This window comes from Lethenteron reissneri, unplaced genomic scaffold (genome assembly GCF_015708825.2).
Source record: "Lethenteron reissneri isolate LAM-NWPU_2019-01 unplaced genomic scaffold, ASM1570882v1 scaffold_1931, whole genome shotgun sequence".
Lineage (NCBI taxonomy): Eukaryota > Metazoa > Chordata > Hyperoartia > Petromyzontiformes > Petromyzontidae > Lethenteron > Lethenteron reissneri.
The window spans coordinates 14,503-272,648 of NW_026891698.1; the positions used below are offsets into that span (position 1 = coordinate 14,503).

General features: G+C 53.2%; 5 protein-coding genes across 5 annotated transcripts; 4 read left to right on the plus strand and 1 right to left on the minus strand.

Moving 5' to 3' along the window:
• Positions 1-209: 209 nt before the first annotated feature.
• On the plus strand, positions 210-27,166 carry LOC133339602 (protein Jade-3-like). Its single transcript, XM_061547726.1, has 11 exons — positions 210-721; positions 5,857-5,903; positions 6,664-7,132; positions 7,579-7,769; positions 11,808-12,019; positions 13,081-13,248; positions 15,364-15,480; positions 15,912-16,166; positions 18,120-18,404; positions 19,282-19,399; positions 23,447-27,166. Exons 2-11 carry the CDS (start codon positions 5,861-5,863, stop codon positions 24,334-24,336), a joined length of 2,748 nt encoding a protein of 915 aa, XP_061403710.1. The 5' UTR covers positions 210-721; positions 5,857-5,860; the 3' UTR covers positions 24,337-27,166.
• A 7,639-nt stretch (positions 27,167-34,805) lies between these two features.
• On the plus strand, positions 34,806-57,814 carry LOC133339607 (ubiquitin-like protein 3). Its single transcript, XM_061547730.1, has 5 exons — positions 34,806-35,485; positions 42,246-42,354; positions 48,062-48,148; positions 49,892-49,969; positions 52,085-57,814. The coding sequence occupies exons 1-5, from the start codon at positions 35,456-35,458 to the stop codon at positions 52,135-52,137; spliced, it is 357 nt and encodes a 118-aa protein (XP_061403714.1). The 5' UTR covers positions 34,806-35,455; the 3' UTR covers positions 52,138-57,814.
• Positions 57,815-80,659: 22,845 nt separating this feature from the next.
• RAB9A (RAB9A, member RAS oncogene family) lies at positions 80,660-95,518 on the minus strand. The gene is made up of 4 exons (XM_061547724.1): positions 95,231-95,518; positions 91,697-91,879; positions 85,610-85,844; positions 80,660-84,013 (listed from the first exon to the last, which is right to left on the minus strand). The coding sequence occupies exons 2-4, from the start codon at positions 91,873-91,875 to the stop codon at positions 83,786-83,788; spliced, it is 642 nt and encodes a 213-aa protein (XP_061403708.1). The 5' UTR covers positions 91,876-91,879; positions 95,231-95,518; the 3' UTR covers positions 80,660-83,785.
• A 20,209-nt stretch (positions 95,519-115,727) lies between these two features.
• LOC133339606 (golgin subfamily A member 6-like protein 10) lies at positions 115,728-152,952 on the plus strand. Its single transcript, XM_061547729.1, has 8 exons — positions 115,728-115,810; positions 118,377-118,530; positions 131,670-132,028; positions 141,367-141,439; positions 147,430-147,514; positions 148,408-148,542; positions 150,642-150,752; positions 151,939-152,952. Exons 2-8 carry the CDS (start codon positions 118,400-118,402, stop codon positions 152,011-152,013), a joined length of 969 nt encoding a protein of 322 aa, XP_061403713.1. The 5' UTR covers positions 115,728-115,810; positions 118,377-118,399; the 3' UTR covers positions 152,014-152,952.
• A 3,504-nt stretch (positions 152,953-156,456) lies between these two features.
• Positions 156,457-201,664, plus strand: LOC133339598 (PHD finger protein rhinoceros-like). The gene is made up of 12 exons (XM_061547723.1): positions 156,457-156,481; positions 158,760-158,851; positions 168,736-168,910; positions 177,937-178,007; positions 179,868-180,174; positions 181,068-181,182; positions 183,601-183,747; positions 184,000-184,126; positions 184,590-184,703; positions 188,113-188,553; positions 191,347-192,966; positions 194,073-201,664. The coding sequence occupies exons 4-12, from the start codon at positions 177,968-177,970 to the stop codon at positions 194,741-194,743; spliced, it is 3,582 nt and encodes a 1,193-aa protein (XP_061403707.1). The 5' UTR covers positions 156,457-156,481; positions 158,760-158,851; positions 168,736-168,910; positions 177,937-177,967; the 3' UTR covers positions 194,744-201,664.
• Positions 201,665-258,146: the final 56,482 nt, after the last annotated feature.

The following is a 258,146-nucleotide window of genomic DNA, read 5'->3' on the forward strand; positions in this document are numbered from 1 at the left end:
AATACAGTATAAGCTGATTAAATGTATATAAATTAAGAAATACAAAATATAAGATAAAAAAATCTAATAAATATAAAAACGTAAATTGTAAACTAATACTGTACATGGAAATATAAAAATATAAACTAAAAAATATGAAATCTAAACAAATAAATATAAAACGGTCAAACTGCCGATGCCCTTATATGGCGCGTGACGTCACCGCCATGGCGCCGCGCCACCGCTGAGGCGACCACTTTTTGTTGTTGGCGCGCTTTTCCCGCCACCTCCACCATCACCACCGCCTCGTCACCCCCCTCCGTGTCACCTCCTCCACCTCCACCTCGTCGTCAACCCGCCACCAAGCCGAGCCCCGCGCCCTCTTCGCAGGGACCAGGCGAAGACTTCTCTGGCTTCTCCCCCCACCCCGTCAGCCGAGAGCGGACGGCGCGAAGAAGCCTGCGCGGTGTAGGCCGCGCTCGACTTGCCCGCTGCGCTAGGCCACCGCCTCAGCCTCACACAATTCTCGACACTCTAGTCGATGTTGTGTGTTTTTAAAGCACCCTCTGTGTAGCGACAACGACGACGACAGCGGCGAGGAGGTTAGCGAGGAGGAGAGTGCGCGAGGTGGTGACGGCGATAGAAAGCCGCGGGCGTCAGCTGCGATGCTGTCAACGCCGCCGCCGCCGCTGCCGCAGCAGCGAATTCCGTGCAGCAGCCCGTGAGGAGAGGCCTCGAGCAGGTAAACGTCTACAACTCGTGGCTTTAACAGCGGGAGGAGGCTTTCGCGACCAATATCATACATTATATAGGTTGCTTCTTGGTGGGGGGAGATCGCGTAAATATAACTTCGCCTTCACCCGACACAGACAATTCGTACGGTTTGTGTCACGTCAACAGAACGTGCAAATTCGTTACTTGTACAGCACAATGATGTATTGCAGAGTAAACCCACAACATTGACAATCTGTGTGTGTGTTGGAGAGTAAACCCACAACATTTACAACATGTGTATGTGTTGGAGAGTAAACCCACAACATTGACAATCTGTGTGTGTGTTGGAGAGTAAACCCACAACATTTACAATCTGTGTGTGTGTTGGAGAGTAAACCCACAACATTTACAACATGTGTGTGTGTTGGAGAGTAAACCCACAACATTTACAATCTGTGTGTGTGTTGGAGAGTAAACCCACAACATTTACAATCTGTGTGTGTGTTGGAGAGTAAACCCACAACAATAACAATCTGTGTGTGTGTTGGAGAGTAAACCCACAACATTTACAATCTGTGTGTGTGTTGCAGAGTAAACCCACAACATTTACAATCTGTGTGTTGGAGAGTAAACCCACAACATTGACAATCTGTGTGTGTTGCAGAGTAAACCCACAACAATTACAATCTGTGTGTGTTGGAGAGTAAACCCACAACATTGACAATCTGTGTGTGTTGCAGAGTAAACCCACAACAATTACAATCTGTGTGTGTTGCAGAGTAAACCCACAACATTGACAATCTGTGTGTGTTGGAGAGTAAACCCACAACAATTACAATCTGTGTGTGTTGGAGAGTAAACCCACAACATTTACAATCTGTGTGTGTTGGAGATTAAACCCACAACATTTACAATCTGTGTGTGTGTTTGAGAGTAAACCCACAACATTTACAATCTGTGTGTGTGTTGCAGAGTAAACCCACAACATTTACAATCTGTGTGTGTGTTTGAGAGTAAACCCACAACATTTACAATCTGTGTGTGTGTTTGAGAGTAAACCCACAACATTTACAATCTGTGTGTGTGTTTGAGAGTAAACCCACAACATTTACAATCTGTGTGTGTGTTTGAGAGTAAACCCACAACATTTACAATCTGTGTGTGTGTTTGAGAGTAAACCCACAACATTTACAATCTGTGTGTGTGTTTGAGAGTAAACCCACAACATTTACAATCTGTGTGTGTGTTGGAGAGTAAACCCACAACATTTACAATCTGTGTGTGTGTTTGAGAGTAAACCCACAACATTTATACTCTGTGTGTGTGTTGGAGAGTAAACCCACAACATTTACAACATGTGTGTGTTGGAGAGTAAACCCACACCATTTACAATCTGTGTGTGTTGGAGAGTAAACCCACAACATTTACACTCTGTGTGTGTGTTGGAGTGTAAACCCACAACAATTACAATCTGTGTGTGTTGGAGAGTAAACCCACAACATTTACAATCTGTGTGTGTGTTGGAGAGTAAACCCACAACATTTACAACATGTGTGTGTGTTGGAGAGTAAACCCACAACAATTACAATCTGTGTGTGTTGGAGAGTAAACCCACAACATTTACAATCTGTGTGTGTGTTGGAGAGTAAACCCACAACATTTACAATCTGTGTGTGTGTTGGAGAGTAAACCCACAACATTTACAATCTGTGTGTGTGTTGGAGTGTAAACCCACAACATTTACAACATGTGTGTGTGTTGGAGAGTAAACCCACAACATTTACAATCTGTGTGTGTGTTGGAGAGTAAACCCACAACATTTACAATCTGTGTGTGTTGGAGAGTAAACCCACAACAGTCTGTTCGGGCAACATGGGGGGGGGGGGGGATCTTTGGTGGAGGAGGATTAGGAGGAGATGGAGCGAACAAACCTCGGATTGAGATTTCCTTGAGGGAGAGGAGCGAGCTGAGCACATAGAGTTGTCTTCCCGACAGGTAGGGGAGGGAAGCCTTCATCCAGCATTGGAGAGACTTTCCCATTGGGTAATTTGAATGCTTTCCAGAGAGAAAGCAGAGCCGTGAGTGTTGTGACCAGCTCGGGGTTACGATCGTCAAAGGGAAAGCATTGTTTGGTGTTGCGTGTGCTAATGTTCGTACTTTATAATGCGAGCATGTGCTCGTGTTAACTAGTGTTTACAATGTCGTGTCTGTGGGTTGCAAACACTCTATTATTAATGCTACCCCTATCCCCTCCCTTTGATGCTGCTAATCCTGCATAATGCACAGGCATAATATGACTTTGAAACCCTCCGCCCACCTCCTACGCTTTTCACAAGTAGTACTAATCCCATATCTGCATTTCCCATAAATATGCTAAATTCCTCTTGATATGCAAATTATTTTGTCAAGGCGCTCTTCCCCCTCCAACCCAGCTTAAATATACGCTCCAAGCCTGGGGTGTTTCATTCAGACGCTGTCTTCCCGACAGACCTGTTCTTCACATGAGGACGGCTGCTTGCGTTGTGGCCGAAACGTCGTGAGAATTATTTTATTATGTTTTATTTTAATTATTTTATTATTTCCCTTCTACGTGACTTTACCGAAAGAACCAAGAAGACTGTAGAGGTTTGTACAGAAGAAGCTTACTTGGTGCAGTCGATCAGTTGGACCGACAGCGATCGTTTGTATGGTGTGGATGATGCGATTGGACCTTCATACATGCCTGAGCTTATATACACTTAATGCGAAGTGAAATCTTGACTTAAAGCTTTCGTGACTGCAGAAATTAATATTCTTTGGGTCTTTCGGTAAAGTTACTTAGGTAGATTCAAATAAAATAACGAAAACTACGACGTTTCGATTGCAACACGTTTCGATTTAAAGCTTTCGTGACTGCAGGGATTCATCTTCTTGGTTCTTTCGGTAAAGTCACGTAGAAGAAGATGCAACACGTTTGTCATCGGGGAAAAAACCCGCTTGTGTTGCGATGAAAACGTCATAGTTTTTTGTTATTTTTTGTTATTTTCTTTGAACCTATCTACGTGACTTTACCGAAAAACCCAAAGAATATTAATGCGAAGTTATTTGTATTGGATGCATCGGAGAGCGTGTGTGTGTGTGTTTTAAATGCAGTTTGAATCTATGGTACTGATAAAACTAATCCAGTACTATGCCAACAGAGACACCCTGAGCTGGTGTAGCTGACGTCCCGGATTCAAGCCACGTTGTGTCTGGGTGTCTTTCTCCGTAGGTTCATAATGGCCGTGTCAGAGACACACTGAGTTGGTGTAGCTGACGTCCCGGGTTCAAGCCACGTTGTGTCTGGGTGTTTCTCTCCGTAACTTCATAATGGTCGTGTCAGAGACACCCTGAGTTGGTGTAACTCGTGTCCCTGGTTCAAACCACGTTGTGTCTGGGTGTCTCTCTCCGTAGGTTCATAATGGTCGTGTCAGAGACACACTGAGTTGGTATAGCTAACGTCCCGGGTTCAAACCACGTTGTGTCTGGGTGACATTATCCCAGTGGGTAAAAAAATAAAATAAATGAAAACAACTAAATTCAATCATAAGCGTCCTTCTTCAGGTGGGGACAACGTAGTGAAAGCACAACCGCTTCAGTGTGTCTAAGAGATGGTTGTGACGAGGAATTATACAGTCGCGGGAGATGGAGGGAGGGGAGGGGCCATGGATAGTGTGGGGCGGGCAGTGGACTGGGAGGCAACGATGTGAGGCACAGGGGGGGGCGCTGGGAGGCAACGCATGGAGTTCAAACTGAAGCTTTGTGATGCAGGGGCCCCTCCCTCCATCCTCAACGACTATATAATTTCTCGTCACAGCCATCTCTTAGACAAGGACGCTTGTGTTGCGCCCGAAACGTCGTGATTAAATTTAGTTGTTTTCATTTATTTTTTTTCTTACCTACGTGACTTTACCGAAGAAACCAAAGAGTATGAATCCTTGCAGTTACGAAAGCTTCAAATCTAGAATGAACCCAGTGGGCTTGACTGGGTGTCGAGTCTCAGGGCAGTGTAAGTTTAGGCGCCATATAGCGACCACTGTCGTCTCTGCGCTCCTTCAACGCAGGAATAACAAACACTCGGCAAGCTGTCCTCTGTTGAAGCCCTCTCGTCGTGAGCAGTAGCAGCAGCGCTCCGCACTGGGCATCGAGCAGCCCCAGGGGCATATTGCTGCTGCCGCTGTCGTTGGTGAGAACGGACTGGGACGCGGCAAATATTGAATGATCGATGCTCAGTTTAACACGTAGTAGTAGGAGGAGGCTTTCGCGACCAATCTTATCCATAGTCGAGGTTTTTGGGTTAGATCGTGCAAATGTAAACGTGTCGTTAAACCCGCCGCCACCCGACACGGCCACTTGGTAAGGTTCGTCAAGTCAACAAAGCGTGTACAATGAATTACGAGGTCACCACTAACCGGTGTGTGTTTGAGAGTGAGTGCGGAGCGGTAGTTGAGTGCGGAGCGGTTGTTGAGCGGTTAGCGCCCTGCACTACGAACCTGGCGACCCGGGTTCGATTCCCGCTCACGGCCAACACCGGTGACGATTACTTGAACTGGTCCTGGGTCTCCTCTTGGTCGACTCGGCCTCAAATGAGTACCTGGTACGGTACAGAAAAACATCGCCATTGGGGGAGGCAAAGGCGACCGGGCGTGACGCTGGCCACCCACCCCCTTGTGTTCCACAGTACCAGCCTTCCATAGGTTGCTACTCGCTAATAGCACTTGCCCCAACAGTTTATTAAAGGCTACACGGGGGATCTTTGTCTTTTGTCGGAGAGTGAACCCACGGCAACATTTACATTTCGAGTAGCTGGCGACATTTCGCCGGTGTGATGACGACGACGACGACTCTTTGGTTCTTTCGGTAAAGTCACGTAGGTAGACGATTGCTTGTGTGGCGATCGAAACGTCGTGATGTATTATTTTGTCTACCTACGTGACTTTACCGAATAAACCAAAGAGTATGGATTCCTGCAGTCACGAAAGCTTCAAATCAAGATTGACAACGGCGTGCGTGTGTCTTGTGTGTGTGTGTGTCTCTCTCTGTGTGTGTGTGTCTTGTGTGTGTGTGTCTCTCTGTGTGTGTGTGTGTCTCTCTCTCTGTGTGCGTGTGTCTTGTGTGTGTCTCTCTCTGTGCGTGCGTTTGCAGCACCATGAAGAAGGGCAGGAATTCCTGTTCGAGTGACGAGTCGGACGGTGAGTGAGCGCTTCTCCCCTCCGCTCGTGGGAGTCCTGCTTTTAGTCGAGGCGGCTTCGTGACGCGGAGGAGGCTGCGTTTGTCCGGATCGCGTGGCCCGCACGCCAACCCGCCGCACGCTGCCCCGCGCAGCTTGGGTCTTTTTTTGCCGGATGGAGGGGGCTGAACGGGCGCGGTGCCGGCTGAAGGAGAGGGGGGGGGGCCCCCGATGCGGTGCAAGATGACGTGGGGCCGAGTGAACGTGCCGAGCGGCTAAAACGCAGCGAGTCAGCTTTTCTTAGAGCCTCGGGTGTGGACCAATCAACTTCAAGGACAGTGCATATCATTATCATCATCATCAGAGTTGTTTCTTTTTGTTTGCATTTTGACTGCTTGTGTTGTGTTTATTGCAAACATGATGCCTTGTATAAAGGTGTCAGTTTTTGTACCAGTTGAAAGGGTAAAAACCTACTACTATATTTTGCCACTGGTAAAGGAGATGTCTCATAGAATATCTGAACCCTTGACGAGCCACCCCCTATGTCAACTTAGCCTGAAATTACTTCCTGGGTATGTGGGTCTGTGAATGAAACATCAGCACTGGGGAGACAAAGGCGGCCAGGAAGGGTGTGGTGCTAGCCAGGAGTGGCGTGGTGCCGATCACGCCACTCATCGTGCTGCTGCTGCTAACAGCGCTCGCCCAAACGGTCTGTTGAGGCTACGCGGGGGGATCTGTGTCGACTGCATCTGTCTGTCCGCGTTTGTATCCCCTGTACGCAGGTGCTGCCACTGTTCCCTCTTGGCCACCACCGCCCTCATCGTCCTCTTCCAAGCAGCAACAGCATCACCCTCACCAACATCACCCTCCTCACCCTCCTCACCCTCCTCAGCAGCAGCAGCAGCCTCAACTAAAATCACGATCGCACCGATTCTCATCGGCATCGTCGGCCGCCATCGCCGCAGCAGCAGCGACGATGACGCCATCGGCGACGTCGTCATCGTCGTCGGTGGCCGTGGCGACGGTGACATCGCCGTTGCCACCGCCGCCACCAACGCCGTCGTCATCTTCGTCTCACCGCCCGGCGGAGGTTTACCGCAAGGACCTCATCAGCGCCATGAAGGTGCCGGACTCGGCACAGCTGGGCCCCGGCGAGTATTACGTCATGGCGGACGCCTGGAAGCCCGAGTGGGAGAAGGGAGTGCAGGTGCCTGTGTGCAGCGAGCACGACTACCCAGAGCCCAGCGTCAGGTGACAGCCCCCCCCTCCCCGCCCCCTCCTCGCCCCCTCCCCCTCCCCGCCCCCTCCCCGCCCCCTCCTCTCCCCCTCCCCGCCCCACCCCCTCCCCGCCCCCGCCCCACCCCCTCCCCACCCCCTCCCCACCCCCGCCCCACCCCCTCCCCACCCCCTCCCCACCCCCGCCCCACCCCCTCCCCGTCCCCTCCTGGCCCGTGTCTCTTTTCCGTGTCTCCGCTCACCGTCCCCGCGTCTCCCCCGTGTCTCCCATCGCCTTCCCCGCATCTCCCCCCACCCTTCCCGTGTCTCCCCCCTGTGTCTCCGCTCACCTCCCCCGCGTCTCCCCCCCCGTTTTCGCTCTCCTTTCACGCGTCTCCCCCGTGCGTCTCCTCTCCCGTGCGTCTCCTCCCCCGTGCGTCTCTTCTCATGCTCCCCCCCCCCCTCCCCGTTTCTCGCCCCAGGATACTGGCGGAGCGCGAGAAGGCCGTGACGTTTGCACGGACCAGGAAGTACATCCAGATGTCGGACCTGGAGTCTCCAACACCCGGCTACGCCGACCTGCGTTCGCTCATCCAGGCGACCTGCCACTACGACCTGGACGACACCGACCTCTCCTGGCTACAGATGGCCAACCGCGAACTCCAGCGCATGGGTGTGTGGGGTCTACACACACAACAACAACAACAACCGCCATTCGCCACTAAGTGGTGGTGACATCACCACGGCGCTTGCGCCAGGCTTATGGCCACGTTAAGGCCACATAAATAGAGACACACACTCCTACAGAGACACACACACGTACAGAGACACACACACTCGTACATATACACAAAAACAATCGCCACTAAGCGGTGGTGACATCACGGCGCTTGCGCCAGGCTATGGGCACGTTAAGGCCACGTAAACAGAGACACGTACAGAGACAAAGACAAAGATCCCCCGTATAGCCTTAACAGACTGTAGGGGCAAGTGCTGTTAGCGAGCACCTATGAAGGCCGGAACGGTACACGAGGGGGTGGGTGGCCAGCACCACGCCCGACCGCCTTTGTCTCCCTAACGGCGATGTTTACACACCGCACCAGGTACTCATTTGAGGCTGAGTCGACCTAGGGGAGGCCCAGGACTGGTTCAGATAATCGTCACTGGTGTTTGCCGTGAGCGGGAATCGAACCCGGGGTCGCCAGGTTCGTAGTGCAGCGCGCTAACATCTACACTACGTACAGAGACACACACTCGTACATATACACACACACTCGTACATACACACAACAACAACAACCGCCATTCGCCACAAAGTGGCGGTGACGTCACCACGACGCTTGTGCCAGGCTATGTGCACCTTGAGTCCACGTGAAGTGTCGAACGCCCGCTGGCAGGAGGTCACGGGGCAGACCCAGGTGCCACGGGTCTACTGACTGAGATGACCGAGATGAGTGGCTGATGCACCACCCGTGCCCCCTACTGTGCCAACTTGCTGTGCTTTAGCCACCCGGCGCTCCGCTCGTTGTTGTGAGCGTCGCTCCTCCGCCCTCCGTTGTTGTTGGAGGGCGACTGCCTCCAACTGGCCAGTAGCAGCGTATTTCACGAGCCTCCTCCACAGAGGCCGATCTTGACACCGCTGGTACCAGTCATCGGCAAGTCCACTCAGCTCCACGTCCTCCTGTACCACATCACCACATCACTCCATCTCTTCTCTAGCCCGTGCCGCGCCCGTTTAGTTCCCTCTATCCGGCCGAACAAAAGCTGTTTAGGCATGTGGTGACTGGGCATGCAGGCTACATGACCCAGCCAACGCAGCCTTGCCTGCCAGAGGAGCTCACCGATGGGACTATGCCCAGATCTTTCAAGGATTTGTGAGCTCTCACAATCCAGCCTGGTTAAACCCAGGATGGATTGTAGGCAGGCCAGCCTGAATGTTTCCAACCGGCGAAGATGCTCCATTAGGGGGGTCCATGTTTTGCAAGTGTAGAGAAGGGAGGGAATGACCGTGGCCGAGAAGACTTGACGCTTCGTGAGGAGCGACAGACCAGGTAGCTTCCACACAGCGTTACGCAACCGATAAAAAGATAATGCCGCTCGACTGATTTTGAGACCTCTGCTGTCAAACCGGAGCCGGTCATGAGCACACTGCCCAGGTATGGGAAACTCTCCACTCTCTCTACAACTGCCCCATCACCGATTGGGAGTTGTGGTGGTGGGTTGCCCGATGGTACAAAATACCCAGGCAGGTGCTTAGTTTTGGAGGGGCTGATGGTAAGGCCCCACCTCTTAGAGGCACGCTCCATTTTCAGCAGCAGCGCCTCCAACTCCTCCTCTGATTGAGCGGCAATTACCAGATCATCGGCATACATGACGTGGTTGACCAATAAGGAGCCATCCCTTGATCGCACCCGGGCATCAATCAGCCTCTCTTTGTATCTGTACCAGATGGAAATTCCTCTGGTACAGCCATCAAAGGCTTCATGAACTACGTGGTCGAAAAAGATGTTGAATGTGGGAGCCAGAGGACATCCCTGTCGCACCCCAAGGTGAACAGGAAATGGCTCCGACTCCCGGCCACGTAGTTTTACCCGGGCCCGCTCACCATCATGAAGGTCCTTAATGATCGTGAGCAGAGGGTCAGGGACTCCGAAAGCATGGAGAACAACCCAGAGCCCAGGCCTACTGATGGTATCATAGGCCTTGACCAGGTGAATAAAGCAGAGATGTAGGTCTTGTTGGAATTCCCTACACCTCTGCTGTAGCAAGTGGCGAGAAAATATGGCATCTGTGCAGGGCCGCCCTTTCCTGAAACCACATTGAGGCTCAGCAAGCCTCTCCTCAGCGTGCTTGGCAAGGCGATGTTGAATAATCCTCGCCAGGACCTTTCCCGGCACACTGACGAGTGAAATGCCCCTGTAATTGTTCCAATCCAGTGGTCCAGACTGTTATGATGTCATGTAGGGCAGTCTGTGCACAAACGCCACCCTCCCTCAGCATTTCGCTTGGGAGACCATCTCTGCTCAGTGCCTTTCCTGGTCTCAGACTCTGGATCGCCTTAAGTTCTTCCTCAACAGATGGCACCTCAGCTAGCCACTCACAGGGGGTGACTTCTTCCTCCAATATTTGAGGCACCGCAGCCCCAGCAGGGTCATCCCCACTTTGTCCCACGATGTTTTCCATGTCGAGGGATTTACCCTCCCCTAGGACTTCACAGAAATGCTCAGCAAATCTGCAAACCTGTTTCTGGGGGTCGGAGATTGGATCACTGTTTTTTCCCCTAATGATGGTAATAGGTGTGGCGCTGCAGGTAACTGTTTTGATGGAGTTAAATAAGGATTTGTGATCGCCTCACAGCTCTCCGAACCTCCGAGCGAAGGCTGCGGTAAGCCTCCTCGTTCTCTGACGTGGGATGCTGTAGACAATTCGAGTGGGCCTGTCGCTTTTTCTCAGCCATCCTGAACACCTCCTGTCAGCCAGGGTATCTGGGGAGGTCTGGAACGTGTACCCAAAGCAGCCATTGCAGCTGCCTGAGTCACACTCCTAAACCTCGCCCATTTACCCTCGACATCTGGAGGAGTAGGGGACGATGCCAACCCCAGCCGTAAGCGATGATGAAATTCTCGCCTGCAATTTTCATCAGCTAGCTGAGACCAGGCCACCGGAGTGGAAGAATGGCAGGCGCATCTTACAGATGACAAGTCGATGGTCAGAGGGCAGATCAGCTCCACGGTAGGTCCTGGTGTCAAGGACATGGGCCCGCATCCGCTGTTCCGTCACTACGTAGTCCAGCAGATGTTCTTGCTTGGACCCGGCATGCATCCATGATGTTATGTGGATGCGCCGATGCCGGAAGAGCATGTTGGTAATTACAAGCCCATGGGCTGCAAAAAAATCTAGCAGCCTCCTACCGTTGTTATTGAGCTGATCTGGCCCATACCTTCCAATCACTCCAGACCAGGTGCCAGCATCATGACCAACTCGTGCATTGAAGTCACCCAACAAGATGACTCTATCCCGAGGGGCCACTTTAGCCAGCATCTGTGACAGGAGGTCATAGAAGGCATCTGACTCATCGGCCTTGCCTGCGTTCCTCCACGGATGTTCGTCTTCGGTGGGGGCATAAGTAACCACGACCACCACTCCTCGCCTCTGGTTGAATGGAAGGCGAGCCCAAAGTAGCCTGGGGCTTACAGCTTCCCACACCTCACCACCACGTTCCCATGCCCTCTTAATTCTTTTGTTCAGAAGAAGAGCCACTCCCTGTTGTTTGGCAGTCTCCTGCCCTGGGTAGAGGACTGTCCACCCCTTATGGTGGCAGGAGCCAGAGCCGGTCCACCGGACCTCCTGAATGCCACAAAGATCCAGGCGGTACCGGTCCAGCTCCCGATAGATGAGTGGCATCCTCTCCTCCGCAGTGAGCGTTCGAACATTCCACGTGGCCACCCGCAGTGGCTTTTTGTTGTTTCTGGAGGAGCCCCGAGGGTAAAGATTAAATCTCCTGGCTCCGCCAAATGGGGTTTGGCCAGGGGACGAAGTTTCACCGTACCTGTGCCGGCCGACCGGTGCGTTAGCGTACTCAACATCTCCTCCGCGAAGATCAGGGCGGCCGGGGCGCGGTGGTGGCGGTGCCGCCCCCCCCCCCCCCCCCCCCACAACCGGCGGTTGCATGATGGCTACGCGGGCGGGGGGGTGACCTTTGACCCGGCAGGGGAGCCGCGCGTGGACGAGGCCGCGGCGGAGCGCGTGATGGAGCGTCTGGAGCGGCGCTGCGAGGACCGCATGGCAGTGGCCATGGACACGGTGGAGGGCCTGGGCATCGAGTACGACGAGGACGTGGTGTGCGACGTGTGCCGCTCGCCCGACTGCGAGGAGGCCAACGAGATGGTGTTCTGCGACCGCTGCAACGTGTGTGTCCACCAGGTGAGCGTGGGTGGGTGGGTGAGTGGGTGAGTGGGTGGGTGGGCGGGCGAGCGGGCGGGCGGGCGAGCGGGCGGGCGGGCGAGCGGGCGGGCGGGCGGGCGGGCGGGCGGGCGGGTGGGCGGGTGGGTGGGTGGGTGAGTGGGTGGGTGAGGGAAATGGTGTTTTGCGACCGCTGCAACGTGTGTGTCCACCAGATGAGGGTGGGTGAGGCGATCAGAGGGTGGGTGGATGAGTGAGTGGGTTAGATGGTGGGTGGGTGAGTGAGTGAGTGGCTGGTTGAGTGAGTGGTTGGGTGGGTTAGAGGGTGGGTGCGTGGGAGGATGAGTGGGTGGGTGAGTGGATTATAGGGTGGGTGGATGAGGGAGTGGGTTAGATGGTTGGTGGTTGAGTGAGTGAATGAGTGGCTGGTTGAGTGAGTGGGTGGTTGAGTGGGTGGGTGGGTTAGAGGGTGGGTGAGTGAGTGAGTTGGTGGTTGAGTGGGTGGGTGGATGAGTGGGTGGGTGAGTGGGTCAGAGGGTGGGTGGATAAGTGAGTGGGTTAGATGGTGGGTGGGTGAGTGAGTGAATGAGTGGCTGGTTGAGTGAGTGGGTGGGTGAGTAGGTGAGTGAGATGGTGTTCTGTGACCGCTGCAGTGTGTGCGTCTACCAGGTGAGGGTGGGTGGATTTAGAGGATAAGTCGATGAGCTCGTGGGTGAATGCTTGAGTGAGTGACTTTGGAGCAGGCTCACGAAGCACGCTCACAACAACGAGCAGAGCGCCGGGTGGCTAAAATGCAGCAAGCTGGCATAGTAGGGGGGGTACAGGTGGTGCATCGGCCAGTAATCATCTCAGTGGGTCAACCCGTGGTACCTGCTGGGTCTCCCGTGGCCTCCTGCCAGCAGCGAGCCTTTGACACTTGGCCAGGCACGGGCGCCGCGGTGACGTCACCGAATGGCGCCTGTTGTTGTTGTTGTCGAGTGGCTCAGGGAGGAGTGAGCGAGTGCAACAGCCCTCTCATTCCGGTCTCACGCCCCCCGTGCCCTTCCGTGTACCCCCCGTGCCCCTCCGGCTGGTGAGTGCAGGCTTGCTACGGCATCCTCAAGGTGCCGGAGGGCAGCTGGCTGTGCCGCTCGTGCGCGCTGGGCGTGCGCCCCGCCTGCCTGCTGTGCCCCAAGACGGGCGGCGCCATGAAGCCCACGCGCAGCGGCAGCAAGTGGGCACACGTGAGCTGCGCCCTCTGGATACCCGAGGTGGGAGTCTGCGCACAACCGCACTAGCACACACCACCACTCAACTAATCACACTACCACCCTACCACACAACCACACAACCAACCAAACTACCACTCTACTACACTACCACTCTACTACCACACTACCACTCTACTACACTACCACTCTACTACCACACACCACCACTGAACTAATCACACTACCACACTACCACACTACCTACCACACTACCACACAACCACACTACCACACTACCTACCACACTACCAACCACACTACCAACCACACTACCACACTACCAACCACACTACCAACCACACTACCACACTACCAACCACACTACCACACTACCTACCACACTACCTACCACACTACCACACTACCAACCACACTACCTACCACACTACCACACTACCTACCACACTACCAACCACACTACCAACCACACTACCACACTACCAACCACACTACCACACTACCTACCACACTACCACACTACCAACCACACTACTACCACACTACCACACTACCTACCACACTACCAACCACACTACCACACAACCACACTACCAACCACACTACCTACCACACTACCACACTACCTACCACACTACCAACCACACAACCACACTACCACCACTTAACTAATCACACTACCACACTACCACACTACCAACCACACTACCAACCACACTACCAACCACACTACCAACCACACTACCAACCACACTACCTACCACTCTACCACACTACCTACCACACTACCAACCACACTACCACACAACCACACTACCACCACTTAACTAATCACACTAACACACTACCACCACTCAACCAACCACACTACCACCACACTACCACCACACTACCACACTACCACCACTTAACTAATCACACTACCACACTACCTACCACACTACCAACCACACTACCTACCACACTACTACCACACTACCACACTACCACCACTTAACTAATCACACTAACACACTACTACCACACTACCACACTACCAACCACACTACCTACCACTCTACCACACTACCACCACTTAACTAATCACACTAACACACTACCACCACTCAACCAACCACACTACCACCACACTACCACACTACCACCACTTAACTAATCACACTACCACACTACCTACCACACTACCAACCACACTACCTACCACACTACTACCACACTACCACACTACCACCACTTAACTAATCACACTAACACACTACTACCACACTACCACACTACCACACTACCAACCACACTACCTACCACTCTACCACACTACCACCACTTAACTAATCACACTAACACACTACTACCACACTACCTACCACACTACCTACCACACTACCACACTAACACTACCACACTACCACCACTCAACCAACCACACTACCACCACTTAACTAATCACACTACCACACTACCACCACACTACCAACCACACTACCACCACACTACCACACTAACACTACCACACTACCACCACTCAACCAACCACACTACCACCACTTAACTAATCACACTACCACACTACCAACCACACTACCACCACACTACCACACTAACACTACCACACTACCACCACACTACCAACCACACTACCACCACACTACCAACCACACTACCACACTTCCACCACACTACCAACCACACTACCACACTTACCACCACACTACCACACTACCACCACACTACCACACTACCACCACACTACCACCACGCTACCACACTAACACTACCACCACACTACCACACTACCACCACACTACCACCACAACTACCACACTACCACCACACTACCACACTACCACACTACCACACTACCACCACACTACCACCACACTACCACACTCCCACCACACTACCACACTCCCACCACACTACCACACTACCACCACACTACCACACTAACACTACCACACCACCACCAAACACACTACCACTCAAGCAACCACACAACTCAACCAAACACACAACCAACCACACTACCACTGGAACAGATGGAGATTAGTCCACCCACGGGGTGGAAGGGAGTGAAATGGAACAGATGGAGATTAGTCCACCCGCACGTCGAAGGTAGTTCCACCTCCCATCCGCGCATGATCCGCCAACCCCCCGCAGGTGAGCATCGGTTGCCCCGAGCGGATGGAGCCGGTGACGAAGATCTCCCAAGTGCCGCCCAGCCGCTGGGCTCTCGTCTGCTCTCTGTGCCGCGTCAAGACCGGAGCCTGCATCCAGGTGGGGGCGGGGGGGGGTGCGGGGGGGGTGCGGGGGGGGTGCGGGGGGGGGCGGGCATCTCTGTGAACGCAACGACCCTCTGCGTGGATGCATCGGCCGTGCGTTTTACGTTGCTGTTCATGCGGCACCAGTGAGTGAGTGCCTGCCTGCGCGTTAACGTGCGTGTCTGTGTGAGTGTTAACGCTGCTAAGTGTTAACGTGGGTGAGCGTTCACCCCGTTGCGTGTTAACGTGAGTGAGCGTTCACCTCGTTGAGTGTTCACGTGAGGCTGAGAGTCTCTCCGTTGGGTGTTCACGTGAGTGAGCGTGAACCCCGTTGGGTGTTCACGTGAGTGAGCGTGAACCCCGTTGGGTGTTCACGTGAGTGAGCGTGAACCCCGTTGGGTGTTCACGTGAGGCTGAGTCTCTCCGCGCGTCTCCGTTGGGTCCCAGTGCTCGGTGAAGAGCTGCATCACGGCGTTCCACGTCACCTGCGCCTTTGAGCACGCCCTGGAGATGCGCACCACCCTGGAGGAGGGCGAGGAAGTTCGATTCCGCTCCATCTGCTCCAAGCACAGCAAGCGCCGGCCACAGCAGCAGCAGCAGCAGCATCGGAGCAGCCACGCGGGAGGAGGAGGAGGTGGTGGTGGTGGTCCCACTGAGGATGAGAAGACCAGCCTTCGCAAGCAGAAGCTGCAGGAGCTGCAGGTAGGAGGTCATTGCCACCTGTCATTGTGTTTCTGTGTGTGTATCTGTGTGTGTATATCTGTGTGTGTGTGTGTGTATCTGTGTGTGTGTGTGTGTATGTGTGTGTCTATCTCTGTGTGTGTATATGTGTGTGTGTGTGTATCTGTGTGTGTGTATACAGTGAGGGAAAAAAGTATTTGATCCCCTGCTGATTTTGTATGTTTGCCCATTGACAAAGAAATGATCAGACTTTAATTTTAATGGTAGGTTTATTTGAACAGTGAGACAGAATAACAACAAAAAGTCCAGAAAAGCGCATGTCAAAATGTTATGAATTGATTTGCATTTTAATGAGGGAAATAAGTATTTGACCCCTCTGCAAAACATGACTTAGTACTTGGTGGCAAAACCCTCGTTGGCAATCACAGAGGTCAGACGTTTCTTGTAGTTGGCCACCAGGTTTGCACACATCTCAGGAGGGATTTTGTCCCACTCCTCTTTGCAGATCTTCTCCAAGTCATTAAGGTTTCGAGGCTGACGTTTGGCAACTCGAACCTTCAGCTCCCTCCACAGATTTTCTATGGGATTAAGGTCTGGAGACTGGCTAGGCCACTCCAGGACCTTAATGTGCTTCTTCTTGAGCCACTCCTTTGTTGCCTTGGCCGTGTGTTTTGGGGCATTGTCATGCTGGAATACCCATCCACGACCCATTTTCAATGCCCTGGCTGAGGCAAGGAGGTTCTCATCCAAGATTTGACGGTACATGGCCCCGTCCATCGTCCCTTTGATGCGGTGAAGTTGTCCGGTCCCCTTAGCAGAAAAACACCCCCAAAGCATAATGTTTCCACCTCCATGTTTGACGGTTGGGATGGTGTGCTTGAGTTCATAGGCAGCATTCCTCCTCCTCCAAACACGGCGAGTTGAGTTGATGCCAAAGAGCTCCATTTTGGTCTCATCTGACCACAACACTTTCATCCAGTTGTCCTCTGAATCATTCAGATGTTCATTGGCAAACTTCAGACGGGCATGTATATGTGCTTTCTTGAGCAGGGGGACCTTGCGGGCGCTGCAGGATTTCAGTCCTTCACGGCGTAGTGTGTTACCAACTGTTTTCTTGGTGACTGGTCCCAGCTTTCTTGAGATCATTGACAAGATCCTCCTGTGTAGTTCTGGGCTGATTCCTCACCGTTATCATGATCATTGCAACTCCACGAGGTGAGATCTTGCATGGAGCCCCAGGCCGAGGGAGATTGACAGTTCTTTTGTGTTACTTCCATTTGCGAATAATCGCACCAACTGTTGTCACCTTCTCACCAAGCTGCTTTGCGTTCGTCATTTAGTGACGAATGGCGGTTGTTGTGTGTGTTTGTGTCACTGTGTGTGTTTGTGTCTGTGTATATATGTACATGTGTCTGTGTGTGTGTGTCTCTGTGTACATGTGTCTGTGTGTGTGTGTCTCTGTGTACATGTGTGTGTGTGTCTCTGTGTACATGTGTCTGTCCGTGTGCGTCTGTGTACATGTGTCTGTCTGTGTGTGTGTCTCTGTGTACATGTGTCTGTCTGTGTGTCTCTGTGTACATGTGTCTGTCCGTGTGTGTCTCTGTGTACATGTGTCTGTCTGTGTGTGTGTCTCTGTGTACATGTGTCTGTCTGTGTGTGTGTCTCTGTGTACATGTGTGTGTCTCTGTGTGTGTGTCTCTGTGTACATGTGTGTGTCTCTGTGTACATGTGTCTGTCCGTGTGTGTCTCTGTGTACATGTGTCTGTCCGTGTGTGTCTCTGTGTACATGTGTCTGTCCGTGTGTGTCTCTGTGTACATGTGTCTGTGTGTGTGTGTCTCTGTGTACATGTGTCTGTGTGTGTGTGTCTCTGTGTACATGTGTCTGTGTGTGTGTGTCTCTGTGTACATGTGTCTGTGTGTGTCTCTGTGTACATGTGTCTGTGCGTGTGTGCCTCTGTATCTCCGTATCATCAGGAGGAGTTCTTCTCGCTGGCGGGTCCCGGTGAGGAGCTGGCCCAGTCTCTGTGTCTCCCCGACGCTCCGGTCGACCTCCTCTTCCAGTACTGGAAGCTCAAGCGACGCTCCTCCTTCTCTCGCCCGCTCATGGACCCCCCCCCGGACTCCCTCGCCACGGCGGGGCCCGGGGGGGCCGCTGGCGGCTCGGGGGCCGGCGGCGGCGCGGGGGGCACCGAGGCGTCGGAGGACAGCCTCTACCGCCGCATGCGCATGTTCATGTACCTGCGACAAGACCTGGAGCGGGTGAGTGGGTGTCGGTGTGTGTGTGTGTGTGTCGGTGTGTGTGGGTGTCGGTGTGTGTGTGTGTCAGTGTGTGCGTGTGTGTGTCAGTGTGTGCGTGTGTGTGTCAGTGTGTGTCTGTGTCAGTGTGTGTGTGTGTGTCAGTGTGTGTCTGTGTCAGTGTCAGTGTGTGTGTGTCAGTGTGTGTCAGTGTCAGTGTGTGCGTCTGTGTGGGTCGGTGTGTGTGTGTGGGTCGGTGTGTGTCGGGGTGTGTGTGTGTCAGTGTGTGTGTGTGTGTCAGTGTGTGTGTGTGGGTCGGTGTATGTGTCGGTGTGTGTGTCTGTGTCAGTGTGTGTGTCTGTGTTAGTGTGTGTGTCTGTGTCAGTGTGTGTGTCTGTGTCAGTGTGTGTGTATGTATGTGGGTTGGTGTGTGTGTCGGTGTGTCTGTGTCAGTGTGTGTGTGTCTACGTATGTGGGTTGGTGTGTGTGTGTATGTGGGTCACCCGGCGCTCCGGGTGGCTAAAGCATAGCAAGTTGGTACAGTAGGGGGCACAGGTGGTGCATCAGCCAGTCATCTCTGTCATCTCAGTCAGTCGACCCATGGCACCTGCTGGGTCTGCCCCGTGACCTCCTGCCAGCGGGCGTTCGATACTTCACGTGGCCTCAAAGTGCACATGGCCTGGCACAAGCGTCGTGGTGACGTCACCGCCACTTAGTGGCGAATGGCAGATGTTGTTGTTGTATGTGGATTGGTGTGTGTCGGTGTATCGTTCCGGCCTTCATAGATTTCTCGCTACACGGGGGATCTTTGTCTTTGTAGGTCCTACTCGCTAACAGCACTTTCCCCAACAGTCTGTTGAGGCTACAGGGGGGATCTTTGTCTTTGTGTGCGTGCGTGTAGGTGCGTAACCTGTGCTACATGGTCTCCCGGAGAGAGAAACTCAAGAACTCGTTGACGCGCCTCCTGGAGCAGGTCTTCCACACTCAGCTGCGCCTGCTGGAGACCGGCACCGCCACAGGTTTGGCGACTTCCACCCCCCCCCCCTGCCTCCACCGGGGGATACAAAGACGGCCGGGCGTGGTGCTGGCAACCCACCCCCTCGTGCGTCACGGTGCTGGCAGCCTTCGTCGGCGCTGTTGCTACTCGCTGCTTTTACTCCGCTGTTTTATCTTGCCAGGAAAGGCCCCCATAGTAGAGGTTTGTGGGTCAGATCTGCGTGAATATATAAATGTTGTGTCGTTAAAACCCTCCAGCACCCGACACGGCCAACCAGTCAGGGTTGTCACGTTAACAGAACGTGGACAATTCGTCACTAGTACAGCACTTCGATTTAAAGCTTTCGTGACTGCAGGGATTCATCTTCTTGGTTCTTTCGGTAAAGTCACGTAGAATGGAAATAATAAAATAATAAAAATATCAATATAACATAATAACATATTTTATTATGTTTTATATATTTTTATTATTTTATTATGTTTTATTTATATTTTATTATTTCCATTCTACGCGTTGATGTGTTGTCCACCCTTCTGCGCTCTTGGGGGGGTGACTGAGGCAACGTACATTATGCATGTGCATTTTGCGAGCCCTTTGAACTTGTCCTTCCTGTCTATTGTGTTTATTAAAATAGCCCTACATATGGTAAGACAAAGATCCCCCATATAGACTCACAAAGAGACCCATAGACTCACAAAGAGGACCTATAGACTCGGAGATCCATAGACTCGCAGAGAGACCCATAGACTCACACAGAAACCAATAGAGTCACACAGAGACTCATAGACTCACACAGACCCATAGACTCACACAGAGACCCATAGACTCGCAAAGAGACCCATAGACTCACATAGAGACCCATAGACTTACACAGAGACCCATAGACTCACACAGAGACCCATAGACTCACACATAAACCAATAGAGTCACACCGAGACTCATAGACTCGCACAGAGACCCATTGACTCACACAGAGACCCATAGATTCGCACAGAGACCCGTAGACTCGCACGGAGACCCGTAGACTCGCACGGAGACCCATAGACTCGCACAGAGACCCGTAGACTCACACAGAAACCAATAGAGTCACACAGAGACCCATAGACTCGCACAGAGACCGATAGACTCACACAGAGACCCATAGACTCGCAAAGAGGACCCATAGACTCGCACAGAGACCCGTAGACTCGCACGGAGACCCGTAGACTCGCACGGAGACCCGTAGACTCGCACAGAGACCCGTAGACTCGCACAGAGACCCGTAGACTCGCACGGAGACCCGTAGACTCGCACGGAGACCCATAGACTCGCACAGAGACCCGTAGACTCACACAGAAACCAATAGAGTCACACAGAGACCCATAGACTCGCACAGAGACCGATAGACTCACACAGAGACCCATAGACTCGCAAAGAGGACCCATAGACTCGCACAGAGACCCGTAGACTCGCACGGAGACCCGTAGACTCGCACGGAGACCCGTAGACTCGCACAGAGACCCGTAGACTCACACAGAGACCCGTAGACTCGCACGGAGACCCGTAGACTCGCAAAGAGGACCCATAGACTCGCACAGAGACCCGTAGACTCGCACGGAGACCCGTAGACTCGCACGGAGACCCGTAGACTCGCACAGAGACCCGTAGACTCACACAGAGACCCGTAGACTCGCACGGAGACCCGTAGACTCGCACGGAGACCCGTAGACTCGCACGGAGACCCATAGACTCACACAGAAACCAATAGTCACACAGAGACCCATAGACTCACACAGAGACCCATAGACTCGCAAAGGGGACCCATAGACTCGCACAGAGACCCGTAGACTCGCACGGAGACCCGTAGACTCGCACGGAGACCCGTAGACTCGCACGGAGACCCGTAGACTCGCACAGAGACCCGTAGACTCACACGGAGACCCGTAGACTCGCACGGAGACCCGTAGACTCGCACGGAGACCCGTAGACTCGCACGGAGACCCGTAGACTCGCACGGAGACCCGTAGACTCGCACGGAGACCCGTAGACTCGCACGGAGACCCGTAGACTCGCACAGAGACCCGTAGACTCGCACAGAGACCCGTAGACTCGCACGGAGACCCGTAGACTCGCACGGAGACCCGTAGACTCACAAAGAGGACCCATAGACTCAGAGACCCATAGACTCGCACAGAGACCCGTAGACTTATCTGGAGACCCGTAAACTTATCTGGAGACCCGTAGACTTATCTGGAGACCCGTAGACTCACACAGAGACCCGTAGACTCACACAGAGACCCGTAGACTCACACAGAGACCCGTAGACTCACACAGACCGTAGACTCACACAGAGACCCGTAGACTCACACAGAGACCAGACCCGTAGACTCCCCATACCGAGACTTATCTGGAGACCCCATAGGCCCACGCAAACCCAAACTCCAAATCTACAACAGGTGTCAGGGCCGGGGCTGACCCCACGACCTCCTGCATACCAGGTGACGTAGTTCAGATCTCCCAGCCAATCGCGGCGCACAGCACGGCGACCCGGGTTCGATTCCCGCTCACGGCCAACACGCCAGCGGGCGTTCGACACTTCACGTGGCCTCAAGGTGCACATGGCCTGGCACAAGCGTCGTGGTGACGTCACCGCCTCTTAGTGGCGAATGGCGGTTGTTGTTGTTGTATGTGGATCGGTGTGTGTGTCAGTGTGCGTGTCGGTGTGTGTTTTTGTGTCTGTGTGTCGGTGTGTGTTTGTGTGTGTGTGTGTCGGTGTGTGTTTGTGTGTGTCTGTGTGTCGGTGTGTGTGTCTGTGTGTCGGTGTGTGTGTCTGTGTGTGTCTGTGTGTGTGTTTGTGTGTGTCTGTGTGTGTGTGTCGGTGTGTGTCTGTGTGTTTGTGTGTGTCTGTGTGTGTCTGTGTGTCTGTGTGTGTGTCTGTGTGTGTGTCGGTGTGTGTTTGTGTCTGTGTGTGTGTCGGTGTGTTTGTGTGTCTGTGTCGGTGTGTGTGTGTGTCGGTGTGTGTTTGTGTGTCTGTGTGTGTGTCGATGTGTGTGTGTCTGTGCTGCACCAGTTAGCGCTGCGCTACGAACCCAGCAGAGACCCGAGTTCGATTCCCCCTCACGGCCAACAACAGTGACGATTATCTGAACTGGTCCTGGGCCTCCCGTAGGTCGATTCAGCCTCAAATAAGTACCTGGTGCGGCGTGTAAACATCGCCACTGGGGAGACAAAGGCGGCCGAGCGTGGTTGCTGGCCACCCACCCCCCCCCCCTCGTGTGCCGTGCCGGCCTTCATCGGTGGCTACTCGCTATCGGCACTTTCCCCAACGGTCTGTTGAGGCTACACGGGGGACCTTTGTCTTGTATGGGGACAAGGAGCCGCCCTGCTCCCACCCCTGGGGGGCAGGGCTCCAGCATTGGGGTCACAGGTCAGAGCCGCCACCACCGCCACCACCGCCACCACCGTCCTCCTGCCAAGGAGCCTGGGTTCAATGCCCTGGGGGGGGTCTGGGTGTCTCTGGGGCACAGGCGCTGCTGAGATGATTCAGCCTCATGGTTACCCTCCCCCACACCTCCCTCTCTCACCACTCTCTCACCACTCTCTCACCACTCCCCCACCACTCTCCCACCACTCCCTCACCACACTCTCACCACTCCCTCACCACTCTCTCACCACTCCCTCACCACTCTCACCACCCCGAACCACTCCCTCTTCCACACCTCTTCACCTCCCCCGCCACTCGCCCGCCACTCCCTCACCACACTCTCACCACTCTCTCACCACTCTCTCACCACTCTCGCCACTCTCACCACTCCCTCACCACTCTCTCACCACTCCGTCACCACTCTCACCACTCCCTCACCACTCTCACCACTCTCACCACTCTCACCACTCTCTCACCACTCTCACCACTCCCTCACCACTCTCTCACCACTCCCTCACCACTCTCACTACTCCCTCACCACTCTCACCACTCTCTCACCACTCTCTCACCACTCTCTCACCACTCCGTCACCACTCTCATTACTCCCTCACCACTCTCACCACTCTCTCACCACTCTCCCATCTCTCCCACCACCCCGAACCACAGGCGCCAGCCCGAGCAGCGCCGCCGCAAGCAGCGCAAGCAGCGCAAGCAGCGCAAGCAGCGCGTGCGTCCAGCGATCATCGACCGCGCCGGCCGCCCCCGCCTCTTCGTCTTCCTCGTCCTTGTTGGCGTCGGCGTCTGAACACGCCGGCGCCCACCCCGACACTCCCCGTCGCCCCGACACCGTCAACGGGCGGCGCCCCCCCACACCGCATCAGCAGCAGCATCAGCAGCATCAGCAGCAGCATCAGCAGCAGCAGCAGCAGCAGCTGGGAGGCGGTGGAGGCGGTGGTGACGGCGGCATTGCCCGTCGCTGCAACGGCTCGATGGTGAAGCTGGCGCTGCCGGGGGGCGCCACCGCCGTGCCGTGCGTGCGCGTGAGCCGCGTGGACGAGCGGAGGGTGCGCGGCGGTGCCGGTGCCGCCCCCCCTCCCCGCTCTCCGTGCCGCCCGGTGGCTTCTGCCGGTGCCGCCAGCGAGCTTCCCGGAGACGAGGACGACGACGGCGAAGAGGAGCAGGAGGAGGAGCAGGAGGAGCAGGAGGAGGAGGAGTTGGAGGAGCGAGCGGAGAACGGCGACGGGGAGAGGAGGAGGACGAGGAGGCCGGCACCGCTCGCCGACGGGCGCGTGCTGAGGAAGAGGCCGGCGCCAGCCACCGCCGCCGCCGCCGGCGACGCCGACGCTGACGCCGCCGCCGGCGTTGTTGTTGTTGACGTTGGCGAGGGAGGGGGGGGAGTCAAATCCCGGCGGCGGGCGGAGGCCGGACAGCCGCCGGGGACGGCACCGTCGCAAACGGTGCCCCCGGCGGCGGCGGCTGCGTCGACGTCGGCCATGAAGTTCACTCTCAAGACGAACCTGACCATGTCGCGCTTCCTCAACTCGCTCGTGAGCTGAGGTGCCACGGGGACGGTCGCCCCACCCCCACCCCTCTCTGTCTCTGTGCGCGTGCCACTCTCTCCGTTTCGTTCTGTTCAACCCTCCCGTAGTAACCGCCGAGCCGGCGGCAAGGGGGTGGTGGGGGGGATGGGGCCAATCCGGCATCGGTGTCGCGAGACGTCGTTGGTCGCCACGCGGTGAGGGCACGGAGTCACCGCGGAGTCGCCTCGGCTGGGATCGGCTTGTGCAGTGGAAAAACCCTACAATGCTCTCTGACTGGCTCGGGTCGGGCTCCCTGGCTGGCTTGTCTAGGGGTCCCTGGTTGGTTGTCTAGGGGTCCCTGGCTGCTTGTCTAGGGGTCCCTGGCTGGTTGTCTAGGGGTCCCTGGCTGCTTGTCTAGGGGTCCCTGGCTGGTTGTCTAGGGGTCCCTGGCTGGTTGTCTAGGGGTCCCTGGCTGGTTGTCTAGGGGTCCCTGGCTGCTTGTCTAGGGGTCCCTGGCTGGTTGTCTAGGGGTCCCTGGCTGCTTGTCTAGGGGTCCCTGGCTGCTTGTCTAGGGGTCCCTGGCTGGTTGTCTAGGAGTCCCTGGCTGCTTGTCTAGGAGTCCCTGGCTGGTTGTCTAGGGGTCCCTGGCTGGTTGTTTAGGGGTCCCTGGCTGCTTGTCTAGGAGTCCCTGGCTGGTTGTCTAGGGGTCCCTGGCTGCTTGTCTAGGAGTCCCTGGCTGGTTGTCTAGGGGTCCCTGGCAGCTTGTCTAGGGGTCCCTGGCTGGTTGTGTAGACGTCTCCCTCCCGTCTCCGTGCGTCTTCTGCCCGCCCGTGCTCCAGCGCGTCGCATCGTTCTTCGTTGCTCTCCCACGATCACGCACAAGATTGCACACGAGATCACACAAGATCACGCACGATCACACACGAGATCACGCACAAGATTGCACACGAGATCACACAAGGTCACACAAGATCACGCAAGATCAGGCACGATCACACACGAGATCACACAAGATCACGCACGAGATTGCACACGAGATCACTCACGATCACACATGAGATCACTCACGATCACACACAAGATCACACGAGATCACTCACGAGATCGCACGCGAGATCGCACGCACGCCCAGTATATATTTATAAGCGTCGCGAGCTCTGTACATTTTCACGCGTGACCCATGCCTTGCTCCTCCCCCACCGCACCCGTCTCTCTCCCCTCTGTCTCTCATCTCTCCTCCCACTCTCTCATCTCTCTCCCTCTGTCTCTCATCTCTCTCCCCCTCTCTCATCTCATCTCTCTCCTCCCACTCTCTCATCTCTCTCCTCCCACTCTCTCATCTCTCTCTCATCTCTCTCCTCCCTCCCTCCTCCCTCTCATCTCTCTCTCTCATCTCTCTCTCCTCCCTCCCTCCTCCCTCTCATCTCTCTCCCCTCTCTCTCCTCCCTCTCTAATCTCTCTCCTCCCTCTTTCTCCTCTATACTTTCTCTTTACTCTCTCTCCCTCTGCCCTTGCCGTCCATTGATTGGTTACATTTCAGAATCTTTATTTATCCCGAAGAAATCAGATGAGTTCCGAAGCTATTCTGAAGCCCCCCTCTCCTCCGGAGCGACTTCCTTCTGACTTGTGCGCCCTCCTTTCGTGTTTCACCCCCCCCCCTCCCCTCCGTTTGTTCATTCTTATTAATCCTAAACGAGGAAACGTTTTGAAGGTTGTCCGTCGTTCCCCTCGCGGCGAATAACAAGCACTGGCATTTGTACCGCGCCGCCGGCGATCGGGCGCCGTGGCGGTGAGCGGTGGCGGTGAGCGGTGGCGGTGTTGGTGAGCGGTGCGTAGCGGCGTCCGTTCTGTTGTGCATCTTTTTACTTTCCTTTTTTGTTCAGCGCTTTGGTTTGTTTTGACGTCTACATTGCGACTCGGTGGTGCGCGGATGACCGAGGAGGAGGTGGTGGTGGTAGGAGGAGGAGGTGGTGGTGGTAGGAGGAGGAGGTGGTGGAGGTGGTGGTAGGAGGAGGTGGAGGTGGTGGTAGGAGGAGGAGGAGGTGGTGGTGGTAGGAGGAGGAGGAGGTGGTGGTGGTGGTAGGAGGTGGTGGTGTTGGTGGTAGGAGGAGGTGGTGGTGGTAGGAGGAGGCAGGGTCGAGGTTGTTTTTACTTTTTGTTATCGGGGAAAGGCGAAGTCAAGCCAAGTGGTGCCCTGCCGCGCTCCCTCTCCCCACTCTCTCTCCCCACTCTCTCTCCCCACTCTCTCTCCCCTCGCTGCACTCTCTCTCCCCACTCTCTCTCCCCACTCTCTCTCCCCACTCTCTCTCCCCACTCTCTCTCCCCACTCTCTCTCCCCACTCTCTCTCCCCTCGCTGCACTCTCTCTCCCCACTCTCTCTCCCCACTCTCTCTCCCCACTCTCTCTCCCCTCGCTGCACTCTCTCTCCCCACTCTCTCTCCCCACTCTCTCTCCCCACTCTCTCTCCCCACTCTCTCTCCCCACTCTCTCTCCCCACTCTCTCTCCCCACTCTCTCTCCCCACTCTCTCTCCCCACTCTCTCTCCCCACTCTCTCTCCCCACTCTCTCCTCACTCTCCCTCCCCACTCTCTCTACTCTCCCCACTCTCTCTCCCCACTCTCTCTACTCTCCCCACTCTCTCCACTCTCGCTCTCTCTCAGCCTTGCATTGAACGTCACGGCCTCAACTCTCTCTACTCTCTCTACTCCCTCCCCGCACTCTCCGTGTGTGTCTCTCTCTCCTTGGCCGGCACCGCCCAGCACAGCTCCGCACAGCTCGGCACCGCGTACGGCGCTGGCACCTTGCGAACTTTCTCCAGCGTTGGAACTTTCGCAGCCTTTGAGTCTGGCTGGGGGTTGAGTCATGCCCAGGGGATAGGGGGTGGGTGGGCAGGCGGGCGGCTGAGTGGGCGGGTGGGTGGGCGGCTGAGTGGGCGGCTGAGTGGGCGGGTGGGCGGGCGGCTGAGTGGGCGGGTGGGCGGGAGGCTGAGTGGGTGGGTGAGTGGGAGGCTGAGTGGGTGGGTGAGTGGGCGGGAGGCTGAGTGGGTGAGTGAGTGGGCGGGCGGCTGAGTGAGTGGGCGGGCGGGTGGCTGAGTGGGCGGGTGGGTGGGCAAGCGGTGGTTGCTGGAGGGGAAACGGAGCGTGCGACGTGCAGCGGAGAGTGAGTGCGGCGTAATCCGATGTTGTGCTGTACTCCTAAGCTCCCCCCCCCCGCCCAAGGGTGCCCTGGCTCCCATCCGCTGCTCCGCCGCCACTTTAAGCGCACAGTGATGACACCCCGTGACGGGTGAAGGACAGTCGAGGCTACGCACCAGCACCCACCACCAACCACGACCTGCGGAGCGCATGGGGAGGCCCTCAAATGCACGCCTGCAGTCTTGTCACACGGCACTGTTATGCAGACACACCAAGATATGAAGGCGCACACATGCAGAGAGACACACGCAGAGATACAAAGACAGAGACACACGCATAGTCAAAGACACGCAGACACATACACACAAAGACACACGCAGACACATATACACACACAGACACACAGACAGAAACAGAGACACACAGACAGAAACACACAGCCGAACGCAGAGAGAGAGAGACGCACACAGACACGCATGCTCCTATACGGTATGTAACGGGTGACGTGGTCCACGCAACACACGCGGCGTTGTTGCTGACGGACGTGGTGCGTCTGGTGCAGAGCAGTAGTAGCAGGAGGACTCGTAGACTTGCACAGAGACCCATAGACTCAGAGACACAGACTCACACAGAGACCCATAGACTTACACGGAGACCCATAGACTCACACAGACCCATAGACTCACACAGAGACCCACAGACTCACACAGAGACCCATAGACTCACACAGAGACCCATAGACTCGCACAGAGACCCATACACTTGCACAGAGACCCATAGACTTGCACAGAGACCCATAGACTCACACAGAGACCCATAGACTCACACAGAGACCCATAGACTCACACAGAGACCCATAGACTCACACAGAGACCCATAGACTCGCACAGAGACCCATAGACTCGCACAGAGACCCATAGATTCGCACAAAGACCCACAGACTCACACGGAGTCCCACAGACTCACGCGGAGACCCATAGACTCACACGGAGACCCATAGACTCGCACAAAGACCCACAGACTCATAGACTCACACTGAGACCTATAGACTCGCACAGAGACCCACAGACTCGCACAGAGACCCACAGACTCGCACAGAGACCCACAGACTCGCACAGAGACCCACAGACTCGCACAGAGACCCACAGACTCGCACAGAGACCCACAGACTCGCACAGAGACCCACAGACTCGCACAGAGACCCACAGAGACCCACAGACTCGCACAGAGACCCACAGACTCGCACAGAGACCCACAGACTCGCACAGAGACCCACAGACTCGCACAGAGACCCACAGACTCGCACAGAGACCCACAGACTCGCACAGAGACCCACAGACTCGCACAGAGACCCACAGACTCGCACAAAGACCCACAGACTCGCACAGAGACCCACAGACTCGCACAGAGACCCACAGACTCGCACAGAGACCCACAGACTCGCACAGAGACCCACAGACTCGCACAGAGACCCATAGACTCGCACTTGTTTCTTTTACTTTCGTTTGTGCACTCAACTTCGCCTTGATCCCAACTCCCGACGATCTTTAATCATGAAAAAAGTCTGCCTTGTGGAGCGTCACGCGAATCGGCGCCGCTCTCGGCGTGGGCGGCAGAGAGCCGGCGGGTGGAGAAGTTGCCGCCCGACGCTCTCTGGCGGAGCGGGCGGTGGGGGGGAGTAGGAACGGGCAGAACGACGGGGAGGGAATCCTCTCAGATGTAGCTCCCCGCTGTCTATTTCCGCGGGAGTGGGGCCCCACCGTTCACCTCGGATCTTGTCGCCGTGATAGTTTTGTTTTCCTTCCCTCCGAGGCCACCGCAGTGGTGGGGGGGGGGTGGCGTTAACTCGCTACAAGTAACGAATAATAAAAAGTCCGAGGTAATGTTATTTATCTGACTTCTGGGCGTGCCTTACCCCTCTCCCCTTGCCTCAGATTTACACTGACTTTGATACGACGACGGCCACCACCACCACGCACCCCGGACCGCCCGCTAGCGCCACCGCTAGCGCCACCGCTAGCGCCACCGCCGAGGTCGGCCTCCTCCTGTACCGCCGCCACCACCCCTACCAGACCTGTCGGCTCGACCACCGTAGCCCCATTCCCGGGACCTCTTGGACGGACGGAGGCGGCGGTGGGGGTGGGACGTCGGGATCTTGCGCCTGACGTTTTATTTTTCAAAGCAACTGCCGCGCCGGGAGATTGAATGGAATCGGCAGGGAGGCGTCTGGATTCGTCAGCTCGCGGTGCACTGCTGCTACCTACCTGCAGCAGCAGCAGCAGCGGGTAGCAACAACAGCAGCGGCGGCGGTAACATCCGAGTGAGACGAATTGGCCCCACGAGAATTGTCGGAGCGAGCGGCGGCTTTTTGGCGCGAGCGGCGGCCACTGCCGAGGGGTTCTGGTTGAACGTCGTCTTGGAGGTAGCTCTGCGGTGTCCTCTTCCGCGCGTGCGTTCCCTCTCTCGGGTGCGTTCCCTCTCTCGGGTGCGTTCCCTCTCTCGGGCGCACAAAGCTGTCATTGCGCGCCACGTCACGGGAAAGCTAGCGGCCGGTGTGACTTAACCAGTTCCCGATGACGCGCGTACAGAAACGGAAGAAAATGTCAAATGATTTAACTCCGGCAGAACCGAGGCTCCCCCCCCGGCGGTGGCTATGGTTGTCTGAGGGTGAGCGGCGACGTCTTTCAAAGCAACGGCGCTGCTGCTGCTGCTGTAGCTGCTGCTGCTGTAGCTGCTGCTGTAGCTGCTGCTGTAGCTGCTGCCGCTGTAGCTGCTGCTGCTGCTGTAGCTGCTGCTGCTGTAGCTGCTGCTGCTGTAGCTGCTGCTGCTGTAGCTGCTGCAGCTGCTGTAGCTGCTGCAGCTGCTGCAGCTGCTGCAGCTGCTGCAGCTGCTGCTGTAGCTGCTGCTGCTGTAGCTGCTGCTGCAGCTGCTGCTACTGCAGCTGCTGTAGCTGCTGCTGCTGCGTCTCTTCCTCTCCAAATCGAACGCCGAGGCTATTTCTCGCTCTCTCGCTCTCTCTCGCGCGTTTCCGAGATTCGGTGGTGACTTGCCGACGTCACGGGAAAGGGTTTGAGATATTTTGGGGTTTCCCTCGTCCCCGTCTCTCCCTCGTCCCCGTCTCCCTCTCCCTGCGCCGCGCTGACGCTGCCCGCCGGCTCTCCGCTCATCGCCCAGACGGCGAGGGAGGCCTCGACCCCATTCCTCGACGGCAACACGAATGTGTGAGGATTTCAGGTGGGCGGAGGGGGTGGTGGGTTCAACAAACGATGCACACGACGAGGAGCGACGCGTCGAGGAGCGACGCGGGGAGATGCCCCGTGTTGGTCGTCGTCGTCACGACCGCGGTGAATGTGGGTGCCACGGGCGATTCACGGCCACGCACGCGGCCGGGTGGAGCCGGTTTCTATTCTTTCGTCGCAATTCAACAGCTCAAGAGGCGGTGGTGGCGGCGGTCGCGGTGGTCGTGGTGGTCGTGCCGTTTGTGCGCAAGTGCCCACGAGAAGGCAGGGAGAGAGCGGGAGGGGGAGAGACATCGGGAGAGAGATCGGGGGGAGAGCTGCCGTTGTCAGTTGTCGTCTTCTTCTTGTTGCTGCGTTGTCGGCGTCTTTGCCGCCCCCACAGGGACCGGAGGCCGAAATGTTCCGACTCCATTCCCAGTTTCTTTTATTGGGGGGGAGGGGGGTGTTAGATCGTGTGTCAGTAGTGATGATGCCGTGATAATAATAATAAGAGTAATCATAATCTGACATTACGCCTACACGGTGATCTGACCTCAACGAAACGTCCACCCAACCACCCATCCGCCTGCCAACTCACCCACTCGCACGCCCATCCACCTGCCCACCCGCCCGCCAACCCACCCGGTGAATTAAATTACCTTGCACCCGCCACCACCCCTCGCTTGCCCCCCCCCCCCAGCCCCTTGACGTGTTCGCGTGGGAAAGGGGAGGAAAAAAAATATCCCCAGAATGTTTCATTAAAAAAAGGGCAACGCGTTTGTTTTGAGTCTTACTACTGCTGCTGCCGGGGCCGCCACGGCTGGCAAGGAGCCCCCCCACCGCCACCGCCAGGGCATTGGTGGAAGGCGCTCGTGCGTTGCGATACGGCCGGTGAAAGTTTTTTTTTGTTTAAAAAAAAAATGGAAAATGACGGAAAAAAAAGTTACAAACATTTTAGAAACGAAAATTTGAAAGAACAAAAAAAATATTAAAGTTTTAAAACATTCAACCGAGTCTCCCCCCAAGTCCCGTTTCTTCACATGGGTGGCGGTGGTTGCGATGATGATGGCGGCGGCAATGGTGGTTGGGATGGTGACGGTGGTGGTGATGAAGGTGGCGGTGGCGACGGTGGTGGTGGTGATGATGAAGGTGGTGGTGACAGCGGTGGTGACCAAGGTGGTGACCACAGTGGTGGCTAAGGTGGCGGTGATGGTGATGAAGGTGGTGGCGGTGGCGATGGCGGTGGTGGTGGCGGTGGCGTCTGCGCTGCTACTGTCCAGGGCTGCTTTGGAGGCAGCAGCGAGGGTTGGTGGATCAAACACAGTAGCAGTGTGTGGACTAATCTCCATCTGTTCCATCTCGCTCCCTTCTACCCCGTGTGTGGACTAATCTCCATCTGTTCCATCTCGCTCCCTTCTACCCCGTGTGTGGACTAATCTCCATCTGTTCCATCTCGCTCCCTTCTACCCGTGTGTGGACTAATCTCCATCTGTTCCATCTCACTCCCTTCTACACCGTGTGTGGACTAATCTCCATCTGTTCCATCTCACTCCCTTCTACCCGTGTGTGGACTAATCTCCATCTGTTCCATCTCACTCCCTTCTACACCGTGTGTGGACTAATCTCCATCTGTTTCATCTCACTCCCTTCTACCCGTGTGTGGACGAATCTCCATCTGTTCCATCTCACTCCCTTCTACACCGTGTGTGGACTAATCTCCATCTGTTCCATCTCACTCCCTTCTACACCGTGTGTGGACTAATCTCTATCTGTTCCATCTCACTCCCTTCTACCCGTGGGTGGACTAATCTCCATCTGTTCCATCTCACTCCCTTCTACCCGTCGGTGGACTAATCCCCATCTGTTCCATCTCCCTCCCTTCTACATCGTGTGTGGACTAATCCCCATCTGTTCCATCTCACTCCCTTCTACATCGTGTGTGGACTAATCTCCATCTGTTCCATCTCACTCCCTTCTACCCGTGGGTGGACTAATCTCCATCTGTTCCATCTCACTCCCTTCTACCCGTGGGTGGACTAATCTCCATCTGTTCCATCTAACTCCCCATGGGGCATCAAATCGTTATACCCTGGCAGGGAGAACAACTTTTTATTTTACGTGGCCATCACAAACGATAGCTCAACGAAGTGGCTCATTTCATCACGTGGGCATTTAAAGCAGCAGCCAAACACTCGATAAATGCGTGTTTCTAAACTGTAGAGAGACACGGACTCCAAATATAGAGCAGCAGCAGCAGGCATCGTCAGGGTCGGGATGGAACCCACGACCTCCTGTGTACCAGGCAAGGTAGTCAACATCTGTCCAGGTTGCTTCTGAGACAGAGCTGTGGAAACTGGCCTGGTAACAATAGAATTAAGTTTGCTGAACTATTAAAGAGAAAGGTTGTGGACCGAAAGGTCACCTGGACATCTGCGAAAGAGCTTTATAGCTCATCGGATTCCTCCAGTGTACATAATGACATGAGGCTCGCGATTATCTGAGCGTGCGGTTTATCCGATTCGCTGATTAACCTGAGATTTTGACGTAAATTAACGACTGATTTTCCCTTAAGAACACATTAATGATCTTAAAAGCAGTTAAAAACATTACTATTCCTGTAAATGTTTATTACAAGTTGCACCGTGCTTCAACTGAACAAATCTGTTGCTCCGGTTAATCCGACATCCACGTGATCGCCCCTACACCACAGTAGTTGCCATATATATCCACTCAGTGGGCTGAGTGTGATTGATGCTGATTGGCTGCGGCTCTGTCATCATCCACTCAGTAGGACTGAGTGTGATTGATGCTGATTGGCTGCGGCTCTGTCATCATCCACTCAGTAGGACTGAGTTTGATTGATGCTGATTGGCTGTGGCCCTGTTATCATCCACTCAGTGGGCCGACTTTTCTGCTGGGCAGGAGACAGGAAAGTGTCATCACTGAGCACACGCATCGATCGATCAGTTCGTCGTCAATTATTCGTTTTAAATCGAAAGAGTAATCGAAATTGTCAGTTGTGCTTCATTGCAAAATGGATATTTGTGGGTTATCCGTAATGTTGTATTGTCCATTGCCGTGGCGACACAACCACCACCACCGCGAGCACCGCCATTCGCCACTTCAGTTGCTGTGACGTTACCACGGCGCTTGTGCCAGGCTATGCACGTGAAGGCCACGTGAAGTGTTGAACACCCGCTGGCAGGAGGTCACAGAACAGACCCAGGTGCCATGGGTTGACTGGGATGACTGGCTGATGTAATACCTTTGCCTCCTACTGGAGTGAGACCTCTACTGTCAAACCGGAGCCGGTCATGAGCACACTGCTCAGGTATGCGAAACTCTCCACTCTCTCCACAACTGCCCTATCACCAATTTGGAGTTGTGGGGGTGGAGTGTCCGATGGTACAGAATACCCAGGCAGGTGCTTCGTTTTGGTGGGGCTGATGGTAAGGCCCCACCTCTTGGTGGCAAGCTCCAGGTTCAGCAGCAGCGCCTCCAACTCCTCCTCTGAGTGAGCAGCAATTACCAGCACCACCACCACTAGCACTACCGGCACCACCACCAGCACCACTACCAGCACCGGCACCACCACCAGCACCACTACCAGCACCACTACCAGCACCACCAGCAGCACCACCAGCAGCACCAGCACCACCAATAGCAGCACTACGAGCGCCAACTAGCACCTCCACCGCTGCCAGCATCGCCCACGCCGCCAGCACCGCGGCCATTGCTAGCGCCACCACCAGCGCCACCGCCAGCTCTGCCGCCAGCTCCACCGCCACCATCGCCACCATCGCCACCATCGCTATCAGCGCCACCATCGCTATCAGCGCCACCATCGCTACCACCACCGCCACCATCGCCGCCACCATCGCCATCGCTACCACCACCACCGCCACCATCGCCGCCACCATCGCCACCATCGCCATCGCCACCACCACTGCCACCATCGCCATCGCCACCACCACCGCCACCATCGCCATCGCCACCACCACCGCCACCATCGCCATCGCTACCACCACCGTCACCGCGCCACGCGACCCTTTGAATCTCCCCGCGCGGGCGAGCGATCGAGCGCGAGAGGCGGGGCCCCCGTGACGTCGCGCGTGACGTCGCGAGCCCGCCCCGCCCCCCACGCCCTCCCCCCTCATCCCGCAGCTTCCGCCGCTGCTGTTGAGGCGAAGATGGCGGCGCAGTTGCCGCTCGGGGCCCTGAGGGATGAGAAGCCGCGGCTGCTGCCGCTGCCGTCGCTGTGGTCGCTGTGACTGCCGCCCGTGACTGCCGCTGTGATCGCCGTGACTGCTGCCCGTGACTGCTGCCCTGGTGGCCGTGACTGCCGCCCGTGACTGCCGCCGTGACAGCGGCAGCAGCGACCACGACGACTCCTATCGCCGTGTCGCCCTCTCCGTCAGTTCAGGAGCCGCTTACCCGTGGAGTTGTTCAACCATCAACAACAACAACAACCAACAACAACCACCACCATAGCCGTTAGCGAGCGGCTGAGCGCGCCCGCTCGGGGGCCTAAGCCCGAGCGGGGGTGGGGGGTGACCCGGCCGGACCCGGTTAGGGCCGGGTAGCGAAACTAGGCAAGGCCGTAGGCTTCGCGCTAGGCCGCGGCAGTTATAATTGTTTTTGATCGCCCGGCGGATTGGGTGTCGTTGTGTAGGCGGGGTGCGCTGTGTGCTAGTTAGGTGGTTGGTTGTTTGTGTTACTCAACTATCCGTGGGAGCGGTGGACTCGACGGTGCGACTGGATACGAGTGAGAGGGGAGAAGCCTGCGGCTCGAGGCGGCTTAAGATGTCTTCGTCAGCTGTCCCTGCCGATAAGGTGAGGGAGAGGCCGTGGTGAGGGTGAGACCGTGGTGAGGGAGAGAGTTCTCATTGACGGCTACCGTCGGTTGGGTTTGGGTGATTGGCTGCCGTGGCGATTTGCCGGGTGAGTGGCCGGGTGAGTGGCCTGGGCCCAGCAGGCGCCGTGACGATTGATGAAAACAAACCCCGGATTACCACCATGACCACCTTCTTTATGAGAGCGGACACAGCCCGCAGACTCGCGTAGAGACCCACAGACTCGCACGTAGACCCACAGACTCGCAGGTAGACCCACAGACTCGCACAGAGACCCACAGACTCGCGTAGAGACCCACAGACTCGCACAGAGACCCATAGACTCGCGCAGAGACCCACAGACTCGCGCAGAGACCCACAGACTCGCGTAGAGACCCACAGACTCGCACAGAGACCCATAGACTCGCGCAGAGACCCACAGACTCGCACAGAGACCCATAGACTCGCGCAGAGACCCACAGACTCGCACAGAGACCCACAGACTCGCGTAGAGACCCACAGACTCGCACAGAGACCCATAGACTCGCGCAGAGACCCACAGACTCGCGCAGAGACCCACAGACTCGCGCAGAGACCCACAGACTCGCGCAGAGACCCACAGACTCGCGCAGAGACCCACAGACTCGCACAGAGACCCACAGACTCGCACAGAGACCCACACTCGCACAGAGACGCACAGACTCGCACGGAGACCCACAGACCCACACAGAGACCCATAGACTCGCACAGAGACCCATAGACTTAGTGAGACCCATAGACTCGAACCGAGAGCCATAGACTCACACGGAGACCCATAGACTCGCATAGAGATCTATATACTCACACAGAGACCCATAGACTCACACAGAGACCCATAGACTCGCATAGAGACCCATAGACTCGCATAGAGACCCATAGACTTGCATTGAGACCTATAGACTCGCATAGAGACCCATAGACTCGCATAGAGGGTGGCTGAGTGGGTGAGTGGCACGGGCTGTAGAAGAGATGGAGCTGATGCTGTACAGGAGGATGTGGAGCTGAGTGGACTTGCCGATGACTGGTACCAGCGGTGTCAAGATCGGCCTCTGTGGAGGAGGCTCCTGAAGGATGCTGCTACTGGGCAGTTGGAGACAGTCGCCCTCCAGCAACAACGAGTGGTGCCGGGCGGCTAAAACGCAGCGAGTTGGCACAGTAGGGGGCACAGCTGGTGAATCTGGGCCACTCATTTTAGTCGGTCAACCCACAGCACCTGCTGGGTCTGTCCCGTGACCTCCTCCTGCACCTAGCCTGGCGCAGCAGTCAAGCCACGGCACCTTCTGGGTCTCCCGTGACCTTCTGCACCTAGCCTGGCACAGCAGTCAACCCACACACCTGCTGGGTCTGTCCCGTGACCTCCTCCTGCACCTACCCTGGCACAGCAGTCAACTCATGGCACCTGCTGGGTCTGTCCCGTGACCTCCTTCTGCACCTAGCCTGGTACAGCAGTCAACCCATGGCACCTGCTGGGTCTGTCCTGTGACCTCCTGCACCTAGCCTGGCAAAGCAGTCAACCCACAGCACCTGCAGGGTCTGTCCCGTGATCTCCTCCTGCACCTAGCCTGGCACAGCAGTCAACCCACACACCTGCAGGGTCTGTCCCGTGATCTCCTCCTGCACCTAGCCTGGCACAGCAGTCAACCCACACACCTGCAGGGTCTGTCCCGTGACCTCCTCCTGCACCTAGCCTGACACAGCAGTCAACCCATGGCACCTGCTGGGTCTGTCCCGTGACCTCCTCCTGCACCTAGCCTGGCACAGCAGTCAACCCACAGCACCTGCAGGGTCTGTCCCGTGATCTCCTCCTGCACCTAGCCTGGCACAGCAGTCAACCCACACACCTGCAGGGTCTGTCCCGTGACCTGCACCTAGCCTGGCACAGCAGTCAACCCATGGCACCTGCTGGGTCTGTCCCGTGACCTCCTCCTGCACCTAGCCTGACACAGCAGTCAACCCATGGCACCTGCTGGGTCTGTCCCGTGACCTCCTCCTGCACCTAGCCTGGCACAGCAGTCAACCCATGGCACCTGCTGGGTCTGTCCCGTGACCTCCTCCTGCACCTAGCCTGGCACAGCAGTCAACCCATGGCACCTGCTGGGTCTGTCCCGTGACCTCCTCCTGCACCTAGCCTGGCACAGCAGTCAACCCATGGCACCTGCTGGGTCTGTCCCGTGACCTCCTGCACCTAGCCTGGCACAACAGTCAACCCACACACCTGCAGGGTCTGTCCCGTGATCTCCTGCACCTAGCCTGGCACCGCAGTCAACCCATGGCACCGGCTGGGTCTGTCCTGAGACCTGCACCTAGCCTGGCACGGGCGCCGCCGTTGAGGGGTAGGGAGCTACTGGGGTGGGGGTGGTTCGCGAGGGGGGGGGGGTATCCTTGTCTCTTAAGACTGTGGGGGGAGCGGTGTAGCAATGGTTAGCACACGCTGCGGGTTCGACTCCCACCGACGCCGGTGGCGATTATCTGAACTGGTTCTGCCCCCCCCCCACCCTCCCCCTAAGTTGACTCAGTCTTAAATTAGTACCTGGGGATACAAAGACGGGCGGGCGCGGTGCTGGCCACCCACCCTCGTGTGCCACAGTGCCGGCCTTCATAGGTGCTGCTACTCGCTAACAGCACTTGCCCCTACAGTCTGTTAAGGCTACACGGGAGATCGTGTGTGTACTGTGTGTGTGTGTACTGTGTGTGTGTACTGTGTGTGTGCTCTGTGTGTACTGTGTGTGTGTACTGTGTGTGTGCTCTGTGTGTACTGTGTGTGTGTACTGTGTGTGTACTGTGTGTGTGTACTGTGTGTGTGTACTGTGTGTGTACTGTGTGTGTGTACTGTGTGTACTCTGTGTGTGTGTACTCTGTGTGTGTGTACTCTGTGTGTGCTCTGTGCGTGTGACTATTTACGGTTGCCGCACAGACAGGAATATACGCCGGAGTGCACTCCGCCGTTTGTTGCGCCTTGCGAGCGCTGCGTCAAAGGGTTTTCCTGGGCTATAAATACACTCCTCCACGGCCACACAAAGATCTCCCGTATAGCCTTAAAGGAACGTGGGGGCAAGTGCTGTTAGCGAGCACCTATGAAGGCTGGAACGGTACACGGGGTGAGTGGCCAGCACCACGCCCGACCGCCTTTGTCTCTCCAGTTATGATGCTTACACACCGCACAAGATTCTCATTTGAGGCTGAGGCGACCTTAGGGAAGCCCAGGACCGGTTCAGATAATCGTCACCGGTGTTGGCCATGTGCGGGAATTGAATCCGAGTCGCCGGGTTCATAGCGCAGCGCGACACAACCGCTCCTCACTCACACACATTGATACACACACTGATACACACACACACTGACGCACACACACACTGATGCACACACACTGATACACACTGATACAGACTCACACTGATACACACTCACTGATACAGCACTGATACTCACACTGATAACAACAACCGCCATTCGCCACTAAGTGGCGATGACGCAAACCACGGCACTTGTGCCAGGCTGGAACCGCATTGGGGCTCCGCAAGCCTCTCCTCAGCGTGCCTGGCAAGGCAATGTTGAATAATCCTTGCCAGGACCTTTCCTGGCTCACTGAGGAGTGAGATGCCCCTGTAGTTGTTACAGTCTGCGCGATCCCCCGTCTTAAAGAGGGGGACCATCAGGGCATCTTTACAATCCTGCGGAACCCGTCCAGTTTTCCAGTTTTTTTATGATGTCATGTAGGGCAGTCTGTGCACAAACGCCACCCTCCCTCAGCATTTCACTTAATCTCTGCCCGGTGCTTTTCCTGGTCTCAGACTCTGGATCGCCTTCTATACTTCCTCAACAGATGGCACCTCAGGCAGCCACTCACAGGGGGTGAATACTTCTCCACTATTTCAGGCACCGCAGCCTCAGCAGGGTCATCCCCACTTTGTCCCACGATGTCTTCCAGGCTGATGGATTTCCCCTTCCCCAAGACCTCACAGAAATGCTCATCAAATCTGCAACCTGATCCTGGAGGTCGGAGATGGGATCAATTTTGTTTCCCCTAATGATAGTGAAAGGTGTGGCGTTGCAAGTTAGTTATTTGATGGAGTTAAAGAGTGGTTTGTGATCGCAGGCTACTGAGGCAGACTCCATCTCCTCAGAAACCCGTAACCACCAACTATCCTTGCAGCGCCTCATGGCTCTCCAACCTCCGAGCGAAGGCTGCGGTAAGCCTCCTCATTCTCTGTTGTGGGATGACGGTGGGAGTTGGCTGTCACTTTTTATCAGCTAACCGGAACACCTCCTCTGTCAGCCAGGGTCTCTGGGGAGGTTTGGACCGCGTACCCAAATCCGCCATGTCAGCTGCATGAGTCACAGTCCTAAACTTTGCCCATTGCCCCTCGACATCAGGAGGGGGGGACGATGCCAACCCCAGCCGCAAGCGATGATGGCATTCTCACTTGCAACTTTTATCAGCTAGCTGATGCCAGGCCATCTGTGGGTTTGAATGGGGTCATGGATGTCCACCCACCACCGGAGTGGAAGAATGGCAGGTGCATCTTACAGATGGCAAGTCGATGGTCAGTGGGCAGATTAGCTTCTCGGTAGGTCCTGGTCTCAAGGACTTGGGCCCGCATCCGCTGTTCCGTCACTATGTAGTCCAGCAGATGTTCTTGCTTGGACCCGGCGTGCATCCATGATGTTGTGTGGATGTGCTGATGCCGGAACAGCCTGTTGGTAATTACACGCCCATGGGCTGCACAGAAGTCTAGCAGCCTCCTACCGTTATTGAACTAATCTGGCTCATGACTTCGAATCACTCCAGCCCAGGTACCAGCATCATGACCCATTCGGGCATTAAAGTCACCCAACATGATGACTATCCCGATGGGCCACTTTAGCTAGCGCCTGTGACAGGAGGTCATAGAAGGCATTTGACTCATCGACCTTGCCTGGAACTCATCCACTGATGTTTGTCTTCGGTGGGGGCATAAGTAACCACGACCACCTCTCCTCGACTCTGGTTGATGGGAAGGCGAGCCCAAAGTAGCCTGGGGCTTACAGCTTCCCACACCTCACCGCCACGCTCCCTCTCCCCCTTCATTATTTTGTCCAGAAGAAGAGCCACTCCCTGTTGTTTGGCCGTCTCCTGACCCGAGTAGAGGACTGTCCACCCTTCATGATGACAGGAGCCAGAGCCGGTCCACCAGACCTGAATACCACAGATCCAGGCGGTACCGGTCCAGCTCCCGACAGAGGAGTGGCAGCCTCTCCAAAGTGAGCGTTCAAATATTCCACGTGGCCACCCGCAGTGGCTTTTTGGTGCTTCTGAAGGAACCCCTAGGGTAAAGATTCAGTCTCCTGGCTCCGCCAAATTGGGTTTGGCCAGGAGACGACATAGACGCATGTCCCCCCGTGGCTTCCGGCACAAGCTTCTTTTGATATTTTCTTGGAAGTATAGTGGTAATTTATTTGATGTTGGAGGGGTTACCAGGCCCACGTACCCGTCCAGAGTCCCCATTTGGCTGCTGTGGTGGCTACAAACGCCATGAGGGGAATGGCCAATCGAAATTGACCCTCCTCCCAGGGCACTGCTCACCACAGCGTTATCGTCCGGCGCCAATGAGGAGGTAGGGAGTTGTTTTTGCCGGACACACAATGAACACACACTGAACACACACATACATATACACACACATACTCGTACAGCAATACCAATACCCACCATTGCCTGTGCCAGGCCAGGTCCACTTTGAAGAAGTGTCGAAGGCTCGCTGACAGGAGGTCACAGGACAGACCCTGCAGATGGCACGGGTTGGCTGACAGAGGACTGGTAGATGCACACCAGCTGGTACCCCCTGCTGTGCCAACTTGCTGTGTTTTAGCCGCCCAGCGCTCCGCTCATTGTGAGCGTTGCTCCTCCGCCCTCCGTTGTTGCCGGAGGGCGACTGCCTCCAACTGTCCAGTTGCAGCGACCTTCACGAGCTTCCACACACACACGTAGACTTATTCTTGGTTATTTCGGTAAAGTCACATAGAAGGGAAATAATAAAATAATATAAATATAAAACAATAATATGTGACTTTACCGAAAGAACCAAGAATATGAATCCCTGCAGTCACGAAAGCTTTAAATCAAAACACAAACTTGCATATTATGAAACATCGGTTGAACTATTTTGCCGTTGTGACGATTGCGGTGTTGTTCAGTTGAGGTTGATTTCACGGCAGATGATGCTCATGATTATGGTTTAGTTATTAATGAAGGCGGTGGTGATGATGGATTATGATGGGTCCAAAGTTGGTGGTCATTTTTCTTTTGTTGATATTGCTGCTGATGGTGATGTTGCTGCTGATGTTGCTGATGGTGCACTGTTGCCGATTTTGCTGTTGCTGCTCATACCACTGATAATGCTGATGATGACGCTGATGATGATGACGACGATGACGATGTTTCCGATGACGCTGACGATGATGATGACACAGATGATGATGATGATGACGTTGATGATGACGCTGATGATGACAAGACTGATGTTGACGTTGTTGCCGATGACAACGATGATGACGTTGACAATGACGACGCTGCTGATGATGACGCTGATTACGACGATGCTGAAGACGACGACGCTGATGATGCCGACTTTGCCGATGACGTTGCCGATGCCGACTTTGCCGATGCCGACTTTGCCGATGACGACGTTGCCGATGGCGACGTTGCCGATGGCGATGCTGACGACGTTGGCATCCCCTTCCAGATCAATCTCCGCCTCATCCTCGTGAGTGGCAAGACGAAGGAGTTCCACTGCAGCCCCACGGACTCCGCCTCCGACATCGCTTCCCATGTCTACCAGCACTGGCCCATGGGTGAGCCGCTCACCACGCCGCTCACCACGCCGCTCACCACGCTGCTCACCACGCCGCTCACCACGCCGCTCACCACGCCGCTCACCACGCCGCTCACCACGCCGCTCACCACGCCGCTCACCACGCCGCTCACCTCGCCGCTCACCACGCCGCTCACCACGCCGCTCACCACGCCGCTCACCACGCCGCTCACCACGCCGCTCACCACGCCGCTCACCACGCCGCTCACCACGCCGCTCACCACGCCGCTCACCACGCCGCTCACCACGCCGCTCACCACGCCGCTCACCACGCCGCTCACCACGCCGCTCACCACGCCGCTCACCACGCCGCTCACCACGCCGCTCACCACGCCGCTCACCACGCCGCTCACCACGCCGCTCACCACGCCGCTCACCACGCCGCTCACCACGCCGCTCACCACGCCGCTCACCACGCCGCTCACCACGCCGCTCACCACGCCGCTCACCACGCCGCTCACCTCGCCGCTCACCACGCCGCTCACCACGCCGCTCACCACGCCGCTCACCACGCCGCTCACCACGCCGCTCACCACGCGACTGCGTCGTGAATCTGCTGCAAGTAGTTAAGGGGTAAGGGGTGGTGGTGATGGCCCGGCCATTTGCGAATACCGGCACACGGGGATCTTTATAACGCTCATCGTGAGCGTAGTAGCAGCAGCAGTAGCTGCAGCATCAGCAGTAACAGTAGCAACAGTAGCAGCAACAGCAGACACAGCGCCAGCGTGTGTGTGTGTCTGTGTGCCAGTCGTTTTATAAACTCAACTACAGTCGGTCGTCGGCTATCCGTCGGCTTCAAGGGCACTAAATAATTTTTTAAAACACCTCACTTTTGCACATTTTTGCATGACGTTATGTTTTTAGGTGCTCTGTGTGCATTTACTTTTTTAGTGTTTGACTTTTGTTTACTCACTCATTCAATTTACTTTTTGAGTAAAAAAATCTCGCCCCCCGCTAAAGGAGAAAGGGCATTGCAATTACTTCACAGAGCGATTCGAGTGAAGGTATCGCTACGTATAAAATGAAGACGCAGCGCGCCTAAGACTACCAAAATGTGGGGGACATACTCGAGGAAATGCTCAAAGGCAAAAAAGATTCGGTCTCGCAGAGTTTCCTGAACTGTTCGGTGCCCGGAGCCAATCTGAGGGGCCGACGTAAGAGAGTTACACATCTTAGGCACCAGGCTCGTGAAGGCCCCTGGCTGCTACTACCGCCCAGTGGACAATGAAACATTCTGGGCGTGTGCTGGCAGGGCCTGGCCTTAGGAACGCAACGTACATATTTACCAGACGTAGTCTGTGGGGGGCAGACGGGGCTTGCGGGTGCTGAGGACCAAGGCCGTTTTGAGCACTTCACGAGTCATTACGGTAGCCAACTCAAGTTGTACGCGAGAGCTGACTGGTAGCCAGTGCAGGCCGCGGAGACTTGGTTTCACGCGCTCGCCCAACGCCTCTTCAGCATGCTGGGCAAGCCGCATTCGGCACCGGCTGCAGCTTACGAACCCGGAGCGCTCTTAGGTGATAGAACTCCACCATGTGGCCACAGCTGCAACCTGAGGGCGCACGGTGAAGCCACGATCGAGCAGCACGCCCAGGCTGGGCGCCACGGTCGCGGGGAGAGAGCGTTACTCCGTTAATTGACGGCGGCTCAAGCTCCCCCTGAGCCATCTTCGGCCGACTCTCTGAGCCCGTACAATCGTGATAATGATTCGTACAAATGTATAATGCGGCATTTCCGTCCTAGGATCTCAATGCGCAGTGCGTGGAAAGCAGGGGACAAAAATCAGAACCAGGGTGAGCATCTACATTATTAGACCTCCTTTGCTAGTACCAACATATAATAATAGGGTTTTTCCCCTTTTTTCTGGCAACAAAACTGAAACCTTCTTACAAGGATCCATGTCTGCATTAACCACAATATTTACGGTCAAATGCAAACAAAAAAAACACACTGATAATCTATGCATTGTCCTTGAGACTGATTGGTCCACACCAACGGACGGCTTTCTTTTGAGCCTCGACCCAATTGGTGCTTGACCAGAGGACGCCTTTTGGCGTCCTTGTAAAAGGTTTAAGTTTTGTTGCCAGAACAAAGGGTAAAAACCCTATTATCAGAACCAGGGGGCAACCGACCCAAACTAAAAGAGGCAAGGCCACTTTAGAGAGATGTGGTTTCTAAGCAGACTTAAAGCTATCTCATGGGACCTCCCTTACCAGTATATCACAATACAAGAATAGGTTTTACCCTTTCTGGTAACGAAACAGGAGTTGTGTTAAGATGTTGAAACACCAAACAGAAACCTTTTGCAAGGGATCATGGACTGCATTAAGCACTTACACTTACTTGTGGTGAACATGCAAGCAAACACATGCTCTGGTAGTCTATGATAATGCGTTGTCTTTGGGACTGATTGGTCCACACCAGAGACAGCTTTCTTCGTGCTGTTTGCCTTTTGGCGTTGTCCTGTGGCCTCACACTGTTTGAGACGAGGCTCTAAAGAAAGCTGTCTCTGGTGTGGTTAATGGAGACACGATTCCTTGCTGAAGGTTTCTGTTTGTTGTTTTAACATCTTCACAAAACTGTTTTATTGCCAGAAAGGGTAAACCCAATTCTTGTATAAACGACTCTCTTTACTACCTGGCTTCGCCCGAGACTTGGATTCTTGTCTTGGATTAATACACGGCCTACACGGAGGGTGGGGGGGGGGGTGCGTGACGTCAGCAGGCACACTGCGTGACGCTTCCGCATGCGGGTGACATCACAGATGTGACGTCACAGAAGTGACATCACCGCTCACTTGGCGTGCAATTTATACCTATTATTATGCCCCCCCCTCAAAATACAAGTCTATTTTTAGACTTGTTCCATTGTGTACAGTGTGGAAGCCACCCACATGCCAAATTTCAAGTTTGTTGCATGTTGGGAAGCACGCTAAACATTTCGAACAGACAAACACATTCACAAATTTCCCTTTTTTATATATAGATATCTACCGACTCTGCCTTATTTCAATTGGCAAAGCGTTCCATGGCTTGTGGGTGCCATGCTAACAAAGCCCGATCACCAAAAGAGCGCATCCTAGACCTGGGAGTTGCTGAGCAGTTGGAGATCAACACAAGGAGATCGCCTGCCATGCAAACCAAGGCGGACTTAGTCCCACGATCGGCCCTGAAGCCTGATTGAGTGATGTCAAAGAAGCACTCGGCCTCAACGTACCACTCCAACTGGGAGGAGGACACCCTTTTCATAATCTTTCCCGGGAAAGGGGAGATTGGAGATCGGGCGATCAGTTGGCCAGGATCTCGACATTCCAGTCCCGTCTCCTTTGGAAGTGGTCGCACTAAAGCCCCTTTTCAGGGATCCCCCGGGAGCGCTTGCGCTGAAAGGGAAGAGTTGACCAGTTGGGTCACCGCCGGGATCACCGGCTCAAGGGGCAAGAAGGGCCGGGCATCTAAATCACAGGTGGCCCATTGCATCTCCGCAGGAGTCTGAACGAGGTCTGTGGGCAGGACCGGTAAAAAAAAAAAAAGCCTCGAAGATTAGAGAGGAGCCCTTGGGTCCAAGCCAGCATCAGGACTAATTGCTGGGCAGATACCCCCCTCCAAAGTGATCACTTCTATTAACAAAGGACCGATGGAAACCATTGCAGCGCTTTTTGGGAGCAATCTTATGTGGGTGACTCGAACTGTTGGCCATCCTGAACAGCTCAGCAGGGCGTGTTCCTTGCCGAGTCTATCCTCATGGCGACGCCACTTTGTCTTCGCCACAAAGATAGCCCCCCTCCCCTCCATGGCAAGCGTGTGCGTGAGCCCGTCGACAGGCCCGTAGAGTTGTTCGGTCATCATCGAGCTGAGATCTGCGCCAGCATCGTTCCATTTTCCTAAGTTGTACTTTCAGGGCGCCTCCAGGTCTCTGGAATACCAGATAGAGGGGGGAGGGGGGGTCGTGGTCACTTGAGCACGAAGACGGCGGCGAGAAGCGAGGTGATCGATAGCAGATCAAAGCACTGAATTGTGATTTAAAGCTTTCATGACTGCAGGGATTCAATTTCATATAAAACCATAAAATCATCACGATGTGTGATTGCTTGTGTTGCAATCGAAACGTCGTGAGAATTTTATTGTTTTATTTTTATTGCTTTATTATTTCCCTTCTACGTGACTTTACCGAAAGAACCAAGAACACTGAATTGTGTTCGTCAACCCTTTCCGTGATGGGTACAACGGTCACAGACGAAATGTGGGCCCGACAAGGCGTCATTCGCCTCTCGGGCCGAACCCAGCCAGCCTCCGTGAAGTCCCCCCAGACCATCGGAGACAGGGGTGGGGGAGACCCTTGATGTCAGCATGAGTCACCCTGTGATCAGTGCACAGTGCGGACGAACATTTAATGACTCCCAACTGAGACCGCCTGGGCGAATACTGGGGGGTTGATTGTGTGGCCTTGATCATGGGTTGGGCCCTGGATAAACCGAGTAAATAACCATGGCAGCCGTGGTGTCCGAGAGGTTCTGTGTAGCCAAGCTGTCTGATGGGTCATCCGTCCATGTGTTGAAATCTCTCGGCACAATTGTACGAGAGAATTCCAGGAACAAGGTGGGGGGGGGAGATTACCTCGGACTGAATGAGATAAAAAAATTCAGTCCTTTGCTTCCAGGCAGTCTGAACAAGCGGTGATGTACATGCCTTGATTCACATTCAGGGCTTGATGCACCATCGTGCCTTCAAATGGCCAAACCTTGGGAGCAGGAGCCACACGGCGCAGATGAGACCAGTCTGAAAAAAGAAATAAAATATTTTTAAAAAATTCTACGTGACTTTACCGAAAGAACCAAGGAGTAATTCCTGCAGTCACGAAAGCTCCAAATCAAGTTTGAGACCAGTCTGAAAGATCACCGCCACCCCTGTTTTTACCTGGTCTGGGAATGTGTAACATTGAATACCCAACCGGGGACCAAATCGGCCAAATGGTTGTGGTCGAGCAAGGTTTCAGTAATCAAAGCTGGGCGGGGACAGCTCGTGGCGATCGTGTCACCACTAACGTGGCTGCCGAGCTCGTCAAGGAGCGTAAACCATCGTCACGCCAACTCCCCTCGTCATCCTCGCAGCCGCAGCTGGTGGCTCATGGTGGCGAACCGTCGACTAAAGGCGGTGGTCACCGCGTTGCGTGCGTTTGGATGTTTTATATTTAAATGTGATATTGTTGTTTTCTATCTACGTGACTTTACCGAAAGAACCAAGATGACTCTACACTACAATACTCTACATTATACTACACTGCTATATACTACACTATACACTACACTACTCTACACCACTACTATACACTATACTTCTATGCACTGCTATAAACCACTGCTATACACACTGCTATTTATTTTGCTATATACACTACTATACACTACACTATACACTACACTACTATACACTAACCTATACACTACACTATACACTACACTACAATACACTACACTACTATACACCATACTGTTAAACACTACTATACACTACTACACACTGTGGACATTAACCAGGGTGGACTGCTAGATCTTAACTGCGAGCCCTCCCCCCGCTGTGCATCCCCCCCTCCCCCCGTGCCCCCCCCCCCCCCCCCGCTGTGCCCCCCCCCCCCCCGCTGTGCCCCCCCCCCCCCCCCGCTGTGCCCCCCCCCCTCCCCCCGCCGTGTAGACTGGGAGGAGGAGCACGTCAGCAGCCCGGGGATCTTGCGCCTCATCTACCAGGGACGCTTCCTGCACGGCAACGTGACGCTGGGAGGTAGCGAGCAGCCGTGGCCACGGCGACGACGACGATGGTGGCAATCACAGTAGCAGTGACGATGATGGTGGCAATCACAGTAGCAGTGATGATGATGATGGCAATCACAGTAGCTGTGATGATGATGGCAATCACAGTAGCTGTGATGATGATGATGGCAATCACAGTAGCAGTGACGATGATGGTGGTGGCAATCACAGTAGCAGTGATGATGACGATGGCAATCACAGTAGCTGTGATGATGATGATGGCAATCACAGTAGCTGTGATGATGATGATGGCAATCACAGTAGCAGTGACGACGATGGTGGTGGCAATCACAGTAGCAGTGATGATGACGATGGCAATCACAGTAGCAGTGACGATGGTGGTGGTGGCAATCACAGTAGCAGTGATAATGATGATGGCAATCACAGTAGCTGTGATGATGATGATGGCAATCACAGTAGCAGTGATGATGATGATGGCAATCACAGTAGCAGTGATGATGGTCGTGGCAATCACAGTAGCAGTGATGATGATGATGGCAATCACAGTAGCAGTGACGATGATGATGGCAATCACAGTAGCAGTGACGATGATGATGGCAATCACAGTAGCAGTGATGATGGTGGTGGCAATCACAGTAGCAGTGACGATGATGGCAATCACAGTAGCAGTGACGATGATGATGGCAATCACAGTAGCAGTGACGATGATGATGGCAATCACAGTAGCAGTGATGATGATGATGGCAATCACAGTAGCGGTGATGATGATGATGATGGCAATCACAGTAGCAGTGATGATGACAATGATGGCAATCACAGTAGCGGTGACGATGATGATGACGATGGCAATCACAGTAGCAGTGATGATGATGGCAATCACAGTAGCGGTGATGATGACAATGATGGCAATCACAGTAGCGGTGACGATGATGATGATGGTGGCAATCACAGTAGCAGTGATGATGATGGCAATCACAGTAGCGGTGATGATGACAATGATGGCAATCACAGTAGCGGTGACGATGATGATGACGATGGCAATCACAGTAGCAGTGATGATGATGGCAATCCCAGTAGCGGTGATGATAACGATGATGGTGGCAATCACAGTAGCAGTGATGACGATGACGATGCACACCACCACCACTGTGTGTATCTGGGGGAGCGGTGGGTGTAGTGGTTAGCGCTACGCTGCGCTATGAACCCGGCAACCCGAGTTCGATTCCCGCTCACGGCCAACACCAGTGGCCATTATTTGAACCGGTCCTGGGTCTCCCCTAGGTCGACTCAGCCTTAAATGATTACCTGGTACGGTGTGTAGTAAACATCGCCACTCGGAAGACAAAGGTCTTGGCCACCCACCACCTCGTGTGCCGTGCCGGCCTTCATAGGTGCTCGCTAACAGCACTTGCCCCTACAGTCTGTTAAGGCTAAATGGGGGATCTTTGTCTTGGTGTGTGTATGTATCTGCGTGTGTGTCTGTGTGTGTCTCTGTGTGTCTGTGTGCGTGCATGTGTGTCTGTGTGTCTGTGTGCGTGCGTGTGTGTGTGTGTGAATGTGTGTCTGTGTGCGTGCGTGTGTGTCTGTGTGTGCTTGTGTCTGGGTGTGTGTCTGTGTGTGTCTGTGTGTGCGTGTGTCTGTGTGTGAATGTGTGTCTGTGTGTACCCGTCAGGTGCTGCTCGCTAACAGCTCTTGCCCCAACACTCTGTGAAGGCTCCGTGCGAGGGTTTGTCTTTGTCTTTGTACCCCTCAGCTCTGAAGCTGCCGCTGGGCAAGACGACCGTCATGCACCTGGTGGCGCGCGAGAACCTTCCAGAGCCAAACTCACAGGGTGAGCAGACACACACACAGACACACACATAGACACACGCACAGACACACACACGCAGACACACACGCAGACACACACACAGACACACACACAGACACACACGCAGACACACACGCAGACACACACGCAGACACACACGCAGACACACGCAGACACACACACTCACACACTCACACAGACACACACACACAGACACACAAACACAGACACTCACACAGACACACACACTCACACACTCACACACTCACACAGACACACACACTCACACACTCACACAGACACACACACAGACACACAGACACACACACACACAGACACACACACTCACACACTCACACAGACGATGGTAAATAAAAGTGCCATGACTTGCGCAGAGAACTTGGATTTAAGTGAGGGTGATTTGCGCAGCGTCAACCTCACTCTCTCGACCAGCCGCATCTGTACCTAGTGGCAAGACGTAGTCAAGACGACTGGAGATGGTCCTGGTTGCAGTGGAAGGTCCAAAGACCCGTTTTTGGTGGAATTTCCTCCACCAGGGGTTCCACACGCCCAGGCTCAGACAAGCTGAGTTTGCCAGGTTAGTTAACTGCCGCCCGGGGTTCGGCGTTGGCAGCTGCTGACTGTACCGACTCACTAGGGATGTTGAGCCTGGTGTGCGCCTACGGTAGCAGCTAGAGGGCCGGGCCAGATGGAACAAGCCTGAGGCACAACTAGCTGGTCACACAGACACACAGACACACACACACAGACACACAAACACAGACACTCACACAGACACACAGACACAGACACACAGGCAGACAGACACACAGACACACACACAGACATACACACTCACACAGACACACACACTCACACAGACACACACACTCACACAGACACACACACAGACACACACACTCACACAGATACACACACACACAGACACACACACACACAGACACACACACAGACACACAGACACTCACACACACACAGATACACACAGACACACACAGACACACACACAGACACACACACTCACACAGACACACACACTCACACAGACACACACAGACACACACACTCACACACACTCACACACACACTCACACAGACACACACAGATACACACACACAGACAGACACACACACAGACACACACTCGTGTGTGTCTGTGTGTGTGTCTGTATGTCTATGTCAGTGTGTGTCTATATTCGTGTCTGTGTGTATTCATGTCTGTGTCTATCTGTACTCGTGTCTGTGTGTCTCTGTATTCATGTCTATGTGGCTCTGTGTATTTGTGTCTGTGTGTATTCATGTCTGTGTGTTTGTGTCTGTATGTTTGTGTGTCTGTGTGTATCGTGTCTGTGTGTATTTGTATCTCTGTATATTCATGTATGTGTGTATTTGTGTATATTCGTGTCTGTGTGTATTTGTGTTTCTGTGTATGTTTGTGTGTGTGTGTACTCAGGTCTGTGTGTATTCGTGTCTCTGTGTGTTCATATCTTTGTGTGTGCGTGTCTGTGTGTGTGTGTGTCTGTGGTGTCTTGGCGTGCGTGTGTGTGCGTGCGTGCGCGTGCGTGCGCGTGCGTGCGCGTGCGCGTGCGTGCGCGTGCGTGCGCGTGCGTGCGCGTGCGTGTGTTTGTGACCTTCCCTGCAGTCAAATGCTCTACCACTGGCACAAGCGTCGTGGTGACATCACCGCCACTTAGTGGCAAATGGTGGTTGTTGTTGTTGACCTTCCCTGTTGCTTGCTAACAGAACTTGCCCCAAAAGTCCATTGCTGCCTATATTGGGGATCTTTGTCTTTGGGTGGATATAAGTGGGGAGCGGTGGCGCAGCGGTTAGCGCTACCGACCCAGCGACCCGAGTCCGATTCCCGCGACGGCAGTGACGGCGATGATCTGAACCTGTCCTCGCTCTCACCTGGGTCGATTCAGCCTCAAATAAGCAGCTGGCGCGGTGTGCTGCGGGGAGACAAAGGTGGCCGGGCGGGCATGGTGCTGGCCACCCACCTCTGTGTGTGCCACAGTGCCGGTAGCCTTCGCAGGTACCGCTGCTACTAGCAGCACTTGCCCCTACGGTCGGCGTGGGCTTCAGGGTGGGTGGCGCCTTTGTCTGTGTGCTGCGCAGGTCAGAGGAACCGCGGGAAGACCGAGGAGAGCAACTGCTGCGTGATCCTGTGAGCCAGCCGGGCCCCGCAGCAGCCTGGCTCACTCCATCGCCTGGCTCACTCCGTTTGTGATGCCTCCATCTTGATCCCCCAGTTTAGATGCCTCTGTCTGTCTCTCCGTCTGTCTCCCTCACACGCCCCCGATCCGTCTAGCAGAGACCATAGACTTACACGGAGACCCGTAGACTCACACAGAGACCCGTAGACTCACACAGAGACCCGTAGACTCACACAGAGACCCGTTAACTCACCACACAGAGACCCATAGAATCACACAGAGACCCATTAACTCACCACACAGTGATCCGTAGACTCACACAGAGACCCAATAGACTCACACAGAGACCCATAGACTCACACCGAGTCCCATAGTCTCACACGGAGACCCATAGATTCACCAGACAGAGACCCATAGACTCGCACAGAGACCCATCGACTCACACAGAGACCCATCAACTCACCAGAGACCCATAGACCCACACAGAGACCCATAGACTCACACAGAGACCCATAGACCCACACAGAGACCCATAGACTCACACCGAGTCCCATAGTCTCACACGGAGACCCATAGATTCACCAGACAGAGACCCATAGACTCGCACAGAGACCCATAGACTCACACAGAGACCCATCAACTCACCAGAGACCCATAGACCCACACAGAGACCCATAGACTCACACAGAGACCCATAGACCCACACAGAGACCCATAGACTCACACAGAGACCCGTAGAATCACCAGATAGAGACCCATCAACTTTAGGTCTAGTTGGCTTGGCGATGTGGAAAATTATTTGTCCAGCCGCTGCACACCACTACCTGTGTGTCACCCTGTGTGTCACTCCGTGTGTCACTCTGTGTGTGTCACTCTGTGTGTCACCCTGTGTGTCACCCTGTGTGTCACTCTGTGTGTCACCCTGTGTGTCACTGTGTGTGTCACTGTGTGTCATTCTGTGTGTGTCACTCTGTGTGTGTCACCCTGTGTGTCACTCCGTGTGTGTCACTCCGTGTGTGTCACTCTGTGTGTGTCACTCTGTGTGTCACCCTGTGTGTCACTCCGTGTGTCACTCTGTGTGTCACCCTGTGTGTCACCCTGTGTGTCACGCTGTGTGTCACGCTGTGTGTCACTCTGTGTGTCACCACGTTCCCTGTGTGTCACGCTGTGTGTCACGCTGTGTGTCACGTTGTATGTCACGCTGTGTGTCACCCTGTGTGTCACCCTGTGTGTCACCACTACCCCTGTGTGTCACCCTGTGTGTCACCCTCACCACATACTGGAAGCGTCGCTCGAGTGGGCGTGATCAGAAGCGAGAATTTGGAGAGACAGAGGAGAGAGAGGAGAGGGGAGGGAGAGGGGAGGGAGGAGAGACACAGAGAGGAGAGATAGGGAAGGGAGGAGAGAGACAGAGGAGAGAGACAGAGAGACAGAGAGGGGGAGGAAAGAGAGGCAGAGAGAGAGACAGAGAGAGACAGAGAGAGAGAGACAGAGAGAGGGAGAGGAAAGAGAGACAGAGAGAGGGGAGGAGAGACGGAGAGAGACACAGTGAGTAAGCGATGTACGGTGAACGCACACCGGATCACGACGCGTCTCCGCCGGAGATCATTTGATCACTCGAGTACTCGATTACTCCATCATTTGATCACTTCATCACTCGGTCACTTTTTAATTTGATCACATGGTCACATGGTCACATGGTCACTTAATCACTTGATAATTTGACCATTTGATCCGCACCGCCAGCGGTCTCCGTAGCGCAGTTACCCCCAGCCAGCAACGTGTAGCAGGTTACCCCAGCCACTGTACCAGGTTACCCCAGGCGCAGTACCAGGTTACCCCAGCCACTGTACCAGGTTACCCCAGGCACTGTACCAGGTTACCCCACCCACGTGTACCAGGTTACCCCAGCCACGTGTATCAGGTTATCCCAGCCACACGTACCAGGTTACCCCAGCCACTGTACCAGGTTACCCCAGCCACACATACCAGGTTACCCCAGCCACACGTACCAGGTTACCCCAGCCACATGTACCAGGTTACTTCAGGCATTGTACCAGGTTACCCCAGCCACGTGTACCAGGTTACCCCAGCCACTGTACCAGGTTACCCCAGGCACTGTACCAGGTTACCCCAGCCACACGTACCAGGTTACCCCAGGCACCGTACCAGGTTACCCCAGCCACACGTACCGGGTTACCCCAGCCATGCCTCTGTTGCTGCGTGTGCCCAGGGTGAGTCTTGGCACTCACGGAGAGGCTGAAGGGAGATCGCCGCTTCACCACCGCCGCTGCCCTGGGCCGTTGCCGCGACGGCTGCAGCGGTGGTTGGTGGAGGGAGGGGGGGAGGGGAGAGGGGAGGGGAGGGAGGGGAGGGAGGATTTAAGAAACTCGGCGTCCCTGCGGTTGAGGGAAGGGGACGTGGAATCGCAGCCGGCGGTGGCGGTGGTGGCGTGGGTAGTGGCGGCGTGGGTAGTGGCGGTGGTGGCGTGGGTAGTGGCGGCGTGGGTAGTGGCGGCGGTGGCGGTAGCGGCGTGGGTAGCGGTAGCGGCGTGGGTGGTGGCGGTGGTGGCGTGGGTAGTGGCGGCGGTGGTAGCGGTGGTGGCGTGGGTAGTGGCGGCGGTGGTAGCGGTGGTGGCGTGGGTGGTGGCGGTGGTGGCGTGGGTAGTGGCGGCGGTGGCGGTAGCGGCGTGGGTAGCGGTAGCGGCGTGGGTAGTGGCGGTGGCGGCGGTGGTAGCGGTGGTGGCGTGGGTAGCGGCGTGGCTAGGCGAGCAGCGGCACGGTGACACATCCACCGTGGGGGGAGTCGTCGTGGTAGGAATCTACTGGTGGGTGACTGTAGTCTGTGTGTGTCGCGTTGATCTCCGCACGAATCTCGATTGTTGGAATGTCACGGCGGGCTGAGGTGCCAGTCGCAGTGCCTCGGTCATCGGCGTCGCGCGCCCACCGACTCTCACCGGCGATTTGTGTTTCTCTCCTTCCCTCTCGCTCGCTCTCTCTCCTTCTCTCTCTCTCTCTCTCGGTCGTTGTAAAGTACAGTATATACCGTATACATAAATATATATACACACGATACACACCACACACAGAGACACGCACACACACCACACACACACACACGAGCACACTGCACGCACACACCACCCACACGACACGCACACACACCACACGCACGCACACACCGCACACGACACGCACACACACCACACACGAGCACACTGCACACACACACACCACACACACCATACACCAGACACGCACACACCACACACGACACGCACACACCACACACACACCACACACTCACGACACGCACACACACCACACACACGACATGCACACACGGCACATGAGACGCACACACTATACACATGACACACGCATGCTACGACACACACACACGACACCACACGTGTAAACCCTGATATTTAGAATTTTGGGGAGTGGGGTTGGGGTGGGGGGGGGGTGATGTGGAAGCATTGTAGAATATTGTACCTAATATTAACAAACAAAAACGTGAACCCGTTTCAACGCGAAAAAAGGCAAGAGAGCGGAAAGACTTTGACGACGACGACGACGTTTGCCCGGCCGGTGGAGCGACGCTTCCTTGACGCTTCCTTGACGCTTCCTTGACGCTTCCTGTCTCTGTTCCGTGCCGGAGCTGTGGTTTGGTTTGGCCGGTTTTGGTTTAACCGATCTGATTTGAGCGCTTTGATTTGACTGGTTCGGTTTAAACGGTTTGGTTTAAATTATTTGGTTTGACCGATTTGATTTTACCGGTTTGGTTTAACCGATTTGATTTGACCGGTTTGATTTAACCGATTTGATTTGACCGGTTTAATTTCACCGATTTGGCTTAACCGGTTTGTCCTCACCGCTTTAGGTTTAAACGATTTGGCTTCACCGCTTTGGCCAAGCTGCTCTGGTCTAACCGCTGCGGTATGAAACTGGAGGCGCATGACGGAATGTTGTTTTTGAGGTCGCCGCGAAAAGGAAAAAAAACTCGGCGCCAAATCTTGCCGTGCCTTTTCGGCGTCTCTCTTCCTCCACTGGTTCTTTTTTTTTGTCGGTAAAAACCGAAACGGGCTCGTGGTGCCATGTCCCCTCGCCGACATTGGCCGAGTGGCGGCGAGCGGTGCGGTGAAACACCGCGAACGGCCCGCGTCTTGCTCCGTGGGGGGGGGGGGGGGGGGGGGGGGGGGGGGGGGGGGGGACGTCTTTGGTGCCGGGGGCTCGCTGGCAAAGTCGGTTGTGGTGTCGGCTTCACATAGAGACCCTTTAACTCACCACACACAGACCCATAGACTCACACAGAGACCCATAGACTCACACAGAGACCCACAGACTCACCACACAGAGACCCATATACTCACAACACACAGACCCATAGACTCACACAGAGACCCATAGACTCACCACACAGAGACCCACAGACTCACACAGAGACCCATAGACTCACAATACACAGACCCATAGACTCACAGAGACCCATCGACTCACAACACACAGACCCATAGACTCACCACACAGAGACCCATAGACTCACCACACACAGACCCATAGACTCACACAGAGACCCATAGACTCATAACACACAGACCCATAGACTTACACAGAGACCCATAGACTCACCACACACAGACCCATAGACTCACCACACAGAGACCCATCGACTCACAACACACAGACCCATAGACTCACCACACACAGACCCAGAGACTCACAACACAGACCCATAGACTCACAACACACAGACCCGTAGACTCACCACACACAGACCCAGAGACTCACAACACAGACCCATAGACTCACACAGAGACCCATCGACTCACAACACACAGACCCATAGACTCTCACAGAGACCCGTAGACTCTCACAGAGACCCATAGACTCACAACACACAGACCCATAGACTCACACAGAGACCCATAGACTCATAACACACAGACCCATAGACTCACACAGAGACCCATAGACTCACCACACACAGACCCATAGACTCACCACACACAGACCCAGAGACTCACAACACAGACCCATAGACTCACAACACACAGACCCATAGACTCACCACACACAGACCCGTAGACTCTCACAGAGACCCGTAGACCCTCACAGAGACCCACAGACTCACCACACAGACACCCACAGACTCACTCGTAGACTCTCACAGAGACCCACCACAGACTCACCACACACAGGTCAGCCAGCCAGCCGGTCAAACTTTTCCAGCAACGCTCCCCTCCGGCAAACGACGACGACGAGGGTGGACGTGACGAGGGTGGACGTGACTGACGAGGGTGGACGTGACGAGGTGCACGTGACGAGGTGGACGTGACGAGGGTGGACGTGACGAGGGTGGACGTGACGAGGGTGGACGTGACGAGGGTGGACGTGACGAGGGTGGACGTGGCGAGGTGGACGTGGCGAGGTGGACGTGACGAGGTGGACGTTCGCGGCGTTGATTTGACGAGGCCCTTGACAGTGACGCGGATCGCCCCCCCCCCCCCTTTGAAATATATAATTAATTAATTGATGATAATCAACAGCGACGGGGACGCCGCTGCGACCTGTGCGGCTTGCTAAGTCGACCTTTCGTTGTTGTTGATGTTGTTGATGGTCTTGTTGTTGTTGTTGTTCCTTTGGCGGGTGACGGAAATTTCATTTTTTTGGATTAAACCAATTTTCGTCGAGCTCAAGTTGCGGATCGTCGTTGCTTCCGGAGGAAATCCCAGCGAAACCCACACCAATGGAGCTCGCCTGTACCAGGCGCGGTGCAGGAGGAGGAGGTCACGGGACAGACCCTGCAGGCGCCATGGGTTGGCTGCTGTGCCAGGCTAGGTGCAGGAGGAGGAGGTCACGGGACAGACCCTGCAGGCGCCACGGGTTGGCTGCTGTGCCAGGCTAGGTGCAGGAGGAGGAGGTCATGGGACAGACCCAGCAGGTGCCGTGGATTGACTGCTGTGCCATCCAACCTCACCCCCTCGACCCTCATCCAAAGCCATTTGTAACTCCATTCACAGGCCAATCTACAAACATTCGATCCCGCGTCGATTCCCCTGCCGCGCAGTTGGGGTCCTCCAGGAGATCCCGGCGCTCTCCGTTGTCAGCTGTCAACTCCCACTGCCAGCACTGCAGCTCGCGAGGAGTGGCAGCGACCCGTGCCGGGATTTCCAACCGATTTGGAGAGGAGGGGGAGGGGGTGGATTGTGGCACCGGCGGAGCTCTTGAAATCTTGGGCACGGCGGGCCCAGGCAGAGGAGAGCTGGCGACAGGAGGAGAGGGGAAGGACAGTCGGCAGGGGTCGTACTCCCCAATAGGCTGCAGTAGTAGGCACTGTGCCGAGAGCTTACTCAGTCACCCACTCATTCACCCACTCACCCAGACACTCATTCACTCACTCATTCAGCCACCCACTCAGCCATGCACCCAGTCACCCAGCCACCCACTCACCCAGACACTCATTCACTCACTCATTCACCCACTCACTCATTCAGCCACCCACTCAGCCATGCACCCACTCACCCAGCCACCCACTCATTCACGCACTCATTCACCCACTCACCCAGCCACCCATTCATTCACCAACTCACCCAGCCACCCACTCATTCACCCACTAACCCGGCCACCCACTCATTCACCCACTCACCCAGCCACCCACTCATTCACACACTCATTCACCCACTCACTCATTCACCAACTCACTCACTCACCCACTCACCCAGCCACCCACTCATTCACGCACTCACCCAGCCACCCACTCATTCACCCACTCATTCAGCCACCCACCCACTCAATCAGCCACCCACTCATTCAACAACAACCGCCATTCGCCACTAAGTGGTGGTGACGTCACCACGACGCTTGTGCCAGGCCATGTGCACCTTGAGGCCACGGCAGGAGGTCACGGGGCAGACCCAGGTGCCACGGGTCGACTGACTCAGATGACCGAGATGACTGGCTGATGCACCACCTGTGCCCCCTACTGTGCCAACTTGCTGTGCTTTAGCCACCCGGCGCTCCGCTCGTTGTTGTGAGTGTCGCTCATCCGCCCTCCGTTGTTGGAGGGCGACTGCCTCCAACTGCCCAGAAGCGTCCTTCACGAGCCTCCTCCACAGAAGCCGATCTTGACACCGCTGGTACCAGTCATCGGCAAGTCCACTCAGCTCCACGTCCTCCTATACCACATCACTCCATCTCTTCTTTAGCCCGTGCCGCGCCCGTTTATCCCCCTCGATCCGGCCGAACAAAAGCTGTTTAGGCATGCGGTGGCTGGGCATGCGGGCTACATGACCCAAGCCAACGCAGCCTTGCCTGCCGGAGGAGCTCACCGATGGGACTTTGCCCAGATTTTTCAAGGATTTGGTCAAACCCAGGATGGATCGTAGGCAGGCCAGCCTAAATGTTTCTAACCGACGTAGATGCTCCATTAGGGGGGTCCACGTTTCGCAATCGTAGAGAAGGGAGGGAATAACTGGCCGAGAAGACCCGAAGCTTCGTGCGGAGCGACAGAGCAGGTAGCTTCCACACAGCGTTACGCAACCGAAGAAAATATATTGCCGCTCGACTGATTTGGAGTGAGACCTCTGCTGTTAAACTAAATCTATCACCGGCCACCATCACTCCAGCTTCAACCCAGACTCCCGTCTCTACGTTACGCTATCCTTTTATATCCACACCAATCAGTCCCAATCAATTATCTCCCCCCCCCCCCCGCTTTACCACTCGCCCCCAGGCCCCCCAGCCTCACGTGACTTTGTTATTCCCGCCTGAGCGGCGCCAGTCATTAAGCACTCACCCTCTTAACCAATCACCGGCCTGTGTCCCCCGGTTACCCCTAACACCTGTCGCACCTCTTAACGGCGTCTCCCTCACGCCCAACAACAACAACACCGTCCTCAAATACCCCCCACTGTACACTGCTCGCTTGCATAGCAACAGCACAAGAGAATGCGGGGCGCGCCATATTTCAAGTCCTACATCACCCCCCTACCCCCCCCCCCTGTTGAAAAAGTTAGCCGTCCCGGCTAAACACAGCGCGCCACATGGAAACCATGACATACAAGAAAAGCACAACAGACACTAAAATGTACACAATCCCCAAGTCCCCAAAGTTTTAAGAAAAAGTCAATCTTCTTGAGCGGGTTCCTGCGGCCGGTCCGTCACCCCGACTCGACTGAACAGGGGCCAGGGTATCTCTGTCCGTGGGCACGGGGCAGCATTCTGCCTGAAACGTGCGTCCATCTCCGTTACCCTGTCCATTCTTCGATGAGACCCCAACGTGGCCTCGTGCGTCCCGGGGTGTCCCCTGCCTCAAAAATGGTGATCCTGCAGACACACGAGGGGTAGACTGCTGAGGTGTGTCCTTCCGTTGCCCCCCAGCACGCTCGTCGGACACATCCAATACAGGCCGTTCCGGGATGGGAGATGACGCATCATAAGGCACCACATATCTCTTCAAGCGCGACGGGTGAATGTGCCACAAACGCAGACCGTATCGAATCCTTACACTCTGATCCTGACGAACTTCCACAATCTCAACGGGCCCCTGCCAGGGCCGATGGAATTTCGGTGATGTGCCCACCGGCACCATCAAACAATGTAACCAGGCCTTGTCCCCCACTAGCCATGGTTCCCGTGGAGCCTGTGTACGGTGCAGGCGCTCATTAGCAGCCTGCCTTCATTCTGTATTCCCCAGCGAGGCCTCCCTGGCCTTTTTCAACCGATCCAATGCCTCACGCATGGGGACAGGCACCGCTTGCGACTTACTCTTAGATTTCACACCTAGCCTGACCAGGGCCGGGGCTTCTGGTTCACGACCATACATCAAATATAAGGGCGAATACCATGTAGAAGCGTGTGGGGCTAATCTATAAGCGGCCAAAGCCGCCGGGACATGTAGATCCCAATCTGTCTGAGCCGAATTAACCTATTGGCACAACATAGATGTCAATGTTCGATGAAGACGTTCGACCATCCCGTCGGTTTGCGGGTGGTATGGGGATGTCCGAATTTTCCTTGTACCCAATGCGTCACACACTTCCTTCAATAGGCGGGACGAACATTTTTTTACCCTGGTCCGTAAGCAGGTGCTCTGGGGCACCTTTGTCAAAAAACGTAACCCTGCAGGAAGGCCTCCACGATTGATCCTGCCGATTGGTCCGCTAGCGGCCATGCCATAGGCCACCAAGTGAGGTACTCGACCCCCACAAGCAGGTATTTGTGACCCCGCGGGGTAACGGGGAACGGTCCCAGAATATCAAGGGCCACAATCTCGTTGACCCGCGAAACACGTATCGACTGCAATGGTACCCGATATGGCTGTGCCGGCGCCTTTCGCCATGCGCACTCGTGACAAGCTTTAACATACAAATGAACATCATTCTGTAATCCTGGCCAATAGAAATCGTTACTCAAAGTCAAAGCCGTTTTCTTCTCCCCCAAGTGCATCAATCGCTCGTGCGTGTCGCGAATAAGATCCCCTCTCAAACACAGTGGTACCACAATACAAAACTTCTGCAAGACGACATCCCATCTGACCAGGAGGTCGTCAACGAGTCGAAGAAAGGCCCGATCATCCGACTGTTTGAAAGGAGAGGCCTCATTTTGGTAAGCGAAGGATCGTCCACTTGCAAGCGCACCCAATGATCCCGTGACAATCCCAGCAACCCAGGCTCTTTAGCCGGTGCTTCGTCAAGCTGGTTCGAATTAGCTGCAGCGGCCATGCCCGGAATGCTCTGCAGCGGCGGTCCACAGTGCAGCGATCCCTCGGAGCATCTACACAAGCCCAATGCCTGAGGCAATCGGGACAGAGCATCCGCGTTAACGTGCCGCGTACCTTTCCTGTGCTGGACCGTGAATGAGTATCCCTGCAGGACCTCAAGCCAGCGGGCCATTTGGCCCGAGGGTTGGTCGATCCGCAAGGAGTACTGCAGTGCCGCGTGGTCAGTGCGGACCAAAAATTGTCGCCCGTATAAGTATGGTCGATACAGCTGCACAAAGTGTACAATCGCCAACAATTCCCTGCATGTTACACAATATCTTTGCTCCGCCGGGGACAGTACCCGGCTGCCATACGCGACGACCCTTTCAACTCCGTCAATCGTTTGCGACAATACAGCGCCGATGCCCGTATCACTGGCATCGGTATCCAAAATAAACATTTCCGCAAAATTTGGATACCCGAGCGGCGGTGCGTCCGCCAAAGCGTCCCGGAGCGTTTCAAACGAACGCTGTTCCTCGTCACCCCACAGAAACTTCTTACCCTTAGCAGTCAGCGTGTGCAGCGGCCTCGCAATTGTGGCAAAGTTTTTATCAAATCGACGGTAGTATGACGCAAATCCCACGAAGCTACGTACTTCCGACACAGTTTTAGGCACTGGCCACGCACGAACACAACTAGTTTTCTCCGGGTCTGTGGCGACCCCCGCTTCGTTGACCACATGCCCCAGATATTTAACTGACGTTCTCAACAGATGGCATTTTTGGGGTTTAAATTTTAAATTGGCGTCCCGTACCCTGCCAAACACAGCCCGTAGCCGCTGCAAATGTCCCTCAAAATCGTTACTGAACACAATGACGTCGTCAAGGTATATTAAACATGACTCCCACTGCAATCCAGACAACACAAGTTCCATCAATCTTTGAAAAGTGGCTGGTGCGGAGTGCAGCCCCATCGGTAGTACATTAAATTTAAACAACCCTTGCGGCGTGCGAAAGGCCGTCTTTGGTTTAGATTCCTCGTCCAAAGGCAATTGCCAAAAGCCAGACAAGAGGTCCAACGTTGGTAAAAAATTTTGCACCGGACAATGCGTCCAATGAGTCGTCAATGTGCGGGAGCGGGTATGCATCCGCCACTGAAACCTTATTCAATTTGCGGTAATCCACACAAAATCGCAGAGAACCATCTCGTTTTTTAACCAACACGATCGGGGCTCCCCATGGGCTGGAAGAAGGGGAGACGATATCCTGTTGCAACATCTCGTCAACCGTTTTCCGAATGCAATCCTTCTCCAGCGGGCTCACACCGTGAGGATTAAATCGAATTGGGGGCGCATCCCTAGTATCAATGTGATGTCGCAATAAGGTCGTGCGACCGACATCAAACTTCCCTGAGCTAAAAACGTCCTTGAATTCCCAAAGCAACTCCCTTAACCGCGTCCGCTGCTCGGGTGTCAAATCGTCGTTGCATTCATACAACTCGCGAAACCAGCTCGGTTCCTCCTCCGCCCGTGGCAGCGTGTCACCACCCCCAGCTGCCAAACATGCATCACCTTCCGAACCTCGCGCGACTGACGCGTGCGCCAACATAGTCCCTTCTTGAATAACAACCGGCTCGTGCCCCGTGTTCACAATCTGAATGAACGGTTCGGCCGTCGCTGGCACCATCGTAAAAGCACCCACCAAAGAGGGCATTCGTGTCACGGTATTTGAGGGCGACAACAGAATGCCTTCCCCCAAGTTACCTACTGACAGCCCTTTTTTCAATCTTAACGGGACAAGCATCTGCGTCGCAGGCGGAACGCGCACCGTGCGGCTAACCACCGCCTGGACCACAGCGTTGACACGAGCAAATTTAGATGGAGTTCCCAAAAATTTTAGGCACTTCCCTGATGGCAATTCCAATCGTCCCTTCTCAATCGAAATCTTAATTGGCATCTTTTGTAAAAAATCCGTGCCTAACAAACAAGGTACAGCCAGAACAGACTAAACCAAAATGTATCCAGTTACGCACACCTCCCCGACCTGTATCGTTGCAAGTATTCGACCCATAATTCCCAAACTACCCCCATTTGTCGCTATACACGGGCCATCCACTGGTTCCAAAACATGGCGAGGTAGGTAACAATCGGAAGGTTTGCAAGGAAATAAGCGTCGCTGATGCCCCCGTATCGACAATAACTCGAACTTGAACCCCTTGAACAAGCGCCATCACATCCGACGAACCCGGCGCGGCTCCCAAAACATGATGAGCCAACGCACCCCATACAGCATTTCCGTGTGCATCATACGAAGGGGGATCAACAGTGTGTCGTCGCGGATGGGTGAGGTGTAGGATACGGCCGTGTATTGCATGTGTCGCGACTCGCCTGGTAATCCTGCGCTGGGTAGAATCCGCAAATATAGGCTCCTGATGAACGCGGGAAGACGCCTCTCCGTCTCCAGCAGTCCCGTGCGAAGTGTCCTCGACACCCGCACTCGTAGCACCGCAGCGGACCGCCACGTCCGCCCGTATCCGAGCGGCGGTGTGGGCCCCACGGCGGTCGTGCGGCCGCTGCCGTCAGCGACGTCGGCTCGCACTCCGGTAGACCTCCATCCGCCCCGACGCCCACCACCAGGGGCTGTGGTGGCACCGCCGATGGCTCGTCGCGAAGATCCAGGTTGACCTGGATGTTCCTGGCAAGCTGCAAAGATGACCCGTCGTCGTCGTAGTCGCTGGGAAGTGAGAGGACGACTCGTAGCTCCTTCGCCATCTGCAACAGTTTCTCCTGGGCCAAGGAATCAAGGGCAGCCTCGTCCATTGCCGGGTAAGCCGCTTGGCCGAGGGTCAATAGCGCACTGCGATACGCGAGGGGAGATTCCCCCTCTGCCCATCGCCTCAACTGACACTTGCGCTTGGCGACTGAGCGAGGTTCGTAAATGTTCTGCATCGCCGGGAATATCCCTGACAATGACATGCGAACCCCCCGAGGGAGGCCGTAGAACGTCGCCAGCGCGTCGTCGTCCAAGGCCGTTGGCAGGGCCCGTAGCGCTTAAGCTTCCGTCCACCCGAGCGACTCATACGCTGCCCGAAATCGTCGTGTAAACGCCGTCCAGTCGCCGACTGTGACCTCGAAGCGTTCCACGTGCAGTCGACGTGGCGTGCTCGAGGGCAGCGACTCCGGGTCGCCCTCGTCGTGCGGCGACGCTTGCTCAGTCGCATCCCCCGGAGATGCGGGAGCCTCCACTCCCGATGGAGGTATCACGTCCGCATCGCTGCTGTCGGCCAACGAGGCTGCTGGCAAGTTCTTCTTCATAACTTTCTTTGACATCTCGGCGCAGTTCTTTAATCACTTCTGACGCCAGTTGTAGGACTCGTACTCGGGTTGTCTTTCCATTTGCTTTATTCACACTTAGAGTTCACCTCCTCATCGTCACCGCTCTGTGTCTCCCCGTTCGCTCCGTTCCACCGTCCGTCATTAACGACACTCCCTGTCTCCCCGTTCGCTCGCTCCGCTCCGCGATTCCGCTCCGCTCTCTCTCCGTCTCTCCCAAGGTCCATACACTCCTCTTCTACCCTTCTCTCTTCTCTCTCTATCACTGTTACCGTACTCTCTGCTCTCTCTATCACTGTTACCATTACTCTCTGCTCTCTCTATCACTGTTACCGTACTCTCTGCTCTCTCTATCACTGTTACCGTACTCTCTGCTCTCTCTATCACCATTACCGTACTCTCTGCTCTCTCTATCACTGTTACCGTACTCTCTGCTCTCTCTATCACCGTTACCGTACTCTCTGCTCTCTCTATCACTGTCACCGTACTCTCTGCTCTCTATCACCGTTACCGTACTCTCTGCTCTATCGATCACCGGCCACCATCACTCCAGCTTCAACCCAGACTCCCGTCTCTACGTTACGCTATCCTTTTATAGCCACACCAATCAGTCCCAATCAATTATCTCCCCCCCCCCCCCACTTTACCACTCGCCCCCAGGCCCCCAGCCTCACGTGACTTTGTTATTCCCGCCTGAGCGGCGCCAGTCATTAAGCACTCATCCTCTTAACCAATCACCGGCCTGTGTCCCCCGGTTACCCTTAACACCTGTCACGCCTCTTAACAGCGTCTCCCTCACGCCCAACAACAACATCGTCCTCAAATACCCCCCACTGTACACTGCTCTCTTGCATAGCAACAGCACAAGAGAACGCGTGGCGCGCCATATTTCAAGTCCTACATCTGTACCAAATGGAAATTCCCCCGGTACAGCCATCGAAGGCTTCACGAACTACGTGGTCAAAATAGAAGTTAAATGTGGGAGCCAGAGGATATCCCTGTCGCACCCAAAGGTGTACAGGGAATGGCTCTGACTCCCGACCACGTAGTTTTACCCGGGCCGGCTCACCATCATGAAGGTCCTTAATGATCGTGAGCAGAGGGTCAGGGACTCCGAAAGCACGAAGAACAACCCAGAGCCCAGGCCTACTGATGGTATCATAGGCCTTGACCAGGTTAATAAAGCAGAGATGTAGATCTTGTTGGAATTCCCTACACCTCTGCTGTAGCAGACGGACAGAAAATATGGCATCTGTGCAGGACCGCCCTTTCCTGAAACCGCATTGGGGCCTCTGCAAGCCTCTCCTCAGCGTGCCTAGCAAGGCGATGTTGAATAATCCTTGCCAGGATCTTTCCCGGCACACTGAGGAGTGAGATGCCCCCATAGTTGTTACAGTCTGTGCGGTCCCCCTTCTTAAAGAGGGGGGCCACCAGGGCATCCTTCCAATCCTGCGGAACCTGTCCAGTGGTCCAGACTATTGTTATGATGTCATGTAGAGCAGTCTGTGCACAAACGCCACCCTCCCTCAGCATTCCGCTTGGGAGATCATCTCTGCCCGGTGCCTTTCCTGGTCTCAGTCTCCGGATCGCCTTCAGTACTTCCTCAACAGATGGCACCTCAGCCAGCCACTCACAGGGGGTGACTTCTTCCAATATTTGAGGTGCTTCAGCAGGGTCATCCCCACTTTGTGCCATGATGTTTTCCTGGCTGAGGGATTTCCTCTCCCCCAGGACCTCACAGAAATGCTCAGCAACTCTGCAAACCTGTTCCTGGGGGTCGGAGATTGGATCACCGTTTTTCCCCCTAATCATGGTAATTCATTCACGCACTCATTCACCCACTCACTCACCCAGCCACCCACTCACTAATTCACGCACTCACCCACTTACCCACTCACCCAGCCACCCACTCATTCACCCACTCACCCAGCCATCCACTCATTCACCCACTCACCCAGCCATCCATTCATTCACCCTCTCACTCATTCACCCACTTACTCACCCAGCCACCCACTCACTCATTCACCCACTCACCCAGCCACCCACTCACCCACTCACTCTTCCTTGCACTCACCCAGCCACCCACTCACTCATTCATCCACCCACTCACTCACCTCGCCACTCACTCACCTCACCACCCACTCACCTGGCCACCCACTCACCTCGCCACCCACTCACCCAGCCACCCACTCACTCGTTACCCCCACTGTGCGAGTGGGGGGGATGAGTGAGTGTGTTTGTGTACACCCACACACAGTGGGGGGATGAGTGAGTGTGCCCTCTAATCTCTCACATTAACATAGCCACTTCCGTGCTCTCGTCTAGGAGGCCGCTCTCCTATCTTACAGTTACATGCTCATTTCTCACATTAACATCACTCGCCCCGGCCACTTCTTTATGACCCTTGGGCTACACCCATTTCAACCCTGCCTCAGCAGCAGACCACGGCTTTCCCACCTGATGACGGACGCTTGTGTTGCGCCCGAAACGTCGTGATCTATTTTATTTTATACCTACGTGACTTTACCGACAGAACCAAAGAGTATGGATTCACAAAGTCGGGGACAACGAGCCCCCAATATTCAACGCGCTCCACCGAACACGATTTCACACCATTTCCAGTGCAAGTCTCCACCACCACCGCCTTGCCACGTACGGACCGGATTCAGCACTGAAGCCGGAGGAGGCGACGTGATCACCCTCCACTCAACTCCTTTGTTCTGCCTCGTGCCGTGCTCGTGAACATGTGTAATAAAGGACGCTGCTGACAGACAGCGTGAGAGGGATAGAAAGAGAGAGACGCGTGCAGCCACGTGGCAGCCTGGACCCCCGCTCTCGCATGGCCTCTCCCTCCGTTCGTTCCAGTTCTGACCACGTGTTGTTCGTCTCCACCCCTATTTAATACCCGGGTCACGTGGTACGTTTCCACCAATCCAGGTTAGCCTCCATGGAATCTTCCAGACTCCACTGTAGGCTCCCGGGACCACGCCCCTGACTCGTCTCCCCATTGGCTGTGGCTAAAGCCAGCAGAACCAATCCTCTACTTACAGATGTCACCTTTCTATTACGTCAGGGCCACGCCCCTAGGCTTCCCCCCATTGGCTATGGACCAGGACCGGCAGAGCCAATCATCGTGACGAGTTGTGATCCGTCAACGACCCGGATATATCCTGACATTACACATGCACACGCGGCTTTGTCTCACACCGCCACGCCACCTTTGCTCGAACGGGCAAAATCGTGTCGAGTATTCATACCGTGCGGTCAGGGTGAGGAGCCTTGGTGCTGGTTGGTGGTGGTGGTGGTGCTTCTAGTGGTGGTGCAAGGCTTAGGCATCTCTGTGGTGGTGGTGCTGCTAGTGGTGGTGCAAGGCCCAGGCATCTCTGTGGTGGTGGTGCTGCTGCTAGTGGTGGTGCAAGGCCCAGGCATCTCTGTGGTAGTGGTGGTGCTGCTAGTGGTGGTGCAAGGCCAGGCATCATTGTGGTGGTGGTGGTGCTTCTAGTGGTGGTGTAAGGCCAGACATCTCGGTGGTGGTGGTGGTGCTTCTAGTGGTGGTGCAATGCCAGACATCTCGGTAGTGGTGGTGATGATGCTTCTAGTGGTGATGTTTCTGGTGGTGGTGGTGCTTCTAGTGGTGGTGCAAGGCCCAGGTATCTCTGTGGTGGTAGTGATGCTTCTAGTGGTGATGTTTCTGGTGGTGGTGGTGCTTCTAGTGGTGGTACAAGGTCAGGCATCTCTGTGGTGGTGGTAGTGCTGCTAGTGGTGGTGCAAGGCCCAGGCATCTCTGTGGTGGTAGTGGTGCTTCTAGTGGTGATGTTTCTGGTGGTGGTGCTTCTAGTGGTGGTGCAAGGCCCAGGCGTCTCGGTGACTCCACCTCCTCCCACCTCCATCACCCGCAACTGCTCGTCCATTGCTATTTTGGCGAGCGTTTCTGATATTTTCCCCTTTTTTAATGACTACGAGGTGGGACACATCGGGGGCTGACTGTTCGCGTAGCGACATCGGGGCTGACTCTTTGCTGAGCTGCACCGACGTAATTGCTTCAGAAAGTTAAAGACTCCACGTGCGTATGATGGACGTCTCCACGGTGCTTCTTTACAGACGTGTAAACATTGGAATCGGCGAAATCCACCGCCTTCTGTACGACGGATCCATGTCCGCTTGCTCGCCACTGCACCCACCACAGCTCACGTGCGCAGACTACGACGTCCTCATCTTTACGTTGCCTCCCTATCGTTGCGCATTTTTAATGTTGTTCACGCAGTTAAAATGCTACGTGAAAAGGCCACAATAAGAAAAACATGAACCTAAATACAGAAGACTCGATGATCCGTGCGTGCGGTTTATACGATTTGCGGATTAACCGTGCGCACCTGAGATTTTAACATAAATTAATAACTTGTGGATTTTCCCTTAAGCCCAAATTGATAAAAAAAAAAGTTTAAAAAGTTAAACAACTTCGTTATTCTTGGACAATTTTATTACAAGTCACGTGGTGCTTAAACCGGACAAACGTGTTGCTCCGGTTAATCCGAAATCCACGTGATCGCCTCTACACTACAGTAGTTGCCATATCTTTCCACACAGTGGGGCGGAGTTTGATTGATGTCTGATTGGCTGCGGCTCTGCTATCACCCACTCAGTGGGCCGACTCTTCTGCTGGGCGGGAGCCAGGAAAGTGTCATCACTGAGCACGCGCAGCAAAGATCGGTCAGTCCGTTAGTATTCGTTTTGTTCACTAACTCAATTTGCTTAACTTTAACACAATTTACATTCGTGGTTTTTTGCAGAGATCCGCAGAAAATGGATATCTTTGGATTATCCGCGATTTTGAATGAAACGCGGCCGCTTCCCCGTCATTAGCGCGGATAATCGAGTCGACTGTAGAGTCGTATAAACGAGTCGTGATACATTTGTCGATAGAGTTGGGGGCTTGAAACGCAACCACCCCTCCTTGCAGGCCTTCTTATGGGAGACAAGTGTTCGGTTAACACGATTTCCCAGAACGCATCTCTCATGTTCGCCGGTGGCTCTGCCCGTATCGTGGGCAAGCGCTTCGTGTAATGAGCGTGACCACCTGATAACGACGTCGCTGTGTATTCGCTCAGCAAACTGGAAGCCCAAATCATCTTGACGAGCACCGCACGGACACGCTGTAGCTTGATAATGGATTTGTTTCGTCCAGACGTCCCGTAGAGTTAGCGCGCCCCACGAGTCGAGCCTTTGCCGTAGTGACCACCACACTGATAATCGAACAGCGGCTCTCCGTTGATCCGTCGATGTCCCGACGGTTTTATGAATCCGGCTGCCGGCTTCCCCGGGTGGTGCTGCTGAAGGGAGTCTCGTTCGGTTGGGCAGAACGAGACGGAGGAAAGCTTAAAACTAAACTCATTAAACTATATTCAAGAACATTATCTTGTTGTGGATTTCACACCTGATTATGATTGCTTGTGTTGCAGTTGAAACGTCGTGAAAATTTTATTTTATATTTTTATTATTTTATTATTTCCCTCCTACGTGACTTTACAGAAAGAACCAAGAATATGAATCCCTGCAGTCACGAACGCTTCAAATCGAAATCTCCTAGCCACTGAAGCACTCAACACGGCTTCACGTGCAGCAGGGAGAGACACTCACTCAACACGGCTTCACGTGCAGCAGGGAGAGACACTCACTCAACACGGCTTCACTTGCAGCAGAGAGACACTCACTCAACACGGCTTCACGTGCAGCAGGGAGAGACACTCACTCAACACGGCTTCACTTGCAGCAGAGAGACACTCACTCAACACGGCTTCACGTGCAGCAGGGAGAGACACTCACTCAACACGGCTTCAATTGCAGCAGGGAGAGACCACTCACTCAACACGGCTTCACGTGCAGCAGGGAGAGACACTCACTCAACACGGCTTCACGTGCAGCAGGGAGAGACACTCACTCAACACGACTTCACGTGCAGCAGGGAGAGACACTCACTCAACACGGCTTCACATGCAGCAGGGAGAGACACTTACTCAACACGGCTTCACGTGCAGCAGGGAGAGACACTCACTCAACACGGCTTCACGTGCAGCAGGGAGAGACACTCACGCAACACGGCTTCACGTGCAGCAGGGAGAGACCACTCACTCAACACGGCTTCACGTGCAGCAGGGAGAGATCACTCACTCAACACGGCGTCACGTGCAGCAGGGAGAGACACTCACTCAACACGGCTTCACGTGCAGCAGGGAGAGACCACTCACTCAACACGGCTTCACGTGCAGCAGGGAGAGACACTCACTCAACACGGCTTCACATGCAGCAGGGAGAGACCACTCACTCAACACGGCTTCACGTGCAGCAGGGAGAGACACTCACTCAACACGGCTTCACGTGCAGCAGGGAGAGACCACTCACTCAACACGGCTTCACTTGCAGCAGAGAGACACTCACTCAACACGGCTTCACGTGCAGCAGGGAGAGACCACTCACTCAACACGGCTTCACGTGCAGCAGGGAGAGACACTCACTCAACACGGCTTCACGTGCAGCAGGGAGAGACACTCACTCAACACGGCTTCACGTGCAGCAGGGAGAGACCACTCACTCAACATGGCTTCACGTGCAGCAGGGAGAGACACTCACTCAACACGGCTTCACTTGCAGCAGGGAGAGACACTCACTCAACACGGCTTCACGTGCAGCAGGGAGAGACACTCACTCAACACGGCTTCACTTGCAGCAGGGAGAGACACCCACTCAACACGGCTTCATGTGCAGCAGGGAGAGACACTCACTCAACACGGCTTCACGTGCAGCAGGGAGAGACACTCACTCAACACGGCTTCACGTGCAGCAGGGAGAGACACTCACTCAACACGGCTTCACTTGCAGCAGGGAGAGACACTCACTCAACACAACTTCACGTGCAGCAGGGAGAGACACTCACTCAACACGGCTTCACGTGCAGCAGGGAGAGACACTCACTCAACACGGCTTCACGTGCAGCAGGGAGAGACACTCACTCAACACGGCTTCACGTGCAGCAGGGAGAGACCACTCACTCAACACGGCTTCACTTGCAGCAGGGAGAGACCACTCACTCAACACGGCTTCACGTGCAGCAGGGAGAGACACTCACTCAACACGACTTCACGTGCAGCAGGGAGAGACACTCACTCAACACGGCTTCACATGCAGCAGGGAGAGACACTCACTCAACACGGCTTCACATGCAGCAGGGAGAGACACTAACTCAACACGGCTTTACGTGCAGCAGGGAGAGACACTCACTCAACACGGCTTCACGTGCAGCAGGGAGAGACCACTCACTCAACACGGCTTCACATGCAGCAGGGAGAGACACTCACTCAACACAGCTTCACATACAGCAGGGAGAGACACTCACTCAACACGGCTTCACATGCAGCAGGGAGAGACACTAAATCAACACGGCTTCACGTGCAGCAGGGAGAGACACTCACTCAACACGGCTTCACATGCAGCAGGGAGAGACACTCACTCAACACGGCTTCACGTGCAGCAGGGAGAGACCACTCACTCAACACGGCTTCACGTGCAGCAGGGAGAGACACTCACTCAACACGGCTTCACGTGCAGCAGGGAGAGACACTCACTCAACACGGCTTCACTTGCAGCAGGGAGAGACACTCACTCAACACGGCTTCACGTGCAGCAGGGAGAGACCACTCACTCAACACGGCTTCACTTGCAGCAGGGAGAGACACCCACTCAACACGGCTTCATGTGCAGCAGGGAGAGACCACTCAATCAACACGGCTTCACTTGCAGCAGGGAGAGACCACTCACTCAACACGGCTTCACTTGCAGCAGGGAGAGACACTCACTCAACACGGCTTCACTTGCAGCAGGGAGAGACACCCACTCAACACGGCTTCACGTGCAGCAGGGAGAGACCACTCAATCAACACGACTTCACTTGCAGCAGGGAGAGACACTCACTCAACACGGCTTCAATTGCAGCAGGGAGAGACACTCACTCAACACGGCTTCACGTGCAGCAGGGAGAGACACTCACTCAACACGGCTTCACTTGCAGCAGGGAGAGACACCCACTCAACACGGCTTCATGTGCAGCAGGGAGAGACACTCACTCAACACGGCTTCACGTGCAGCAGGGAGAGACACTCACTCAACACGGCTTCACGTGCAGCAGGGAGAGACACTCACTCAACACGGCTTCACTTGCAGCAGGGAGAGACACTCACTCAACACGACTTCACGTGCATCAGGGAGAGACACTCACTCAACACGGCTTCACGTGCAGCAGGGAGAGACACTCACTCAACATGGCTTCACGTGCAGCAGGGAGAGACACTCACTCAACACGGCTTCACGTGCAGCAGGGAGAGACACTCACTCAACACGGCTTCACGTGCAGCAGGGAGAGACCACTCACTCAACACGGCTTCACTTGCAGCAGGGAGAGACCACTCACTCAACACGGCTTCACGTGCAGCAGGGAGAGACACTCACTCAACACGACTTCACGCGCAGCAGGGAGAGACACTCACTCAACATGGCTTCACATGCAGCAGGGAGAGACACTCACTCAACACGGCTTCACGTGCAGCAGGGAGAGACACTAACTCAACACGGCTTCACGTGCAGCAGGGAGAGACACTCACTCAACACGGCTTCACGTGCAGCAGGGAGAGACCACTCACTCAACACGGCTTCACATGCAGCAGGGAGAGACCACTCACTCAACACGGCTTCATGTGCAGCAGGGAGAGACACTCACTCAACACGGCTTCACGTGCAGCAGGGAGAGACCACTCACTCAACACGGCTTCACTTGCAGCAGAGAGACACTCACTCAACACGGCTTCACGTGCAGCAGGGAGAGACCACTCACTCAACACGGCTTCACGTGCAGCAGGGAGAGACACTCACTCAACACGGCTTCACGTGCAGCAGGGAGAGACACTCACTCAACACGGCTTCACGTGCAGCAGGGAGAGACCACTCACTCAACATGGCTTCACGTGCAGCAGGGAGAGACACTCACTCAACACGGCTTCACTTGCAGCAGGGAGAGACACTCACTCAACACGGCTTCACGTGCAGCAGGGAGAGACACTCACTAAACACGGCTTCACTTGCAGCAGGGAGAGACACCCACTCAACACGGCTTCATGTGCAGCAGGGAGAGACACTCACTCAACACGGCTTCACGTGCAGCAGGGAGAGACACTCACTCAACACGGCTTCACGTGCAGCAGGGAGAGACACTCACTCAACACGGCTTCACTTGCAGCAGGGAGAGACACTCACTCAACACAACTTCATGTGCAGCAGGGAGAGACACTCACTCAACACGGCTTCACGTGCAGCAGGGAGAGACACTCACTCAACACGGCTTCACGTGCAGCAGGGAGAGACACTCACTCAACACGGCTTCACGTGCAGCAGGGAGAGACCACTCACTCAACACGGCTTCACTTGCAGCAGGGAGAGACCACTCACTCAACACGGCTTCACGTGCAGCAGGGAGAGACACTCACTCAACACGACTTCACGTGCAGCAGGGAGAGACACTCACTCAACACGGCTTCACATGCAGCAGGGAGAGACACTCACTCAACACGGCTTCACATGCAGCAGGGAGAGACACTAACTCAACACGGCTTTACGTGCAGCAGGGAGAGACACTCACTCAACACGGCTTCACGTGCAGCAGGGAGAGACCACTCACTCAACACGGCTTCACATGCAGCAGGGAGAGACACTCACTCAACACGGCTTCACATACAGCAGGGAGAGACACTCACTCAACACGGCTTCACATGCAGCAGGGAGAGACACTAAATCAACACGGCTTCACGTGCAGCAGGGAGAGACACTCAATCAACACGGCTTCACATGCAGCAGGGAGAGACACTCACTCAACACGGCTTCACGTGCAGCAGGGAGAGACCACTCACTCAACACGGCTTCACGTGCAGCAGGGAGAGACACTCACTCAACACGGCTTCACGTGCAGCAGGGAGAGACACTCACTCAACACGGCTTCACTTGCAGCAGGGAGAGACACTCACTCAACACGGCTTCACGTGCAGCAGGGAGAGACCACTCACTCAACACGGCTTCACTTGCAGCAGGGAGAGACACCCACTCAACACGGCTTCATGTGCAGCAGGGAGAGACCACTCAATCAACACGGCTTCACTTGCAGCAGGGAGAGACCACTCACTCAACACGGCTTCACTTGCAGCAGGGAGAGACACTCACTCAACACGGCTTCACTTGCAGCAGGGAGAGACACCCACTCAACACGGCTTCACGTGCAGCAGGGAGAGACCACTCAATCAACACGACTTCACTTGCAGCAGGGAGAGACACTCACTCAACACGGCTTCACTTGCAGCAGGGAGAGACACTCACTCAACACGGCTTCACGTGCAGCAGGGAGAGACACTCACTCAACACGGCTTCACTTGCAGCAGGGAGAGACACCCACTCAACACGGCTTCATGTGCAGCAGGGAGAGACACTCACTCAACACGGCTTCACGTGCAGCAGGGAGAGACACTCACTCAACACGGCTTCACGTGCAGCAGGGAGAGACACTCACTCAACATGGCTTCACTTGCAGCAGGGAGAGACACTCACTCAACACGACTTCACGTGCAGCAGGGAGAGACACTCACTCAACACGGCTTCACGTGCAGCAGGGAGAGACACTCACTCAACACGGCTTCACGTGCAGCAGGGAGAGACACTCACTCAACACGGCTTCACGTGCAGCAGGGAGAGACACTCACTCAACACGGCTTCACGTGCAGCAGGGAGAGACCACTCACTCAACACGGCTTCACTTGCAGCAGGGAGAGACCACTCACTCAACACGGCTTCACGTGCAGCAGGGAGAGACACTCACTCAACACGACTTCACGTGCAGCAGGGAGAGACACTCACTCAACACGGCTTCACATGCAGCAGGGAGAGACACTCACTCAACACGGCTTCACGTGCAGCAGGGAGAGACACTAACTCAACACGGCTTCATGTGCAGCAGGGAGAGACACTCACTCAACACGGCTTCACGTGCAGCAGGGAGAGACCACTCACTCAACACGGCTTCACATGCAGCAGGGAGAGACACTCACTCAACACGGCTTCACATACAGCAGGGAGAGACCACTCACTCAACACGGCTTCACGTGCAGCAGGGAGAGACACTCACTCAACACGGCTTCACGTGCAGCAGGGAGAGACCACTCACTCAACACGGCTTCACTTGCAGCAGAGAGACACTCACTCAACACGGCTTCACGTGCAGCAGGGAGAGACCACTCACTCAACACGGCTTCACGTGCAGCAGGGAGAGACACTCACTCAACACGGCTTCACGTGCAGCAGGGAGAGACACTCACTCAACACGGCTTCACGTGCAGCAGGGAGAGACCACTCACTCAACATGGCTTCACGTGCAGCAGGGAGAGACACTCACTCAACACGGCTTCACTTGCAGCAGGGAGAGACACTCACTCAACACGGCTTCACGTGCAGCAGGGAGAGACACTCACTCAACACGGCTTCACTTGCAGCAGGGAGAGACACCCACTCAACACGGCTTCATGTGCAGCAGGGAGAGACACTCACTCAACACGGCTTCACGTGCAGCAGGGAGAGACACTCACTCAACACGGCTTCACGTGCAGCAGGGAGAGACACTCACTCAACACGGCTTCACTTGCAGCAGGGAGAGACACTCACTCAACACAACTTCACGTGCAGCAGGGAGAGACACTCACTCAACACGGCTTCACGTGCAGCAGGGAGAGACACTCACTCAACACGGCTTCACGTGCAGCAGGGAGAGACACTCACTCAACACGGCTTCACGTGCAGCAGGGAGAGACCACTCACTCAACACGGCTTCACTTGCAGCAGGGAGAGACCACTCACTCAACACGGCTTCACGTGCAGCAGGGAGAGACACTCACTCAACACGACTTCACGTGCAGCAGGGAGAGACACTCACTCAACACGGCTTCACATGCAGCAGGGAGAGACACTCACTCAACACGGCTTCACATGCAGCAGGGAGAGACACTAACTCAACACGGCTTTACGTGCAGCAGGGAGAGACACTCACTCAACACGGCTTCACGTGCAGCAGGGAGAGACCACTCACTCAACACGGCTTCACATGCAGCAGGGAGAGACACTCACTCAACACGGCTTCACATACAGCAGGGAGAGACACTCACTCAACACGGCTTCACATGCAGCAGGGAGAGACACTAAATCAACACGGCTTCACGTGCAGCAGGGAGAGACACTCACTCAACGCGGCTTCACATGCAGCAGGGAGAGACACTCACTCAACATGGCTTCACGTGCAGCAGGGAGAGACCACTCACTCAACACGGCTTCATGTGCAGCAGGGAGAGACACTCACTCAACACGGCTTCACGTGCAGCAGGGAGAGACACTCACTCAACACGGCTTCACTTGCAGCAGGGAGAGACACTCACTCAACACGGCTTCACGTGCAGCAGGGAGAGACTACTCACTCAACACGGCTTCACTTGCAGCAGGGAGAGACACCCACTCAACACGGCTTCATGTGCAGCAGGGAGAGACCACTCAATCAACACGGCTTCACTTGCAGCAGGGAGAGACCACTCACTCAACACGGCTTCACTTGCAGCAGGGAGAGACACTCACTCAACACGGCTTCACTTGCAGCAGGGAGAGACACCCACTCAACACGGCTTCACGTGCAGCAGGGAGCGACCACTCAATCAACACGACTTCACTTGCAGCAGGGAGAGACACTCACTCAACACGGCTTCACTTGCAGCAGGGAGAGACACTCACTCAACACGGCTTCACGTGCAGCAGGGAGAGACACTCACTCAACACGGCTTCACTTGCAGCAGGGAGAGACACCCACTCAACACGGCTTCATGTGCAGCAGGGAGAGACACTCACTCAACACGGCTTCACGTGCAGCAGGGAGAGACACTCACTCAACACGGCTTTACGTGCAGCAGGGAGAGACACTCACTCAACACGGCTTCACTTGCAGCAGGGAGAGACACTCACTCAACACGACTTCACGTGCAGCAGGGAGAGACACTCACTCAACACGGCTTCACGTGCAGCAGGGAGAGACACTCACTCAACACGGCTTCACGTGCAGCAGGGAGAGACACTCACTCAACACGGCTTCACGTGCAGCAGGGAGAGACACTCACTCAACACGGCTTCACGTGCAGCAGGGAGAGACCACTCACTCAACACGGCTTCACTTGCAGCAGGGAGAGACCACTCACTCAACACGGCTTCACGTGCAGCAGGGAGAGACACTCACTCAACACGACTTCACGTGCAGCAGGGAGAGACACTCACTCAACACGGCTTCACATGCAGCAGGGAGAGACACTCACTCAACACGGCTTCACGTGCAGCAGGGAGAGACACTAACTCAACACGGCTTCACGTGCAGCAGGGAGAGACACTCACTCAACACGGCTTCACGTGCAGCAGGGAGAGACCACTCACTCAACATGGCTTCACATGCAGCAGGGAGAGACACTCACTCAACACGGCTTCACATACAGCAGGGAGAGACACTCACTCAACACGGCTTCACATGCAGCAGGGAGAGACACTAACTCAACACGGCTTCACATGCAGCAGGGAGAGACACTCACTCAACACGGCTTCACATGCAGCAGGGAGAGACACTCACTCAACACGGCTTCACGTGCAGCAGGGAGAGACCACTCACTCAACACGGCTTCACGTGCAGCAGGGAGAGACACTCACTCAACACGGCTTCACGTGCAGCAGGGAGAGACACTCACTCAACACGGCTTCACTTGCAGCAGGGAGAGACACTCACTCAACACGGCTTCACGTGCAGCAGGGAGAGACCACTCACTCAACACGGCTTCACTTGCAGCAGGGAGAGACACCCACTCAACACGGCTTCACGTGCAGCAGGGAGAGACCACTCAATCAACACGGCTTCACTTGCAGCAGGGAGAGACCACTCACTCAACACGGCTTCACTTGCAGCAGGGAGAGACCACTCACTCAACACGGCTTCACTTGCAGCAGGGAGAGACACCCACTCAACACGGCTTCACGTGCAGCAGGGAGAGACCACTCAATCAACACGGCTTCACTTGCAGCAGGGAGAGACACTCACTCAACACGGCTTCACTTGCAGCAGGGAGAGACACTCACTCAACACGGCTTCACGTGCAGCAGGGAGAGACACTCACTCAACACGGCTTCACTTGCAGCAGGGAGAGACACCCACTCAAACACGGCTTCATGTGCAGCAGGGAGAGACACTCACTCAACACGGCTTCACTTGCAGCAGGGAGAGACCACTCACTCAACACGGCTTCACGTGCAGCAGGGAGAGATCACTCACTCAACACGGCTTCACGTGCAGCAGGGAGAGACCACTCACTCAACACGGCTTCACGTGCAGCAGGGAGAGACACTCACTCAACACGGCTTCACGTGCAGCAGGGAGAGACACTCACTCAACACTGCTTCACGTGCAGCAGGGAGAGATCACTCACTCAACACGGCTTCACGTGCAGCAGGGAGAGACACTCACTCAACACGGCTTCACGTGCAGCAGGGAGAGACACTCACTCAACACGGCTTCACGTGCAGCAGGGAGAGACACTCACTCAACACTGCTTCACGTGCAGCAGGGAGAGACCACTCACTCAACACGGCTTCACGTGCAGCAGGGAGAGACACTCACTCAACACGGCTTCACGTGCAGCAGGGAGAGACACTCACTCAACACGGCTTCACGACCTCCTGTTCACCGGGCGAGGTAGTTAACATCTCCCAGCCACCGTGGTGCCAACCAGCCCACCCACCCACTCACCACCCACCCACCACAGCACCCAACCACCCCCACTCACCACCACCCACCCACTCACCACCCACCTCACTCACCACCCACCTCACTCACCACCCACCCACTCACCACCCACTCACCACCCACCACCCACTCACCATCCACCACCCACCCACTCGCCAGCCACCCACCACAGCACCCACCCACCCACTCACCACCCACCCCCACTCACCACCCACCACAGCGCCCGCGCTGCTCCATGTCCAGCTCCGATCGGCGATTTGCAGAGAGGGAGAGATCGCGTGGGGTCGTCACTCTCAGAGTCGCCTTTATTAGAACTCCTGTCAAGCTTGACAAACTCTGTCGTCAGCACGTACGGGCGAGTGAGCGAGTAAACCACCCTCCCCCATCCTCCCATTTACACAACGATTCACTCACTCGCTCACACACACACTCACTCACGCTCTTACTCACTCACACACTCACTCACCCACCCACCCACTCGCCAGCCACCCACCCACCTCCACCCACCCCCACTCACCACCACCCCACTCACCACCCACCACAGCGCCCGCGCTGCTCCATGTCCAGCTCCGATCGGCAATTTGCAGAGAGGGAGAGATCGCGTTGGGTCGTCACTGTCAGTCGCCTTTATTAGAACTCCTGTCAAGTTTGACAAACTCTGTCGTCAGCACGTACGGGCGAGTGAGCGAGTAAACCACCCTCCCCCATCCTCCTCCCATTTACACGATTCACTCACTCGCTCACACACACACTCACTCACACACACTCACTCACGCTCTTACTCACTCACACACCCACTCACTCACGCTCTCACTCACACACACTCTCACACACTCACTCACACACCCTCTCACTCACTCACATGCTCACTCACCGCTCACTCACACACGCTCACTCCTAGAATTTAATTCTCTCGCTCACTCGCCCACAATTCAATCCACTCACTCGCTCGCCCACCGCCTCGTTTGTTCACTCACCCAAATACGCTCCCCCACCCTACACACCCTACACACCCACTCACCCTACACACCCACTCACCCCAACACCAGCACCACACACTTATCCCCAGGTGTGGTAATATTTGCTTAACGCGTGAACATTCATTTAAAACCAAATTTATAATAACAGCAACTAATCGTAATTACGGCAACATACATTTACCCTCTTGTTTTGTATCATCCCAAAGTAATCGGCAATGGAACGAGACGTCGAGTGAGCAGCAGATGCGGCGATATCGGATTGAGGTGGTGAGTGGGTGGGTGGGTGGAGGGGTGGGTGGGTGGGTGGAGGGGTGGGTGGGTGGGTGGAGGAGACCGGGTGGGTGGGTGGACTGAGGAGACCGGGTGGGTGGGTGGTGGGTGGAGGGGTGGGTGGAGGGGTGGGTGGGTGGGTGGAGGAGACTGGGTGGGTGGAGGGGTGGAGGAGACCAGGTGGGTGGGTGGGTGGAGGAGACCGGGTGGGTGGTGCCGATCTGACAGCACCGCTGAGAATTTCGGCTTCCAATCCGGGTTTCAGCTACCCAAACCACAGTGATTACACCGGATTTTTATCGACTCACGGACTCGCAGAGACCCACAGACTCGCACGGAGACCCACAGACTCGCACGGAGACCCACAGACTCGCACGGAGACCCACAGACTCGCACAGAGACCCACAGACTCGCACGGAGACCCACAGACTCGCACAGAGTGAGTTGTCATTAAACCGGGTTCTCAAGTGTAGCGAGTGGTTGGTATTAGACCAGCGACTGCACACAAAAAAAACTAACACATTAAATTTGGTTCTGCATTTAACTTGGCTAAATTCCAGCTCTGGTAATGAGCAACATTGGATTGACCGTCACGTGATGAACGCGACACTGGACGTAGCGGGGCAACTTGGAGAGTTGCTGCCCCCTACTGTGCGTGGACGAGAGGTCACCTGAGGCCACCTGAGGTCACCTGAGGTCACGTGAGGCAGAGGTAACTCCGTCATGTCCGCTTCCGTGGACCGTTCTCCACAACGAAGCGTTGCACTGCCCTCATCCTGGAGCCCGGCCAGACCCAAGACTCTGATCCTGGAACCCGGCCTGACCCAAGACCCTCATCCTGGAACCCGGCCTGACCCAAGACTCTGATCCTGGAACCCGGCCTGAGCCAAGACTCTGATCTTGGAACCCGGCCTGACCCAAGACCCTCATCCTGGAGCCCGGCCTGAGCCAAGACTCTGATCTTGGAACCCGGCCTGAGCCAAGTCTCTGATCTTGGAACCCGGCCTGACCCAAGACCCTCATCCTGGAGCCCGGCCTGAGCCAAGACTCTGATCTTGGAACCCGGCCTGAGCCAAGACTCTGATCTTGGAACCCGGCCTGACCCAAGACCCTCATCCTGGAGCCCGGCCTGAGCCAAGACTCTGATCTTGGAACCCGGCCTGAGCCAAGACTCTGATCTTGGAACCCGGCCTGAGCCAAGTCTCTGATCCTGGAGCCCGGCCTGAGCCAAGTCTCTGATCCTGGAACCCGGCCAGACCCAAGACTCTGATCCTGGAACCCGGCCTGACCCAAGACTCTGATCTTGGAACCCGGCCTGAGCCAAGTCTCTGATCCTGGAACCCGGCCAGACCCAAGACTCTGATCCTGGAACCCGGCCTGAGCCAAGTCTCTGATCCTGGAAGAGTCAGGCTATATACTTGAGTTGGAGGGGAGGGATTCACGGAGTTCTGAGATGAATATGAAGGAGAGCCAAAGAAGTCAAAGTCAGAAAGATTACCGCCAAGCTTGAAGCCTTCGTTGGGCTCGGCAAGCCTCAGCTTACCCCATATGCTGGGCACCCCACAATCAAATCAACCCATTGGGGCCTAAGTCTCGCCCCCCCCCTTACCCCACACACAATTCAGTGCCGAGGTGTAAGTTTGTTAAATACAAACGTCAAACAAACAAAAACATTGCGGGAGTTTAAATTCGGCTTGGACCCGGTCCGGTGCTTTCCTGCTCGGCCATACCAAGCCCGGGCCTTGTCCAGGCGAGAGCCGCAGGCTGCTGAGGCCCTGGCGGTGTGGAGCAGGAAAGGCCTGCCTACGCAAGCGACGCTTCACAACCGGATTTCCACACGTCAACATCCGCGGAGGCCGATATCGCTGGGGCCCTTCCAAGTTCAGGCGCAAAGCGTCCCGGACAAATCTGCCGCAGGCCGACACGGTCGTCCGACATTACAGCTGGAGACTTCGCAGGTATCCAAAGCACCTCGCGGACATCTGCCGTGGGGCCGAGAGGCGACCACCGCCGCCGCCACCACCGCCGCCGCAACCATCACCACCACCGCAACCACCACCGCCGCCACTATCGCCACCACAACCACCACCACCGCCGCCACTATCGCCACCACAAATGCGAACGCGACTGCCGCCACCAACGGCTCGGCACCTCCCGACACGGCCACGCTACCCCCAACACCCCCCGCCCCAACCTCCCCTCCTACTGGCAGCTGTCCCTGTGTTGGCCTCCAGGTGAATCGGTACCTGGCGGTAAGGAGGGGGCGGAGGAGTGAGGGGGGGGGGGAGGACGTTGCCGTGGTAATTTTCAACCAATTAACTTTTTTTTTTCTAAATCGAAAACAAAATCTGGACGGGGGGGGGGAAATTCCACCCACCCCCCTCGCTGCTAGTGGCAGCCGTCCCTACGAGCCCCGCGGTCTTAGCTGGGGGTGGTGTTGGTAGGGGAGGGTGGTGGGGGAGGGTGGTGGGGGAGGGGAGGGTGCTAGCAGCAGGACCGCGAGGAGTTGCCGTCGCCACGGCGACCCAGCGACACCGTGTCCGTCGCCGTGAAGGAGCCGCCGCCGCCGGCCTGCCGCAGGTCGGAGGTGATGGCGCGCCGGGCGGCCTCCTCGAAGGCCAGGGCTACGTTGGTGGAGTCGCGGGCGCTCGTCTCGAAGTAGGGCACGTCGCCACGCGCACGGCACCACGCCGACACCTCCTCCGCCGACACCTGGACCACCGCGCGCACAGGCACACGCACCCCGGGGAGTCTGTGTCGGGCTGCAGGGGCAAGTGCTGTTCGTGAGCAGAGACACACAACAACAAAAAGGGCCGCAATTCGCCACTCAGTGGCGGCAATGTCACCATGGCCAGGTGCGCTTTGAGGCCACGTGAAGCGATGACGGACCCCGCAGGTGCCATGGTTTGGCTGCTGTCGCAGGGTAGGTGCAGCAGGAGGTCTCGGGAGTAGACTCCAGGTGCCATGCATTGCAGGCTGGGTGCAGGAGGAGGTCACAGGACAGACCCAGCAGGTGCCATGGGTCGACTGACTGAGATGACTGCTTGATGCACCACCTGTGCCCCCAAGTGTACCAACTTGGTGCATTTTAGCCACCCAGAGCTCCGCTCATTGTTGTGAGCGTTACTCCTCTGCCTCCGTTGTTACTGGAGCAGCAGCGTCCTTCACGAGCCTCCTCCACAGAGGCCGACCTTGACACCGCTGGTACCGGTCATCAGCAAGTCCACTCAACTCCACATCCTCTTTTACCGAATCACTCCCATCTCTTCTCCAGCCCGTGTCGTGCCCGTTTAGCCTCCTCTATCCGGCCAAATGGAAGTTGCTTGCACATGCGGTGGCTGGGCATGCGGTGGCTGGGTATGTGGGCTACATGACCCAGCCAACGCAGCCTTGCCTGGCGGAGGAGCTCACTGATGGGAATGTGTCCAGATCTTTCCAGGATTTGTGAGCTCCTCACACAATCTGGTTAAACCCAGGATGGATGGTAGGCAGGCCAGCCTGAATGTTTATAACCGGCACAGATGTTGCAATTAGGGGGGTCCACCTATCACAAGCATAGAGAAGGGAGGGCATGACCGTGGCCGAGAAGATCCGGAGCTTCATGCGGAGCGACAGACCAGGCAGCTTCCACACAGCGTTAAGCAGCCCATGGAAAGATAATGCCGCTCGACTGATTCAGAGTGAGACCTCTGCTGTCAAACCGGAGCCGGTCATGAGCACACTGCCCAGGTATGGAAAACTTTCCACTCTCTCCACAACTGCTTCATCACTCTCACTCACACTCTCACTCACACTCTCACTCACACTCTCGCACACACACACACACACACTTACTCACACTCACTCACATTCTCTCACTCTCACACTCTCTCTCTCACTCACTCACACACTCTCTCACTCACACTCACTCACACACTCTCTCACTCACACTCACTCACACACTCTCTCTCTCACACTCACTCACACACTCTCTCATACAAACTCACTCACACACACTCACACACACTCACACACTCTCTCTCACTCACACACTCACTCATACTCTCACACACTCTCTCTCACTCACACTCTCTCTCACTCACACTCTCTCACTCACACTCACACACTCACTCAAACACACTCACACACACTCACTCACTCTCTCGCACACTCCCAGACACTCTCACTCACACTCTCTCACTCACTCACACACCCTCTCAATCACGGACTCTCACACACTCTCACTCACTCACATACGCTCACTCACACTCACTCACTTACACACTCACTCACGCTCTCACACTCACTCTCTCACTCACTCCCTCTCACCTCTCTGTGCGGCAGGTCCAGCTTGTTCCCCAGCAGCACGAAGGGGAAGGCGTCAAGGGCTGCGACGTCCGCGTAGTACGCGAACTCGGAGCGCCACGCGTCCAGGCTGCGGAACGAGTGCGCGTCGTCCAGGCTGAAGGTGAGCAGGCAGGCGTCCGAGCCGCGGTAGAAGGGCGTGCGCAGGCTGCGGAACCGTTCCTGCCCCGCCGTGTCCCAGATCTGCATCGTCACCGCACTGGGGGGGGGGCGGGGGAGGAGAGGGGAGACACGGGGGGTGGGGAGGGGGAGACACGGGGGGTGGGGAGGGGGAGACACGGGGGGTGGGGAGGGAGAGACACGGGGGGTGGGGAGGGGGAGACACGGGGGGTGGGGAGGGGGAGACACGGGGGGTGGGGAGGGAGAGACACGGGGGGTGGGGAGGGGGAGACACGGGGGGTGGGGAGGGGGACGGGGAGGGAGAGACACGGGGGGTGGGGAGGGGGAGACACGGGGGGTGGGGAGGGGGAGACACGGGGGGTGGGGAGGGGGAGACACGGGGGGGGGGGGGTGGGGAGACACGGGGGGTGGGGAGGGGGAGACACGGGGGGTGGGGAGGGGGAGGAACGGGGGGGTGGGGAGGGGGAGACACGGGGGGGGGAGGGGGAGACACGGGGGGGGGGGGGAGACACGGGGGGGGGGGGGGAAGGGGAGACACGGGGGGGGAGGGGGAGACACGGGGGGGGAGGAGAGACGCGGGAAGAGGAGATGTTTGACTCCCGGTGACGCTATTCTTATCACGCTATAGGTGCTCGCTAAAAGAACTTGCCCCAACAGTCTGCTTAGGCTGTACGGGGGATCTTTGTCTTTGCAAAAGATCACAGGTACACACAAACCCGAGTTCGATTTCCACTCATGGCCACCGACACAAGCGATGAAGATCTGGGCCTCCGTAAGGTCGACTCAGCCTTAAGTACCTGGTGTGGAGTGCAGTAATCATCGCCACCGGGGAGACTAAGGTGTCCCGGCGTGGTGCTGGCTGGCCACCCACCCCCTCGGTGCAACTCGCTAACAGCACTTGCCCCTACAGTCGAGTGAGCCTACAAGGGAGCTCTGTATCTGCAAGTGTGAGCGTCTGTCTGTATGTGTGGTCTGTGTGTGTGTGTGTCTAGGAGGCTGCTAGACGTCTGTACAGCCCATGGCCTTGTAATTACCAACACACTGTTCCAGCATCGGCGCATCCACACATCATGGATGCACGCCGGGTCCAAGCAAGAACATCTGCGGGACTGTATAGTGACGGAACAGCAGATGCGGGTCCATGTCCTTGACACCAGGACCAACCATGGAGATGATCTGCCCACTGACCATCGGCTTGCCATCTGTAAGATGCGCCTGCCATTCTTCCACTCCGGTGGTGGGTGTACATTGAGGACCCCATTTAAACCCACAGTGGCCTGGTTTCAGCTAGCTGATGAAAGTTGCAAGCGAGAATGTCATCATCGCTTGCGGCTGTGGTTGGCATCGTCCCCCCCTCCTGCTGCCGAGGGGAAATGGGCGAAGTTTAGGACTGTGGCTCATGCAGCTGCAATGGATGCTTTGGGTATGGGTCCCCAGAGACCCTGGCTGACAGAGGAGGTGTTGAGGCTGGCTGAGAAAAAGCGACAGGCCCACTCCCAATGTCTACAGCATCCCACGTCAGAGAATGAGGAGGCTTACCGCAGCCTTCGCTCGGAGGTTCGGAGAGCCGTGTGGCGCTGCAAGGATGGTGGTCGCGGGTTGCTGAGGAGATGGAGTCTGCCTCAGTAGCCCACGATCACAGACCACTCTTTAACTACATAAAAAAGTGACTTGCAGCGCCACACCAATCACCATCATTAGGGGAAAGAAAGGTTTGCTGAGCATTTCTGTGAGGTCTTGGGGGAGGGAAATCCCTCAGTCTGGAAAACATCATGGGGAAAAGTGGGGATGACCCTGCTGAGGCTGCAGTGCCTCAAATATTGGAAGAAATAGTCACCCCCTGTGAGTGGCTGGCTGAGGTGCCAGCTGTTGAGGAAGTACTGAGGGCGATCCGGAGTCTGAGACCAAGAAAAGCACCAGGCAGAGATGATCTCCCAAGCAAAATGCTGAGGGAGGGTGGCATTTGTGCACAGACTGCCCTATATGACATCATAACAACAGTCTGTACCACTGGACGGGTACCGCAGGATTGGAAGGATGTCCTGGTGGTCTCCCTCCTTAAGAAAGGGGAACGCACAGACTGTAACAACGACAGGGGCATCTCACTCCTCAGTGTGCCGGGAAAGGCCCTGACAAGGATTATTCAATATCGCCTTGCTAGGCACGCTGAGGAGAGGCTTGCGGAGCCCTAATGTGGTTTAAGGAAAGGGCGGTCCTGCACAGATGCCATATTTTCTGTCCGTCTGCTACAGCAGAGGTGTAGGGAATTCCAAAAAGACCTACATCTCTGCTTTATTGACCTGGTCAAGGCCTATGATACCATCAGTAGGACTGGGCTCTGGGTTGTTCTTCGTGCTTTCGGAGTCCCTGACCCTCTGCTCACGATCATTAAGGACCTTCATGATGGTGAGCGGGCCCGGGTAAAACTACGTGGCCGGGAGTCGGAGCCTTTCCCTGTACACCTTGGGGTGCGACAGGGATGTCCTCTGGCTCCCACATTATTTAACATCTATTTTGACCGCGTAGTTCGTGAAGCCTTCAATAGCTGTACCGGGGGAATTTCCATTTGGTACAGATATAATGGGAGGCTGATCGATGCCCGGGTGCGATCAAGGGATGGCTCCCTATTGGTCAACCACGTTATGTATGCCGATGATTTGGTAATAGCTGCTCATTCAGAAGAGGAGTTGGAGACGCTGCTGCTGAGACTGGAGCGTGCCACTAAGAGGTGGGGCCTTACCATCAGCCCCACCAAAACTAAGCACCTGCCTGGGTATTTTGTACCATCGGACACTCCACCCCCACAACTCCCAATTGGTGATGGGGCAGTTGTGGAGAGAGTGGAGAGTTTCCCATACCTGGGCAGTGTGCTTATGACCGGCTCCAGTTTATCAGCAGAGGTCTCACTCCGAATCAGTCGAGCGGCAATATCTTTTCATTGGTTGCGTAACGCTGTGTGGAAGCTACCTGGTCTGTCGCTCCGCACGAAGCTTCAGGTCTTCTCGGCCACGGTCATTCCCTCCCTTCTCTACGCTTGCGAAACGTGGACCCCCCTAGTGGAGCATCTTCGCCGGTTGGAAACATTTAGGCTGGCCTGCCTACGATCCATCCTGGGTTTAACCAGGCTGGATTGTGTGAGGAGCTCACAAATCCTTGAAAGATCTGGGCAAAGTCCCATCAGTGAGCTCCTCCGGCAGGCAAGGCTGCGTTGGCTCGGTCATGTAGCCCGCATGCCCAGCCACCGCATGCCTAAACAGCTTTTGTTCGGCCGGATCGAGGGGGCTAGACGGGCGCGGCACGGGCTAGAGAAGAGATGGAGTGATGTGGTACAGGAGGACGTGGAGCTGAGTGGACTTGCCGATGACTGGTACCAGCGGTGTCAAGATCGGCCTCAGTGGACGAGGCTCGTGAAGGACGCTACTGGGCAGTTGGAGGCAGTCGCCCTCCAACAACAACGGAGGGCGGAGGAGCGACGCTCACAACAACGAGCGGAGCGCCGGGTGGCTAAAGCACAGCAAGTTGGTACAGTAGGGGGCACAGGTGGTGCATCAGCCAGTCATCTCGGTCATCTCGGTCAGTCGACCCGTGGCACCTGGGTCTGTCCCGTGACCTCCTGCCAGCGGGCGTTCGACACTTCACGTGGCCTCAAGGTGCACTTGGCCTGGCACAAGCATTGTGGTGACGTCACCGCCACTTAGTGGCGAATGGCGGTTGTTGTTGTTGTTGTCTGTGTGTGTGTCTCTGTGTATGCGCCTCTGTGTGTGTGTCTGTGTGTGTCTCTATGTATGCGCCTCTGTGCGTGTGTCTGTGTGTGTGTGTGTCTGTGCGTGTGTCTGTGCGTGTGTCTGTGCGTGTGTCTGTGCGTGTGTCTGTGCGTGTGTCTGTGCGTGTGTCTGTGTGTGTGTCTGTGTATGTGTCTGTGTGTGTGTGACTCTATGTATGCGCCTCTGTGCGTGTGTCTGTGTGTGTGTCTGTGCGTGTGTCTGTGCGTGTGTCTGTGTGTGTGTCTCTGTGTATGCGCCTCTGTGTGTGTGTCTGTGTGTGTCTCTATGTATGCGCCTCTGTGCGTGTGTCTGTGTGTGTGTCTGTGTGTGTGTCTGTGCGTGTGTCTGTGCGTGTGTCTGTGCGTGTGTCTGTGTGTGTGTCTGTGTATGTGTCTGTGTGTGTGTGTCTCTATGTATGCGCCTCTGTGCGTGTGTCTGTGTGTGTGTCTGTGCGTGTGTCTGTGTGTGTGTCTGTGTGTGTGTCTCTATGTATGCGCCTCTGTGCGTGTGTCTGTGCGTGTGTCTGTGCGTGTGTGTCTGTGTGTGTGTGTGTCTGTGTGTGTCTGTGTGTGTGTGTGTCTGTGTGTGTGTGTCTCTGTGTATGCGCCTCTGTGCGTGTGATGATTGGCGAGCGCCTCCTCCCCTGTGAGTGTGGCAAGGGATCACTTTACAGAAATAAACTGAATCATTGCAATTTCTTTTCCCCCAACCATTTCGCTCACAATTATTTTTGCCACGGGGGGCAGAGGGGGCGGGGGGGGGGGTGCCATTGCCAAGAGAGGCGTGGAGGGAAATCCATTCGTCGCACAAAAGTTTTTTCAGCGTTCTCAAGAGGCGGAAATTCAGCCGAAGGGAGATCGTGCGGGGCGAGCCGTGGTGCCCTGGTTAATCCCGCAGTGATGATGATAATAGTCATACAATCAGAGCTCTCGATGCCAGCTAATGACAGGGAGGGCGGACGCGGGTAATTCAACATGGCGGATAATCCGAAGATACAACCATTTTCCGCGGATCTCTGTGCCAGAAACTAACGATGGACGGCTCGATGGACGATGTGGGTGATGATGACACTTTCCTGGCTCCCGCCCAGCAGAAGGCTCGGCCCACTGAGTGGATGATATCAGTGCCGCAGCCAATCGGACATCAATCAAACTCAGCCCCACTGTGTGACAAGATATGGCAACTACTGTGGTGTAGAGGCAATCACGTGGACGTCGGATTAACCGGAGCAACAGATTTGTTCGGTTGAAGCACCGCGTGACTTGTAATAAACATTTATAAGCAGCAACACTACCCCCCTACTAGCAGCAGGGTCAGCTACCACTGGGGTTGTCCCTACACCTGACTACACAGTGCCAACTGCCCAGTAGCAGCAGCGTTATTCACGAGCCTCCTCCACAGAGGCCGATCTTGACACCACTGCTACCATTTGTCAGCAAGTCCACTCAGCTCCACAGCCTCCTGTATCACTCCATCTCTACTCCAGCCCGTGCCGAGCCCGTTTAGCCCCCTCTATCTGGCCCAAAAAGCGGTTTAGCTCACTCACTCAACCACTTACTCACCCACCCACTCATCCATCACTCGTTCACCGACTAACCACCTCACCCGCTAACTCAACCATTCATCCACTCGCTCCTCTACTCACTCACTCACCCACCCACCCCCCACACACACTCACCCACCCACATACAGCTGAACACACCCACTAACTCAACCATTCACCCACTCGCTCCTCTACTCATCCACCCACCCCCCACGCTCACTCACTCACTCACTCACCCACATACAGCTGAACACACCCACTAACTCAACCATTCACCCACTCGCTCCTCTACTCACTCACCCACCCCCCACGCTCACTCACCCACCCACATACAGCTGAACACACCCACTAACTCAACCATCACACACTCGCTCCTCTACTCACTCACCCACCCCCACACTCACTCACTCACCCACCCACATACAGCTGAACACACCCACTAACTCAACCATTCACCCACTCGCTCCTCTACTCACTCACCCACCACCCGCACGCTCAATCACTCACCCACCCAGATACAGCTGAACACACCCACTAACTCAACCATTCACCCACTCGCTCCTCTACTCACCCACCCACCCCCACGCTCACTCACTCACCCACCCCCCTTCCCCCGCTGCTCACCGTGCGTCCACGGAGAGGTCCTTGTTGAGGAACTCGACGCCGATGGTGTGGAAGCTCTGGGCGTCGAAGGTGTTGCTCACGTAGCGGTTCATGAGCGAGCTCTTGCCCACGCCGCCGTCTCCCAGCAGGATCACCTTGAGCAGCGTCGCCTTGGGGGGTGCGCCCCCTGCCCCGGACATATCACTGCCACACGGGGGAGGGGGTGAACGGGGAGGGTGACGGGGAGGGTGACGGGGAGGGTGACGGGGAGGGCACGGGAGGAGAGATGGACAGGGACATTATGGGACTCGAAGGTGAAGGGTGGTGAAGGGAGACACGGCGAGGAGTGGGGAGACACAGGGGAGGTGGAGAGAGCTGAACTTTGCCTCCACATCCCTCACGCTGTGCACACTCAGGTCGCCCTTGCACGGGAGGCAATTGCTGTCCCGTGCGTTTCAACTCGGGGTGAGTTTAATCTCCTCGCTAAACACCGACACCCATGCCGAGAACACTCACCAGGGCCCCAACCCTCGCACCGACCCTACCAGAGACCCCAACCCTTGCAGTGACCCCACCTGTGACCCCAACCCTCGCAGTGACCCCACCCGTGACCCCAACCCTCGCAGTGACCCCACCCGTGACCCCAACCCTTGCACTGACCCTACCCGTGACCCCAACCCTCGCAGTGACCCCACCCGTGACCCCAACCCTTGCAGTGACCCCACCTGTGACCCCAACCCTCGCAGTGACCCCACCCGTGACCCCAACCCTCGCAGTGACCCCACCCGTGACCCCAACCCTTGCAGTGACCCTACCTGTGACCCCAACCCTTGCAGTGACCCTACCCGTGACCCCAACCCTTGCAGTGACCCTACCCGTGACCCCAACCCTTGCAGTGACCCTACCCATGACCCCAACCCTTGCAGTGACCCCACCTGTGACCCCAACCCTTGCAGTGACCCTACCCGTGACCCCAACCCTCGCACCAACCCTACCTGTGACCCCAACCCTCGCAGTGACCCCACCTGTGACCCCAACCCTTGCAGTGACCCTACCCGTGACCCCAACCCTCGCACCGACCCTACCTGTGACCCCAACCCTTGCAGTGACCCCACCTGTGACCCCAACCCTTGCAGTGACCCTACCCGTGACCCCAACCCTCGCACCGACCCTACCCGTGACCCCAACCCTCGCAGTGACCCCACCCGTGACCCCAACCCTCGCACCGACCCTACTCATGACCCCAACCCTCGCAGTGATCCTACCCGTGACCCCAACCCTCGCACCGACCCTACCCGTGACCCCAACCCTCGCAGTGACCCCACCCATGACCCCAACCCTCGCACCGACCCTACCCGTGACCCCAACCCTCGCACCGACCCTACCCGTGACCCCAACCCTCGCACCGACCCCACCCGTGACCCCAACCCTCGCAGTGACCCCACCCGTGACCCCAACCCTCGCACCGACCCTACCCGTGACCCTAACGATGCCTGCTGCTGCTGCTGTATATTTGGAGTTTGCGTCTCTCTCTCATCATCACCATCACGGTGGCTAGGAGATGTTAACTACCTCACCTGGTAAACAGGAGGTCGTGGGTTAAATCCCGACCCTGACGATGCCTGCTGCTGCTGCTGTATATTTGGAGTCTGCGTCTCTCTCTCCCCATGGTAACTGCATGGATTTTTCTCCGGGTCCTCAGGTTTTTCTTTCCACATTTAGAATCAACGTCACGCCTTTCAGAGTGTTTTGGCTGCCGCTATAAATTTCCACGTGACGATGATGATGACATCAGCGACTTCGTTGACCTATCATCTGTGGTGGCCAGGTCGCTTCTGAAAAAGAGTTACATACCTCAGTAGGCCTTCTTAACAGGGAAGATTGAAAATAAATACTTTAAATTGTTTAAATAGTAACGGCACTCACAGCGTGGTGACACACACACACACACCTCTACAAAGTTTCCCCCGTATAGCCTGTACTAGACTGTAGGGGCAAGTGCTGTTGGCGAGCACCTATGAAGGCCGGAACGGTACACGAGGGGGTGGGTGGCCAGCACCACGCCCGACCGCCTTCGTCTCCCGAGTGGAGATGTTTACACACTGCACCAGGTACTCCTTTGAGGCTGAGTCGACCTAGGGGAGGCCCAGGACCGTTTCAGATAATCGTCACTGGTGTTGGCCGTGAGCGGGAATCGAACCCGTGTCTCCGGGTTCATAGCGCAGCGCGCTAACCGCTACACCACCTCTACTACCACACACACACAGTGTGACACACACACACACCTCTACTACCACACACACACACCTCTACTACCACACACACACCTCTACCACCACACACACACACAGTGTGACACACACACACACAGTGTGACACACACACACACTACCACACACACACCTCTACCACCACACACACACACAGTGTGACACACACACACACAGTGTGACACACACACACACCTCTACTACCACACACACCTCTACTACCACATACACCTCTACTACCACACACACCTCTACTACCACACACACCGCTACTACCACACACACCTCTACTACCACACACACACCTCTACCACCACACACACACCTCTACTACCACACACACCTCTACTACCACACATACACCTCTACTACCACACACACACCTCTACCACCACACACACACCTCTACTACCACATACACACACTGGGAGCTGCTGCTGCTGCTGCTACAGCGGTGTGACGGTCAGCACGCTGGACACGATCTCCGGGCGCGGCAGTCTGCACTGTTGTGGGGGTGCGGGGTGACGTGGGGTGATGATGATGATATCCCAGCCAAGTCTGCCACGAGTGGAAGAGTAGGCCAAGAGGGGTGGGGCGTCTCGAGTCGGAAGAGGAAGCCGAGGGCCTGCAGGCCTCAGATTTTGCTGCTGCTGCCTGCTGCCACAACCTGCTGCCTGCTACTTGCTGATGCTACTGCTGCTGCCACTGCCTGCTGCTGCTGCCTACTGCTGTCTGCTGCTGTCTGCTGCTGCCTGCCCCTACCTGCCTGCTACTACCTGCCGCTGCTGCCTGCTGCTTGCTGATGCCACTGCTGCTGTTATTGCTGCTGCCTGCTGCTTGCTGATGCCACTGCCTGCTACCTGTCTGCTGCTGTCTACTGGCTACTGCTGCCTGCTGCTCCTGCCTGCTGGTGTCTGCTGCTGCTACTGCTGCTGCCTGCTGTTGCCATTGCCGCTGCCTGCTGCTGGCTGCTGCTTGCTGATGCCGCTGCCTGCTGCTGCTGCCATTGCTGCTGTTGCTGTCTGCTGCTGCTGCTGCTACTGCTGCTCCTACTGCTGCTGCCTGCTGCTGTCTGCTGCTGCTGCTACTGCTGCCATTGCTGCTGCTGCTACTGCTGCTACTGCTGCTGTCTGCTGCTGCTGCTGTCTGCTGCTGCTACTGCCGCTGCCTGCTGCTGCTACTGCTGCTGCTACTGCCGCTGCCTGCTGCTGCTACTGCTGCTGCTGCCACTGCTGCTGGCTTAGCTCGCGAGGCTGAACTCTGGCGCCTGCCCCGCGTGTCCCACCTGGGGAGGAGGCCCCGTCCCAGTCCCGACTCAGCGCCGACTCGGCCCCATCGCCCCGCGGGTCGCCGCGAAACTTCCAAACGTCAGAGGAGGAAGCGGAGTCGGGGCAGGAGCGGCGGAGGAGGAGCGGCGGTGGTGGAGCGGCGGTGGTGGAGACACAGACAGAGAGACACAGAGAGACACAGCAGAGAGAGACACACAGAGAGACACAGCAGAGAGATACGTCTTTACACCGCCATCACCACCACCGCCATCGTCACCCGCTCCGTCATGTGACTGAGCTGCCACCGCAAGGGCACGTGACCACGGGGGGCGGGGTGAGGGGGGGACTCGGGGTGTAGGGGGGCGGGGCTGAGAGGGATAAGGGTGGGTGGGGGCTATGGGGTGAGCGGGTCGGGCTAAGGGTGGGCGGGGCTTAGGGTGGAAGGGCGAAACTCGGGTTGTTGGGGGCGGGGCTAGGGGGGATTAGGGTGGGGCTACAGGGGTGAGGGGGCGGGGCTAGGGGGGATTAGGGGTGGGGCTAGAGGGGTGAGGGGCGGGGCTAGGGGGCGATTAAGGGTGGGGCTAGAGGGTGAGGGGCGGGGCTAGGGGGGATTAGGGTGGGGCTAGAGGGGTGAGGGGGCGGGGCTAGGGGGGATTAGGAGTGGAACGAGAGGGTGAGGGGGCGGGGCTAGGGGGGATTAGGGGTGGGGCTAGAGGGGTGAGGGGCGGGGCTAGGGGGGATTAGGGGCGGGGCTAGAGGGGTGAGTGGGCGGGGCTAGAGGGGTGAGTGGGGTGGGGTGGGGATAAAGGGGCGGGGCTAAATGTGAGGGCGGGGCTAGGGTTGTGGGGGGGGCTATAGGGGTGAGGGGGCGGGGTGAGGGGGAATACGCGGTGACGTCATCGCGTATCGGCGTTTCCTCAGAATCAGAAATCGAGTACAGTCGATCATCATCGATCATTATCATCATCGATCAGCATCGATCATTAGTATCGTCATCATCGACAATTATCATTATCATCATCGATCATTATCATCATCGATCATCATCGATTATCATTATCGATCATCACCGATTATTATCATAGATCATTATTATCACCATCGATCATCATCGACCATTATTAACATCAACGAATCATCGATCAGCATTATCATCGATCATCACCGATTATGATCATCGATATGTATTATCGTCATCCATCATAATGATCATTATGATCACTCAGCCCAGTTTCCTATCGTGAGCAGGCAAACAGAATGACACAGCGCGTGACGCCTCAGGGGCCGTCCTAAATGACGTCACGCGATTTTGGACGATTTTTGACCCCCCCCCTCGTCACACGGCGTCACAAAAAGTCAGCCCCCCCCCCTCAAATATGACGTCACAAAGCTCTGCCCCCCCCCCAAAAAAAACTAAAACATGCTTCAAATCGCTTTAAACTATTGTCATTGTAGCGCGTATTTAACGTGGCGCTGCACTCTGATGTTGTAGGAGAAAACCTTTATTAAGAAGTCTATTTAATTAAGTAGAACGTGTTGTCTGTATTTATTTAAAGTTGCGCATTTTTATGTGACGTCACATTTCTCAACCCCCCCCCCCTCGTCACACATCGTCACAAATGTCTGACCCCACCCCCCCTAGGTGCGTGACGTCATTTATGGACCCCCCCTAAAAACACCCTCGGTGTGGTGATGCAGGGACATGCCCTAGTGAGCTCTTGGTGATTTCGCAAAGTTTTCAGCTTTGGCCATGTTTGTGTTGTTGTAGTACGGAGTTAGACTCATGGCCTTAATCGAAGTTGTCTTGTGGTTGTTGTTGTTGTTTGACTTGCATCCCACTGGGGGTTCTGCACACAGCGTTGGGGTGTGCGGTGCTTTTTCTGCAAGATTTTGCCGTCTTTTCCTGGATGTTCTGTTTGCACTTCGTTATATAGTCACATAGTCACTTGAAGATGTTTCTTGTTCATGTTTTTTGTTTGTTGCGGTTGCACCCGATTCAAGAGCCCAATGGCTCACAGGGCTACACCTAATAACTGAGACTCTTATCATCACGATTTAGTGGTCATCCGACGCCACTTTCCTCCAGACTAATGGGTGATCTCTACTCGACTACACTATACTCCACTGCCGTGATTTAGATTGGACAGGGAAATCCGATCAGCTACAAAGCGCTTTGTTTATTAATCACAGATGTCCTGTAAGCGGCACGGGGTCTGGACGTTACAACGACAACCACCACTGATAATAACACAACACACAATCGCACGGACACATACATACTACAGTACAACTAGGGCGTCCCTCAGCCCACCTTAGGAGCGACCTCGCCCGCACAAATGGATTGCTCGACAGAAAGTGGCTGATATCGTCGTCATCATCGTCGTCATCATCATCGTCGTCATCATCGTCGTCGTCATAATCGTCATCATCACCAACCTCATCATCCTCATCATCATAATCGTCATCATCGTCACCCTCATCATCGTTATTGTCATCATCGTCATCATCGTCGTCATCATCATCGTCGTCATCATCATAATCGTTATCATCGTCATTCTCATCATCGTTATTTTCATCGTCGGCATCATCGTCATCATGGTCGCCATCATCGTCGTCATCTTCATCGTCATCAATGTCATCATCGTCATCCTCACCATCATCATCGTCGTCATCATTATCGTCATCATCATATTCTTCATCCTCATCACCTATAGACACCTCAACCCTATAGCCCTGACCCTATAGCCCTAACCCTGCGGTGCCCCTATAGACACCTCCACCCTCTAGCCCAAAACCCTGTAGTGCAGCTAAAGCTAACGCGACTCTATAGCTCAACCCTATCGTTCTCTCCCTGCAGTGCAGCTGTAGTGGCGGGTCAGGAACCAGAGGAGAATGTAGGTGAGGCAACACGACATGTATTTCCAGTGGCGGCTCCTGCAAAATCTCTTAGGGGGGGCAAATGTCTGGATGATTGATAAGGATAAGGTCCACCCATGCAATGGATAAATTAACAACTTAAGCATGTAAAGGCAACTTCACTTCTTTAATATTATTGAAAAATAAAGTGACTCTTACACTACATCTTGTTTGTTTCTATACTAATACAATCCACTCAAGTTTCTTTTATTAAAGATTCCACTAGGTGGCGACAAATTATATTGTTGGATGAAACGTGCTTACGTATGATGACGTAAGCACGTTAGGGCGAGCCCTCCCGGAAGCCATAGAGAATGCATTGCAGCGCCCCCCGGTCGAAAAAAAACATCTTTGAATGTAAGTCTATGGGGCCACTCGGGGCGATTCTCAGCCGGAGTGAAATCGCCCAAAAAGAGGCGGTACTCCACAGAACGTGACATGACGCTGATTGGACTATATCCAGAGGCACAGTGATGGCTAGCGTGACTCTGTGGTTGAATGACATTGGTGGTGCGTCGCCCAATCGCCCTAATGAAGAAACCGCCCCTGTGTATTTCACTGCTGCACTGAGTACAAGGTCCCTAACACGAAGGGGTAACGGCCCCTTCTACCCGATGCCCAAGGAGGCCTCCGGCCTCCACTGCCGCCTCACACTGGGACCGCGCTCGCTCTGAGCCCCCCGGCTTGGGGCCCGAGGGGAGGCCACGCTCACCCGGCCGTGCCAAGGGCTCCGGGTCATGACCGCTGGCCTCACTCGGCTCCGGCCCTTAGAAGGACAGCGGAGTTTGGGGTCCAGCAGGGTCCTATCTTCAGCTCCGTCTTCGGTCTTCGGCTTGGAGATGAGCGAGCCGGACCCTGCAGAGGTCCGGCTCATGTGCAGGTCCGTGGCTCGCTCCGCCCTGGCCACGCCTCCCTTCCAGAACATTCAGGAAAGTGACATCATCCCCCAGTCCCCCCTCCCGGGGCTTGGGGATTTGTGTCCCAGGATCCGTTTTCCCCGGGATGGGCGTTGGCCCTTTGGGCCATGATCCTTCACGCTGCGTGACCCGCCTCTGCCCCCTGTTGACGAGAAGGGGGAGCTACCCGCTAACAGCAGTGCTGATTAATACCTCGACACACCTGTAGCCCACCTCGACCCTGTCGCCCTAACCCTGTAGTGCACTTAGAGCCACCAGAGGGCATCACGCAGCCGTGTGCTGCGTGACTTGTCGTACTGTGTGCATACTGAATGTAATTTTTGTTGAAAACTAATTTGTCCACAAAAATTATTGCAAATTTGCTATATAATTAATAAAATATTGGAAATATTGCTGTCCGAGTCTCAATGTGAGTCGACGGGTATCAGTGTGAGTCCATGGATTCATGTGTGTTCTAGTGTGAGTCTATGGGTCTCTGTGTGAGTCTATGGGACTCTTTGTGAGTCTATGGTTTATGTGTGAGTCTATGGGTTTCTGTATGAGTCGATGGGTCCCTGTGTGAGTCTATGGTTTCTGTGAGTATATGGGTCTCTGTGTGAGTCTATGGGTCTCTGTGAGTTTATGGGTCTATGGGTTTCTATGTGAGTCTATGGGTTTCTGTGTGAGTCTATTGGTCTCTGTCAGTATATTGGGTCTCTGCGTGAGTCTATGGTTTCTGTGTGAGTCTATGGGTTTCTGTGTGAGTCTATGGGTCTCTGTGAGTTTATGTGTTTCTGTGAGTCTATGGGTTTCTGTGTGAGTCTATGGGTCTATGTGAGTATATGGGTCTCTGCGTGAGTCTATGGGTCTCTGTGTGAGTCTATGGGTTTATGTGCGAGTCTATAGGTTTCTGTATAAGTCGATGGGTCTCTGTGTGAGTCTATGGGTTTCTGCATGAGTCTATCAGTTTCTGTGTGAGTCTATGGGTATCTGTGGAAGTCTGTGGGTCTCTGTGTGAGTCCATGGGTCTTTGTGTGAGGTTGTGGGTCTCTGTCTGAGTCTATGGGTCTCTGTGTGAGTCTATGGGCTTCTGTGTGAGTCTATAGATTTATGTGAGTCTGGGTCTCTATGTGATTACATGGGTATCTGTGTAAGTCTGTGGGTCTCTGTGTAAGTCCATAGGTCTCTGTGTGAGGCTGTGGGTCTCTGTCTGAGTCTGTGGGTCTCTGTCTGAGTCTATGGGTCTCTGTGTGAGTCTGTGAGTCTCTGTGTGAGTCTATAGGTCTCTGTGTAAGTCTGTGGGTCTCTGTCTGAGTCTGTGGGTCTCTGTGTGAGTCTATGGGCTCTGTGTGAGTCAAGAGGTTTCTAGTCTTCACTTAACATTGATGGCAGACTCTGGCTTCATCTTGGAGTTACTATTATGAAGAAATGCCTTTTATTTTGGACAACAAAACGATAGGAGCATGCGCGGTACGGGTGTGTGCCTCCCCTATCAAACATTCACAACGTATAGCTACGAGCCCATTTTTGCCAATATAAAAAATGATATAACTCTTCGACCCGAGCTAAAAGTGCCCTGATACTTGTGTAATAAATAACTTCGTCAGGCACTGCTGGTCTCCGTTAGTCTTTTATTTAGTTTCAGCGTCTCCTCGCGCGCGCCCCGCACGTGCTCCCTCGTCAACTCCTCCGCTCTTCCTCGCACCCCGCTGGTCCTGACAGCGGACCAGCGTCTCCTCGCGCGCGCTCACGCGCACTCCTCCAATAGCTCTTCCACTCCATCACTCCGCACACCGCTGGCCGACGGCGTGCTGAAGGTCCTTCGGCCCCGTGGCCGATGGCGCGGATCCCCTCTCGCACCCAACGTGGCACAGCCTCTTTACTCCCGCAACTGACCCCGATCCCTTCCGGGCTCCCCCTTATATCCTGTTTCCCACGTGATCCTGACTCCTCCCCTTCCGGATCGTCAGATCCGGCCTTCCCATACTGGCTCCGCCCCCCAATACCCCGGGCCGTGTGATTGGGCCAGAGCCCAGCAGCAAACCCCATTTACGCTCGCATTACATGACCCCCCCCCCCCCCCCGATGTAAAAGCCAGCCGTCTCGGCTGAAACAGGACAAAATAATGTGAGCGACGGCAACACATTCAGGAATCACACCAGACACAACGGAGAGCACAAAACAACGAACACAATCAACGAAAGGGAAGGGATTTGGAACGAGTGCGGGTCGCCGGCCCGTCCTTCTCAAGAGGCAGCGCCCTCGAAGGTCGCAGTCCCGACAGGGTTTGAGGAGCGGCGGAAACGGAACCATCCGCTGCTGGTGGAGGCCTGTCCTTCCCAGCACCCCGTTCCCCAGAGAGGTCCGTAAACGAGGCCCCCTGCAATTGCAACCATGGCGGGGTTGGAGGGGCAGCGGCGCCAGGTGTCCCCGCCGCCGTGGTAGGCCCGCCCGGTGCAGGAATCCATCTGTCCGGCAGGATCACCGCCGGGCCGTCTACAGGAGGCACAACAGGCGCGCTTGCAGGTTGAACAGGCAAGGGCAGTGGCGCGTCGAACGGCAAGGCAACGTTAGGAGATCACGCATCGACACGCGGGGCCACGTAGGGTTTCAATCGGGACGTGTGAACGTACCAACGTCGCGACCCGACCCGAATGCGTGCGGACTGTGGACTAGAGACCTCAATGAGCACAACCGGCCCTTGCCAGAGTTTGTGCAACTTAGGGGAGGTCCCCACCGGCACCTGTGGGCAGTGGAGCCAGGCCATGTCCCCCACTCGCCAAGGGGACCCACGATGAAAGCGCCGGGCGCACCGTTCGTTCCGGGCCTGGGTCTTGGCCGTAGCCAATCGGGCCGCCTCCCGCGCCTCCGCCACGCGCCAAGCGGCACCTCTACAGGTGGCACATACAAAATGTCGTGTCGTAGTTGGTAGTGGTATGGTCGTAGGTAAGAAATTGTAACCCAAACTCACATCAGGTTCATTGCTATAGTTATTGACAACTTTAGCCTGGCGAAGACAGCCCTTGATGAACGAATATGAATGTTGATACTCCTACTGATGATCCTGCCGTTATGGAGTGATTCATGCTGCCAGCTATGGCTGCAAAGTTTGGTCGTACATGTTATGAATATCATTTATTGTTAAATTTGAATCACAGTTCCTATGATCACTTTTACGTTGTTTTTATTGGTTTATTTAGGTGATTTCGAAAACATTTTGGATTAGCCATATTTGGTTGTTGTTGTACAGAGTTACACTGATAACTTTAATCTAAATTGTGTTATGGTTGTTATTGTTTGACTTGCATCCCACTGGGATTTTTGCACACAGCATTGATGTACGGTGCTTTTTCTGGAAGACTTTGCTGTTTTTTCCTGGATTTTTCTGTTGCGTGTTGTCACTTTAAGATGCTTTCTTGTTCATCTTTTGTTTGTTGCGGTTGCACCCGATTCAAGAGCCGAATGGCTCATAGGGCTTTCGTAATAAATTAACTGAACTGAATAAGTTAACAGCCCAGTAGGTTTTTCCTGGTAGGATGCACATGGATGTCAACCCATACGGTTTAGCCCGTATTCCTGTACAGGGAAATTGAGTTATCAGGTCCATACGGTGTACAGCCGTTTCAGGTAGAGCACTGATTAGGGGTTGACAGGTTTATTGTAGTGTAGGACTCGTACTCTCGTTGTTTTTCTCGTCTCATTTATTCACGCGTAGAGTTCACACCTCCTCCTCATCATCGCTCCCTGTCTCTCCGTTCGCTCCGATGCACAACCCGCCATTAACAACACTCCATGTCTCCCCATTTCTACCGTACACTGTATTCTCTCTATCCACTACTACCGTACACTGTGTTCTCTCTATCCACTGCTACTGTACACTGTGTTCTCTCTATCCACTGCTAACCGTACACTGTGTTCTCTCTATCCTTATCGTATCTATCCCTGCTCACTGCTGCTCCGTCTCTGTCCCGGGCACCAACCACTCCAGCTCCAATCCCAACCAAGACTCCCGTCTCTCCGTTACGCTGTGCCCTTTATCCCCGCACCAATCAGTCCCAATCAATTATCTCATCCCCCGCTTTGCTACTCGCCCCCAGGCTCCCAGCCTCACGTGACCATGTTATTGCCGCCAGGCCGGCGCCGGTCATTAGCCACTCACCCTCCTGACCAATCACCGGCCTGCGTCCTCCGTCACCCCTAACACCTGTCGCGTCTCTTAACGACCCCCCCCCTTAATGCCACGACAACAACAACCGTGTCCTCAGATGCTCCCATTGTACGCTGCTTGCTTGCCTAGCAACAGAATGTGTGGCGCGTGATATTTCAAGTCCTACAGTAGTGTAGAGTATAGTATAGTGTACAGTCGTGTAATGTGTAGTGTAGTGTACAGTAGTATAGTGTGTAGTGTAGTGTGTAATATAGTGTGTAGTGTAGTGTGTAATATTGTGTGTAGTGTAGTGTGTAGTAGTGTAGTGTGTAGTGTAGTGTATAGTGTAGTGTATAGTGTAGTGTATGGGGTGATAAGTTGGTTGACAGGTTTGTGATGGGCATGCTTCAGTGGTTGTCTACTTGTGTCTGTGTCTATCTGTGTCTGTGTCTACTTGTGTCTGTGTGTGTCTGTGTCTGTGTGTGTCTGTGTTTGTGTCTGGGTGTGTGTGTGTCCGGCAAAACAACCTCCTTCTTCCTCGTGGTGCCGGACGGGCAACACTGTCGTGGGCAGTGCTGTGGGGGGAGGGCCAATGCCCATTCGCCTCTCCCCTCATGGCGTCTGTGACCACCACAGTGGCTAAACGGGGTCTCTGGACGGGTGCGAGGGGCTGGTAACCCCTCCACCTTTAATTAATTACCACGAAACCATGAATTAAACATAAACCTGTAACTAATAAGCTTGTGCCGGAGGCCCCGGGGGGTCAGGCTTTTATGACGTCTCCTGGCCAAACCCCATTTGGCGGAGCCAGGAGATTGAATCTTCAACCTCGGGGCTCCTCCAGAAACAACGAAAAACCATTGCGGATGGCCACGTGGAATGTTCGAACGCTCACTGCGGAGGAGAGGCTGCCACTCCTTTGTCGGGAGCTGGACCGGTACTGCCTGCTGTGGCATTCAGGAGGTCCGGTGGACCGGTTCTGGCTCCTGCCACCATGAGGGGTGGACAGTCCTCTACTCGGGGCAGGAGACTGCCAAACAACAGGGTGTAGCTCTTCTTCTGAACAAAAGAATGAAGGGGGCATGAGAGCGTGGCAGGTGAGGTGTGGGAAGCTGTAAGCCCCAAGATACTTTGGGCTCGCCTTCTCATCAACCGGAGGCGAGGAGTGGTGGTCGTGGTTACTTATGCCCCCACCGAAGACGAACATCCGTGGAGGGATGCAGGCAAAGCCGATGAGTCAGACACTTTCTATGACCTCCTGTCACAGGTGCTGGCTAAAGTGGCCACTCGGGACAGAGTCATCTTGTTGGGTGACTTCAATGCCCGAGTTGGTCATGATGCTGGCACCTGGTCTGGAGTGATTGGAAGGCATGGGCCAGATCAGCTCAATAACAACGGTAGGAGGCTGCTAGATTTTTGTGCAGCCCATGGGTTTGTAACTACCAACATGCTCTTCCGGCATCGGCGCATCCACACAACATCATGGATGCATGCCGGGTCCAAGCAAGAACATCTGCTGGACTACATAGTGACGGACCAGCGGATGCGAGCCCATGTCCTTGACACCAGAACCTACCATGGAGCTTATCTGCCCTCTGACCATCGACTAGTCATCTGTAAGATGTGCCTGCCATTCTTCCACTCCGGTGGTGGGTGTACACCCAGGATCCCATTCCAACCAAAAGTGGCCTGGTCTCAGTTAGCTGATGAAAGTTGCAAGCGAGAATTTCATCATCGCTTGCAGCTGGGGTTGGCATCGTCCCCCACTCCACCTGATGTCGAGGGTAAATGGGCGAGGTTTAAGACTGTGACTCATGCAGCTGCAATGGCTGCTTTGGGTACGCGGTCCAGACCTCCCAAGAAACCCTGGCTGACAGAGGATTGTTCAGGTTAATTGAGAAATAGCGACAGGCCCACTCTCATCGGCTACAGCATCCCACGTCAGAGAATGAGGAGGTTTACCGCAGCCTTCGCTCGGAGGTTCGGAGAGCCGTAAGGCGCTGCAAGGATGGGTGGTGGTCGCGGGTTGCTGAGGAGATGGAATCTGCCTCAGTGGCCCGCGATCACAAATCACTATTTAACTCCATCAAAAAAGTAACCTGCAGCGCTACACCTATTACCATCATTAGGGGAAAAAACGGTGATCCAATCTCCGACCCCCAGGAACAGGTTTGCAGATTTGCTGAGCATTTCTGTGAGGTCCTGGGGGAGGGAAAATCTCTCAGCCAGGAAAACATCATGGCACAAAGTGGGGATAACCCTGTTGAGGCTGCAGTGCCTCAAATGTTGGAGGTCACCCCCTGTGAGTGGCTGGCTGAGGTGTCATCTGTTGAGGAAGTACTGAAGGCAATCCGGAGTCTGAGACCAGGAAAGGCACCGGGCAGAGATGATCTCCCAAGCGAAATGCTGAGGGAGGGTGGCGCTTGTGCACAGACTGCCCTATATGACATCATAACAACAGTGTGGACCGCTGGACGGGTACCGCAGGATTGGAAGGATGCCTTGGTGGTCCCCCTCTTTAAGAAGGGGGACCGCAAAGACTGTAACAACTACAGGGGCATCTCACTCCTCAGTGTGCCGGGAAAGGTCCTGGCAAGGATTATTCAACATCGCCTTGCTAGGCACGCTGAGGAGAGGCTTGCGGAACCCCAATGCCGTTTCAGGAAAGGGCGGTCCTTTACAGATGCCATATTTTCTGTCCGTCTGCTACAGCAGAGGTATAGGGAATTCCAACAAGACCTACATCTCTGCTTTATTGACCTGGTCAAGGCCTATGATACCATCAGTAGGCCTGGGCTCTGCGTTGTTCGTCGTGCTTTCGGAGTCCCTGACCCTCTGCTCACGATCATTAAGGACCTTCATGATGGTGAGCGGGCCCGGGTAAAACTACGTGGCCGGGAGTCGGAGCCTTTTCCTGTACACCTTGGGGTGCGACAGGGATGTCCTCTGGCTCCCGCATTATTTAACATCTATTTCGACTGCGTAGTTCGTGAAGCCTTCAATAGCTGTACCGGGGGAATTTCCATTTGGTACAGATATAATGGGAAGCTGATCGACGCCCGGGTGCGATCAAGGGATGGCTCCCTATTGGTCAACCACGTTATGTATGCCGATGATTTGGTAATAGCTGCTCATTCAGAAGAGGAATTGGAGACGCTGCTTCTGAGACTGGAGCGTGCCACTAAGAGGTGGGGCCTTACCATCAGCCCCACCAAAACTAAGCACCTGCCTGGGTATCTTGTACCATCGGACACTCCACCCCCACAACTCCCAATCGGTGATGGGGCAGTTGTGGAGAGAGTGGAGAGTTTCCCATACCTGGGCAGTGTGCTTATGACCGGCTCCAGTTTATCAGCAGAGGTCTCACTCCGAATCAGTCGAGCGGCATTATCTTTTCATCGGTTGCGTAACGCTGTGTGGAAGCTACCTGGTCTGTCGCTCCGCACGAAGCTTCAGGTCTTCTCGGCCACGGTCATTCCCTCCCTTCTCTACGCTTGTGAAACGTGGACCCCCTTAATGGAGCATCTTCGCCGGTTGGAAACATTTAGGCTGGCCTGCCTACGATCCATCCTGGGTTTAACCAGGCTGGATTGCGTGAGGAGCTCACAAATCCTTGAAAGATCTGGGCAAAGTCCCATCGGTGAGCTCCTCCGGCAGACAAGGCTGCGTTGGCTGGGTCATGTAGCCCGCATGCCCAGCTACCGCATGCCTAAACAGCTTTTGTTCGGCCGGATCGAGGGGGCTAAACGGGCGCGGCACGGGCTAGAGAAGAGATGGAGTGATGTGGTACAGGAGGATGTGGAGCTGAGTGGACTTGCCGATGACTGGTACCAGCGGTGTCAAGATCGGCCTCTGTGGAGGAGGCTCGTGAAGGACGCTACTGGGCAGTTGGAGGCAGTCGCCCTCCAACAACAACGGAGGGCGGAGGAGCGACGCTCACAACAACGAGCGGAGCGCCGGGTGGCTAAAGCACAGCAAGTTGGTACAGTAGGGGGCACAGGTGGTGCATCAGCCAGTCATCTCGGTCATCTCGGTCAGTCGACCCGTGGCACCTGCTGGGTCTGCCCCGTGACCTCCTGCCAGCGGGCGTTCGACACTTCACGTGGCCTCAAGGTGCACTTGGCCTGGCACAAGCATCGTGGTGACGTCACCGCCACTTAGTGGCGAATGGCGGTTGTTGTTGTCTGTCTGTGTGTCTGTGTGTGTGTCTGTGTGTGTGTCTGGGTCTGTGTGTCTGCAGTGCAAGGGCTGCAGATTCTCAGAATATGTTCCTGTGGTGCCACAACGACGGGGCCGCTCTGCCGAACCAGGGAGCCGCCCGGCTTCCCCCACCGCACTGCCCCCCATCACCCGCCCCACATAAGCACACACCCGCACGCATTCCCCCCCCCCCCATAGAGCTGGAAGGGAAGGTCACCTGATCGACCGGTTTTTATCCGAGAGACCCTTATCGGGATTAATTCTCACGGTTTCCGGCGATCAGGGAATTGGATGACCCCCCCCCCGTGCTACGTGGCACCGCGGCGCCGCGGCCGGCCTTAATATGGTGTGGTCGCGGCGTGGGGCATTCGGCCACCGCGGTTGAGGCGCATTTTCCCCCCACACACACTCCCACGGGTCGACGGGGCAAGCAGGGGAGGCACGGGACAGCATGAATAGCGGGGTCACAGGGGCTGTTGCGCATAGTCATGGGGGGTTGGGATAATTGCGCTGGAGCGCGCAGGCCCCATTGTTAGGAAGGGTAAGGGAGTAATTAGGATGTACGCCGCCAACGTCGCTCACTGATTAGCATATCAACAGCGCCCGGGGAACCGCCGTGCACGGGCTTGGGGTGCACGAGCCCATTGTTCAGCGCAGCATCCCCTTTGAGGTAGGGAGGATAAATAGAGGAGCGGAGAGGGGAAATCGCCCCTTCTCTCCAGGCCAGCGGACCAGCAGGAGTTCCAGCCAGCGACCCGGACGTCCGTGCGACGCATCGAGGTACGCTGTTAGCGCAGAGAGCAGCGAACCTCCGCGGGCACCAAACAGTGAGTGGGGAGGTAAAGTAGGGTATCGTAAGCCGATAAATAGGGAATAGGTACAGGTTTAGTGGAATAGGCCAGCCTCGTCGACTCACTGATTCAACATCAATTCGCAGGTGGCCTATAATAAATCATTAATAGCGAAGCGTGGTCTCGCGTGATCTTGTCGTGCAGTGTGAGCGTGTGGGTGCGCTGTGTGCACAGTGGTTCGCCACGTGAGTGAGCGCTGCGCGGAGCTGAGCGCGCGGGTTGCGCGTGGGTACGCAGTGATTCTGTAGTGCTGCGGCTCGCCTCGGGGGAGCGCTGCGCAGAGCGGTGCGAGAGTGGGTGTCGCGTGTGTTCACTCCGTGTGTGATACAGGTGCGCGAATATAACGTGAGTTGAGTTGGAGTGCGCGGAGCGGCGTGTGTGTGGGCGTGCGTGCGTTCGCTCCGTGTGGGTTGCAGGCGCGCGATTAGGAAAGGGAAGTATCGTAGTAGAGAGGGGAAGAATACTAATCGGTAATTAACCATGCCCATTACGCGGACCCGCGGTGGAGGGGAATCCTCGGGCGACGGCTCCCACACCAGGGGTGAGGAACTTAGCAGCGGTTCGCTTAGCAGCGGGGGGGCGATTGATGATGCTAGCCCGGCCGTTAACATTATCGAGGGAGGGATCTCGGGGGCTAGCGACCTCGACAAAGTGGTGTCAGAAACGGGACGATCCCCCGCACCCCCAAGGGAAAGAGGCCCCCCAACCCAGATTAAAATCAAATGCACATTTACGGGCAAAGGAATTCCATCATGGAAATCGTTTGCCCGCAGTATCAGGGGGGCTAAAAAGGTTAATGGGTGGACAGATGAGGAGGCGTTGCAGCAGTTAGAACTACATTTAGATGGACGGGCAGCTGACTTTGTGGAAGCTTTGCCCGCAAGCGCTCAAACTCATTGGGAGGAACTAATGTGCCAACTCGAAGAGCGCTTCGGCAAGTATGATGAGGAGGAGGCGCAGGCGGCATTAGAGGCACGCCGCCGCCAACCCGGCGAAGATTTACGAGATTACGCCGAGGACGTACGCATGTTGACCCAGCTCGCGTACCCAGAGTACGAGGCAAAAATAATTGAGGGCCTCGCCGCCGGGAAGGTCCAGCGATATTTGGCACACACCCCGTGGTGGCAGCCAAATGTCGATGGTGCACGCCTCTCCTTTGACACCCTCGTCAAGCGCGCGCGCAAATGCGAGAAACTCTCGGGTGAGCGCGCTCAGCCTCGAGGGAGGGGACGAGAGTGCGCCGTAGCGAGCCTACTCTCCGACGAGGAGGAAGAGCTCGCCACCGCAGTAAGGGGACGGGCAAGGGAGCCCCAGAGACCCAGCGAGACCACCCCGGGGTGGGTAGCCGGGTTACAGGCCGGCATGGGGGATATGATAACCCAAGCACGCGAGGAAGCAAATAAAAATATGAAGGCCCTCCAGTCTGAGATGGGGGAACTACGCTCGACAGTAGGGGGGCTAGCCGGGAGGGTGTCCCAATTAGAGTCCGATTTGGGACAACTGCGTACTGGGAGAGGGAGCGGACAGGGGACCCGCTACGGAACCGCCCCCCCTCCCCGGGCATGTTATATGTGCGATCGCCGAGGGCATCTAGTGAGGGACTGTCCTGAAATCACCCGAGCGAGACAGACGCGGGGGTTAAACTCCAACGCCCCCTAGAGAGTGGACCAACTAGGGGTGCAATCGACGCGGTCCCGATACAAATGGACGATAATGAGAATAATGGCGAGCGAGTGATCTCCACACAGGTTCCAGCAACAACGCCCACGGAAACGGTGACTCCTGGCGACTGGCTACGGGAGCTGGTGGCGGGGATCACGGGGGCCACGTCGCTGGTGGAAGGGGAGGTTAACGGAGTGCGTACCCGAATCCTGCTGGACACGGGGGCGGTGGCCTCGCTCGTGAGCGCAGCGCACTGCAGCGCGATCGGGGTCGACGTGCGTCACCTGCAGGCCCCGGACCGCGCGCTGCACACTGCGAGCGGAGCCGGAATGGGGCTGCTGGGGAAAGCCACCCTAGAGGTCCGCATAGGCAGCCAGGTGTGCACGCAGGAGTTCTACGTGTCGAGTGCGTTGTGTCACGAGTGTATCGCAGGCACCGACCTCCTAGAACGGTTGGGACTCAACGTGCAACCCCGCCAGCGATGCGCCACCATGGAGAGCAACGGCGAGCGGATACCGTTCCTGGGACGAGAACCAACGCGCCGCCGCTTTGCACCTGTGGCCGCTATCCTGGCGACGGCAGTCACCATCGGCCCGCTCACCGAGATGCTGGTGCCGGTGGCAACATCCCCCACCGACCCCGCGCTCCGACCATCAGGGGAGGTAATGCTAACTCCTCACCCGGAGTTGGCAAAACGGTATGGGGTTGTGGGATCCGCCACGTTGGTAAACGCAGATGGGGACCGATTGTTTATGCGGATGTTTAACCCCCACAATACCCCCGCGATACTGCGACGGCGCACCCCGATAGCCACAGTACACCCCCTGCACGCACGCCACTCTCACGACTCGGTGTTCGCACTCTGGGCTGAGGACCCCGGTCGTCCTGAGGGTGAGCAGGACCTGGCCTGGCGAGTCGGCCCGACTCCCCGAGCCGAGGTCGTTCCCCTGCTCGACGCGTTACATGTACCATGGGCGGACTTACCTAAGGGAGAGGCCGATCGGCTGCGCGAGTTACTGCGGGAGTATGCCGACGTGTTCAGCGAACACGACTCGGACGTGGGTCGGACCGACCTTGTTAAGCATCAAATTGACACCGGTGCAGCCCGACCCATCAAACTCCCTGCGTACCGAGTGGGCGCACCCGAACGCGCCCAAATCAAAGAGGCAGTTGGGGACATGCTTCGCGATAACATAATTCAGCCCTCGGCGAGCCCCTGGTCAGCCCCGGTGGTACTAGTAACGAAAAAGGATGGGTCAACCCGGTTCTGCGTCGATTACCGTAAACTAAACGCAGTCACGCTCGGCGATGCCTTCCCCATACCTCGCATCGACGACACCTTCGACAGTCTCGCAGGAGCGCGGTATTTTTCCACCCTCGATCTGGCGTCCGGTTACTGGCAGGTGGAGATGACGGAGGAGGATCGGCCAAAAACAGCATTCACCACCCCGATGGGCCTGTTTGAGTTTCGCGTGTTGCCGTTCGGACTCACTAACGCGCCCGCGACGTTCCAGCGGTTGATGGAGTTGGTGATGCGGGGCTTGCAGTGGGAACAGTGCCTGATTTACTTGGACGATGTGATAGTGTTCAGTAGATCTTTGTCTGAGCATTGGTCCAGGCTTCGAGAGGTGTTCCAGCGACTGCGAGCGGCTCATCTCAAGCTCAAGCCACGTAAGTGTTACATCGCACAACGCGAGGTGGGGTACCTCGGGCATCGCGTCAGCGAGGCAGGCGTGCGCACCGATCCGGAGAAGGTACGCGCCGTAGTGGAGTGGCCACGGCCAAGGAATCTGACGGAGATCAGATCATTTTTGGGGCTCGCCACCTATTATCGTCGATTTGTAAAGGGATTCAGCGAGATTGCACGCCCCCTCACCCAACTCACCTCCCCTAAGCACCCCTACCAGTGGACGGGGGCCTGCCAGACGGCCTTCACCACTCTCAAAGACCACCTCACCCACGCCCCCACCCTCGCTTTCCCCGATTTTACCACCGATTTTATTTTGGACACCGACGCCTGCAGCAGCGGGCTGGGCGCGGTGTTGTCACAGGTACAGGATGGGACGGAACGAGTCATCGCGTACGCCAGCCGGACCTTGAGTGGGGCCGAGCTGAACTATTGCGTGACCCGCCAAGAGTTGTACGCCGTGATTTTCGCATGCAAACAGTTCCGGCCGTATTTGTACGGCAGGAAATGTCGCGTACGCACTGACCATTATGCTCTGCAGTTTCTTCTTACATTCAAGGAGCCGCGGGGGCAGATGGCCCGGTGGTTGGCGCAGTTGCAGGAGTACAACCTGCAAATCGAGTATCGGGCTGGCCGGACGCATGCAAACGCGGACGCCTTGTCGAGGCGACCCACGGTGTACGCCGAGACGAGGGCGGAGGAGGCCTGCCCGTGTTTCACGGGGGGACGCTGCCGGCGGGCAACGGACCCCCGAGAGGCCGCGGCCACTGACCCCCCCCCAGCGAGAGAGAGTGCAGTGTGCGCCACAGAAACCCTCACAGGTGGCACTGAGGATCCCGTCGACCGCCCGGCAAGCGCGGGACCCGCGGCTCGGGACCCGATCGGACGGATCCAGGAGGACGTCGGCTGCGCCTTCCCGGGCTTAAACGACGAGCAGCTGAGACAGACCCAGCAGCGAGATCCGGATCTGGCGGCAGTGGAGGCGGCACTGCGGGAGGAAAAGAGCGCCCTACCAGGACCCTGGAGCGGTGTGTATGCCCGGTTGTGTGTGCGGAACGGAGTGGTACGGGAGTTAACCGAGGCCGGCCAGCCGGGGTGCATCTGTGTTCCTGCCCAGGTGCGACCCCAGCTGCTACGGCTGGTGCATGACCACCCACTCGGGGGCCACGATGGGGAACGACGCACTCGAGAGACCCTGCGTCGCCAGTATCTCTGGCCCAAATTGGCACAAGATGTGGCCGCCTGGGTGCAGGGCTGCCGGGCCTGTCAGCAGTGTGGGCAAAAGCCGGCGAGGTACCAGGTACCCCTGAGGCCGTTCCGAGTCAGTCGGACGAATCAGTTGGTCGGAATCGACCTGCAGGGGCCCTTTCCACGATCCCACCGGGGCAACCGATATATTCTCGTAGCGGTGGAATACTTCACCCGCTACCCCGTGGCGGTGGCTATCCCGGATAAAACAGCCCTCGTAGTGGCCCGGGCCTTCGTGGAAAACTACGTACTTAAGTGCGGGATCCCCGAACGAGTCATTACCGACCAGGGTAGTGAATTCGAGGCCGAACTATTTCAGGCGCTGTGCCGAGAGTTCGGGATCCAGAAGGACCGAACCACGGCGTATCACCCCCAGGCGAACGGGATGGTAGAGAGGATGAACCAGACTCTGGCCGGGAAGCTTAAACGCATGGCGGCCGCGAATCAACAGGACTGGGACGAACACCTTCCCTATGCCCTGTTCGCCTACACCACCGCCGTTCACACCTCTACAGGACAGACCCCGTTCCTAATGATGTTTGGTCGCGAGTCTCGCCTGCCCGCAGATCTGCTGTTCGGTGTTCCTCCGCCGCAATGGGAGGAAGGGAGCCACCCCGTGGAGCACTTGCTGGAGACCCTGCGAGGGGCCAGGGGCCGAGCCTACCCGCACGGAGAGGCCGCGCACCAGCGGCAAGAGCAGGGCGCCCGACCCCGTATGGAGCCCCCCTTCTACACTGCGGGCTCCGAGGTGTGGCTGTACACTCCCCGCGTCGGTGCCGGACAGGTGGGGAAGCTGACCACCTACTGGCGAGGACCCTGGATTGTGAGACGGCAGATCTCACCATGGACGGTGCTGATTCAGGGAGGAGAGAGGGGCCGGGAGATGGTGGTCAACATCCGCCGACTGAAGCCGTGGCGAGCAGCCCCCGAGGGGGGGAGCCCCGCCGTCCAAGTACCCCGAAACCCCGGGGTCCCCCCACCCCCCGTGCCCGGGGGCCTCGCGCAGTACATGGGCCCCACGGAGCCCCGGGCTCCGAGGGGCCCCGGGCGGGGCCGGGGGCGACGAGGACGGCGACCCTTAAACCCCACCGCCTCTGAGTTTGTTCCCCAGCCCGCAGGTGCCAGAGGCCGAGGGGAGCCGTTGGAATGGAGGAGGAGACCACCGCCGGAGCCCCAGGAGACGGAGCCGCCACCCCCGAGGCCAGCCACAAGGGCCGGGCGAATCCCGCGGACCCCGCGGCGATACCTCGTGGGGGCAACCCAGGCGAGGTGCTCCAGTCAACCCGGGACGGGGACTGGCACCCCGGGGGGCTATGTGGTGCCACAACGACGGGGCCGCTCTGCCGAACCAGGGAGCCGCCCGGCTTCCCCCACCGCACTGCCCCCCATCACCCGCCCCACATAAGCACACACCCGCACGCATTCCCCCCCCCCCATAGAGCTGGAAGGGAAGGTCACCTGATCGACCGGTTTTTATCCGAGAGACCCTTATCGGGATTAATTCTCACGGTTTCCGGCGATCAGGGAATTGGATGACCCCCCCCCCGTGCTACGTGGCACCGCGGCGCCGCGGCCGGCCTTAATATGGTGTGGTCGCGGCGTGGGGCATTCGGCCACCGCGGTTGAGGCGCATTTTCCCCCCACACACACTCCCACGGGTCGACGGGGCAAGCAGGGGAGGCACGGGACAGCATGAATAGCGGGGTCACAGGGGCTGTTGCGCATAGTCATGGGGGGTTGGGATAATTGCGCTGGAGCGCGCAGGCCCCATTGTTAGGAAGGGTAAGGGAGTAATTAGGATGTACGCCGCCAACGTCGCTCACTGATTAGCATATCAACAGCGCCCGGGGAACCGCCGTGCACGGGCTTGGGGTGCACGAGCCCATTGTTCAGCGCAGCATCCCCTTTGAGGTAGGGAGGATAAATAGAGGAGCGGAGAGGGGAAATCGCCCCTTCTCTCCAGGCCAGCGGACCAGCAGGAGTTCCAGCCAGCGACCCGGACGTCCGTGCGACGCATCGAGGTACGCTGTTAGCGCAGAGAGCAGCGAACCTCCGCGGGCACCAAACAGTGAGTGGGGAGGTAAAGTAGGGTATCGTAAGCCGATAAATAGGGAATAGGTACAGGTTTAGTGGAATAGGCCAGCCTCGTCGACTCACTGATTCAACATCAATTCGCAGGTGGCCTATAATAAATCATTAATAGCGAAGCGTGGTCTCGCGTGATCTTGTCGTGCAGTGTGAGCGTGTGGGTGCGCTGTGTGCACAGTGGTTCGCCACGTGAGTGAGCGCTGCGCGGAGCTGAGCGCGCGGGTTGCGCGTGGGTACGCAGTGATTCTGTAGTGCTGCGGCTCGCCTCGGGGGAGCGCTGCGCAGAGCGGTGCGAGAGTGGGTGTCGCGTGTGTTCACTCCGTGTGTGATACAGGTGCGCGAATATAACGTGAGTTGAGTTGGAGTGCGCGGAGCGGCGTGTGTGTGGGCGTGCGTGCGTTCGCTCCGTGTGGGTTGCAGGCGCGCGATTAGGAAAGGGAAGTATCGTAGTAGAGAGGGGAAGAATACTAATCGGTAATTAACCATGCCCATTACGCGGACCCGCGGTGGAGGGGAATCCTCGGGCGACGGCTCCCACACCAGGGGTGAGGAACTTAGCAGCGGTTCGCTTAGCAGCGGGGGGGCGATTGATGATGCTAGCCCGGCCGTTAACATTATCGAGGGAGGGATCTCGGGGGCTAGCGACCTCGACATTCCTCGTTGGACGAATCGATCCGTTAAAACATGAATCGGCACAGCTGGAATCAATCCGTGAAACAAAATCGAATCGGCACCGCCGAAACGTGACCGAGAATCGATTATTTTAAAGGAAACGATACAGCCATTGTCTGACTCGAGAGTCGATACAGTTCCCGGTGGGAATCGAGAATCTATACAGCGCCAGTGTGAATCGATAATCGACTAAGCGGGCGAGGTGCCGCCGAATTTGAAGGTGTTTGGCGGTAAGCGGAGAGCGCGGAGTGAGGTAGTGAGTGAGGTAGTGAGTGAGTGAGGTAGTGAGTGAGGTAGTGAGTGAGGTAGTGAGTGAGTGAGTGAGGTAGTGAGTGAGGTAGTGAGTGAGTGAGGTAGTGAGTGAGGTAGTGAGTGAGGTAGTGAGTGAGTGAGGTAGTGAGGTAGTGAGTGAGGTAGTGAGTGAGGTAGTGAGGTAGTGAGTGAGGTAGTGAGTGAGGTAGTGAGGTAGTGAAGTAGTGAGTGAGGTAGTGAGTGAGTGAGGTAGTGAGTGAGGTAGTGAGTGAGTGAGGTAGTGAGTGAGGTAGTGAGTGAGGTAGTGAGTGAGGTAGTGAGTGAGGTAGTGAGTGAGGTAGTGAGTGAGTGAGGTAGTGAGGTAGTGAGTGAGGTAGTGAGTGAGGTAGTGAGTGAGGTAGTGAGTGAGTGAGGTAGTGAGGTAGTGAGGTAGTGAGTGAGGTAGTGAGTGAGTGAGGTAGTGAGTGAGGTAGTGAGTGAGGTAGTGAGTGAGTGAGTGAGGTAGTGAGTGAGTGAGGTAGTGAGTGAGGTAGTGAGTGAGTGAGGTAGTGAGTGAGGTAGTGAGTGAGGTAGTGAGTGAGTGAGTGAGGTAGTGAGTGAGGTAGTGAGTGAGTGAGGTAGTGAGTGAGGTAGTGAGTGAGGTAGTGAGTGAGGTAGTGAGTGAGTGAGTGAGGTAGTGAGTGAGGTAGTGAGTGAGGTAGTGAGTGAGGTAGTGAGTGAGTGAGTGAGGTAGTGAGGTAGTGAGTGAGGTAGTGAGTGAGGTAGTGAGATAGTGAGTGAGGTAGTGAGTGAGGTAGTGAGTGAGTGAGTGAGGTAGTGTAGTGAGTGAGTGAGGTAGTGAGTGAGGTAGTGAGTGAGGTAGTGAAGTAGTGAGTGAGGTAGTGAGTGAGTGAGGTAGTGAGTGAGGTAGTGAGTGAGTGAGGTAGTGAGTGAGGTAGTGAGTGAGGTAGGGAGTGAGGTAGGGAGTGAGGTAGTGAGTGAGTGAGGTAGTGAGGTAGTGAGTGAGGTAGTGAGGTAGTGAGTGAGGTAGTGAGGTAGTGAGTGAGGTAGTGAGTGAGTGAGTGAGGTAGTGAGGTAGTGAGTGAGGTAGTGAGTGAGGTAGTGAGGTAGTGAGTGAGGTAGTGAGTGAGATAGTGAGTGAGGTAGTGAGTGAGGTAGTCAGGGAGTGAGTGAGTGAGGTAGTGAATGAGGTAGTGAGTGAGGTAGTGAGTGAGGTAGTGAGGTAGGGAGTGATGTAGTGAGTGAGGTAGTGAGTGAGGTAGTGAGTGAGGTAGTGAGTGAGTGAGGTAGTGAGTGAGGTAGTGAGTGAGGTAGTGAGTGAGGTAGTGAGTGAGATAGTGAGTGATTGAGGTAGTGAGTGAGTGAGGTAGTGAGTGAGGTAGTGAGTGAGGTAGTGAGTGAGGTAGTGAGGTAGTGAGTGAGGTAGTGAGTGAGTGAAGTAGTGAGTGAGGTAGTGAGTGAGTGAGGTAGTGAGTGAGGTAGTGAGTGAGGTAGTTAGGTAGTGAGTGAGGTAGTGAGTGAGGTAGTGAGTGAGGTAGTGAGTGAGGTAGAGAGGTAGTGAGTGAGGTAGTGAATGAGGTAGTGAGTGAGGTAGTGAGGTAGTGAGTGAGGTAGTGAGTGAGGTAGTGAGTGAGGTAGTGAGTGAGGTAGTGAGGTAGTGAGTGAGATAGTGAGTGAGGTAGTGAGGTAGTGAGTGAGGTAGTGACTGAGGTAGTGAGTGAGGTAGTGAGGTAGTGAGTGAGGTAGTGAGTGAGGTAGTGAGGTAGTGAGTGAGGTAGTCAGTCAGGTAGTGAGGTAGTGAGTGAGGTAGTGAGTGAGGTAGTGAGGTAGTGAGTCAGGTAGTGAGTGAGGTAGTGAGTGAGGTAGTGAGTGAGGTAGTGAGGTAGTGAGTGAGGTAGTGAGTCAGGTAGTGAATGAGGTAGTGAGTCAGGTAGTGAGTGAGGTAGTGAGTCAGGGAGTGAGGTAGTGAGTGAGGTAGTGAGTGAGGTAGTGAGTGAGGTAGTGAGTGAGGTAGTGAGTCAGGTAGTGAGTCAGGTAGTGAGGTAGTGAGTGAGGTAGTGAGTGAGTGAGGTAGTGAGTGAGGTAGTGAGTGAGTGAGGTAGTGAGTGAGGTAGTGAGTGAGGTAGTGAGGTAGTCTGTCTGTGTCTCTCTGTGTCTCAGTCTCTCTCTGCCTCTCGTGGCTGTCAGGTTCATAATGACTGTCAGGCATTGTCAGAGGTCGGGATTGAACCCACGACCTCCAGCATGCCAGGCGAGGTAGTCAACATCTTCTAGCCACCGTGATGATGACGAGAGAGAGACATAGACTCCAAATATACAGCAGCAGCTATCGTCAGGGCTGGGATCGAACCCAGGGCCTCCTGTGTACCATGCGAGGTAGTCAACATCTCCTAGCCACCGTGATGGTGATAAGAGAGAAGCAGGCTCCAAATATTCAGCCGCAGCAGTTATCGTCAGGGTCGGGATCGAACCCACGACCTCCTGTGTACCAGGCCAGGTCGTCAACACCTCCTAGCGGTCACCCAGCTCTCTTTGACCTCCCAGGTGACGGCCGAGAGGTGCAAACGATGACGACGCCGCCGACAACGCCGACGAGTTGGGACGCTCGCTACTCCCGGCTGCGCAAACGCCTGGACCAGCTGGGCTACGACCAGCACCTGGGCAGGGAGAGCCTGTCGCTGGCGGAGACCCTCTTCAGGTACCTCCTCGCCCGCTCTCCCGCTCACTCACTTGCTCGCTCGCTCGCTCACTCACTCGCTCTCCCACTCACTCGCTTGATCGCTCTCCCGCCCACTCACTCGCTCTCCCACTCACTCGCTTGATCGCTCGATCGCCCGCTCACTCACTCGCCCGCTCGCCTGCTCACTCGCTCTCCTGCTCACTCGCTCTCCTGCTCACTCGCTTGATCGCTCGATCGCCCGCTCACTCACTCACTCGCCCGCTCGCGTGCTCACTCGCTCTCCCACTCACTCGCTCTCCTGCTCACTCGCTTGATCGCTCGATCACCCGCTCACTCACTCACTCGCCCGCTCGCCTGCTCACTCGCTCTCCCACTCACTCGCTCTCCTGCTCACTCGCTTGATCGCTCGATCACCCGCTCACTCACTCACTCGCCCGCTCGCCTGCTCACTCGCTCTCCCACTCACTCGCTCTCCTGCTCACTCGCTTGATCGCTCGATCACCCGCTCACTCACTCACTCGCCCGCTCGCCTGCTCACTCGCTCTCCCGCTCACTCGCTCTCCTGCTCACTCGCTTGATCGCTCGATCACCCGCTCACTCACTCACTCGCCCGCTCGCCTGCTCACTCGCTCTCCCACTCACTCGCTCTCCCGCTCTCCCGCTCACTCGCTCTCCCGCTCTCTCGCTCTCTTACTCACTTGCTCTCCCGCTCTCCTGCTCACTCGCCCACTCACTCGCTCTCCCACTCACTCGCTCTCCCGCTCGCTCTCCCGCCCGCCCGCTCCGTCACGCCACGACGATCTTCTTGGAGCGCCCCGTCGGGTTGGTGGCGTTGCCTTCCGATGTCTCTTCGCCCGCTGCAGGTGTCGGGAACAGCGGCTGCTGGAACAGAAGGGGGTTGCTTGCGGATACTCGGGTTCGCCCACTCGTTGGGGACTTCCACTCCAATCCGCGCGTCGCTTGCGTCTCAGAGGCACAGAACAAAAAAAACTGGTTTCTATCCGGACTTGCGCAGAGGCGCATCGACTCCTAAAGAAATCAATAGACTGTGTTGTATCCTAACCCTTCTTCCATAATTGAGATTAATAATATTTGATGATTTTTATATATTATCTTTTTACTTGTTTTTTTAATGAGTGAAACACACCAAAGCGCACCAAACTGCAAAACACCAGGTGTTGTTAAGTAATGAACGAGAGGAGGGCTAGGATGACAGAATTTGCAACCTTGCTTCAAGGCAAAGGCAGTGAAAGGAAGCAGAGGCGCCTTTGTCTAAGTCACAACCACAGAAAGCCAGGAATCATCACTGATTGTGTGTTTAGGGATTCCGAGCTAATTAGAACACGTGCACACAGAAAGGGAGGTAGAAGCACGCCTTGTTCTCCTGCAGCTGAGGAAACAAAGATAAACCCAAAGAGGCCTTGGACCTGAAATTAAGAATAACATTCCCAGAGCAGAAGGTTGGAGGGACAGGGGAGAGCTGATTTAAAAAAAGTGTTGTATATCTCTCAAGGCGGGCAGACCCAGCTAAATAACACGGCTGCGGGGGTCACCAGAAGTTCGCGTTCGCCTAGTTAAGACAAAAAGCTCAATTATTCTGTATTGCTATTAAAGTAACGTTAAAGTCGGAATTTAACAACAGGGTAGGCTAAAGTTTGATATTCACACCCACTCCAATTAAACCAGGTCACAAGTACGCCTACTGAACCATCACCATCATTAAGTCAATATGAAATGTTATTTCCATACTTTAATGCTTTCTATACAACTCGACCCGAAGCATATGCATGAAAAGACAAAAGTAAAACTTATGAAAAGCCAGGATAACGGGATGAATCACCACCAGGTCGAATATAAATACATAATAAAAAACGATGTTAAACCCAGGGTCGGAGAGAAAGGGAGATCCCGGCCGTCTTTGTATCCCCGCAGCGCGGGATGGGAGTGTGTGTACGCTCGGGGAGACGCCTCCACTTGGGTCGGGCACCACGATGGGAAACGACAGACCTTGGGTTACATGCGGAATCATGGCTGTGAAATAGTAAGGGACAAATGTTAACTTAAAACTTTTGGCCATTTCTTTGTGCGCCGGGTCGGAGAGAGCGTTGCCCCTCCCTCCAGGTGGTGCGAACAAAGACGCCTATGAGACATTTGTGACGTCTGTGTTTTGGGTTCATGGGGAAGGCCAGACAGGAGATAATGTTGCGCCCAGACAGAGAGACGACCTCGAGGCAATTTGTAACATCTGATTGTTTGCTCGTGGGTTTTATGGAGGGAGTGTGACAACGGAATATACCGTCAGTGATGCACACAAGGACACACGGACGTACGGACACACACATGGACACACCTGCCTACGGACAGATCCTGACACAAAAAAAAATCGAAAGAAGTCCCGCCTTGTGGGCGGGATCCAGGGGGAATTTTCGGCATAAAGTAAAGGATCCTGAGCATTGGAAATCAGTGCGACGGGAGGGTCGACTCAGGAACGAGTGCGACGGGAGGGTCCACTCAGAAGCTCGACCGGGAGGGTCGACTCAGGAACGAGTGCGACGAGAGGGTCCACTCAGGAGTGCGACGGGAGGGTCGACTCAGGAACGAGTGCGACCAGAGTGGGTCCACTCAGGAGTGCGACCAGCGGGTCCACTCAGGAGTGCGACCAGAGGGTCGACTCAGGAGCGAGGGCGACCAGCGGGTCGACCCAGGAGCGAGCTCAACCGGGAGGGTCGACTCAGGAGCGAGCTGCGACCAGCGGTTCGGCTCGACTCATCTTCAGCTCGTCAACCTCTGCCGAATCGGGGGTCTCTGCTGCCACCGGAGTGGTGAGCATCGCGGATCGGCGACAACCCAGAGCTGCACGCTACGAGCGAGTTGTGGGCGCCACCTACCGACCGGGTTCCGAACTGCGACAGCGTATCAACGGGCATCCGAACCAGTTCGCCACGGTGACAGGGGATCAACTGATACGTATGACGCGCACCGCCCCCTCACCACACGACCACCAGGCGTCTGTTTGACCTAAAGAATCGACTCCGAACACTGACTATTCAAGACAACTCTTACCACTCAAAAACACTCGAACCCATAAGCCATCCGTGGCTGGAAAGCATCACAACGAGACCGAGGGATGGCCCTCCGTCGTTTATAAGAGTATTTTCAATTTTTATCTTTAATATTTAGTGGGCTGTACTCTTAATCGCATAAATTCCCAACAGATCCATCAATACGAACTGATTCTTGGCACCTCCTTCCGCCGAGCCACGCTCACGTGGGGAGTGGTGGCCCACCGGATCCTTATCAGGTGATCTGGTCCCCAATTAGTAAACTTGGTATAAGATAACGAGCTTCGGAAAAGGAGCACCGTCGCAGGCCCTTACTCCGGGCCGTTCTGTTGTCAGATAACCTGCCGATGTATCTGTTGAGATTGGTGCCTTTAAGAATAATAACTGTTTTTGATTGTGTTTTATCGCCGTATAATCTTTCAAGTATCTTTCAGTCATAATCGCCGCACGTACTCGCATCCTCTACAGAATATTCAACTGTCCCGTGACCCAAGGTGTTAACAACGTGATAAGGGTTGCGTATGGTCAACAAGGAGTGTGGTACTGCATGAACAATATTGAGTATAATCATTCATTAGCGTTAAGGTTTTCTTAGCATAGTATTTGCATATTTCAACGACTCTTTCCCTCACTAACAACCATCGCGTTATGAACAATATTGAGTATAATCATTCATTAACATTAAGGTTTTCTTAGCATAGTATTTGCGTGTTTTAACGACTCTCTCTCTCACTAACAACCATCGCGTTATGCGGGATCCATGTGCAGTTGTCAAAGTGAAATCAGACAATCGTTGATGATACTGTATTGATGCCGTGTTGACGTTCCGGGATTGAGAGTTCGCATATTATATCATAGTTAAGGTTGAATTAGTAATAAATTGATCAATACAGAAGTGGTTGTGTGATTCTTTCCTGAAATCTATGCATAAGACCTGCTTCTGCGTTGAGATTTGAACTTGGTGACCTTAATAAACACACTAATACATACTCAGTAAATGTTAAAGCGATAACGGGGTGAACCGGGGTCTGGTTATCATAACGACTTGCGTTATCATAATTACACCCACTCGCATAATTAATACGATTACCTCTCGAATTGGCATAATTAAAATGTGCGTAATTACATAAATTAACATATTTCCGGATAATTACACATTTGGCCAAATTTCATTTAATTATTATTTCCACTGAATATTCATAACCCACATATACAACATAATAATTTCACCCACGCACGCATACAACATAACAAATTTTCTTAACCCACATATACAACATAATGGGGGCTCGTCTTCCGGGATCTCTCGCAGACAGTTTATGCATGAATTCAGGAACGAATCACTGATGTGTTAATCAAAGTGTTGTGAACTAACGTTGCCTTGTGATTGTAAACGGGGGTATACAAACAAAACGCGCTCTGAAGGGAAATACCAGAGTAGCAGAGTATAACAAAGACAGCTGGGCTGAGATTATTTGCTCGAGTTGAACTGACGCATCCTGTGATACAATTGTTTATATGCACTCTGAAAAGAAATATTAAGGTAACTCTTGCCATACTTAAGATGCTAGGATTAAGAACAATATTTGAATGGGTTACGGGATACGGGGAGCTCGTATTTAAACGTACCGACCAATCTGTTACAAAGCAGTACAGTCAGAGAGACATATGGGAAGGGAGCTGTATCGATAACACGAACACACCTTGGGGGAAACTAATTGACTGGATAAAAAGTAACGAAGGCAAACACGATGCAAAAACTGCAGAGAAGGCAGGACAGGACTCATACCTTCTCACACAGGCATACAGACAGGGATTGTGGAATGAAGGAAAATTTGGAAAGGAAACGGGAGAGAAATCGTCTCTAATAAACGACGAGAAATGTCCTCACACCCTCGAGAGGGAGGAGAAATCAAAGCTCGCGACACCAGCGAAACTCACAGACGTTGAGCCACAGAATAAATATGGAAGTAACATCAAATCACTCTCTTGGGTACGTGGACAGAGTCCAGGGATTGATCGCACAAAAGTTAAAGTAAAATCGCCAGGACATGGTACACTAAGGGCAGAGGCAAAAACTGAAGGGAAATGGCAACACGAGCGACACGGCCCTGGGCGCGCACACAGAAAATGCACACCACTGAAACACAAGAGACACAGCACAGACCAAAGTGACAGATTGCCTGATGATAACTTGTTTGATGATGACGCTGTCAGCAATCAACTTTCGGAATACCTGTTCACCAGTAAAACCCTTAAGTTGATGGACAAGGCTCTAGTCAGAATTCCCGATTTTGACCCCCACAATAAGACTATGGATATCCACACACATATCGCGACAGTGGAAGAGGAGGCAATGATTAGAGGGCTGAGGAGACGGGATGAAAAAGCAAGTTTGTTGAAACGGACCTTACATAAAGAATCTATTCCATGGGTAAAGTCACTACCACACAAGGTTAGAAATGATTTTAAACAATTGAGCCTGGCAGTGATTCGGAAGTTTGGAGAATATTCGACACTCACTGAGGGGTTTTATGCTGTAAAATCGATGACCCAGGGCATGGACCAAGATCCACGTGACTACCTCGTCCAATTTAAAAGAGCGTATTACGCAGGCGATGTGAATCAATACCACGAAGGGGATAAAATGTTCAAAATTATGTTTTTTGAATCCTTAAGCCCAGAGATTACAGAAAGGGTGAGAATGGTTTTGAATCCAGAAACCGCATCCTTACGCCGCATAGAGAGCAAGGCGTACATGGCATGGTTATACAGAGCTAAGAATCATAATTCGGATCCAGAACACAGGGAGAGGGATGAGGAACCCAGCCTCTCAGAGAGGAATAAAAATCACCGAGCAGTCCCACCATGCAGAGAGCAGCAGAAACGCACGCACACATGGCAAAATAACCCAGAGAGAGGTTGGCACGAGAATGAGAGCGGCACAAAGCCGAACATTCAGGAGAATCGCAGGAGGGGGAGGTTCAGAATAGAACCATACCAACACCCCATGCCCCGACATGCGCAAGGTCAAGATTACCCACAGGGATGGCGAAGTAACAATCCAGGAAAAATTTGGCACCCAAATGGGAAAAACACTGGGCCAAGGGTGCAGGAGAATCGTAGGAGGGAGAGGTTCAGAGCAGAACCATATCAACACCCCATCCCACGACACACGCAAGGTTCAAATTACGCACAGAGATGGGAAGATAACCACCTAGCGGGAAGGTGTTACACATACCGCGGAGGTATGGATGCGAACATTCACGAGAATCGCAGGATGGGAGGTCAAACACAATCGATACAATTCCGACCAATTCCTCCACCGGCTATACCAGGAGGGAATAGAGGAATAACACAGAATACGGTCCAAATACGTGATGAACCATCCACAGTGATTGAGAGCGGGCAGCCCATACGCGCCACACCCGCCGAGGTGTTAAACCCGGCGCTCAATGTGAAATACAGGCAGGCTGCAAGTGACAGGGCGGGCAAAAACGTGGACAGTGCTCCCGTAAATGACGCGCGGATCGAATACAAGGACAGGGTTGCATTGAAGCGTGATCGGACAGTACAAAAACAGACAGCAGGGACACGCCCTGAGGAGCGCAGGCATGAGCCTTTGAATGGAAAATATCCAAGGGAAACCAAAAATTATGTGGATCGGAGTGCTAAAATGGAGACGAATGTCCATGACGTATCGGGAATGGTGTTGAAATCCAACACACTAGTAAAAACAAAGAGGGCAACATTACGAGGGACATAATTAAATCGACACACTGACTCGGCAAATGTGCATGTAATCGCAGAGAGAGCGAATGCCTCGAACCAAGTGTCAAAGTGGGTCGTGTGCGCGAATTCTGGTTATGTGCAGCACAATTTTTCACCACACACTCCCACGACACAGAGAGTGAGAGAGGAAACTACAAAAACGAACCCGAAAACCGTGATCGAATTATCGAAGTGATAAGTGGTGAACGAGGCAACATGAGGAAGGTAACGCATAAATGCGTTCGAAACCGCTACCTAGCGTTTCCCAGGATTTAACAAAAACAAAAATGAATATTCGTCGGAGTCATGATGTATCAGAACCGATGTAACGCAATATCGATGTTTAACGCTTGTTTAATTTTCTTTGCTCAATTCAAATATAACCATGTTAAGTTGTGACACGTACGCGCGCGTTGTAAGGAATAGCAGCAAAACTTGAGGACAATCGATGGTTCATGATGGAAGAAGGGTATACATTTTTTTAAAAATAACCCGTGGCCATTTGACCACTGGTCATTTTTAAAAGGGCGGAATGTTGTATCCTAACCCTTCTTCCATAATTGAGATTAATAATATTTGATGATTTTTATATATTATCTTTTTACTTGTTTTTTTAATGAGTGAAACACACCAAAGCGCACCAAACTGCAAAACACCAGGTGTTGTTAAGTAATGAACGAGAGGAGGGCTAGGATGACAGAATTTGCAACCTTGCTTCAAGGCAAAGGCAGTGAAAGGAAGCAGAGGCGCCTTTGTCTAAGTCACAACCACAGAAAGCCAGGAATCATCACTGATTGTGTGTTTAGGGATTCCGAGCTAATTAGAACACGTGCACACAGAAAGGGAGGTAGAAGCACGCCTTGTTCTCCTGCAGCTGAGGAAACAAAGATAAACCCAAAGAGGCCTTGGACCTGAAATTAAGAATAACATTCCCAGAGCAGAAGGTTGGAGGGACAGGGGAGAGCTGATTTAAAAAAAGTGTTGTATATCTCTCAAGGCGGGCAGACCCAGCTAAATAACACGGCTGCGGGGGTCACCAGAAGTTCGCGTTCGCCTAGTTAAGACAAAAAGCTCAATTATTCTGTATTGCTATTAAAGTAACGTTAAAGTCGGAATTTAACAACAGGGTAGGCTAAAGTTTGATATTCACACCCACTCCAATTAAACCAGGTCACAAGTACGCCTACTGAACCATCACCATCATTAAGTCAATATGAAATGTTATTTCCATACTTTAATGCTTTCTATACAACTCGACCCGAAGCATATGCATGAAAAGACAAAAGTAAAACTTATGAAAAGCCAGGATAACGGGATGAATCACCACCAGGTCGAATATAAATACATAATAAAAAACGATGTTAAACCCAGGGTCGGAGAGAAAGGGAGATCCCGGCCGTCTTTGTATCCCCGCAGCGCGGGATGGGAGTGTGTGTACGCTCGGGGAGACGCCTCCACTTGGGTCGGGCACCACGATGGGAAACGACAGACCTTGGGTTACATGCGGAATCATGGCTGTGAAATAGTAAGGGACAAATGTTAACTTAAAACTTTTGGCCATTTCTTTGTGCGCCGGGTCGGAGAGAGCGTTGCCCCTCCCTCCAGGTGGTGCGAACAAAGACGCCTATGAGACATTTGTGACGTCTGTGTTTTGGGTTCATGGGGAAGGCCAGACAGGAGATAATGTTGCGCCCAGACAGAGAGACGACCTCGAGGCAATTTGTAACATCTGATTGTTTGCTCGTGGGTTTTATGGAGGGAGTGTGACAACGGAATATACCGTCAGTGATGCACACAAGGACACACGGACGTACGGACACACACATGGACACACCTGCCTACGGACAGATCCTGACACAAAAAAAAATCGAAAGAAGTCCCGCCTTGTGGGCGGGATCCAGGGGGAATTTTCGGCATAAAGTAAAGGATCCTGAGCATTGGAAATCAGTGCGACGGGAGGGTCGACTCAGGAACGAGTGCGACGGGAGGGTCCACTCAGAAGCTCGACCGGGAGGGTCGACTCAGGAACGAGTGCGACGAGAGGGTCCACTCAGGAGTGCGACGGGAGGGTCGACTCAGGAACGAGTGCGACCAGAGTGGGTCCACTCAGGAGTGCGACCAGCGGGTCCACTCAGGAGTGCGACCAGAGGGTCGACTCAGGAGCGAGGGCGACCAGCGGGTCGACCCAGGAGCGAGCTCAACCGGGAGGGTCGACTCAGGAGCGAGCTGCGACCAGCGGTTCGGCTCGACTCATCTTCAGCTCGTCAACCTCTGCCGAATCGGGGGTCTCTGCTGCCACCGGAGTGGTGAGCATCGCGGATCGGCGACAACCCAGAGCTGCACGCTACGAGCGAGTTGTGGGCGCCACCTACCGACCGGGTTCCGAACTGCGACAGCGTATCAACGGGCATCCGAACCAGTTCGCCACGGTGACAGGGGATCAACTGATACGTATGACGCGCACCGCCCCCTCACCACACGACCACCAGGCGTCTGTTTGACCTAAAGAATCGACTCCGAACACTGACTATTCAAGACAACTCTTACCACTCAAAAACACTCGAACCCATAAGCCATCCGTGGCTGGAAAGCATCACAACGAGACCGAGGGATGGCCCTCCGTCGTTTATAAGAGTATTTTCAATTTTTATCTTTAATATTTAGTGGGCTGTACTCTTAATCGCATAAATTCCCAACAGATCCATCAATACGAACTGATTCTTGGCACCTCCTTCCGCCGAGCCACGCTCACGTGGGGAGTGGTGGCCCACCGGATCCTTATCAGGTGATCTGGTCCCCAATTAGTAAACTTGGTATAAGATAACGAGCTTCGGAAAAGGAGCACCGTCGCAGGCCCTTACTCCGGGCCGTTCTGTTGTCAGATAACCTGCCGATGTATCTGTTGAGATTGGTGCCTTTAAGAATAATAACTGTTTTTGATTGTGTTTTATCGCCGTATAATCTTTCAAGTATCTTTCAGTCATAATCGCCGCACGTACTCGCATCCTCTACAGAATATTCAACTGTCCCGTGACCCAAGGTGTTAACAACGTGATAAGGGTTGCGTATGGTCAACAAGGAGTGTGGTACTGCATGAACAATATTGAGTATAATCATTCATTAGCGTTAAGGTTTTCTTAGCATAGTATTTGCATATTTCAACGACTCTTTCCCTCACTAACAACCATCGCGTTATGAACAATATTGAGTATAATCATTCATTAACATTAAGGTTTTCTTAGCATAGTATTTGCGTGTTTTAACGACTCTCTCTCTCACTAACAACCATCGCGTTATGCGGGATCCATGTGCAGTTGTCAAAGTGAAATCAGACAATCGTTGATGATACTGTATTGATGCCGTGTTGACGTTCCGGGATTGAGAGTTCGCATATTATATCATAGTTAAGGTTGAATTAGTAATAAATTGATCAATACAGAAGTGGTTGTGTGATTCTTTCCTGAAATCTATGCATAAGACCTGCTTCTGCGTTGAGATTTGAACTTGGTGACCTTAATAAACACACTAATACATACTCAGTAAATGTTAAAGCGATAACGGGGTGAACCGGGGTCTGGTTATCATAACGACTTGCGTTATCATAATTACACCCACTCGCATAATTAATACGATTACCTCTCGAATTGGCATAATTAAAATGTGCGTAATTACATAAATTAACATATTTCCGGATAATTACACATTTGGCCAAATTTCATTTAATTATTATTATTTCCACTGAATATTCATAACCCACATATACAACATAATAATTTCACCCACGCACGCATACAACATAACAAATTTTCATACCCAACATATACAACAACTGGTAGACGCACACAGGCACGGCGTACAGACCCTAAGTCTCATCATCCTGTCTCCACGTCTCCACGCCTTTGTGTCTCTGTCTCCATATGCGTGCCCCCGTGTCTCGGTGCGTCTGACTCTGACTCTATGTATGTGTCTTGGCCGGGTGGCTAAAGCACAGCAAGTTGGTACAGTAGGGGGCACAGGTGGTGCATCAGCCACTTGTCTCGGTCATCTCGGTCAGTCGACCCGTGGCACCTGCTGGGTCTGCCCCGTGACCTCCTGCCAGCGGGCGTTTGACACTTCACATGGCCTCAAGGTGCACATAGCCTGGCACAAGCGTCGTGGTGACGTCACCGCCACTTAGTGGCGAATGGCGGTTGTTGTTGGTGTGTGTCTCTGTTCTTCGTGCTTTTGGAGTGATGATTGATATCCCTGTCCCTGACTCTCTGCTCACGATCATTAGGGGCCTTCATGATGGTGAGCAGGCCCAGGTAAAAATATGAGGCCGGGAGTCGGAGCCATTCCCTGTTCACCTTGGGGTTGTGACAGAGTTATACTCTGGCTCCCACATTATTTAACATCTATTTTGACCACGTAATTCGTGAAGCCTTTGATGGCTGTACCAGAGGGATTTCCATCTGATACAGATACAATGGGAGGCTGATTGATGTCTGGGTGCGGTCAAGGAATGGCATCCTATTGGTCAACCATATTATGTATGCTGATCATCTGGTGATTGCTGCTCACTCAGAGGAGTTGGAGGCGGTGCTGCTGAACCTGGAGCTTGCCACTAAGAGGTGGGGCCTTGCCATCAGCTGCACCAAAACCAAGCACCTGCCTGGGTATTTTGTACCATCAGACACTCCACCCCCTCAGCTCCCAATTAGTGATGGGGCAGTTGTGGAGAGAGTGGAGAGTTTCCCATACCTGGGCAGTGTGCTCATGACCTGCTCCGGTTTAACAACAGAGGTCTCGCTCCGAATCAGTCGAGTGGCATTATCTTTTCATCGGTTGCGTAATGCTGTGTGGAAGCTACCTGGTCTGTCGCTCCGCTATACGGTTTGGGTCTTCTGGGCCATGGTCATGCCCTCCCTTTATGCTTACGAAACGTGGACCCCCCTAATGGTACATCTTTGCAGGTTAGAAACATTCAGGCTGGCCTGCCTACAATCCATCCTGGGTTTAGCCAGGCTGGATTGTGTGAGGAGCTCACAAATCCTTGAAAGATCTGGGCAAAGTCCCATCGGTGAGCTTCTCCAGCAGGCAAGGCTGCGTTGGCTGGGTCATGTAGCCCACATGCCCAGCCACCGCATGCCTAAACAGCTTTTGTTCTGCTGGATCGAGGGGGTTAAACGGGCGCGGCACGGGCTAGAGAAGCGATGGAGTGATGTGGTACAGGAGGATGTGGAGCTGAGCGGACTTGCTGATGACTGGTACCATCGGTGTCAAGATCGGCCTCTTTGGAGGGCAGAGGAGCAACACTCACAACCACGAGCGGAGCGCCGGGTAGCTAAAACACAGCAAGTTGGCACAGTAGGGGGCACAGGTTGTGCATCGGCCAGTCATCTCAGTCAGTCGACCCACGGCATCTGGGTCTGTCCCGAGACCTCCTGCCAGCGGGCGTTCGACACTTCACGTGACCTTAACATGCACATAGCCTGGCACAAGTGCCGTGGTGATGTCACTCCCACTTAGTGGCGAATGGCGGTTGTTGTTGTGGTGTGTCTGTGTGTCTGTCCATGCCTCCGTGTCTCTGTGTGTCTGTCTCTTTATCTCTCACTGTCTCTCGGTCTCTCTGTGCCTCCTCATCCCTGCGTCTCTACATCGCCCGTCTGTCTCTCTGAGTTTATCTCTGGGTCTCCGTGTCTCCGTATGCCCCCTCTCGGTATGTCTCGTGTCTCTCCGCATGTCTCTCCATGTGTTTTTAAGTTCGTGTCTCTGTGTGTCTGCCTGTCCATGCCTCCGTGTCTGTCTGTCCATGCCTCCGTGTCTCGTGTGTCTGTCTCTTTATCTCTCACTGTCTCTCCGTTCCGCGTGTCCCTCCACGTGTCTCCGCGTGTCTCTCCGTGTCTCTCCGTGTCTCTCCGCGTGTCTCCGCGTGTCTCCGCGTGTCCCTCCACGTGTCTCCGCGTGTCCCTCCACGTGTCTCCGCGTATCTCTCCGTGTGTCTCTGCGTGTCTCCGCGTGTCCCTCCACGTGTCTCCGCGTGTCTCTCCGTGTCTCTCCGTGTCTCTCCGCGTGTCTCCGCGTGTACCTCCACGTGTCTCCGCGTGTCTCTGTGTCTCTCCGTGTCTCTCCGTGTCTCTCCGCGTGTCTCCGCGTGTCCCTCCACGTGTCTCCGCGTGTCTCTCTGTGTCTCTCCGCGTGTCCCTCCACGTGTCTCCGCGTGTCTCTCCATGTCTCTCCGTGTGTCTCCGTGTCTCTCCGTGTGTCTCCGTGTGTCTCCGCGTGTCTCTCCACGTGCCTCCGCGTGTCTCTCCGCGTGTCCCCCCCGCTCCGCGCGTGCCGCAGGGATCTCGTGCGCACCACGGAGGCGCTGGGAGCGGAGCGCTTGGCGGCGCGCCGTGCCGAGGAGCAGCTGCAGCGCGAGAGGGAGGAGACGGTGAGACTCAAGGAGGAGTTGGAGAGATGCCGGGAGGAGACGGAGAGACTCGTGGAGGAGCGGGAGAGACTCGTGGAGGAGCGGGAGAGAGAGGCAGAGGACACGGAGAGATGTAGGGTGGAGCGGGAGAGATGCAGGGAGGAGCGGGAGAGACTCTCGGAGGAGCGGGAGAGAGAGTCGGAGAGAAAGAGGCAGGACGACGAGGTGGTGGAGGAGATGGAGCGGGAGATGAACGTGCGGAGAGCCACCTCCGATCGGCGTCACAAAGGTTTGTGGAGCCCATTCCCAACCTTGGCAGCCCGGTGGTCACGAGGTTGATCTGCTCAAAGCCGACTCCTGCTGCAGGGAATTTAACCACGAAAAGATCGAGGGATGGGTTTGTTGTTTAGCTTGCTAGCAATCAAACAGCAGGAGTTGTGCGAAGACGTTCAAACACCAAATGGATTCAACCTTTCGCAAGGAATCGTGGTTACTGCATGAACCACCCACAGTGCTTGTGTTGAACATGTGAAGTACCGGTGAAGACACTTGACGCCGAGGTGGAGGCACACGGATATTTATTCAACAAAGCTCGTATGTGACATACAGCACTGGAGGGGGTATCGGCCCCCTCACCCGACTAGCTAAGGATACTCTTCCTAGCTAAGTCCTAGCCTGCCTCACAGTCCTCCACTACTGGGCTAGGGGAGGCTACTTGGCCCGACACTGGTAAGTCGGGCCGGCACCCGGAGTCCCAGACCAGCTCTTAGAAGAGCACCGGCTCTGGCTTTCGGGACCACGCCGCTGGCTCGGTCCTGTTCGGCCCTGACAAGGACATCGAACGAGGGAGTCCAGGGCTCTATCTAAGACGTCTTCAGTCTTCTTAGTTAACTATAACATAACTGCCCCCGAGCCCATATAACGTCCCCTTTTATACCCAACCCTCCTTGAGGGGTGGGGCCCCGGGGGATCATAACACCAAACCAGCCCCCCCCAGGGTGTCTGGCTCGGACGTCGCAGAGGGCATCTCCCTGTGCACCCACGTAGCCCCGCCCACTGTGTTTCTTTCCCATAGACTGCCATACATAACGGCCCTCTCTCTAACATCCCTACATCACTCCCCCCTACATAGCTCGCAGCCGTCCCGGCTGCCAACATACAGAATGACAATAAAAATGAATTTTTACCGTAACCGCGCGTGTGCCTCACTAACTTTCAACAATAACAAGAACGGCAACAAGAACACAACCAAAAAAAAAAATGCAACAGCAAGAAGAGAAAACAACCCGACGCACCCCCCCTTGAATAAATACGAATTCCGTAAGAACAAGCTATATACAATTTGCAGCGAAGCCACCATACACACAACAGCAGGTGAGCACAACGTATGTAAATTCAATGGGCAGGGAACACACCCCCCCACACAACACACAATGAACACAACATATATACACATCTTGCGGTTTCACAACAGTCTGCGCATTTTTGCGCGTGTCCTCGCGGCGGGCCCCTCACACGGGGAAACCCCGGGTGGCGGACCGTCAGGTGGTAATCGTCCGTCCCGGAGTGAGGCCTCCTCTGATGCCGCGTGACTGTTGGTATCCCCAGAAGGGGTGGTCGGGCGTGAGCCCGTCAGTCTCGATGCACCTGGAGGTGGCACGGCCGGCAAGGCATTAGGTGAGCGCGGTGGAGACGGACCTAGTGAGTCGGTCGACCCCCCACACGTCTGGCCACGCATGTGTGAAGTGGGTTTGTGTACCGCGACGAAGGGTTTCAACCGAGAGGGGTGCACGAACCATCGCCGCTTCCCCCATCGAATGCGCACGCACTGTGGTCGCAAGACCTCGACCACTTCCACAGGGCCCCGCCACGGCCGCGCCAGCTTAGGGGAGGTAGCCAGGGGTACTTGGGGACAGTGCAACCATGCCCTGTCCCCCGGTTTCCACTGTATTACATGCGCCCGACCCAGCCTGAGGCGCTCGTTCGCCTTTTGACGGAGGTCCGAGTTCAACCTCGCAGCATCCCGCGCCTCTGTTAATTTAGCCAGATTAAATTTGACGTGGTCAGCCAATTTAGTTTTTCCTTGCGGGTCGGGGATCTGCAGCTGGGCGCGAACAGGCGGGTCGGGTTCGCGACCGTACATAAGGTAAAAGGGGGAAAATCCCGTAGCTGCATGGGGTGCCATCCGGTATGCCGCCAAGACCCCCTGAATATGCAGGTCCCAATCAGTCTGTGAATCTGAGACCTGCTGTGCCATCATTGACGAAATGGTGCGATGCAGGCGCTCGACCATTCCGTCAGTCTGTGGGTGATACGGGGAGGTCCGAATTTTCTTTGTGCCTAAGAGGTCACAGACTTGTTTAAGTAATTTGCTGGAAAAATTTTTACCCTGGTCGGTCAGCAGCCGTTCCGGAGCACCTTTGTCCAGGACGTATCCCTGAACAAAGGCGTCCACGATGGCTGCTGCCGACTGGTTGGCAAGGGGCCAGGCCATGGGCCAGCGCGTAAAATACTCGACTCCTGTCAGCAAATACCTATTGCCCCTGGGGGTGGCGGGAAATGGGCCCAAGATGTCCAGCGCGACAAGCTCATTTATTCTGGACACCTTGATTGATTGCAAAGGCGGGTTAGACTCCCGTGCCGGCGGTTTCCGTTGCGCACACCGCGGGCATGAACTCAAAAGATCCCCAACATCCTTTGTCATACCAGGCCAAAAAAAATCTAGTTGTATCAGTGCAAGGGTCTTTAGAGTCCCCAGATGTAACAGGCGCTCATGCGCGGCCCACACCACTTTGCCTCGCAACTCAGAAGGGACGACCAGCCGATGTCGCTGTGATTTGCCGTCCCAATGCATGAGCAGACCCTGTACCATTTCCCATGCACCCGAATCACCTTTCACCCGCCCAGCACTCCCGACGCGACGACGCCACCCGAGGAGGGAGGTATCCTCCATTTGGAGGCGCCCCCACTCAGTGACGGGCAACCCCAACAGGGAATCCCTTCCCTGTTGTTCGATCGAATTATCAGGCAGTGGTTCGTCGTCGTCGGTGGCTGCCAGGATCGGAACCGATGCGTCCCCTGAAGGTCTGCAACGTCCCGACCCCAGGAGGCATGCACATTCCGAGGTGGTTGGCATGCGTGACAGAGCGTCCGCGTTGGTATGGCGAACGCCCTTACGGTAAGTGGTCTCAAAATCAAAATCCTGGAGAACCTCCAATCATCGAGACAACTGTCCCGATGGTTGTTGAACTCGCAGGGCATACTGTAGTGCCGCATGATCTGTGCGGACGGTGAAATGCCGACCGTACAGATATGGGCGATACTGTTGGATGAAAAAAACAATTGCCAACAGTTCTCTACGGGTGACACAATATCTCTGCTCCGCAGGAGACAACACCCGACTACCGTACGCGACCACCCGTTCAACGCCATCAACCACCTGGGAAAGCACACCCCCAATACCCGTGTTGCTCGCATCGGTGTCGAGCAAAAAGGGCTTCGAAAAATCAGGGTAAATCAAGGGAGGGGCTTTCACCAGAGCGTCCCGAAGGGAGCGGAACGCAGCCTCCTCCTCTTGACCCCAGTGGAACCGAACCCCTTTAGATGTTAAAGCGTGCAGGGGTTTAGCAATTGTTGCAAAATCAGCAACAAACCGTCGATAATACGACGCGAACCCAATGAAACTCCTGACCTCTCCCACCGAGGTGGGAGTCGGCCAGGAGCTGACACACTGCGTTTTGGCGGGATCGGTAGCAATACCTGAGCGTCCCACGATGTGCCCCAAATAACGCACCGAATCACGCAACAAATGGCATTTTTGGGGCTTGAATTTCAAATTAGCAGCCCGCATCTTTAGGAAGACCGCCCGCAACCTCTGGAGATGTTCATCAAAAGTTTTACCAAAGACGATAACGTCATCCAAATAAATGAGGCACGACTCCCATTGCAGTCCAGCCAAAACCAATTCCATTAAACGCTGGAAAGTTGCCGGCGCTGAGTGTAAGCCCATCGGCAACCGGTTGAATTGAAACAAGCCGTGCGGTGTACGAAAAGCAGTTTTAGGCTTTGACTCATCATCCAGAGGAAGCTGCCAGAATCCTGAAAGTAAATCGAGTGTGGAAAAGAATCGCGCTCCCGCCAAGGCGTCAAGCGATTCATCCATCCGAGGGAGCGGGTATGCGTCGGCAACCGAAATTTTATTAAGACGCCGGAAGTCAACGCAAAACCGCAACGAACCGTCCTGCTTTTTAACCAGGACGATCGGCGCTCCCCAAGGGCTGGTGGAAGGAGAAATGATGTCTGCGGCCAACATGTCATCAACAGCCGATTTGACATGGTCCTTTTCGGCGGGACTCAACCGAAACGGATTTTGGCGAATTGGCGCGCTGTCACCCGTGTCAATATGGTGACGCAGCAAGTGAGTGCAACCCAAATCATATTTATTTCGACTAAAAACGTCGGAAAATTCTCGCAGTAGTGTTTTAAGTTGTTGACGCTCTGAATCGGACAGGTCCGTCGATCCCGCACAAAGCGCCTCGAGCCACCCTTCATCGCTGTCCGAATGCGGTCGCGACGCAGGGACAGTGTTGACGCGATTTACGGCGGGTTCCTCACACGGCACCGGCGTTGCGTGAGCAAGCACGGTCCCCTGTGGGACCACCACCGTCCGCGAGCCCACATTTAGGACCGCGATGAAGGGTTCACCATCCCCTCTCACTATGGTCTGGGCCGGAAGTAAGTCAGGTCCACTAACCCCGGCCCTAGACGGTCCCAACAGTACCCCTTGTGCCCCAGCACCCTTAACGAGGGGCCGCCGAAGTTTCAAGGGTACCAACATTTGCGTCCCCGGAGGGACGCGTACCGTTCTCTCCACGAACGCCGGCACCGTCGCGAACGCCGTCCGAGTCGCAACCGGTGATGGCAGAAACGCCATGCGTCTGCCCGACGGAAGCTCTATGCAACCCTGGTCGATCAAAATTACAATCGGCATTTTGGCCAGGAAGTCCGTCCCCAGCAGGCACGGAACCACCAGCGAGGAAGAAACAAAAATCGGCCCAGACAATTTTATTTCCCCGATACAAATTTGGGCACGAATTTGTCCGATGATGCCAAGTGAGCCCCCGTTAGCCGCATAGAATGGTATGTTAACCGGCATCAAGGGACGACTCCGGACAGGGAGAATATTATAAATTAATTCCGAAATAATAGTCGCCGATGCTCCCGTATCGACCAGGATGCGCACTTCAACCCCGTCGATATACCCCACAACGGCCGACGACCCCGACGATGCGGCAACCACACGATCGGCCAGCACGGACCACTGGCCGGGTTCGATATGGGTACCCGGAGTGGTGCGTGATGGTGCGATGGTGCGTGATACCGGCCCCCCTCTCGTCGCGGTGTTTGAGTGCGTGACGGGTGTGTGTGTGGGCCAAACGTGTGGGGTGCCACGACTCGCCGGTTTTTGATGGTGGAGCTTGGGATGAGGCCCGTCGTCCCGGTGAGGTGTCGTCCCGCGCTGACGAGGAGAGCGGCACCCCGAGGCGAAGTGGCCCCGGACGCCGCAGTTAAAACACCGTGGGAGCGGCGTCGGAGGTGACGAATGGTCGGAACGGCCCGACCCGTCCTGGCCCGGCCGTGCACTCGTCGCCTGTTGCCGTCGGTGGTCGACGGCGTAGAGTTCCTCCGTCGGAAGGGTGGCTGCAGCCACCGCATGCCCCACCGATGCCCTGCTGGCTTTCCGCCGGAGCGACAGGAGGTTTGCGTGGAGGAGCCGCGCCGCCTGGAGCGATGTCATTTCCGCGTCCTCCTGTGCGACGACAGCGATGTCAAGGTCGTCAGCCAGGAGGAGTATTTTCTCCGTCACCATAGCGTCGATGCCGTCGTCATCCATACGGGGGAAGGCCGACTTGGCCATCGCCAGGAGGCTCGTTCGGTACGCCAGGGGCGACTCCTTTTCACCCCGCTTGCGGTCGTAGAACTCCTGTCTGCATTCCGCCGATGGTCCGTAGACCCCTCCCAGCAGCTGCAGCGCCATCGGTAACGTCGCCCGCCTCTCTTTAGGTGCCGATGTGAGGGCTGCGAGCGCGTCGCTGTCGAGGAGCGCCGGCAGCGCGCAGAGAGCCTCCTCGTCTGTCCACCTCGCCATCTCTTGATGGGCGAGGAATCGCCTGCGGAACCCGGCCCAGTCCCCCTCCGCGCCGACGAACTCTTTCAGCGGGGGCAGCCTCTGATGGAGTGCAGCGGTCGTTGTTGATTCCCGCGGGCGGATGTCACCTCCACTTGGCTGTGCGTCGGTACGAGCGGCCGATGGAATCGCCTGTCGCGGTGGTGATGACGTCGTGGCTTCAGCGACGGCGATGCCGGAGTGGATGTTTAGGCTGGCCACGCCCCGAACAGCTGCAGCGTCGATGGCGGGAGATTCAAACTCGGGCTGCTCCGAAATGGCGGGAAGGCGCCCTGGTCGTTGGGCCGTCTCGCCCCGTGCTGAATCACCGGCCCCCAGCCGCGTGATGGACTCCAGCGTGGCGGCAGCGGCGTATAACAGCTCCGCCAGCCTCCCGTGAGCCAGCCGCAATGCGTCTGACTGTGATCCTCCTTCACTCGGATGCCCCGGTAAGGAGACATCAGGCTCCGGCTGCACTGTGGCTTGTGTAGCCGTCCCGGGCGTTTCGATCTCGGCAGTATCTTCTTCTTGCGGTACTTTGGCCCGCGTTGTCTTCCGCGTGTCCATGTTCGAGTTTTACTTCTGACACCAGTTGAAGTACCGGTGAAGACACTTGACGCCGAGGTGGAGGCACACGGATATTTATTCAACAAAGCTCGTATGTGACATACAGCACTGGAGGGGGTATCGGCCCCCTCACCCGACTAGCTAAGGATACTCTTCCTAGCTAAGTCCTAGCCTGCCTCACAGTCCTCCACTACTGGGCTAGGGGAGGCTACTTGGCCCGACACTGGTAAGTCGGGCCAGCACCCGGAGTCCCAGACCAGCTCTTAGAAGAGCACCGGCTCTGGCTTTCGGGACCACGCCGCTGGCTCGGTCCTGTTCGGCCCTGACAAGGACATCGAACGAGGGAGTCCAGGGCTCTATCTAAGACGTCTTCAGTCTTCTTAGTTAACTATAACATAACTGCCCCCGAGCCCATATAACGTCCCCTTTTATACCCAACCCTCCTTGAGGGGTGGGGCCCCGGGGGATCATAACGCCAAACCAGCCCCCCCCAGGGTGTCTGGCTCGGACGTCGCAGAGGGCATCTCCCTGTGCACCCACGTAGCCCCGCCCACTGTGTTTCTTTCCCATAGACTGCCATACATAACGGCCCTTTCTCTAACATCCCTACACATGCAACAAACGTGGCTCTGATAACTATAGAATATTTAATGGCATCGTCTTTGAAACTGGTTGGCCTCCACCAGAGCCAGCAGCAGCCTTCTGAATGGCCTCGTCTCAGCACCAGCGTCAGACCAGAGAACAACGCCAAAAGTTAGCGCAGGAACTTGATCCCTTGCAAAATCTAGAATCTATTTGGTGTTTGGACATCTGACCGCAACTCCTGCTGTTATTTTATTGCCATATAGAGAAACAAACCTACTGTTTGGGTCTTTCTGCCTCGTCAGCTCTCTCACTGAATTTTTTCACCTGAGGACGATTGCCCGTGTCGAGATCGAAACGTCGTGAGAATTTAATTATTTGTTCTATCTCCGTGGCTTTACCGAAAGACCCGAAGAATACGAATTCCTGCAGTCACGGAAGCTTTAAGTCAAGAGGTAACAAACCTTTTCTTATTTTTCATACTTTGATAACTGACACTAAAGGTCCCAGGGAATTTAATGTTTTTTTTTACTTTTTTTGACCGTGGACTTTTGTTGGCGGAGTATTTTCCATTCCTCGTGTAAAGCGATTGTCTCTGTTTTTGTCCTCATTTATCTTTGCTGCTGCTGCGTTTTGCTGCTGCTGTACTTTGCTGCTGCTGCGTTTTGCTGCTGCTGTACTTTGCTGCTGCTGCGCTTTGCTGCTGCTGTACTTTGCTGCTGCTGTACTTTGCTGCTGCTGTACTTTGCTGCTGCTGTACTTTGCTGCTGCTGTACTTTGCTGCTGCTGTACTTTGCTGCTGCTGCGTTTTGCTGCTGCTGTACTTTGCTGCTGCTGTACTTTGCTGCTGCGCTTTGCTGCTGCGCTTTGCTGCTGCGCTTTGCTGCTGTACTTTGCTGCTGCTGTACTTTGCTGCTGCTGTACTTTGCTGCTGCGCTTTATGTAATTGTATGTTGCCACTATTGGAGATGCCAGGTCAGTCACTCTTGCAAAGGGCTCTCCTCCGTCCTGCAGGCCGCACGCAGATACCTCACCTGGTGAAGCACAATGAGCCTGAACCGCTACGGACGATGATGATGCAGCTGCTGCTGATGATGATGCAGATACTGCTGATGATGCTGCTGATGCAGATACTGCTGCTGATGATGCAGCTGCTGCTGATGATGATGCAGATACTGCTGATGATGCTGCTGATGATGCAGATACTGCTGATGATGATGCAGCTGCTGCTGATGATGATGCAGATACTGCTGATGCTGCTGATGATGCAGATACTGCTGATGATGCTGCTGATGATGCAGATACTGCTGATGATGATGCAGCTGCTGCTGATGATGATGCAGATACTGCTGATGATGCTGCTGATGATGCAGATACTGCTGATGATGATGCAGCTGATGATGATGCAGATACTGCTGATGATGCAGATACTGCTGATGATGATGCAGCTACTGCTGATGATGATGCAGCTACTGCTGATGATGCAGATACTGCTGATGATGATACAGCTGCTGCTGATGATGATGCAACTACTGCTGATGATGCAGATACTGCTGATGATGATGCAGCTACTGCTGATGATGATGCTGCTGATGATGCAGCTACTGCTGATGATGCTGCTGCTGGTGATGCAGCTACTGCTGATGATGCTGCTGCTGATGATGCAGCTACTGCTGATGATGCAGATGCTGATGCTGATGATACTGCTGATGCTGATGCTACTGCTGATGATGCTGCTGCTGATGATGCAGATACTGCTGATGCTGCTGTTGATGCTGATGCTGCTGCTACTGCTGATGATGCAGCTACTGCTGATGCTGCCGCTACTGCTGCTGATGATGCTACTACTGCTGATGCTGCTGCTACTAGCTGATGATGCTACTGCTGATGCTGCTGCTACTGCTGATGATGATGATGCTGCTGCTGAAGATGCTACTGCTGATGCTGCTGCTACTGTTGATGATGCTGCTGCTGATGCTGCTGATGATGATGCTACTGCTGATGATGATGATGCTGCTGTTGATGATGTAGCTACTGCTGATGATGCTGCAGCTACTGCTGATGATGCTGCAGCTACTGCTGATGCTGCTGCTACTGCTGATGATGCTGCCACTGCTGATGCTGCTGCTGCTTCCGCGTGCCGTGTTGATGCTACTGCTGATGATGCTGCCACTGCTGATGCTGCTGCTGCTTCCGCGTGCCGTGTTGATGCTTCTGCTGATGATGCTGCCACTGCTGATGCTGCTGCTGATGCTGCTGCTAATGCTGATGTTGCTGCTGCTTCCGCGTGCCGTGTTGTTGGTGCCGCACAGTGGGGAGCCTCGGGGACTCTGGAGGCTCCGATGCGGCCCGCGTCGCCACCCTCCTGGAGAGCACTTGCACACGGTAACGTCCCAGCCGAGTAGGGCGGCTGCCACGGTAACGTCCCAGCCGAGTAGGGGCGGCTGACACGGTAACGTCCCAGCCGAGTAGGGCGGCTGCCACGGTAACGTCCCAGCCGAGTAGGGCAGCTGCCACGGTAACGTCCCAGCCGAGTAGGGCGGCTGCCACGGTAACGTCCCAGCCGAGTAGGGCGGCTGCCACGGTAACGTCCCAGCCGAGTAGGGCGGCTGACACGGTAACGTCCCAGCCGAGTAGGGCGGCTGACACGGTAACGTCCCAGCCGAGTAGGGGCAGCTGACACGGTAACGTCCCAGCCGAGTAGGGCGGCTGACACGGTAACGTCCCAGCCGAGTAGGGCGGCTGACACGGTAACGTCCCAGCCGAGTAGGGGCGGCTGACACGGTAACGTCCCAGCCGAGTAGGGGAAGCTGACACGGTAACGTCCCAGCCGAGTAGGGCGGCTGACACGGTAACGTCCCAGCCGAGTAGGGCGGCTGACACGGTAACGTCCCAGCCGAGTAGGGCGGCTGCCACGGTAACGTCCCAGCCGAGTAGGGGCAGCTGACACGGTAACGTCCCAGCCGAGTAGGGCGGCTGACACGGTAACGTCCCAGCCGAGTAAGGCAGCTGACACGGTAACGTCCCAGCCGAGTAGGGCGGCTGACACGGTAACATCCCAGCCGAGTAGGGCGGCTGACACGGTAACGTCCCAGCCGAGTAGGGCGGCTGACACGGTAACGTCCCAGCCGAGTAGGGCGGCTGACACGGTAACGTCCCAGCCGAGTAGGGGCGGCTGACACGGTAACGTCCCAGCCGAGTAGGGCGGCTGACACGGTAACATCCCAGCCGAGTAGGGGCGGCTGACACGGTAACGTCCCAGCCGAGTAGGGCGGCTGACACGGTAACGTCCCAGCCGAGTAGGGCGGCTGACACGGTAACGTCCCAGCCGAGTAGGGCGGCTGACACGGTAACGTCCCAGCCGAGTAGGGCGGCTGACACGGTAACGTCCCAGCCGAGTAGGGCGGCTGACACGGTAACGTCCCAGCCGAGTAGGGCGGCTGACACGGTAACGTCCCAGCCGAGTAGGGCGGCTGACACGGTAACGTCCCAGCCGAGTAGGGCGGCTGCCGCTGACACGGGCGGTGAGCCTGGGCCATGGAGGAGGCTGCTGCTGCTGTCTGTGGTGTAGGCCAATCAGTTCCCAAGACATTGGCGTCATAGATTAATTATCATGCAAAGCAACCATGATACAGTGTATTGATACAATATTGATACAGTGTATTGATACAGTGTATTGATTCAGTAAATCTGGCTGTGACGGTCCCACCTGATGACGGAGACTTGTGTTGCCTCCGAAACGTCGTGATTTATAGTTTTATTTCTATTAATATTTCTATTATTTTTATTTTTACCCACGTGACTTTACCGAAAAGACCTAAGAGTATGAATCCTTGCAGTCACGAAAGCTTCAAATCTAGAATCTGCTTTATGAGCTTAGTTTGTTGTCCTTCCCTCGCACCTCCGGCGAGCTACGGCCGGCTCCGTGAGGCGGTGCCGGTCCCAGCGTCCGTGCAGATGGAGAGTGGAGCACGTTTGTGAGCGCTACCCCCGCCCGGCACCCACGTGGTCCACGCCAGCAGCATGGCGCGTAGGGGCACGTGCGGTGGCGCGTAGGGGCACGTGCGGTGGCGCGTAGGGGCACGTGTGGTGGAGGCGGTGGCATCTTCCAAGGCGTTCCGGTCGGCGTTGGGAGTGGGAGCGATTTTTATGCCACTCGCTGCAGAGCCAGTGGTGGGCATTCCACGTTCCTATGACCAGGGCCGAGTATTGACTCTGGAGGGATGACATTGACTTGTCGATGGTGAGGGTGGTGAGTGCAGTCGATGGTGAGGGTGGTGAGTGACGCTGCGTGTAGTTTGTGGTGAGGGTGGTGAGAGTGCTGAGGGTGCTGAGTGGTGAGAGTGGTGAGGGTGCTGAGTGGTGAGTGGTGAGGGTGGTAAGTGGTGCTGTGGTGAGTGGTGAGGGTGCTGAGTGGTGAGTGCTGAGGGTGGTGAGTGTGGCTGAGTGGTGGTGAGTGGTGAGGGTGGTGAGTGGTGAGGGTGCTGAGTGGTGAGGGTGGTGAGTGGTGAGGGTGCTGAGTGGTGAGTGGTGAGGATGGTGAGTGGTGAGGGTGGTGAGTGGTGGTGAGTGCTGAGGGTGCTGAGTGGTGAGGGTGGTGAGTGGTGAGGGTGCTGAGTGGTGAGGGTGCTGAGTGGTGAGTGGTGAGGGTGCTGAGTAATGGTCTGTAGTGAGTGGTGAGGGTGCTGAGTGGTGAGTGGTGAGGGTGGTGAGTGGTGGTCTGTAGTGAGTGGTGGTCTGTAGTGAGTGGTGAGGATGGTGAGTGGTGAGGGTGGTGAGTGGTGAGGGTGCTGAGTGGTGAGTGGTGAGGGTGCTGAGTGGTGAGGGTGCTGAGTGGTGAGGGTGCTGAGTGGTGAGGGTGCTGAGTGATGGTCTGTAGTGAGTGGTGAGGGTGGTGAGTGGTGAGGATGGTGAGTGGTGAGGGTGGTGAGTGGTGAGTGGTGGTGAGTGGTGAGGGTGCTGAGTGGTGAGTGGTGAGGATGGTGAGTGGTGAGGGTGGTGAGTGGTGAGTGGTGGTGAGTGGTGAGGGTGCTGAGTGGTGAGTGGTGAGGATGGTGAGTGGTGAGGGTGGTGAGTGGTGGTGAGTGGTGAGGGTGCTGAGTGGTGAGTGGTGAGGGTGCTGAGTGGTGAGGGTGCTGAGTGGTGAGGGTGCTGAGTGGTGAGTGGTGAGGGTGCTGAGTGGTGAGGGTGCTGAGTGGTGAGGGTGCTGAGTGGTGAGGGTGCTGAGTGATGGTCTGTAGTGAGTGGTGAGGGTGGTGAGTGGTGAGGATGGTGAGTGGTGAGGGTGGTGAGTGGTGAGTGGTGGTGAGTGGTGAGGGTGCTGAGTGGTGAGTGGTGAGGATGGTGAGTGGTGAGGGTGGTGAGTGGTGAGTGGTGGTGAGTGGTGAGGGTGCTGAGTGGTGAGTGGTGAGGATGGTGAGTGGTGAGGGTGGTGAGTGGTGAGTGGTGGTGAGTGGTGAGGGTGCTGAGTGGTGAGTGGTGAGGGTGCTGAGTGGTGAGGGTGCTGAGTGGTGAGGGTGCTGAGTGGTGAGGGTGCTGAGTGGTGAGGGTGCTGAGTGGTGGTCTGTAGTGAGTGGTGAGGGTGCTGAGTGGTGAGTGGTGAGGGTGCTGAGTGGTGAGGGTGCTGAGTGGTGAGGGTGCTGAGTGGTGGTCTGTAGTGAGTGGTGAGGGTGGTGAGTGGCAGAGGTGGGACAAAGTCATTGTTATGCAAGTCCAAGTCGAGTCTGAAGTCATCAAATTCATGACTCGAGTCTGACTCGAGTCCAAGTCACATGACTCGAGTCCACACCTCTGGTGAGTGGTGAGGGTGCTGAGTGGTGAGTGGTGAGGGTGCTGAGTGGTGAGGGTGCTGAGTGGTGAGGGTGCTGAGTGGTGGTCTGTAGTGAGTGGTGAGGGTGCTGAGTGGTGAGGGTGCTGAGTGGTGAGTGGTGAGGGTGCTGAGTGGTGAGGGTGGTGAGTGGTGAGGGTGCTGAGTGGTGAGTGGTGAGGGTGCTGAGTGGTGAGGGTGCTGAGTGGTGAGGGTGCTGAGTGGTGAGGGTGCTGAGTGATGGTCTGTAGTGAGTGGTGAGGGTGGTGAGTGGTGAGGATGGTGAGTGGTGAGGGTGGTGAGTGGTGAGTGGTGGTGAGTGGTGAGGGTGCTGAGTGGTGAGTGGTGAGGATGGTGAGTGGTGAGGGTGGTGAGTGGTGAGTGGTGGTGAGTGGTGAGGGTGCTGAGTGGTGAGTGGTGAGGATGGTGAGTGGTGAGGGTGGTGAGTGGTGGTGAGTGGTGAGGGTGCTGAGTGGTGAGTGGTGAGGGTGCTGAGTGGTGAGGGTGCTGAGTGGTGAGGGTGCTGAGTGGTGGTCTGTAGTGAGTGGTGAGGGTGCTGAGTGGTGAGTGGTGAGGGTGCTGAGTGGTGAGGGTGCTGAGTGGTGAGGGTGCTGAGTGGTGGTCTGTAGTGAGTGGTGAGGGTGCTGAGTGGTGAGGGTGCTGAGTGGTGAGGGTGCTGAGTGGTGAGGGTGCTGAGTGATGGTCTGTAGTGAGTGGTGAGGGTGGTGAGTGGTGAGGATGGTGAGTGGTGAGGGTGGTGAGTGGTGAGTGGTGGTGAGTGGTGAGGGTGCTGAGTGGTGAGTGGTGAGGATGGTGAGTGGTGAGGGTGGTGAGTGGTGAGTGGTGGTGAGTGGTGAGGGTGCTGAGTGGTGAGTGGTGAGGATGGTGAGTGGTGAGGGTGGTGAGTGGTGGTGAGTGGTGAGGGTGCTGAGTGGTGAGTGGTGAGGGTGCTGAGTGGTGAGGGTGCTGAGTGGTGAGGGTGCTGAGTGGTGAGTGGTGAGGGTGCTGAGTGGTGAGGGTGCTGAGTGGTGAGGGTGCTGAGTGGTGAGGGTGCTGAGTGATGGTCTGTAGTGAGTGGTGAGGGTGGTGAGTGGTGAGGATGGTGAGTGGTGAGGGTGGTGAGTGGTGAGTGGTTGTGAGTGGTGAGGGTGCTGAGTGGTGAGTGGTGAGGATGGTGAGTGGTGAGGGTGGTGAGTGGTGAGTGGTGGTGAGTGGTGAGGGTGCTGAGTGGTGAGTGGTGAGGATGGTGAGTGGTGAGGGTGGTGAGTGGTGAGTGGTGGTGAGTGGTGAGGGTGCTGAGTGGTGAGTGGTGAGGGTGCTGAGTGGTGAGGGTGCTGAGTGGTGAGGGTGCTGAGTGGTGAGGGTGCTGAGTGGTGAGGGTGCTGAGTGGTGGTCTGTAGTGAGTGGTGAGGGTGCTGAGTGGTGAGTGGTGAGGGTGCTGAGTGGTGAGGGTGCTGAGTGGTGAGGGTGCTGAGTGGTGGTCTGTAGTGAGTGGTGAGGGTGGTGAGTGGCAGAGGTGGGACAAAGTCATTGTTATGCAAGTCCAAGTCGAGTCTGAAGTCATCAAATTCATGACTCGAGTCTGACTCGAGTCCAAGTCACATGACTCGAGTCCACACCTCTGGTGAGTGGTGAGGGTGCTGAGTGGTGAGTGGTGAGGGTGCTGAGTGGTGAGGGTGCTGAGTGGTGAGGGTGCTGAGTGGTGGTCTGTAGTGAGTGGTGAGGGTGCTGAGTGGTGAGGGTGCTGAGTGGTGAGTGGTGAGGGTGCTGAGTGGTGAGGGTGGTGAGTGGTGAGGGTGCTGAGTGGTGAGTGGTGAGGGTGCTGAGTGGTGAGGGTGCTGAGTGGTGAGGGTGCTGAGTGGTGAGGGTGCTGAGTGATGGTCTGTAGTGAGTGGTGAGGGTGGTGAGTGGTGAGGATGGTGAGTGGTGAGGGTGGTGAGTGGTGAGTGGTGGTGAGTGGTGAGGGTGCTGAGTGGTGAGTGGTGAGGATGGTGAGTGGTGAGGGTGGTGAGTGGTGAGTGGTGGTGAGTGGTGAGGGTGCTGAGTGGTGAGTGGTGAGGATGGTGAGTGGTGAGGGTGGTGAGTGGTGGTGAGTGGTGAGGGTGCTGAGTGGTGAGTGGTGAGGGTGCTGAGTGGTGAGGGTGCTGAGTGGTGAGGGTGCTGAGTGGTGGTCTGTAGTGAGTGGTGAGGGTGCTGAGTGGTGAGTGGTGAGGGTGCTGAGTGGTGAGGGTGCTGAGTGGTGAGGGTGCTGAGTGGTGGTCTGTAGTGAGTGGTGAGGGTGCTGAGTGGTGAGGGTGCTGAGTGGTGAGGGTGCTGAGTGGTGAGGGTGCTGAGTGGTGGTCTGTAGTGAGTGGTGAGGGTGCTGAGTGGTGAGGGTGCTGAGTGGTGAGGATGGTGAGTGGTGAGGGTGCTGAGTGGTGAGGGTGCTGAGTGGTGAGGGTGCTGAGTGGTGGTCTGTAGTGAGTGGTGGGTGGTGAGGGTACTGAGTGGTGAGGGTGCTGAGTGATGGTCTGTAGTGAGTGGTGAGGGTGGTGAGGGTGCCGAGTGGTATTCTGTGTTTGCCCTGCAGCATCCGCGACCTGCAGGGGGAGCTGCAGCGCTTGAGGGCCGAGCTGAGACGGTCGGAGGGCCGAGCCGCTGACCTCGACTCGCAGGTTCGCCTCCACTCAGCACATCTTGCCCTCACAAAGACAAAGATCCCCCGTGTAGCCTGTAACAGACTGCAGGGGCAAGTGCTGTGAGCGAGCAGCACCGACCGAGGCTGGAACGGCGCACGAGGGGGAGGCCGCCTTTGTCTCCCCCAGTGGCGATGCACCGGGTACTAATTTGAGGCCGAGTCGACCTAGGGGAGACCCAGGACCGGTTAAGATCATCGCCACCGGCGTTGGCCGTGAGCGGGAATCGAACTCGGGTCGCCGGGTTCGTAGCGCTAACCGCTGCGCCACCGCTCCTCACAGTCCACCTGCCCTCACTCACAAAGACAAAGGTTCCACCACCGCATAGGCCTTCGACAACAGTCGGGGCAAGTTCCGTTGGCGATGGTCGGGCCCCTGATGAAGGAACGGCGGCAACGGCGGGGAGGGGGGGTTGCACGCCGAGGATCAGGTCGGGAATCCGCTGTCACTGTACAAGCGGCCGCAAGGAGGCAGCCCCAGGCCACGCCAACACGACTTGACATGAAAGAGAAAGGTGATGGTGAAGACGCCATGATGACCACAATTGACGACGGAGATCATTCTGATGGTTCGGGTTGGTGGTGGTGATGTGGGTTGGCCATGATGATGGAAATGACTACGATGACAAATGATGATGAATACATTAATGACCGCTAAGACGATGATGATTAAGATGATGATGACGATGATGACAACGATGATGATGACGACGATGATGGTGATGATAATAACGATGATGACAACGATGACCATGGTGATGACGATGGTGATGAGGATAATAACGATGACGATGACAACGACAATGACGACTACGGTAATAACGATGACGTTGACGACGACGATGACGATGGTTATGACGACGACATTGCCAGGTGCGTTTCCTGACGGTGGCCAAAGAGGAGGCGTCGTCGCGCTGTGAGGCCGACCTCCGGCAGCGCACGGCGGAGCTGCGGCGAAGTGAAGCCTGCGCTCGTCAGCAGGCCGAGAAGCTCGCCGCTCACGTGGAGGTGAGGCCCCTCGCCTTGCCCCCGGCCCAAGGGCCGCCACCACCGCCACACAGCGGACGTGCGACGAACGGACTCGACCAGGAGGCCGTTATCATCATCATCACCATCTAATCTTGCAGTGCACCTATAGCCACCTCGACCCTATAGGTCAACCCTATAGCCCTAACCCTGTAGTGCACCCATAGCCACCTCGACTCCTATAGCGATGGACCCTATAGCCCTAACCCTGCGGTGCACCTATAGCCATCGTCATCATCGTCATCATCGTCATCATTGTCATCATTGTCATCATTGTCATCGTCATCATCGTCATCATCGTCATCATTGTCATCATTGTCATCATCGTCATCATTGTCATCATCGTCATCATCATCATTGTCATCATCGTCATCATCGTCATCATTGTCATCATCGTCATCATCGCGTGGGAATTGATAGCAGCAGCCAAAGACTGAGCGCGTGGTGATGTTGATTCTAAACGCGGAGGGAAAACCCGGCGGAGGAGCCGGGGACAAATCCACGCAGGGACCACCACGGGGAGAGAGACGCAGACTCCAAATACACAGCAGCAGCAGCAAGCATCGTCAGGGTCGGGATCGAACCCAGGACCTACTGTGTACCAGGCGAGGTAGTTAACATCTCCTAGCCACCGTGATGATGAGAGAGAGACGCAGACTCCAAATATACAGCAGCAGTAGGCATCGTCAGGGTCGGGATCGAACCCACGACCTCCTGTATATGAAGCGAGGTAAGTAAACATCTCCTAGCCACCGCATACCTATGTTGAACTTCTTTCGCAGCGTACGTAGCCAACCGAAGCTACGTTGGCTACGTACGGCGGTGCGATAGAAGTTCTACACACACACACGACAACAAACTAAACACAAAAAACAGAAAATTGGGTTATCAATTTTAGATTCGAAAGTGCATAGCAGTATGCAAATCTGTCTGCCGCCTGATGAAGCTGGTTGTAATGACTGGCGAATCGTCGTACTCCGATGGTAAATGCTGTTTCTTGGCTCTCCAACACACGACCAGTTGGTGCTGTACTCGTGTAATAAAGGTCGTGGAAGCGACTTCTGGAATCCGGCCTTTATTTGTCTTTCGTTCACAACACTTCTGTCTTACTCCTTCACGCTGCTGACAGACAGCGTGAGAGGGAGAGGGAGAGAAAGAGACACGCGCGGCCACGTGGCAGCCTGGACCCCGCTCCAGCGTGGCCTCACCCTCCGTTCGTTCCAGATCTGACCATGTGTTGTCCGTCTCCACCCCTTTTAATACCCGGGTCACGTGGTACCTTTCCACCAATCCTGGTTAACCTCCATGGAATTTTCTAGACGCCATCGTACGATCCCAGGACCGCGCCCCTGACTCGTCCCCCCATTGGCTGTGGCTAAAGCCAGCAGATCCAATCCTCTACTTACAGATGTCACCTTCCCATTACGTCAGGGCCTTGCCCCTAGACTTCCCCCCATTGGCTATGGGCCAGGACCGCTAGAGCCAATCATCGTGACGAGGTGTGATCCATCAACCACCCGGATATATCCTCACATTACACTCGTAACGAATTGGCAATGTTCTGTTTACGTGACACTAAACCTTACTAATTGGCTGTGTCGGGCGGTGGCGGGTTTAACGACAGGTATATTCACGCGATCTAACCCAACAAAACCTCTATTATAGAGTATACATGGGCTCAACCACAAGTTGGTCTTTGATTTTTCCAGGTGTTATTTGCCAAGTAAGGCCCACCAAGCCTGCGCAGCGCTTGTTCAGAGTCGACCTGGCTCTCGCCGCGTGGTGACGATAGTTCATCGTCGATCGTCGCCGATATTGCCGCCACCGCCACACGTGGGGATCATTTGTAGCAGCAGCAGTAGCTGCTGCTACAAATGATCGAACCCAAGGCCTCCTGCGTAGCGGGCGGTGGGGTAAAGCGGTGGGCACTGCGACCTCCTCAAAGGCACGTGGCGACCGTGGAAGAGAGAGAGGGGAAGGCTCCGGAGCTCTCTCCACGGAGTTGTCTCCGGCGGGCGAGCTATCGCTGGGCTGCACTGTGAGCAATGCAAATCGTCACCATCGTCGCCCTTTGCCTCCAGACTCTGAAGGGGGAGCTGCTGGAGTCCCAGGAGCAGAGGGAGACGCTTCGGCTGAGGATGCAGGACTTTGTCACCGAAATCTCGCACGTGGAAGGCATGCTGGGCGTGCGGGTGAGTGGGTGGGTGGGTGAGTGGGCGGGCAAGTGAGCGAGTGGGCGAGTGAGTGGGTGAGTGAGTGAGTGGACGAGTGCGTGAGTGAGTGGGCGAGTGGGTCAGTGAAGGAGCGAGTGGGTGAGAGAGTGGGTGAGCGAGTGGGTGAGCGAGTGGGCGAGCGAGTGGCTGGGCGAATGAGCAGGTAAGTAAGTGGGCGAGTGAGCGAGTGGATTAGTGAGTGAGTGAGCGAGTGGGTGAGCGTGTGGGTAAGTGAGTGGGCGAGTAGGTGACCGAGTGGGCGAGTGGGTGAGTGAGTGAGTGGGCGAGTGAGTGGGCGAGTGAGTGAGTGGGCAAGTGGGTCAGTGAGTGAGTGAGTGTGCGAGTAAGTGGCCCTGATAGGGGGCTTGAGAGTGGGTGAGCGAGTGGGCGAGCGAGTGGGTTGGCGAGTGGGTGGGCGAGTGAGCGGGTGAGCGAGTGGATGAGTGAGTGGGTGAGTGAGTGGGCGAGCGAGTGGGTGAGTGAGTGAGTGAGTGAATGACCGAGTTGGTGAGTGGGTGAGCGAGTGAGCGAGCGAGTGGACAAGTGATTGAGTGAGCGAATTGGCGAGTGAATGACCGAGTGGGTGAGTGGGCGAGCGAGTGAGTGAGTGAGTGGGTGAGTGAATGACCGAGTGGGTGAGTCGGTGAGCGAGTGGGCGGGCGAGTGGGTGGGCCAGTGAGTGGGTGGGTGAGCGAGTGGGTAAGTGAGTGGGCGAGCGAGTGGGTGGGCGAGTGAGCGAGTGGGTAAGTGAGTGAGTGGGCGAGCGAGTGGGCGAGCGAGTGGGCGAGTGGGTGAGCGAGTGGGCGAGTGAGTGAGCGAGCGAGCAAGTGGGCAGGCGAGTAGGTGGGCGAGTGAGCGAGTGGGCGAGTGAGTGAGCGAGTGGGCGAGTGAGTGAGCGAGTGGGCGAGTGAGTGAGCGAGTGGGCGAGTGGGTGAGCGAGTGGGCGAGTGAGTGAACAAGTGGGCGAGTGAGTGAGCAAGTGAGTGGGCGAGTGGGTGAGCAAGTGAGTGGGCGCGTGGGCGAGCGGGCGGGCGGGCGGGCGAGCGGGCGGGCGAGCGGGCGGGCGAGCGGGTGGGCGAGCGGGTGAGCGAGCAAGCGGGTGGGCAGGCGGGCGAGCAAGCGAGTGGGTGAGTGAGTGATCAAAATCCCCACGCTGTCTTTTCAGGAGGAAGAGCACTCCCACCTGCTGGCTTGTTACGGCGATGCCACTTTTCCAGACTCGCTCCTGACCAACGTTTAGCCGTCGAAGGTCTCCGACGCGGCACGAATTCGGCTCGCACCGCGTTATGTCGTGCCAGACATCGTCCCGCGGAGAATTCACCGCGGTTCGTTTTAGTTGCCATGGAGAATTCACAGCATTTCGTTTTGGTTGCCATGGAGAATTCACCGCGGTTCGTTTTGGTTGCCATGGAGAATTCACCGCGGTTCGTTTTGGTTGCCATGGAGAATTCACCGCGGTTCGTTTTGGTTGCCATGGAGAATTCACCGCATTTCGTTTTGGTTGCCATGGAGAATTCACCGCGGTTTGTTTTGGTTGCCATGGAGAATTCACCGCGGTTCGTTTTGGTTGCCATGGATAATTCACCGCGGTTTGTTTTGGTTGCCGTGGAGAATTCACCGCGTTTCGTTTTGGTTGCCGTGGAGAATTCACCGCGGTTTGTTTTGGTTGCCATGGAGAATTCACCGCGGTTCGTTTTGGTTGCCATGGATAATTCACCGCGGTTCGTTTTGGTTGCCATGGAGAATTCACCGCGGTTCGTTTTGGTTGCCATGGAGAATTCACCGCGGTTCGTTTTGGTTGCCATGGAGAATTCACCGCGGTTCGTTTTGGTTGCCATGGAGAATTCACCGCAGTTTCGTTTCAGCCAGAGGAACCGCCTTGCAAGCGTTGCACAAACATCAAATTCCCGGTGGCCATTGTGAACGAACCAACTAAGAACGGAACGTGAGCTTGAAGTGTCACCTCCTGAAGCCACTTCCTCAGATTGGAGTCTTGAGAGCGGTCATCAGTCTTCATTGAGAGCCGGATTCACGGTCTGGACCGGTGCTCTTCACCAAAGGCCACCAGCGGGGTCCCCCCCCCCAGTGGTCGCCCCCGCGGTTGCCTTGCGGTGAGGAGCACCGCTCTCGATTGTGGCTCGGGACTTGGAACGTGATTTAAGATCGTGCGCTATGTGGTGGCGGTGGTGGCGGTGGTGGCGGTGGTGGCGGTGGTGGCGGTGGTGGCGGTGGTGCGTGTCGATAAGGGGGGGGGGGGGGCACGTCTGGTGGTGCACTGCTACCACGCCAGCGCTTGCTCACGGAGACGCGTCTTGGCGTTTCCGCTACTTCCGAGTGGTTTTGTTGTTGTTTACAGGCTGCTTTGAGATTTAAAATCGATTGCTGTAAAAGCGGGGAATGCGTTTTATAGAATTGCCGATTCTTTGAATAAACAAAAATTGTGCTGTGATTTGCAATGTCGTTAATTTGCTAATCGCAGTTTTAGTTTTACCGTTGCAGACGCGGTGGGACTGGGCAGGAATAAAAGTCGGGCGTGGATCTTACCTCCTCGGAAGGGCCTTGGCCCGAAACGTCGCCTCTTGTGTCTTTCCTTTGAAGGCCACACAAAGACAAAGGTCCCCGTGTAGCCTGTAACAGACTGTAGGGGCAAGTGCTGTCAGCGAGCACCTATGGAGGCCGGCACGGCACACGAGGGGGTGGGTGGCCAGCACCGCGCCCGGCCGCCTTTGTCTCCCCGTGGCGATGATTTCACTGGTCGACTGTGTGCTGCGTGCGTGCTGAGACCTCGAGTCGATCAGTCGGTGGGTGCCGGATTTGTAAAAACGGATAATCACCAAATCATTGCACATTCTTGTATGACATTAATTGTTTTTGAGGCGTTACATGTCATTCTTTTCAGCGTTTTTAAACGTGTGTTATTTTCTTTGAACCTATCTACGTGACTTTACCGAAAGAACCAAAGAGTATGGATTCATGCAGTCACGAAAGCTTCAAATCAATGTGTGTACTGTGTGACATTGGCATAAATCAACACACAAATGGACAACAACAAAAATATCCCGCGTTAAAAGAAATGCCGTGTTTACTGTACCCTACTTACCACGCCAATCTCGTCGACGACTCATCATGGGGGTGATGCAAGGCCGTAATTAGAATAGATATTGGGGGGGACATCCCCCTCCCCCCAATATTCAAATATGCTCAAAATGTCCCCCCCCCCCCCAAGATATTGCTATAAAATCGATTTCTGTTTATATGATTGTGGTTATGGTTGTACTTTATAAATCCCTAATCTCTGCCATGACATACAATGAAACAAGAAAAGGTAAAGAAAGAAAAAAAACAGAGCAATGTAATACAATACACTATTAGACATTGTTGTAAAAAAAAGTCCATCCCATGTGTTAGTGAATTTTTTTCATATTTTAGGCAGGAAATTCGTTTTCAAATTTAGAATTTTTTTTCTGGGGGGGGGGGGGGGACCCCCTGAAAGATTTGGGCCCCCCCAATGTTGACTCCATGGCTACTGCCTTGGGGTGATGTCTATCCACGTGCAGTATTTTCATCGTCGGAAGTTGAATGTATGTAGTGGGTAATGTACCGTGTAGAATATTGGACGCTGATGATCGATCTCGGCTGCTCCACGCACACGCGGCCCGGCATCGCCGGACCTGGTTACAGCCTTTGGAGCGGATTTGCCAGATCCGCCCGGGATCGCCGGAACACATTCCTCCTCCTGCGGAGGGAGCTGGTAGCAACGTTGTTGGGTTGCTCGGTCAATGGCCTGCAGGGTCAACGGCGGCGTGGTGTATTCCGCAAATATAGCCGACTGTGAGGGCGGGCACAAGCCGGCGTGAGTAGGTTAAACGTTGAGTTTTATAAGGGCACCACGGGGTGACCAGCGCCTCCCCACCCAGCCCCACCCCTCCCCACCCAGCCCCTCCTTACCCTCCCCTCTGCACCCAGCCCCACCCCTCCCATTTTTTGATGCAGGACGGACGGACACAATAATCCCCTGTGGGCTGGTGAAACCAGGTGGTTCCTACCAGTTTAATGTTGGGAGTAGCAGCCGGATAATCGTGCGATGCCGGATAATCGACGGTGATCGACCGTCTTCTGGGACGGGAACACGCGGATTAGAGAAGACGCAGGTTGGGGGTCGTCCATAAATGACGTCACGCACCTGGGGGGGGGTCAGACATTTGTGACGAGGGGGGGGGGGTTGAGAAATTTGACGTCACATCAAAATGCGCAACTCTAAATAAATATAAACACATTCTACCTAATTAAATAGACTTTGTAATAAAGTTTTCTCCTACAACATCAGAGTGCAGCGCCACATTAACTACGCACTACAATGACAATAGTTTAAAGCGATTTGAAGCATGTTTTATTTTAAAATGGTAATATGGTTTTTGGGGGGGACAGCTTTGTGACGTCATATTTGAGGGGGGTCTGACTTTTTGTGACGCCGTGTGACGAGGGGGGGGGTCAAAAATGGTCCAAAATCGCGTGACGTCATTTATGGATGGCCCCAAACTATAAACTCTGCATATAGTTCAGTGACGACGTCACTGTAGACATCGTCAGGTCCTTGGGGCTTTGTGGAGGCGGTGTGATCCAGCAGTGCATGGATCCCGGCGAGGTGCTGGTAACTAACCACGTGGTAACTGTCCACGTGGTAACTGTCCACGTGGTAACTAACCACGTGGTAACTGTCCACGTGGTTCTGGGGGGCAGGGGGCGTCTAGACCTGAAAGGGGGGGCGGGAGAGGGTGGGTTTTTAGACGTCATGTAACTTTTAATGAGTTTAGGGGGGGACGGGGAGAGGGTGGGTTTGATGACGTCATGTAACTTTTAATGAGTTTAGGGGGCTCAGACACGAAGGGGGGCGGAGAGAGTGTGGGTTTGATGACGTCATGTAACCTTGTCATGGTTTAAGGGGGCTCAGACCTGGCGGAGAGAAGGTTTCGTTTGATGACGTCATGTAACCTTTCAATGGGTTCGGGGGGCTCGGACCTTAAGGGGGGCGGGAGCGTGTTGAGGTCTCGTGACGTCATATGCCCTGTTATGGGCAGGGGGGGGGACTTGACGGAGGTGAGGGAGGGGCGTGATGACGTCACATGTCCTTTTATGGCGTGGGGGGGTGGGGCGGTGGAGGTGATTGGGAGGTGGGGGAGGGACTGGGCGAGGGGAGAAAGGGGTGGTGGGGGGAGAGGGGGTGGGGTAGGTGAGGGAAGAGGGGGCGGGGCTGTAGAGGGGGCGTAGTGGGAGAGGGGGCGGGGCGATATAGAAAGGAGCGGGGCGTAGTGGGAGAGGGGCGGGGCGTAGTGGTAGAGGGGGCGGGGCGTAGTGGTAGAGGGGGCGGGGCGTAGTGGTAGAGGGGGCGGGGCGTAGTGTGAGAGGGGGCGGGGCGTAGTGAGAGAGGGGGCGGGGCGTAGAGGGGGCGGGGCGTAGTGGGAGAGGGGCGGGGCGTAGTGGTAGAGGGGGCGGGGCGTAGTGGTAGAGGGGGCGGGGCGTAGTGGTAGAGGGGGCGGGGCGTAGTGGTAGAGGGGGGCGGGGCGTAGAGGGGGCGGGGCGTAGTGGTAGAGGGGGCGGGGCGTAGTGGGAGAGGGGGCGGGGCCTAAGTGGTGGGGGTGGCGAGGATTTTGTTTTTACCTCAGAACTCCCCGGAGCTCGCCCACTGGCGCGCTCGCTCCTCACGCCGGGTGAGTTCACCCTCACAGACTTCGTGTTTATCGTCATAGTAGTCGTTTAACACGCAGCAGCAGCAGCAGCATAAACTTTGTGTAGTTTAACACGGAGCAATATAATCCATAATAGAGATAATCTATTTGTGTGTGTCTGGGTTAATATAAATGTGTCGGTAAAACCGCCGCCACCCGACACAGCCAATTTAGTAAAGTTCGTAACTTAGTTAAGTTGCTTAGTTAAGTTAACTTAGTTAAGTGACTTAGTTAAACACTAAGCGGTTGTTGAGTGTTAGAGAGTTAAACAATCCACGACGTTTCACGGGAGTTGTGGAGAAATCCTCCGCCACAACTTAAAACTTCATTTTATAAATAACCAAACATTTTCTACTTTTTTAAAACCGTAATTGTTCGTGTATTTGTTTACGCTTTAACAAATTGCGTATCTCGTCGGTGGGATACCTTAATTCGTTGTTTACGGCTCAGATACATTTATTTTACATCGTTTGTGTAACGGGACGCTTGGCAATTTGAGGGGAATAATTTCTGCGATAATTTTAGTTTAAATATTTTTTTCTTGACGAGAATATTTATTTTTCAAGGCGACGTCGGAGTTTGTTGTCGAGTTTCGGTTTACGTCGCCAAATAATTGTGCAAAACAGTGTCGGCGCGCACTCAGTGATGCGTGTATTTGGTCTACTCTTCCACGCCCACTTGATGCCATTGCACGGGAGTTTGCCCCCATACCTTGAACCCCACCACCACCCGGCGCCTGTGCCAGGCTAGGTGCAGGTCACGGGACAGACCCAGCAGGTTCCATAGGTTGACTGCTGTGCCAGGCTAGGTGCAGGTCACGGGACAGACCCAGCAGGTTCCATAGGTTGACTGCTGTGCCAGGCTAGGTGCAGGTCACGGGACAGACCCAGCAGGTTCCATAGGTTGACTGCTGTGCCAGGCTAGGTGCAGCAGGAGGTCACGGGACAGACCCAGCAGGTGCCATGGGTTGACTGCTGTGCCAGGCTAGGTGCAGCAGGAGGTCACGGGACAGACCCAGCAGGTGCCATGGGTTGACTGCTGTACCAGGCTAGGTGCAGGAGGAGGTCACGGGACAGACCCAGCAGGTGCCATGGGTTGACTGCTGTACCAGGCTAGGTGCTGCAGGAGGTCACGGGACAGACCCAGCAGGTGCCATGGGTTGACGGCTGTACCAGGCTAGGTGCAGCAGGAGGTCACGGGACAGACACAGCAGGTGCCATGGGTTGACTGCTGTACCAGGCTAGGTGCAGCAGGAGGTCACGGGACAGACCCAGCAGGTGCCATGGGTTGGCTGACTGAGATGACCGGTAGATGCACACCAGCTGTACCCCCTACTGTTCCAACCTGCTGCGTTTTAGCCGCCCGGCGCTCCGCTCGTTGTTGTGAGCGTTGCTCCTCTGCCCTCCGTTGTTGTTGGAGGGCGACTGCCTCCATCCAATTACCCCACCACCACCATCATCACCACCACACCGAGACCTGCCGATCATAGAACCCATTTACAATAGAGGTGGTGGTAAAAGGGGGATGATTTCATTAACTTATCCCATGCCTCTAAACTTGTAACCTCTGGATTCCAAGTCCAGCATGATACCGACCATTATCATCACTGGCAACCTCTCGGCACATGTTACATGCATGTTACGTGCACGCGATAAAGTTTACTTCGTTTTTGCGTCTTTTAGATCTACGGTGTCGGTGCATTTCACGTTTTGCCTTGGGAATAGACAAACGAAGAATTTCCACTACGGGGCTCGGAGGCATTTTGCGTCACAAAAAATTACGATAACAACGTACCGCCACTGACCTGCGTGGGGAAGTATGGTCAAACGACCCCGTTTACCAACAGGGCATGGGAAGGCCTTCATCCAGCAGTGGATTGGCAAGGGCCCACAATTCATTATTACACCAATATTGAATATACTTACTTTACATAACCTTGTTTTTTTAGATTGTATTTGCAAAAGTTATATTTAAGTTAGTTTAACATGTAGCAGGCTTTTCACGACCAATATTTTTAATCGAGTTTTTTTTCAACGGTTTTACTTAACTTGATTCCTCTGTTTGTCTGGGTCAAATCTTGTAATCAAAATTTCGTCCACTTCCCGTTGTCCAAGCAATTCCACATGTTGCACACATACTCAGATCCGGTGACAATGCATGCCTGTATCAAAATCGACATCAATGAATCAATTAATTCGCTACTTTAAAGCAATTTACATTTTTTATGGACGCCTGATTATTCATATATATTTGTGTGTAGGTCAAAAACGCCACGGTCCCTAAACTGTGGAATCGGCTTGCACAAGAAGCAGGCGCCGCGTGCCTCAGGCGCCATTGACGGACTTCTCGACCGTGAGTTAAACGAAGAAGTTAATAAAACCGTTGCTTTTAAAAAACTTTCTTTAACGAGTTTATGTTGGGTTAAACCCGCCACCATCCAACACAGCCAATTGGTAAGGTTGGACACGTAAACAAAACGTGGCCAATTCGTTGCTTGCTCAGCATTAACCGGTTGTGTGTTGGAGTGTAAAATTGTAAATGTTGTGAGTTTACTCTCTAACACAGCAGTGTGCTGAACTGGTAGCCAATTGCCACGTTTTGTTTACGTGTCAAACCTTACTAATAATCGCCTGTGTCTGGTGGTGGTGAGTTTTGGGGAGCGATAGTGTAGCAGTTAGCGCTACGCTACGCTATGAAACCGGCGGCACGAGTTCGATTCCCGCTCACGGCCAACACCAGTGACGATTATCTGAACCGGTCCCGGGCCTCCCCTAGGTCGACTCAGCCGCAAATGAGTACCTGGTGCGGTGTGTAAACATCGCCACTGGGGAGACGAAGGCGGTCGGGCGTGGTGCTGGCCACCCACCCCTCGTGTACCGTTCGGGCCTTCATAGGTGCTCGCCAACAGCACTTGCCCCTACAGTCTGTTAGGGCTATACAGGGAATCTTTGTTTTTTAGTATAACGACACATTTATGTTTATGGGATCTAGCCCAAAAGACCTCTTCTGGATAATGTTTAAGTTCCTTTACTTTTTAAAGTTAACAATCGTAGTGTATAGGCATGGCCCCTTTCTCAATCCACTGCTGGATGAGGGCCTCCCCAGGCTGCATTGAATCACCGTCCTGTAAGCACGTCGTGTGAATGGTGGGTGGGTGGGGGAGTAACAATCCAGGACCTTGGCCTGGAATTGACCTTGGGCAGCTGGGTTGACGGCTGCAGCCCCGCCGGTGAAATCGCCGTGCGCCCACCGCTCGAATGTGTGCCGCGTTTTTCGGGCTGTCGGATCCGGGAGAGAACGCGAGTTTCCGCAGAGGTCTCGTACAACAGGGGCCGTCCCTAAGCGGAGCGGAGGCTTCCGTGCAAGGGAGACTCCTTGCAGTCGATGGGAGCCCACAGCAAAGTGCGTGGATACAGGGCGGATGTCGACCGCGGACCCCGGGATCGAATTGATGGAATAAAGAGGTGGATTGGAGAGAGCCAGGTGGGAGGGCTCCCTTTGTGAAGAGGAATTTCACAAGGAAAAGTTATGGGCAGTTCCGTTATTTTCCTTGTGAGGAGGAACTTCACGAGGAAAAGTTATGGACGGTTCAGTTCAGCCGGGTTTTTGTCCGTCAAGGCCCATTGAGCTAAGCAGCTGTTCTGCAATGGCTACCCAAGGATATCTAAACAAAGTCGTTTTTTGGATCAGTGTGCGTATCGCCTGCTACGGCAATTTTCGTCTTATTTTATGGCAGTAAAATGCCAATATTTGCGGTCTCCTTGCCACGACGAGAGGGGCTTCAGAAGAGCATTGGTGTAGTGTTGCTGTCCCATTGAAGGAACAGACTACAGTGGGGTTCTGTATGGTCAATAGATTGGTTGGCAAGGCCACAATCACACCACTGGCTTGTGTTATTCATGTATCTCTGTGAAGCTCTATGTATCTTTGTGTCTCTGGGTTTGCTGTATGGTCCATTGATTTTGTGGCAAGGCCACAATCGCACTACTTGTGACTTGCGTCTATAATTTTCCATTTATGTATGTACGTAAGTATGTTGAACTTCTTTCACACCGTACGTAGCCAACCGCGCTAATCCCGAGGGCAAGGGGATGTGCACATCGGCCTGGTGATGTTCTGATGTGGTTGATGGTTCTACTACCGGTGTCTTCGAGGAGAAATATCAAAGCCAGCAGGGACGATGTTTGGATCACTAAAGATGTAACAATGAAAAGCAACTGACGTTTCACTGCAGTCAGTTTATCTCAGGCAATGTCCATTGAGCTTGGCAACTCTTTCAATGGTGACCCAACACCGTGCTTTCTAAGGTAGGTCTTGGTTTTTTCAATCCGTGCGTGTACTGCCTGTACTGTATGGTGGTTCATTTGTGGCAAGCACTTTGTGTGTGTGTAGTGAGCGCGACCTTGCAACGTATTCGTTCAACAATCGGAAGCCAATGCAGCTCGGCGAGCAGCGGAGAGACACGCTTGGATCTCGCTGTACCCACCACGCTGCAGCTCGACGATGTGTTTGCCAGACATCCCGTAGAGTGGCGAGTTGCAATAATCGAGCTTGATAATGCAGTGGCGGCAGAGGAATAGTGCGCGTCTAAGAGGGCGGCCCCTGAGGAGGAGATGGAGCAGTGAAATCAGCCCGTTGTGCAGGCTCCGGGTGGATTAGTACATCGCAGGAACGTGACAGATGGCAGTGGCTTGGGAGAGATCTTCATCCAGTAGTGGATTGACCGTGGCTAATGGTTACGGTGAAAATAAACTCAGGGAAAGCTTGGTGTAAGTGCAAGGCTCTTATGGGCAAAGTCAGGACTGTTATTATTTCGTTGACCATAATTCCATAAGTTAAAATTAACCTTTGGGCAGTTGAACACTCATTTTACTGGATATTATTAGAGTAGTGGCAATAAAAATCCTCGTTTAAACGGCATGAGATAATTATCATAATAGCCGTCATGATAGATTAGTGTGACCTTTCCAAATGGCTTGGAGTCCACGGAGACCTAATTATATATTTTTGGTCCTATGGAGAAATGGGGACCGTATCGGTAAAATAAGAATCTACGCAGAAGAGCCCCCCTGACAAAGAGTGAAATAGGCTCAGCGCTATACCTGGCCAAATAAACATAGTTGTTAGAGTAGTTAAGTGTCGTTTTTGGGAGACCTTGAGCAGTGAGTGGACTGATGGACGGCTAGCATAGCGTAGTGACGGATCAGAGTTAGCCGTGATTTCCTCCCGTGATGTTCCAGTGGGTATAGGTCGTCCAATATGATCGCTGTTTCCACAGAGTAAAATGTAACCTTTGCACGCAGCCCGTTAGTAAGGCTGTGTGTGCGATAAGTCAAATGCGCAAACATGCTGCGATTGAAAAATCGGGCATCCACTACCGGCTTTGAATAATTTCACAACAGTAACTCTGTGTGTTTACCGTACAGCAGCCAACAATGACGCGCGCTGCGTGTGAGCGACAGGAGAAGTATTTAATGGGGAGTTTTGTGCCAGCTGAGAAGGGTTTTAGCTGGAGTATCCATTTTGTGTTCGTTGTCCTTCCCCCACAACTCGGATTAGCTGCGGGTGGCTACATACCGTGGTGCCGACAGAAGTTCAACATAAAAACATCGGAAGAGATTGATCCGGACACCTGGTCTCCAGCACTTCGATCCTGAAATCTGGTCTCAAGACTCCGATGATGAAACCCAGTCTGCTGGATTATCAGTCTCAGTCTGACAGGGTCACTTGATTGTGTCTTGCAGGTAGCTCTGTGGTATCTGCTCCTCCGTGGGGCTGTTCTAACACACAGAGGAGGGTCGCCCTGCTCTGAGAGATCCGAATGGACTCTTCGTGATGCTTACAAGAGTGAAATTGGGATAGAATCCTTTTTTTTAAGACTCTTGATTCTAAAACGCAATCACCCCGACCAAGCCTCGACGTAGACTCTCATTCTGACCCTCAGTCCTCCTATTCTTGCGTAATAATTGTTGGGGGTGGGTGTGGTGGGATGAGATGTAAAGACCAGCTGTCCATTATGTGCGAGTTGCACCACAGAACAGCTGGCAAACAGAGTTGAATGGAGTCACCTTTCCTTCGACAAATACTTGTTACGTCCGACGGGAAGATGGGAACGTACGCTGAACTCGAGCCGTCGGTGGACCCAACCCTTTGGCAACACTTAACGTTCGGCCACTTCAGTTACGCCAAGGAAAGTGGACTCTGAGGGTGGGCGGCAGGGGTGGATCGTAATTACTGTGTCGGCAAGTCGGCGAGCAACTGTTCAGGTCCCTGGTATGGCATCAAGCCCTGGGGCTTGATGAGTAATGTTTGTCGTTTAACAGTCAAGCCTCTGTTTTAATTGTCAAAGCTTGAATGTTTGTTCCAAATTTAAGTGTAAAACTCAATTTGGAGTAACTGGTCTGAGACCGACTCGCTACACTCGGGAACCCGGTTTAATCACAGCTCAGTCTGTGTGAGTCTATGGGACTCTGTGTGAGTCTATGGGTCTCTGTGAGCCTACGGGTCTGTATTAGTCTGTGTCTCTGTGTGAGTCTGTGTGTCTCTGAGTCTATGTGTCTCTTTGTGAACCTACAGGTCTTTGTGCGAGTCTATTGGTCTCTGTGTGAATTTGTGTTTGTGTGAGTCTATGGGTCTCTGTGTGCATCTGTGAGTCTATGGGTCTCTGTGTGAGTCTATGGGTCTCTGTGTGCATCTGTGAGTCTATGGGTCTCTGTGTGAGTCTATGGGTCTCTGTGTGAGTCTGTGGGTCTCTGTGTGATCCTATGGGTCTCTGTGTGATTCTGTGTGTGTCTGAGTGAGTCTTTGCGTCTCTGTGTGAGCCTATGGGTCTCTGTGTGGTGAGTCTATGGGTCTCTGTGTGAGTCTATGGGTCTCTGTGTGAGTCTATGGGTCTCTGTGTGAGTCTATGGGTCTATGTGAGTCTATGGGTCTCTGTGAGTCTATGTGTCTCTGTTTGAGTCTGTCTCTGTGAGTCTGTGTCTCTTTGTGAGCCTAAAGGTCTTTGTGTTAGTATTTGTCTCTGTGAGTCTGGGTCTCTGTGTGAATTTGTGTCTGTGAGTCTATGGGTCTCTGTGTGAGTCTATTTGTCTCTGTGTGAGTCTATTGGTTTATTTGTGAGTCTATGGGTCTCTGTGTGAGTCTTTGAGTCTCTATGCGAATCATTGGTGACCATCAACTTTAAAAGTTAGAACCCAGTTTACTCGCAGGCGCCCGCCTGGATTCAAACTCGGGCTCTGAGTGGTGCCTGCTCAGCACTGACCTCTCTGAGTCGGCTGGCTGCCTCCTACTGTCACAACTATCAGCCATTATCAGTCTACCTCTGGATCCAGGCTTCATCAACCCATTGGCAGCTCGCGTTATTCTTCTCCGCTTGCTCCGGTTTCCTCCTAAATGTCAACATTAAGTTATTGGCTTCCTCTTACCGTGTGGCTGCCGATGTAGATGCAGAGCAACACCTCCAATTTCACATCCAGGTGGTTGAGCCAGACAACCACGGCACCAGGAGCGGCAGCGGCAGAGTATGTCTCAATGATGTCTCCTTCGTATTTGTGGGTCGGGGCGTTGCGTCGTTATACGTTGCACTGCGGTGTCTGTTCTGGATGACCACAGTCGCCACACTAATGCATCGGGTATCCGCATCTACTGCCACGGTTTGTGCGGTGGATGCGGGTTTAGGGTGGACCATGAGTAGCTTCGTGGAAGATCAGAACCAGGGTTCTTAATTGGCTGAGGACACCTTCATGTGTAGAGGACAACAGAGCTCCAGGTGGCTGCGAACTCTGTGTCATCCCTCCCCTCCCTCCCACCCCTCCCCTCCCCGCTCCCCTCCCTCCCTCCCTCCCTTCCTCCCTCCCCTCCCCTCCCCGCTCCCCTCCGCTCCCCTCTCCTCCCTCCCCTCCCGGGCACCGAGTCCACGTCGCAATGCTCCACGAGTTCTCTTCTGGGCGAGGAGCGTAAAACGCCGCGCACCGAACCTCACGGTTTGTACACTTTACAATTGTGCGTCAAGCAAGCCGCGTCTGCCCGCCGGCACGGTTTGCGTGGCTGCTTTATGCGTGGCCGCGCCGATTGATCGGCACGGCTTTGCAGCCGTCTGCTAGAGAGAGAGAGAGGGGGACACTTGAATTTGGCCTCGTTAAGCACAAGAGCCACTTCGATGTATGGCAGCTGATGCGGACACTTGATGATGATGATGATGATGCTATAAATTTCCACACGAGAAGCCACTTTGTTGAGCTATCATTTCTGTTGGCCGGGTTGCTTCTGAAAAGTTAGTTAATATCTCGGTGGGCTTTGCCTGGAAGGACGGGGGGATGGTTTAGTGTTGGGTGATTGTGTTGCCTGCCCTGTACTTCTCATTACTACCGTGTTGTCGTAATGTTGTTGTAACGTTCTTACCTGCTCCCTGCTGGGAGTCGGTGAAAAAGATCTTCATAGCTGATCGGATTGCTCTCGTAGCAATAAATATTCTGATTGTGTGCTGCAGACTGTGGTCACCACCCAGAAGAAAACCGTGGGCCATTGTGATGCACGCTCGGTTGTAACGCAGATGGCTCGGTTGTAACACAGACTCAGCTGTGACACAAACTCAGCTGTGACACAAACTCAGCTGTGACACAAACTCAGTGTGACACAAACTCAGTGTGACACAAACTCAGCTGTGACACAAACTCAGTGTGACACAAACTCAGTTGTGACACAAACTCAGCTGTGACACAAACTCAGTGTGACACAAACTCAGCTGTGACACAAACTCAGTGTGACACAAACTCAGTTGTAACACAAACTCATCTGTGACACAAAATTTGTTGTAACGCAAACTTGGTTGCCCGGTTCACAGAGGAGGGGAAGAGGTGTCATCATCATCACCACAGCGAGACACCGCTGCTCCGCTATTCCTATCTGGCTCAACCAACCACCTCAGTGTAAGGTGACAGCCGTTGTCTCCACACCCTAAGTTAGCCACACGAGACTCACACAGAGACCCATAGACTCACACAGAGACCCATAGACTCGCATAGAGACCCATAGACTCGCACAGAGACCCATAGACTCGCACAGAGACCCATAGACTCGCACAGAGACCCATAGACTCGCACAGAGACCCATAGACTCGCACAGAGACCCATAGACTCGCACATAGACCCATAGACTCGCAGAGAGACCCATATATTCGCACAGAGACCCATAGACTCGCACAGAGACCCATAGACTCGCATAGAGACCCATAGACTCGCACAGAGACCCATAGACTCGCATAGAGACCCATAGACTCGCATAGAGACCCATAGACTCGCATAGAGACCCATAGACTCGCACAGAGACCCATAGACTCGCACAGAGACCCATAGACTCGCACAGAGACCCATAGACTCGCACAGAGACCCATAGACTCGCACATAGACCCATAGACTCGCAGAGAGACCCATATATTCGCACAGAGACCCATAGACTCGCACAGAGACCCATAGACTCGCACAGAGACCCATAGACTCGCATAGAGACCCATAGACTCACACAGAGACCCATAGACTCGCATAGAGACCCATAGACTCACACAGAGACCCATAGACTCACACAGAGACTCATAGACTCACACAGAGACCCATAGACTCACACAGAGACCCATAAACTCACCCAGAGACCTGTAGCTTTACACACTGAACCGTACACTGAAAACTTCTGTGTTAATAACCTATGTGGCATTAAAAAACAAATAGACAACGTTTCGGGCAATGGCCCTTCCCACAAGACGGACAAGTTTACAAAGCCACTCGAGAGTAATCCACCAACCCTCCTGGGGCATCGCGTTACCACCCACAGCGCCAAGGCGCGAGCGCGGGAGAGCGAGTGTGGGCTCGTCGGCAGAATGCGATGCTTGGCAAGGAGCCCGGTGTTGGAAATTCCACATTTACTGTCGTGGATCGGGCGGGCAAGTCCATCTTGTAAGACAGACACTGCCGACTTCCCACAAAGTGGTACTGATTTTATCTCCCTTGGAGTGATGAGTGGTCTTAGTTGAGTACACAACCCTCTCCTGTTCCAATGTCTGGCGCTGGTGCAGTCCCACTGGGAGCCCTGGGTGGGAATATTCATTGAAGCCCCTTCCTTTCAATCCTATAAAGTCCGAATGAGACGGCAAAATAGATGTTGACAAGAGGCAGTGACGAGGGCGATGTGAGGTGAGAAGCGATATGGACAGGCCAGAGGGTGTAGCGAGATCGTGGACACGTGGACGATGATGGAGGTGGGGAGAGAGGTGATTACAGGCACGTTGGAAATTTGAGTGACGCATTTGGAAAAAAATGTTTTATCGGTTCAGTTGTAGGTTTGAGCATTTCGTGTTTTTATGTCGGGGTTGACTGCCATGCGACAAGCATCACTCTCAAATTTTTACTTAAATCTTTCGTGACTGCAGGAATTCATATTCTTTGGTTCTTTTGGTAAAGTCAGGAAGATAAAAAATAAAAGAAAAAATAATAAAAAACAAAAAAACCCCACTAATGTAAACTGTAGCCTGGTTCTAAATCGGAGTGAGTGTACTGGCAATCTATAATGTAGACTGTAGCAGTGGTTATTAAGCTATTATTATTATTTTTCACTTTATTTTGTATTTTCTATCTACGTGACTTTACCGAAAGAACCAAAGACGACGCATCACTCTCACACGCAGAGCGGGTGGAGGAGCACTGGCAGTGCTCAGCAACCGGTGTGCCCTGCCAAAGGCTCTCAGCAGCAAGGGCTCTGCCACGGTAAATGTCCATGATAGGATGGGGCAGTGGTTCTTCTTAAACTGGGGTGCACGCTGCACTCCCTGGGGGTGCGTGATGCCCTTTCTGGGGGTGCGAGACATCGCCAGAATTATTTTAGAAGGTAAAGCATCAAAACACAAGTTAAGCATGGGGCCACATAAGTACAACTTACTTTGTTTCAAAAAGGGGGTGCAAGGCTGCAGTAAAGGTTAAGAACCACTGGGATAGGGTGAGAACTCGACAGCTCGCACGCCGGGACAGACCGAAGTCCTCCCCCTCTCCGGCAGATACCCATCGGACCCCCACACGCCCCCCCCACCACCTCTCAGCTCCCCCAGCAGTGGAACCCACAAACGTCAAGCAAGCACTGAAAGTGCGCGCAATAGAGTGAGTGAGCTCACGAGAAGGAGGTTCGGAAGATTTGTGTGTGTGTACTTATGCGGCGGTAGTTCTAGCGGTTAGCACGCTGCACTCCGAACTTGGCGCTATGAACCTGGCTACCCGGGTTCGATTCCCGCTCACGGCCAACACCGGTCCCTGGCCTCTCCCCTAGGTTGACTTGGCCTCAAATGAGTACCTGGTGCGGTGTGTAAACATCGCCACTGGGGAGACAAAGGCAGTTGGGCGTGGTGCTGGCCAACCACCCCTTCGTGTGCCGTTCCGGCCTTCATAGGTGCTCGCTAACAGCACTTGCCCCAACATTATGTTAAAGGCTATGCGGGGGACCTTTGTCTTTATACTGTGTGTTAAACTTCTTTTCCACCGTGCTAGTGTGTTGTGTGCACTCGTGGCGACTTCAAGCGACTCTTAGACGGCAGCCCTGTTGCACAGGCCAATCGGTTTCCAAGACAGCCCCATACATTTTCAGAGCGTGTTTTGCCACAAGATTAATGCAGAGACGTGATGCCTTGAAAAATGTTTCTATTTTGTGTTTAAACATCTTAACACAACGCCTGTTTTATTGCCAGCAAGTGTAACAAACCTATTCTTTGTTTTTCATAATTTTGACAGCACTGGCCAAAAATGTCCCATAGATGTAACTGCTCGCCGCGAGCTACGAGTGGACTCACACTTGCATTGTCCTTGTACTGTCCGTCTTTTGGCGTCCTCTGGTCTGACACTGGTGGTGAGATAACCCAGAAAGAAGGCTGTCTCTGGTGTAGGCCATTCAGTTTCAAAGACAATGCATATCACATTATTATTATCAGACCATGTTTGTTTTCCGTTTTGCCCCAAGTAATGTGTGGCTAATGCAGACACTTGATGTCTCGCTATCGGGGTGTGTGTGTGTCTGTGTGTCTGTGTGTTTGAACATCTTTACACAACTCCCGGTTTAGTGCCAGAAAGGTTACAGACGCCGATTCTTATTTTGTTCATCATTTTATAGCACTGACGCAATGTCGTTGTTATTTGTAACCCGTGCTGAAGGTGGCCTTTGTTAGTAGCTCGTGCGAGTCGCAGTGACAACTTTGGTCTCCACAGACATCGGTTCGACTGTCGCGGGACAAACGCCGCTCGCGGAGGCTGGGTTGGTGGAGGTCCGAGCAGCACCATCTCCACCACCACCACCTCCACCACCACCACCAACGCCTCCACCACCAACGCCTCCACCACCAACGCCGCCACCACCACCACCACCACCACCTCTCTCCCCCACGTGAGAACGCGAGAGCACGGCTTACAACAATGCGCAGTGAAACGAAATCCTCCTCGCTCCTCGGCCGAGCCACTCGCACTGAGCCCCCGCGCTTAGTGGTGGGGGTAGAGGGGGGAGCCATGAATGATTGATGCACCGACCCATGCATCATTTATTGCCATCTGTGCGGCGTGCGTTCGTGTATTCGTGCGTGTGTTTGTGTGTGTGTGTTGTCCGTGTTTGTGTGTGCGCGCACGCATGCGTGTATTATGTGTGTTTGTGTGTGTCTACGAACCTGGCAACCCGAGTTAGATTGCCGCTCATGGCCAACACCAGTGATCGCGATGATCTGAACCGGTCCTGGGCCTCTGCTAGGTTGACTCAGCCTCAAATTAGTACCTGGTGTGGTGTGTAAACATCGCCGCTTGGGAGACAAAGGCGGCCGGGCGTGATGCTGGCCACCCACCCCCTTGTGTGCCACAGTGCCGGCCTGTATAGGTGCTCGCTAACAGCACTTGCCCCAACAGTCTATTGAGGCTGTAATCGGGGGATCTTTGTCTTTGTACGTGTGGGGAGCGGTGGCACAGCGGTTAGCGCGCTGCGCTCCGAACCGAGCCACCTTAATTTAACCCGGGGTTAGATTCCCCATTCGGTGGCGAGTTACATCTTCTCAACTCACATCCCTGCCCCAGACATCTCTCCGAGGGCAAACCGGACCTAAGTGTGTATCTGGCGCGGTGCTTATTAAACGTCATCGCCGGGGAGACAAAGGGGGCCTGGGAAAGAGGGGTCCCCGTCACCACGCCCGACGCAGGTGAGCTCCGTGCCAACCACCATCGCTTGCTAACACAACTCGCCCCCTCCCCCCACACATTGTAAGGCTACACGGGCGAGCTTTGTCTTTGTGACGTGGTGGTGGTGGTGAGGGTAGGGGGGGTGCTGGGGGGTGGGGGTGCTGGTGGGGATAGGGGGGTGCTGGGGGGGTAAGGGGGGTGCTGGGGGGGGTAGGGGGGGGTTGGGGGGGTGGTGGTGGTGAGGGTAGGGGGGGTAGTGAGGGTAGGGGGTGGTGATAGGGGTGTGCTGGTGAGGGTAGGGGGGGGTGTGGTGGGGAGGGTAGGGGGGTGCTGGGGGGGGGGGGGTGAGGGTAGGGGGGTAGTGAGGGTAGAGGGAGGTGAGGGTTGGGGGTGGTGGTGGGGGTGTACTGGTGAGGGTGGGGGGGTGATGGTGAGGGTAGGGGGGGTAGGGGTGTGCTGGTGAGGGTAGGGGGGTGGTGGTGGTGGGGGGGTGATGGTGAGGATAGGGGGGGTAGGGGGGGTAGGGGGTGGTGGTGAGGGTAGGGGGGGGTAGTGAGGGTAGGGGGGGTGGTGGTGGGGGGGTGATGGTGAGGGTAGGGGGGTAGGGGGGGTAGTGGTGTGATGGTGAGGGTAGGGGGTGGTGGTGGTGGGGGGTGATGGTGAGGGTAGGGGGGGTAGGGGGGGTAGGGGGTGGTGGTGAGGGTAGGGGGGGGGGTAGTGAGGGTGGGGGGGTGGTGGTGGGGGGGGTGATGGTGAGGGTAAGGGGGGTAGTGGTGTGATGGTGAGGGTAGGGGGGTGGTGGTGGTGGGGGGGTGATGGTGAGGGTGGCGACAGTAACCGGCTGCCGCTCTGTCTGGGGGGCACGGTTTCTGTGCGCGTCTCTCTCCCTCGCGGTTTTCCTTTGAGAGGCAATCTCGCGATTGTGAACCTCCGGATCGGCGGCTAGCGCCCGGGGGTTGCCCGTCTTATAGAGTCAGATGAGATGTGGGGGGGGGGGGGGTTAAAGGCGCGAGCCCCCACCACCTCTAGCGACTTGCTCACTTCACGCCGCTGTCAGGCCGGGGGTCGCCTGCCCCCGTGGCCCCGTGCTGCCCCGACCCCCCCCCCCCCCCCATGAATTCAGTGACCTGCATTCGATTCGTTTCCGAACGCGAGTGGCCGGGGTGACACCTGAACCACCGCTTCTATGCACCCCCCACTATTTTACCACCAACCCGCGCTGACCGTCGTGGTGAAGTATGCTCCAAATCCCCCCCCCCTTCCCCCCCCCATAGAGATATCTTGAGAGATGGAGGCCACAAGTGGGGTTGCAACGGTCGATTTGGTTCAATTCCCGCTGTTGAAACGATGGCGTGGGAGGCCTCTATCCAGCAGCGAATTGATACAAGGGGGGGGGGGGGGGTGTTAGGACGTAATGGGATAATGGGGGACACTGTTAATGAATAGCGGTCTCTTAAACCAGGGCGGGCCTGGGTGTCATGTTGCTATCCAGGTACGGTTGCCCTGGCTCCTGATAGCAGATCGCCTCCTCGTGTTGCCGTCTAAATGCCCGGCTATTTATAGCCCCGACGACTGCAGGGACGTAACGGACGCCCCCCCCCGCTGCCCGCGCCCCCGATGTCCAGCGCGGTCTGGACTCGAACCTCGGCGGTCTCAAAGGCGGCCCGTTACCGGAACGCGCGCGCTCACGCGCACATTCACAGGCGAGCTATGGTTCAAACCAAGTCCTCTTATTCGTAATAAAGGCTTTTGGGTTTGATCGCGTAAGTATAAATGTGTCGCAACCTTCCACCACCCGACACGGCCGATCAGTAAAAAAATGTGTCACGTTGACAAAACGCCAATTAGTTACCGCTTCAGCCCAGCGGTGTGTTTGAAGAGTGAATCCACAACATGTATAATTTGAGTAGTACGACGTTTCGCTGGTTATTACATCCAGCATCTTCGGGCGATTTGCCAGAATAGTGAAGCCATCCACCTGCTTCCAGTCTTAAATAGTGCAGGACGACGTCGTCATTGAACCCCATCAGGTTTCGAGATCCGAGGTGGAGGTGGGGGTATTGTAATTATATAAGCCGACGTGTTTAACAAGTCATCTTAGTTCACGCGCAACGTGTAGCTCGGCTCACGCACCACGGGAATCCCCCCCCACTTCCCCCATACCTTGGAAACAATTCCCGTGCAACTGGCCAAACGGGATTCACCATCATCGTCATCGAGTGTAAACAAACGTAAACATGAACTCAATACCGTGGTAGAGTAGGGGGTACAGCTAGCATGGCACCTGGGTCTATCCCGAGACCTACTGTCAGCGAGCCTTTGACACTTTACGTGGCCTCAAAGTGCACCTGGCCTGGCACGGGTGCCGTGGGGATGTCACCGTCACTTAGTGGCGAATGGCGACTGTATTGGTATTGACCTTAAAAGGAAAAAAAAATAACACAAAAGGCGACGTTTCGTTGCAATGTTTCCCTTCCGCATAGCGCACTCATCACTCACCTTTACAATTTATCTGTCTGGGCTTTGTGTTCCATTGGCAATGCAGCAGCAGTAGCAGCGTCACCGGCGAGCAATGCGCTTGAACCTGGCTTTCAGGTGTGGGTGAGGTTGGTAATAGCCTCGGCCCGGCCACTCAATCAATAACCGCACACACACAAATATTTCAGCGAAGGTGGAACAGTTGATCATCATCGATTATTCGACGGTCCCGGGACAATCCGGAGAAATTGTCAAAACCGCTCCAAAGGCTGTAACCAGTCCTGGCGATCGTCAAATGCACATCGTGGTTGTGTTGACACAAAGCGCAGTAGTACTACTACTAGTTGTAGTACGAGAATACAACCATGATACTAGTAGTACTAGTAGTCGTACTGCTACGTACTACTGCTAGTACTATACTACGTAGTACGGGTAGTAGTACTAGTGTGCAGTACTTCTAAGTAGTACTAGTAGTAGTATTACTAAGTAGTACTAGTAGTCGTACTGCTACGTACTACTGCTCGTACTACGAGTACTACTGCTAGTAATACTACGTAGTACGGGTAGTAGTACTAGTGTGCAGTACTTCTAAGTAGTACTAGTAGTAGTATTACTAAGTAGTACTAGTAGTACTGCCACGTACTACTGCTAGTAATACTACGTAGTATAGGTAGTAGTACTAGTGTGCAGTACTACTACTATGTACCTACTATGTAGTAGTACTACAATGTAGTAGTTCTAGTAGTCGTACTAGTAGTAGGTACATGATGCAGAGTCTTCGAGATTGGAGTGGCAACTACGGTACAGTAAAGAAGATAAACTTTTAACAGTAGCATATTCATTTATGCCAATTCCATAAATAAGAATGTGCAAAAAATATAGCTATTTCAAGTTATGATTTAGCGATTATCCGGCGTTTTAAAAAATCCGATGCCCCCCCCTATCCCCCCCCCCCCGTATAGTCGACGATCGACTGCATTTGTGTCTCTTTTTTGCTCGCATTCGAATTCTTTCAGCCTCCAAAAATGACGACAATTTCAGTTTGAGTGACGCGCCACGGACACCCCGCGGCATGGCGTGGCAGGGGCCGTGACGATCCAAGAGGTCACAGTAGGCAATGTGACCAAGACACCTTCTTGAATAACTATATAGCGAAGGGTGTTATACAAAGAGGCAGAGTCGTATCAATCGTTTATTTGTCGTAAGGCGAGAGATCAATTAACCACCAGAGATAAACATTTCGAGAGATTTATTTTTCAACAGAGAGTGGCAGTGCAAGGGATGGCAAAGTAGACGGTTGTTTGTTGGTATTTTACTCAGCTTCAGCTGGGCTGTAGTAATTGTAGAAAGTTATCACTGGAAGTGCCTTCGAAACAGAAGTGCCTAGGGCCGACAATAACCTGAATCCCAGCCCTGGGCCGTGGGGAGGGAGTTATTGAATATACAGGCTGCTTAAAAAGAATGTGAACACATCTGAGAATTTGCAACAACAACGCCACAAGAAATGTGCTGCCTCCGTGCTCTGGAGACCACCTCGAGAAGATTCCAGGCGCGTGTTGACAATGATGGCGAACAAGTGGAGACTCTTTGAGTTTTTGAAGCTATTAATATTACATTTGTTATCATGTTGCAGTGTAGTATTAATTATCCGTTCTTTTTCCCCATTAAAAACGATAGTCCCAAACAAGTGTTAGATATTTTTGGAAGCACCCTGTATAAAGAAGGCCCATGGAAGAAGGCCCTGGCAAGCCGTGGTTGCATGGTGTTAACCTGCTTACGCGTTACAGGTGAGCGATTCAACGCCGCGTGTGCGTGTGTGGCCTCACAGGGTGATGGGCCCCGTGCTATGCCACACACTGTGTTGTGTTGTTATTGACACGGGACGTGTTGAGTTGTTATTGTTGTTGTTGGCTGTGTTGGTGCGCCGCTGCCATCGCAGCAGCAGCAGCACCAACTAATTTGTTCATTTACTGTACTCAGAATATTTTTGCTTTCAGAATCTCTTTATTTAGACTGGAGGAGGCACGGGGTCAGAACGTTCGAACAACAAACACAATACTCACAGACACGCAAAGCCCGCCGAGGTATTAACTCACTTCCATACTTGACATTCATTGCTGAGACAATAGCACAATTATTTTTACGACTTCCCCTCCCTTTCCTCCAGCCCACCGTCCCCCCTCCTGCCGTGTGTTTAAATTAGGGAAGAGGCGATGTAGTTGCCGCCGCAGCATCTGTGGCCCCGCTGTGCTTGCGCCAGGCCAGGAGCGCCGGTTCCGTTTTGCCATTCGAATGCAAATGGTCTCGTTGTTGACGTGCTGAGATTTACATGATAAAGGATCCCCCCCTCTTCACCCCTTGGGGGCCGGCGTCCGTTGACATCTGCTACTGCGTTTAAAATACACCTCCAGCGCCGCCACGGCCAGGCCGTGTCCCCACTTGGCGCCTCCGAGCCCTTTAGTTTCTTAGAGAACGGAGAACACGGTGCACGTTACAAGTAGAGATTATCATCGTCGGCCGCTATACCATCATGACCACCAACACTACCACCTTCTGCACCACCATCATCACCAATACCATGTTCACCAACACCAGCCTCACCATGACCATAGTAACCACCACCAGAACAACACCAACCACTTTCATCACCAACATCACCATCATCACCACCACTGCTATCATCACCTCCCCCCATCGCCACCACCTCCCTCCATCGCAACCACCACCACCTCCCCCCATCACCACCACCACCTCCCCCATTACCATCACCACCGCCACCTCCCCCATCACCACCATCAACACCCCCCCATCCACGTCCCTCCATCCACCTCCTCCCCCCATCGCCGCCACCACCACCCCCTCCACCCATCTCTCACCTCGTTTTGAATACACATTTCGTCTGCTCTGGCCTCCACTGAGCAGTTGTAAAGGCATCAAGTTGCGTAGCTCTTGGCGGTTGTGTTAATCTATTTAGCTGTCCCATTTCCTGGAGAAGCTCCCAGGACGTGGGGCGAAACATCGGACGTCGTGCCGAACAGCAACAACACGGTACAATCTGAAAACGCATCGGTGAGTTTCACAGCCGTGAGGGAGTTTGCCTTTGTGCGAGTGTGGGGAGCGGTGGCGCAGCGGTTAGCGCGCCGCGCTATGAAACCCGGCGACCCGAATTCGATTCCTGCTCCGTGACGTTTATTTGAACCGACCCTAGGTTGACTCAGCCTTTAATTAGTTCCTGATGCGGTGTGTTAACATCGCTACTTGAGAGACAAAGGCTGCCGTGCGGGCGTGGTGCTGGCCACTGACCCTTTCGTGTGCTGGGCCGGCCTTCGAACGTGAGCAAAGTCTCGGACAAGCTCACGAAACCAAATTAAGCAAGTGTCGACGGGACACAGCAGGCAAAACAGAACATTGGCAACTAGAAATGTGTGCGCATTTTTTATTATTGGGGAAAGCATATCAGGTGATAGTGGGGAATGAAAGAGGCGAGCGAGTGCATGGAGTAATGGAAGAGCGCCTTTTGAAGATTAACAATTGACGAACACAAAATAAAAAATAGCGGCTTTAAACGACGTGCTTAGAGAAGGGAATTTTAACTTCAGTGGGGAATCAAAGCCGCCGTGACACGCACCTGGATTCAGCAACGCTTAACAGCCCTTGCCCCAACAGCCTGTTAAAGGCTATATGGGGGATCTTTGTCTTGCAGGGTGTATATATTCTGATTGTGGTAAGTGGTGGTGTTGAAAGTTAGAAAACATGGACCGTGCTTCAAGGCAGGCTGCGCGAATTAAATTCCTGGCCCATGGGTCTTTCTCCCGTACTCCCCGTCTCTCTGCTTCCACGCGTGTGCTTCCCTGTCCCTGTGTCTCTCTGTTTCCACGTCCCACTGTGTGTCTACGAATCTCAATGTGTGGCTACGAGTCTGTGTAAAATAGTTGGGTGGCCAACTAAACGGGACCATCATCTGTGCAACAAATCGGATCAACTCAAAACTCATGATGCGCTCACAGTGTTGCGTAACGAGTGTGTGTGTCCCGTTGGTAGGTGATTATCCACTGTAGTGAACGATTAGTGAGATCCCCTCTGTTGTGCGTGGAGATGAATGGCCTGCCTTGTGAGCCGCTGCGTGCGTTGTAATAACACACACGCACGCGCGCGTGTGTGTGTACGTGCGTGTATGTGAGCGTGTGTACGTGCTTGCGTGCGTGTATGTGAGCGTGTGTACGTGCTTGCGTGCGTGTATGTGAGCGTGTGTACGTGCTTGCGTGCGTGTATGTGAGCGTGTGTACGTGCTTGCGTGCGTGTATGTGAGCGTGTGTACGTGCTTGCGTGCGTGTATGTGAGCGTGTGTACGTTCGCGTGTGTAAAGAAATGCACGATGAAGAGGAAACAAACGGCAACGAAATCACACAATGTTAGAGCAAATTGCAACACTGTCGTTCTGTCACGAGCGTGCGGTACCCTGATTTGGCAATGGGATTTTATTGGCTCTGCCATCGCCGCCGCCGTCGGGTGGTGGAGGCTCATGGCTACAACGGCGACGTTGAACCGCCGCGAGAAATGCTCGTGGCCCAGAAGAAGTGGAATGACGAATCGCAGGAAGGAGGCTCCCCCCCCTCATCGTCATCATCATCCACCACCACTGCGCGGTTGCCGCTGCCTCAACGCTCATCAATGGTTCCTCCTCTTGGCACTCCTGGGTCGTCCTCTCTCCCTCTCTTTGTTACGATCAGAGGAAACAAGAAGATGCTCGGTGTAGTCGGCACTTTGCTTCGTTCATCATTTCGTTTTTTTTTCAATGCTTTGCTTTACGTGCCCCCCCCCCCCCCCCCCCCATTTTTAAATGAAAGATTTCACGCTCTGCTCTCATCCTTCTTACCCCTTCCCTCTCTCTATTTTATTTTTACACGATCTCTCTCTCCCAACGACAAGAGAGTGAGGAGCGGACGCTGTGCGGCGTGGTGGCGCAGCGTTACGACTTGACGTCACTATCGTCGTCGTCCGTCGTCAGCGTTATCATATCGCCAGTCGGGTTGTATTCTGTTGATGAAAAGAAGCTTCTTTCACGAGAAGTCCGAATGATGTTTCCTCATCATCGTCGGCAGCACGCGACCTCACTCCACTTGGCGATTCCCTTGCCCGGTATGCAGGAGGTCGTGGGTTCGATCCCGACCCTGACGCCTGCTGTGTATCTGGAGTTTGCGTGTCTCTCTCTCTCATCATCATCACGGTGGCTAGGAGATGTTAACTACCTCGCCTGGTATACAGGAGGTCGTGGGTTCGATCCCGACCCTGACGCCTGCTGTATGTTTGGAGTTTGCGTGTCTCTCTCTCTGCCCGTGGTCACGTGGATTTTTCTCCAGGTCCTCCGTTTTTTTTCTCAACATTTAGAAACGTACTCTTAGAGTATTTGGCTGGCATAAATTTCCATGTGACGACGATGAGCCACTTGGTTGAGATTTCGTTGTGTTGATCGCCAGGTCGCTTCTGAAAAACAGCCTATAGTATTCAGTTGGGGCCTTTTCTGGGAAAATAGAAATAGTAAAGTTTAAACTTTTTAGTTTAGTCCCCCTGTTGGGCAATCACGGAGAATTGGATCGCCGCAACGGTGAGAGCCGAGTGAAGGTTTTGTTGTTCCTAGTTTTATATATTTATTTATTTTGCCGAGGGAATTAAAACCGAGAGCCCCCCCCCATTCTCTTGGCGCGAGGAGGAATTTGGTTCTCTCACTCTCCCTCCCTCTGTCTCCCCCCCCCCGACTGTCCTTTCTTATTTCAGTGAAGCCGATGTCGCCGTAGCAACGGCTGCCATGGAGACACGAGCCGGCCCTTGTGAAGCGGAGACCCCGAGTGAGAGAAGGGGGCAGTGGCGTCGGCACTCCAGCGCACACGCACGACCCCACGGCCCCACCGCCACCCACCCTCACGGGGATTTTCATGAATTGCGGCATTTAATGTGACGCCCACTCCGCCCCCGCCCCCCCAGGAGTTTCATATCAACAACAACAACGGCCCCTCTGCCGGCGTGTCATCGTCTGTGTGCGCGGCATCGTCTGCGTGTCGTCTGTATGTGCACATGTCGTTTGTGCGTGCCGTTTGTGTTCGTGGCATCGTCTGCGTGTCGTCTGTGTGACGTCTGCGTGTCGTCCGTGTGTGTGGCATCGTCTGTGTGTCATCTGTGTGTGCGTGTCGTCCATGTGTGTGGCATCGTCTGTGTGTCATCTGTGTGTGCGTGTCGTCCGTGTGTGTGTGGCATCGTCTGTGTGTCATCTGTGTGTGCGTGTCATCTGTGTGTGTGGCATCGTCTGTGTGTCATCTGTGTGTGCGTGTCATCCGTGTGTGTGTGGCATCGTCTGTGTGTCATCTGTGTGTGCGTGTCATCTGTGTGTGTGGCATCGTCTGTGTGTCATCTGTGTGTGCGTGTCATCCGTGTGTGTGTGGCATCGTCTGTGTGTCATCTGTGTGTGCGTGTCATCTGTGTGTGTGGCATCGTCTGTGTGTCATCTGTGTGTGCGTGTCGTCCGTGTGTGTGGCATCGTCTGTGTGTCATCTGTGTGTGCGTGTCGTCGTCTCTATGTGTGTCATCGTCTGTGTGTGTGCGGATCGGTAGTGTAGTGTTCAACGCCGCTACGCTACAAACCTGGCAGAGGCCCGAGTTCGATTCCAGCTCACGGCCCTCTTCTAGGTCAACTCGGCCTCAAATGAGGACCCAGTGCGGTGCATAGTAAACATCGCCACTTTGGGAGACGAAGGCAGCCGGACGTGGTGCCGGCCACCCACCCCCTCGTGCACCATGCCGGCCTTCATAGGTGCTAATCCCTAACAGCGCTTGCCCCAACAGTCTGTAAAGGCTACTCGGGGGATCTTTGCATTTGCCTGTAGACGGTGCTGGCCACTCATCTCCCTGTGTGCCACAGTGCCGGCTTTCATAGGCGCTGCTACTCGCGAACAGCACTTGCCCCAACAGCCTGTTAAGGATATTTGCATAGCCTGGTATGGGGAGTGGTGGCGCAGTGGTTAGTACACTGCACTACGAATCCAGCGATTCCCGCTCACTGCCACCAAAACACCGGCGATGATTACCTGAAGCGGTCCTGGGCCCTCCCGCCAGGTCAACTCGGCCATGAATGAGTAGCTGGTGCCGTGTGTAACCTTTGTCACTCTCCGACAAGCAACTTGCCCCAGCAGCCTGTGGAAGGCTACATAGTGGGGGAACTTTGCCTTTTGTATTGCGTGAGCTCACCAAAGACGAGGCGCCTTGGTCATTAACACCGCTGCCCACGTTGTGTCCAATAGAGCCTGGGTTTCAGGATATTCTTTGCAGCGGTAATCGCGATTGCCGTGGTTAGCGCACTGTGCTGCCAACCCGGCAAAACCCGAGTTCGATGCCTGGCCACGGCCGGCGTCACCGGCGAGGTACATCTCAGCGTTCACACCCCGAGAGATTCCACGGCTTCCACGCCACGACCCATTGCTTGCACCTCGGTGCCAAAAAATAATAATTGTTGATTGGAGTTTCGAATTGTTGCGTATGGGGTGAATCGCTAGAGTTCTCACTCTCGCTCTCCCTCCACCTCTCGTTCTCCTTCACTCTCCCTTTCACACCCCCCCCCACCTCTCCCTCTCCCCTTCACTCTCCCTCTTGGCTCTCCACCACTCTCCCCTGCTCTCTCTCCCGCGTCGCTCGCACGCTCCCTCCTGGGCTCCCAGCCAAGAAGAAGCGCTTCCTCTCGTTCAAGCGCCTCTTCCGAGGGAGCGGTGCCTCCCGGGACGATGCCTCCCACGATGAGGCCGCGGCGCCGGCGTCCTCCTCCTCGTCATCCGCCGTGGCGTCTCAGCTCCGCCGGCTCAAGAAGAAGCACAGGGCGGGTGACGCGGCGCTACCGCCGCGGTCGGCCTCCGCCTCTGCGGCCGCCGGAGACGCGAGGCTCCGTCCGAGCCATTCGGCGGGCGACGTGAGCCACGCCGAGGTCCAGGAGCCCGGCTCGCCCGGCTCCGGAGACGCTTCGCACGTGGGGTCCGTCGCGCCTCCTCAGCCCTCCCACTCATCACTCCCTCTCCTCCCTCCTCCCTCTCCTCCCTCCCTCCCTCACTCCCTCTCCTCACTCTCCTCCCTCCCTCTCCTCCTCCCTCCCTCTCCTCCCTCCCTCCCTCTCCTCCCTCACTCCCTCCCCTCTCCTCTCCACCCTCCTCCCTCTCCTCCCTCCCTCTCTCACTCCCTCTCCTCACTCTCCTCCCTCCCTCTCCTCCCTCCCTCCCTCTCCTCCCTCACTCCCTCCCCTCTCCTCTCCACCCTCCTCCCTCCCTCCCACTCATCCCTCCTTCTCGTTCCTCCCTCACTTTCCTCCTTCACTCCCTCTCCTCACTCCCTCACCTCTCCTCTCCACCCTCCTCCCCTCCTCCCTCTCCTCTCCCCTCCTCTTCTCCCTCTGCTCTCCTCCCTCTCTTCTCCCTCTTCTCTCCTCCCTCCCCTCAACCCTCCCTCCTCTCCTCCTTCCCTCCCTCCCTCCCCTCCCTCCCTCCCTCCACCACCCAGCAACAAATTCGATCAAATCTTTCAGAATCTTTATCCTGGAGAAATCCGATGATCTACAAAGCTCTTTTTCACAAATGTCCATTCGTGGGCACGGGGCCGGAAAGTGACGAGCAAATGTGCCGTTTGGTTGATTTAATCAGCATAAGTGGAGCAACGTCTGAAAGCGAGCGCCCGTTTGACACATTTTCCCCGCCGTTCCACTGGAGGTCACGACCGGCATCGTCTTCGCGCGTGCACACAGCAGCTCGGCTACTCGCGAGAGCGGCCGCTTCTGTTGATAAACCAGATCCGTCGGCAAAGATACTCGCCGCAGAGTGGCCGGCGGCGACAACTTTCCTAACCCCGACCCTCCTCCTCCCCCTCCCTGCGCCCAGGTCTCCGAGTTTGGGCAGCCGCGCTCTGTCTCACGACAGCGTCTTCTTCTTCTTCGCAGACGCTTCTCCCGGCGGCAACCAGGACGGCGTCTACACTGGCTCGAGGACCACAGAGGTCTTGCTCGCTCTCACTCACTCGCTCGCTCGCCCTCACTCACTCTCACTCACTCTCACTCACTCACTCGCTCGCTCTCACTCACTCTCACTCACTCATTCACTCTCACTCACTCACTCGCTCGCTCGCTCTCACTCACTCACTCGCTCGCTCTCACTCACTCTCACTCACTCACTCGCTCGCTCTCACTCACTCACTCGCTCGCTCTCACTCACTCACTCTCACTCACTCATTCACTCTCACTCACTCTCTCACTCGCTCGCTCATTCACTCTCACTCACTCACTCGCACTCACTCACTCGCTCTCATTCACTCTCACTCGCTCACTCACTCTCACTCACTCTCTCTCACTCACTCACTCTCTCATTCACTCTCACTCACTCTCACTCACTCGCTCTCACTCACTCACTCGCTCGCTCTCACTCACTCGCTCTCACTCACTCACTCTCACTCACTCTCACTCACTCACTCGCTCGCTCTCACTCACTCACTCTCACTCACTCATTCACTCTCACTCACTCTCTCACTCGCTCGCTCATTCACTCTCACTCACTCTCTCTCACTCACTCGCTCACTCATTCACTCTCACTCACTCACTCGCACTCACTCACTCGCTCTCATTCACTCTCACTCGCTCACTCACTCTCACTCACTCTCTCTCACTCACTCACTCTCTCATTCACTCTCACTCGCACTCACTCACTCGCTCTCATTCACGCTCACTCGCTCACTCACTCTCACTCGCTCACTCTCACTCGCTCTCACTCGCACTCACTCGCCACTCGCTCTCACTCACTCTCACACTCACTCGCTCGTTCTCACTCGCTCTCACTCACTCGCTCTCACTCGCTCTCACTCACTCTCACTCACTCTCACTCACTCACTCTCACTCGCTCACTCACTCACTCACTCTCACTCACTCACTCGCTCTCACTTGCTCTCACTCAGTCACTGACTCGCTCTCACTCGCTCATTCTCACTTGCTCGCTCGCTTGCTCGCCCTCACTCACTCACTCGCTCGTTCTCACTCGCTCTCACTCACTCTCACTCGCTCTCACTCACTCGCTCGTTCTCACTTGCTCGCTCTCACTCACTCGCTCGTCCTCACTCACTCGCTCGCTCTCACTCATTCTCACTCGCTCGCTCGCTCTCACTCACTCACTCATTCACTCTCACTCACTCTCACTCACTCACTCGCTCGCTCTCACTCACTCACTCACTCTCACTCGCTCGTTCTCACTTGCTCGCTCGCTCACCCTTACTCGCTCTCACTCACTCGCTCTCACTCACTCGCTCTCACTCACTCGCTCTCACTCACTCGCTCTCACTCACTCGCTCTCACTCACTCGCTCTCACTCACTCGCTCTCACTCACTCGCTCTCACTCACTCGCTCTCACTCACTCGCTCTCACTCACTCGCTCTCACTCGCTCTCACTTGCTCGTTCTCACTTGCTCGCTCGCTCGCCCTCACTCACTCACTCATTCACTCTCACTCACTCTCACTCATTCTCACTCGCACTCACTCATTCACTCTCACTCACTCACTCTCACTCACTCGTTCTCACTCGCTCGCCCTCACTCACTCGCTCTCACACTCTCACTCACGCTTTCACTCAAACATGCTCGCTCACTCACTCATTCACTGGCTCGCTCGCTCATTCACCCACTCACTCGCTCTGTCACTTGCTCACTCACTCACTCGCTCACATGCTGTCACTTATTCACCCACTCACTCGCTCACTCACCCGCTCTCACTCACTCACACGCTCTCACTCGTGCTCTTGTTCAAACACGCTCGCTTGCTCGCTCACCCTGCTCACCCGCTCGCTCACTAGCTCATTTACTCGCTCGCTTGCTCACTCACTCACATGTTCTCGCTCATGCTGTCGATTAAAAACGTGCTCACTCATTCACCGGCTCGCTCACTGAATCCCTCACTCCCTCACTCCCTCACTCAAACGTGGTCACTCAAATACGCTCACTCAAACACGCTCACTCGCTCTCACTCATATGCTCTCACTCACGCACATACTCACACTCACACCCTCACTTACTGACACACTGTCACTCACACCCCTCTCACGCACATGCTCACACTCACTCACACACTCTCACTCACACTTTCACTCAAACATCATTGACTGACTCGCTCACACGCTGTCACTCATTCACCCACTCGCTCACTCACCCGCTCTCACTCACTCACACGAACTCACTCAAACATGCTTACTCACTCGCTCACACACTCGCACTCATGCTCTCGCTCAAACACGCTCGCTCACTCACGAGCTCACATACTCTCATGCGTTCTCGCTCGCTCGCTCGCTCACTCACATGCTCTCATGTTCTCACTTGGTCACTAACTCGCTCACTGTGTGTGTGCGTGCTCTGCTGCCCCTCTGTGTTGCTCGACACAGACTCCGCGCGTGGGCGGCCAGGGCGTCGCCCCCCCCGCGGCGTCGGCTCTGGCCCACCTCCTGCTGGACAGCAGCGCCGCGCGCCACAAGATGGCCGTGCGTCCACGCAACCAGAGGGCGTCCTCCAAGCACCGCGTGGCTGCACGGGTGAGCGGGGGGGGGGCCCTGAACAACGCTCGCCGCTGCTGGGAACGACGTTTGTGAGCGGCGCTCGTGGGTGGTGCTCGTGACGCTCGTGAGTGACGCTGGTGAGTGACACTCATCAGCGATGCTCGACGGTGCTGTGAGCGACGCGCGGACCTGGCTTGGAATGCAGGCAGCTACCAGCAGGGGTTCTCCTGCCCCAGGCATGACGGGATGGCGGCAGCGACGATGACGATGATTCATTTGCGTCGCCAGAATTTGCCCAAGAGCTCCGATCGAGGCTTCAGCGAGATGGAGGATGAGGAGGTGTTCCAGCTGGTCAGCACTCCCGTGATGAGACCCACGGATTCCAAGGCCACGTCGGCAGCCTTCGCCCAGAGAGGTTTGTGAGGATGTCTCCATGTGAGCTTGCGCGACCAAACCAAATGCATCCCGACGGCGGTGCTGGCGGTGCTGGTGGTGGTGGTTGTGTCCACTGCCGCCATGGCATAGTGGTCTGAATTATTGTTATTTTACTTGACCAGGTAAGGCCCCACTGAGCTGTGTAGCTCTCTTAAAGAAGCCGCAAATGATAGCTCAACAAAGTGGCTCATCATGACGTGGAAATTTATAGCAGCCAAATACTTGAAGCGCATGATGTTGATTCGAAGTGTGGAAGGAAATACCTGAGGAACCGGAGAAAAATCCACATGACCATGGGGACAGAGACACGCAACTCCAAATACATGACCCACGACATCCTGCATACCATGCAAGGGAGTTAACATCTCATAGCTACCGCTGCACCCTTCTAAATCCACACATCATCATTATCATCGTCGTTGCCTTGTCCTGTGACCTTCCAGTTGGCCGGGGTCTGGCAGCGACATCCCTCCCCACCGCCACGCCACCGCTGGACGTGGGCGGGGAAGCGGCGGCCGCGTCGCTTGCGTTGAGCCACGCGCCTTCGGACAAACCCGGTGAGCCTCTGCTTCCAACCGCAGCTCGCCTCGTTCCAGGCACCGCCAAACACGCGATGCCGATAGCATAATCGGGTGGCGTGGGTTGACTGACTGAGACGGCTGGCCCAGATGCACACCTGCTGTACCCCCCCCTCCCACCCCCTACTGCGCCAACTCACTCTCAGGGTCTCACTCTGGCACTCACTCACTGTCTCACTTAGCCTCACTCTCACTCACTTTCACAACAACCGCCATTCGCCACTGGTGACGTCACCTCGCCACTTGTGCCAGGCTATGTGCACATTAAGACCTCGGTGCCATGGGTCGACCGACTGAGATGGCTGCCGTTGGAACACCTGTGCCGCCTACTGCACAAACTCGCTGTGTTTTTTCCGCCCGGCGCTCTGCCCGTTGTTGTGAGCGTCTGCCCCTCTGCCCTCCACTATTGTTGCTGGAGGGCGACTGCCTCCAACTGCCCAGTAACGTCCCTTCACGAGCCTCCTCCTCCCTCCTCCACAGAGGCCGATCTTGACACCGCTGCTGTCAAACCGACACACCCGCACGTCCGTTAATCTTATACACACAGTCTCATGGGCAGTAAAAACACACGGTTAATTAAGATCGGACGCGGGGTCCGGGCGAACCGTGTTTGCTATTTGTCGAGTCAATACAACGCACGGTGGTGTCGTGCGCCTATCTCAGAGAGCGTTCACCTGTTTAAATACAACGCCTAGAATGGACTCCCATGCTGCTAATACCCCACCACTGCTGCTACGCACGACGCCTTTATGCAGACAACGGGACAGAATGTGGCGCAACGCACGTATTCTTCAGGGCATTCCTGAGTTGATTTGTCTTGTGCCATGAAATGGGACTTTTTTGCCAGTATCAAAGCATGACAAAATAAGAATCGGTTTTACCCTTTCTGGCAATAGCACCTGTTTTATTGCTGGCCACAAAGAAGGCTCTGGTGTAGGCCAATCAGACAGTGCATTTATTATCACAGCATGTCTGTTTGCACGTTCACCACAAGTACGTGTGGTTGATGCAGACATGATTCCTTGCAAAAGGTTTCTACTTGGTGTTTGAACATCTCAACACCTGTTTTATTGCCAGAAAGGGGACACATCTATTCTTATTTTAAAATCCTTTATATTAAGTTCACTTGCTTGCTTGCGCGCTTACGACCGTGCAAATCTTTCGGTCGTTTTTTAACCCACTTCCCGTGATCCAATCGAGCTGACATTTTGCACACAGACTCGTTGTGCGTGACAATTTATTTTCCAAAATTTTACACTTTTTAGGAAAAAATAAATTATATTTAATTACCAATTGCTTAATGGTGGCAGGCAATCATCTGACCCATAGGTGGCAGCCATCTCAAGCCAGAGGACGAGAGGACTCTAGCCGCCACGCATATAAAGGATTTATAGTGAAAAACTTTGTTTTTACGGGTTAATTTTTTTCATACTTGTGCCACGTGAATGTTGAACTTCTTTCATCACCATACGCAGCCAACCGTGCAAATCGGTTGTCTGTGAAAGTACACTGGACATGTGTGAAAAATAGCTTCATAGCTCATCGGATTCCTCCTGCAGTATAAATAAACATTCTGACTTTGATGGTCCTGAGTGTCCGGTTACCCCGGCTATCTGACCATCGGTCATATCGACGCACTCCATTTAACAAAGGTGCTGTGGGGAAATAAAAGCAGTCTATGGCTGCATCACCGATCTTGCCAATATTAGCCAATCACATGAAGGGGGGGGGGGGGGGCGTGTTACATCATAACTCGATCCGTGGATCGATTTCCAATAAATCGACACGGTGATTAATGCGCAAATTACGATTCTTTTTTTGACATTGGTTTATTGTGAATCGATTGAGCGGAATCGATCATAATTAACCTCGATTAACGATCCACAGTGACGACATGTGGGCAAAGACACGCCCTCTTCGGCTAAAGCGACACCCACTTTGTTCCATATATGGTGGGCAAATCTCTGAGCGGCGATTTTGTCGTACTTACATTGCCCTTCGCAATGACACTGTTAGGGGCCGTCCATAAATGACGTCACGCACCTGGGGGGGGGGGGGGATGGTCAAACATTTGTGACGATGTGTGACGAGGGGGGGGTGGTTGAGAAATGTGACGTCACATCAAAATGCGCAACTTTAAATAAATATATACAACACGTTCTACTTAACTAAATATACTTTTTAATAAATGTTTTCTCCTACAGCATCAGAGTGCAGCGCCACATTAAATACGCACTACAATGACAATAGTTTAAAGCGATTTGAAGCATGTTTTTTTTGGGGGGGGGAGGGGGGCAGAGCTTTGTGACGTCATATTTGAGGGGGGTCGTGACTTTTTGTGACGCCGTGTGACAAGGGGGGGGGGGGGTCAAAAATCGTCCAAAATCGCATGACGTCATTTATGGACGGCCCCTTACAGGGCGCTTCACGAGGAAGCACAACATCACATGAATGAATGTAAGTTACATGGAGCAATAAGCCTACACATTCGTTAAAAGTAAAAAAAGATATAAACGAAGTTATAACATTAATCTTCAGCATTAGGTTGTGAACACCTCAACGCCTTCTTAGTCAGTTTGGTCTTCGTGGTGCAGTGCACGTTAGCGAAATGTCAACTGGCAGCGCTGCACCTTGAACACCCTACAAGGGAGATCCGTGATTGGTGAGCAGCAGCAGCAGCAGCAGCAAAGACAAAAGCACTCATTTACCAGAAGTCCTAGGACTCTTTCGAGGGGGATCCGGCTACATTGGGTTTTAAAAACGATGTAAGATGCTATCAACCAATTAATTGTGAGTTGTTTATGCATATGGGAGGGAAACCGGAGTATCCAGAGAAAGCCCACACGTGCGAGGGAGCAACACTCTATCCCGTAATAAATAGAGCAGATGGAGATTACTCCACGCACTTTGCTGCTCTACCGCCCTCTCCTAACAGAGCCAGGTGTATGGCTGCTTGGCACCGACCCACAGGTAGAAGGGAGTGAGTTGGAACAGATGGAGATTAGTCCACCCCCGGGTAGAAGGGAGCGAGATGGAACAGATGGAGATTAGTCCACCCATGACTAGAAGGGAGTGAGATGGAACAGATGGAGATTAGTCCACACACTCTGCTGCTGTTTATCGCCTTCTGGCAGAGGCAGGGGTACGGCTCCTCGACGCCCACAGGAAACGAGTTTCGCACCAACCGTTTCTTCCTCCACGGCGCTGGTTTACAAGCCACGTGCAGCATTGTGGCCACCACCACCACCGCGGCCGCTCTGGCTCCTGATGGCTCGTATTTTCGGTGCGTGCACTCTCTCTCTCCGTGTTTCCCCGACTCCAAATTTGACAGCCGCGCTGCCTCGTTCCACTCGGATGGGGATCCAACCTTCGCTACCGCCCTCTGCAGCCGCGGCCCCCGCTGCTGCCTCCTCGGGACCCTCCAACCTGCGAGAGGCGTCAGCGGCAGAAGCAGCTGTGGCGGTGGTTTACGACGAGGTGAAGCTGGTGCCAGTGTCCCGTGTGGACGTACCGCACACGGCCATCTTGGTGACGGACTCGCAGCTGAGGAGCGAGAGGGAGGCGGCGGAGGCCTCTGTCCGGCAACAGGAGGAGAGGAGAGGGCGCGGCGGCGGTGGTGGTGGCAGCGGTGGTGGTGGCCATGCGGGTGGTGGTCATGGGGGTGGTGGTCATGGAGATGGTCATATTAGTGACGTTGGAGGTGGTGGCAGTGCTGGTGGTGCTGGCGGTGGTGGCAACGGTGAGGTGAGACGAGGCATCGGCAAAGAGCAGGAGGCGAGGAGAGTGAAACTGTCGACTCCGGGAGGAGACATTGTTCCCAGTAAGTTTGGTATGAAGCTATTTTTTCAAATCGTTGTTATATTGAGAGGTTAACTCACAACACCACCTCTGTAAGGTATATATGGTGCTACGGTGGCTGAAAAGTGTTAACTACCTCACCTGGTATACAGGATGTCGTGGGTCCGATCCCAACCCTGACACCTGCTGTATATTTGGAGTTTGCATGTTTCTCTCCCTGTGACCGTGTGGATTTTTCTCCATGTCCTACTTCTTTTTCCCTCCACGTTTAGAAACGCGCATTTATAATATTTGACTGCGATAAATATCCACTTGATAAGCTGCTGCGTTGAGCTATCGTTTGTGATAGCCAGGTCGCTTCTGAAAAAGAGCTACTCGTCTAAGTGTGGGCACGTAGGTATAAAATACCTACGTATTTTATACCTACGTGACTTTACCGAACGAACCAAGGAGCATAGATTCCTGCAGTCACGAAAGCTTAAAATAAAAGAAAACTAGTTATAGTAATTTATTATATTATAGGCACCGCTTTGTGGGAAGTCAGCAGTGGTTGTTGTGCGGCAGAGTTCTTGGTGTGCAGCAGAGATGAGCAGCAGAGGGCGCTTGAGGCAACTTTCCACTCTTGTGCCGTTTTGTCGGATTCGGCGAAACACAAATTTACACCGTCAAGCACTCTGTTGGCATTACGGCATTATAGCAGCAACTATTGCCCAGCCTCACCCCCCCCCCCCCTCCCACAAAGGCTGTTCGTGTATTGTCAGTGGCTATAATAGTCAAATTGAGAATAAACTTTATACTCGCATTGGGTACACAGTTAGCCGATGTACAGGTGAGGTAAAGTGTGGGTACTGCCACCTCTTTAACTGCCTGGCCAGTGTGGCATAGTCGGTAACAACGTCGTTTATCCTCCGTGAAGCTGCAGGTTAGTGCTGGATGCAACCGCATTTGCAAATGTGATCTGTAACGTTGATCCTTGCCCGTGTTGTATCGAGTTACAGTGAGGGAAAAAAGTATTTGATCCCCTGCTGATTTTGTACGTTTGCCCACTGACAAAGAAATGATCAGTCTATAATTTTAATGGTAGGTTTATTTGAACAGTGAGAGACAGAATTAACAACAAAAAAATCCATTAAAACGCATGTCAAAAATGTTATAAATTGATTTGCATTTTAATGAGGGAAATAAGTATTTGACCCCCTCTCAATCAGAAAGATTTCTGGCTCCCAGGTGTATTTTATACAGGTAACGAGCTGTGATTAGGAGCACACTCTTAAAGGGAGTGCTCCTAATCTCAGCTTGTTACCTGTATAAAAGACACCTGTTCACAGAAGCAATCAATCAGATTTCAAACTCTCCACCATGGCCAAGACCAAAGAGCTCTCCAAGGATGTCAGGGACAAGATTGTAGACCTACACAAGGCTGGAATGGGCTACAAGACCATCACCAAGCAGCTTGGTGAGAAGGTGACAACAGTTGGTGCGATTATTCGCAAATGGAAGAAACACAAAAGAACTATCAATCTCTCTCGGCCTGGGGCTCCATGCCAGATCTCACCTCGTGGAGTTGCAATGATCATGAGAACGGTGAGGAATCAGCCCAGAACTACACGGGAGGATCTTGTCAATGATCTCAAGGCAGCTGGGACCAGTCACCAAGTAAACAGTTGGTAACACACTACGCCGTGAAGGACTGAAATCCTGCAGCGCCCGCAAGGTCCCCCTGCTCAAGAAAGCACATATACATGCCCGTCTGAAGTTTGCCAATGAACATCTGAATGATTCAGAGAACAACTGGGTGAAAGTGTTGTGGTCAGATGAGACCAAAATGGCATCAACTCAACTCGCCGTGTTTGGAGGAGGAATGCTGGAGGTGGAAACATTATGCTTTGGGGGTGTTTTTCTGCTGAGGGGACAGGACAACTTCACCGCATCAAAGGGACGATGGACGGGGCCATGTACCGTCAAATCTTGGGTGAGAACCTCCTTCCCTCAGCCAGGGCATTGAAAATGGGTCGTGGATGGGTATTCCAGCATGACAATGACCCAAAACACACGGCCAAGGCAACAAATGAGTGGCTCAAGAAGAAGCACATTAAGGTCCTGGAGTTGCCAAACGTCAGCCTCGAAACCTTAATGACTTGGAGAAGATCTGCAAAGAGGAGTGGGACATAATCCCTTCTGAGATGTGCGCAAACCTGGTGGCCAACTACAAGAAACGTCTGACCTCTGTGATTGCCAACAAGGGTTTTGCCACCAAGTACTAAGTCATGTTTTGCAGAGGGGTCAAATACTTATTTCCCTCATTAAAATGCAAATCAATTCATAACATTTTTGACATGCGCTTTTCTGGATTTTGTTGTTGTTATTCTGTCTCTCACTGTTCAAATAAACCTACCATTAAAATTATAGACTGATCATTTCTTTGTCAGTGGGCAAACATACAAAATCAGCAGGGGATCAAATACTTTTTTCCCTCACTGTACATTTTAATGTGCAATTTTATTGAGGGGCTACTGTGTGTTGTATTGCTGTGGTCGGCGAAAGAACTTCTATATACATGCAATGTAAACTTATTTACTTAATCTATTTTACGTATTATTTATTTTTCCTGACCCACCTCTTTATATGTCAAACTTCTTTCGCACCGTACGTAGTCAACCGTGCTAATCATCCTACACAGATGTCCTACTGGACATCGTAGCTCATTGGATCAGCAGTGTCCTGAGCAGGCAACGACCACACCCCATACCGTTTTGGCACCACTGCCACCACCGCCCCCATACTTCCCCTGTACTTGACCTGCTGCGTGACCCCTCGCCTCCAGACGGCCGCCGCCCCCCCGCCGCCGCCGTCACCGCCGCTCCGAGCGCACGCACGCCGAGGAGCGCGAGACGGCAGGAGCACGAGACGACGACGATGAGGAGGAACGACGCTGTGGTGACGTTCACGGGCAGCGGCCACACCATCGTCACGACGCCCGGGGGCCTCACCGTGATCCCCACGGGCCGCACCGCCGCCGCCATCGTCAAGAGCAGCAGCGAGGAGAACCTCCACAGGGGCCTCCGCTTCTCCCTGGCGGCCACGCCGCCGTCCGACTCCCCGATCCTACGGCACCCTCCGCTGCGCAAGGCCACCTCGGTGGGCGCCAAGTTCTCGGTCGCGTCGGCCTGGGACCGATCGTGGAGTTTGGATTTCGGAGCAGATGCCGGAGAGTCGCCGTGGGCGGGCAGCGACAAATCGCCGCCCTCGGGCGTGGAGGCGGCTCCCGGTGGATCACGGCTGTCGGCTGGTGCCGGCGGGGTGCCGTCCTCGAGCACGGATGTCGGCGAGGCGCGGGCGGGTAACGACAAGTCACCGGCCTCGGATCCACGCGTGGCTACCGTTGAGTCTCCGTCACCGAGTGGCGTTTGGTCATCGTTCTCAGATTTTGATGCCGACGCTGGAAAGTCGCCATCGTCGTGGGCGCCCGCGAGGAAGTCCGAGGCGGTGGCGCCGACAATGGTCGTCGCTCGAACGCCACGGGCCGGCAAGGACAAGCGCGCCACCTGGCCCAAATCAGACGCCAGCTTTGCCGCGGCCGCCGGAAGCGTCGGGCGGCAGGAGTCGGGGAAGACGAGGGCGGGGGAATCTCAGTCGACGGTGGGAGAGGGGCAGAAGCGCCGGTGCGAGTTTGGGAACGTGCAGATTGTCGAGTTTGGGGGGACGGAGGGCGACGCGAACGGCGGGCGGACAACGACGACTTCCGTTGCCTTCGCCAAGCCGGGCGACGACGATGGCGAGGAGGAGGAGGAGGGGGCAGCGGCGGTTGTGACGGCCGGAACAGCGGGAGAGGGGGCGTCACCGTTCGGTGTGCGCCTGCGCCGCACGTCCTACTCGCTCAAGTTCAATCAGGACCGCGTGGCGGAGGAGAGGAGGGTGCGCAAGCGGCACAGCACCGGCGGCGAGCAGCTCAGCGTGGCGGTGGTGGCGAAGGACGGCACGGAGGCCGCTCGGAAGGGCGGACCGCGTGTGGTGGGAAATTCGCCAACCGCGAGGACGCCGGGGAAATCCACGGTGCCCTCGGCCGGACGCGATGGGGTTCCGCTCACCGACAAGACCAGAGCGGCCGGGGGCGTGGCCAGAGCCGGGCTCGGCACCGTGGACAGGTCCCCGAAGGCCGGCGCGCTTCCTGCCCGCGAGGCCATGACTCTGTCACCGCCGTCACCGTCGTCACCGCCGCCACCGGAGCAGGAGGAGGAACGAGGGGTACAGCCCGTGGCGGCTTTGGTGGTGGCAAAGGCGAAGGCCGCCTCGCCGGATTTTTCGGCGATCGCTGAGAAAGCCGTGGGGGGCACGGCGAGGCGGGGCGAGGGGAGGGGGGCGCGAGGGGGGCCCGCAGAGAGCGCGGCGGCGGCAGGCGGCGGCGAGCACAAGTTGGACTCCCGCACGGGGAGTGCCGTTGCGGGTCAGTGCTGCTATGGCCTCGGTCCCACTCGGTTTCCCCCCTCACCCCCCCTTTCACGTTTTACCCTGGTTATGTGACCGGCATTGTGTCGTAAGGTGAACAATCCGGAGGGTGGATCTCACGGAGTTGGCCGTGAGAATTAACTTGCGTGAAAACTAGTTGTAACACTCGGCATCAGTGGTTTTTCTGAAGTAGTCGTCATGAGTTGATGGGCCAACGATGGTTCTTCTCTCTTTTAGATTAGATTCTTTTTTTGTCTTTCCCTCCTCAACCGTATCTGGATTGCCCCGTCTGGCGTGGTGTCACGAATCCATCAGCAAATCTCCCAGAGCGGTCCATCATACAACGTATGAGGGAACGGTCCACGGAAGTGGATATCGCACAACTACCTCTGAGATACAGCCTCAAACTATAAACTAAACAATTTTTTTTTATTTCACCACGTAAGGCCCCACTGAGGTACTGTGTCGCTCTTTTTCCGAAGCGACCTGGCTTATCGCAAGTGGTGGCTCGACAAAGTGGCTTATCATCGTGTGGAAATCTATCGCGGCAGCCAAATGATGTTGATTCTAAATGTGGAGGCGAAAACCAGAGAATGCGGAGAAACATCCATAATGGAGGAAAGGAAGAGCCAATGGGAGGAGGGGGGTGGAGCTGACGGGCAGGACCAATGTATGATGTATGTACAGTACGTATGTACGTATGTTGTATGTATTGTCGCACCGTACGTAGCCAACCACGCTAGTCGGAGGTGCGGGGGGAAGGACAACAAACTAAACACGAAAAGCAGTTCTAACGTAACGAGTTCTCAATGTAGATGATACACAGCTCCCAGTGGCTTCCTAACGTGGGAAGGAAGAGCGTTCGAGACGGCCGCGGAAGCGCGTCTGGAAGTGCCGCGCGACGATGCAGTGCCGGCCGTCTTTGTTCGCTGGTGGGACAACGGAAAGAGGGGTCGAGCTTGCTGGGGTAGGGTGGGGGGGACTATGGTCGCGGTGACGCCGGCCGCCGTGACGACTGCCGCCCTGTCAACTCCCGCTCGTCTCGACCCGCGTCCCGTCAACCCAGCGCCTTCCTCTCGCCCCCTCTCCCTTTGTGCGTCACAGTTCCCGCTCCGGACCCCGCTGCCGCCGCTCCATCCACGCCCCTCCACATCCCTGCGCAGGAACCCACGTGGATCACGCTCGCCCGGCGCAAACAGCGCGGCTTCGCCGAGCACCGCGACCAACAGCAGCCTCAGCAACAGCAGCAGAATCAGCAGCGGCAACAACAACAGCAGCAAAATCAGCAACAGCAGCGGCAACAGCAGCAGCGGAATCAACAACAGCAGCGGCAGAATCAGCAACAGCAGCAGCAGAATCAGCAGCTGCAACGGCAACAGCATCGGCAGCAGAATCCGCAGCTGCAGCGGCAACAGCAGCAGCAACAACAGCAGCAGCAACAACAGCAGCAGCAGCAGCGGCAGCGCAGGGTAGGGCAAGAGCCGATGTCGGCGGCCGATGGAGGAGTGGAGTGGCGTCGGGCGCCGCCCGCTCATGCTTTCCTCGGCTCCCAGTCGAGGCCGAGCGGGGCAGCAGCAGCAGCTCGCGGCGGTGGCCACCGGCGGCCGGCGGCGCCCTCCGGAACAGAGCGGTCGCCAGCGCCCAACGCTGCTGCTTCCGCTTCTCCTGCGGCACTAGCAGTGGTCGCTGGCGCCGCTAGCGCCGAGCCCACGTGGCTGGCGCTCGCCAAGAAGAAAGCTCAGGCCTGGAGCGACAGGCCTCAGGTGCTGACCTGAGTGGCTGACTTTACGATCGCGAGTGTTTTTTTTTGTAGTTTTTATCGATGGTTTTTACCGTGAACGGTTTTTCTTTTTAAATGACGATCGGGTGAAGAGGAAGATGAAAAGGGGGAGGTGGAGGAGGAGGCGGTGGAGATGGCTGGCTCTGCGCGGTGGATTTAGCAACATGGCGAAAACAAACGCAATACTGCCCCGGAAAGGTATGGTTGCCACCTCTGAGGTGGACGAACCCGGGACGTCTCGCGGGGCGAATAAGGAGAGTATTTGGCGACAGCGGGAGGGGAGAACTGCATGTACAACTGGAGTGGGGCATTTTTACTCAACTCACACAAAGCAACGTGGGAACTTGAATTGTCCCTGGGAAGACGTCCAGATTTCTCCGGCCCGCTATCTCAACGCGAGGGGGGGGGGGGGTGCGGACATTCCCGGATAAACAGGAACAGGTGGCAGCACCACGGCTGAAGACGTGATGCACATCGGGCAAAGCCACCGATTGCAGGGCCCCACACTCTTCACAGCTCGGCCCCTGCGGCCTATCGACTCCCGCCTGACTGACCCAGGGCCGACCAACCCTGGTCCGTGCAGCGACGCGGTGATTCCATAATCTTAAAATCCGTTCGGTTTGTGTTGTTTTTATTTTTGAACGCTCGCATGCATGCGTACGACCGCGCGGGGGGGGCAATGTATTTGCATAGCTGTCAACCCGTACAGTGTCAGGTCCATACGGCATACAGCCACTTCAATACGGGCAACAAAAACATCGTCCATTTGTGTTTCTCCCTTGGATAACCGTTGAGATCTATAAGGGTACTGAGTGACCAATAAGGTCTGAATTGGTCTGTAATAAGGTAGGGCACTGATAAAGGGTTGACAGGTATGCACTTGTGTTCGATTCGCGGTGTATGCTGTGGGTCAACGTGAACCCTCTCCCTCCAGCCGCTAGAGGCGCTACATCCAACGCGGCGTTTAAAATAATGTAAATTGTGAATCAAATCGCGAACCCCCCTGGCATTGCGGTCACCTCGTGTTTATAGCCCTCAGTGCTGCACTCGGCTTTGGAGTACTAGAAAATATTGGGAAGGTATCTCTTGTTGTGCGATCAGTGATGACTGCCTAGAGACCATCAGCCCCACTACATTTGAGAACCAGTTTAATTACACTTCACTCTGCAAGTCGCTTGGTAACCAGGCTGAGACTATCATCAACTCTCTCTTGAGCACTGGCGGAACCAGTGGGGGGGGGGGGGGGGGGTGGCACGGATCATTGGGGTTTATTAGTAACTAGCTTTACTACCCGGCTTCGCCCGGGACTTAAATTCACCATGGCTGGCTGCCTTTGTCTCCCCAGTGACGATGTTCACACATCACAGCAGTTACTCGTTTGAGGCTGAGTCGACCTAGGGGAGGCCCAGGACCGGTTCAAATAATCGTGACCGGTGGTGGCCGTGAGTGGGAATCGAACTCGGGTCGCTGGGTTTGTAGCGCAGCGCACGAATCGCTACGCAGTCGCTGCCCCCCCACCCACCCACAGGATACAGACAAAGATCCCCCGTGTAGCCTGTGAGACTGTAGGGGCAAGTGCTGTTAGCGAGCACCCATGAAGGCCGGCACGGCCCACGAGGGGGTGGGTAGCCAGCACCACGCCCGGCCGCCTTTGTCTCCCCAGTGGCGATGTTCACACATCACAGCAGTTACTCGTTTGAGGCTGAGTCGACCTAGGGGAGGCCCAGGAGGACCGGTAAAAATAATCGTCACCGGTGGTGGCCGTGAGCGGGAATCGAACTCGGGTTGCCGGGTTCGTTGTGCGCCGCGCTAACCACGACACTACAATGCGTTACGCTTCCTCATGCGCGGGTCACATGACAGATTTGACGTCACAGCTCACTTGCCGTGCAAAAAAATTCTGCATTATTGAGCTCTCCCCCCCCCCCCCCCAAAAAAAGTGTATTTTTATAATTTGTGCATGGTGTACAGTCTGGAAAGTACCCACATGGCAAATTTCAAGTTTGTTGCATGTCGGGAAGTATGCTAAACATTTTGAACAGACACACATAATCACAACTTTGCCTGATATATGGAGATAAATCGGCATTTTGCGACCCCCACTGCCACTGTGTAGCATATTATTACGTGCTAGGGACTCTGAGATGATAGGACAATAGTCTGCGTCCATAATTGGCAATAAGTAACGGCAAAGCAGTTATAAGTGACTCAGAATTGTCTGCAGTTGCGTATACAGTACACGACTTCCCTAAAGGCAAAACACCTTCAGCGAGCGCAATGCCGATCACACGCGGTTCGAATTCGACCCTCGATCGATGGCTGCGCCATCATTTTTCATTGCTGGAGGGGTTGCCCCCCTACCTGAAAATCCTGGCTCCACCATTGCTCTTGAGAACCCGGTTTAATCATAGTTGAGTCTACGTGATGATCTGCGCGAGTCTATGGACCTCTGCGTGAGTGTATGGGTTTCTGCGTGAGTCTATGGATTTCTGCGTGAGACTATGGCTCTGTGCGACTCTATGAGTCTCTATGCAAGTGACTGGTGATTGGGCTAAGACCATCAACCCCCTCTGCACTGGAAACCCCGGCGTAATTGGTGTGCTTTGGCAGCTGAAACCCGCATGGGAATGCTGGGTCTCAGCGTTTTCGGTTTCTCTGACTCGGCTATTGTGGACTCCTTGAGCTACCGTTCTCCCAATCGCCTAAATGTCCATCGCTTGTGAAGCCACCACGGACCTTCGGTCTGTCTGTACGCCTTCAGGGAGCTTCCTTTATCACCGGCGCTAGCTGGGATGTCGGTCAAATCATTGCCCGCTCTCGTATTCTCCTGATTATAAGATGCTCGTTGGTATACTCTATTTTTATATCTTTTAATTTGGGGGTACATCTTATCATCCTGAAAATGCACCCTCTCTACTGGAAGATGTGTTCTAGTCGAGTTGTTGATTAAAAATGTGGAGTGAAAAAAAACGGAAGACCTGGAGAAAAATCCACGCGACCACCACGGAGAGAGCGAGAGAGAAGCAGACTCCAAATATACAGCAACAGCAGCAGGCATCGTCTGGGTCGAAATCGACCCCACGACCTTCTATATACCAGGCGAGGTAGTTAACATCTCCTAGCCACCATGGTGATGGTGATGAGAGAGAGAGACGCAGACTCCAAATGTATTGCAGCAGACATTGTCAGGGGTCGTAATCGACCCTACGACCTCCTGCATACCAAGTGAGGTAGTTCACATCTCCTAGCCACCATGATGATGATGAGAGAGACGCAGACTCCAAATCTAGAGCAACAGGCATCGTTATGGTCGTGATCGACCCCACGACCTCCTGTATACCAGGCGAAGGAGTTAACATCTCCTAGCCACCATGGCAGTTTCCTCCGCTGCGATTAGCGAACACACCCAGAGAGACAGCAGAGACTGGGCATCAGCCGTCAGAATGATTTTCTGGTAAACATCGCTAAAAAGTGATTATCTTCCGGAAGATGTGGTCTTGTTGTTCAGAATCGTCTTCTGCCGATATAAAACGCGTGTCTTTACCAAAGTGCATCTTACTTTGGCGGAGCGCTGTATTAACACGGAGATGTACGCGCATCAGGCACCACAGAATATTACGGAGAAACAAAAGCATTTGTAAACCTTGTCTGTGGGAATGTGTATTTTTTTAAATTCCTTAAACCAGAAGAAAAAAAATGAGGGTCCTGCTTCGTTGGAATAGACCGGTCAATTAATTTTTTTAAATATATATTTTTTACATTTTGGAGGAAATCCTACCTGCTGTGCTTCCTTCCGTAGATGCCACCTTAATCAAAAGGCCAACGCCGTCCAAATGTTGGGGGCGGCATTATTTCTATCAATGGGCACTGGGACACAATTGTAGAAATTCCACATTTGCTTCTGACTAGTCCGGTCTGTTCGTCTGTTTGACGGCCACTGTTGACTTTCCCACTGAAGTGGTATGCATTGTATTGACCTTGTAGCGATGATGATGATGTTGGTTATTATATTGCTTCATTATAGATTTTCTTTTTTTAGAATAAATCAGATGTCTGCCAACTGCCTGGTGCCGCTGCTTGTAGCTTTCGTTCCCAGGGCGGTGTTGGAGGCGCTAACGGTGGTGGCGGTGCTCACGCGGTGCCGACGATCCGGCACTTTGTTTGCTCACCACGTAACAACTTTGTCAACTAGCCCTGTCGGGTGGAGGAGGGTTAACACGACACAATATTTTTACTTGCGTGACGCCCTCACCCCAAAACAAAAATGAATTCTGAAACTTTCTGTCGGCCACGAAAACCTGCGGCGTGTTAAACGCTGCTGCTGATGATGCTGATGATGATGTTGTTGTTGTTGATGTTGTTGTTGATGTTGTTGATAATTATACTTTCCCTACTTCACTCCTGAGTCGGCATCGGAGAAGAGGAAAGAAAGAGCAACCAAGTTGTACACAAAGACAAATATCCCCCGTGTAGCCTGTAACAGACTGTAGGGCAAGTGCTGTTAGCGAGCACCTATGAAGGCCGGAACGGCACACGAGGGGGTGGGTAGCCAACACCACGCCCGGCCGCCTTTGTCTCCCCAATGGCAATGTTTACACACCACACTAGGTACTCATTTGAGGCTGAAGCGACCTAAGGGGAGGCCTATACCCGGTTCAGATAATTGTTATTCGTGTTGGCCGTGAGCAGAAATCGAACTCGGGTCGCCGGGTTCGTAGCGCATCGCGCTGACCGCTACATCAACGCTCCCCGCCACCCTTACATGCACATACGCACGCAGCAAGGCACCTACATCGTCTAGAACAGGGGTGGGCAAACTTTTTCACTCGCGGGCCACAATGGGTTCTAAAATTTGACAGAGGGGCTGGGCCAGGAACAGATCGATGGAGTGTTTGTGTGAACTAATATAAATGACATGTAAAAATCATTACATGAAAGGATTTGGCCTTTAACAGGTAGAAAAGCATTTATTTGCAAGGAAATTTAACAAATTGCACGAACATGAACAATACAAAAACATGTCGTAACGTGACTGATGAAACATCATGAAAACATCTGAGGCCTGCGCCAAACCAATTACCTCACTTGAACTTCTTTATAATCTACATTAACAGGTGAGAGCAGACACGCAGGCTGTGTGTTGGAGATTTGGCTCCAACCTCGCTGCAGCAACACATCATCACTTTCAGTTTCAGTGGGAACAGTGTTATTGATCTCCCATTTTTGCCAGTGCATCCAAGTCTGGAGTTATTTTGGTTGTGGCAATTCTCAGGATAGATCTGAGGTGCTGATCCGTTAACTTTGATCTGTGACGGGCTTTGTTGGCGTTCATGATGCTGAATGTCTGGTCACACACATAAGTCGAGCCAAACAAAGTCAGTATCTTCTGTGCAGTCCTCCGGAGGTTTGGAAACGTGGCTCTGTTAAGTGAAGCATAAAAGTCATTCAGTTTAACAGAGTTGAACTTCTCCTTTAGGACGGAGTCAGACTGAAGTTCTATCAGTTCCAACTGCAGCTCCTGTGGTGCTGTTTCAGGGTCTTGTGACAGGGGACAGGACACCGGCTGAAGTGACTGTTCAATGTTTTCGAAATCAGAGAACTTACGGCAGAATTTTCCGTGCAGGTCCTCAAGCGATTTGCTGTATTTTTTTGCGTTTCGCGGTGCCTCTTCCTGCATGGCAAGTGTGGGGAAATGAGCGAAAGATTTGTTCGCAATTTGTTCCGGAGAACATAGTGAGCTTGGATTTGAAGGCTTTCACATGTTTGTACATGTCGTGAACAAACTGATCTTTCCCCTGCAGTTTCACATTCAGCTCATTCATGTGTGAAAATATGTCCACAGCAAACGCAAAATCACTAAGCCAGTTCTTGTCGCTTAGTTCAGGGAATTCGTCAAATTCCCCATCAACTCCAAAAATGTGATGATGTCCTCTTTCAGCTCCCACACTCGTTGTAACACTTTACCCAAACTTAACCAGCGGACATGAGAGTGGTACAGCAAGTCCTGATGATCCGCATCAGTTTCCTCCAGGAACGTAATAAACTGACGGTGCTGAAGTCCCCTTGCTCGTATAAAGTTCACAAGTTTTACGACTGGATTCACGACATGATTAAGCTGCAATACAGACTTACACAGAGATTCCTGATGGATGATGCAGTGAAGGAAAATAAGATCCTGGACAGGGTTTTCCTCTTTCACTTTATCCTGGATTCTTTTCAGAAGCCCAACATTTTTTCCAGTTAAATTTGGCGATCCATCCGTTGTGACATTGACAAGTTTACTCCGAGGTAGCGTCATTCTTTCGATGACAGCAGATACCTGGTTATACAAGTCCTCTTCCCGCGTTGTTCCTTTCAGGGACTCCATGGTCAAAAACTCCTCTGTTATCGCAAAACTGTCGTCAATGCCTCGGATAAAGGAATCAGACTTTTTGTTTAATTGACTGGCTATATTTTTGATCAATCAGTTCCACACGGCGAGTCACAGTCTTGCGTGATAAACTGACTTTTTCAAATTTGCTTTTGATCTCCGGACACAAGATGTCTGCTGTTTGTACCATGTATTCTTTTACAAACTTGCCTTCGGAGAAAGTGGTAATGAGTGGTAATGTTGGTGAGAAGAAGTTTTTAAAGAAAATTTAAATCGAAGTGAAGAAGGAAATTATTGAAAAGTTTGTATAATTAATGATTTTTCAAACTTTAATTATGTTTTCTGTGCTTAAAAGTCGTTAAAAAAACTGTGGGGTCTAGAACGGACTCGTGAAATTCGGAAAGAACTCGGAGTTAAGTTTTGTTTGTTTTGTTGAATTACACAGTCTAATGGGGGAATGGGGGCATTACAGGAGGGAGGTAATAATAATATTTGGACAAGTTTGGCGGGCCGGATTAAAAAGCCCAACGGGCCGTACTTTGCCCATGTCTGGTCTAGAATGATGCCCTTTAGTTATCCAGCAAAGCCTGCTAAGTCTCAAGACTCGTCTTCAGGAGGGTGCTGCTAAATCGGGATGTGTAAGACCTTGAACTTCATTAAACGTGTGTAGCTTCCGAGCTTGTGAAACTCAAAACGATCACGCAGGCGGGTTTCATGAGCCCATCTTAGGCGGTGGCGGCCATGCTGCTGCTGCTGCACGTGGCTTCCTGTAGTCATCCGATGGCTGTGGAAGCAGCAGCAGCAAGGGTAGGTGGATCACACACAGATGGGCTGTGAAAGTCCTTCCCTTCTACCCGTCAAGGAGGAGCCCTACCCAGGCTCTGCCAGGAGGAGGCAGTACGGCAAAGTGTGCGGACTCCACCTGCTGTCTGTATGTAGTGTGTGTTGAACTTCTTTTGCACCGTATGTAGCCAACTGCGCTAATCGGAGGTGCGGGGGAAGGACAACAAACTAAACACAACAAGCAGTTCTAAAGAAATTAGTTTGTCGATCTAGATGATTTAAAAGTGCATAGCTCCAGTGGTTTTCTAATATCGGAAGAGCTTTCCAGACGGCCGCAGAAGTGCATCTGAAAGCGCGCGATGCGGCGACCCTTTGTTCGATGGTTAGCCTCAAGCCGCAGTGAGAATGATCGGAGTTTGCGTGACGGTTTATGCTCCTTGACGAGATCAGCTCGGCAGTGAGTGTGTGCAAGAGTGAGTGAGCGTGAGTCTAAGAGGCACTGAAAGTAAAACGGTGAGAGTGAGTGAGAGCGGGACAGTGAGTGTGAGAATGAGCGAGTCAGATGTGTGGATGTATTTTTAACTTCTCTCGCACTGTACGTAGCCAACTCTGATAGTCGGAGGTGTGGGGGAAGGACAACTAAACACAACAAGCAGGTCCATCTGTATGGGATAGAGTATTGCCCGCTCGCACGCGTGAGGTTTCTTCAGGTGCTCCGGTTTCCTCTTATATATGTTGTGTTGTTAAAGACGACACGAAGGCAGTTGTTGTCGGGGCTCACGCCAAACGGCTTATTACGGCTTTCGCCTAGCTTTTGGGGGAAGGGATAATACAAGACTTTGGTAAAGCTAAATCTCCCCAGGGTAAAGGATACTGGGAATCCCTATGCCTCCCAGGCCAACGGGCTCTTCCCACAGCGCTGACCGATGGTTCATCCAACTCGGCCAGCCGGGTAAAGTAGCCCCCCCTAGCCTGGTGCTATTACCCTGGGTCCCCACTTCCCTACCGCTCAAGAACCCGGCTCCTGGCGAAGACCTCGTCCACGTCACCGGTACCCCCTCAAATACCCCGAGGGGACATGACGTCACTCCTCCCGAGGCGAGTGTGACATCCCGTCACCACTCAACTCCTCAACACATTAACGCTGATAACACTTTCATATATAGAGGACCACAGAACTTGGGAAATTGTTGGTGGTAGCGCCTCCTCCCACCCTCCCCACTCCCTCCGCTCTCCTCCCCATAACCATCACCACCTGTAGCGTGGCTGCTGATGCCTCCACGCTCGCCCTCCTGGCGCTGTAATATTGCATCAGTACAGGAGGATGTGTCTGTATCTGTATATTTGCTTGCCAGGATGCATTCACACAGTTTTGAAGATGGAGACCTGAAGCCTGCGCAGGGTGATCCAGGATGTTTTACCTTCAGGTCTTAGGCCAGGTTACCCCCCCCCCCTCTCTCGGCCGCCCCCCAGGAGCACCTCGGTTTCGAAATGGGCGTTCGTGGGCACCTAAAAATGTGTGGACAACGGATTGGGGGTTCTAGGGGCGGGGGGGGGGGGTCAGAACCCCGTTTGGAACGTTTGGTTTTGGTTGACGACATCTCGGTGTTACTTGGCCAAAACGGTGGGGGTCTGGGCCCCCCCTCCCCCTCTGTGGGTTTGGAAGCTTTTCAATTGCAAGCTTCGCAGGGTGATCAAGTTTTTAGGGGGGGGGGGGTCGGTGTCCGCTCTGGGGTCCACTCAGGGGATCTGCTCTGGGTCCAGGGGGTGGATCGGGGGGTTATATTGGTAGGAACGAAGTGGACCAGACACCAATAGATTATATCGTCCGTTTGTCCGTCCGTCCGTCCGTGTATCAACATTGCCCCCTACTGCAAACACTTGGCATGACCCTACAAAAACCTTTAGACTCAGTGAAGCTATCCTGGCTAAACAAGTGTAACATTCCCTTATAATTCCCTCAGATAGCTTTTAATTAAAACATTTAAATTAATGAGGCTTTCATGGCTAAATACGTGTAACATTCCCTTATAATTCCCTGAGATAGCTTTTAACTAAAAAACTTTGAAATTAAATAAAACAAACTCACAGCGCCCTAATAATTCCCTGAGATAGCTTTTAATTAAAACTTTGAAATTAAATAAAAAAAAACTCAGCGCCCTAAAACCTAGAACTAGGCCTGAAACTCCCTTCGTATTGTACCCCCGCGTGTGTGAAAGGGAGTTAATGTTTAACAATGTTACATTCCCTCATGTTTTTAAATAGAAACATTTAAATTTAAAGCTTTTACATAAATCATTAAAACATTTAAATTAAAAATTAACTCAGCGCCCTAAAGCCTACATCTAGGCCTAAAGCCTAGAACTAGGCCTCAATCTCTCCCTTCGTATCGTCCGATTAGGTGTAGCAACATCGCCCCCTACTGCAAACACTTGGCAGGACCCTACAAAAACCTTTTGACTCAGTGGGGCTTTCCTGGCTAAACAAGTGTAATAATACATTATGTTTATATTATTTGGTTATTCGTTCCTACCAGCCCACCCCGCAGGGTCCTGTTCTGTCCCACCCGCTAAACAAAGTACCCCCCAAGGAGTCCAGATATCAAAACAAACTTCATGAAGGAAAAGTTGGTCAGTGCCCTTGGTTTCATAAAAAAAAAAAGTGGGGTGTGTATTTTCCAGTCAGGATCCAGGGAGTGGATCGGGGGCGGTTCTTTGTCCTGCCCACGACACAAAGCCCCCAACAAGCCCAGATATCAAGAAACAAAAACAAAGTGGTTTGGCACCCTTTATTCCATTTTAAAAAGTGCAACTCCATTTTCCAGTCGGTTGTCCCCGTGGCCCCAGAAAAGGATGGCAAAGGCCAACAACCATAGTAAGGTCACTGCTGCTGTTGGACCGCACCCCAGACATCCCCAGAAGGTTGCTTGATACAACAATGGTCATTCAATGCTGCATAATGCTTAATACTGATTCAAGGGAGTAAAACCTGCTGTGTATTATGTCTAGGTGTGGTTGCATTCTGTACATGGTAATCAGGAGGGAACAATACGGTCTCAATGATGATCTCCAAGACATCGCCAACTGCAGAACAGAACTGCACAAAACAACAAAACATACATTCTTTGGATATATTATTGGAGTAATATACCCTACAAGCAACCGACAAAAATTCTGAAAACTCCAAAAGGTCTGTCAGCCCTCTTCAGGACTACTGAAACACCTTTTTCAAGGAAAATATTAATACAAATCCATAGTCCTATTCTGGACTAAATAATGTCTACAAAAAACATTGGTCCTCTTTCAATGACAAAACCTCAATTACAAAACACTTTGGTCATTTTCCAAGTACCCATCTTCGCACAAAACTCACTTAAACCTTTTGCAAGCAGCAATTCAACAGACAATATGGGTCCCAAACAATACATCACAGATTGTGACATAGCTCCTCACAGGCATGAAGGAGGCAGGAATCGAATGAAGAAAGACGTCGACGATTTGAAGCTCAGAAAGCTACAGTGAGGGAAAAAAGTATTTGATCCCCTGCTGATTTTGTACGTTTGCCCACTGACAAAGAAATGATCAGTCTTTAATTTTAATGGTAGGTTTATTTGAACAGTGAGAGACAGAATAACAACAACAAAATCCAGAAAAACGCATGTGAAAAATGTTATAAATTGATTTGCATTTTAATGAGGGAAATAAGTATTTGACCCCTCTGCAAAACATGACTTAGTACTTGGTGGCAAAACCCTTGTTGGCAATCACAGAGGTCAGACAGTTTCTTGTAGTTGGCCACCAGGTTTGCACACATCTCAAGAGGGATTTTGTCTCACTCCTCTTTGCAGATCTTCTCCAAGTCATTAAGGTTTCGAGGCTGACGTTTGGCAACTCGAACCTTCAGCTCCCTCCATAGATTTTCTATGGGATTAAGGTCTGGAGACTGGCTAGGCCACTCCAGGACCTTAATGTGCTTCTTCTTGAGCCACTCCTCTGTTGCCTTGGCCGTGTGTTTTGGGTCATTGTCATGCTGGAATACCCATCCACGACCCATTTTCAATTGCCTGGCTGAGGGAAGGAGGTTCTCACCCAAGATTTGACGGTACATGGCCCCGTCCATCGTCCCTTTGATGCGGTGAAGTTGTCCTGTCCCCTTAGCAGAAAAACACCCCCAAAGCATAATGTTTCCACCTCCGGCATTCCTCCTCCTCCAAACACGGCGAGTTGAGTTGATGCCATTTTGGTCTCATCTGACCACAACACTTTCATCCAGTTGTCCTCTGAATCATTCAGATGTCCATTGGCAAACTTTAGACGGGCATGTATATGTGATTTCTTGAGCAGGGGGACCTTGCGGGCGCTGCAGGATTTCAGTCCTTCACGGCGTAGTGTGTTACCAACTGTTTACTTGGTGACTGGTCCCAGCTGCCTTCAGATCATTGACAAGATCCTCCCGTGTAGTTCTGGGCTGATTCCTCGCCGTTATCATGATCATTGCAACTCCACGAGGTGAGATCTTGCATGGAGCCCCAGGCCGAGGGAGATTGACAGTTCTTTTGTGTTTCTTCCATTTGTGAATAATCGCACAAACTGTTGTCACCTTCTCACCAAGCTGCTTGGCGATGGTCTTGTAGCCCATTCTAGCCTTGTGTAGGTCTACAATCTTGTCCCTGACATCCTTGGAGAGCTCTTGGGTCTTGGCCATGGTGGAGAGTTTGGAATCTGATTGATTGATTGCTTCTGTGAACAGGTGTCTTCTATACAGGTAACAAGCTGAGATTAGGAGCACTCCCTTTAAGAGTGTGCACCTAATCTCAGCTCGTTACCTGTATAAAAGACACCTGGGAGCCAGAAATCTTTCTGATTGAGAGGGGGTCAAATACTTATTTCCCTCATTAAAATGCAAATCAATTTATAACATTTTTGACATGCGTTTTTCTGGATCTTGTTGTTATTCTGTCTCTCACTGTTCAAATAAACCTACCATTAAAATTATAGACTGATCATTTCTTTGTCAGTGGGCAAACATACAAAATCAGCAGGGGATCAAATACTTTTTTCCCCTCACTGTAAGAGATGCAACATCCAGATCCGCTGAAACCCCACCAACTCGGCAGTCACGTCTGGGTGCTGAGAGGGCAAGAGCTTTGAGTTACGAAGCATCGGAGAACCCGACAACAACACGGGCACGTCTCGAAGATCTTAGAACCAGAGCCTCGACTTCCAGGGCAGCTGAGATGCCTGAAGCCAGAGATGTACGCCTCTAAGACAAGAGGACAAGATACTCCACTTCAAGGGTGGCTGAAACCCCCTGCAGTAACACCGGCACGTCTGCAAGAGGACAAGAAAGGCAGCCTCTAGAACCGGCATTTGGCAGCAGTTGAAAGGGGCAGCAATATTCTAATGATCCAGACATTCGGTATTGTCGAGTCTTGGAGGAATGACGACACTCTGCACCACGTGTGGGGACCACAAAGTGGAAGGGGAGACGCAAGGAACGTGCTGCAGACACGGCAACGTTTAAACTACCTTCACTGTCCGAGCCCCCAGGACCACTTGAGTCATTGGTGTTGGCCACTCACCCCAATTGTCAGCAGTTTCTTAGAAACCTGAGAAAATACAACTCTGCTTTATAAATGACATCCTTTGGGGCAGACCACATTGACACTGAAACACAAATTCAAGGTTCAAGATCAGCTCTACCACAACGTCGGCTCCCTTCTGCCTCTTCCCAATGAGCAGCACAAGTTCCTGCATATTTACTTCATGGGAGACAGGAACAGGCAAAGGCAGCGACCACAATATTCCAGACCTAATTTTTGATGTGGGCATGGCTCTGCAGGACATGTTGCATGAACAGAATACCTATGTCAAGCTGTTCAAAACAGCCAATTGAAAACATGACCACAGATGAATACAAAGTTGTCATCAGAGCAGACAGGACACCTGCTGGTGAGCGTGAGCGCCGCTTTAATGTCCCGACCACAAATGAGGTTGCAATTCTCATAGTTGGCAACGAATTCCAGATTAGCGATATTGTCTTGCATAAGAGAGGGTGCAGATTCTTCCCAAAGAATTGCAGAGAGTTACAGAGCCTGTGAAGTAAAATGTTATCAAATGGGGTCGCTACATTAGCAACAATGAGGCTGTGTGTAGGATTCTGGAGTTTCCAATTCATGAGCGGTAACCCCGCAGTTACACACTTATGTGTCCACTTGGAAAATGGTCAACGTGTCTTCATTGGTAGCAATGTCCAAGAAATAGCACAAAATCCTCCTGCTTCGTATTAGCAGGTGCCCCAGGTACTACACCTGGCATCCAAACAAAACATGGCAGAGATGAAAACGTGGTGCAGCGGTTCCTGACCATCCTGTAACCTTCTCTAATGCAGCACTAGGGGCGCTTTTACACCACAGTCCATCCCAGTAACTGAAAAGAGTGTTGTTATCTTCGCTTATTTTGCACTCCGTAACAGGCCCAACCTCCTTCCAGTACCTGAGAAGTGTTAATGGCATGTGTGGAACATTTCATGAGGCATGCCAGAGGAGGGGGCTTCTTCAAAATTAGAACCACTGGAACACTACCCTGGAAGAAGCAGCAGCAGCAACCAGATCTGCCTTCAAAGTGAGAAATCTGTTTGCTGTGCTTATCACAATCCTGCTCTCCCTCCACTCCCAGGCTATTGTGGGAAACTCACAAATACCGCTGTATGGCTGAGGACATTCTGCATAGGGCTACACAAGACAGCTCTAATGTCAATTTGCAGTACATTAATGACATGTGCAATCAAGCACTATGTTTTTATTGAGGACAAGGTCATGTCTGTAGTCGGGAAATGTTTGCAGCAGTTGCAGCTTGGACTTCCTGTGCCACAAGCAGGTGATGCCAGCAGGCTCGGCAGGGAAATGTTGCAGGAAAAATGCTACAATGCCACCCAGTTGGCACAGGAGGTTACCAAAGCTGTACTTCTCTTGTCACGGGATCAGACAGGAGCCTACAAAAGAATTGTGAATTTGGTTGACAGAGACACTGGAGGAATTATCTTCCTGGATGCTACAGGAGGAACTGGCAAAGCATTTCTGATCAATCTACTTCTTGCAAAGATTAGATCCGAAAAGCATTATTGCAATTGCTGTCGCCTCTTCGGAAATTGCTTCTGACTGGTGGAAGAATAGCCCACTCACCTTTTAAGATTCCATTGGATCTGCACCTATCAGAGAATCTGGTGTGTAACATCAGCAAGGGCACAGGTTCAGCTCAGATCAGAATGTAGGATGTCCAATAAAGCAGCTTTTGAAGCAATGGATCACACTCTGCCAGACCTGAGAGACAATAACATATATATGGGGGAAGTCACATTGGTCCTCTCTGGAGGTTTTAGGCAAACACTGCCACGTGTTCCAAGGGAGGCATTCGTGACCAATATTCATGATCCAGGTTATTTGGGGTTAGAGCGCGTAAATATAAATGTGTCGTTAAAATCGCCACCACCTTGACATAGCCAATTGGTAAGGTTTGTCACGTAAACAGAACGTGCCAATTCGTCACTAGTACAGCACACCGGTGTGTTGGAGAGCCAAGCCACCCACATTTACGGGAAACGTTTCGCCAGTAATTACAAGCTTCATCAGGCGACAGCCAGATTTGTGGAGAAATCCTGTTTCATTCCTTAGTGGGTTAGATGTTATGACAACACTCGTGTGGCCTTCTTGCACGAAGTGGGGGGGGGGGGGGGTACTGAAGAGGTGGATTGAGTTATGAACTTAAAATGATTTATTGAGAGTTAGATTGAGTTATGAAAATAGAAGGGTTTACTGAAGAGGTGGATCGAGTTGTGATGACCTTAGAGAAGGGTTTATTACGACTGTAGCAATCATGCAGTTGGCAGTCACAAACAGTTAATGAAGAAACAAAAACAATAAACGAGTCTGGGTGCCGAACGAATACATTCTGAGGTCGCACCCATTACGCACACAAAGTGCCTCTTGCCACAAAAAGAACAATCACCTCGCTGCTTATCTGGCTGCCGCCTGATGAAGCTAGTTGTAATTACTCTGATTGTAAATGTTGTGGATTTTCTCTCCAACACACCGGTGTGCTGTACTAGTAACGAATTGGCACGTTCTGTTTACGTGATAAACCTCTTACTAATTGGCTGTGTCGGGTGGTGGCGGGTTTAAGGACACCTTTTATATTTATGCGATACAACCCAAAATAACCTATATTATGTATGATATTGGTTGCAAAAGCCTACGTGTTAAGCAGCCAAATGCTCTAAACGCGTGAATGTGGATTCTAAATGTGGAGGGGAAAAACCGGAGGACCCGGATAAAAATCCACGTGACCACGGGGGGAGAGAGACACGCAAACTGCAAATATATAGCAGCAGGCGTCAGGGTTGGGATCGAACATACACACGACACTATATACTTCTACACACTGCACTAAACACTATGATACACTACGCCATTATATTGAATTGAAAACTAATTTCTTGAGAACTTAGTTTGTTGTCCTTCCCCTGCATCTCCGATTAGCACAGTTGGCTATGTACGGTGCCAAATAAGTTTCAACATATGTACACATCCAACATGTACACAAACAACATATGTACACAAATAACATATGTACACATATAACATATGTACACATCCAACATATGTACACATATAACATATGTACACATCCAACATGTACACAAACAACATATGTACACATATAACATATGTACACATCCAACATGTACACATCCAACATGTACACAAACAACATATGTACACAAACAACATATGTACACATATAACATATGTACACAAACATATGTACACATTCAACATATGTACACAAACAACATGTACACAAACAACATATGTACACAAATAACATATGTACACATATAACATATGTACACATCCAACATGTACACAAACAACATATGTACACATCCAACATATGTACACATCCAACATGTACACATATAACATGTACACAAACAACATATGTACACAAACAACATATGTACACATATAACATATGTACACAAACATATGTACACATTCAACATATGTACACAAACAACATGTACACATATAACATATGTACACATCCAACATATGTACACAAACAACATATGTACACATCCAACATGTGTACACAAACAACATATGTACACATATAACATATGTACACATATAACATATGTACACATCCAACATGTGTACACAAACAACATATGTACACAAACAACATATGTACACAAACAACATATGTACACATATAACATATGTACACATATAACATATGTACACATACAAGTGCCGTTAGCGAGAATCAGCAGCAGCTCTGCCAATGAAGGCCACCACTGTGGCTGGCGCACGAGGTGTGGTGGGGGGTGGCTGGCCAGCACCACGCACGCCCGGCCGCCTTTGTCTCTCCCCGCTTCCATTTGTAGTGGGTTAAATTCAGGCGCACACTGGAACTTTGGAGGCAACACTATTTATTACCTAAACACAAAGGGTAACTCTTAACATTAACAGGATAACGACATAGGGTGGTGATAACCACCGTTCCTAACTTAGCTAACACACGGGGATACTACATTCCTAGACCGGCGACCGAGGATCGTATATGGCGGCTTCATCCCAGACTTTGACACAGCAGAACAGAACAGCGCAGAACAGCGCGTCTCTCCGTCCACGCCCCGCTCGTCACCACTCCGGCGTGGCCGGATCTGCCCCAGGCCACGCGCCCTTCCCAATCCTTCGGGAAGGCCCGAGCCCCCAACCACGTGGCCCCCCTTTATCCGGTCACGTGTCCTGTTGGGTTCACGCAGTGTATCACGGCCTGACACGAGCTCCGTGACAGCCGCCTACAGCCTCCATACCGAGCCAACACAGTAGTGCCGTTCTACTACACTACACATTTGCAAGCCAGGGGCTGCGGTACAGCTGCGATTACTGCGTGAAACGCATAATCGCAGAGTACGACTCGCTGAGAGGCAACATGTCGAGGCAAATGCACGACCACGTTTGCAACTTGCCCGACTATGACAAGATGATCGGGCCGAACCCCGCAGGTCGATAGCGATGGTGGTGGAGGTCGCACAGTCAGAATACATTCCCCCCCCGTTCTCCTATAAAGTGGTAGTGGTGGTGGTGGTCGCATTCCTGAAGAACACCGCGTGATGAGAAAACAATTATCGCGTTGTAATAAAGTTAATATATACGTGTAGGGGGGGTAAAGTAAAAATGTCCGCGATAACGCGTTAGATGATTCATATAACGCAGGGTCTGAACAAAGACTGAGGCGAGTGTAGGGTAGCATCTGCACCAGTGGTTCTTAAACATTTACTGCAGCCTTGCACCCCTTTGGTTTCCAATCGTAAAAAAATTGTATAATGTGAACACATAGAGGATCTGATGAACAGAGGCGTAGCTAGGGGGGGGGGCAGGGGGCTACATATGTCCCCGGGCGCCAAGGTAAAGGGGCGCCAAAATGAGGCTTTAACTTATTGCGGCGGGCGCGGCAGCCTGAAACTACTGCACAAATCTACACCTCAACCTAAAAGTTTATATATCCCGCCACACACAGCCTACATGTCATGTAATTACATTTTGGTACGCGTGCCTAATAAGAACTTACATGGAAGAACGTCCCAAACAACAGACGCAGCCTTTCAGCCTTAGTCACTGGCCTGTTTTCTGGTGGCGGAAACTACGACGGCCTGAAACACGCTGGAGTGCACGATCAGAAGCTGTTAAAGCTATCTATGAAGGACTGGATGAACTAGTAGGGCTGCTAGACAAATTATCGGAGGATATAACTATGACGCCTGAAACCAGAAGTGATGCAGAACAGTTACAGGCATGCGTATTAAATTTTAACTTCATAGTTTTATTACATTTCTGGAATGTCATTCTTGGAAAAATTGATCGTGTTCAGAAGCCCTTACAGGATCCTACTATGAATTTCAAGGAAGCAGCAACTGATCTTACATCTTTGGAGCATGAATTTGTCAAGCTTCGTGATGATTTGAGCCAAGTTGCTGTAGAAAACTCAAAAACAAGATGCACAGCCTGGGGGATCGATGTGGACAAAAGAATTAGGCGACGTCGGAAGATGCCAGGAGAACTGGCAAGAGATGCAGGACTTTCAGCAGAAGAAGAAATTGTGCGTGTTATGAAGAGCGTATTTCATCGACTTCAACAGGAAATGTCAACACGGTTTTTACGACTAAAAAACCTGAACACAAAATTTGGATTTCTGCTGGACGTCAAAACTCTTCTATCCGACACAGATGTCGATGCAATTCGTTGAAATTGCACAGATTTTGGAAATTTCTATGACACCCACATCAATGGCCACGAACTTTTCACAGAAATTGGAGATTGCAAAATGCTGCTCAGTAACCGGAATGAAGTTCTACCAGAAACTCCTTTGGATCTTCTTGGTTTAATTTTGTTTTATTGAGACGACATATTTACGAATTTGCGAATTTCACTGCAAATTTTATTAACAATAGCAGTTTCAATTGCAAGCTGTGAGCGGTCGTTCAGCAAATTGAAACTTATTTTGTCGTATTTGCGTGCTTCAATTGTACAAGATCGTCTGAGCTATCTTGCCCTTCTTAGCGTTGAAAGAGAAACATTGGAAAAAACAGATTTTGATTACGTGATTGACCAGTTTGCGACAGTGAAATCAAGAAAAATTAATCTTTTGTAGACTATGTCAACCAGTCTACGACAATGACTGAGTGAGCCATGTAATATAATTTCTATAAATTTACTTCTTTAAATACAATGTTTCATTAAAATTAAAATTATTCCTTATTCGATGTAATAGGAAAATGTGATTAAACGGGGGGGGGGGGGGGGCGCCAATTTTATAGTTCGTCCCCGGGCGCAAAATATCCTAGCTACGCCTCTGTACTCGCGGGTTCCAGGGCTTCCCTCGCATGCCCCCTCTGTCACCTTTCCCCTACATCCCTATGTCTGGTTTATCACGTGACCTGCTGTCAAACAGGGCTGCTGCAAAAGCAGATCCCCTTCTCTGCCAGCAGCCAGCGCTATGCTACGTAGTGACCCATTCCACGTCTTAAACGTGGTGAGTAGGAGATGATGATAACTCCCTTGCCTAGTATGCAGGAGGTAGTGGGTTTAATCCTGGATCCTGATGGCTGGCTGGCCGTTGTATTGTGAGAGATTAGCATGTCAATGTAGCGAGGCCTACATGCTAATCTAATCTCTCACAATGCAATGGTCAGCCCAACAGCTTTGGGGTGCCCTCGATCTTCCTTCTCTAACCGCGCCCACTTACCTCTGGGGCTGCACCCATCTGCCCGACCGTCCTTCACTCCACTGCACCCTAAGGCAAGTCGTGACACACGGCCCCTGAATCCACCTCACCCATCTCGTGCGTCCGGGGCGAGAGGATGTTAATCAGGCCGGCCGGACGCTCTGACCGGGTCAGTGGTCGGAGCTGGCCCATCGAGTGGTGGCCGCGACTGCAGGTTCATCCGCTGTTATTGGACGGATAGAAGGGGTAGAAATTAGGATGCTCGTTGACACCGGTGCATCAGCGACCATCATTTCAGAATGTATTTATAACATCTTACCCCCTAAATGTCATTCCTTATGCCCTGTCGAAGGTCCGTGCTTCGCCGAAAACGGCGGTTCATTGGGCATTATTGGGAAAATAACAGCATTGCGGATGTTAAATTGACAGGGCAGGTTCTTGTTTCGACATCCCTTGCTATTTCTTGCTTACTCAGGACTGATTTTTTGGGATGAATGTCCCTGAAAATTTTGATTGACCAGGGGTGCTTGGAATTGCCATCCGGCCGTCAAATGGCATTTTTACCTTTCCCCACCCACTTATACATGGCTAATGCTACCGTGAAAGCACTTGCGTGTAGGACGGTAAGGATCCCCCCCGGCGCTCAAATGTTGGTTCCCCTATGATTGTGGAAGCCGCTAGATCGGGAGGCGACGGCGGGAGGAATTCTCTTGGGTCCTGCTAATAAAATCAGTCATGGTTTGACGTTGATGGGGGCGCAGACGTTGGTATCCAACGACCAGGAGCCCTTCATTCAGGTCCTTCATTCAGGTTAGATACGTCGGTCATCCAGGAAGGTACCGTGTTAGCTCATACGTTGCCAGCACTTCCTGAGGGAAGCATTGTGGGCAATGTGGGCGCCACTTCAAATACGCGGCCGCACCAGAAACCTGATGAGGGGTGGATCGAGAAGCTTTGTGCCGAGAAGGCAGATTTGTCCGAGGTCCAGAGGGGAAAGCTGCGAGTGCTTTTGCGCAAATTTTCGGACGTTTTTAGTCAGGGGAAATTTGATGTTGGACACACTACGCTTTTGAGTCATCACATTGATATGGATGATGCCGCTCCCATCCAGCAGAATCCCTACCAGCTGAGCCCTGTGGAAAAAGAACACGTTCGGCTGCCGGTTGACGAAATGTTAGCCGCAGACATTATTTCACCGTCCACCAGCCCATGGGGAGCACCAATTGTACTCGTTAAAAAGCACGGTGGTAGCTTGCGCTTTTGTGTTGACTTCCATAAGCTTAATATAAGGTCTCTGTCGCTGATACATACCCTTTACCTGGAATGGATGACTCATTGGATGCTCTAGCCGGAGCGGGGTTCTTTTCCACTCTTGATCTCCCATCCGGGTTCTGGCGGTTGCCTCTCGACGAAGACTCTAAACCCAAGACAGCATTTTGTACACCACAAAGTTTGTTCGAATTCAATCGGCTTCCGATGGGTCTTCATTCCATGCCGGCCACGTTGCAGGAATTATTGGAACTGGTCCTGGCCCGTCTCCAGTGGAACTCGTGCTTTATATACCTCGATGATGTCATCGTTTTCAGCTGTACGTTTGACGAACACCGGGAATGGCTACGCGCTGTCTTTCTCAAAATGCGTGCGGCCAACCTGAAATTTTAACCAGGGAAATTGTACTTCGTCCAGAAATCGGTTCGGTATTTTGGCCATGTAGTAAGTGAATCGGGTATTGCGACTGACCTGGACAAAACCGCGTGTGTTCGAACTTGGCCGACCCCCCCCCCCACGTTAGTGGGGGAGGTACGTAATTTTATACGATTCACGTCCTATTACCGCCGTTTTGTCCCCGGGGAGAGGAGGAGGCCGCATTTGTTGCACTCCGGGTTGGCTTGGTTAACACCCCTCCCCTCCGCTACCCCGATTTTTCATTGCCGTTTGTCCTTGATACGGATGCCAGTAACGCCGGAATTGGAGCTGTCTTTTCCCAAGATGTCAATGGCGTCGAGAGCGCTGTCATATACGGCAGCAGGGTGCTGTCTCCGGCCGAACAGCAGTATTGTGTCACGCGCCGGCAACTGTTAGCCATTGTGGTTCTTGTGCAACAGTACCGTCCCTATTTGTATGGTAGGCACTTTGAAGTGCGCTCTGACCACGCAGCGCTACAATACGCGCTGCATTTTGATCAGCCGTCTGGCCAACTTTCACGCTGGTTGGATGTCCTCCAGGATTACTCCTTTAAGGTAACCTGTCGCAAGAGCTCCCGTCACATGAACGCTGATGCCCTGTCGCGATTACCAATGAGCAGTGGGTGCGCCTGCTTTTCGGGCTCCGGGCGCTGTAAGACGGTCTCCGAGCCCTCATCCCCTCCCCTCGCGGCGGCGGCCCACGTGGTAACATCTGAGTTGACCGAGGGTTCGGCGGCGTGTGACGCTGTCATTAGACCATGCAGAATGGGGGCGCCTCCAGGTGGACGCCTCCCTGCTAAAATTGCGACGCCGGGTCAGAGAGCCTGAGGTGGGCGAGTATCGACGGGGTATCGCCTCTGTAATTCTTAAAGGTGGATTGCTCATGCATTGGGACGGAGGGTTGCGCATTGTTGTGCCCACTGCCCTACGGGGCAAGGTCATTTGGGTGGTACACGAGCGCTTGTTGCACCTAGGTGTGTATAACATGCTGGCCACACTCAAGATGGACTTCTTCTCTGGCCTTGCATGGCTGAGGATGTCGCTAATTTGTTGAAAGGGTGTGTGCAGTGTGCGCGACGGAAGCCTCCGGCGAAACCCTGTTGTCCACCATTACAATCGATTCAGGTTTCCTGCGTGAACGAATTAGTTGCGCTAGACATCCTTGGTCCATTTCCCACTACCCCTAGTGGGAATAAGTACTTACTGGTGAGAGTCGAGTATTTTTCACGATGGCCTGTTGCCTGGCTGCTCCCCAACCAGTCAGTGGCGACGATCACTGAAGCATTACTCAATGGCTACGTAATGGACAAGGGCGCTCCCGAACGTCTTCTGACTGATCAGGGTAAACATTTATCTTCAAAGATGTTGCGGGAGGTGTGCGATTTGTTGGGAACAAAGAAAGTATGCATGTCACCATACCACCTGCAGACGGATGGCATGGTTGAGTACCTACACAGGACTCTGACGTCCATGTTGAGCCACCAGGTCAGCGAGTCCCAACTCGACTGAGACTTACACATTCCCGGAGTCCTATCTGCGTACAGGATGGCCACTCACGCATCCACCGGCTACTCACTGTTTTTTTTTTAATTTCCTGGAGAGAGCACGCCCCCAATTGATATTCAGTTGCAGGCCGCACCCAACAAAGCTAAATCCAAAATTTATGACTCGGTGTATTTCTCTCTTCAGAAGCTTTCCAAAGTGCGGGAAGCCTCTAGGGCAGTGGTTCTTAACCTTGTTGGAGGTACTGAACCCCACCAGTTTCATATGCGCATTCACCGAACCCTTCTTAATTGGAAAAATAAAATATGATTTTTTCAAATTCAAAACATAGGTATATGTTTTACTGGTGCACAAAATGAACCGTGCATCAACATCACTGTGTTCAAAGAACAAAACCAGCAAAACATGATTTTCACACAAAAACATAATAATGAATACTTACTGCAAATCAGTGTGACTTCTGCTGTTGCCTTTCAGAGACCAGTTCAGAAATGCGCGGCTTCACCTTGGCAAGTGCCACTCTCATGTCATTTTCGCAACAAAGTCTGTTCCTTTTCTTCGTTTTTATGTCCAGCATCCTCGAAAAGGATTGCTCGCAAAGATATGTTGTAACAAACGGTATGAAAATCTCCAGGGCTTTCTTAGCAATAACAGGGTACGTTACCATTTGTTGACACCAAAACGTTGAGAGCGTTGTTGTTCTGAAGAGTTGCTGTTGAACCTGGCTCTGCTGAATTTCAATGATTTCGTCGAGGTATTCATCATTGACATCTGCTGTCTCAACACTAAACGTGAACGGCTATCTCACCCATGCTGGATATGACTCTCTTGTAGGGAAGTATCCGTCAAGAGACTTTGCAAGCTCATCTAAGTGCGTGGCAATTGCTTGCTTCAGTTCCGCACGTACAGAAATGTCTCCGATTCCAGATACATCTTCGATCTTACTTACATAGTCGTCAAGCAGGGGAAAGTTTGCGAAGTTATCGTTCTCTGTTCGTCGTTTCCATAACGGTAGCTTTTTTTGAAAAGCCTTCAGGTTTCCTTCCGCTTCAATGATGTTGACTCCACCACCCTGCATCTGCTGATTGAGATGATTGAGAGCTGCGAAGATATCAGCCATGTACGCTAAAATGAGAATGAACTCAGAATTTTGAAGAAATCTGTATTGCAATGTTGGTGCTCTTGCAAAAACAGGGCTAATTCCACACGCCATGGCAAAAACACGATTCAGCACCTGTCCCCGGGATAACCACCGAACGTTAGAATGGTACAGAAGTACCTCGAATTCAGAGCCCATTTCTTTACACAGCTCACTGAAGATGTGGTGCCTCAGAGCACTATTTCGCACATAGTTCACGCATTCCACTTCAATTTTTAATACTTCTGTCAGTTTTGGAGGCAAGGTTTTTGTTGCCAACGCATGCCTGTGCAGAATACAATGCGTAACAATGATGTGTGGTGCATCGGCTTTCACTAGCGCACCAAAACCAGACTTTCTTCCCAGCATGACTGGAGCTCTGTCTGAACAAACTGCAGAAACCATATCCCACGAAAGATTGTTGTCTTTGAAGAAGTCATCCACAAGTTTCTTCACATCGGCTGCCTTAGTTGTTGTTCTAAGAGGCTTACAAAAAAAAATCTTCCTTTATCACATCGTCTTTCACATAGCGCACGAATACAGCAAGCTGGCTTAGATTGGAAACGTCTGTGGTCTCGTCGAGTTGGAGGCTGAATTTGGCGGGCTTGAAATCAGATCTGCAACTACTTGAGCCAAGATGTCTTTGCTCATGTCCTCTATTCTGTCGCTGATGGTGTCATTTGAAAGAGGAATTTGGGATAACTTAACTTCAGCCGCTTTTCCCAGCATGATATTCGCCATCTTCAACACAGCTGGTTTTATGAGTGTTTCAGAAATGGTGTGTGGTTTGCCCTGCTTTGCGATCAGGTAAGCAACTTTGTACGATGCTGTGAGGATCGGTTTGTTGATGGGTACAAAGCCGAGAACAGGCAGAGTAGCATTTTCATCGAATCTGGCTCTCTTCACCTTGAATTCAGCGAGCGGTGTGTTCTTGTATTCCCCATCTCCGTGCAGCTTAAGGAAGTGTTACCTTAGTTTTGCCGGTGCTAGACTACGAATTTCTCAACTTGGCATTGCAAATCATGCAGTTAGGACGCTGACTCCCATCACGTTCCGTTATACATGTGAATCCATATTGTACATATTCGTCCGACCACTTTCTTTTTTTGCTCGACATAGTTAGTATGAAGGGATTAAAATATTAAGAAAGAAATCACACGACGTACCATCACGACAGTCACAAGTCGACTACCGAGCGCACCAAATTCCCTGCAGCACAGATAGGCCAAGCGCTGTAGCGTGATCACTTGCAGCCAATGATGGCCAAGTTGGACGTGTCATCAGGAATTATATGAGTCGGGTGTGTGTCTTAACCTTCGCCGAACCCCTGAGACTGACTCACCGAACCCCTGGGGTTCGATCGAACCCAGGTTAAGAACCACTGCTCTAGGGTTAATTCTGATTTGCGCCAATTGGCCAACGAGCGGCTGAGGGGTTCCCGTGTTCTTACACATGATTGGGCGCTTGGGGACAGAGCCTGGTTGCACTGTCCACAGGTACCGGTGGGTACGTCGCCCAAATTGTTCAAACCTTGGAGAGGGCCGGTTGATGTGATTCGGGTCGTTTGGCCACAGTGTGTCCAAATCCGCTTGGGGTGGCGGAGTTGGTTCGTGCATCCCTCGCACCTCAAACCTTTTATTGCGCCACGCGAGTTAGTTCCATCTCCACACCACAGGAGACGAGTGTCAGATGTGTCTGGCGAGCTGGGGTGCGTGTCCGCTGAGGGTGGTCCTCAGGGGAGTCGTGTGATCCCGTCTCCAGGTGCCGCGCACCTGACGTCCCCAGCACCGCCGCCTGTGCTGTCTCCATTGGATTCAGGAGAGGAGTACCCGTCGACCTGGCCTACTACTCTTCGTGAGGAGCTGGGCTCGACGGGACAATTGCATATTCCCCCTAGAACCTCCAGGGAGAGCGAGTCCACCTCCCCTGAAGGCCCGGCTACGAGAACTCGTTCTAAAACTCTTTGGGTTTCGTTATCCCCATGCACACACACTCCCACTCCCTCAGTTGGTAGTCGCACTCGATAAGCCGTCTCGGTTATTTGCTGAACCTAGCCCTTATTCTGCTTGCGGGTGTTGTTACACGGTGAGGGTGGGAGATGTTGACGATGAAGGGGATTCCGAGCGTTCGCGGTTCACTGCACTGTTTTTTTTTCTCTCGTGTTGTTCTGTACTCACACCCTTTTCCCCGTTGCTAATGTACATTTGTAGGTAGTGAAAATATTGTATAGGTGGGTTTGGGTATTTAATAGGTAATTGTTGTTGTTAATTGTTGAGGCACACATAGCATTACTCTTTTTTAACTCACTTTATCACCTTACTCACTTAGTTCGTTTCAAGGGGGAGTTGATTGACAGCCGGGATGGCTGAGTGCTACGGAGGGGGGGGGTGATGTAGTGACATCGCGGATGTTACTGTGTAATGCCAGCCCTAGCGAGGCACGGCGTGCAATGTACTCACATTGCGGACATCACGTATGTAGCGACATTGTGTATGTCACTGTGGAATGCTGGCTCTAGTGAGGCACGGCGTGCGATGCATTGTCATCGTGGGCACCTCATATGTGGGTGTAGTACCAGCCCTAGAGGGGGCTCGGTGAGCGCTGGGATAGCGCAGTGGCACCACGCGTGGCGTGTAGTGCTGACTCCTACAGGAGGGAGTGTGAGAGTGTCAGCCATGGGCTAAGGTTACTCTAGGCCAGGGGTCGGGAACCTTTTTGACTGGGAGAGCCATAAAAGCCAAATATTTCTAAATATATTTCATTGAGAGCCATATAGTATTTTTAACGTATAATAAATTAAATGTCTTACTTTTAATGCGACTTCTGGTTTTGCTGATGGCCTTGTAGTCTGGTTCATACGACGTGGTGAGGTTGAGCTTCATGCAGGCGTGACCCGTGAAATTTATCTTCAAAACTAATTTCTGTTTACTTTAAAATGACGCAGTATTATTAAGCAATATCACAAGTATTTTAAAATCTGTTCCAAACTGAAATTTTTTTCTCAACTCAAAATTGTCTGGGAGCCATATGCCGTCACTGGAAGAGCCATATATGGCTCGCGAGCCATAGGTTCCCGACCGCTGCCCTAGGCCATAGCACTCTGGTTGACCCTGGAAGGCACGTGACCAGGAAGATCTACAGAAGGGCCCCAGGTGGGGGGCTTGGGGTGGTCATGTGTCAGGGTAGATCCGACGGGAAGGGTCCAGAAACAGCAAGAGGTTTCTCGAAGGTGGTCATGGCCAAGGGCGGGGCTAGCCACGACCCAGCAGCATACAAACCGGGTCCGCACAGGGGACCGGGGTTAAGTGTTGCTGCCGTCATCTGAAGATCTACGATCTACGTTCTACGTCCAAGAAGAAGTCGCCAATACGTGGACGAGGACCCCAGCCAGGGTCCTGTCTGCTGTAGCTACTCCCAGTATTTAGCATAGTTAGCATGTTGGTCCACCACCATAGGTTATCTGGTAAAGGGGCAGTAACCCCTTTGTGTTATGTGTTGGTATTAATAAATGTGTTGCCTCCAAGAAGTACACGTGCGACTCAGTTGAATCCACTACACTCTGCATAAGACCGGAATCAGGAAGACTTTTTCACAATTTTGTTAAATTAGCCTGACGAAACTGGTTGTAATCACGAGCGAAACATCGTAACTATTGTAAATGTTGCGTGTCTCCTCACCATCACACATATTTGCTGAAGTAATAGGTGATTGGAACGTTTTGTTCACGTGACAAACCTTACTAATTGGCTGTGTTGGTGGTGGGTTAATGACACATTTACATTTGCGAGACCTAACCAAAAAACCTTTATGAGGAAAAGAGCGACTTTTCAAGGAAAAGTGGCCAGCATTAAAAAAAAATGACTGGTCAAACAATAAAAGTGACCGTTCAAAAACGAAACAGGTCAACAAATGAGTGGCCATAAAAAAAATTACTGGTAGAAAAGAAAGTGGCTCTTGTCCCAATTCTAGCCCCAGACCCTGGATCCCGGTCCCAAATCTGGTCTAAGATCTGGCCCCGTGCCAGGTCCTGCCTCCTTTCCTGGAGCCAAAACCAGGTGCTGATTACGGGACAAGTGCGGGCACGCCAGTTCCAGAGGCAGGACCAAGGCTGGGACCGGTGCCGGAATCATGGACAGGGTCATTGAACAGGTATTAGAGCCCAGACCACAGCTGGAATTGTGGCCAAGGCTGGGGACCCTTGGATCCGGGACCAGTGTCATGGGTCAGGACCAAGGCCGGAACTGGGCCCCGGCCTGGAGCCTGGGGCTGGGTCTGGGACCTGGAAGTTAAGAGGCCGTGACTGGGCGGCCGGTGCTGGCAGGCCTGCACCAGGGCTTGATATGGGAGCAGTGCCGAAGCTCCGGGATTGGAACCGAGGTCGTTGGACCGGGACTCGGGCTGTAGGAGGGAGGGAGATAGAGGAGGGAGAAAGATCGAGGAGGCAGGGAGATAGAGGAGGAGGAAGTGAGATAGAAGGAAGGAGATAGGAGGGAGGGAGATAGAGGAGGGAGTTAGAAGAGGAGGGAGGAAGGTAGACGAGGGAGGGAGGGAGACAGAAGAGGAGGGAGGGAGAAGGATATGCACAATCATCAGCATTATCATTAACACCATTACTACCCTTATCAGCACACTCATTACCATCACTAGCATCATTAGCCACATCATCAGGACCATAATCAACATCACTGCCATGAACAGCATATTCACCAATACCATCATCACCATCACTACCATTATCAGCCCCATCATCATCACTACCATCATTAACATCATCATCACCATCAATATCACCGCTACCATCAGCAACATCACCGCCATCAGTACCATCATCATCACTATCAGTACCATGACCATCACCACCATCATCAATGTCATCGCGGAGGGGAGGGGTGGATGTGGAGGGTAGTGGGTGGTTTATTGGTGGTATTCGAACCGTGCTTAGCATTGCAGCTTCAACATTTGTAATCTGTAAAATGGGATTTTTTCCCCAGTATCATACATACTGGACAAAGGTCCTATTTGGTCGTTGCTCACCCCGAGCTATAAATTCATTGATAGTGCACTATCTTCGACGTTCTCTGGTCTGACACTGGTGAGACTAGGCCGTAAAGAAGGCTGTCTCTGGTGTAGACCAATCAGTTTCAAAGACAATGCATATATTATTAGAGTATGTTTGTTCGTATGTTCACCACAAGTACGTGTGTTTAATGCAGACTTGATTCCTTGCAAGAGGTTTCTATCTTCTTGGTTCTTTCGGTAAAGTCACGTAGAAGGGAAGTAATGAAATAATAAAAATAAAACATAATAAAACAATTCTCACGACGTTTCGGCCACAACGCAAGCAGCCGTCCTCAGGCGAAGAATGAAGCACCACCAAGCTTGGAGCATATATTTAAGCTGGGTTAGAGGGGGGGAGGTGGGAAGAAGAGCGCCTAAACAAAATAATTTGCATATCAAGAGGAATTCAGCATATGGAAAATGCGTAGGAGGTGGGCGGGGGGGGGGTTCCAAATCAATACTATGCCCGTGCATTATGCAGGATTAGCAGCATCAAAGCGGGGGGGGGGAGGGGGTAGCATTAACAAAGGAAAGGAATGTTAATAGTATGTAGCTGTAGTTACTAAACAACCACGTAAAAAACTAAAGTATAAACTGCATAACAAACTAAAGTATAAACTACATAGCATCATCAGTATACTTACTATACTCTACAATAAGTTGAGTTACTAACAGTAAGTAATACATAAAAAAAATGTCTACGTTGTAAAAAATTATATAATATGCTTTCATCTAAACTTTATTCTCTTACATCACACGCGTCTATACCGTACTATATACTGCCATAGGCAAACCCAACATTAAATTACATACTGTATTGCTATAAACCACCCTATACCTTATACATTTTAATATAACACTATGTATTATTCTACCCACCCTAATGTGTATCAAAATGGTTTATTACGTCCTTCCAGTGATTGCTAAGCCAGAATCCATCTTCTCGGTTAAAATTGTCTCTGTGTTTGTATATGTGGATCGCCTCATGAACGAATCTCGCATGATAGCCAGATGGCTTGCAGAGAACCTCTGTCTTGGAGAAGTCAATGTCATGTGAGCCCACTGAGTTGTAACAGTGATCTGCCACGGCTGAGGTGTTTGTCCTACCGTGTTTCAGGTCAGCTTTATGTTCACGGATGCGGTCCGAGACATGTCGTTTGGTTTCCCCAATGTAACTGCTACCACAGAGGTAACTTAGTTTGTAGACACCAGGGTACTGTATGTCTGGAACCACATCTTTTACAGACGGTACCAGATCACGGATTTTATGTACTGTGTTGAATCGGACCTGGATCTTGTGTTTAATCAGGATTTTGGAGATCTTTTTTGTGACCCCAGCAATGTAGGGTAAGGTGATGGTCTTGAAAGGCTCCTCAACAGGATCCTTCTTGATGGTTGGAGTGATGGCTTTGCGGATTGTGTAGTCGGAGTAACCATTAGCCTTAAGAGCTTGGCGTACGTGTTTGAGTTCACTGGAAATGTGTTCATGGTCGGAGATGCATTGGGCTCTATGATATAGAGTCTTGATGAGGGAATTCTTCTGTGATGGATGGTGGTGGGAATCCGGTTTTAGATAAGCATCCGTGTGGGTGGCTTTCCTGTAGACAGAGTGGCTCATTGAACCATCAGGTCTCCTTTTGATTAGGACATCAGGTCTCAAGCTATTTTGCGACCGTGTGTGGAATATTATCGGCCAAACGTCAAATTGCTACAAAGGTCACCTGGAAAGTGACTCGGCAGTCGGGGTCCCACACAGGAACATCGCCCCCCCTCTCCACCATTCCCTGCCGCGAAAGCATGGACAGGAGCCTCGTGAGACATGTTGAGGCTTTCCTGGGTAAACAAGCATCATCATTAACAATACAGTAGAACCTCTCTTAACTACCACCCCGGTTATTGACTAATCGCTCAACAACAAGCCTTCATAAAGTATAGTAGTTTAAGGTAGTGTATAGTGTAGTGTATAGTAGTTTCGTATTTAGTAGTGGTATATAGTAGTGTCGTGTATGGTCGTGTATAGTGTAGTGTAGAGTACAACTCCTCTTAACGACCATCCCTGTTAACAACAAATCGCTTAACGACCGACCTCCATAGCTCCCAATGTGTTCGCTTACCGACCATTCTCCTGTTAACGATGGGCTGTTGTAGGTGTCGTGACATCGGGGATGTCACTGTATGGTGCTGGCCCGGATGGGCCGTGGCGTGCGATGCATTGTCATCGTGTCCACCCCGTGGTGGGTGTAGTACCAGCCCTAGTGGAGCTTGGTGAGCGCTGGGATAGCGCAGGCACCACGCATAGCGTGCAGTGCAGTCTCCCACGAGGGCGAGCGGGAGAGTGTCAGCCCAAGGACAGGGTTGCCTCGGGCCATGACATTCTGGTTGACCCTGCAGACACATGATTTAGAGTGTCCACAGAGAGGCCCCTAAGTGGGGGGGACTAAGGGGTGTATATGTGTCCGGGGAGAGCTCTTGAGCTAAAAGGCTCCAAAAGGCGGACTGGGCCAGGGGCGGAGTGGCCCCGACCTGTGGGGGGATATAAGGCGGGTCCCTGAGAGGGACCGGGGTCGCTGCATTCTACAAGCTGATAGTCCACGTCCACCAGCTGATACTCCACGTCCACCAGCTGAAGCTCCACGTCCACCAGCTGAAGCTTTACGTCTCAAGCTGGAAGCTCTACGTCTTACGAGGCAAACACGTGGTCGCGGACCCGAGTGAGGCCCGACCCTTTCTAGCAGTAACTCCTATGCATAGTGTTGTTAGCTGGGTGGTCACCACCCTAGGCTGTTTCTGGTGAAGGGGCAGTTACCCCTTTGTGTTACGTGTTACAAATAAAGTGTTGCCTCTAAAAGGAACAACGTCTGCGACTCAGTTGGACTCACTACATAGGTACAGTAAATATGAATGTATGCGTTAATTAACCGTGTTTCTTTTGATATTATGTGTTTATAATGTTGTTAGTACCTTCGTGTATTAATATACATTGAACGTGTATTTTCTATGCTCGCTTAACGACCAAATCACTTAATGACCAGTTTTATGGAACCAATTAACATCATTAAGAGTTCAACTGTACAATACTGCTGCTGTTGTTCTTGTCTGCAGGCATCTTGCAACTCTACGGTCACCTACTAAGTAACGGCCAGATAAAGGAGGTCCTGTCCACACATGAGGTTTGGTATTTTGGGATACACAATCAAGCAGTGGGCACCAATAACTTATATAGCTATCACGTGATAGATGACCATTATAATTCGTTAAGAGTTCGGAGAATCCGGAGGATACCCATGCAAAACTAGGGGGAGAACATACAAACTCCACATACTCACTCACACTCGCACAATACAAAGATAAAGACAAATATCGTCCTTATAGTCTTTACAGGCTGTTGGGGCAAGTACTGTTAGTGAGCACCTATGAAGGCCCACACGGCTTATGCAGGTGGTGTGGCCAGCAGCACATGCCGACTGCCTTTGTCTCCCCAGTGTTGATGTTTACAACCTGCTCCAGATATTCATTTATGGTTGAGTTGACCTAGGGAGTGCCCAGGACTGGTTCAGGTATTCGCCACATTGGTCACCTTTTAAATGATCCATCCTCTGCTTCCCGAAATTTGTATTATCGTAACCTCTAAGCGTGACCGACTTCTGCCGCTCTTCATCTAGGGTAACCTGCTTCTCTGGAACCGCGTGCGGCTCTTTAAGGACTGCTTAGTAACGTTATTTATTCAGGACCACCATCTCGTATTCACCACACAGTGCATTACGGCTCTTGAAAAATTTAGTTTTTTTCCCGAATAAAAAAAAATTATCTTGTTATTTTCGTTATCGACCCCTGGTCTAGGGCAACATCTTGGTCAAGGACTCCGTGGCTGGGACCGTGCGGGTAACGGACTTTGGTTGCAGCTTCCATTAGACTTCTCAGAGTAAGTGACCTCAACTGCATGCATGAGTATGTGTGTCGGTGTGCGAGCGGTGGTGTAGCGGTTCGCGTGCTGCGCTACGAACCTGGTGACCCGAGTTCAATTTCCGCTCATGAGCAACACCAGCCGGGAGCCGTTCCCTGTTCATCTTGGGGTGCGACAGGCATCTCATCTGGCTCCTACATCATCTTCGACCATATAGTTCGAGAAGCCTTCCATGGATGTACCTGTGGAATATTAATTTGGTACAGATACAATGGGAGGCTGATCCTCCTGGTTTACCATGTTATGCACAGTGATTACCTGGTGGTTGATGAACCCCACCAGTTTCATATGCGCATTCACCGAACCCTTCTTAATTGGAAAAATAAAATATGATTTTTTCAAATTCAAAACATAGGTATATGTTTTACTGGTGCACAAAATGAACCGTGCATCAACATCACTGTGTTCAAAGAACAAAACCAGCAAAACATGATTTTCACACAAAAACATAATAATGAATACTTACTGCAAATCAGTGTGACTTCTGCTGTTGCCTTTCAGAGACCAGTTCAGAAATGCGCGGCTTCACCTTGGCAAGTGCCACTCTCATGTCATTTTCGCAACAAAGTCTGTTCCTTTTTTTCGTTTTTATGTCCAGCATCCTCGAAAAGGATTGCTCGCAAAGATATGTTGTAACAAACGGTATGAAAATCTCCAGGGCTTTCTTAGCAATAACAGGGTACGTTACCATTTGTTGACACCAAAACGTTGAGAGCGTTGTTGTTCTGAAGAGTTGCTGTTGAACCTGGCTCTGCTGAATTTCAATGATTTCGTCGAGGTATTCATCATTGACATCTGCTGTCTCAACACTAAACGTGAACGGCTATCTCACCCATGCTGGATATGACTCTCTTGTAGGGAAGTATCCGTCAAGAGACTTTGCAAGCTCATCTAAGTGCGTGGCAATTGCTTGCTTCAGTTCCGCACGTACAGAAATGTCTCCGATTCCAGATACATCTTCGATCTTACTTACATAGTCGTCAAGCAGGGGAAAGTTTGCGAAGTTATCGTTCTCTGTTCGTCGTTTCCATAACGGTAGCTTTTTTTGAAAAGCCTTCAGGTTTCCTTCCGCTTCAATGATGTTGACTCCACCACCCTGCATCTGCTGATTGAGATGATTGAGAGCTGCGAAGATATCAGCCATGTACGCTAAAATGAGAATGAACTCAGAATTTTGAAGAAATCTGTATTGCAATGTTGGTGCTCTTGCAAAAACAGGGCTAATTCCACACGCCATGGCAAAAACACGATTCAGCACCTGTCCCCGGGATAACCACCGAACGTTAGAATGGTACAGAAGTACCTCGAATTCAGAGCCCATTTCTTTACACAGCTCACTGAAGATGTGGTGCCTCAGAGCACTATTTCGCACATAGTTCACGCATTCCACTTCAATTTTTAATACTTCTGTCAGTTTTGGAGGCAAGGTTTTTGTTGCCAACGCATGCCTGTGCAGAATACAATGCGTAACAATGATGTGTGGTGCATCGGCTTTCACTAGCGCACCAAAACCAGACTTTCTTCCCAGCATGACTGGAGCTCTGTCTGAACAAACTGCAGAAACCATATCCCACGAAAGATTGTTGTCTTTGAAGAAGTCATCCACAAGTTTCTTCACATCGGCTGCCTTAGTTGTTGTTCTAAGAGGCTTACAAAAAAAAATCTTCCTTTATCACATCGTCTTTCACATAGCGCACGAATACAGCAAGCTGGCTTAGATTGGAAACGTCTGTGGTCTCGTCGAGTTGGAGGCTGAATTTGGCGGGCTTGAAATCAGATCTGCAACTACTTGAGCCAAGATGTCTTTGCTCATGTCCTCTATTCTGTCGCTGATGGTGTCATTTGAAAGAGGAATTTGGGATAACTTAACTTCAGCCGCTTTTCCCAGCATGATATTCGCCATCTTCAACACAGCTGGTTTTATGAGTGTTTCAGAAATGGTGTGTGGTTTGCCCTGCTTTGCGATCAGGTAAGCAACTTTGTACGATGCTGTGAGGATCGGTTTGTTGATGGGTACAAAGCCGAGAACAGGCAGAGTAGCATTTTCATCGAATCTGGCTCTCTTCACCTTGAATTCAGCGAGCGGTGTGTTCTTGTATTCCCCATCTCCGTGCAGCTTAAGGAAGTGTTACCTTAGTTTTGCCGGTGCTAGACTACGAATTTCTCAACTTGGCATTGCAAATCATGCAGTTAGGACGCTGACTCCCATCACGTTCCGTTATACATGTGAATCCATATTGTACATATTCGTCCGACCACTTTCTTTTTTTGCTCGACATAGTTAGTATGAAGGGATTAAAATATTAAGAAAGAAATCACACGACGTACCATCACGACAGTCACAAGTCGACTACCGAGCGCACCAAATTCCCTGCAGCACAGATAGGCCAAGCGCTGTAGCGTGATCACTTGCAGCCAATGATGGCCAAGTTGGACGTGTCATCAGGAATTATATGAGTCGGGTGTGTGTCTTAACCTTCGCCGAACCCCTGAGACTGACTCACCGAACCCCTGGGGTTCGATCGAACCCAGGTTAAGAACCACTGCTCTAGGGTTAATTCTGATTTGCGCCAATTGGCCAACGAGCGGCTGAGGGGTTCCCGTGTTCTTACACATGATTGGGCGCTTGGGGACAGAGCCTGGTTGCACTGTCCACAGGTACCGGTGGGTACGTCGCCCAAATTGTTCAAACCTTGGAGAGGGCCGGTTGATGTGATTCGGGTCGTTTGGCCACAGTGTGTCCAAATCCGCTTGGGGTGGCGGAGTTGGTTCGTGCATCCCTCGCACCTCAAACCTTTTATTGCGCCACGCGAGTTAGTTCCATCTCCACACCACAGGAGACGAGTGTCAGATGTGTCTGGCGAGCTGGGGTGCGTGTCCGCTGAGGGTGGTCCTCAGGGGAGTCGTGTGATCCCGTCTCCAGGTGCCGCGCACCTGACGTCCCCAGCACCGCCGCCTGTGCTGTCTCCATTGGATTCAGGAGAGGAGTACCCGTCGACCTGGCCTACTACTCTTCGTGAGGAGCTGGGCTCGACGGGACAATTGCATATTCCCCCTAGAACCTCCAGGGAGAGCGAGTCCACCTCCCCTGAAGGCCCGGCTACGAGAACTCGTTCTAAAACTCTTTGGGTTTCGTTATCCCCATGCACACACACTCCCACTCCCTCAGTTGGTAGTCGCACTCGATAAGCCGTCTCGGTTATTTGCTGAACCTAGCCCTTATTCTGCTTGCGGGTGTTGTTACACGGTGAGGGTGGGAGATGTTGACGATGAAGGGGATTCCGAGCGTTCGCGGTTCACTGCACTGTTTTTTTTTCTCTCGTGTTGTTCTGTACTCACACCCTTTTCCCCGTTGCTAATGTACATTTGTAGGTAGTGAAAATATTGTATAGGTGGGTTTGGGTATTTAATAGGTAATTGTTGTTGTTAATTGTTGAGGCACACATAGCATTACTCTTTTTTAACTCACTTTATCACCTTACTCACTTAGTTCGTTTCAAGGGGGAGTTGATTGACAGCCGGGATGGCTGAGTGCTACGGAGGGGGGGGGTGATGTAGTGACATCGCGGATGTTACTGTGTAATGCCAGCCCTAGCGAGGCACGGCGTGCAATGTACTCACATTGCGGACATCACGTATGTAGCGACATTGTGTATGTCACTGTGGAATGCTGGCTCTAGTGAGGCACGGCGTGCGATGCATTGTCATCGTGGGCACCTCATATGTGGGTGTAGTACCAGCCCTAGAGGGGGCTCGGTGAGCGCTGGGATAGCGCAGTGGCACCACGCGTGGCGTGTAGTGCTGACTCCTACAGGAGGGAGTGTGAGAGTGTCAGCCATGGGCTAAGGTTACTCTAGGCCAGGGGTCGGGAACCTTTTTGACTGGGAGAGCCATAAAAGCCAAATATTTCTAAATATATTTCATTGAGAGCCATATAGTATTTTTAACGTATAATAAATTAAATGTCTTACTTTTAATGCGACTTCTGGTTTTGCTGATGGCCTTGTAGTCTGGTTCATACGACGTGGTGAGGTTGAGCTTCATGCAGGCGTGACCCGTGAAATTTATCTTCAAAACTAATTTCTGTTTACTTTAAAATGACGCAGTATTATTAAGCAATATCACAAGTATTTTAAAATCTGTTCCAAACTGAAATTTTTTTTTCAACTCAAAATTGTCTGGGAGCCATATGCCGTCACTGGAAGAGCCATATATGGCTCGCGAGCCATAGGTTCCCGACCGCTGCCCTAGGCCATAGCACTCTGGTTGACCCTGGAAGGCACGTGACCAGGAAGATCTACAGAAGGGCCCCAGGTGGGGGGCTTGGGGTGGTCATGTGTCAGGGTAGATCCGACGGGAAGGGTCCAGAAACAGCAAGAGGTTTCTCGAAGGTGGTCATGGCCAAGGGCGGGGCTAGCCACGACCCAGCAGCATACAAACCGGGTCCGCACAGGGGACCGGGGTTAAGTGTTGCTGCCGTCATCTGAAGATCTACGATCTACGTTCTACGTCCAAGAAGAAGTCGCCAATACGTGGACGAGGACCCCAGCCAGGGTCCTGTCTGCTGTAGCTACTCCCAGTATTTAGCATAGTTAGCATGTTGGTCCACCACCATAGGTTATCTGGTAAAGGGGCAGTAACCCCTTTGTGTTATGTGTTGGTATTAATAAATGTGTTGCCTCCAAGAAGTACACGTGCGACTCAGTTGAATCCACTACACTCTGCATAAGACCGGAATCAGGAAGACTTTTTCACAATTTTGTTAAATTAGCCTGACGAAACTGGTTGTAATCACGAGCGAAACATCGTAACTATTGTAAATGTTGCGTGTCTCCTCACCATCACACATATTTGCTGAAGTAATAGGTGATTGGAACGTTTTGTTCACGTGACAAACCTTACTAATTGGCTGTGTTGGTGGTGGGTTAATGACACATTTACATTTGCGAGACCTAACCAAAAAACCTTTATGAGGAAAAGAGCGACTTTTCAAGGAAAAGTGGCCAGCATTAAAAAAAAATGACTGGTCAAACAATAAAAGTGACCGTTCAAAAACGAAACAGGTCAACAAATGAGTGGCCATAAAAAAAATTACTGGTAGAAAAGAAAGTGGCTCTTGTCCCAATTCTAGCCCCAGACCCTGGATCCCGGTCCCAAATCTGGTCTAAGATCTGGCCCCGTGCCAGGTCCTGCCTCCTTTCCTGGAGCCAAAACCAGGTGCTGATTACGGGACAAGTGCGGGCACGCCAGTTCCAGAGGCAGGACCAAGGCTGGGACCGGTGCCGGAATCATGGACAGGGTCATTGAACAGGTATTAGAGCCCAGACCACAGCTGGAATTGTGGCCAAGGCTGGGGACCCTTGGATCCGGGACCAGTGTCATGGGTCAGGACCAAGGCCGGAACTGGGCCCCGGCCTGGAGCCTGGGGCTGGGTCTGGGACCTGGAAGTTAAGAGGCCGTGACTGGGCGGCCGGTGCTGGCAGGCCTGCACCAGGGCTTGATATGGGAGCAGTGCCGAAGCTCCGGGATTGGAACCGAGGTCGTTGGACCGGGACTCGGGCTGTAGGAGGGAGGGAGATAGAGGAGGGAGAAAGATCGAGGAGGCAGGGAGATAGAGGAGGAGGAAGTGAGATAGAAGGAAGGAGATAGGAGGGAGGGAGATAGAGGAGGGAGTTAGAAGAGGAGGGAGGAAGGTAGACGAGGGAGGGAGGGAGACAGAAGAGGAGGGAGGGAGAAGGATATGCACAATCATCAGCATTATCATTAACACCATTACTACCCTTATCAGCACACTCATTACCATCACTAGCATCATTAGCCACATCATCAGGACCATAATCAACATCACTGCCATGAACACCATATTCACCAATACCATCATCACCATCACTACCATTATCAGCCCCATCATCATCACTACCATCATTAACATCATCATCACCATCAATATCACCGCTACCATCAGCAACATCACCGCCATCAGTACCATCATCATCACTATCAGTACCATGACCATCACCACCATCATCAATGTCATCGCGGAGGGGAGGGGTGGATGTGGAGGGTAGTGGGTGGTTTATTGGTGGTATTCGAACCGTGCTTAGCATTGCAGCTTCAACATTTGTAATCTGTAAAATGGGATTTTTTCCCCAGTATCATACATACTGGACAAAGGTCCTATTTGGTCGTTGCTCACCCCGAGCTATAAATTCATTGATAGTGCACTATCTTCGACGTTCTCTGGTCTGACACTGGTGAGACTAGGCCGTAAAGAAGGCTGTCTCTGGTGTAGACCAATCAGTTTCAAAGACAATGCATATATTATTAGAGTATGTTTGTTCGTATGTTCACCACAAGTACGTGTGTTTAATGCAGACTTGATTCCTTGCAAGAGGTTTCTATCTTCTTGGTTCTTTCGGTAAAGTCACGTAGAAGGGAAGTAATGAAATAATAAAAATAAAACATAATAAAACAATTCTCACGACGTTTCGGCCACAACGCAAGCAGCCGTCCTCAGGCGAAGAATGAAGCACCACCAAGCTTGGAGCATATATTTAAGCTGGGTTAGAGGGGGGGAGGTGGGAAGAAGAGCGCCTAAACAAAATAATTTGCATATCAAGAGGAATTCAGCATATGGAAAATGCGTAGGAGGTGGGCGGGGGGGGGTTCCAAATCAATACTATGCCCGTGCATTATGCAGGATTAGCAGCATCAAAAGGGGGGGGGGGAGGGGGTAGCATTAACAAAGGAAAGGAATGTTAATAGTATGTAGCTGTAGTTACTAAACAACCACGTAAAAAACTAAAGTATAAACTGCATAACAAACTAAAGTATAAACTACATAGCATCATCAGTATACTTACTATACTCTACAATAAGTTGAGTTACTAACAGTAAGTAATACATAAAAAAAATGTCTACGTTGTAAAAAATTATATAATATGCTTTCATCTAAACTTTATTCTCTTACATCACACGCGTCTATACCGTACTATATACTGCCATAGGCAAACCCAACATTAAATTACATACTGTATTGCTATAAACCACCCTATACCTTATACATTTTAATATAACACTATGTATTATTCTACCCACCCTAATGTGTATCAAAATGGTTTATTACGTCCTTCCAGTGATTGCTAAGCCAGAATCCATCTTCTCGGTTAAAATTGTCTCTGTGTTTGTATATGTGGATCGCCTCATGAACGAATCTCGCATGATAGCCAGATGGCTTGCAGAGAACCTCTGTCTTGGAGAAGTCAATGTCATGTGAGCCCACTGAGTTGTAACAGTGATCTGCCACGGCTGAGGTGTTTGTCCTACCGTGTTTCAGGTCAGCTTTATGTTCACGGATGCGGTCCGAGACATGTCGTTTGGTTTCCCCAATGTAACTGCTACCACAGAGGTAACTTAGTTTGTAGACACCAGGGTACTGTATGTCTGGAACCACATCTTTTACAGACGGTACCAGATCACGGATTTTATGTACTGTGTTGAATCGGACCTGGATCTTGTGTTTAATCAGGATTTTGGAGATCTTTTTTGTGACCCCAGCAATGTAGGGTAAGGTGATGGTCTTGAAAGGCTCCTCAACAGGATCCTTCTTGATGGTTGGAGTGATGGCTTTGCGGATTGTGTAGTCGGAGTAACCATTAGCCTTAAGAGCTTGGCGTACGTGTTTGAGTTCACTGGAAATGTGTTCATGGTCGGAGATGCATTGGGCTCTATGATATAGAGTCTTGATGAGGGAATTCTTCTGTGATGGATGGTGGTGGGAATCCGGTTTTAGATAAGCATCCGTGTGGGTGGCTTTCCTGTAGACAGAGTGGCTCATTGAACCATCAGGTCTCCTTTTGATTAGGACATCAGGTCTCAAGCTATTTTGCGACCGTGTGTGGAATATTATCGGCCAAACGTCAAATTGCTACAAAGGTCACCTGGAAAGTGACTCGGCAGTCGGGGTCCCACACAGGAACATCGCCCCCCCTCTCCACCATTCCCTGCCGCGAAAGCATGGACAGGAGCCTCGTGAGACATGTTGAGGCTTTCCTGGGTAAACAAGCATCATCATTAACAATACAGTAGAACCTCTCTTAACTACCACCCCGGTTATTGACTAATCGCTCAACAACAAGCCTTCATAAAGTATAGTAGTTTAAGGTAGTGTATAGTGTAGTGTATAGTAGTTTCGTATTTAGTAGTGGTATATAGTAGTGTCGTGTATGGTCGTGTATAGTGTAGTGTAGAGTACAACTCCTCTTAACGACCATCCCTGTTAACAACAAATCGCTTAACGACCGACCTCCATAGCTCCCAATGTGTTCGCTTACCGACCATTCTCCTGTTAACGATGGGCTGTTGTAGGTGTCGTGACATCGGGGATGTCACTGTATGGTGCTGGCCCGGATGGGCCGTGGCGTGCGATGCATTGTCATCGTGTCCACCCCGTGGTGGGTGTAGTACCAGCCCTAGTGGAGCTTGGTGAGCGCTGGGATAGCGCAGGCACCACGCATAGCGTGCAGTGCAGTCTCCCACGAGGGCGAGCGGGAGAGTGTCAGCCCAAGGACAGGGTTGCCTCGGGCCATGACATTCTGGTTGACCCTGCAGACACATGATTTAGAGTGTCCACAGAGAGGCCCCTAAGTGGGGGGGACTAAGGGGTGTATATGTGTCCGGGGAGAGCTCTTGAGCTAAAAGGCTCCAAAAGGCGGACTGGGCCAGGGGCGGAGTGGCCCCGACCTGTGGGGGGATATAAGGCGGGTCCCTGAGAGGGACCGGGGTCGCTGCATTCTACAAGCTGATAGTCCACGTCCACCAGCTGATACTCCACGTCCACCAGCTGAAGCTCCACGTCCACCAGCTGAAGCTTTACGTCTCAAGCTGGAAGCTCTACGTCTTACGAGGCAAACACGTGGTCGCGGACCCGAGTGAGGCCCGACCCTTTCTAGCAGTAACTCCTATGCATAGTGTTGTTAGCTGGGTGGTCACCACCCTAGGCTGTTTCTGGTGAAGGGGCAGTTACCCCTTTGTGTTACGTGTTACAAATAAAGTGTTGCCTCTAAAAGGAACAACGTCTGCGACTCAGTTGGACTCATTACATAGGTACAGTAAATATGAATGTATGCGTTAATTAACCGTGTTTCTTTTGATATTATGTGTTTATAATGTTGTTAGTACCTTCGTGTATTAATATACATTGAACGTGTATTTTCTATGCTCGCTTAACGACCAAATCACTTAATGACCAGTTTTATGGAACCAATTAACATCATTAAGAGTTCAACTGTACAATACTGCTGCTGTTGTTCTTGTCTGCAGGCATCTTGCAACTCTACGGTCACCTACTAAGTAACGGCCAGATAAAGGAGGTCCTGTCCACACATGAGGTTTGGTATTTTGGGATACACAATCAAGCAGTGGGCACCAATAACTTATATAGCTATCACGTGATAGATGACCATTATAATTCGTTAAGAGTTCGGAGAATCCGGAGGATACCCATGCAAAACTAGGGGGAGAACATACAAACTCCACATACTCACTCACACTCGCACAATACAAAGATAAAGACAAATATCGTCCTTATAGTCTTTACAGGCTGTTGGGGCAAGTACTGTTAGTGAGCACCTATGAAGGCCCACACGGCTTATGCAGGTGGTGTGGCCAGCAGCACATGCCGACTGCCTTTGTCTCCCCAGTGTTGATGTTTACAACCTGCTCCAGATATTCATTTATGGTTGAGTTGACCTAGGGAGTGCCCAGGACTGGTTCAGGTATTCGCCACATTGGTCACCTTTTAAATGATCCATCCTCTGCTTCCCGAAATTTGTATTATCGTAACCTCTAAGCGTGACCGACTTCTGCCGCTCTTCATCTAGGGTAACCTGCTTCTCTGGAACCGCGTGCGGCTCTTTAAGGACTGCTTAGTAACGTTATTTATTCAGGACCACCATCTCGTATTCACCACACAGTGCATTACGGCTCTTGAAAAATTTAGTTTTTTTCCCGAATAAAAAAAAAATTATCTTGTTATTTTCGTTATCGACCCCTGGTCTAGGGCAACATCTTGGTCAAGGACTCCGTGGCTGGGACCGTGCGGGTAACGGACTTTGGTTGCAGCTTCCATTAGACTTCTCAGAGTAAGTGACCTCAACTGCATGCATGAGTATGTGTGTCGGTGTGCGAGCGGTGGTGTAGCGGTTCGCGTGCTGCGCTACGAACCTGGTGACCCGAGTTCAATTTCCGCTCATGAGCAACACCAGCCGGGAGCCGTTCCCTGTTCATCTTGGGGTGCGACAGGCATCTCATCTGGCTCCTACATCATCTTCGACCATATAGTTCGAGAAGCCTTCCATGGATGTACCTGTGGAATATTAATTTGGTACAGATACAATGGGAGGCTGATCCTCCTGGTTTACCATGTTATGCACAGTGATTACCTGGTGGTTGATGCATACTAATGAGTTGGAGGTTCTGCTGCTGACCCTGCAGCATGCCACTAACAGATAGACCTTACCATCAGCACCACCAAATTAAGCACCTGCTCAAGTATTTTGTATAATCCAATACTCCACTGAGTCAACTTCCCGTCGTGATGGTGCAGTTGTGGAGAGAGTGGAGAAATGTGCTTATGACCAAATCCAGTTGGGCAGCGGAGGTCTCCCTCCGAATCAGTCGAGCGGCATTATCTTTTGATCAGCTGCTTAACGCTGTGTGGAGCTACCTGGTCTGTTACTCCACACGAAGATCCTGGTATTTTCGGCAACAGTCTTGCCCTCCCTTCTCTTTGCTTGCGGAATGTGGACCCCGCTCATAGAATATCTTCACTGGTTCGAAATTATCAGGATGGCCTGCCTATGATCCATATTGTGTTTAACCAGGCTGGATTGTGCGAGGAGCACACAAATCCTTGAAAGATCTGGACACATTCCCATCAGTGAACTCCCCCAATGGGCAATGCTGCATTGGCTGTGTCATGTAGCCCACATGCCCAGCCACTGCATGTGTAGTGTGGGTTTTCATGAAAGTGGAGACGGACGGTTAGAGGCAACACGTTTATTAACAATTGCTACGATACAGCACGTAGCGAACCCTAACACTTGAAGGGGTAATAGCCCCTTCACCCGCTGCCTAAGGAGGTACCGCCTTCGGACTGGCGTGCCCTACTATTGGGACTACGGTCTCTGGGTCCTCCGGCTAAGGGTGACCTAGGGGAGGCTATTCTGACCTCACCCAGCCAAGGTACAGGTCCCGACCACAGGGCCGCTCGGTCCCGGCCCTTACAAGGACGTTGGGCCCCGAGGGTTCTAGGGTTGCATCACTGGCCCACTCAGACCCGGCCCTTACAAGGACGACGGGTCAGAAGACTCCCAGGGTCTTGGCTAGCTGGTCTTCAGTCTTCAACTGGCTTGACCCTTCCAGAGGTCCGGCTTTTATACAGCTCCGGAAGCGTGCCCACCCTCGGCCACGCCTCCCTTCTAGAAAGTTCCAAGGGGGGTCCCGGGGGATCCCAGCACACCCCGCAGCCCCCCCTTGCCTCAGAGCTGGGGAATCTAGCAGCCGCTATGGTGGTAGTGGTGGTGGTGGTATTGCCCCTGGTGGACCCTGTCTGCAACTGCAGGTAAGTAGCGCGACCCATTTAGTATATATATAGCCCTATTTAAATAATAATAATTGTTCAATTTGTAACGCGCGCAAATTTGCAGACGTAGTGGCCGCAACTCAGAGGCGCGGAGCCAAGCTCAGAGTCGCTCAAAAGCATGATTGTAGAGGTAAGTTTTTAAGTCTCTTGAAGGAGGCGATTGAGGTGATGCTGCAAATGTGCAGAGGGATATCGTTCCAGACTGTTGAGGCTGCCACCGAGAAGCGGCGCATAGACATGACCATCCTGGATCTTGGTATCAAGAGGAGGTCGTGAGTCGCGCTGCGCAGGCATCTGCCGTGTGCTGAGCTGCAAGTTGTCAATAATGAAGAAAGGTACTGCGGGCAGGCGGATATGAAGGCATTGTGGCAGAGGCAGGCGGTCTTGTATGTGACGCTACTGGCGATGGGTAGCCAGTTGAGAGCACGGAGACAAGCTAGTGAGTCGAGACGGGGATGAGTGTGGGCAATGACGACGCGTGCTAGGTTATTTTGTAGTCTTTGAAGTTTCTTTAGGTTGCCAGCGGAGGTCCGGACTAGGACGGAGTTGCAATAGTCAAGGCGAGACCCAACTATGCAACATGCCAATGTGTTGGCAATTTCAGTAGAGATGAGAGGACGTATGTGTCTGAGAGCCTTCAGGTGAAAGTTACATGAGCTGATGATATTGTTGGTTTGACGGTCGAAGGATAAAGTTGAATCTAGGATGACACCGAGGTAGCTGAAGTGGTCGGTGAACTTGATGCTGTGACCGAAGATGTGTATGTGTGTGGGGAGTGCTGCTGAATTGAGACGTTGCTTGATACCTAACATGATGGCCACAGACTTTTTCGGATTAAGGGCTAGGTTGTGTGCAGTGAACCATTGTTGCACGGCGGTGGTACATTCCGAGAGCCTCTCGAATCCAGATGCATTGCTAGAATCGATGGCGGTGAATAGAATCGTGTCATCCGCGTATGAGTGATGCTTAACACCGAAGCTTGCGATGAGCTGGCCAATCGGGGAAGTGTAGGCTGTGAAGAGCAGGGGACCTAGTACAGAGCCCTGGGGATCCCCGCATAATGCTATTGTTTCAGGCGATGTGGACATGCTCACCCTGACTGAAGATTGCCGGTCAGAAAGGTACGAAACTATCCACTTGAGTGCTGAGCCGCATATACCGAAGTCGGATTTCAGGAGGGAAGTAAGGAGCGAATGGTTGATGATGTCGAAGGCTGACGAAATGTCCAGACTTACAAGTGCAACAGTTGAGCCGGAATCAATGATCGTTAAAATGTCATCGAGCACTCTAGTGAGTGCTGTTTCTGTGGAATAGTTTTGACGATAAGCTGACTGGAAGCAGCAGTCGTTTGCGGAGGAGGTGATGTGTGGTTTTAGCTGGGCGAGGGCTAGTCGTTCAAGGAGTTTAAAGAGGTTCGAGAGGTTAGTGATGGGACGATAACTAGATGGGTCATCCAGGTCTAGACTTGGTTTCTTTAACAAGGGAGAAACCAGGCCAGGTTTGAGGTTGGACGGAAAACGCCCCGAAGAGAAGGAGGCATTTTCGATGTTCCTGATCATGATGGCGAGTTCCAGAGCACATTGCTTGAACAAGGAACCTGGGAGCACGTCGAGTGGAGATGACTTCAAATGAAGTGATTCAATTAAAGAGAAAACGTCTTTTGTAGACACCGGCTTTAGTGTAATTAGAAGAGTGTCTGGGTTAATGCTTACAATTTTAGGTACCATGAGCGGGGTACAATGGTGCGATGTGTCGGTAGACGTGCACGAGTTTGCGACAGTGATTAGCTTGTTGGTGAAGTAAGTATTAAAAGAGGTGGCAAGTTTCAGTGAGGCAAGGGGATCACTAAGGTGAGGGACCATGGTGCTACCAGGATGTAGAAGATCTTTGAGGTTTTTCCATAGAATGCACGGTTTTCCGGTTGCTTTTTTGATGCGTTCCTCAATGTAGGAGGAACGTGAGACTAGGATCAGTTTGTTAGTTTTCCTGCAGGCGACTCTGTAAGCAAGTCGATCAGCAGGTAGACCACTGCGGGATGCGATACTTTCAAGGCGCCTCCTGGTTCGCTTAGCAATGATGGCATCTCTTGAGAGCCAGTGAGTGTCGTGGGAAGAATGCCCAGCGGTTCGTGATTTTAATGGAGCTAGTTTGTCCAGCGCTGCCCTCATGTCAGCTTCTAGTTGGAGAGCGCAGACGGTTGGATCCAATGATGGGGATAACATTGAAAGCGAATTTGCAAGGAGGTGATGAAAAGCAGAAAACTCGATACCCTTAAAATTACGCAAGTTGCGGGTGAATTTGATGGTGATTGGCTTGGGAAATTGGAGGGAAGAAAGTATAAGGCGGTGGTCGGAGTAACCAGTTTGGAAAACTCCCAGTGCAGTGATGCGTCGGTGCTGGTCAGGTTCCAGAACCAGGTCGAGCATGCTCTCAACGTTTGTTGACGAAGCTCTGGTGGGGCCTGAGTTTGTGATGACCAGGTTATGGCAGGCCAAAGTTGACTCAAGGTGACTATCGATGGAGGCTGGGGTATTGCCGGGGCAATTAAAGTCACCTGTAAGCACGAGCCTGTGAGATGGGTTAGGAATCAGATATAGGAATTCCGAAAGCTCATTTAAGAAGGTGTTGATGCTGCCATCTGGAGGGCGATAGATGGAAATGATGGAAAAGCACTCGTTGTTAGTAGGAAGGGATATGGACTGTACCTCGAAGGTGGCAGGAGCCATTGGTAGATAGAGCTCTTTAATTTTCAAGTGAGCATTGTAAACAACCGCTAAGCCACCACCCCGCTGGTTAGTTGCGCGAGGTTTATGAAGAACCTTGTATCCTGGGGGCGCAACTTCCAGAGAGATGGCTGGCGGGGAGTCTTGCCTGCACCAGGTCTCAGTGATGAGCAAAATGTCGATGTGGTGGTCCGAGATGGTGTCGTGAATCAGGGCTGATTTATTGGTGATGGAGCGTGCGTTGAGTAGGCCGAGGCGGATGTGTGAAGGTAGATGTGAAGATCCGTGCAGGTGAGACGTCGAGGGAATAGAGGAGTTGGCTGGTTCGAGGTCGACCTGTGAACGGCGGCCCCTACCACCTCTGCAACCACGGTGCCGATGCAGTCTCCGACATTGACCTCGGAGAAGCCCAAGGACAGAGAGCGTCCTCAGGAGCGCGGGTTCCAGGTGCAGATGATGAAGAGATGGCGCATGTCGTAGCCCTATTATATCAGCCCGTGCTGCACCGATGGTGCTGATGAAGGGGCCCGGATTCGGGTGGACTCCAATCAGCGGCTCTGCTGCCCTGAGCAGCAAGTCGAGGTGGCATCCAAGCTCCACGCTGTCAGCAAGCACTTCCCCGTACGTAGCGGATGCAAACACGCCTGTGTAAACACTCGTTGAGCGCGTACACGGGCGTACAGAACCACGCAGGCGGGGCGTACAATGGAGCAGCCAGAAGAACACGAGGTCCAGTGGATTAGCTGACCATGCGCTGTGCTCCAGCTCGCAGGTGATGCAGCAGGATGGACGAACCTCGCAGAGCTCCCGTTCACTGGTGGTGCTGGGCAGCAGGCAAGCCAACTCTCTCGTGTTGAGGAGATGACAGTCTGCTTCGCGTTCCCACTCGCTGATGGTGGTGAACATTGGACGGAGCACGTAGATCTCCCACTTGCTGGCGATGCTGGGGCACGCCAAGCTCACACTCGCTGATAGAGGAGGAAGAGGTGCCTTGTGAGGACGTTGCTGGCAGGAACCGTACCCGGGGCGGCTGTTAAGCCGTGCTGCATGAACAATACAGCCAGCGTCCTCCAGCTTCGTGAGTCGAAGCAGCAGGCCTCGTTTACTCGCATTGCCCAACAGCTGTGCGATGCGGCAGTTAAGGCGGGTTGTGTGACACTGCAGTAAACGGCATTTGTCAGCTGTTGTAGCGCCGCGAGGCGTGTGCAGTGAACACGGAGGCGGGCGGGTTTGGGTGCAGGGATCTGCTGCCACCCAAAACTCGGGCGACGCCAAAGTAATAATGAAAATAATAAAACAAAATAAATTATATGAAAAATGTAATGGAAGATGAAAGTAAGAAGAGCGGTGGTGAGTGAAGAAGGACGTGGGTAAGGTACGAGGTGTGGTTACGGTTGATAAACCGTGAGAGCGATCCGGGACTGCAGCCAGCTGCAGTTTCTGTTTCGCCGGATAGAGAGGGCTAAACAGACGCGGCATGGCCTGGGGAAGAGATGGACTGTTGCAATATGGGAAGGATGTGGAGCTGAGTGGACTTGCTCAAGACTCGCAATGTCATGAAGAACGCTATTGGGCAGTTAGAGGCAGTTACCTTCCAACAACAGAGGGCAGAAGAGCGACGCTCACGACAATGAGCAGAGTGTCAAGTCACTAAAATGCAGCAAGTTGGCAGAGTAAGGGGGCACAGATGCCCCCTCAGTCAGCCAACCCAACACCATGGTGGCGAGATTTTAACTACCTCCCCTGGTATACAGGAGGTTATGAGTACGATCCCGATTCTGACGCCTGTATATTTGGAGTTTGCATTCCTTTCTCTCCGTGGTCACGTGGATTTTTCTCTGGGTCCTCTGGTTTTTCCCTCTAAATTTAGAAACATGCTTTTAGTGTATTTGGCACATGATAAGCAAATTCGCTGAGCTATCATTTGTAGCCAGATCGCTTCTGAAAAATAGCTAAATAGCTCAGTGGGCCTTACCTGGTCAAATAAAAAAAAGTCTTCTGTCCTCTGACCTGTCAGCAAGCCTTCGGCACTTCACGTGGTCTCGGTGTGCACCTGGCCTGGCACAAGCACCTTGGTGATGTCACCGCCACTTAGTGACGAATGGCAGCTGTTGTTGCTGTGTGTGAGTGTCCGGCTCCAGTCTATCAGCAGAGGTCTCACTCCGAATCAGTCGAGCGGCAATATCTTTTCATCGGTTGCGTAACGCTGTGTGGAAGCTACCTGGTCTGTCGCTCCGCACGAAGCTTCAGGTCTTCTCGGCCACGGTCATTCCCTCCCTTCTCTACGCTTGCGAGACGTGGACCCCCCTGGTGGAGCATCTTCGCCGGTTGGAAACATTTAGGCTGGCCTGCCTACGATCCATCCTGGGTTTAACCAGGCTGGATTGTGTGAGGAGCTCACAAATCCTTGAAAGATCTGGGCAAAGTCCCATCAGTGAGCTCCTCCGGCAGGCAAGGCTGCGTTGGCTGGGTCATGTAGCCCGCATGCCCAGCCACCGCATGCCTAAACAGCTTTTGTTCGGCCGGATCGAGGGGGCTAGACGGGCGCGGCACGGGCTGGAGAAGAGATGGAGTGATGTGGTACAGGAGGACGTGGAGCTGAGTGGACTTGCCGATGACTGGTACCAGCGGTGTCAAGATCGGCCTCAGTGGAGGAGGCTCGTGAAGGACGCTACTGGGCAGTTGGAGGCAGTCGCCCTCCAACAACAACGGAGGGCGGAGGAGCGACGCTCACAACAACGAGCGGAGCGCCGGGTGGCTAAAGCACAGCAAGTTGGCACAGTAGGGGGCACAGGTGGTGCATCAGCCAGTCATCTCGGTCATCTCGGTCAGTCGACCAGTGGCACCTGGGTCTGCCCCGTGACCTCCTGCCAGCGGGCTTTCGACACTTCACGTGGCCTCAAGGTGCACTTGGCCTGGCACAAGCATCGTGGTGACGTCACCGCCACTTAGTGGCGAATGGCGGTTGTTGTTGTTGTATACAAGCATGTGTGTGGGGAGCGGTAGTGTAGCAGTCATTGCGCTGCGCTTTGAAACCATTATCCTTCGTTCGATTTCCGCTCACGTTCAACACCAGTGACGTTTATCGGAACCGGTGATGGGCCTCCACTCGCTCCACTCAGCTTTAAATGAGTACCTGATGTGATGCATTAACATTCCCACGGATGCGGTCCGAGACATGTCGTTTGTCTCGGACCGCATCCGTGAACATAAAGCAGACCTGAAACACGGTAGGACAAACACCTCAGCCGTGGCAGATCACTGTTACAATTCATTGGGCTCACATGACATTGACTTCTCCAAGACAGAGGTTCTCTGCAAGCCATCTGGCTACCATGAGAGATTCGTTCATGAGGCGATCCACATATACAAACACAGAGACTATTTCAACCGAGAAGATGGATTCTGGCTCAGCAATCATTGGAAGGACGTAATAAACCATTTCGGATCTTAACTGATTGTTGTTCACGTTTACGGTGACTTTCAGACCACAGTCCACTCACTGGCATTGACTGTGTATCTTGTGTTCTCCACAGGGAATGCATTATTTGCTCCGCTGCGGGTCTCCTGCCACCGCTCTCATTGACATGTTTCATTGCTTCTACATACTATTAACATTCCCTGCCTTTGTTAATGCTACCCCCTGCCCCTCCCTTTGATGCTGCTAATCCTGCATAATGCATGGGCATAATATGACTTTGAAACCCCCCCCGCCCACCTCCTACGTATTTCCCATGAATATGCTAAATTCCTCTTGATATGCACATTCTTTTGTTAAGGCGCTCTTCTTCCACCTCCAACCCAGCTTATATATAAGCTCCAAGCTTGGCAGTGTCTCATTCTTCACCTGAAGACGGCTGCTTGCGTTGTAGCCGAAACGTCGTGAGAATTATTTTATTATGTTTTATTTTTATTATTTTATTACTTCCCTTGTACGTGACTTTACCGAAAGAACCAAGAAGAGTTAAATAGATGTGATGCATCGCTTTAAACGGTGTCAAACATTTGCAGGACAAGTTGCAGGAAGTCAGGATGACCCTGTTACGTTGCCCTTATTCGTAAACAGCTGTCATGACCCCATTGGTTGTGAAAACCTACTTGCCAAATACAGCAATCCCTCGCCAACCCAGGACGGTTAGGTTCCTGGAAAATGCCACGGTCGGCAAAACCATGGTTGGTAAAGTCCAGGGGCCTATGGGAAATAGGCTACGGTCAGACGCATCATCGCTTAACTCAGCTGCCTGCTTATTAACTAAACACCGAATAAAATACAGTACATGACACAACATAAAACATAAATGAACGTGAAATTAACTTTGCATGCCTTTAATGTTGACGACGATGACAGTGAGATGATGAGGGAAGGGCTGGTTAGAAGGAGGAGGGGCAGAGGCTAAACCTATTTTCCTCTTCCTCAAAGCCACAGACGCAACTCTCTCAACTTCACTACTCGCTACCATGCTCCGGGTTCATGATTAAGGGCAAAAGAAACCCTTTCCTGGAATCGGAAGAAAATATGAATTAAAAAATCCTTATCGATACGCAGTACGTCCTTAATGGCTTTACGCATTACCATGATGTCATGCGGTGATGCAATGACGTAATACACACGTCATGTGACGTGCTTAATACCTTACCTGTGGATACTCAAATTTCGAAGGCTGCTGTTGGTAAGCAGGTATACAGAAATAAATCCGCGTATACTCAAACTTCCCAATTGCAGAATTCACGGTTGGCCAGGGATGGCTGCAATCACTTGTCGTTGTTTTTTTTAGATACTTATTTGGTTTTCAGAGAGCACCGTTTATCTGAGGGCCTCAGAGCACTTGGCATGCAATGACTTTCACATATTTTGTCAAGCAGCTGATTGGGCACGCCCATTGGCAGCTGTTCCTGTGTGGCACAATATGACCCAGAAGCTGGCCTACAAACGGACGTCAGCCTGCCAGTATAAAGCAATTATTGCTGCGGCTGCAGCTGTGTAACCACAGTTTATTAATTTGCAAGTAACTTGGCGAATTTGGGCTGTGACCGGGACCACAATCGCGGACTATCTTCCAGTGACGCGCTATGAATGAAGTAGACGTTCCAGAGTATTTTACAGTTAATAATCCTTGAATTTTACAGGACGGCCATCGGATTAGAAGCACTGAAACAAGTGGCGAATGGCCTAAGGCCGGACCGTGCCATTAATGCTGCCTGTGCCTAAACCGTGGGGATTGGTAGTGTCGTAGGTTAGTGCACGACCCGAGTTCCATTTCCACTGACTATCAACGTCAGTTACGATTATCTAAACCAGTCCTGTGTCTCCACTAGATTGGCACAGCCTGAAAGGAGTACCTTAATGTGGTGATTGCTAATAGCACTTTTCACAAAAATCTGGTAAGGCTATATGGGGGGTCTTTGTCTGACTCATGTGTAGGTCCTGGGGGCGCCGCCTCGGTTTGCGTGGGATACTGCTCCCTGCAAGGATCAATACTTTGGTGAGTTGTAGGGGAGGGTGAAATTTGGTTATGTCTGTGTCCTTAGGACCATCCGACATCCAAAAAGCCAAAACAAATTCAATGACCACATCCACAAGCTTTGAAACGACACGCCAATTATGGTCATTTCAGAACGACACGCCAATTATGGTCGTTTCGGCTCAACCACGTCCCATTGTCTCTACTATCAACTCCCCCACCTACAAACTGGCTCGTTTTTTGTCTGAAATCCTGCGTCCTTTCACTGGAAAAACCACCTCTGCGGTACTAAACTCTACTGACCTGCTTGTCAGTTTTGATGTGGTTTCCTTATTCACCAAAGTTCCTGTACCTGACACCATCGCAATCATTGAAGGACTGAATGCTGAGGTACCCCCCCTGGTGAGACACTGCTTAACCAATACATACTTCACCTGGAATTGAACTTTCTACAAAAAAAACTGAGGGCGGCACCCCAATGGGCCCCCCTATCTCCGGTTGTAGCCAACGTTTTCATGATGAAATTTGAGACTGACTCCATCCAGACTGCCACTCTACGCCCGACCTTATGGAAGAGGTATGTAGATGACACTTTTGTCATCTGGCCACATGGCCGGCCTGCTCTAGACCAATTCCTCGACCACATCAATTCCATACACCCAGCCATTAGATTCACCATGGAAGTCGAAAAAGATGGCAAGCTACCCTCTTTGGATGTCCTAATTAAAAGGAGACCTGATGGTTCAATGAGCCACTCTGTCTACAGGAAAGCCACCCATACGGATGCTTACCTAAAACCGGATTCCCACCAGCATCCATCCCAGAAGAATTCCCTCATCAAAACTCTACACCATAGAGCCCAATGCATCTCCGACCAGGAACATATTGCCAGTGAACTCAAGCACGTACGCCAAGCTCTTAAGGCTAATGGTTACTCCGACTACACAATCCGCAAAGCCATCAATCCAACCATCAAGAAGGATCCTGTTGAGGAGCCATTCAAAACCATCACCTTACCCTACATTGCTGGGGTCACAAAAAAGATCTCCAAAATCCTGATTAAACACAAGATCCAGGTCCGATTCAACACAGTACGTAAAATCCCTGATCTGGTCCCGTCTGTAAAAGATGTGGTTCCAGACATACAGTACCCTGGCATCTACAAACTAAGTTGCTTTTGTGGTAGCAGTTACATTGGAGAAACCAAACGACATGTCTCGGACCGCATCCGTGAACATAAAGCAGACCTGAAACACGGTAGGACAAACACCTCAGCCGTGGCAGATCACTTACAATTCAGTGGGCTCACATGACATTGGCTTCTCCAAGACAGAGGTTCTCTGCAAGCCATCTGGCAACCATGAGAGTTTCGTTCATGAGGCGATCCACATATACAAACACAGATACATTTTCAACCGAGAAAATTGATTCTGGCTCAGCAATCATTGGAAGGACGTAATGACCCATTTCGGATCTTAACTGATTGTGTTCACGTTTACGGTGACTTTCAGACCGCAGTCCACTCACTGGCATTGACTGTATATCTTTTGTATTCTCCACAGGGAATCACTCTCCCATTGACATATTTTGTTGCTTCCTCTTAGTACTTTTCACGTGACGGTCAATGGTATAGTGTATAGCAGATTGTATAATAATAAATAGTATGAAAGTGTAATGTCTAATATAATGTATAAGGTAATATATAGTATCGTAATTGTATAGTGATTATACAGCAGTGTGGTATACAGTAGGGTGGGTAGAATAATACATAGTGTAATATTACAATGTATAGTCTAAGGTATAGGGTGGTGTATAGTAATGCAGTATATAATTTAATGTTGGGTTTGTCTCTGGCAGTATATTGTACGGGGTAGACCCGTGTGATGTAAGAGAAAAAAGTTTAGCTGGAGGCATATTATATTTTTTGCGACATAGAATTGTAATGTATGACTTACTGTTAGTCGCTCAGCTTATTGGAGAGTATATTTAGTATATTGATGACACTGATGTAGTTTATATTTAAGTTTTTTACGTGGTGGTTTAGCTGCTGTAGCTCCTTACTATTAAAATTCCTTCCCTTTATTACTGCTAACCCTACTCCCTCCCTTTGATGCTGCTAATCCTACATAATGCACGGGCATAATATGACTTTTATACCCCCCCCCCACCTCCTACGCATTCCACAAGTAGTGACTAATCCTATATCTTCATTTTCCATAAATATGCTAAATTCCTCTTGATATGCAAATTCCTTTGTCAAGGCGGTCAGGATCAATGTCGCCATGTCTCATCCCAATTAAGTCATTGGCAGTGTAAATCTTCTAATTCGGACCATGACATTTGCACACAATGGTCTACTCCTTTGGAATTATGTCACGGGGGTATTTAACTGGCACTTGCAAATCAAACGGCTCAAAATATTTCACGATAAAAATTCATACCGCAGTAAAAACCCAGGGTGGTATGGCAGATCCCAACCCCGCGCCGAGTCATCATGCTACGTTTTTTTACGTTTCTGTGCTGGTGGCTATGCGAGGCCGACGTGGTTTGTGACAGTGTTCCTCCTGCATCTCGTCATTCCCACAGACGGCTCGGGGATGCCTCGCAATGAGAGAATATTCTCCGGGAGCTACCCGCTCCACGAGGCGATTGCCACTCACGACCCCACCTTGGTAGACTTCGTCTCCAGCTGCCTACGGTAAGAACCCTCCTGCTCCTGTCACTGTCCTCCAAGAGACACCCATAGAGTCACATAGACTTACATAGAGACCCATAGAGTCACATACACTTACATAGAGATCCATAGTCGCACACACACAGAGACCCACATGCTTACATATGTAATAAACGTCTCCGACACGGTTCAAACTTCATCTGTATATTTATTCTTAAGTTGCAGTACAGCACGTGTCTCCCTCGTTCCTTCGCAGTTGTCTCTCTCTTGCTCTCGGTACGCGGCGCACGTTTCCCTCACGCCGCCCTAGCACTCGCTCTCTCTCCGCCTCGCCGCTGGCTGACGGCGTGTCGGAAAGAGGGAATGCTCTGCTGGTGGAGCCCGTCACGTGGGTGATGGTGGTAGCATAGCTGGTGACGACATTGGGACCCAGGGCTCTTCACACCGACGACCCAGAGTCCTGTGCTGCTTCTGCTTATATCCCTCTCGGCGGGGCTAAGCCCCGCCTCTAGCCACGCCCCTCTCGGAACCTTCTAGAGGGCTCTCGAGGCTTCCCGCTAGCTCCGCCCATTTACCTTTCACCCAGATGAGATGTGAGACAACATAGCACGAATCTGCAATAACCCCCCGGTCGTCCTGTAGGTGGCGCACTCTCATTACACATACAGACAAAGCAATTGCCTCGTAATATTATTTAGGGCAGCTGCTGTATTGGATGACGAACCTCTTGCAACAAGCAGCGAACACGCCACTGCTACACCACGTCACCGCGTCTGTGTGTGTATATGGGTGTGTTGAGAAGTGGGTGTATGTGTGTGTGCACTTGGTGCTGTATGTGGGGAGACAAAGGTGGTAGTGCGTGGTGCTGGCTACCCACCCCCTCATATGCTGTGCCAGCCTTCAAAAGTGCTTGCTAAAAGCATTTGTCCCAGCAGTCTGTTAAGACTATATGGAGGATCTTTGTATTTGTGTGTGTATGTGTATGGCTGATTGGGTGTGTCTTTGTCTTTTCTGTATGATTGATTCAATCGAGCAGCATTATGAAACAAACACAGCAGCAGGACTGCAGCAGTCCTCCTGCTATGTTTGTTTCACACCTGATGACGGTTGCTTGTGTTGCGATCGAAACGGCGTGATCTATTATTATTTTTTCTACCTAAGTGACTTTACCGAAAGAACCAAAGAGTATACATGCCCATCTATTTTGCCAGCTGCCCATGCAGCATTGTTTGGCCAGATAGAGCGGACTGACCGGGCACGACAAAGTCTAGATAAGAGATGGACTGATGTGGTATAGGAGGATATGGTCCTGATTTGACTTGCCAAGAACTGGTGCCACCAATATCAAATCACCCTCTGTAGAGGATTACATGAAGGACACTTCTGGACATTTCCAGGCTAGATGCACTTGAAGCATTTGGGGAGTTGGAGGAAGTCGCCCTCCAGCAACAGGGGACACAGGAGAGACGCTCACAATGAGCAGAGCATCGGGTGGCTAACATTCAGCGAGGTAGTACAGTGGGGAGCACAAGTGGAATATCTGATGGCCTTCTCAGCAGCAGATGGTCTAAGATGGTGTTGACAACTGCAGAGTATTGCTGCTGCTGCGTCTGTAAGTTCATAGAGCCACTTGGAGATGAACGCGAAGCCTTCAATCATTCTCACCCTCTCCACGTGCGCCACGTGTGTCTGTGCATCACAACAGGTGGGATCCGGCCGAGCGCCCGACACCTGAACAGGCGCTGCCCAACAGCTGGCTGCAGGAACCAGGGTCCGCTATCTGCAGGACTACTACCACCACCACCACGACCACCATGACCACCACCGTCATCACGACTACCATGACCATCACCGCCATCACGACCACCACCACCATGCTGCCCTCACTCGCCATGACCTCAGACGAGCAGGAGGACAAGGAGATGGCGGAGCAGGAGATGGAGGCGGTGGAGCAGGAGGCAGAGGCGGTTTGTAAGAAGAAGAGGTCGCATCTGGCCTGTGTGTCAAAAGCGATCCGCTCATTCTTCTGCCGCGTGCTGCTCTGTGGTGGGTGAGCGTCCACAGAGTAGTTGAGTAGTTGTGAGTGGTGGAGGCAGTCGGGGTGGGGGGGGGCGATGATCATTCTGTTTTGGTGTAAACACCTCGACCATTGCCACATGCACACAATTCACACCACACACACCACGCACATCAGAATATATATGCACTACACACATCACAGACTCTATGCACACACCACACACACGCTACACACAATCTAAACACAAACTCTACACACACACTCTACACACACATACCACACACACACAGAACTAGCCCAGTAGCATACAGTGAGGGAAATAAGTATTGATCCCCTGCTGATTTTAAACGTTTGCCCACTGACACAGAAATTATCAGTCTATAATTTTAATGGTAGGGTTATTTGAACAGTGAGAGACAGAATAACAACAAAAAAAATCCAGAAAAACGCATGTCAAAAATGTTATAAAATTATTTGCATTTTAATGAGGGAAATAAGTATTTGACCCCCTCTCAATCAGAAAGATTTCTGGATGTCAGGGACAAGATTGTAGACCTATACAGGGCTGGAATGGGCTACAAGACCATCGCCAAGCAGCTTAGTGAGAAGGTGACAACAGTTGGTGCGATTCTTCGCAAATGGAAGAAACACAAAAGAACTGTCAATCTCCCTCGGCCTGGGGCTCCATGCAAGATCTCACCTCGTGGAGTTGCAATGATCAACTGTTGTCACCTTCTCACTAAGCTGCTTGGCGATGGTCTTGTAGCCCATTTCAGCCCTGTATAGGTCTACAATCTTGTCCCTGACATCCAGAAATCTTTCTGATTGAGAGGGGGTCAAATACTTATTTCCCTCCTTAAAATGCAAATCAACTTGTAACATTTTTGACATGCGTTTTTCTGGATTTTTTTCTTGTTATTCTGTCTCTCACTGTTCAAATAAACCTACCATTAAAATTATAGACTGATAATTTCTTTGTCAATGGGCAAACGTACAAAATCAGCACGGGATCAAATACTTTTTTCCCTCACTGTAAACGGCCCCATCCCGGACCCTTCCATGCTGGTTTTCATCCTGGCAGTCCTCAGAGGATGACCTGGCCACAGTTCTAAGGACATGGAAGTGGCAGGGCTGTGAGAGCTGGAGGTGGCCTGGTGGTATAGACACGGACGAAGCCAAATACACGGCAAGTCCCAAGGCCACCCATTAGGAGTTATGATCAATCTGATTCGTGTTATTATTGTACAGAAATTTTATTTAATAAAGAGATTAAATAAACCCACTGAGAAATTGCCTACTTTGCTAGTGTGGCCTGCATGAAATGTATCTTAGCTTGTGTGCGGTACCCTGGCTTGTGTCAGGCATTCTGGGCCGTCCATTTGTACTGGAGAGCAACTCCCTCCAACGGCCCAGTATTCTCACACCACTATCAGTCTGGCACTGCCCAGTAGGATCTTTCATGTGCCTCTTCCACAGAGGCCTATCTTGGCAACGCTGGTACCAATCATCGGCAAATTGAATTCTTAGTTTGCTTCTGTCCCACATCGGTCTTCTTGTCAATCCCGTGCCAAACAAAAGCTGCTAGACGTGCAGTGGCTTGACTTGCGGGCTACCATGACCTAGCCAACCAGCATCGCCTGCAGGAGGAGTTCACTGAATGGGACTGTGTCTAGGCCTATGCCATCAATCACCCTCCGTGTGGGTGATTGATGTGTGATGTCGTGTGTGGAAGGTATGCGCGTGTTGTTTGTGCCGTGCGAGTGTGTGAGAATGGCATATCTGTCAACGCTCTATCAGTGCCTACCTTATTACATACCAATTCAGACCTTATTAGTTAGCCCGTGCCCCTTATACATCTCAAAGTTCATCCTACAGTGTCCCATCACAAGGGAGAAACAAACAAATCGACAAAAATGATGTTACTAATCGAAAAAGTTTTACATATTAATTTTGATAATTGGTGTTATGGTGCCACAACCGCGGAGCAAATCCACAAGCGCTGCAACTCCCGCCTGGCCCCTGCACTGAACACACACCCACACGCAGCACTTGCACCCACGTAGTGTCCTGGTGGGGGATTGCCTGGCACATCGGGTTTTAATCTGAAGGGCCTCTAGAGGGAAAGTCCCACGGTTACCCAGTGCCAGGAGATTGGCCGACTCTCGCAGGACAGGTTACATTGCGATTAAAAATTGTGTAGAGTAATATGGGGACGTGATGGCATGAGTTGCGTCCGGTGCGATGACGTCATGGAAAGTGATGTGATGCACGCTGGGTGGGGCGATGACGTCATGTCTCTTCTAGGTACTTAAGGGGGACCCCGTGACGAAAGCGGGGTCACTGTGGGAGCCCGGGATAGTGAACGGTCGACGAGCCAGCCAGGATTAGAGATAAAGAAGTCTGGAGAGAAGCCGGCGGTAGTCATAGAGGTGCTGCTCTCCCCGGTTGGTCGGTGTTGGCTGAACCCCCGATCCAACTCGAGGGAGAGAGCCCTGGAGCTAGCCGAGTGAAGTGCAGACAGTGCAGGGTCGTGTGAAGGACCCAGTATAGGACCCCTACCCCTGGGGAAGTATCTAAACCCTTAATAAACAACCGGCGCAAGCCCTTACCTGAACACCTGCCTCCGCGTCATCATTTGCACCACAACAATTGTATGGGTGCAGAAAGAAAAGGTTCCCTGGGCCAACCGCAATGAGTTACAGCATTGGGGGGAGGATGGAGGGCGGAATATTAGGCAAGAAAAGCGCAAGCGCCCTTCCAGACAATGGGCAACGAGGGACAATGCGTGGCTGGTGACCGCCGTTGCGGACTACAGCAAGGACACAGTAACGGGTGGCGGCAACCACAGGTCGGGCATTTGAAGTGAGGGGATTAGGTTATGGTAGAGACGGTCGAGAGGGACGATGGAGCAGGTAAGCGCACGATTGGCTGCGTGGTACGACGCCACCCTGGGCCTTTGAAGTTTAGAGAATAAAAAGAGTAACCCAGGACGATTTTAGAGCTCTTGTCCTCAACCTCCGGGTCATCAAGACCGACTCCTTACCATCCTACCTCCTCGAGCCACTCGCAGCATCCATGTGATGCCAGCGAGTGCTGCTACGAGGCAGTGATAGGTAAAGTTTTCTCTCGTCCTTCTCCCTCCGACTCTCCCAGCGTCCGTGCGACACCATGAGTACAGCTTCGAGGTACGTGGCAAGACGTGACTGGGTTCGCAGGCATTGTTAGGCTAAGCTCTTCTCGCAAAATATTCCCCCCAGGTAGTGTGTATTTGCGCCATTAATAAACTTAATTACAGAGTATCGGTGCGGTATGATTTCTGTGTGGGTGGGTGGAACCTCGGCGTGGTGTTGGTAATTTGAGTGTGTGTGTGAGGCGCGCGTGTAATAAAAATATAAACGGCCGCCGAGGGTCGCGCGTCCATTCAGACGTGCCGCGTGAATATTAGGGCGGGGGCGGGGTGCGTAAAAACCGCTCTCCAATGCCCGCGCGTGTTCACACGCGCGTGTGTGTTAAATTGATCGCCTGTAGGGGCGCGCGCATGCTCGCCGCCGCTGTAGCATTAGTGTTAGCATGTGTGCGTGTGTGGAATAACCCCATGCGGCGGTAGGCCAGCGATTTAGCGATGTCCCTCAGAGGGGGCGCTAACACGGGGGGACCGATCACCCGGTCGGCGGGGGCCCGGCGGGGGCCGATCGACGCGGTGAAGGAGGGAGTGGAGGAGGAAGTCGATGGGGCAAACGTTGCGCCCCACCTGCCCAGCGAGAACGGTGGGGCGGACGTCAGCCATCACAGTGTCAATGATGTTGCTTATACTGGTAGGAACCTCCTGGTTACACCAGCCCATTATTGTGTCCGTCCGTCCGTCGTGCATCCAAAAATAGGAGGGTATGGGGTTTGGGTGGAGAGGGAAGGGTGGGGAGGGGTTGGGTGGGGAGGGGAGGGTGGGGAGGGGCTGGGTGGGGAGGGTGGGGCTGGGTGGGGAGGGGCTGGTCACCCCGTGGTGCCCTTATAAAACTCAACGTTTAACCTACTCACGCCGGCTTGTGCCCACACTCACAGTCGACCATATTTGCGGAATACACCACGCCGCCATTGACCCTGGCCATTGACCGAGCAACCCAACGTTCCTACCAGCTCCCTCCGCAGGAATGTGTTTATGCTGCTGTCTGTGATCTTGCATGCTGCTGCTTTCTTGATATGTGGATGCACATATGGGGATACCAGTAGAAGATGTGATTTCTCAGATTGATGTCGCCCTCAGAGGCATATGACACATCCATGCGGATGTAGCAAGAGCTGAAATAGCCACTATTCTTAAGAATGCTAAGAAACCCACTAGTAACATTAGCAAAAACGAACGCTCTGAACTCGCTGGACCTAAAAAAGAGAGATGATATTGTCATCCTCTCAGCAGATAAGGGCAATGCCACGGTCATCATGGATAAAGATTCATACAACAACAAAATCCTGGACCTACTTAATGATGGGAGTTACTCCAAAATTAAAAACGATCCTACTAACAGCCTAACGACAAAAACTAACAAAATCATCACGAGTTCGACTTCCCTAATCGAACCAACCAAACGTCCCTCTCTAAAACCATCAGCGGCAAGACCTCCCAGACTCTATGGTCTTCCCAAGATCCATTAAGAAGGCACCCCGCTACGACCCATCGTTTCGACGATCAACTCTCCTACCTACAAACTGGCCCGGTTTCTATCAGATACTCTGCTTCCCTTCACAGGCAAAACCTCTTCGGCAGTACTCAATTCAACCCAATTAGTATCTATGGTCAAGGACATGGTACTATTTCCTGATGATATCCTCGTCAGTTTTGATGTAGTATCTCTGTTTACCAATGTCCCACTACCTGACACCCTAACAATAATTGAGGGCTTGGTCCAACATGGATTGAATTCGGATGTACCTGCGCTGGTTAGGCATTGCCTCACCAACACTTATTTTACCTGGAATGGCACCTTCTACAAACAGAATGAGGGTTCCCCTATGGGCTCCCCCTTGTCACCAGTGATAGCCAACATGTTCATGGAAATGTTTGAATCAGACGCCATCCAGACATCCACCCTGCGTCCTTCCCTGTGGAAGAGGTATGTGGATGACACTTTCGTCATTTGGCCACATGGCCTCCAAGCATTGAACCACTTCTTGGACCACATCAATTCCAGACACCCATCCATCAGATTCACCATGGAAGTGGAGAAAGATGGTAAACTACCATTCTTAGATATTCTGTTTGAGAGGAGACCTGACGGATCCTTGGGACATTCTGTCTCCAGGAAAGCCACCCACACAGATTCCTACTTGAAACCTGATTCCCACCACCACCCATCTCAAAATAATTATCTCATCAAAACGCTATACCACAGAGCTCATGGCAATTCTGACCCACACCACCTGGCCAGTGAATTAAGACATGTACATCGGGCCCTCAGGATGAACGGATACTCTGACCGTACCATCCACCAAGCTGTTTCTCCCACCATACAGAAACAGCCACATGAAACTCCGATCAAAACTATCACGTTGCCATACATAGCAGGTGTGGCCAAAAAGATCTCCAAAATTCTAAACAAACATAAGATTCAAGTCCGATTCAGTACAGTACATAAAATCCGTGATCGAATTCCATCTGTAAAAGATGTCATTCCTGACTTACAATACCCTGGAGTCTACAAACTGAGTTGCGATCTTACATTAACATGCTAATCTCTCACATTACAATAGCCACCTCCGCGCCCTCGGTGTGGAAGTCGCCTTCCGACTAGCCCCGCCCACGTCGTTTATAACCCTTGGGGACCGTCCATAAATGACGTCACGCACCTAAGGGGGGGGGGGGGTCAGACATTTGTGACGATGTGTGACAGGGGGGGGGGGGGGTTGAGAAATATGACGTCACAAGAAAATGCGCAACTTTAAATAAATACTAGCAGAAGTACCCGGCGTTGCCCGGGTGAAAAATATATTTCTTAATAACCTTACATATATACACAGATGGGCTGCTACCCCTGCCCCCCCCCCCAGCCACGATCTCCTCGGCCGCTGTGCAGTAATATGTACGGC

Coding starts and splice junctions, on each gene's coding strand:
- LOC133339606 (XM_061547729.1), top strand. CDS start 118,400: ATGACGACGCCGCCGACAACGCCGACGAGTTGGGACGCTCGCTACTCC. Junction 147,515..148,407: donor CCGCTGACCTCGACTCGCAG/GTTCGCCTCCAC, acceptor CGACATTGCCAG/GTGCGTTTCCTGACGGTGGC. Junction 150,753..151,938: donor AAGGCATGCTGGGCGTGCGG/GTGAGTGGGTGG, acceptor CTGTCTTTTCAG/GAGGAAGAGCACTCCCACCT.
- RAB9A (XM_061547724.1), bottom strand. CDS start 91,875: ATGTCCGGGGCAGGGGGCGCACCCCCCAAGGCGACGCTGCTCAAGGTG. Junction 85,845..91,696: donor GACCTCTCCGTGGACGCACG/GTGAGCAGCGGG, acceptor CCCCCCCCCCAG/TGCGGTGACGATGCAGATCT. Junction 84,014..85,609: donor TGGACCTGCCGCACAGAGAG/GTGAGAGGGAGT, acceptor GCGGTGGTCCAG/GTGTCGGCGGAGGAGGTGTC.
- LOC133339598 (XM_061547723.1), top strand. CDS start 177,968: ATGGAGACACGAGCCGGCCCTTGTGAAGCGGAGACCCCGA. Junction 181,183..183,600: donor CTGGCTCGAGGACCACAGAG/GTCTTGCTCGCT, acceptor TGCTCGACACAG/ACTCCGCGCGTGGGCGGCCA. Junction 183,748..183,999: donor AGCACCGCGTGGCTGCACGG/GTGAGCGGGGGG, acceptor TTGCGTCGCCAG/AATTTGCCCAAGAGCTCCGA.
- LOC133339602 (XM_061547726.1), top strand. CDS start 5,861: ATGAAGAAGGGCAGGAATTCCTGTTCGAGTGACGAGTCGGACG. Junction 7,133..7,578: donor TACCCAGAGCCCAGCGTCAG/GTGACAGCCCCC, acceptor TTCTCGCCCCAG/GATACTGGCGGAGCGCGAGA. Junction 7,770..11,807: donor CCGCGAACTCCAGCGCATGG/GTGTGTGGGGTC, acceptor TTGACCCGGCAG/GGGAGCCGCGCGTGGACGAG.
- LOC133339607 (XM_061547730.1), top strand. CDS start 35,456: ATGTCTTCGTCAGCTGTCCCTGCCGATAAG. Junction 35,486..42,245: donor CAGCTGTCCCTGCCGATAAG/GTGAGGGAGAGG, acceptor ATCCCCTTCCAG/ATCAATCTCCGCCTCATCCT. Junction 48,149..49,891: donor CGGCAACGTGACGCTGGGAG/GTAGCGAGCAGC, acceptor TGTACCCCTCAG/CTCTGAAGCTGCCGCTGGGC.